This window comes from Gordionus sp. m RMFG-2023, chromosome 5 (assembly GCF_954871325.1).
Source record: "Gordionus sp. m RMFG-2023 chromosome 5, tfGorSpeb1-WG-v2, whole genome shotgun sequence".
In the NCBI taxonomy this organism is placed as follows: domain Eukaryota; kingdom Metazoa; phylum Nematomorpha; class Gordioida; order Chordodea; family Parachordodidae; genus Gordionus; species Gordionus sp. m RMFG-2023.
Genome location: NC_088779.1, coordinates 9,575,754 through 9,812,824, shown reverse-complemented (window position 1 = coordinate 9,812,824; position 237,071 = coordinate 9,575,754). Strand labels below are relative to the sequence as shown.

Here is a 237,071-nt window from a genome sequence, read left to right as displayed (position 1 = left end):
TCTTTTGAAAATAAAGTATCTTCGATACAGATACAAATATCTTATTAAAATAAAGAGACAAAAGCATTAATTGGGATCTCCAGTTTGTTATATTACGGCCTAATTTAAAATTTACATCTTCAGAGCCAAAATCCCTTCAAATGGTAGTGACAACTGGCAAAAGGTAAATATAATTGGTTAAAAAATAAAAAAAATTTTAAAAATATTTGAGCACGTCTTTGAAGAAATTAAATTACTGCTTATTATATTTCACGATAATTTTCATCTAAAATCTGTTAAGGTTATGGTATTGCAAAGCATTACCGATTTATATATCTGGCCATTTTTATGCTTTTTTATATATAATTTCTTAATAGCAGTTAGGTGGGAAACTATCCAATTATTTGTGAACTACATAATTTATTTTGACACCCTTATTGACTGATTAAAAAAAATTTATGTCGTTTAGTTTCAATAAATAAAATCAAATATTTTTATTTTACATAAAAAATTCAATATAAAATTGATAAATTTAGATATATTTTAAAAAAATTTCCAAGGTCCGACCCGACCCGGCCCGAATTTTTTTAAAAAATATTAGGCCCGGCCCGAATTTGATTATTATAAATAAAATTAGACCCGAGGGGCCGGGTACGGGCCGGGCCTAACTTTGCAGATCTCTAGTTGGAACAGATATTATCGATAGTAGGTATTTATTTTTTTAGTACTGGGGGATGGCAAGTGCCGAATTCGTTATTTTAACAGTTTTAATGCACAATGAAAAACTGTCGGATAGGCCTGTTATATGATATTGTCTTTTATAATTTACTTTTTTAACATGAGATCCCATACTGAAAAATCATATCGGATAAATGTAATGTTCAATTGATGGTTTGTTTTGACACATTCTAATGATAGGAATAATTTTTAGTGAAAGACATATCCAGAAAAACCTTAATTATAATATATAAAAAACAATTTACACGATATTTAACAATTTTAGATATATCTTGGAACCAGGTTTCAAAAGGATAAATTAATTATAATCTTGCAACCCTGATCATAAATCACAAAAGTTAGGAAATCAAACGCCATTCAAATTATAACTTCTAATTTTATATGTGATTTAAATTTGTAATAATTCATAATCATTTGCCTAAAAATCACTATTAGTAGAACATGATTGTTAAAAAATTTTATTATAAAAGCTTCGAAAATAAATTTTATTCTCATAAAATTATTTGATACATACAATTATATATCATGAAATTTTTCAAAAATCTGAATTGCTTTAAAACGAGAGTAGAAGATCTCGGAGATATCGATCATAACTCTATAAAATTGGATATACCGGACAGGTATAAATTAAACATTATGCGGTTGTAATTTTACAACAACAAATATCATATATTTAGTTTCCTATACATATTGCATTATTTTTACTTAAGTTTTGCGCTACCATCATTGAATATACATCTCTTTAATAAATTAACATTATATATTGATAAATTTAGCTAAATATTTGGAATCCGATGTCAAGAAAAAAATTATTAAATATTAACAAATAAATATAGGCTCTTTATTTATTCTGTTATTATATATGTTATAGATAGTATTGAACAAAAAAAAATAGGATGTGGAAATTGCTATTGTATTGTATATAGCTGATATTATTTAGCTTTAAAAATCTTTTTCTTGCCTAGACTGTTGTTAGCATTTTATAAGGATTTTTTTACTCGAATATTAATTGTGTCTGATCACGAGACCTTTCATGTTTCCGAAAACCTACTTGTCCTTAAAAAGAATTTCACTGACAAAAATATGAAAATATATATTATATTTTTTGCCAGACTCATAAAACCTTGAGCAAATTGTTCGGCACGAGTTCTAGAAATCATTCGCGACTATTAGAATTTAATATAGGAAAATAATATATTATATATAATGAAACTTTCTTAGATTTTAGATGGATTATCTCACCACATTTATAGCTAATGGATACTATATCCCTATTACTGTTATGGTAAATATGTTAATTTGTTCTATCGCGAGGAACAATTAAATCATTGCTTATATTTGATAACAAAATATAATATATGAAATATTAATATTATATAGTAGCGACATTTGAAAAAAAAAATTTAAGAAAAACGAAATTCTATTAGAGATGAAGGACAGAAGTCTGCTAGCCGCTACTACAACTCCTATTATGATTTTCTAAATTTTATTGACTATTGCTATACCATATTTTATACTTCATAATTATTTTTTCCCAAAAATCAATTTAATAATATAAAACCTAGGTTTTCAATTATATGGCAAATTTAAAAATTCCTTTTCATCAAATTTTATTTTCAAAACTATGAGTTTTATTATATTTTTTTTAATTATTTGAAACACGAATGATGAATAATTTAGGGGATTTTGTTAATTCAACGCAAACTTCTGCAAAAATTGTAAAATATTATGTACATCATTGCTAAGCTAAATGACTAATTTATATATTTCAAATATATAATTTAGATAAAAACTACAAATTACTTAATAAGAAAAATATTAATATTAAATAACTAAAAATTTAAATCACAAAAATTAGGAAATTAAACGCCTTTCGAATTATTCCTTCTAATTTCATATGTGATTTAAATTTGTAATAATTCATAATCATTTGCCTAGCAATCATTATAAATAGAATTTGATTGTTAAAAATTTTATTATAAAAGCTTCGAAAATATATTTTATTCTCATTATAAAATTATTTGCTACAATTATTTATGAAATTTTTCAAAAATCTGAATTGCTTTAAGACGACGGTAGAAGATACCGGATATATCGATATGCATGACTATACAAAATTGCATGAGAGGTATAAAATTAAACATTATGCTGTTGTAATATTAAAACAACAAATATCATCTATTAAGTATCTCATACATATTGTATTACTTTAACTTAAACTTTGCGCTACCATCATTGAATATACATCTCTTTAAATTAACATTATATATTGATAAATTTAGCTTTATACTTGGAATTCGATCTCAAGAAAAAAATATTAAACATTAACAAATAAATATAGGCCCTTTATTTATTCTGTTATTATATATGCCATAGATACGATTGAGCAAAAATAATATAAAAAATAGGGTGTGGAAACTGTCTTTGTATTGTATATAGCTGATATTATTAAGCTTTTAAAAAATCTTTTTCTTGCTTAGGCTGTTGTTAGCATTTTAAAAGGATTGATTACTCAAATATTAATTGTTTCTGATCATGAGACCTTTTATGTTCCCGAGAACCTATTTGTCCTTAAAAAGAATTTCACTAACAACAATATGGAAAGAAATATTATCAAAATAAATGAAATTCAAATATAAATAAAAAATTAATTTTCATTAAAGAAAGTAGAATAATTTATAATCCAAACAATTTTCTCTTATGATCTTTCTAAAGGTGTGACCTTCTAGATAAGATCTTCACACTAGGGGCCTGTAAATAATTGGTTGGGTTATCAGTTCTTAAATATTACATCAGCCATTATATTTCTTTGTCCTATACGTAAAACCTTGAACAAATTTTCATGCACGACTTTTAGAGATCACTTGCGACAATTAAAATTTAATAAAGGGTAATAATATTTTATATATGATGAAACTTTCTTCATGGTTTAAGATGGATAAATTTTCTCCAACTACATTTATAGCTAATGGATACTATATACCTATTAGTGTTAATGGTAAATATAATTAATTTGTTCTACCGTGACGAACAATTTAATTATTGCTTATATTTGGTAACAAATATTTAAAATTTTAATATTATATAATTCTGACATTTGAACTAAAATTTTATGCGGAATTCTATTAGAAATAAGCTAGGGCCGAAAGCTTGCTAGAAGGACTACGACAACTTCTATTATGATTTTCTAAATTATATTGAATCTATAGCATTACCATATTTTATATTTCATAATTATAACAAAAATTATGAAATCAAACATCTTTCGAATTATACCTTCTATTTTTATATGTGATTTAAATATGTAATAATTCACAATTGCCTAATAATTATTATTAATAGAACATGATTGTTAAAATTTTAATATAAAAGCTTCGATAATAAATTTATTCTCATGATAAAATTATTTTGTATAATTATTTATTATGAAATTTTTCAGAAATCTGAATTGCTTTAAGACGACGGTAGAAGATACCAAAGATATCGATATACATGACTCCTCTATAAAATTGCATAACAGGTATAAAATTAAACATTATGCTGTTCTAATATTAAAACAGCAAATATCCTCTATTAAGTTTCTTATACATATTGTATTATTTTAACTTAAGCTTTGCGCCACCATCGTTAAATATACATCGGAGCTTATTGTATATGCTATAGATACTTTGAGCAAAAGTAACATAAAAAATGAGGGTTAGGAAACGAAATTATTCAGCTTTAGAAAAACCTTTTTCTTGCCTAGACTGTTATTAGCATTAAAGATTGTTACTCGAATATTAATAGTGTCTGAGCACTAGACCTTTCATGCCCGAGAATTTATTTGTCCTTAATTTCACTAACAACAATATGGAAAGAAATAATATCAAAATAAATGAAATTTGAAATTAAATAAAAAATTAATTTTCTTTAGTAAGAGTAATTTAGAGTCCCAAATTTAAATAAATTTCCTCTCATGATCTTCCAAAACGACCTTCCTGAATAGATTTTCACAGTAAGGACTTTTGAATAATTAGTTGGGTTATTAGTTTTTAAATATTACACCAGCTCTAATATTTCTTTATCCGATTTGTAAAACCTTGAACAAATTTTTGCGCACGACTTCTATCTATCACTTACGACTATTAATATAATTTAACAAAAAAAAATTTTATATTATATATAATGAAACTTGCTTCATCGGTTTTAAGATGGATAAATTTTCTCCAACGACTAAAATAGCTAATGGATACATGATAACAAAATATATGAAATAATAATATTATATAGTAGTGACATTTGAACAAGAAAAAAGAAATTTCTATTAGAGATTATCTAGGGCCGAAAGTCTGCTGGCCGGACCACGACTTCTATTATTTCTAAATTATATTGACTATAGCTATACCATATTTTGCACTTCATAATTATTTTTTCCCAACAATCAATATTTATAAAATATAACAAGGTTTTTCAAAACTTTCCTTTTTTTCAAATTTTATTTTCTTAACTACGAGTTTTAATCCATGGATTTTGTTAATTCAACACAAATTTCTACAAAATTGTAACATATTATATACATCATTACCAATCTAAATGACTAATTTAAATATTTCATGAATATAATCTAGATAAAAACTACAGATTACTCAAATTGATATTAAATAACTAATTTTATTCATCATTATGAAACTTATGTAATGATAGGAAGAAAATAGGCATATTAAATCATTCTGGTCTGAATAAATTTTTTACGCAGAATATTTAATTCACTTTCTCATCGCGTAATGCTGTTCCAATTCGATAAAAAAATCATCTTGTTCTCCTTCACAACTTCTCCATAACATAAGAAACTTTAATATTTTGATATATTTTTACACTTGGGCCAATAAATGCTGCAAGAGGCAATATCATGTAATATATCCATATTATAAATTAAGTTACCTAAAATATTAAACTTGCGAAGACTCGATTTTATTGGTTTTTTCAATTATATTCTGCCATCTCCTTATTCTGATTGACCAAATAAGATTTTAAATACCCTCAAAAGAGGAATAAAAAAATACAATAACAATTTGTACGAATACTGAAGGTGTTATTACTCAAATGGAACATGAATTATATTTTGAATTTTTTCCTTTTTTGTGAAATTTTAATGTGTTGTATATTTCCTAAGATTGAAATTTGATTTATAACAATGTTTAGAGTTTATCAAATGTTCTAAAATCCATCTTCATAAAAACATTGTGTTCAAGGGAAACGCGATTTTAGAAAATATTTGAAATAACGCGTAAGATCTAGTTTTCGTTGTTAAATAATTTAGACAACTTAATATATAATAGAGAATTGCAAGATACTGCCACCTGTAGTATTTATTGGCCTAAATTTAAAATTATAAAAAAATATTGAAATTTCTTATGCCACATTATAGAAAAGATGTTAAAGAAAAGCCGGATGATTATTTTGTCGAATTAGAGCTTTTAGCATTGTGCGATAAAGAGGTAAATGTTTGATCTCTAATCTCTTAAAATCTAACTCATATTACATTGAAATAAATATGATATATTGTGGAATAAATTGATAATTCTTCAAAATATACTTTCTTTAATTACTTTGAAATTTTAGCTAATCTATATTGTATTTCATAATTGTCCCCCACCCTCCACCCTTTTCATAATATAATTATTTATTTTATATCATCTTTTTTATTTTTATAGAAGAATTTAGAGTCTTTAATTGTTAAAATAACTATATATATCTATATTCGGAATATAAATAACTAATATCCTACATATTTACAATAGGGATATTTAACAATCAAAATTTATAAAGCATAATTTTTAAAATTTTATTAAAAAATATTCAAATATAAGTTTATTTGTATCAAAAAATAACTTTCTACAATTATATATAATGATAATTTTTAAAAATAGGAAATGCTTTAGGACGACGGTAAAAGATACCGGAAAGACACCGCAAGACTCTAAAAAATTGGATATGCTGGACAGGTAATAAATTAAATCTTATTGCAGTAATTTAAGAAACAAATTTTACAAAAGTTACTACATAATATTATATTATTTTAACATATGCTTTGCAAATGCATATAAAATACATCTTTAATTTACTAACATGATATACTTTGGTAAACTTAGCTAAATATTCCAAATTCGACTACAAATTAAGATACCATTGATTAATAGTAACACGATAAATAATGATTATAAAAAAGGAGATAGATAAATCGATATTTGCACTAAGAAATATTTTTTGATTCATATTATTCTGCTTTCAATAACTTTTCTTGCTTACTGGTGTTAAGATTTTAATTATATAATATCATTAGATCTACTGACATGATTTTTCATTTTCCCTAAAACTCACCTGTCATTTTTAAATAATCTATTAAACCGCATATTAAATTTGTTTAAAACTTTGATTAAAATTTCCTTTTATGATTATCCTAAATATTGACTTCTATGAGAGTATAGACGGTGGCTAAATAATTTAATGGTAATTGTGTTGAAAAATACACCAACACTTATCTTTGATAGTATCGAATTTTGAAATTGATCGGCTCATCTCTAAGGCGACTATTAAATTTTAAGAGAAGGAAATAAATATGATATATGATAAAAATATCTTTATGGTTTTAAAATGAATAAATTTCAATGACTTTTATGGCTAATGGATTCTATTCGTATTCTTGATAATATGTATAAAAGTTACTCTACGATGACGAATCATTAAATCATTTCTTTTATTTAGAATAAAAAATATTTTAAAATTTAGTTCTAATATTTGATTAAAGACCTTTAAAAATAATGAGATTTTATTAGAGATGGGCATGGGGTAAAAGCCTGCTGATCAGATTCCTCTAATTATGATTTTTATAAATAATATTATCTCTAATACCATATTTTAAAAATCATAATCATTTTTTTTCAAGCCATTAAATAAAATAAAAATATAGATTATTAATAGTATTAAATTATTCAAGCTTCAATGATTGAAAACTATCATTTTAAAATTCAAAAAACCTTTAATAAAACAATTGATATTTAAATAAAAGATTAAGAAAATGGCAATATACCAGAGTTGTTAAAGTATCTAGATACAAGTATCTAGATACTGTATCTAGATATAAAAATGTAGTATCTGTATCTGTATCAAGATAGATTTTTTAGAAAGGTATCTGTATCTGTATCTAGATATTTTTTTAGAGGTATCTGTATCTGTTTTTAGATACTTTTTATTTTATATACCCCTTTTTTTATTATAAATAAAAATATTTGACTGTAAAATTTATTTTATTTCATATGAGCTTATGAAATAAATAAATATATTATATATTAATATTTATTAATACTATAATAAAGAATTATATATACATAAAATATTAAAACTTATATATAAAAAATATATATAAATATTCATTAATTTAAATATTATGTCCTAGTTTATCAATAAACCATACAAATTTTAATATTACAATATGGAAATGGTAAATTTTATTTTATAACTAAATTTTTAAGTTTATATATTTATTTAGATCTATATCGATGAAGAAGAGGAAGCAACAAGTTCTATTGCTTTACCATGGCCAAATTGAGCATATTTTAAAATAATATCTCAAAACAAAGAAAACAATTAATTCTCTGATGGTAAAAGGTTTCCCGTGTCTACCTAAAAATACAAAAATATCCGTCAGTATGACTTCAACGTGCAATATCGTGAAGCACATAAGGGTATAGATATTATATATTTAAAATTCTAATTAAAATTTTAAGAGAAAATATCCAACCTTGTTAACAAAAATAAAAAAGGGGAAGGAAAATAAATTACTAAAGAAAATATTGGCAAGGCTCATCCTCCAATAATATTTTTGCTAAAAGACCTTTGACTTAAACTCAAGGCACTTTAGATGATTTAATTATTGCTTTTATTATAGATGGCATGCAGCCATTATAAAAGAAAACAATTGATACAAAGATTAGCTGGTGAATTATCAAAATCATCAACTGACTGCAAGCAAATAACCTGCCAAAAAAAAAAAATAATTTAATTTCAGATTTTTTTCAGTACCCTACAGCAGATATAATTTCTAAATCAACAAATTTTAAATAACTTTTTCAAAAATAAATGTAGAGATTTTAGAATTTTTAAAGAACTGATATAAAATTGTTATTTATTAAATATAACACTACAATTCCTTCAAGCGCCCCTGTGGAAAGACTATTTAGTGTTGCTAAAAATGTCTTCACAGATAAACGAGGATGCCTAAATGATCAAAATTTTGAAAATATTTTATTACTGAAATCTAATAATTATTTAATCATATATTTTCATATATTATATTAAAATTATAATTTTAGTTATATTCTGATAAATGTTATATCGCGTCAATAAATTTTTAGCTCATTTCATGAATTTTTACAATATAATATTAATTTAGGTTTATGCAAACCTATAAGAGCATAAAAAAATGTATCTATATACAGATACATTTAAAAATTGTATCTGTATCTTGATAACTTTTTAGACGCTGTATCTGTATCTGTATCTAGATAACTTTTGAGACTATGTATCTGTATCTGTATCTAGATCCAGTTAAAAAGTATCTTTTAACAACTCTGCAATATACCAACATATTCGAAATAGTATATTAATGATATTGTTATTTTTAGATTTAAAATTAATAATATTTATTTTAATTGCTTTTTATCCATCTTCAAATCAGTAATAATATTAATAAAATCATAAAAGGCGTTAAAATCAAATCTTAAAAATATTGAAAATCTATAATTGAAGATTATTTTTTCTATTCTCTTTGTTTGTTAGTAAAAACTATTAATAAGGATTAAAGTTTTGTGTTATATTTTTCTATTTCTGAGACTTTTACAACCTAATATGGACTAAGGTTAGTTTATATGTAATAGCTAGACTTAGATTAAACTTTATTTTAAATTTTAAAACTAATTATAAAACTAAAATTACCTTATGTAGGAGCGATAATTATTTACTAGTATACTTAAATTTGGTCAAGAGTATAAGATACCTTACACGATAGTAATATTTTTAGTAATAGTTTTTCTCAAAAATCTACAAAACTATTAGATATTAATTATTTTTATTTTACTAAAATGGCATAAAATAAATTTAAAAGAATTAATAATTTAAAAAAGAATAATATTGGATTAGGTTTGAATTCTAATAGAAATGCGACATTTACTTATATTTCGTACGAAGAGTAAAAGTGATATTACTCAAATCGAATGTGGATTAATTAATACTTTTGTGAAATTTAAATATGTTATATAATTACAAACAATACAATTTGCTAACAAAATTGGAAAATAACTAAAATTTATATTCATATAAAACAAAGTGCTCAAGGAAAAAGACACGGTAAAAAAGAATTGAAAAAATTAATAAAGTCAAGTCTTCAGAGGTTTAATATTTTAGATAATGTAATATATAATAGGCAGAAATTGGAAGATATTGCTACTTGCAGCATTTACTGGCCCAAGTTTAAAAACATATCAAAATATTAAAATTTATTATGTCATTATAGAAAAGTTGTAAAAGAAAAACAGGATGATTTTTTTATTGAATTAGAACTATTGGCGTTACGAAATGACAAGATTAAAGTTGACGACTTATTTGATCTCTTAAAATCTAAGAGTAATATCTTTTCTAGGTTTAATAAATTTTATTTTTAAATTATAACTATAAATATCATTTAATTAGTGAACTCATTCAAGATATTTTTAACAACATGGAGTTATCGGATGGCATTGATATCGATGTATTGACTGAAACACTCAAGGAGGTACCAATTGCGGAAAACACCCTAAAAATAACATTTCTAAATAGGATAAGGAGGTATCAAATTTATTTAATTTAATTTTTTATATCTTTAATTTTTAAAGGATCTGGACATGGAAGAAAGAGAAAATTTCTTAGGTATATTTATATCAATTGCTAAATAAAATATTTTATTCCTTTAAAAAAAATTTGAAACTTATTTGTACTATAGTTAAAGTTGCAGGCCCCTCTGTTAGAAGCTAAACTTGAAAATAATTTTAATTATAAATAATCCTTACCCCCGCCTCCCTCTATTAAATTACTGACCTAAGTTATAATTTTGAATTCAAAATAAAATTAATCTTTGTACTTTTTAAACAGAAATTCATATTCTGAGTGCACAAAATACCTAAAATCTATTTTTTATATCCTCCTTTAAATTTAGACATCATAGAATAAAATATTTTTTATTACCAATATATTTACCCTTAATTTGAACAATTGACATTTTAAATGGAGCGTTTTTTATTTAAATTTTCTAATAAGAATTATAAGCAATTTTTAATAATTTATGTGATTATTATGAATTTTTTTTAAGAGTATAATAGAGTTAATATGTTTTTAAATTCAATTTAAGTGAAGATGTAAATGTTGTATAATATTGAGAAATAATTTTTTAATATTTTTTTTTAAAAAAAATGCTCTTTAAACTGGAAATTGTTCTATAGAAGGATATAAGAGTATTGATATTTTTTAAAATATTTTTTTCTATGATGTACAAATGATATGGGATCACATTTAGATAGATTTACATATTTTGTGCATCATAAATCTGAGTTTCTGTTAGTAAACAATTTAATGACAATTCTAATCGGGTGGCCTTAGCAACATTAATCCTTTATATATATATAACAAGATTAATCACCTAAGTGTTGAGCATTTTAAGTTATGAGTGACCATATTTCAATAGTGAAAGCTGTTTTTATGTGGTCATTGTTTATTAAGAAAATTTAATATTAATTATTATATATTATTTAATTTACCAATAATATATTTTTATAACAATACATACTTGTTTTCAATTTCTTATCTAACATCTTGATTATATCATGTATATTCAACTATTTTCATAGTATACTTCTATGCAAATCTTTCTTTTCATTTTATTTATCACCTTACCTATTGATCTTTAACATTTCCCACCAACCAATCCTGACATCACATTATCTATCACCCTTTCATCACTTTCCTTACATCAACCGTATTGCCTCAAATACACTGCTAAAGGCATCTACCTTACATTTATCACCATCCATACATTACACTTGTTTATCAGACAGTGCTAAATGTACCTACCTTACATTTATCACCATCCATACATCACCCTTGTTTCTTAGACTGTGCTAAATGTACCTACCTTACATTTCATACTTCCATTAAATAATGCTTTTATATTTTTTGATTAATTTAATGCTACAATATTAATTCTTTATAAAGGTTCCTGGAGATGTATTTATTTCTCCTGGTTCCCTTGGCTCTGGTTGTTTTATATAATTATGAAAGAATGTTTTAACTAATGATTTAAACCAGGGCTAAAAAAACTCTTAGAGATAGTTGCCTCCACGTGGCTAAGAGTGGACAACATAAAATCCTAGTTAAATCCGATTTTATGGCTAAAACTATCATTTTTTTAGATTCTGACAAAAAGCAGAGAAGCCCACATCGAAGTCTTAATGCTTATAAGTTAAAATAATCAAACGTTGCAAGATATCGTTTTTATAAATTTTTATTTTATGAGATTTTGAGCCTTTGCATATTATAATATTTATGGTTTACTTAATGTATTAATTCTGAAAACTTTTCAAAGTAAAATGTATATAATCCAACGATAAATATATCGGGCATGAATGGCTCGAAGCACTTCCAAGCCAAACCTTAGATATCTAAACCAATGACCAATTGAGAGTTACTATGGATTTAGATTGGGTGCTCGCTTATACATCCACACTCTTGCCACCAATGCAACTTATTCAACCTAACGCCCGACACGGCCTAAAATGCAACCTCAGCCAAGGTCGCCATCTCCGGCATAAAGCAATTAATAAAATCATCCATAACGCTTTTAATAAGGCTAAAATACCCAACATCCTCGAACCAACCAACCTTTCATTTCAGGATGGCCTCAGACCAGATGGTTTAACTTGTACTCCTTGGTCCAACGGGAACCTTATTTGGGACGCAATCTGCGTCTCCTCCTTTCCTTCATCAACTAATTCAAACCGTCTTAGGGGAAAATAAAAAAATTTATAAATATTCAAAATTAAAAAACTTACTATTTCAACCAATAGTCATATCAACTAACGACAATTTTTCACAGTCTACATATTTTTTAAAAAACTTTATCGCAAAAAATTTTTAACATAACAAACGAAAATCGCGAATCTATATTTCTTAAACAAAAACTTCAACTAGAAATTTTTAAACACAATTATACATGTTTTTTAAGTACATATTCATTTTTAAATTAAGCTCTTTTTAGACCCTCAACTTATAATATATATTATTTTTATTTTTATTTAGTAATTTTATATATTTTTATATACAATATTTTAGTGTTTTATCATTTTTTTAAATTAATAAAGTTTATAATTATTAAAAAAAAAAATTATGTGATGATTATGAATTTTTTTCTATGAGTATAATAGAGTAAATATTGTTTTTAAATTTAATTTATAAGTGAATATGTAAAATGTTGTATATAGAGTGTTGTGATGATTTAATAAAACAGGTTGATGATTAAATTAAAACCCATCCATATAAAATTTTTAAAAAATGCTCGTTTTAAAATGGAAATTGTTCGATAGAATAAGAGTTTTTATATATTTTTTAAATTTTTTATCTATGATGTTCGAATTGATAACATTTAAATGGGTTTACATATTTTGTGCATCATTATCTGAGTATCTTATAGATAAGAATAAAATTTCTAAGCTAAATGATAATTCCAATCGGGTGGCCTTAGCAACAATAATTAATAATCCGTACAAGATAATCATCTCAATATTTGGCATTTTAACTTATGTTTTTATAGTTTAAAAGTGACCATATTTCAATAGTGAAAACCGTTTTTATATGATCTTTGTTTATCAAAAATATTTAATATATTATACACTACTTCATATTTAATTTACCAATAATATATCTTTAAACAATTCTTTTTATATTACATAAATATAAATTAAATACCTTCTATAACTATTTTAAGCTATACTCTTATTTGTCACTTTTCCTTAATTTTAACAGGTAAACCAACCTGCTAGTATTATAATAATATATACAGTTAAAAATAATGTTTCTAAAATAAATCTCAATAATTACAAAAGTATTGTATATCACAAAAAGAAAATACAAATCTCAAAGACGCATTTACGAAGCATATGCAGCGACTATTCTGTTTTTGCATCTATATCAGGCGAAATTACATAGAGTAATTTTTGTATCCATTTACTAAACTTATCTTAATATAAGAGTTAGAAAAATATGGGCTTAAATTTTACTTGATGTTAGAATCTTTGAATTGAATCTATTTGAGATATAATAACCTGGAAATGCTACAAATAGAAATAAAAAAATTAATAAAGTAGAATCATATGGTGGGATTAAAAAAAATTTTTACCAGTTAGCAAACAAATTAGTCCGGTGACGCCAATATCTTTAGGTTTCGATATTATAGGAGATATGATTAGAAAGAGGCATACCAAAAAGCAAAGTATATGTATACCGATGTTCAACTACATTATTAATATAAAATAAAATAAATTATAATTAGAGACATTTCAAAATTAAATTTTTTTGGCCCAAGCTCGTCCGAAGCCTCATGAATAAATTTTTTATAGCTTTCTATAGATGAAAAATGTATCTCAAAATCTTATTTTATTTTTCATTTTTAAAATAATAACATTATATTTAAATATTCCGGCAATAAATGGAATGATTAAATGAGGTTTATTTATTTTATTCAATGCTATTTATAAAAATAAATGTGAAATATTTCCCACTTCTTAATTTTTTATTAAAACATTTTAAATTTATTTTAATAATGTCCCACGTGCTGGGTTCTGGCCTACCCTGCCAGACGTTGTATTTAGCCATTCGGAAAATAATCTTGATTACACGCTGTTTGTATTCTATAACCCCCTTTTTGAATTGCAAATCAAGAATGTTATATACTTTTATAGGTCACTCCAAATCTTTCCTTTTGAACCTGAGGTAAATGAGAGCCAAAATACAGAGGACAATGAAGAAGAAGAAAACGAAGCAGAAAAAATTTATCAGCGTATCGATATCTTTCCCAATCAAATACAGTATCGATAAAAAGCCCTAATATAAATATAAATTATAACTCTAGATCAATAATCATGTAAATAATGTGATGTTAGTTATACCCAAAATCAAAAATTATCTATAAATTTATGTAGTTTTGTTAGTTTAATTTCATAAAAAAAGAAGTAATTTTTATAAAATTATACAACAAATCATTTGTCAGACCAAATCATACGAATAAATCATTGTCAAAAAACAAACTAAGATTAATATTGCAGGTATTGGCGTGAAATATTTCCCGTGTATCATGGCAAAAACCTCTGGCAGTTGTTTTTCTTGTGTTCCTATTAATAAAATCCTATTTTTTAAAAAAATCATAAGGATTTTAAATAATATATGACTGATATAGTTTTAGGTTGTTGAAAGTTAACGAATGTTTTTGACATTACTCTGCCATTTAAGTTATACCAAATATTTTGCTATAAATAAATTCAGTACCTTCCTGAGGTAAATAATATTCCATTCGCGCTGCCGATGGCGGATAAAGCAACGAAAAATGGCATAATCCAGGCCAATCTTGGGTCAATTTTGAACGAGAAATCCTAATAATAATAGAATAATAATTTTTTAAATAAATATGCGGCATTGCGAATAATAATTTTTTAAATAAATATGCGGCATTGCAACCCTAGTTGTCATCCAGTCTAGAAAAGAATAAAGTGGTAGACGAGGGGGAGAGGGGGTAAATAAGATCACTTTAATAGGGTTTCTTATAAAAATATAATTGAGGGTAAGTATCAGGCCTAAGTATTTAAATCAAACATACAACTTTTAAAGCCCCCAGTTTAGGAGTCAATCTAAATTTATTCTATCGGCGGACTCAAAAAAAATGCCCATTATATTTATTTTACAAAGCTTGTATCAATCATGAAAAAATTTTTATATATAAAAATCATAAAATATTAGGAATTTAAGCAAAATTTGATAGAAAATCCTTGGCTTAAAAAAATATTTCATAGATGTTGAAAAATATTTCAATCTCTGGTTTAAAATAAATGTAAGATATATATATTGAGAGAATTGAATTACGATTTTACAAATGCAACGGCTAAAGATGTCTTTATTTCAGAAGGAGATAAAACCGCTAAAAAAGCTACGTTTGTCAACAAATAAACTAAAGTCACTATTGGCATTGCAATTATGATGGCTGATGGAAGATTTCTTTGTTTAAATATATAGTGAATATAATAAGATAAAAATTGTTTGTTTTTTAAAAAAGTCCCAATATAAAGAATAATTTTCTTAAAAAACGCTTACATATAATATTTTAAAGTTTATGGTTGCGCCCGAAAGATATTTAAAAATTCCAAAAGTTTTAATGTTTTAAGGAAGAATTTGATGATGTTTATAAAATTTTAAAGAAACCTAATAATAAAGTATACAAATATGTTTTGGCCATATTTTTTTTTTTTCAATTAAAGAAGGATTTCGTGTTCGAAGAAGTTTTCCAATTAAATTTTTTGAAGTTTTGGACACAGCCTTATTTATTTCTTTTAAAAATATTATCACAATTCAATACCCTGTTAAAAATTCCAAAATTTTAAACTTTCAAAAGATTAAGGAAGTCTAAAAATGATAAAGTTTTAAAAAATTATCACAAATAATATGTTTTGGCCTTATTTTTATTTATTTATTTTATTAATGCTGTGTCCTAAATATATTTAAATAAAACCTCAAAATTTATAAATTTTCGTAAATTAATAAAATTATAAAACATGCTCGAATCTTCCATTATATTTATTTAAAATTTTGTAAAAATTATTTCCTAGAAAATGAAAACATGGCGCAATATTTGAAAATACTTCCGGTGGAAAATTTGAAGTGATAGAACGGTAAATATTATTTTATTTTAATCATATTTATTTACAGATTCTATGAACATTATATCTCAATATTGATAGCAATTATAACTTACACTAAAGAAATTAAGCTTAAAATCAGCCATCACCCACCTTTAAAGTAATTAAATTATACTGTAGTTCTCGGGTATAGGCTTTTTCTTTGTCCCACTCCTTTTAAATTAAAGCCTATAGAGGTTTAAGCAACATTTTTCGAAATGTTGTGCCTACAAGTACGTGCGGCTTGCCCACAAACGTGTGGAGGGCTCCTCATATTTTTACTTTTATACCCAAATTAAATTGTTCCAATTAGATGGAAATGAGGAAAACCTAGCGTAGCTCTGTTGTGTATTCAACGTTAGAGGGCGATGCGCTATATATCACGTAAAATAATGAAAAACAAAACAAAACAAAACAAAAACAAAACAAAACAAAACAAAACAAAACAAAACAAAACAAAACAAAACAAAACAAAACAAAACAAAACAAAACAAAAACAAAAACAAAACAAAACAAAAAAATACGAGAATAAAATACGAAAGATAACGATGACACCAAATACTTTAATATTATTATTTACTATTGTTTTAATAAAAATTACATAAATTTATAAATTTTAAGCAAAATTCAAACGAAAAATGATTTATAACAGTATTTTATTTTTACTAAAAATAGTTTATGTTAATTTTTTCTTCAAAATTATTTATTTATTTATATTTTTGATATTTAGGACATTGAAATAAAAAAAATTATGTTGAATAAAATATAATATCCCTTACGTCTTATAAATTTACAATCCTTCTCATTCTAAACGTTTCTCAGCCGCTAAAGCGAAGTATAGTTTATATGGCAACGAGAAATTCAATATAATTCAGTATTACATTTGGGTATGAATAAATCTTTAAAATATAGATTTATAATTTCATGACAAAATTAATTCGTGAAGCCACATTATATGAATTAAATTTTAAAGATTATTCTATTTTATGAATTCCTTCATACACTGAATTCCTCTTCAATGACATTAAAATATATATATAATAAATATTATTTTTTTATTCCCAACATTATTATAAATACATAAAGTTTTAAAATAAATTAACCTGTTAGGATTTTTTAGTTCCTCTGTCACGAAATTCAAGAAATTCCTTAATATATATTTTTTTTAAAAACCTTAATATATCTCCTATATGAACTTTTAAACTTGATATAAATCTATTAGTTTTCCCATAGATTTTTTTATATAAAATATAAATGCTTAAGGGTTAACGACAAAGTTGCTTACTATTTATAAGATAAGTATTCTAAACATGCTGCAGGGTTGGGCAGTACCGCGAATACTTGTATCTAAGATACAAGATCCTTTTGTATCTTGTTCTCAGTATCTTATTGACATTTTTAATAAGATACTAGTATCTGTATCTAAGATCCTTTATTTTGAAAAGAATCTTGTATCTTTTTCATTTTCTTTAAAAAGATACAGATGCAGATTCTTTTTAATATTCATGTTTATAACATTTACATATCACACAATGTAACTTTATTTTCTTCGTGAAATCTTGTATATTTTCTTTATTTTTTCCTGCTATATTTTAAATATATTGATAACCAAAATTAGTTGGAAATTTTACAGATCACAAAGATAGATAGATTAAAAATAACAACACCGAAACAAAATAAGTAAAGGTTATATTTTATATGTAATATTTTTTAATTTGTGAATGTTTAACATTTATAGTAGTGAAGATGAAATTATGGAAATAGGTTCTCGTGAATCAAATCCGAATCTTAAAATTTTAGATGGAAAATTTTATAAAGTAATTCATGTGAAAAAGGATAAGGTACAAGCCAAATGTCAAAATTGCACAAGTAAAAAAGTTATTAATGGTTGAATAAACTTCTCTACAAACTTTGTTAAACATATTAAAGTATAGTATATATTTTTATTTTATAATTATTAACATAATAATACCTATGCTTAAGTCCCTCTTAGATAATTGTTATTAAATTTTTTTATAAAAGATGGTTGATTATCAAATTAAAATCATTTTGGATCACTTTTTAAGGTCGATCCGATCCGATATTCCCTACATTAAATTGATATCGGCCGATTACCGATCCGATATCATATCTAATTTTTTATTCTGTAAAGATAGGTTTTAATTTTTAATATACTTTTTATTAGTATAACATCTATAATTTAACTCTACCATAACTTAGATCATTTAAATATATTATAATGATCAGTTATAGTTTATATTCAATTCAATTGCAATTCTAAAAGTATATAAAATATTTTTATTGTTAAATCACTTTTATATAATAAGTAATAACATTAATCTATATACATATTAAGTAATAAACAATTATATAATGAAATTTGAAATAAATATTTAAAATAATATTTAACATTAATATAAGATTTCTTTTTAGAAATACCAATATTTCCAACTTATCAGAGGTCAGCCTGCGGCGATACTAACTGTCAATATCATCAGCATCACTAAAAACAGATTCTGAAGAGATTATCACACACTTTTATAAATAGAATGCGCAAAAACATAACATTTGAGTATTTTAAAATGGGTGAAATATCGGCCCATCCGATGAAAAATATCGGCACATCCCTAATATTTTATATTTAATTATTTTAGCAAGTTATTATTAGAGCAAATATTTAAACTAAATTTAACTTTATTAGTTACTTTTATTTATTTATGATATAAGTAAAATTACATTACAGTATTTATTTACAAAATTTAATCAATTTAAATGCATTAAAGAAAATTGTTTTGTATTATCTTCATATTTTTTATATATAATTAATGATTTTACAAGAAATATATAAAAAAAATTTGAAAAGAGATTCAAATGATATTTATATTAGATATCTGCAGGCCCGACCCGTACCCGACTCGGTCCGCCACGGCCCGAACGGGCTTCGTGCCGGGCTCGGGCCTAATTCTATTTAAAATAATTGGGTTTGGGCCGGGCCTAATATTTAAAAAAAAATTTGGGCCGGGTCGGGTCGGACCTTATAAATTTTTTTAAATATATCTAAATTTATCAATTTTATATTGAATTTTTTATGTAAAATAAAAATATTTGATTTTATTTATTGAAACTAAACGACATATAATACTTGTCTTTTATTTTGAGTAATTATAAAGCTTAATTTCTATGTTTAAATAAATTCAGGCCGAGCTGGGTCGGTAAATTTTTTTTAAAAAAAAGTCGGGTTCGAACCGGGCCGGCAAACATTTTAAAAAAAATTTTGGTTCGCGCCGGGCCGGCAAAACTTTTCTAAAAAAAATTCGGGCCGGGCCGGGCTTGAAAAATTAGGCCCGATTCAGATCATTAATTGATGGTAATCAAAATAGAGAAATTAATTGCCGAACGTTTTTTTTAACACATCTATCTGTCATTTACATTTTGGTGGAACACGATAAACATTTTAGAAAAATGTAATCTTGACATTCTCACAAGAGTAATTTGAATAAATATCGATCGCGTCCATTTTAAAATTGTACTTATGGATATGGGGAAAACATGTCTCTCTTATTTTCCAAGAATGACTATTAGTCCATCACCTGATTTAAAAGAAGATTTACTAAATAAAAGAATTCCTATTAAAGGAGTTATTCACGATAAGAATAATTCCTTAACACCCAAATCACGAACTGAAAATAAAGATATTAAAGTATTGCCTAATTTACCATCCTATCTTCATCAAAAAGTTTTTTCATATCAATATGATATGGTATCCGTTTTTTCAATTCAAGGAAAAAGAGCAACAATGGAAGATAAATTCAGGGTAGTCCAACAAAAATCACCATTCCCTATTCTTATATTTGGTGTATTTGATGGTCATGGAGGAAGTGTAAGTATTTTTACAGATATAGCAACAAAACATTAGTTTTTTTTAAAATATAGCATAATTTTATTTTTGTATTTAAAGAAGAATATAATGTTTTTGGCTTTAGCTAATTATTATATTTTGTTGTAAAGTTTGCTGTAGAATATGTTGAATCAAAATTAATTCCAAATATACTCAATGCAATGAATCATTACATAAAAAAGATGCACCCTAAACATGATATTACCACATCAAATAAAGATAATAATAATAACCAAAAATCTCAACAGATATTCCTTAATTCTACAGAACGTTCTGTTATGTACAATAGAATATTAAGTCAAGAAATTCTAACATTAGATAAAGCATTATTACAGAAAGCTGATTACATGAATAACAATTCTGGTAAAACTAAATCTTGAATCTTAATATTTAATTTTATATAGATGAACTATAATTATCATAAATGAAACAATTGTTAATATTAAAAAACATATATACATTAAAATTCAAGATTGACCACCTCTTTATTAATATTAATTTATATTATATCAACTAGAAACTAAATATCTAAATTTTTGGCCAGAACCTTCCCTCAACCAGGTGACAAAAAAATTTCCAAATCCAGGCCTAGCCCACATAGCTCAATTTTATTAAGGAAACATATGAGGAAGAAGGCTCAACATATTTATTTTATTTTCTATTTTAATTTTATACATTAAATTTAAATATTAGGCAATAACTGATAATTTAATGTTTATTCTACTCGTTATAAAACATAAGAAAATAGTAAATTTACTAAATCCTGGTTTTTAAATGACTAACCCTGTAGTACATTAATCTCAACATTATAGCTTGGTATTTTTAACTCTTCCTTCAATTTTTGAGAAAGGAGAAATAAATTAACACCACAAATGCACTTAACAAGTAAGGTTGATTCCCAAGAGTTATAAAATCTATAGATCCACCTACTTAATAGGTACATGTGTGGCCTGATTATCATAAATTGTATGCACTATAATATTATTAGATGCACTTTGGCTCCAAATTCTTTTTCACGGACACCTCTGTCTTTATTTTCCATTCTATATATAAATCATTTTATTATACATATATGAACCTAATGTATCTTTCAATTTCTTTCTAAAAACCTGATGATTAACGTAATTTTTTGGACCCAAATGTGTATTAGACATGCATATGGTGTTATCTAATAGAGTGATCCTTTCACCACATATATCTTGTTTTTTTTTTCAATTTTAAATAATTTTTTTAGCAGGTTTTTTAAAATAAATTTCAAATATCGTATTTTATCAGAAATGTATTTTGGCGTGTTTGAAATGTATACTCTTTAAATTATTAGCCTTTCCATAGATTTTAAATTATAAACTCAAAAAATCACTGTGAATTGTCTGAAATTCACAGGGTAGATATTCCACACTAGAGGTTAGTGCCTCTAGCCCAAAAGCCCTACTCACGAGCCAGACCAGAAAATTATTTTTTACTGGGTCTAATATTGCATAATTGCTGAGTAACCAGGGTGAAAAGGCTAAGCCTAATTAAACTTAGATAAAGTTTTTAACCAATTATGCATATCTGAATTGTACATATTGTTAAACATATGCTTATAGGTTTGACAGAATTTTTTTTAAAGCTGATCATTGAAAATTTATGTCGCCTTAATAAAAAAATATTGGGAGCTGTGTGGGGTAGCTTGTATAATGTATATTTTACAAGCTAGTCTTCTAAAAATAATTACGGGCAAGGCTAAGAACCCAATAGATCAGTTCTACAGGAAAGTTTGGGGGTGCTGTCCTCTATTTTGCACTTGCTGGAATACATTTCCCATAAAATGAGGTTTTTTAATTTTTAAAAGGGGGCTCAAGGAATTATTTTAAATAAAGGTTAAAAATTGACACATATTAACAGGGGAAAAAATACATTTTATGCTTTTATAACTAAATACTTTGATGATTTATTGTGATCAAAATTTTTTTGGTAAATTTTGTAGGACTAATTATGGATTGACTTGACAAAATGTATTGCTAAATAAATTATTTATTTCTATCTGATATTAATATTAAATAAAAAACGATTACATATCGATTTTATTGTGATAAAAAAAATGTAATATTCACAAAATCATTATTTTCCAATCTGTATATATTTTTTTTAAACTTAAGTGATTAAAAAAAAGAAGGAAAAGTTTTAAAAAAAATTTTGGGCTTTGTCATAGCTTTTTCGATTTTTAGTCAAAATAGTTATATGAATAGAATGTTATTTTTACATTGAAAAAAAAGAAACTACACCTTTACCCTGCATTCATAGTCGGCGATGTATACAAAAATTATTATATTCATATCATATCATTTTGTATTCGTCGCTAATTCGCGCTAACTGTGAATGCAGGGTTAGCCATATTTTAGAGATATTACATCACACCTTATAACAAAATGTTTAAAAAAACAAATGAAAAGGGTGTCCTGCTTTCGCATAGATGGCAAAATGGTTTGACCCTCTTTTGACCAAATTTTATTGACTTAAGGTAATATTGTTTTCGGTTATAATCTTGATTTAGCCATTTTGATCAAGGTTTTGGCACAACTAATTGGTTTTTGACTGACCAAAATACGGATCAACAAAAATATTATTACCATCGCGTGTCTTCGTAATTATATGAGTTCGACAACGCGAAATGCAAAAAAAATTGGGAATATTTCTTATATACATATAGATGACAGGGAAAGTAATATTGTACAAAAATCTATAGCTGCCTGCTTAAATATTTCTTTGAAATTTTGAAGAAAACATAAATAATTCAACTCGGATTTTATTCGTCACATGTAGATTAAACCGAATCCTATTTGATTTTTATACATTCCGAATTATTTTAAAATTTTGATCTACAATAAAAACAACCAAATTTTTTTTTAATTTCAAAAAGTTTATGCTGCGTGTAATCTCAGGTAAGGCCCTCGAGGGTAAATAAAATGCTTGCATTACAACGACGTCTGTTAAATTTCCAATAATAATATACCTTATCAGCCCAAAAATATTAATATTTTAAAAATCAATAAATGTCTGACTTGTAAGAAAAACATATGTTTAAAAAACAACTTCTTTTGGGCATAAAATAGATGTTGTAACTGTAATTAATTTTTTTATATATTTTAAAAAAACGCTAAGTAATAACTAATTAATATAATTTATTATTGGCAACAATATCGGAACTGAACTAAAAATATGCAGCGTTTCAAGTTTCCCGAAATTATTTGATTGGGCACTGACTTTTACGTGAATTAGAAATTACCAAAAAATGGTTGAACAGGATTAGTCTAAATCCTTGCGAATTCAATTTTTTTTTTATTCGGTCTGAAATTTTCATTAACTTTAATGGGATTACCCCAATTTTTTTTTAGTTTAAGACTAGTCCGGTTCGAAATTTTTTAGGCCCTATCCCCGCTTTGTTTTTTTTATTCTAGGCCCGGGCCCAAATTTTTAAAGAAAGAAAGAATTTGAATCAAATAAAAATTACAAGCATTTTCTTAGTAATTCCAAAGAAATTCAAATTATCATTCTATCTTATGAAAAAGAAACGATAACAAATTTTTTCAAAGCCTGAACTCCAACCTGCCAATTTTTTTTATAAAGTTTAAGACCCGCCATTTTAAAAAGATTTTTTTATAGGCCCGAGCCGACGTTTATTTATTTAACGGACGTTTGGTTGATATACGCTTCTTTTTTTAACCAAATACTTCTATTATTAGACGAAAGGTATTTCATTCAATTTTTCCAATAGAAATTCAGATAAATCTGCTGATTTTATTTTTAACGGCCAATGTCAATTATAATAACCAATAATAAAATAATAAGATTTTATAGAAACCGATATTTAAAATATAAAACAAATAACATTTTTATAAAATCAAATTATTCATTTTTTTATCCTATTTTTTTTTATATTGTTCGTTATTTTTTTTTGTTATTTATTGTTAAGGTCGCTTTAAAATAAAAAATTTTTTTATTAAAACAAACGACAAATGTCGAGTAAATTTTTTTTTTAAATTTTAAATTCATATAATGGCGGAATTTTAATTGTTCAAATTTATTGATGATGATTGCATTCGTATATCTACTTACCTATACTACCTAACCCCTTATTCATAGTTAGCGCGAACAGCTAATTATTCAAAATATGCTCTATTTTAGTACATTTATATATCCTTCCCCGCGAATTCGTGCTAACTCTGAATGCGGGGTAGGACGGCAAGTGTTAATGCACACCGAACCATTTGCTAAACAACGATCAAATTGCCAAAATATAATAAGACTAATTAATTTTCTAATCGGAATAACGTGGTCGAGTCCTATTTATTATATAACATCCCCTAAGTATAGAACCACTAAGTTGGATTCAGACAAAAAAAATGACCCTTAATGGATTCGAGCCCAGGTTTATTTGTGATCAACGCAAGCACCGACTAGGCTAATACTAATCCATCTTTTTTATTATTTATATAAAGCATAAACTTGAAGTTTCTGATGTGCCTGGTAATTTATGAAAATCATGAAAAAACAGTGCGCGCTTGGCATGCATTATCATTATCCTACCTAAGACTGATAATTCGTTCGTTAAAATGCATATTGAAATGTCGTTTAGATTTTGAGGTGTTGTTAAAATACAAATCAGCTGATGGCACACCATTTTGGTCTCCCAATAATTTTTTTATTATTATTAATTAGTTGCTGATTTGTATTGATATGTATTTAAATGAATAAATGCAGGTAATTTATTATGTCATGATTGATGCTAACTGATAAGAAATGGGCGCATAGTTTATTCTTTTCGAGGTGGAAATCTTTCTTATGATTATCTTTCACAATTTATTACTAGTGTGAAAAGTGCCATATATCTTTTTTTGGATAAATTCATTAAAAAATGCATTATTTATTGCTGAAAATTAGTATGCCTGTGTTAATGGTAGTATTGTTAATGTTAGTTATATATTATTTTTAGAATGGCTATAACTTTAACTCTAGTTTTATTATATTAAATATTGATATATATAACTAACTAATTGTGTGGCACATGTTTTAAATGTAACTCGTAAATTTTTTTTCTCAAAAATGTAGCTTTAACTTTTATTTAGGGCTGGTCCGATCCACATATTTTTCACCGATCCGATACCCATCCGATATTTATAAAAGATATAACATTTTCCACGAGAATATGTTAATTAATAGCTTAATTTAATTAAATAACACTAAGAATAACTTAAATTTTTTAGTGTCTTTTGCCTGTTTAACTGTCAGGTTTAAAAAATATTTATTATATAAAAAATTTTCTTAAAATCAATAAATTTTGATTAACTTTTTAAATTAAAAATTAATTATTTTTCTTGGCCATTTTATTTATTTTTTCCCAATATTTTATATCCATTTCAATGATTTATTGATAGAATTATTTAACATTCAATTTTGCTTAAATTACATTTAGACCTAGCTGAACACGTTTTCCCCTATTCTAGTCACACCTTTTGTCCACCTTTTCCTAACCTTAAACAATAAACAATTAGTAATATTCAATAATTTTAATTCTTCAACCGCTTTTTTTATTTGATCGAGTTGAAGAATATTTTTGAATTTTTATTAGGTCGTGACTGTACTCTTAAACTTTCATAATTTATCTCACCTACTTACTACCCCTAAGTCTATTCTAAATGCATATATTTACTACACTTGATTTTAGCACTATTTTTGATTGCCATGCGTCATGTCACTAAAATACAACATAAGTGCGATTTATTTCTCAGGAGATCGGCTTAAACCGATCTACAATTTTTTTTTAGCCTGGCCCGAAAAATATCGGCGGTTTCCCAGCCCTTTATTTTTTTTGATAGAAAAATTATAAATTGGCATTAATTCAAAGTTTAATTATTTTTTTAATAAATAAAAAATATTTTGCGCACATTGCCTGATTCGAAAAGTATTTTACGCAAGTTGACTAAAGTTGCCCGCTTTTTTCCGTCTTCGGCTGTTCAGATTTCTGGTATGAATAGGAGTTGTATATTTTTACTCTCCATCCTTTACTACAACGAAACTTTCGTAGGATGGTCATCTCATATCTTGACTGTTTTAAGTTGAGCGCTTGCCAAAATCCCTATTTAAAAAACTCAAAATCAGCCGGTTGAAACTACGAAATCATAACAAATAAAAATTACATTGATTTTTATTTACATTTTAAAAAAAAATAAAATTGAATATTAATTTATCTTAATTCAAGTTTAGACTATTGGATGAGTAATGTTCTCTTCCAGAGACAAAATTTTATTTAGTTACTTCATAGAAATACCCCCCCCCCCCCTTCCCCAGATTTTAACAAAATATTGAGGGTTAGTCTTTGAATGGTTATGTAATATTGATGCCGCTGGTAATACAAAGGTTATGGGCAGAGCTGGCTTAAGAAAGGTTCCTGTTCTGGTACTGGATTTTTAAAAAAGTGGTTCCGGTTCTAGTCAAATTTTGAAAAGTAGGTTCCTGCTCATTGATGCGCCAAGGCCTTCACTCCCGGTCCCAAACTCTTTTAACGTCATCAAAAAAGAAATGAATTACACAATATCAAAATTACTGATTGCTTAGTCCTTTGTTTCTACCCCCCCCCCTCCCAATATAATAATCCGGTCTGGTTCGATTTTTAAACCCGGTTTCGGACAGACTTCTAAGGGTTAATACTTTTGGAATAAATATTCTCTAATCCTATTCTGATGTGTCATTTTTGTTCTTCCTTTAACTTTTTATTTTGTTTACATTTTCACGTGTTGATAAATATCATCGAAATATTTTGAATTTTACAAAGTACCAGAGTTATTAAATATTTAGCAAAATGCTATATCTATAACGGTACTTCGATATATTTTAAGCTGTATGAATCAATATCCAGATTTATTTAATAGTGTCTTTTAACAACTCTGCTTAATACCCTAACATGACTCAACTATTTATTTTGTTTACAAATTCACATAAAATTTGATGAATCATAGAAATATTTTAAATTAGCACTCAATACCAAACTTGTTAAATATCTAGATAGAAAAATGCTCTATCTCGATACATTTTAATCGGTATCAATATCCAGAGGCATTTAAAAAGTGTCTTTTAGCAACTCTGCTTAATACCCTAACGTCCAAAGTTTTCTCTTACTTTTCGCTCTAATCTATTTTGTGATGGATTGTCCAACAATCAACTAAGAACAACTGCATCAAAAATGGATTTAAAGCTAACAAAAAGTAAAAGTTAAAAAAAATAATAGCATAGGACATAGCAAAAAGCACAATTGTCATCATTCCAAAATTACATATTTTATTATCCTTTTTTTAAATAAAAATAAATAGGCACCACGTGTTTATTGGGCATTTTGTTTGCGGGCGATCTCGTTCTGGCCAATACGGGGGACTGTCGAGCCATTATGTACGATTCCAAAGGCAGGACTCTTCAATTGACGGTCGATCACAAACCCCAAAACGTAAATTAAATTTAGTTCCTACCTTCCTAGTTAGCGATTAAAATTGCGCCATGCCATTTTATTTAAAATATGAAAAAAAATTCACTTGTAAATTATACGAAAAAATGGCAAAGCAAAAAGAATCGCGCTCAATTTATTTCGCAATGAACCCATTTTTGTTCGAAAAAATAAATGATTGGTGCCAAATGAAATCGCGCAATTTTAATAGTTTGCTAGGATGTACCCCTTGGCCAAAAAATAAATTTAAAAAATTGGCAAGATAACTTGTTCGATAAAACAATAATTAATAAACCATTTTTCCCCCATTTTATCGCAACAGTAATAAATGGTAGTAGAATCCTGCGTACAGGTTTGGCCATCTGGCAAAATTTACAAAAAGATTTCTTTGTCCAATTCTGTCCGTCCGCTTTATTTTTAAAATCCAGCCCGAATATCATTACCGGTTTAATCCGATTTTAGTTATCTCTTACTTAATTGGTAGAGTACCCCTATACTGAACGGACCGATTCGAAAATTCGCGCCGGTAGAATTCGGACAGGTAATCTCACAGATCGGATCTTAATTTTAAAATTTTAATTAGGACTGGATTTTCACCTCGATACAGTATCAGTTTTAAGAAGAAAAAATCTTCAAAGATTCTTGCTCAAAATTTTGCTCATTTGGAGATTTTTTTTAAACTTTGGTTTTAAATTATTTTATTTCTTTTAAAAAAAACACATAACAAGAATAACGGGCAATTTTTTTAAATTTTTCTTTCGTTCGTGAAATATCATAACTTTTTCAACAGTACATTAAAAAAAATACTCGGATTAGAAATAGGTCATTAAGAGCTCTAATTAATAGCATTCTAGATAAATACTCGTGTTAAACAAACAGCTCCATTTTTGTAAACGGCTTAATCCATATTTTAGCTAAAATTATATTACCCAAGCGTTGAAATTTTGTTAATAGATGATAGAAAGGCTTGGACATCTATTAACGAAATCTCTAGGCTTGCATTTTATATTTTTTTTGGCAAAATATTAGGTTAGCCTTTTAACAATACTGAAATTCTCTAATTTTTTCTTAATTTTTTGATCATTATCAGAAGAAAAAAAAATTAAATAATATGTATTAATTTACGCCTTTCTTTCTTATCTAATTCTCGTAACCAATTATAAATGTGTAAACACCAAAAATTTAAAGTTTAGATCTTTCTTTCTTTTTTTCATTTTCTTGAACCTCTAACAAAACAAATTTATATCTTTTACAAAATTAAATTAATTTAAGATTAAATAAATAAAAACATTTCATTTTATATAATTTAATTTTTAAAAAGTATGAAAAAGTTTTATTTTTAAAGGATAACCTGGTTTTTATGTTTCTCTTTTGAAAAGAAATTATATAATATAATTTATGCAATTAAAGATTTTTTTTTTAAAAAATAATTTTCTAAGAATTATCTTTAGTATAAGTAATTTTTTATAAAAGGGAGGGAAAAAAAGAAACTTTTTTAGCTTCCTTTTTTTAAATTTTACTTTTTGAGCCAAAAACGAAAAGGCGAGATTTTGTCGCTGTGCACATAAATTATTTATGATATAAAAAAAATAAATAATTAAAAATTTCTTAAGCGGCTACCATGATTATTTTAAATGAATGACATAATTAATACCTTGACTGACCATTCATTCATTTAAATATGCATCAATACAAATTAGTTGGTGGCACGCCATTGTAGTTTTCACATAAAATGTCACACGCTGATTTTTATTTAGCGACACTTCAAAATGCGTGATATAAATACGATTTATCCTCTTTTTAAAGCTGTGCCCAAAATTTCAAATAAATAAAATCGCAAACTTTCGAAACTTTTAATGAAAATAAATAAATATAAGCTATTTTGGATATAAAAGTAAAAACCTGTCCAAAACATAATTCTAGAAATTTTTTTTATAAATTTCAAAAAAATTTTAACTTACGATTTTCATTAAAATTTAAAATTTGCGAAAGTTATAAAACTTTTCAATTTTTTTTTAAAATGGTTTTGACTTTTGATACAATCTTTAAAAAAATAATTGAGAGAAATCATTACTCTACTTCTAAGTGTTGTTCTATTATTATTTTGAACCAGTTGACATCAGATCCTCATTCAGGGCACAAATATGCGATATATTTATTCTGACATAGTATTTTTATATTGATTACTCTCGTAAGGTCACCACTTATGATTCAGATAGTTTAGGTTGGGGTAGGTTACTTTCAAGAAAACTGATCATTATAAAATTCTTCCTGAATATGGATTTTAGTCAGTAAATTTTCTATTGAAAATTGATAAGATTTCTATAGTATTTATATCATAAAAATTTATAAATAAAAAAACGAATATATAAAATTTAGTCGCATATTGAAAATTAGATACCATTTGGCAGGATCAAATCAAGACCTCTTTCATGAAAATTTGATGTTTCAAAAATTATGTATCAAATAAATTAAAATATTAATTATATATATATATAGTATTATGGTGTTTCCCCATCCATTAAATAAAAGGGAATTATTTTTAATTTGTCAGTGAATAAAAAAAAAATTGTCATGATAATATTTAGAATAGAATGCCTAAAACAAATCATTCGTAAATAAATTAAATTTAAATGCCAAGATAAAATGATTAAATGAGCTAGCTATTCATCATCAAAAAGGATGGAAATAGCTCGAGGAATGAAATGGACTCCCTTATATTATTGATATTCTTGTTTTTTTTCAAAAGGAAAACGATATTTGTAAAATTAATACTACAGATCAATATATCATCGTTATCAGTGATGACACGGCTCGGACATTTTCGCTAATACATGTCCAAACCTTTCTGCCATCTATGAGCAAAAATCTTCAGGCTTGCGGAATATTATTTTGGACTAAAATTTTGATTAGCCATTTTAAAAAATCGGCTAAATCTATCCGTTTAAACAACACTAATCATGCATTGGGTTATCCTTAAAAAATGGGAAACATTTTTTTTTGGAATCCGTCTCCTCGATGTTAAACTTTTAAAAATTATTAACGCTATCAAGAATTTTCTAATGTCCTCGTCAAAGATTGACGTTATATATTAAAAAAATATATTACCAAACATTTTAATAGTAAAGAGAAAAAAAATTTCTCCATCATAATACGATGATAATCTAATAAAACATTGATTGCCGATAATTATATATTTAAAATTTCGCCATAATTCTCTGTATATATACACTTCATATGAATTGTATATCGATTTATTATATTATTTTAAAAAAATTCATATCGAACCAAACACATAAATGAACGGATAATGTTTAAATATGATAATATGATTATTAATTGTATTTTTTAAGGCCAATTTACCGGTTAAAACCTACTTTTAACCAAAAATTTACACATTGTCCTGGTTCGTTTTATTTTTTAAAATTTATATATATATTTAAATAAATATAATTTCTACATTTTTATCCGCAAGACGCTTTACCTTTTACGTAAATCTAAATAGCCTATTTTTGGGTTGTTTAGAGAAAGTGATGCCCACTATACAAATACCAGGGCACGGCTTTCTGAGTTCATTTTATAAAAAATATATAGCTCAAATTTGCAGAAAGTAGCAATGCCTTAGTGGGGTTTTTTGGCAGGTGCTGCAAAGCTAAATAAAAATTGAAATTATTTTTTTCTTTCAGTAGTCTTTATGATACGATTAATTATTATGACGTTTTTCTTAGAACCAGCTGACCTGCCTGGTCAAATCCACAGATATAGGGGTTGATTAAGCTTATATATAAAATATGTAAATATATATTAATAACGCTATTTTTTTTAGTGAGTCAAGTCCCGAAGTGCAGCTTAATAAACGGGTTTAGCCTTGTGGCGCCACCCATATTATCATCGATTGCTAAATATTATTTGATCAAGGTTAAATCTAATTATTTTTAAAAAAAAAGTTAACCATAAATATTTCATTTCATTCATTATTTATGTTATATATTTTATTAATAAAAATAAATGTATCCCGTTTCATCCATATCATACCTATAGTTATTAATATGTATAATTAGAATTATATAAATTACATATTTTAAATGATTATCTCTAAAGCCTATATAAAAAATATATAGAATTTCATTATTTGGTAAGAATATAATTCATTATTCGATTCGTCGAACGAATTTTATTTTCAAAAATTCTAATAATCGGTATACTACAACTTCTCAACTATCCGTTTTACTCTGGTTAAAAAATTTTTTTAAACATTCGAGTCGGACCGGACCAATCCGTTTTTATTTAGGGTCAGGTCTGGCCGGTTCAATATTTTAATTTTCTGGTCGGGTTAGACAAATTCTTTAAAACGGCTTGTGCATTTCTGACATGTTTGATTATTTTACAATATATCGATACATTTTATAGATGTCTATTCTATGCAGAGCTCGGAACCTGAATCCTCCATACAGGAATAATTTTGAAAAACCTGAACTAGAAGTCCTCTTTTAAAATTTTCTAAGAACCCAAAGCTAAAATCACTTTTAAAATTTTTAGTATTTATTAACAGTTTGGAACTGTTGGAACAGAAACTAAAACTTTTTTGGGACAATAAAATTGGGAATCTTCCATTCCTCTTATATATAATGAAAGAATTTTAAATCTTATGTCCATCCATCCCTATTATAAATAACGTACCCGACATTTTTAGTTTGGGTATATCTTTCTTTCATCCTCCCAACGATGATAAAAGTCATCAAGCCTTTATCACATGCTTATTCCATACTATCGCAATCTATAAGACAAAATCAAAATTATTGATTCCGAGAAATGAAAATGATCCGTTATAAAAAAAGCTATTTTTGATTGCCTTAAATTTCAAAAAACTTTTCAAATTACAGATGTTTATCCTCTAATGCATCACTCTAAATTATCTGTCTTTAAAAAAAAATTATACAACATTTTGAATTAAAAATTTTTTTGTAATATTTAATTTATTAAACTACTAAAATATAAAATAAATTGATTTGCAAAAAAAATATACTTTGTTTTATGGCTAGAAAACATTTTTTTGGCAATGAAGGATTTTGGAATCAAATCAAATTATCTGATGAATGTAAATGTGAAAATTTATAACACTAAATAAAACCTCGTTAAAGTAAAACCCCGGGTAGAATGAAATTTCATTATATCGAACCAAATTTCCAAATTCCATCAACCATTTTACTTATTTTTTTAAAAAAACCTTGATATTTAGGAAATATTTGTTAGGCCTTCTAAATAGACCTATTCAAAAACGAATAATGAATTATTCATATTTAATTCTTTTGAACGGATCGAATAATATTTTATTCGTAATTATACCAATTAAATAAATCGGATGGTAAACTATTCGATTCGTATTTGAATAGGCCTACATTTAAGCAAGTAACAAGTCTTTTAGCAAAGCGGTTTCCACGGCATATTTTTTAGCTATTTATTTATGTATTTCCAAACAAAGGAAGGATAATACATTTGACGCGTTAAATCTTGTTGCCCGACTACAAGTTTTTTTTTTAAAATTATTATCCTACTTTGTTTGGAAGGAGCCTTATAGTCCTCACAAGTTGAGCGTTTAAAACGCAAATAATGCATTTCAAATGGTATCATGCAAATTGGTCAAATTACCTCTGGATGTTAGAAACCATTCAAACTCGAAATGCTTTACTTTTTTAATAATTTTTGTTCACACATTTTGCACAGTGATTGAACATAGTTGTAAAACTATTAAGTTTCAATTCAGTAAAAATAAAATTTAAATGTTGCAAATCAATACCAAATAAAATTTTCGTTTTAAGCGGGTATTGGTTCTTTTCACTATCTTTTTAACGCTCATAAGCATAAAGTTAGCCTTCGTGTGCGCACAGATAATTGCAGTCTGCCCAAAAATTGATGAATGATTATTATCGTTTTTAATTAACCTCCATATATATTTTACCCAGTTTAATAGGCATGAGAAGAATCAAGCATAGTTCTATTATTTTTAACAACAGGAAAGGGCGATGCGCTTAAAGAATGACTATTTTTATTGATTTTGTTGTTTTTATTTTCTTTATTCCCGACTATAAAACTAAATAAAATGTTTTGCATTCATTTTATATATTCGAATTATCATTTGAATGTGTAAAATCTTTATGAATTTTAAAATTTTGAAGTTCTATTTACTTTGGACTAGCTGAAATGAGTGCGATTCGATTTTGTCTTTAATTAGTTTTGACATGATTTTTTGGCTGGCTAAAAAAATCAAATATATTATTTTGAACAAACCGACATTAAAAATTTTTTTAATTGTGAATCGGGCTCGAGATAGTTAAATTTTAAAATTGTCAAAATTATATTATATTATTTATATTAATTTTACCAGACTTGCGAAAGAGAGAGGATTAGAAGGGCGGGAGGATTCGTTACTCTTAGTCAAGCTGGCATTTGGAGGCTGAATGGAATATTGTCGGTGTCCAGGGGTTTCGGTGACCTGTCTCTCAAACGATATAACAATGTTATCACGGCTAAACCGGATATTCACATTTATCCCATGCTCAAATCATTTGGTTAAAAATTGATAATTAATTACCATTGAAATTTATAGTTAATGATTTCTCATCGCATAATGTTCCAAACTATCTTTTTATTTTGAAATTAAGGTGGGGCTTACATTCTCTTATCAGGGGTTGTTCTCCAACATTGAAATAACGCGTGTGAGGCCAACAGAGATTTAAATGGGTAACCCCTTCATTTTTTGAGTTATCTTAAAACAGCACACCTCAGTCTCGGTTTTTTCTTAACTTTGGAGAAAGCATAAACATACTAAACTCACCTCTATGCCTGAGGGATTTTATTTTGCTAGAACCTATAGATCTGCAGATGGAGCCGAATTATCTGATTACCTAACTATAAGAATCGATCCCAATTTCCCACCAAGCCCCGATATTTAAAATATCGTTTTACGGCCCAGTGTGAAATTGATCGAAATGGTAGTTGGAACCTTATAATAATCGAGCTAAGAAATCACATAATATATATATCTACATTTTTTATTTAAAAAAAACGATATGATAATAAACTCAGGGAAATTACTAATCTAAATAAATTACATGATAATAACTTTTATTTTCGAATACATTATAATTTAAAAACTTGTTTTTTATTACCACTTAATATTTCAGTTATTGGACCTTTTATCTATATTAATGATAATATAATTAATTTAATATATCAAATCTATCATAGATTGACACTACAAGATAAATTATCAGTTATTCAAAAGTGACATTTTAAGAGTATACAAAATGATCTAGATTCTTTTAAAATATATTCTATTATGAATATAATTAGATCCAATTTTATTTTCATAACTATTAAAACTTTAACATAAAATCTCATGTAGAAAGGATAATCTGATACCCTTAATTTATAAATCATAGAGGCTTACATACCCTTTATTAAAGATAAAATTAATAAATTATTTCAAAAGATAATTAAATATTAGTATATAATTATTACCTAAATTTATAATTTTTTCAGATAAGTTAAAGGTTTGTAACTTCTGCTTTCGTATTTAACATTGTCGCCTTCTATTGTTTTGTCTTTAAAAAATTTTAAAGTTACATTTTGTTAAAATAGTGCGCGGTAAAAAAAAAGGAGAGAAAGGAAAGTTCTTAGAAATAATAGGTGGAAAAAGTAGCAACCCAACGAAAAGATATTTAAAAAATTCAATGATGAAAAATAAATTGATATTATATTTGATTTGAATTAATTGCTGATAAAAATACTTTACTAATACTTGCAATAGAAAGTTTCATTTTATAGATAACATTTAATTTCTTAAAAAATATTGTCTAATTCTGTCATTCTTTAATGTAAAGTCTAGAATTTTAAATTAATCCAAATTTCAAGAAGTTTTATCGAAGCTTATTAATTTTACGAATATTTGGTTCCCGCAAAGGGATTTTATTCTTCAACAAGACAATCCATGTCATACATTAAAATCGACCAAATTTTTTTCATCAACGGGTTACTTTACTGAAATGGCCTGCGTCTAGCCCCGATTAATACAATAAAAAATGCCTGAGCTTTTTTTATATGAATCTTAAAATGGACCTAGAAATAAATGCGATTTTATGAATGGGTCTTCATTTGAGGAATTTTCCAAAAATGTTTTAAGAGAATGAAAGGTACTCAGCCTAAAATAATTAAATCAGTCGTTAGATTTATAAGACGTAACCAAACTATTAGAGTACTATTTTGATTTTTTCTAACATGTTGTTCATTTTGATTTTAATAATACTTTTTTAACGCATCATATCTGATTTTTGATTAATATCCATAAAACCAACATTTTTTTGAATTTTTTTATACCAAACTATATTCATATAATTATTATAATAAATAAATCGAAGTATTTTAAATGTGGTAATTGTTAAAAAAATTATCTTCCAAATTTTTTCCAATTAATATATTATAAAAACTCTTATCTTTTAAAAAAAAAAGTAAGTAAATATTTTTGATTTCTTCTTAAGATATTTTTTGTACATTAAAATTACAAAAGATTTTGGCATTTTTAGTTAAAATTTGATCAAATATCTCAAAAAAAATTTGAGTAATTTTTCTAACTAGCAGATAACTTTAAAATGTACAGCTTAACCGCTTATAACGTTCCCGTTTATTGCATATACTATTATCCTATTCTTATCACAGTCTGGGTCCCAGAAATCTTCCTTTTAACGTTATAAATTTTTGGTCAATTTGAACCCTACCTCATTGCCGAATATTTTTAATAAAATTTGATCAAATATCTCAAAAAAAATTTGAGTAATTTTTCTAACTAGCAGATAACTTTAAAATGTACAGCTTAACCGCTTATAACGTTCCCGTTTATTGCATATACTATTATCCTATTCTTATCACAGTCTGGGTCCCAGAAATCTTCCTTTTAACGTTATAAATTTTTGGTCAATTTGAACCCTACCTCATTGCCGAATATTTTTAATTGTGCAATTTATTTTGGCCAAAAATTGATCGTTAGGATGGTTTAAGCCGATTATTCTCTAAAAAAATGAATAAATTTACTCATTCGTATAGTTTATTAATATAAATTAAATTTTAAGTAGATTAAAAAAAATAAAGAGATTATGAAACCAATAATATGCTTAAACTTTCATTTTCTTTAAAAAATGGCAGTAGCTTTAATCATTATGAATATAGATGAGTATTGAAATGTGTGAATTTATTGCTTGAACGCAACGCCGTCACTAAATTATTGTAATATACAGTGAAACTCGTATTTTACCATCTATAAATTTTAACTCGTAAAACTTAATCATTTCAAACCTGATATGATACAGTTTTCATTTTAAACATATTTTTTATTTAAAATTATATTCGTTAAATTTTGAAATGGGATTTTACAGATACACATTTTTATTTTAACATTCTTCGTTCCCTTTAGGAACCTTGAATTATGTTCGAAAAAATACGAAGATCACGAATAATAAAACCATTCGATTTGATTAGTCGAATATTCGATTCGAAAATTAAATTCTTTAAAAATATTTTCACACGTGAAAAAGTAGATTATATGAAAAGCTATAAAATATGATATGGAAATGAAATAAAAAATAAATAGTTATTTGTTAAATACTTGCAAAAAATTTCGAAACGGCTATTATTTGGCGATACCAAAAAAGGATCGAAGTTATTTATTTTTTCGGGTTAGGTGTTTCTCTAATAGCACTATTTTTTTTCATTGGACGAAAACTATCTTTATTTATTCGAATCCCTAGAAACGTAATCGATTTTTAACAAATTTTTTTTTACAAACACTCTAAATATATTTTTTATTCTCTATTTATTTATTACAAAAAATGATAAGAAAATTAATAGTAATAATTTCTCACCTCCTGGTTTTTTTTATTAAAACTTTTATTACTTTTTGAATACAATTTTTATAATTGGGATATTTCAATCAAGCAAAAAGCTATAAAATAGGAAAATATATAATATTTTTTCGGGACACGGGCCGGATTTTTATTGATATTACTTGGATTGACCCCGCAGTACTATAAATCAATTAACTTTACTTTGTTGAAAATCGACGTCTTTAGAATGCCGAATGAGGTCACTTTTGTTTTCGATACCAAATAGTCCTTCTTTTTTGAGCTTTACTCTAACTTATATCTCCGTAAATTTCCTCTTAGTGATCGTCATATGCACGTGGATTTTCGGCAGGCTTAAGTGCAGGAGATGTGTTTTTTGGATTTCCCAATTCATGTTCCATAAATACATTTATTATTCGAATACGATTGAAATCCTATTCTTCCGTTTAAAGTGTTCGACGAAGATAAGATTTCTGGGTCATGATCAAATTAATATGATTCAAACTGTTATGGTTGCATTATCTCAAGCTCAATTATTTTAGGCCAGTGTATTTTAATTTTATTAAATTATGATTTTAATTGGTTTCTACGGAGATGTTTGTGTTTTAGGTTACGTCTTTTGCAGAAGACACATTTTTTAATGAGCGTAAAAAAGTGCGAAATATTGTCTAAGATAATCATGTCTATTTTATATTGTTTATAAAGATTTGAGAAAATAAGGCGAATATACGCATTTTCAATATGTTTAGAATTTCGATTATTGATATTACATAAAAGATATATTTGCCAAAATGTAAAAAAAGAATCGTTTTTTTTTCTTGGTGTATTTTTGAGAAAAATAAAATTCTATTGACGAAGCATAACACAATCTGCGTTCCTTACAATAAATAATGAAATTTCCTGTATTATAGCATAAATTATATGGAAATATTAAGGCCGGGTAATTTAATAACTCATGATGCAAAGATATTAATTGGAACATAGTGAATTCACTTTATTACAAATAATACATCATTTTCCTTGTTTAATTTAATTTATTAATAAACTATTATTTACTTTAATTAAGTGAGATTCAATCGACTATAACTTATGATTTCGTGATTAGATTAAAAACGGTGGATTGCAATTAAAAGTAAAATGAGAAAATTATATTTCATTGCATACTGTTTATTGATTTTGAGAATATAAGACATGAATGGTAATTTAATTTGATCTTATATCCTTTTCCATTCTTATTTTAATATTATTATGGTTTTTAAAAAGGGAAAATCCCTGAATTAAATCTTATTAAAATGGTAAGTTGAATTTAAGGTATATAGTAAAAATATAATTTTTGAATTTATCGTTATTTATATATGCAAATAAAAATATTTTTTTAGTCAATAATTTATTCTCCCCATTCTGCATTTATATTAAGCTTCTAGCAATAAGGACATATATACTTTTTAGAGGAAAATTCATAAATTTTTTTTAAAAAAAACTTACATATAATATTAATTAATTTACATTCTTTTAATGATGATATTTCGCTTTGTTTTTTTTTCAAACAAAAAGTGATTCTAAAAAAACACAGTGTCTTCTTGCCAACTTATTATGAGAACGGATAATAGGTCACCACTAAAAAAGCTTTAAATTAATGCCATGTACTAACCTTATTTTCTTTTCTGCATTAAAACAGGCTCTTCAGACACATTAAAATTGAAGGATCACGACTCGTCATCGTCTTACACCAAATACAACTCAGATGAAGTTAGACTTCAGCCAGATTTTTTGGTTCTAGCCTCCGACGGCTTATGGAACAGTATGGGTAACGTCGAAGTCACTCATTTCTTAATTTCTTCTTCGCCTCATTCTAGCCGTCAGAATCCTAATGAATCTTCTTCCATTCATAAATCTGTATTGAATCATAGTATAGGCGCTATTCCACCTTGCGAAGAACCAGACTTTGGGGCTAGAGCTCTGGCCCTTAAAGCGCTTAAGTTGGGTAGTACGGATAACGTAACCGTTTTGATAGTCAAATTCAAGCCCCCTTTGTCTAATGTAGTCAACCCTAATAATATCGACGCAAAAGCTAGGAGTAACAAGTTTACGATGAAACCTTATGATTACCTTAAAACTACCCTTCAGCGAGATACCGATAAACATGGCGAGGTTGATAAAAATCACGCTTATCTGAACAATTTTTCGGAAACCTCACCATCACAGCTAGAAAATGGGGCCGAGGGTGGACGGGTTAGTATAAAAATACGTGATATTGGCGATTTCGAAAGATCCCCTCCGTTTATTTATCATCACCCTAGGAGGTCTAATTCTAACCACAGCTTCTCCGAAAATACCAACAACGCCTCTAACATAAATCTGTTAGATAAAACTATCATCGATCAACCCTCTCTACCAGAATCCAACATGGTAAATAAGAGTTACTTGGATACCAAAAGGCGCCCCCTCTTGATATCTGGGCGCAGCTTTACTCCTCCCCTCATTTACAACCCGAACAGGACTATAGTCGGTGGGAGGTCAGTGGTGGATAATAGTGATATCAACCGATTGAAGTACACGAAACAAGGCTCAGTTGTCATACCGGTTCATTATACCTCCACCAGACCAGTCAATATAACGACGACAGGAGCGAATAATATCCTGGATCGCGATAGACTCGATAGGAGTTTAAATAAACCCAGTTACGGCGAGAACCCAAATAGCAAACATAATATCCCCAACGAGATGAAACGTGATTTTCGTGATGCTAGCGCTGGTGTAAAGACCTGTACTAGTCATATCAATTATCAAAATTCTTCCCTTATATAAATTAATTATTTCTTCATGCAAAAAAAAAACCGAAACCTTATATTCTAGTCTGATTAAAATTTAAACCATATTTTATAATTTTTATAAATTCAAAATTGTTTGACAGGTTGATCAATGCAATGCACTTAAAATTTTATTTATATTTAAAAAAGGATAAAGAATAGATATTATTTATAAATTTATTTTATATTTATTATTTATATATGGAATTTATAAAAAAATATATTTATATAAAGTCGACCTTATTTACATCATAATATTACAATTAATGGTTAATAGCGTATTTTACGTTCTCTCGGTGTTATCCCTCACTCCATTGATAAGAGAATATATTTTTTATATTAAAACTCTAGCACACAATTCTCTCCTACCTAGCTAAGGCAGCTAACGCCGAGAGGACGTTCGTCATTTACCTGATTAATAACTTATTTATTTCTTTATCGAATATATAACATAATTTTTTTTTATAAAGCAACGCATAATTTTTATAGCCTAAACGTTTTATTTATTTTTTGGCAAATTTTAGTTTTTTTAAAAAAATATAGATAAGTTTATCAAAATTATTTATTATTTCAGCTTCTTTTTATTAGCTATATTTTATGTATATTTTGTTAATTAGATAATTATTAGATTTATAATTCACATATTATATACAAAATTTTATTTTAAATTTATAAATTACATCCACGCTTACTTCCCAATTTCTCCTCGTATTTTTATATATTTGTTATAATAAAACTTTTATTTTATTTAAATATAAAAGATTTTCTTAAATGTTAAAATTAATTCAGCAAAATTTTTCCTTATTATGAAAGGCAGTAGCGTTACTAGGAAGGGGCTTTTGCGAGATTAAACCCCGTTAAAATTTTAGAGAGCTCTTAGTAGTTTTTTTTTGAAAGTAATACATTTTGAACCAAAGAAAAAATTATTTTTAATTATTATATTTTAGATATTTTTTGTGACAACATTGATAGCCCAGAAAATCGCTAAATAATTTATTGTTTTAAAAATAAACTCCTGAACTCTATTTTAGGCTTATTAAGCAGTAATAAACATTCAATAAATTAGGGCTGGCCAAAATCAGAACTTTATTTTTTTTTAAATCTATTATTTGATTAATTTTTTTTCATTCATATCAGAGACCTGCTGATATATCTAAAAAAAATAGATACCATTAAAAATATATCTAGATACAAGCATCATATTTTTGTAACTAGACACTTTAACAACTCTATAATTTACATTTTAACTAACTGTTATATTATTTTAATTAAATTAATATTTTTATTAGAATTAATATTTAAAACGGCATTATCTTAAACAAAATATAGAATACATATTTATTAAACGGCAGAAATAATTAGAGAATTTAAATATATTTATTAACAATAAAATAATTTAAGGATTGACGCGACATATATAAATTTAGCGATTAATTAAAACATGGAAAAAATATTAAAATAAAATTTTATTTAATAATTATTAAAATACAAACAAAAATAATTGATTTAACAGTGATCCTGTCTAACGTAATGAATGTGGGTCAAGTTCAGAGATATAACGGTTCAAAAAAATCATTGGTTTGGTTTGAACCTTTACTTTTCTTAATATAAACTTATTACGGTTCTATAAATAATAACATCGTTATTTAATCATGCCAACCTTACTTTAAATCCTTATATTATCACAATAAATTGAACTTGATTAAAATATATTTATAAGTCTTATTATTATATTTGTCTCCTTATTCAGATTGGGTTGGAAAGGAAATGAATGTTAAATCAATTACTACTGGTAAAACACTATCAGAAAAAATTGTTTATAGACAACATGGGGCCTGTCTAATCAATTATTTAGAAATGTTTTGAATAATATTCGTCAATTTTTATACCATCGGCAAAACCAACACTTTAAAAATTGTTTATAGACAACGTGGCGTGGCTAGAGTCCTATAAGAACTGTTCGAACCTCGACTCTTGGACTCAGATATTAAAGATTTACTCGAGCTCGGACTGTAAGAGACAGACCACCTAAACATTAGAAATATCCTCAGTAATCATTTTGCTTCAGTTAATTGTCAATCAGAACCACATGTCATTTTTTATCTAACACATTTCGCTTATTCATTTATGTAATTTTAACTTACCAAATTAACAATTAGCTGTGATTGTGACTAGTTAAAACTACCTACGCACATTATATTCTATAATGTCAAATAAAATATACATTATATTCAATATTTAGCCAATATAAAATCTAGAATATTAATCTGTTAGAAATATTTTCATTCGATAATTTTTGTCTAAGATCTAATCAATTAAATTGTTTCAGATTTTTATATTTATAAAATTGTTTATAGAATGGATCCAAATTTAAAAATAATTTGTAAAAAGATAGATTATAACTAGGGATCCAAACCGAACCTGAACCGTCAAATCGCTAAAAGCTGTATTTTTTATCGAACCTAAACCGCTAAAAAAATTTCTAGCCGAACCTGAACCGAACCGCTAAAATGCCTCTGAACCGGTTCCAACCTCATGATTTTATGCTTATAAAATAATATGTAAGTTATTATTAGTTTATTTTTAAAAAATCAATTATTTTAAAGATTATTATCACATTTGATTGATAAGTGTCGGTCATAATTTTATAAATTTAGTATATTGTCATTTTACAACATTTTTTAAATATTTTAAGCTTATAAATTATAATGCTTAAAGAAAAATTAAATCCAAAATATTATTATAAATGCATCAAATCTGATATCATATCATATTGGCAGTGCCGGCTACCCAAGTTATTGTGGAAAGATGTTTTTCAACAATTAAATTTACTATCTCCTTATAGATGTAATTTGAGTGAAACAAATTTTGATAATATATTAATTGTGCGGCTTAATAAAAAAAAATTTAAGTAAAAAAAATAAAATATTGTTCATAATAAAATTAATCATTGATTTTTATATTTATAAATTAAATATTATTTTATAATGGGCAATTAATAAAAATGAAGTTTTATACATGTGTTTTTTAAATTAATGATAAAATAAAAAATATTTTTCCTATACATAATTCAAATGTAGGTTTGAATACAAGTGTTCAAACCGGTTTTTAGAGATTCGAACCGAACCAATATTTTAATTTTTACGAACTGAACCTGATTATAACTAAGAATTTGAGACCAAAAAAATGGAAAATCTGAAGTATGGAAGAAATTTTTATTTAATAAACATGGTGAAAAATTCAAAATTTTGTGAGGTGGGAATAAATTTGTGCCCAGGTCCGGACACGAAAGAAAAAATCACTTTTCGGAGCTCTAAGTGCGGCCTGCCTAAACATTTAAATTTATAAATAATATTTACGAATAATTAAATTTATTATTCGTCAATTTTTTTTTATTTGAAATTATCAAATTTGAAATCGAATATAAATAATTTTTGCCATAGTCTTAGGTTAGGTTAATCGTTCACGATGTCTCTGCTATTTGAGATGAATAATTTTCATATTATGCTATTTCCTAATTATATTTTAAAAAAGTTCTAAACTTTAGTAACTTAAAAATTATGAACATGTCCAAAATCTTCCATTAAAATTTTTTTCAAGTTTTGTAAATTTATAATTCCTACCAAATTATTTTTATACTTCATTTAATTTAAATACTTCCCATTTTGATTAATATAACTACCCATTTCTTATTATACTTTGAAAAATATAAATTAATTTATTCCTAACTTATTTTTTAGTGCTGTAAATATTTCTAAAAAAAATCGAATGCGTTCAAGGTTCATTGACAAAAATTGAATACGTTCAAGTTCGTTCAAAACTTTATTAACTTTTTTTAGAATTTAATATAAATACCATATATTGTTTAACACAATATGTAAGTCATGTTTAATATTAATAGTTTAAACTGAATAAAAAATATTTTTATTTAAAAAAAATTATTATTAATAGGCGTAGCCCCCATCCCTTCTAGATAAATCCTAGTTACGCCTATGTTTCCAGAATCAGATGATGAAATAACAACATCCATGCCTACGCTAATACAAAATATTGATAATATTTAGGAAAGAAATAGTGGCTGGTAAAAAAAATTCTAAAGTGATAAAGAATAGCTGATTAAAAAATAACCCTTTTTTCTTACTAAATTCTCATTATTTTTTTTTATTTTCAAATAAATAAAAATAGGAAATTTTCTAAAATTGAACGAACGTAAAAAACGAACGCGTTCATGTTCAAAGTTCGTCAAAATAAAAGGAACGCCGTCATTTTTTTTTCACGAACGCGTTCGTTTACAACATTACTATTCTATCGTAAAAATTTTACAACTTTATAAACTTTAAGCTAAAATTTATTAAATTTTTATGATTTCTCGAAAAATTAATAAACTTTCGTAAATTCAAAAAAAAAATGATTTACATTTATTTCTACATTAAAAATAGCTTATTTCTCTTTTTTGTTAGTTAAGAAAGTTTAATAATAGGAGCCTAATTTAGATTTTTTAACAAAAAGTATTACAAAAAATGTGTACAATTCAAATTTATTTTATACGCCTAAATATGTTTATAATTATAATTTTTTGTTTAAAAATGGGTAACTACCAAAATAAGATAAATATGTATGAGTATTTATTGAAAGATATCTTAACAGTTAACGATTTAAGGCAATATATTGGTATAGGATGATAGTTTAAAAAAATCAAAATTAGAAATAATTTATACAAAAATACTAATTATCACAATAATTATTATAGCGCACTTTGCATTTAAAATAACAAGATTTTCCTAAGCTATAAAAAAATAATTGGAATGTTTTATTATTTTATAAAAAAAAAGAAGCTTATGAAGGTAGGGAGGAGTATATTATCAATTAATAAGCGAGTAATAGTGCCCGTCATACTAACAGGCGATAATCGTATAATAAAAAAATGTCTAACAGGGGGGAGTATCATATGTGCTATTGTTATATTTTTTTTAAAAAAAAATAGATTACAAACGATTTACTTTTAAATAAATAGATAACTAAGATGCGCGACATTCTTGGATTAAAAACTAATTTAGACTACTCACTTATAATATGTCTTTTACTTGAACTTTGAATTACCCCTCAATCACAATTAAAGAAAATTATAAAATGTATGCTGTATTATTGTATTATCTGCCGCGAATCCGTGCTAATGAGAACGAGGGGTTACCCTGCATTCATAATTATCACGAATTCGCGGTGAAGTATATAAAATATGCTGTGAATGGGGTTACAGAGAAGCGTCGGAATTCGTAATATGATTTAGGTTAAATAAAATTAAACGTTTTAAAAGAGGATGCTGGGCTTTCTACGGTGTTCAAAAAAATGAAGGTGTTTCATTCCCTAACTATTTAACAATTTTACGATAGATTTTTTTTAAATAAAATTTTTTAGAATAAATAACATGTAATACGGTTTAAAAAAATGTTTTAAATGTGTTTCGGAATACTATATGAGGCTGCGTAAAATTTGGTTTCGATTTTCTTAAGATGAAGAGGACATATGGGAGGCTGTTCTGTATTCGTTTTTTATTTTTTGAAAAAAGTAAAATTTTATAGTAAAACATAATAAATATAAAAGATGCCAAATAGAATTTTAAAATATTTTTTGTAAAATGCCAATTATCCTCCGATTATGATACTGCCGATTTTATGTTTTAACAAATTTTTTAATTTTGTATTAAGTGGAAATATAATTAATTTATTTATAGATTTCAAATTAGAGAAATTTATAGACTATTGTAAAATTTAAGCCACATTTGTGTAATTTTTTGTCACTTTCACTTTTAAATTTTGTAAAATTAAAATATAAATGGATCAACCAGATCCTTAAGTCGAAAACCGTAAATCGTGAAGTAGTAACAATTATAAGATAAAGTCGCATTTTATCATAGATTGAACAGAGACTAATATTACCAATCAGCTTAAATTTTTAATTATTTTGCTTTCCCTAATTTTAACTAAATTTTCTTGTTGTTTTCAACGTTTTTATATAATTAGCCTATGTTAATAGCTCCATTTGAGATGAAAAAAGGTTAACCAGAAAAATATTGCTTAACGAAATTTCGCTAATAGTGTCCAAACCTTTGTACCATCTACAAGCACTTCAGGCTTGATTAATATTTTTCGGTATACTAAGTTTTAAAAATCGGCTCAAGCGATTTCTCATCACTATCTGTTACGACTGGATAATGCATCAATCATGCTATGATTCAGAAAATCATACATCTCTAATAATAAATCTTGCGTTAAATAAGGGAAAATGGCAAATTATTTTTTCGTTAATGTCTATATAACAAGCATTACAATAAAAATATATATTAGTATTCCGCTTATAGTGGGGAAATATCTTAAAAGATTTCTGAGGCCAAATAAAAATGATAAAGGAGGGAAAACATTTTAAAACTAAAAATAAAATATCTATAGGAAAAGTTAGTAAATAGTAAAAAAAATAATGATTTAACAAGAATTTCTTCAATTCATTTAAAATTGACTTATACGCTAATTTAGTCAAACCTTCAAATAAATATTTTTTAATTTTATTAAATAGTATTTTATTTGTAAAAAAAAAATAATGTATTAAACGAAAAAATTACTTTTTGAATTTTGGATATAGAGGTGAAAATTGATTAATGAGTAAAGGGGGATTTTTCCATTCGTATATATCCATGAGGTATGCGTGAAGCGCGGCTAAAAATAATTGAAAAGAAATATATAAATAAATATTTTTTAAATAACCGTTGCCAGTACTGACAAATATCGTGAGTAACGGCCCGTCATTCTTTGACAGACAAGCATAAAAAAATTTTAAAAATCGATATCAAAAATCCCCGCTGAACAAAGTGAAACATTTCTAATATGATCAGCAATTTTTTTTAAACTCCAAGAAATAATCATATAAAATAACTCACCCTAAAAAGCGGTAAAATCCATTCAAAAAAAATATAAGTCTGAGCTCATTTTATAATTTTTTAATCTTTGTTATAATTTATCAATTATTTAATATAAATATTTTTTCATTTAAAATGAAACCTTTGATCCTTTGGGTGGATCCTAGCCTGCTTTCACAGCCGGGATCGTAATACCCGCTCCATTTATTACAGCTCATCGCATCTTTTCCTCCTACCTTGAGGCCCTCGAACCTCCTCCTCCCTTCTTTCAAGAAACCGTGAGTTAATGCTCGGTCAGCCGATATCCTATGGTCTGGGTCGAAAGACAAAGTTCGCAATAACAGGTGCAAGGCTTCGGGGGTCAACGGAACTCGGCGAGGATCCGCTTTGGCATCCTTACAGTGCGTATCATGATTTTTCGAGAATGTTTGCGAGCAACCATTCGTAGAATAACTATGAATCTGTTTGAAAGCATTGGGCGAACTATTGTTAGAGTCTGAACAGGTGGTGTGATGTAAAGAGAGGAGTGGGTCGAGACAAGGAAGCTTAAGAAGGGATGAGGGGTGAAGTATGTGGGCTCTAGCGGCAGGGCAGGCGTAACGAGTGGCGGAAGGTGGAGGAGTACCCAGGAGATCAGTGATCAATTCGAGCTTTGATTTTTTTCCCAATGTGGAATGACATTATTTTAAGTATTTATTAAGATTATAACTAGAAATAAAATAATGTATTTTTATTATTTAAATTGCGAGTACAGAAAAATATCGGCATTATCTGTCCCACACTTTAGACATTCCCAAAAATAAATATCACATCGATAAAAAATTATAATAAAAACAATATTATTTTAGAATATAAAATGTGTGGCTTATATCAACGCCAAACTACTTATATATTATTAAAACTTATTAAATCTAAACTAAAGAATTGCGCAAAATATAATTACAGAGCTTAATGTTATGGTGAGCTACACAGTGATGCCAAATTTAAAGGTTGTATGATAGATTATGCTATAGAAATACAAAAATGGGATGGTTCAAAATATGAGGCCTATTCAAAAACGAATGGAATAATGAATTATTTGTATTTGATTGTTTTGAAAGAACTTAATAATTTTTCGTAATTATATAAATCGAATAAGAAAAGTATTTTCACTAGTATTCGATTCGTTTTAAAATTAGTCCAACTAAACAAAGATTGCCTAATTAACACTAGTAGGTGTGCCAGATTTTTTACCGATTAGATATTACTAAAATAACCGATCCATTCCGATCCGATATTTATATTGAATGTTATTTTATCTTCTATCTTTGAATCATCTCATAAAAATATAAATATTTCATATAAATAAAACCAACTAACTTCCACGAATCAATAAGTGTATTTAGATTTTTCCATTCTCCAAAAGTTAATTATCTCATTTAAAATACTGCAATATTTATGGGCGAATATAGTGTTGTTAAACAGCTCCATTTAGCCGATTGTGGCCAAAATCTTAAGCTAACCGTTTTTAAAAATTAGCGAAATCGGGACGTTTAACAACACTAGCTAAATGCAACTCGTTAGACATTTTAAAATATTTTTTTTGATGCAAATAATATAGCAAAAATGGTGTAAAATTTTCAACTATTTTTTTTTAAACATTACAACAAATAAATAAAAATTTAATTTACTTGTTCGATAGGTGACCCGGATTCGAAAAGAATTTTTCTGGTAAACATCTCGGCCATTATACAACCCACGGACCATATATCCACACCCCAATTGTAGTAGGTAGCCCCCATTAAGAGTTCTGGCGCTCTGTAATATTGAGTCACAACTTCTGTCGTCATGTATAAATTTCGTTTCGAAGTTTCGTCCTGGTCCGGTAAAGACCTGGCCAGGCCAAAATCGCAAATCTACGAATAAAAAAAAAGAAGGTCGTTTAAAATTATTTTGAGATTACATTTTGAATCCAGCTAAATGGATATATAAAGGCGCAAATGAAATTTAAAAAATTATTAATATTTAGAAGTAAAACTTCGATAATATAACCACTTGGGGAGAGGGGGGGGCATGCAATGGAAGTGAAGATGTTGGTCAATATAAATACAGTTTATAAGTAAATCGAATTTAGATGGTTAGAAACCGGGTCAAAGTGGCTATGATTGTAAAAAAATGGGCACATCGTCGATGATAAAAAATAAATCATTTGAAAGAAATAATAAATAAATAAACATAATAAATAAATAAATAGTAATACTTTGAGTAAACAATTGGAATTAACTAATAAATTACCAGGCTTTATGTCTCTATGCATAATTTTGACAGAATGTAAATATTTTAAACCTATATTAGTTTTTGAAAGAAAGAAAAAAAATGAAATGTTTAAAAATATATAATTTTCAAAAATTATAACCTCTCAATATTTGATAAAGAAAAAGCTTGATGTGGTTTATAGTTAAAATTTGGGATGAACTCATAATTTTGTGTAAATCGGTTTGCATTAATTCCATGAGTATATATCTAAAAAATAAGATTTTAAAAACATTTATAATTTTGGCAAGTGTTAAACATGACTAGTATTGTCGAAATCTCAATTAGGTGGGTTTTAAAACGGTAAAATCAAGATTTTAGCCAAAAAATAGGGATGTACCGATATTTTATATCGGATCGGGCCGATATTTCGCTCATTTTAAAATATCGGTTATCGGCAAATATTATAAAATTTTCCGATCCGATATAAAATGGCGCTTTTAACAAAATTTAAAAAAAATTATATCTAAAAAACCATTTATTTTTATAAATAAAATCGAAATACATTTTTATGTTTAATTTTTTTAATAGAAATAATTAGTTAATAAACATTCTGCAATATAGTTATTTTTTTTCGCATTCTGTTTAAAAAAGTGTTCATTAATCTCTTCAGTATCTGTTTTTAGTGATGCTAGTGATATTAACAGTCCCCATCACCGCCGACATATCTCTGATATAAAAAGAAATCTTCGATATATTAATTTTAAATATTAATTTCAAATTTCATAATATATTTTTTTATTACTAATTATGTAAATAGATTAATGTTATTACTTATTATATAAATAATAGCAATTGAATTGAATATAAACTATAACTGACCATTATAATATATTTAAATGACATATGTTATGGTATAGTAAAATTATAGATGTTGTACTGATAAAAAGTATATTAAAAATTAAACCCGGTATCTTTGCAGAATACAAAATTAGATATGATATCGGATCGGTTATCGGCTGATATCAATTTAATATCTGAAATATCGGATCGGATCGGCCTCCAAAAAGTGGTATCGGTACATCCCTATCAAAAAATATTACTAAAGCGCTCAAAATTTCGCATATCGATGGCAGAAAAGTTTAGCCCTCTTTTGAACAAATTTTAAGGCTAAAAATATATTTTTTTTGGCTAAAATTTGGATTTTAGCTGTTATTTAGTGCCCAAATTAAGGTTGACTTACTATAATGTATTACGAAATATTTTTTTGATTTAATAGATTTTATAATATAAACACCCCTCAAACTCTACTAGGCCATATGGGGGTTTATATAATCAAGCTCTAGTCTTTAATAACGTTTAACATAGGTAATATAAATTTTTTTTAAACTTACATTTCCTGAAAATATTCGAGTCGTGAAGGGAGTAAAAATTCCTGCGCTGATAATATCTGTAATCGATTTAGTAAGACAAAATTAACTATATTATATCTTTTATAAGTTATAATATATTTTTTCCTGCCCAGATATAAGAATCATTATAATAATTAAACGCAAAAATGTCCTGAGGAAAAAGAATCCGGGACAGAAATACCACAATTTTCATAAAATATTATAAAATCTAGAAATAGATATTTTATTGTTAGGGCTACTCAATTTTTTATGAGATATATAAATAAATTGGGGTATTTTTGTTCGGTGCCTTTTTTGTCCTACAATTAGTCCTTCTGCATTATATATTTTAAGTATAATATAGATTATATAAATAATTTTTTTTTAATTTAAATCAAATATCAAAATGATCACATTCAATAGCGTTATTGTATTTAATATATTTTCCTAATAATCTTCCAGGAGCAAGAATGGTATTCAGTAAACAAAAATTGATTACAAATTACTTTTAAAAAAGAGTTTTTAGCTAAGGAACTTTTTGAAACACTAGCGTTAGTTTAATAAATTTATATTATTTAAGAGGTTTTATATACTCAGTTCATTTATTTGAGTTGTGTCCAAATCTGATTTACTCTAAACAAATAATAATTCATATTTTTTCTAACATCCTTTATTTTAATCCAACTGTTAAAAACAAGTAATATTTCTATTCATTGCAGCATCCTTTAATTTATTTATATATATATAATTCCATTAAATAAAAATCCGTATATTGAAAAATTAGTAATCCACGAGAGCAATTTATTTAGACAAATGAAAAACCGTGATCGTAAAAAAAAATTATTTTTTTTTCCGAAAAGAAAAATTATATATTTTCAAATGTCCATAAATGTCAATTACGAATTGACAGATGCTACAATTACTAGTATAATTTTTTTTTTACTATTAACGTATTGACTATTAAGATAATTATCCAAGGCTATTTACCGTTTTTCAATATTTATTGAGAACTTAATATACTACGATTGTGTATAAAGAGGAGACTATATAGGTTTTATAAAAATTTCAAGAATGGAATCATCGGTGATGGTATGCATCATTTATAATTATAATTATTTAGGAAACGTTAAGCCATAGCTATCAAAAAAATGGTTATAGCTGTAGTACCCTAGGTATAGTAGTCATCAAATTAATGCCCAACCTTGATCGGGTAAAATTTTTTTAATTTTTTTTACATTTTCGTGTTTAAGGGTATTGAGCATTTTAATTTCCCTGAAAGTCCTCAAAGCGGATATATAATTTTGAAAAACGTTCGACAGTTTCTTGAGAGCAATTTTTTGGCTGTTTCTAGGATCAGTAACGGACCTTGATTTTTTTATAATATATATATAAATATAATCAATATTATGATGGATTTGCCTTCATCTTGATGTGACCATATAAAAATTAAAATTTAGATAAGCATTCAATTTTCTTTGGTATGTAAATGATGTCCCAAAAATTATTGACTTATTATAAGGGAAGGTCTTTCTTTTTCGGTTATAAATTTTTTACATTAAATAATACGTTCCAGGAGTAAATATCATATATTCATAATGGTAATCGAAAAAAACCATAGACTAGAGATCTGAAAAGCCCGACTTGGTAAGAATTTTTGCGAAAATCGCCAAGCTCGGTTGGATAAAAATTGGGATATTTTTGTCGAGTTCATTTTGCCCCATTAGCCAAAAAAAGGAAATTATAATATAATTTTTTCTTAAATAATATTTTAATGCTTATAAACCACAAAACAAAAAATTTCATATCTTTTTTACAAATAAAATTTGAAAAATTTATGTACCTTTTTTAATATCTCAATCAATCATTATTATATTGCATACCATATAATAGCTTAAAATGACTTTTTTAAATACCATTTAAAAATTTTTTTATAAGTTCATATCATATACCACGTCATCAAAATTATAAAATACTTTATTTGGTTTATAGCGTTTTTTTTTAAAGTTCACATAATGTCCTTTTACAATATAAGGACAACTAAAAAAGCTATAAAATTTATGACTTGAAGGCCCGGATTAAAGTCCAACAGGTGTATCCTGAGCCGGACGGTGAAATTGGTACCTATGCGGGTTTGTGATATTTATATTTGAACAATATTAAAGTTTTGATCAACGATAAGCATTTTTAATTTGGAATTTAACATGGACCGACTTTAAAAGGGGGATCAAAATAAGGAAGTGGTTACCATGATGCGCGCACATTGAGGGATGGGTTGGAAATCAGTGTATATAATAATATTTAAAAAACAAATCTAAAACTTCTCGTCGATACAGTTATATATACCATTACTATTTTAAAAGTTAACCATTATTTATTATTTTAAATTGATAGAGGTAAAATATCAAAAAATGGAAATTAAAACTGGACCCTAGTTCGTTAGATAAATAGAATGTGGTTTTTAAAATAAAAAAATATATACAAGAAATAGTAAATCTTTAAGTGTAAGTCAAAATCTATATATTAAAAAAAGAAAAAAAAGGTGTCCTAATGCTTTTCTGAATTGAAGTCTATTGAGAATTAGCCCTATTCCTCCAAGTATAGGAGTAAAAAAGAATTCATTCTATATTATAAATTTATAGCGATAGGAAAAAACGTTTATAAGGAGGGCCTTTAGAAAAATCCTAAGGTTGCGCCCTGACTTATTTATGTTCTTAAGAAAAGCAGCCTGGATATCATTTTGTAAATTTTTTTAATAATAGATTTTGACATAAGGTAGAGGATATCTTTAAAATACGCGTAAATGGGAATGGGCACTTATTCCAATTTTTATTAATATATTTTCCTTCTTTTTATTCCCAATAAAGAGAGATGACGAGATAGGACGCAGCTTACCGCTAATGTATCGAAGAACAAACTAATGGTAGTTTTGGCACTTATTTCATATAATTAAAAAATGTCCTTCATTTGAACACTCCTTGAGTTGAGCTGTTATCGGAAATTTTAACTAAGTTATAAGAGGATACTGAGGCTATCTCCAAGGTCATAAATGTATTATTCAGTGTCAAAACTCAATTGTTGAAAATTGATCGCTACTCTAAATTTATATGCGCGGGAAGAAATTGTATTAGAAATCTGAATAAAAATAAAATTCGCGAGCGATGGTTAAAAAAAATCTTGTAGAATAGTTGGCCCGATTGTTTGATAAATGGAATTAGCTAATATATCTCAAAATATTTATTTTAATGCTATTCATTAAATTTAAATATTCGGCAATAACTTAGATAATTTAAATGATGCTTATTCTACATTTATTATGAAATCAGATATGAAAATGAAATATTTCCCACCTAATTTCTTTTAAAAGTTTATTTTATAATATGTGAAAATCAGGCAAAATAAGGGGGAGAGTCCCGGCCATTGCATTTTATTTGATAATTTTAAGTCCCGCGGTTACAGTGAATTTTAGGAATTATGTTCATATTTTTTAACTTACTAACAAAAAATATATATTAGGAGGAGGGGGTAAGTAAAATCATAAATAAGAGTTAAAGTTCTTAGTGTAACCAGGTGCGAATTAATGTTCTCAAATTATAAAATAGAAAATAATATTCAATTTCTAACTAAAATATATTTTAAAAAAAATATGAAACAAATGTGTAGGGTATTGTTATAAATAAAAGGTAATATTTTACTCATTATTTATTATATTATACATGGTAATGGAAAAAAGATGACAATGGCAATTATAAATTTTTTTAAAAAAATTTAATTTTCGTTACATTTAAAAAAATATATATTAAAGGTTAACAACAACGAAATTCGCACTATAAATAAGCAAAAAATGGAAGGGGAATTTACCTATCAATATAAAATAAATGTGTTAACTTACAATATAGTAATTAGAAAGCTTTTTAAAAATAAAATTTCTTTTTTGGGATAGAAAGTCAATAACATAATTTCATTCACCTGAGTATGTTAGAAAATATCTTATTCTTAAGGGACATATTTAAAATTTTTTGAGATAAAACAATATATAAATAAAATAATTAATATTAATAAAAAAAAATTCTATGTTATATATTATATTTTATATACTAATAACAATAAAATAAATATGACGAAATTTATATAATTCTTTTTTTTTATTATAAGCAATTAAATCTTGCAAAAATTAGTATGAAACGAATATTAGATTATTCAATATTACTCAATTCGCATTAGTTTCCGAATGAGCCTATTTGCGATAACCCCTCTTTGGCAAACTCGAGGCTTGAGTAATATTTCTGGCTAAAATATTGACTTAATCGTTTTTTTTGTTAACCATAACTACTGCACTGGCTAATAACAAATCTCCATATTGTAAAAAAAAAAATTTGTGTAAATATAAAAACAATTCCCAGAATTATAGATTAAAAAAATATATTTCCAATTATTGTTTTTAAAATAATTTATATATTTTTTTAAAAAAATTTGATTCAACGCCATCATGGGGAAAGCAATTTATTCAAAATCGAAGATAATGAGTTACTTACGACTAACAACCCACTAATCGTAAAGTGATTCGTTTTAAAATGGAACGCGTACCTTTCTTAATGTCACATTTACAGCATATTATTAATTAATTAGAATTTAGATAACAAACTGTCATCCAGGTGGCATAGAAGTTAAATTTTATATAATTTGGGTTTTAAATATATTGCTACGTCTTCTTAGGCAATAAAAAATGGCTTATAAAAACAATGTGTTTTTAATCAGTGCGCGTAAAAAATATGCGAATACTTGCTAGGACATTCATGTCTGTTTAAATTGTTTAAAGCAGGGTTCTAGCGAATTTGGGTTCAGGAATTTTAAACTCTTAGCGGGAATTGGTTACATGAACTTAATCGAAACCCGATTTTCTAAAAGAGGTCGAACCCACCCCAGTCTATATTACGACGGGTTCGATGGGTTGCCAATAAATCAGTCTCTGTTTAGTCTGTGGAGTCAAAATGCTAACCAAACAATTTTAATTTCTGAACTCGAATTCGGATATTCTGGTTTACAGACACATTTTTAATAGTTATCGAAAACAGGCTATTATTACTGACTTTCGTCAAAAAAATATAACTAAATATCTTTAAAATATATATAATATTTTAACATTGTGATGAAAATGCCATCTAACTATTTCATAAATGGCAAATTCCTAATAAATACCGTTTTTTTTAAAAAACAATATTAACTCCCATGTTATATAATTAATGTTGATTTAACCAAGAAAGATACTTTCCCATATTAACATAATATAATTATTAAATATCTATTCTATTACTCATGAATAAAAACATGCGTGCATGCAGTGCAATATTATCTCTTATTTTCAAAATCAAAGATTTTATATTTACTATAATAGGATGAGAAAAATTAAATTTAAAAAAATAAGCAATTTTTTTATATATCAGTTAAGATAATTATAATTATATAAAATTACAATATAATTTTAAAATATTTTTAAGCAAATTTTTAAAAAACTTAATTTCTTGATTACAAATGGAAGGATATGATTCAAAATAGAATTTCAAATGGTTTGTAGGGAATAACCAGGTGTGTAAATAGTCTAAAAAAAGAAATAGAAAATTTTAACTGATGGAATATGAATAAGCATAAAATTGAATTACAATATACATTTTTTAGTACCTTAACGCATAATATTACGGCATCTTTTGTAATTAAAATTAAAAATTTATACTAGTGGTCTGCAAAAGTAGGTTTTAACTGGAAAGTCAGCTAGCCCAATTTAAAAAAATTTGAACCCTCTAGCCCGCCTAAGATTATTAAAAAATTAACCGCCTGTTCATTTTTTAATATAATTAATTGGTTTAGCTCTTGATTTATTTTCTTTTAATGTAATATTTTGTAAAAAAAAATATTTTTTAATAATTGTAAGCTCCTTTCTGTTCATTTCGCCAGAAAAAATATTTTAAATTCATCTGTATAACCCATTGTTGCAAAAATAATTTTAACCAACCACCAAATATTTAATATTTTTTAACCCACCCGCCCATTGCTGATATTTAATTTATTGGGGTCTAATAAATCAGTATAACAACTAGCAATGAAATATCCTTTAAAAAAATATACAATGTTCTCATATCTTTAATATTTTTCTCAGCATTACATAATATATGATTGGAATTTGGATATATATCAGAAACTTGCAGGCCAGGTCCTATGCCCGGCCGGGGACCGTATTTTTTTTATAAATATACCCGGGGGAAGGGGGGCTTTTAATACTCAGACAAGGCCGAATATTTTAAATCGCCATTATTACCTATAAAAAATATATTTTAAAATTGTGTATCATAGAAACAATATATCATCATTCACTTATCATATTTTCCATTTTTTCGATCCTTGGAAAATAATTTTTGTAATGTATTCAGTTGTTAAAATATCTCGATACGAAAAAGGTGGTATCTATATCTGTTTCTAGATACACTTTTATAAAAGTATCGGTACCTATATACTATTTTTATGTATTTAGATACTTTTTAATAATTTAATTCATTTTTATATCATTCGCAATAGTCGTCGTTATTTTCTTGATGATTTTATCTTGTTATTCATTTCATCATGGCTTTCTCGTCATAATCAATAGATTTTACAAATCATATGCAACCGAAATTTTTCAGCCATATTAATAGAACTAGAATATTAATATTGAACATCTTATTTAACAAAAGTTAATGGAAAGCAACGTCATATCGGGTTTTTTATGCAATCAACCTATGAGTTAAGTTTGCTTAGGTATGCTCAGACTTTGGCTTCTAAATCTATCTCTCATCAATGACTGTCCACTCTTTGATTAGATTAGAGGAAACAAATGTTGAAGGGGGAGGGAGGGATCCGCCAATATCAAATAACTCAAGCTCAATTTTAAACATGTTTTTTTAACTATCAAATAAAAAAAGAAGTTCTATTCTGCAAATATTTTTTTCCTGAAATGGGTAAAACAAAAAATTAGATAATTCTAACTTGTTTTTTTGTATCGTGGAACATTATTATCCTTAATTAGACGAGTCTGATCTTATATGCCAAAAATTACAATTGATTGAATTGCTTTCTGTGTTTGTCTTGAAAAATTACAATTTCTCAAAATTAAAAATAAGTTAAAAAAAATAATATTTTTCTATATAATGTCTAAAATTATATCGACATGTTTATAAAGTAAAACTTCTGAAGGTAACCTGGAGCCCTGTAAAATTAATTTTTTTTCCCGCCCGAACCAGATCTGGCCTAAATTTTTATTCTAAACTCCGAATTAATTGAAAAACATTAATTATAAGCATATACAATGAAGTTAAATGAAGTAAAAATAATTAATTGCTTTGCACTTTTGTCCTTAACACAGATAAATTAAAAATTATAGTTTTATTTCGATAAGACAATTGAGAAAAAATAAACTCTACGTCAATTTTTAGAATTTTTTCCTTGCTCCGAACCCAGACACCATCTCCTTATATTGATCGCCTTAAATTTATGAAAAACATTCTATACTATAGCTCTGATAGACCATAAAATTAACCGCCATTTTTGAATGATAACCGTAATATGGGTTTTATATATAACCTTAGAAGATTTTATTAACATTTATATTTTAATCTTTTTATTTGTAAATTTAAAAATGTAAACAAAAAAAAGTAATTAAATTTATATGGTGAAGGTTTTAATATAAAATATAGTAAATCGCAAAAAAGATATTGTATTCATTTTCACCTGCCCGCCTTTGTTATTAATATCTTTCTTAATTTATCTACATTAACTATTGTAATAATATAAGATAATAAATATAATAGAGTTATCCCTGTGTCTTCTTTTACTCGATTTTATAAAGTTACACATTACGAAAATGGTAAAAGTTAACACCATATTTGTTTGTTTTAAAAATGTTTGACAAACTATAATAGTACATTAAGGTATAAGTTTAGTTTACCTTTAAAAATTATTATTTTTAATGTGAAACATAATATAATTTAAGCGAATATTTATTTTATTTTATAATTATATTATTTAGATATGGTAATTTAATAAGGGCATCAATATTTAAATGTGTGAGATGTTATACTGGATTTTACAATTTTAAATAACCTTGATTTATAAAAAAAAAATCTTTATACATTTTGATTTCATCGATAATTTAAAAAAGAAAAATTTAGGGTAAGTTGTGGGAGGGGTTGCTTGTTATATATATATATATATATTTTTTTAAAACTCATGATTTCCTAAAACGAATAGTGATTTTTTAAATATTAATTAGACCCGGACAGAACATGGATCATTTAGGGTTAGCGTTATGAAACACCATCCTTAAAATTAAGAAACTCTGTATATTGGTTAAATAGTATAGATGGGAAACGTTTTCGACTAAGCTGAAGGTTATTAATCGTAAATTTTACCCAAATCGAACTTTAAGATTCTAGCTCACCTAGTATGGAAGTTATGAGCCTTCAAAATCCAGACTAGGAGCGATACTCTATTTAACGAATCTCAAATTAATCAAAAAATATTGTTTGTTGAAAAAGCAATGAATCATACATATATTAATAGATTGGCGATTCATTAATTAAAGTGTAAATATATACGAGTCAGCTGCAGCGCCATCTAAAAAAAAATTTGTGGAAAACCAACCCAGAACAAATTTTTAAAATATTCTCACAAAACCGTAAATCCAAAATAAACGTTCAGGCTTCAATCGAATAATACGATGAATTATTAGAATTTTCGGTATATTAAAAATTACATTTATATTATACCGCAGCAAAATTTAGATGAATAAAAATAATTGAAAATGACTAACATATATACAATAATTAGTTCATTAATTTTTAAAATAATTTACTTTTGAGCAAGTGTTACATGTGATATGTGAGCCGTGTTAATTATTTTGAAATAAAATTTAATGACGACCTTTTTCGTTAAAATGTTTGATATTATCTAGATAATGGGCCGAATACTAAATCCGGCGCACCGGATAGCTCTATATTAAGAAAAAAAATTTTATAATTTTTATTTTCTATAAGATAGGGTAGTAGTGGGCTAAGAGGCCAGCAAAAAATTGATTGATCTGACCCTGTAACGATAGAAAATTGAACCAGTACAACTCTAGCTTTGTTTAAACTAGAAATTGGGATAACATCTGATGTATTATGTGCTAGGAATTAAAAAATGGTTTAATTTATTAAATGTTTAAAATAGCGTTTTTTAAAATATGGGTCCATTTACCTTTTCATTGCATAATAATTATGGGCAGTTAAGAATTATATAGACTTGAACAAGTCTAATTGAACAAGTCTAATAAAGTGGTATTTAGTTTATTGATGTTTTACTGAATGAAAATTTTTTTTTAGGATCTGTCCAAAATATCAAAAACTTCGATTCGCAAACTTTTGAAACTTTATCGAAAAAGAAGAAATAAGCTTTTTTAAATATAAAAACATGTCCAGAAGATAATTCTAGAATATTTTAAAAATTCTAAAAGTTTGAAAAAAGAATAAATTTTATTTTAAAATGTTTTTTTCATTATTTTGCATTTTTCGATAGTTTAATAACCTCATCTCTAGACCGCATCAAAAAAAATTGAATCAAAGAATTCATTCATTTTGCAAGTTGGTCTATGACCCGTCCTTAGAAGAACGTATGTTTATGCGAGGCCTCCCTGCCTAATCGCAGCGGTTTTTCGGTTTTGTATTAACAAGGAAGTAAAACTTTGTATCGAGAAATTAAGAACAAAGCAATAAATTAAATTTCTTAATACGAATTTGTAATTTATATTTATGAGTGGGGAGGGGGCAGATATTAGAATTTTTGATTTGCCGTCAAAAAATGACAAGATACGTGGGATATATGGAATGGGAATTTTTTTGGATCACTGGATATTTTTAAATGACAAAAAATATAATAACAAATGTCAACTGTTCGCCATAATGATTAACCTTTGTTGGCAATAAAAAGTAAACATAAGATTTTTAGGGCTAAGCCGATTAGAGGTGGGCGGGGGCCTAATTTTTTATTTAAGGCCCAAAATAAAAATCACGCCCTTTCACGCCTGCTGCTAAAAAAAATTAAACCCGACCAGCCCGCTCATGAAAGACTATATTTTGATCACACCCGGAAAATTCATGGTTTTTAATTTTTTTTAAATTTATCAAAACTTTATTAATATTTGAATTTATTCTATCATAGTTATATCTACCTTTTCATCTCTGTTAAAACTTAGGACTTTTGAAAATGAAAATAAAACATTTAAATTTAATTTATTACCAAATTTGCATAGCTGAACAAGATGTTAAATTTTAGATTATTTTTCATTCAATTAAATTTTATAAGACGAGGAAAAAGTTATAGCATGCAATTTATTTTGTTTTCAAAAATTATTCCATTTTCAAAAAGTATTAAATTAGTAAAGATATATTATAATAATAAAATTGCAAATTTATAATCATTTAAAAAATTAAAATTTCCTTAATTCACGAAAAATTTATGTTCACGTCTCACGCTTGACAAAAATGTTGAGAAGGCCCGTCAAACTTAATCATTTGAATTTTATTCGCACTCACGCTTGACCTGCTGTCCCAACGTGTCACGCGTATCCATGGCCCGCGCCCACCTCTAATGCCGATATTGAAAGATATGGTTATAAAAATGTGCCCTACTAACAATTGGCACCAGATTCACATTTTTTATACATAAACATCTGGGAATATGGATGTAAGATCAAAACTTGTCATAAAACAAAATTATCATACTTTAAAATCGGCTATCAAAAATTTTCTCAGGATCGGATCTGCAAAAAATAGTTAAAAAACGATCCAAAATATTGACTAATTTATAAAACACCTCCTTTAGATAATGTTGTTTGATAAAATATTTTAAAGTATTGTTATCATAACAAGATGGCTATGCATTAAAAATTAGCTGCCTATCTTGTGCCAATTCTATGAAACACTCATTTACAGGTCACTTTAACATAAACACAGCTCAGATAATTTTAAATTATAAATACCTTATGTGTAATCAAAATGGCTACAAGCTGATTTCCGTTTTAAATTTTATATTAAGAGTGCTTCATGTCATTGGATGCTTAACTAATTTATTTTTTTTATAACTTCAATTTGGATATTTTGTCACTTGATGTAAATTAATGACGCCACTAGCTTTTCAAATAAAAAAAAATTGGAAAAAATAAATTCATATATTTTTTAATTTTTTGGGGGGTGTCTAAAAATTTCATATCCCAACCTACCCCTTCCTTCAGACATGAGCCAAATATCTAATATAAAGATTTAAAGTCTTAGAATGGAACTAGAATTGATTCAAATTTTACAATATAACATTAATAATATAAAAATGAAAACTATAATTTATAATAATAAAATTGATAAAAATTATAGATCCAGTCCAATATAAAAATCCAAAAATATTCTAAAATGTAAATTAAAATGGGATCTGGTTTATATTTCAAAAAAAATAAATATTGATTTTGAACTTTTTTCTTACCTTCCTCCCAAAAATATTTATATTTACATAAACTTATCCAAGATTTTCCTAGGGAGGGGGGCTTTCAACTTATATTTGTGAGTTTAGTGTTGTTAAGCAGCTTTTGAGCTGATCTTTAAAAAGGCTAACCCAATATTTCATCCAGAAAAATATTACACAAGCCAATGATTTTGCTCAGAGATGAAAGTTTGGACATCTTTTAGCAAAATTTTGAGATTTAGGTAATTCTTTTCTGGCTAATATATTGAATTAGCTGTTTTAAAAATCAGCTCAAACTAAGCCTTTTAGCAATAGCACACAGGTCTTAGCCTTCTTTTAACTAGACTGGTAAAGTTATACTGAGCTTTTATTATAAATATTGTGCTTTTTTCTGAAATATTTTAATTATTTTAAAAGGTTATTAACTTATCTTATTTTTTTTAAAAAAAGTTTTTAAATTACTTAATTAATTTTAGATGATTATGAAATTGTGTAAATTTCCCTTCCAAGGATAAAACCTTATCTTTACAATAATAAAAAATAATAATTTTATAAAAAAAATCAAAACAGTAAATTTTATAGATTTATAAGTATCTATAAATACATATTCCTGTGTATACATGTCAAGATGTTTCAAAAAGCTCAGCTATCTAAGCTTCCCATCTCCTTGGTAATGCCAAGGCATGTTTATAAAACTTGTTTTTATGCTTTTTATAATTAAAATCTTTTTTATTCAATATATTTTTAAGATACCTTATCTTTATAAAAAAAATCTGATAAATGTAATGGATTAGGAGGATCTGGCTAATTTATTTAAAAATGTAAACTTTATATAAAGTATAACAACATATATATATGCCCTCATCAAACTGTTTCAAAAGATCCACTAAAATATCTAAGTTCCCCCCTCCCCCTTATGTTATGCCAATGCATGTTTATATAAAAAAAAAATTTATTTATCTTATCTTAGCATGTTTTAAGATTTATCTGCATAATAAAAAAAAATCTGGTTAATGCAATAGATTATGAGGGTGTAGTTAATTTAATAAAAAAAATCAAATTTTGATTTATTGTTCATGTTTATAATATCGTATTCAAAAATACAAAACATTTATTGTGTAATCTTACCAAACTGTCCCAAAAGCTCCACTGCCTATAAATTTATCAGGTGATAAATCGTTTTTATCCTTTCTAGGACATAAGGGAAAAGCAGGAATGAGTATACTCGAATCACTATTTGTAATATCTTGAGGGATGCTAAAACTTTCCAAAGAAAAATTTTCACTAATAATAGACATCATTTAAGAAATACATAAATCCATATGATTAGAATATAAAAATTATTTTAAATATGAAATTGTGATATTTAATTAAACATTTTATTTTACGATTAAAAAACGCATGTTTTAAAAAAAAATTTAAATCATGATGTCATGCTCATGATAGTGAAATTTAGTAAAATATTTTACTCGGTTATTAAATATTGTATAAAATGAGTTATAAAGAATTATAATAAATAGATCATATTTTCAATGTCTATAAATATAATTGGGTTATTATACTAAATTAAATTATTTATCAAGAGTAATCAGTTTAATTTTTTTACAATTGTTAAATGTTATATATAAAAAAATCAGTTTTATATTCTCTGTTGATTAATAAGAATAACAACTAAAGAAATATAAATAATTACATTAATATTAAATAATAAAACAATATAGATTATTATTAAAAGTTATATTTATTATTTAAAGGTTGATATAATTATATCTATTTATTTTATCGTTTAGCAAGATTAGGATTCGTATAAGGGCATTGACGTAGGCAGCGGGGAGGGGGGAAGGCAAATCCCACTTCCCCCCTCCCAGTTAAGAAATGCAGATTCCAGATATATTTTCAAAAATATTATTGTTTATATTAATTTATACTTGTTAATATTTATTCGTATCTCATATTAAATATATATTTAATTACATTTATTATCACATTTATCTACTAAGTTATTTTGTCAATTAATTTCGATTTCAAGTTTTCCGACGTAATATTTACTTATTATTTCCAAATTTTTAGTGGCGTAATATTTATCTACCATTTTCAAATTTCTAGTCAAATAATAATTATTTCTGAAACTTCTTGTCCAACAGGGAAAAAGAAATTGTAACCTAGTCCAACGATATAGAGTCTCTGCCATCAAGCAGTAACAGCTTTTAAGGAGTTAGAAGAGCCAATTATTTGCTATTACTGAAATATCACAATGGCCTGAAAGAAATATTTCCTCAGAAGCAAGAAAATTATTGGATTCAATGTTTATTCCAAATTTTATTTCTCATTAGAATGTATTATTAAATTATATAACTATTTTAAGTATTACTTTTCAAAAACATGACATTGACATGATTAAGAAGATTAGAATAGCGGAGAGCATTTTATCAGAACTCAAGGAAATTAGGGCTAATGTTGATGAAGAATTTCATATTTTATATTTTATTGTTGAGTCAAAAGCAAATCTATATGTGTTTAATATTTGTCTCCCACGACTTATAGCAATGCAAGCTCATCGTTAAAACATTAATATAAGATGAGTAGAAGAGTATATCTTAAATACAGATACATTTGTAACCCAAATAAATGAATTTTTAATTTATCATCTGCAAATATTACTTCCATAAAAGCCTTCCCAACTTTTTTCAGATGGTGATAGAAAAAATAATATTTGTTAGATTTTTATTATAAAGATGTTAAAGTATCTTATGATGCCTTACTAGCTGAATAACTATGTTTATAAGGGTAACTATGGTTGATATAGCCCCAAAAAATGCTATGGATGCTCTGCATTATTTAAAACACATTTTAGATTAAATTCCCAATGTATTAAAAGGGTTTATAAACTTTTCCCATTAGTAAACTAATGAGAGAACATTTTCTTTTTTAAGAAGAATAACATAGGCCTACAGAAGAACCATTTGCAGGGCACGACCCGGATTTTAAGATATTTTACAGCCCGGCCTGGGTTTTTTTAAAAAATTGGCCCGGCCCGGCTTTTTTTTAAAAAAATTTTAGGCCCGACTCGGCTCTTTTTAAAAAAATTTCAGGCTCGGCCTACCTTTTTTTTAAATAAAATTTTCAGGCCCGGCCCGGATTTTTTTAAAATAAATTATATTTATTTTTGATTTTTATAGCTAAAATAACAATTTCAAATATAGGCTGTTTTAAAAAATACAGCCCGGCTTGGGTTTTTTTTAAATTTCGGGCCCGGCCCGGGTATATTTAAAAAAATTAAAATACTGTCCGGCCCGGCGGCCGGGCCTGCAGGTCTCTGAAAAACATACCAAGAATTACAACATCTGAAAATAGATTGAAAGGTTTGGATCTTTTGAATATTCATAGGCATTTGACAACAAACAAGGATGAGATAATTGAAAAATTAGCTCAATCGCAACGAAGATTGGATTTTACATTGTAAATATATAACATACAAAATGCAATTATTCCTAAGAAACCTTTTGTGTAAAGGCTCAAAAAATTCAAATTTCTATTTTAGGTCATTTAAGTGTTTCTTTACATATAATTTTTTTATAATTCACATTAATTTAAAATTGTGTATTAGAAATAGTTATTAGTCCTAATAAATTTATGCTTGATATTTTTAAAAAACAAAAATATTTCTTGAAAAATTTTATTATCCCCCCCCCCCTCCCCAGACTAAATTCCTGCGTACGCACCTGTATAAGGGTATGTATTTTTATTTATTTGTAAAACTATGGAAACATAAGAATTAGCACCTACACTACAACCCTTTAACAGGGGATTAGGTATTTGATAATAAATAAAATAGAATATAATATTTTGTGAATAGAATATACCTAAAAACTATATAAATTAAATTTTTAGTTTAGTTCATATTTGCCTTTTCGCCTCTTATCATATATTTTCATGGCTTGGAGTGAGATCTAGATATTTTTTTAATTAGTTCAGTAATTATTTTAGATATTTCCCTTGTGTAACTTTTTTCACTTTTCTCAATGTGTCATTAACAATGATCATTGGTTAGGTGATAAGATAGATCGTGGTTATTATAAATTTCTAACAATTTTAAGTAGAGTCACTAGGGGGAAGGTGCAGTAACTCAAGCCCCCTGAAAATTTGAAGAACCCCCTGAAAATTTTGTTCTTTTATACCAAATGTATTTTTGAAAATGTTAGCTAAAAATAAGGTAAATTTGGATAATGTTAGCTGAAAAAAGGTAATTTTGAAGATAATTTAAATTATTTTCTTGAGCACTAGGAGATTGTAGCCAGTGACGCCCCCCCCAAGACTTAAAGGAGTTTTAAAAAATTTCAACGCGGTAAGATTTTAAAGCGATTAAATATAAATATAATCTAAGTTATCAAACAAAAGTTGGGGCCCTTACTATTAAAAAATTTGAATATTTTAAGGTCAGAGTTGGGCACTACCGCGAATAATTGTATCTAAGATAAAAACTTTTTGTATCTCATAAGTATCTTTTTGGCATTTTTAATAAGATACTAGTATCTATATCTAAGAATTTTTATTCTGAGAAAGCATATTTTTCTTTTTCCTGACAAAAGATTCAGATTCAGGTAGATATTTTTTTATATTTGTTTAAAAAATTTTCATATCACGGAATACAACCTTATTTTCTTTGTGGAATCTTGTCTGCCTGCCATATTTTAAATTCAACTTGAAAATTTACAACTCACATTAAGATAGTAAACAAAAATAAATGAAAACTGTTAAACAGTGACACTCATGTATTTTATCTTAACTTTAAAAAATTGTTTTTTTACATCCTTAAGCTATTTATGGCGTAACTTAAAATATTTCAAATGTAATAAGAATTGTTTCTTTCTTTTTGTTAAAAACAACTTTTACATTTTAAAAAATCAATTTGCTTATAAACTAATATTAAATTTTATATTTTATAAATCAATTTACTTAAAAAAACAAATGTTCAATTTTATATTTTAACTTTAAAAAGATCAATTTATTATAAACTACATTAAATTAAATTGTCAATATATATAGGAAACTATTATGAGTTATGTGATCATTATATTTTTTATATTTAAATATCAATAAATTGACTTAAATTATATTCTTGAAGTCTGCACCATTAGAAATCTTTAGAAATTTCATGGTGGCAGCGTATCCTAAATTAAAATTTTCTAAAATATTAAATATAAATTAACTTCTTAAAATTTTTATAAAATCCAATACTATAAAATAGAAAAATTCAAGGATATTGTAAATTATAAATTATGAAACAGACCTCAAATAATAACGTTAATATTAATATTGAATTTCCAACATACACAGGTAATGGCGATGTTTTTCTAAGTCGTTTCGAAGACATATTCAACGATGCTCAGATTTCTGATATCGAAAAGCAGGATCCTTCACAAGAAGACTACCAGATGAAGAATACATCAAGCTCAAATCGATATGTTCACCTACCGATTTCATCAATCCATCGATATTGATTGAAAAATTTAGGTTATTACATCCGAGGAAATCTACAAGTTCGAAATTGTTATTATTCAATGCAGCTGTATAAGGTAAAAATGAAAGTTACATCAATTGGGTAAGTAGATTATGTATTTTACAAAATGAATGTTCGTTAAGCGATATTAGAGTCATTGAAAAAGTAAAAATTTCATCAAATAGCAGAAGTATCAGGCAGAAAATTACGTTGAAAGAGAATATTACATTAGCAGAAGTCTTTAGTTTAAGAGATGATTTTGAGAAGACAGAATTAAAAGAAAATATAATAGCTAAAGTTGAAAACATTTCTTTAAGTGAAAAGACTGAAGAAGAAACAAGCGTAAAACATTTGGAAAGACAAAGAGGCATGAAAGTTGAAGAAAACAAACAGGTGGTCAGATACGACGATAGACAAAATTTACAATCTAATTACGATAACAGACAACGATGGACAGCAAGAGGCCATGACTTTCAAAGAAATATTTATCAAGGAAATAGTTATAACCCCAGATACCAAGGAAATAATTACAACCCTAGATATCAGAATTATGACGCGAATTATTACAACGTCAGAGCAAACTATCCAGGATCGTACAATAATTCTTCGAGATTTGATAATAGAGCTAGTTATAATAAAAATGACTATAATAATAATAGATTTAATAATGATTATAATTACAGATATAACAGACATTATAACGATTCAAGATGTATTCAAAGATATAACGATAATCATAATATTGGAAATCGAGGAACAAATCAAATGTGCAATTGTAAATATCATAACAACGACAATAATCAATTACGATATACAAATAAAGTAAACACTGTAAATATAGAAGAGATAAAAGAAGATGATAATGACAAACTAGAAAGAAAAGAATATAATTTATACAATTTAGACATTAACAATATGGATACCGATAATAATTACACAGCTAACGATGCTTATAAGGTCACGGTATATTTGAACGACATGCCTATTTTGATGCAGATTGATACCGGATCAAGGTATAGTATTCTACCGATTCATATCGCGAAAAAGATTGGAGTAAAAATCTTAGATAAATCAGATATTAAATTAACTGGATATGATGGAAACACAATAAATGTATTAGGAACTACCAAAGTCAAGGCAAAATTCGAGGACAAAAGTCAAATCTTAACTGCTTATGTAGTCCAGAGTGATAAGATTGCACTGTTAGGAAGGACTTGGATAACAGTTTTTGGGAATATACTAGATAAATTTGTGAATATTGTCGAGGATGATTATGATTAATACCATACAAGAATTAATAGAGCAATGTAATTTTGTAAATATAATGGAGGAAAATAGAAAAGTAGATAGTAAAAATTATGAAGGTACATATTACAATAAAAAGTATGAAAATTATAATTATAAATATCATAATAAAAAAAACTTGAATAAAATTGAATTATGTAACTTAATACAAATGTTAAAAAAGAAATTAATTCTTATAAATTAGAAGAAATAAATCATTTGATAACAATTGGAGAAATAATAGTTATTAAAAACAATAATGAAATAAAAATTGAAGAAAATAATAAAATAAAAATTTTTATAATTAATAAAAAATTTAAAAAAACTATGGAAAAGAAAATTAAAACAAGGGTGATTAAATGTCGCGATGTTGAAAGAGAGATTAGGAGTACGATATGGAGATCATATGTTGAAAATTGAAGGAGAAAGAGAAATTTTATTATAAAGAACAAGTTAAAGAGAAATTATGATATAAAAAAAATGTTTAAATTGAAAAATAAAGGAGTAAAATTTAAAAAAATAAAAATAATTAAATAATAAATAAAAAAAATTATTATTATATAAAATGAAACAATTCCAAATATTCTATTATGATTCTTATTCTTATGAAACATTCTGATAAATTATTTATTCCATTATCATTTCAATTATTCCAAAATTATTTTATTTGAGATATATTGATCATAATATATATTTACAAACATTGATAAAAATGATAAAAATGATAATAAATAACGAGATATAGTGTGAAGATGATGTTCAAGCGAATGATTAGATGATAAGGGTAACAAGCAAAAATTAATGAAAAGATATGACTGAGGCTAAACAACAAGCAATATTCAACTAACGACGTTTCAACCAACGATGTTTCATGATGTTCGATAATCGATTCAACAAACGATAACATGACTGAAGAGACGAAAAGATTCACGTGCAAGAAAACCGAGGGATGAAAGAGATCATATACTAAATCGCAAGATATCAATAGATAGGGATATAGAAATAGGAGACAGCATATGGTATAAAACTTTTAAGGATAATAATTGGGAAAAGGGTACAATAATGCGCAAAAACGGAAATTCGTTGTATGAGATAGATGCTGGGAACAAAATTATAAAAAGACACTTGGATCAAATAAAAAAAAGATCAACTAATGTTGAACCTTCTTCTAATGGTGCAACAGTTTTTAAAGCGAATGTTAATAATAATGCATCACCTTATACATTGAATTTTAGAAGGAGAGGTGATAAACCAAGAAACCAAAATGTACAAGTGAATGATCAGAATCGCAACGTTCAAAGACCAGTTAGAAATAGTGTGTTGCCTAGAAAATTTGAAAATTTTATAATGAATTAGATTTGATAATAAATTTTTTTTTTTCTCTTCCTTATATTAAAACAAAATTAGTTTTTTTTGTGTGTGGAACTAAATTGATAAAACGTACAACAAAAAAAAGATCAACGAAGGGGTTAACGAGCAAGAATGACAAACGACAAAAATTATAGACAGAGGGCAAATAAGAAATAAAAAAAAAAAGTGTGAAATGTTAAACCGTGACACTCATGTATTTTATCTTAACTTTTTTAAAAAATTGTTTTTTTTACATCCTTAAGCTATTTATGGCGTAACTTAAAATATTTCAAATGTAATAAGAATTGTTTCTTTCTTTTTGTTAAAAACAACTTTTATATTTTAAAAAATCAATTTGCTTATAAACTAATATTAAATTTTATATTTTATATTTTATAAATCAATTTACTTAAAAAACGAATGTTCAATTTTATATTTTAACTTTAAAAAGATCAATTTATTATAAACTACATTAAATTAAATTGTCAATATATATAGGAAACTATTTTGAGTTATGTGATCATTATATTTTTTAAATTTAAATATCAATTTAACCCCTTTTTTAAAAAAGCTTTTACTACTAACTCGTTTTTCTTTTTAAATCTTTACTATTTCTTGTTTTACCGATTTTCATAAATAATTATTTTTCCACAAAATATACTTCTTAACCTCTTTTCTCCTTTTACTATTTTTACTATATCTCTAACGAATTCTACCACAATTTACCATTAACTCATGTGTTACTTTATTTTATTTTTTTGCTTATTTACATTTCTCATATATATTTCCAATTTTTCCCATTACCTTTTTATACCCCTCCTCTATGCCTTACAGTTTCACTGGTTTCATCAAACCTAACTTTAAGTGTACCTTATTTCCTATATTTCCCCGCACTCACACTAATTGATTTATTACATATTCCAACTCATATTTACTTTCATTTTCCATACACGTTGCAACTGGTTTTAACATATCCAAAATCATATTGATTTTTCTTCCCAGCATTTTTTTTGTTAGAAACTCCATCCTTGCCCACTGTACTGTTGTAATACAACTGCACTACCCACAGTTCTGCTTTACGTTCCTTATTTTTCTTCAACCAATTTTTTATAATCGCTACCATCCGTTCAGCCTGGTCATTAGAGCTAAGATAATAAAGTGGGGCCGTTACATGTCTCATATTTATTGAAACAAAAATTCTTGAATAAGGCACTTACAAAGACCGGTTCTTCATCAGACACCATAATCTTCCCGTGGTTAAATCATGCACCTCTTCAAACTCAGTCCATTTAATAAATGCATCCCTCCCATTCAAAAAAATCTAAGTATGCTCTTTCCACGGCCCTATAGTTTTCGGCCATATACCCCTTTTTTATTTCGGGGCATGCTGGACCAGGCATTGCAAACCTCACAACTTTTTCCAAATTATTTATTTCCTGGCCACCTTACATATTCCCTTCCCCATTGCTTTATTCTGGCTATTCCATGATGACCCTCATACATTAAAACCCTATCTCTTATTTATTCCCTCTCATTAGACAATCATCAATTATTAATAATTTTGCCTTTATATTTTGTATGTATTCCCTTTATCATCCCAAGGTTTTTTTACCTGTTAACCATAATTTTACCAAAGTCAATTCCCTGTCTTTCAAAGTATATTCTTGTATTTCCTTCCACGTAGTAGGAGTACCCTTAAAGCCCCACGCTAATGTACGAATCAACGCCTCTTCAATAGCTTTATCATCTACCATGATATAATTATACCTTATCACCAACTCATAACTTTTCACCCTCCCCCCCTATACTTTAATTCCAAATCAAAACTATCCACTAGCAATAACCAACGCTGAAATCGTAGTGACATAATTAATTCTATATTAGCTATTTTAAACAAATGTATGAGAGGTTTGTGATCCTTTTAAACCTTAAATTTCCTACCAACCTTAATAAATCATATAAAAACGCAGCTGTTCGGGCAAAATCCTCTATAAATCGGTGATGGTAATTTATCATTCCCATGAAAGATTGAACCTTAGATTTGTTTTAAGGTTTACGCATATTCGCTATACTCATCAAATTTTTATCCAACAGTTTTACTTCCATCCCATGCCCTAAATATGTAATTTCAGTTACTCCCATGACACTTTTCTCACAACTAGCTCACAATCCTTTACTTTGAATTTTTTTTAAAAACTTCTTCCAGCCTTTTGTTATGCTGTTCCCCGTTATACCCTTAACTAAGGCATCATCCATTTAATAAATATCCCTTCGCCGCCATCCTACGCTGAAAAATAGGTGCCGAAACACTTAATCCATATGGTCTACAAAAAGTGAATAGTCCCTTAAACGTCGTTATCGTCAACAATTTTCTCGTTCCTTCATTGGTAACTGTAAATACGCACACGAAAAATCTATCTTAGAAAAATATTTTGCTCGTTTTAAATTCGATAAAAATTTCTTTAATTCTTGGTAACGGATATCTTATCTCTACTACCCACGAATTAAGAGTTACTCTAAAATCCACACAAATTCTTAACTGGCCATTAGATTTCCTTATTGGAATCAATGGTCTCACGTACCTATTTATCTAATTCTCTCTCCATTTCAGCTTTCCATTTAAAAGGCGCTCTACGAACTGCACAATATGCGGAACAGACCCATCTTTTAAACGTATATCACCTAATTTTATATCAAAAATTTCCCCATATTTATTTTTCAAATCCACCACTGCTTTTTGCAAATCTGTCAAATTTTGATTTACTTCAATTTCATCCACTACTACATTGTCCTCAAATTTTTTCCTTACTAATTTCGCTGGTATAATTTCTAACATCGGCTATTTATCCTTTTCAAATTTTATTTCTTCCGACTGAGAACTACCGAAATATTTTCTTATATTATTTTCTCCTCCAAATATCTTCTCAATCTCCAAACAATTGCCCACTTCCTTATTAGCTATTTCTTTAATATACTTTTTTTCCACTTCCATATTTCCACCAAATAAATTGCCTTCCCTGCTACTGTCATTTTTCCAATCAACTATCTCCTTACTTTCTTTTCCCCTATTTTTATCTATATTTATCACATTTAAAATTTTTGTCAAATCCTTACCTAAACTCACATTTATATCACGTCTATATATCTTCCTGATTCCACTTTTCATTTGCACACTTCATTCTTCCCAATGTCTTCGTATTAATTTCTTCTTGATTATGCATTTCTTTACTTTCTTTTGACATTATAAACTTTTAAGCCTAATTTCCCCAAAAATATTCCAAAAATTATTAGGCGGTTTTAATTTTCACACTATCCAATTCCATCCCATATAAATAAATTTTGAATCATGTCCAAGAGTAATGGTGACCTTCGGAAATAAAGATATAGGGATGTTATTAGATACGGTCGCCACGATCTCGGTTATGAGTTGGTAAGTAAATTTTGGCCAAATAAGGGTATAATAAAAGATAAAATGACGGTGAAACGGTTTGATGGATCTGATATGGTAATTTAAGGGAAAATCAATTTACCACTGGTGGTGAGGGATCGATTCAATTTTTGAATTTACGGGTTTTAGAGAAGGTAGTGATCCATCAATTTTGGATTCGTATCACTTACAATCTCGATTTCCTTTAAAGTATTTTTTACCTCACTTCCTTTAAAATATCATTTTTTAGCAACCCTGATCCCATTCCAGATTTATTTTACTATTTTCCACAATTACATCTGGCCTCATACCACTCTTATTTCTTTTACATCGTTTTCACTAACTTTGTGTATTAAACTTTCCCTTCCGCATTACTCTTATTTATAATCTTATTTATTTGCCCCTGATAATCTCCCAAAGCAATATTCCCCAATATATGCCCTTTCCATCATACAGTCATCTCACACAAACTTACGACATTTGAAACATGGACACTCCTAATATTATTTCTTTAATTTTTCCGCTCATTTTTTACATATTCCACAGCTGGAGGTTTGGAATGTCCTTGTTCCTTTTTATAAAATTTATCTTGAGTATGTCCAAAATTTTCACACGAAACTGCATTTTTGTTTTTCACCTAACAACTTATATGCCGGAACATAAACATTCTTCTTCATTATGTCCTTTATTTCCACATCTTTTACAAACACTAAGTAACATTCTTTGGTTTTTTTTATTTTATTACATTCCCTGCTTATATGACCAAATTTTTTACACGTGAAACACGTTCCATTCGATGACGCTCCTTGATTTATTTTTTCCTTACTGTCTCTGTTTATGTGGCCATATTTCCCATATGTAAAGCATGTTTCATTTGATCTCGTTCCAATTGACCAACCTTCTATTCCCCCCCCTCCTTCTACTTGATTTTTATAGTTATTTACGTTATATTTTTGATTTGCTTCATGCAATTTACTAATTTCCAATCCCATTTCTTCAACTTTTTTAAACATTTCATATTTTTCTTTTCCTTTGTTTTCTTTTTCTAAAATTTCTCTTTCAATTTTCTTTTTCTTAATATTTTAATTTCCATTTCTTTTATTACCATACCCTTTATCATATTTATTATTTCAACTTCATCATTTTCACCTTTCATATTTTTATTTCATTTCATTTCTTTCTTTTTCAGAATCTCTAATCTAAATTTTCTCTTTTCTGATATCGATAAAGATATCTGTTTTTAATATTCCATTTTTCTTCATTGTTTTTTATATCACACATTTCATAATATAATTTTTCCATTTCTTTTTCAAATATACAAATTTTTTCATTTTTTTCCAGTTCCAATTGCTTTAATATTCTTACTTATTTATATATCTTTTTTTCTATACTAAATAAAACCTATAACCCAATATATTTTATATATCGTTATTCCAAAGTAAATATCTAATTGATAAGCATTCCTAATTTCAAAATAGTTATACGTTTTTATACCTTTTCTATTAAGCATTTTAAAATTTTATTTTTACCTTAAAATTCTAAATTAAATTATATAGTTTATAATAAACTTATTAATAATTCTATTAAATTTTTTTTTACAATTTTGATAAAAAGTAAGCTAATGCAATTATTATTAAAATCGCTATCAAGCAATACATTAAATTTTAACAAAACAAAATTTTACCTTTAATTTCGAATTTCCCTTTTATAATTTTTTTTTATTGTCTATGATCGTAAATTTTTAGTTAGTTTTTATTTGTCGTTATGTCGTAAAAAAATTTCTTTTACTAGAAGAGAACGGCACCATTTTTTAACAACTTTGTTGATATAGACTAATACATTTATACTTACTTAATTAGAATCAGACATTGGTACACAATACGGGTTTTTTATTCTTTTTTAATTTTATATTTCAATTTTTCAAACAAATTAATAATTATTATCTTTTAAAAACAAAGCGGGCATAATTTTATACTAGAACACAAAAAAAATGCACAATTTTCTTTAAAGGTGTTTTTATATGAAAAAAATATTGATGATTTTCATTTTCTTCTTTTTCACATATAAAATAAAAAATATCCTTGAAAACATTGCACATAAAAATCAATTAACCTAGATTAAATATATATAAATATCAACAAAATTAAGTAAGTTTTATAATGTTACAAGACTTTCGTCTTTTTTTAAAAAATTTTACTCAAATCCAGTCGTTTAACAAGTTTGGACTATCGTGGCTTTTAGTATTTGGTTTCACGAAAGATAAGGATTCATATTCAAAACAAACGAGGCTTGTGAGTTATTCGAAGTCAACAATATCAAATTATTATCAGTTAAGCGATGCCACGGTTTTTTCATATATAATGGGGGTCCCCGCCGACCATACAAAGTTATTAACTGATTGATTCTATAATAGAGTTAAGCTAAATTACTCTTAACAGTTTTCAACGATAAGCCGGGCTGATATGTAATTTCTCGGTGCAAACTCCAATTGAATGCAGCTGTCTCAAAATCATTTCAGCTCATGGAGGCCCTTTTCCGTTATATAAGCCGATAAAAGTTGAATTAGACAGACTCGTTGCTGCTGAGATTTCGCTAATTTATCTTATAAAATCTAGAGTTCAATGGGACACTTTAATTTGTAATTTTCGGAAAAAAACATTATATATTAAAAAATTGATCAAATTTTTTTTCAATTCCTGCAATAAATGTATCTAAAGACCTTAGATAAAATTTATGGGGATAACACAATTAATTGTATTTCCCAACCCCCCTTAGCAAAATATTGGCTGCGCATAAAGAATACTTTCCCATTTGCTGACTAACAATTATCGTTTTCCGGATGAGGTTTAAAAAAATTCCCAACGACTCGTTTGTATTTAGATAGTATAAATGTCTCGTTCAGAAATGATGCGAAATATCTAGTCAACCTAATAAAGATTTGTACCTCGTAAAGATCATAAGCCTCTGGAGCGATTGTTTGGGAAAAGAGGGATTTCTCAATAAATCAAACAATGCTTAACACGTTGGACCTGTAAAATAAACCCTTAAGCATAGAATACAGACCAAGTTGAAGGAATCTTAAAGCTAATGCTTTATATAGATTACCATAACATAAATCGAACCGAATTGCGACATAAATCATGCTTTGGAAATTTTAGCACTAGTTTAGTGGATATACAGGTATAGAAGAAAAATCATTTCATGAATTCAACCTATTTGATATTGACATGAGTTTCGCAACATATTCAACAAGATTGGAGAATAATCGAAATAATGAATATGATTTGAGTAGTTTCCATACTGATAAAGCGGAGAGGAGCTGATAGCAGAAAGAGGAATCGTCGAATAGAATGGTATTCGCCAAACTGAAAAATACTTATGCTGGAACTATATAGTGGACATCCCTGGATGAATGGTTGAAATTATATATTGTTGATGAGCTAATGCGATGATGTTATCCAGCAACATGTACGGAATTGCATTCGATATCAGAAAATAATTGACTAGATATTTTAGAGTACCATTATATTTAATTCATGGAATATTACCAAAGAGTCACTAAAATGTACACATATAGATTTCGTAGGATAGTTACTAAATTAGTTGATAGGATTTCCGATAAGGAAATAATATCGGTTAAAAATTTGGATTGCTAACTTTTCGGGACCTAAATGCATTGTGTCAGATAATAGACCTCAATTTATTTTAACATGGCTTCAGCGATATTGTGAGGCCAGCAATATTTATCATATTAGTTCAACGCACTAATACCCTAAGATGAAAGAGCAGGCAGTGCGAATAAATTGATCACAAAGTAGAAATACGGGAATCAATCAATGCTCACAAGGAATTGTGATGAAGGTATTAACAGTTTATAGCTTGGAAAACATTGCTAGACAGGTAGGTCCCCAGCCACGATTGTGTTTGATCAAATGAAATGCGATTGAAATTTAACGACAAATTAAGCGGGAACATGATCATTCCAGAGATTAACATTTGTTAACCTGTATGTTTATGAGATGAAACCACAATAGGCTGAAAAGAAGTAATACTCCTTGATCGAATGAGGTATATATACTGTAGCCCCAAAAGGGATTATGTAAAAACATGGCTGTTATAGCAGATAAATTGGGCTAGCAATGAAAGACGGTGAGGGTCAAACCTGCCAATATAACCAGGATAGGTGGACAAATCTGACGAGACACATAAACATTCGGCGGTACATTCAACCCATGCTTATAATCGAATATATGTAGATGTTCTCATTTAAGAAAGGGTAAATGTAATAAAGTATAATATATATAATTTCATTATTATAAATATATAATTTTAATGTCAATATACATTAAAATCTATATTAATTATTATTAAGGTTAAATATGTGTTAATCCGAATTTATAATATATATTATTGTTATATACTTCTTATCCATAAAATAAAATGTATCCTGATGTCATAAATTAAATTATAATCAGATTTATTTTTGAATAAATGAAAAAATTCCCTTGTTTAAATGAAAAATATATTGAAAAAGGGAGTACTCGGGGCATGTATCCGGGCCTCTCCTCTAAGATATTCTGAGTCGATTTGGAAATTTTAAGGCTCTGCTACACCAATGATAAATAGCATTTAAACCCAGAGTGGGGCATTTGACTGGTAAAATATATTTTATCCATTGACCGATATTTGAAATCTTGAATATGTTCAATTTAAATTTTCATTTTTATGAATACATTAACTCTATTTGGTATAATAAATTTAGTTAAAAATTACTTAGTGGCTTCTCATTTTTTCCTATTTCATGTTAAAACTCAATGAAATTTATATCTTAATTTAGATTGACTATTCATTTATTAAAATGCCTTAAAAAGTGCACATATGTATACATAGGGGAGACTGGGGTTAGTCGAACCAATTTTTACAAAATTGGCTATAGCTCTTGTTGTTGTATAGATAATATAAAAAATAATATATGATTGGATACCTAAAACTATACTCTATAAAGGTGCCTTATAAAAATAAGAATATAGTCATTTTTTTTTAATTTTATTTTTTGTAAAAGTGAAAATTTTGTTCAACATTCCCCAATAGCGGGGTGAGGCAAACCACTTCAAGGGGCTTCCTGAACCATTGGTTTTTTAGGCCATAATAAATTGAAATGCATTTTTATTTATTAATAATGATATGTTTAGAATAATTTTATTGTTTTATTATTCAAAATATTATAATACTTATAAACTGAAGCTAATTATATATAAAAATTGAAACTTAATTTTGACTAATTTAATAAACATTTTTGACATAATATGAATTTTAAGGAGAGATTAAGATTTTTTAGCATAAATCCTAAATACCAATCATAAACAATCATGAAATTGCCTTTTCAAGATTTTGAAATTTTTTTCATTACTAACTGCCATAAAAGACGTGTATGGTGTAGCAAACCCCGCAAGCTCTAAATTGACAAATCATGATTGAAATAATATCTAGATTTGATAAATACTCATAAAACTTACCCAAATTTTAGTAGAATGTTTTAACTTTGCAATAAAATTTAATTAACATATAAATGATTATATATTTTAATAAAAATTAAAATTCTGTCATGTAAAAATCTTTTGAAAATTTCATCAAAATTTTATTTCTTAAATAAAATTTTTAGTAATTAATTATTTCAAAATTTTGTCCATAGATGTATACTAATGAAAACTATATTAGGATAAAATTTTAACCTTCTGGTGTATTTAATTTTAGAATGAGATTAAGTGATTTGCCAAGCCCCGGGGTTTACCTAACCCCAGTCTCCCCCACCTACAAGTCCGCAATCAAAGGCGTCTTAGACAGCCCATGGCATTGATTACAGTTGATTTCAAAATGTGTACACTTTTAATAAATTGTCAGTCTAGGATAATATTTAATGTCATTATTATATCTTATTTAAGAATTCAAAAAGTGAACCTTAAAAATCAGAACAGAAGGAAAATATATATTAATTACTATGTTAATAGACTCTACATAGGACATAAGAGAGATAAATTGAGCGAATAATTGAAAAAGAGATCTTATAAGAAACAAAAGTACTTACGGTAGCTCGTGATCCAAAGAAGTCATAGAACACCAGGATGTCTTAATGTATGAAAAAAATACAGATGAAAAGATAATGTTAAGTTTATCGATTAATACAAATAATTAGTTGTAAATCAATTAGTTTAATATTTAATTCATAATTAAATGACAATATATATATTAATTGTGAGGATTTCGCTATTTAAATGATAAAATTATCCTATAACTAGATTCGATATGAACATAAAAAAAAATTATGCATAAAACGTCATAAGATTTATTATTAGATTCAATTCTTTAAAATGTAATAATTATAAGACAAATTGTTGATATCATAAAATATTTTTATAATTCCTTACTCATTGTTTAATAATCATCCAATTTAGCAAATTAGTTTTATCATTATAGTTACATTTTAATGATTTACTACAAACTTCGCTCTCATTTTATAAAGAAAAAATATTAAGCGTGGGGAAAAAACTTTAATATCATGCCACCACTACCTGCTTGGCAACCAAATTTTGGCTACGCATCCCCAATGCAAAGTATGCCTATGCCGATGGGTCCATCATACCCGGGAATGGGACCACCTATATATTCTCAACCTTTTGAATTCAACCCAGCCCAACAGATGATGGGATCACAAGGATATTCTCAACCGCAATTTGATTTTAACCAACCTCAACAGATGATGGGGCCACCTATGTATTCTCAGCAAAATTTTGGTAACTATCAATCAAATATAGAGCCAATATTCTTACCACGTTTTGATGTACCTCCCGGTGGTGTACCATCAATGATGGGATCACCTCATATACAACCAATGATGGGAGCGCCTAGTATGCCTCCAATGATGGGAGCGCCTTATATGCCTCCAATGATGGGGGCACCTAATATGCCTCCAATGATGGGGGCACCTAATATGCCTCCAATGATGGGAGCACCTTATATGCCTCCAATGATGGGAGCGCCTTATATGCCTCCAATGATGGGAGTGCCGCAGATGATGGGTGGGCAATTCTGATGAATATATCATAGGAAATCAGAATTATTATTTGATCACAAAAAATATAAAGTTTATTTAATGATTTTTTATATTAAAAAGATTTGTTACAATCAATTTGTTATTCGTAAAAATATGTCATTATTTGTATATAATATTATGATTTTACTATACTTTTAAAAATTAAGTGTATTTTTTCAAAAAATAAGGATTGGTATATAGTAAATTTTAAAAGATAGCTTTTCGTTATTTCCGTGAGGCGTTACCAATCTAAAACTCATAAATTATTATTGTAAATTAAGAGGGGGCGAGATGTCTTTTCTCGCTTTTTATTAAAATTAAAGGGGTGTGTCTTAACCAAGAATATAAAATTTTAATTATCAAAACTGGAAAATCAAATCTATTCTTGCTATAAAAAATTTTAAAAAATTCATAATAAAGTTTTATAATTATTTATAATATTTAAAAGTAGATTATTATATTTAAAAGTAGATTATTATTTTTAAAACAAAATAATCATTAACAAAACAAAGAATAATTAAAAATTAAACAAAAAAATTATTTGAACAGTTTTGCTTGACATGAAATGGACATTAATCTTATTTACTTTAGGCAATCTAAAAATTATTTGGCAGTATTTTAAATTTTTGACATCTGATTAATTCATTTCCAAGTTTTTTTTTATAGACTTGGGAATTATTAAAAATAAATAGACAGTATAACAAAAATTTTGATTGAGCTTTGAATTTTTGTCAAGTTATTAAATATTTTATGTACTACAAAATAATTCACTTTCAAAATAGTCAACGTATTTCTAAAACATAGCATATTAATAAATTTACATAATAAAATATTATTACACTGGAAAATAATTTATGATATCAATCTCTAAATAAAATTGAAGTCCAGGAAGAAAATTGAAAGAAAAACGCGAAGATAAAATAAATAATTCCACAAAAAAAGTTAATATAATTTTAAAAAATTTATATTGTTTTTTAAAAAAATATTTTTATTTTTTAAATTTTTATGACACCTAGAACTCTTGGACCCTCCACTTTTAAAAAGGGTCCGGGTTCAGGTTCAGCCAAAATAGAAGGGTTTAGGGTTCGGGTTCACATCCTTGATAGAAATTAATAATTATAATTTATTTAATTTAATAAAATTACATTCAAAATAATTAGAACAAGTAAATAGAAATCGATAATATTTATTTTTATATTTTAAAAAATTATTAATCATATTTTAGACAAGGTTATGGTTAGGTTAGGGTTAAGGTGGGTAACCGAATATCAATATTATTACCTTCATTAATGTTTTTTGGTGAGTAATTCCCAAGGTCTAGTGTTTTAAAATTATTTTACATTATTAATTATAAGAAAAACAATATATATCCATTGTGGTATATAAAATTAAGTTTTCTGTACTAAATATTTTGAATATAATTTATGCATTAAAAGATTTAAAGATTTATTCAGTAGCCCCTGCACTTTCTGAATGGAAGCAGAATACCTCACTGAAAACACCCTCCTACCAAAAAAACAGTGAATTATTTTTTGACACCCTTTCGGCAGTACTCGAGGTAGTAGGAATAGTTAATAAATATTTATATAAATTAATAAATTAAGGAAAACATAAAAATTAGAGTATTTTTTTCTATCAGGTAACATGTACAATGATCGCTGAAAGATGAGTAGCGTTATGGCTAAGATATAAAGGCATAAATATCAGAAGTATCCATTTGTTTCTATAAATGTTAGTAATTCTTGAGATAATTGATTCATGTTCATTTCCCTAGGAACGCATCTTGATCTGAATTTGGAATTTTTGTAATAAGATGGCCAAAAGTGGGCAAAGTTCTAATAAATATTTTTTATTATATATGTGTTAGCACCAATATGATTTTTCCGGCAACGTATTCCATCATGTTTGAAATTGTACAATTTCGCCATGAAATTTTGAAACTTAAATATAATTTAAAGATTATTTTTTTTTATACATAAATAATAAATGAATGAAAGGTTAACGACAAAATTATCTACAATTCATAAAAATAGGAATTCTAAACATGCTGGATAAACACTTCCGGCAAAATCTGAATCTTATATATATATATATATATATATATAAAATCGAATTTCAAAAATTAATTTAAAGTAGAAAAATTCAACACGTTGACGCTAACCGGGACTAACAAAAAAAAAGCCATATATTAAAAAAAAATTATATAAACACAAATCAAAATAAATCTCAAAAAAAAATGATTATTATTTATAAAAAATAATAATAATAAAACCAATTTAAAATAATATTACTCACATCACAAATATTTAACATCCCCTTTTCCCTTCCAATTTCTTTTTTGCCACAGAAAAAAAGAAAATTCTAAGAACCAGGGACCTGAAATTCCCGGAAAAAATCCTTAAACAAATTTAAGAATGTACCCGAAATCATAAACCCACTTTTTTTTAAATGTTAGGAAACGGAAACTAGAACTGGTACCAAAAATATACAGAACGTTTAGGTTTTACAAAAATCTTATTTTGATCCAAATTTACCCCGTTATTACAAATCCCCCCCCTTTCTTCTAATCTACCTCTTTTTGCCGAAAATTTTGATAAACTTTTCAAAAAAAAGATTTTATTTTAAGGAAAGAGTTTTTCTTAGAATCCTCAAAGAAGTTTTTTTTTTATTTCGATCAAATTTTACCTAATTTCGAAATTTATATTTTTTTTTCTAGAAAAAAATCTTTTATAAATAAATTATTTGTAATTTTTATTCAAAAAAAATCATGTTTTATATATATAAAACATAATATTTGATATTCAAAAATTTGACAGAAAAGGAAAAGATACTAATACATAAATTAATATTTTTGGCTTTCACCCTTTCAGGTTCGGAACATGCGCCGACCTCAAAAAATAAAGAAATCTCGCTATCATATTAATTTCAAGTAATTGGTTGATAGGATGCTAACTTTTCTATTAAATATAATTTCTTATATTTTTTACAAATGACCAATAAAATAAATTGTAAATAATTTTATTTAAATTAAATAATTAATCATTTATAACGATATAAAATTAAATTATTTTCCTTTTTTTTTTTAAATAAATTAAAATTATGTTTATTTTGTTCAATTCTTTCTTTCATTTCATTTCTTTTATTTTCTCTCTTCTTTTTGAATCTTTTGGAACTTTTACGAATCCCGATACCTGTTCGATCAAGTTATAATAAAATTTTATACAGTTATGATAATCGGCCACCGAAATTCTCTCATTGACACCGTGCACTCTTGATATATCATCTACGGTCACTGTTAGAGGCGAGAATCTGTATATGTTATCCACGATTCCGGAAAAATGCTTGGAGTCTGTGCTCCCCATAAAAATCGCTAATTATAAAATAATAATATATAACTATACTAAGGAAATATATAATATATATAAGATTTTATTTCTATTCGAAGAGGTAGTGTGAATTATCGATGGACAAATATAAAAAATAACGACAATTAAAAGAGGTAGTAGCCAATGCCTGGCATCGCATTCAATAAAAAGCATTATGCGCTCATCAACATTGAAAAAGCAATAAGACGTAATAACACTTTCAATGGTTTACAACAATTAATTCCATTGAATACATCTTATCTCGATGTGTGTAAAGAAAAACCTGCGTGTGTAGATTGGTTTACTATTTATTCAAACCCTAATAAATTCAATAACATTAAACAAATCTGAAATAATTAAAACATATTCTGATCATTCCTCAAAGAATAAGTTATTTGAAATAGATTGATGTAATTATTGATCCAGTAAAAGGTGATAGTTGTTCCCCCGGAAGAGATTAGGGTCCTAATATAAAAACTCTCCTGTATCAAACGTGCCACAGTTTTCTCTACACTTTTAATAAAATGAATCGCACGTCTACGTTAGTATATTGATGGCGGCATATTGAGTTGAATTACAAAAAATAATATTATTTTATGATAACCTGGTACTACTATAGTTTCATTGAATATTCCCAAGATAGTCGCTTCGATCATTTTGAAAGCATTGGTATCGTAATCGGAAATAGGGCTATGTATAGGAACTTCATCTGGAATTATTTTCACCCTTGAATCATCTATTATTTGACCATCGAATTCTAAACTCTTTTTTTTTATATAAGAGTTAAAATTAAATTTAAAACAAATATAAGAAAAATATATTTAATCATAAATAATTAATTTAGACTAAATACATAATTATTAGATATTCCTAGCCCCATACTTTCTAGGAAAATTTGTTCTTTTTACTAATAACATCTAAAATAATGGCGTTAATTAAAAATTTTATTAATAATACTATAAGCAAGTTTAATTTTGTATTAAAAAGAGTATTCTTATGATCCAGTTAAATATTATCTAAATGAGGGATTAATTACGTCTATTGGATCTTGCATGGGATGAACTCTATGATTAATAGTGGCTTCTGCGTAACTGAGTATCACGTTACTTTTGATTCCACCAATGAAACTCGTGACAACTGCTGAAGTTTTAGTAAATGATTTCACTAAATCATTGTCCAATGTTATACTTTATTATTTTTTTCAGTAAAAATGATAATAGTGACAATTTTTGGTTAATTTTGTTACCACAAACATTAAATGGTTTTACTATTCATTTATACAACAAAACAATTTTGATAATTTCAGAGAGTTTTACATATACTCAAACAACTACTTATGATCTATTTCATGATGTCAGACACATGTCTAAGATGAGCACACTGTCTAATTTTGCAACTATAATTGTAAAAAAAATAAAAAATAAAATTTACGTGACAAATTATTCCTAAATAAAGCCACATTTTCAAGGTATATTTTATAGGGTTGAGGGTATAAATGAGCTATGCGTTTCAAAGTTTCAAAGTCTGGTGTTCCAGGGTGACCAAGAAAAGACGGAAATTCTTTCGATCGAACTTTCGTCACAGCACTCGATAATATCGATATGGCGTTTTCTTTCCCGGAAAGACTGGAGTGGCCTCCTATTGCTTCCACGCTTATATTGACATTCATTACATACTTTTCTGATACGCACACGCTAATGACAATTACGAAATATATATATATGTATGCTAAAATTTTATAATAAGTTGTACTTACGGAGCTACGTCCTCTGTCTCTATCAAATAAGCAACAAATAGTATCTTACCTATAGGCTTTCCCCCTTTATGTGGGTATGAATATGTGTTCCCTAATAGTAAGGCTATTTTTCTAGCTCCATTCATTCCCCCAACTTCCTCGTCGTGTCCAAAGCTCAAGATCAGCCTTTGGCGTAAGGTCTCAGCCCTTGACCTATAATATGTTCGATAGCCTCCATAATTAACATTATGATGTATTTCGAATCAGCGGTTCCCCTCCCGTATACATAATAATCCTTATTATCTGGATCATCTGCAGAAAATTTCTTGGAACAATTTTTAGTCTTTGGGTCATAAAGTATCTGTATTACAATATCAAATTTATTCCATAATTATATTTCTATCTACTATGTTTTATAATATATAAAATATTTAGTCATATCTCAATTAGAGATTCTTTTAAAATACAAATTATGTATATTTTTTTAAATTGGTAGCAAAAGATATACTATGACATTCCAGAAATTCACAAGTGTTTTAAAAAGTGACATCATGTCACTATTTAAAAATAAAAAACTATATTAAGTTATAACTCGTAACAATTTTTTTTTACATACCTCGTATAGATTTTTGGGCTTGTATACAATTTGCCCACTAAACGGAGTGACATTCCACCTATGAGACTCGGTGGGGGGAACGATATCCTGGTGGGCTTGTAATATCCATGGTTTATTAGTAAATTCGTCATCATCCTCTATTAATGGCATTATGGTGTATACTAGGCTCAGGTTGCTCACCATCTGTCTCTCTATCCAAGGTGTTGAGTGAATCAATGGATAAGCTATATTGGAAAAACACAAATTTTTTACATTTAAAGTTTACAAAAAAAAAAATTTGCAATGTGTGACCAACGCAAGGGTGGCCATTAGCTTATAACTTCTTAACACAACGTCTACATGAGCGGGAGGGGTAGGAACAGTTTGCATCTTATTTTTTTGAGGGGGTAGGAGGTAAGCTGCTTTATTGGGGGTAGGATAAATTTTTTGGAGGATTATCTATTAAATTTTGAGATGAAATAGGACAAAATTTATTGCTGTAAAAATTATACTTTTATTATAGTATTACTATAATACAATTCATCGACCAAATCTATATATTGTAAACAATCATACACATTTCCCAAATAAGCTATCCTACATTTAAAAGGTTTAGATATTTTAGCAAGCTCATAATGCCATAATAACTAATTCATTGTAAATAATGAAGGTTTTGATTGAATTTATTATCTAAAAAATAAATTATTTATAATCACAAGATATAGATAGTTGGTATTAGATATAGATTAATTTAAGTTATCCTTAATAAATTCTTTGAAAAGAGTATCAATAAATAAATAGGTAAAAATAATGATATTTTTTAGGGGGGTAGGCAAAGATTTTTGAAGGGGGTTCGCATCCAGTGAAAATCCTGTCATGTAGACGATGTGTTAGCATTACAGAATTTTAAACGATCTCCATGACTATATGAGGTGGACTTATTCAAAGGTTTTTAAAAATTATAGTATATTAATTTAATTAAGAATATTTATTTTTGATACCTGATTCCAAAAATTTTCTAAATTTGAGCAATTCAGCCACATTTGCTTCTCCCCATTTTATCGATACCCTTTCGAAAGTGATAGCTTTGGAAAACTTTTTTATAGCGGCATCCAATTCAATTTCTTTAAATGATTCATTTAAATTACAAAAAAAATAAAATTTATTATTTATTTCATTTTTTTTCCATTTAAATTAATAACCTAATGGTTTTGCTGAATTTTCTTCATCCTTTTTGCCAAAGAAATTCTGCCCATTCGAAATACTGCACAGCAGGAATGAGGCAATTAACAATAACAAATTTTTCATCAAGCAAGTTATCTATTCTATTTATTTTGTATAAGAAAAATAATCTCTTATACGTTTAAAATAATAATAAAAATCGAAAATCACTGAATAAAAATATTATGCTAATATATTATATATTAAAGGTATGGAAAAAAATTAATCTAGAAATAAATGACAAAAAAAAATATAAAATGATATAAATTTAAAGGTTTGTAGATAGTAAAAAACCTGGATTTTAAACGCCTTTTAAAATACCGGATATATTAATATTTTAGCTAAAAAAAATGTTACCCAAACCTGGAGACTCTACATATAGATCAACAAAAAGTTTAAGCCTCTATTGACCATATTTGGCGGCCTAAATAACATCTTTTTGGCTAAAATCTTAATTTAACCCTTGTGAAAATGCTTCTACAATTGATGTCCACGGCAACGCTTAATAATTTTTTTTTTTAGAAATGATTTATTCTGAAATAACTGCCATATTTAACAGAAATATATGGAATTTAAATCATATCTCTAGAAAGATTTTTAAGTGTAAAAAAAAATATGATTTTATCAGAAAATATTTTCTAAGAAACATATGTGTATAAGTAGTATTTTCAAGTTCATCTTTGAGATACCTAATGAGATGGGTCCTCAAAACTTTGTTCCAAATAATCAAATTATGTCTTTAATACAAAATATATAATTTTAAATACCTTTTGGATACCTCAGTAATATAATTTATGTGATAGTGATTATGAATAATAGTAAACAATAATATATATTTTTTAAAATGTTTAGGATCTTTTATATAATTTTTAATTGGTAATCAAGATAAATTGATGGGTATTATTATTTAAATTTTTTTTAAAATATAGCTTTGAACCTAAATATAAATATATTATTTGTTAAAATTTTTAAAATGAACTTATTTATGTTTAAACTTCATTATTTTATAGCCAGTTCATTTCAAAAGTACACATTGAAATATTAATAACAACTTGAAGTTGGTTCAACTCATAAACCTGCAAGGTATTACAGATTGATATTAATAATATTTTTGCGGGTTTAATTAATTATTCGTTTTAACAGTAAGGAAGACCAGAGCTTTTATTAATCGTTATGGCTCCGTAAATAATGATCATATCAGATTGCAAAATACCAAATAATCCCTATATATTTTAGACTTAATTGTTTTAAAATGTTTTTTTTGAACCTATAAACGCCGACCCCATAAGTTAGCCGGATCTTCGATAAGGCTATTCTAATCAAGCTTAGAGACCTTCATGGTCCGGGCCGGGCTTGGGCCTAATTATAAATTTTCTAGCGGGCCTGGGCCGGGCTTGGGTTCGTTGAAAATTTTTGCAATAGGCTTGGGCCTAAATTTTTAAATTCAAATTTAGCTTATTTTAAACAAATATAACAAATCATTCTGATTTTATTAGTGTTATTTATCAAATTTCCTATACACCTTGGGAGAGTATATATTTTTTAAATCGGAAATTGGTATAATTTTACTTATTTTAACACAACGGCCTGAGCACGAAATAGTGAAAAAAGAAACAGCGAAAATCAGGGAATATTCCCAAAAATGTTCCCAAAGATGGCCAACATTTTCAATATGACATATATTTTCCCAAGTTAGCGTCTGGATGAAGTGCTTGTGCATGTTCCTATTCCTACTTCGAGGATTACTAGAGCTACCAGTAATTTATTATTTATAAATCTTTTTAGCTATATAATATTTTTAGCTTCGTCCTCATTATTGGATATGTCTTCGTGGGAGGATGACACAATACTTCATAATGAGACGGATGCTGCTGATGAGATTAATTTATATATGGATATTCAGCTAAATGAAGAGGATATCAACTATGATGACTGCATCCTAGATTGGTGGAAGAAGCATGCATCTAATGTTTCCAGTGAACGGAATTTCAGTACTATTGGAAGGGTTATTGAAGAAAGAAGAACAAATTTAAATAACGAGTAAAATATTATTTTTAAATGATAATTTGAAAATATAAATTAAAATTTTGTTTATATCATTTATTAATATTATATATATATATTATTACTAAATAAAATATTATATTTCTATTAGTATTACTTTAGCATAAGTTAAGTATACATAAAATAATTTTATGGGCTTGGGCCGGGCTTGGGAAATTTTTTAAATATTATAGCGGGCTTGGGCCGGGCTTGGGAATTTTTTTAAATATTAAAAACGGGCCTGGCCGGGCCGGGCCTGGGCTTAAAATTTTTTTTACGATGGGCCTGGGCCGGGTTTGGTCCTAAAAAGGCCCATGAAGTTCTCTAATCAAGCTACCGTTTTTAATTATATAACTTATAATGCCTCAATATAATATTATATTTAGAGTTATAAACAAACAAAATAGGAATCTTTTTTTGAACCATTAAACTCATATTGCCCAATCTTTCCACACCCTGCATTGAAAATCAATCTTCAAAATAAGGAATATTTTAATAATTTGTTTACATATAATACACAACATCTTTTATTACTCACTTATTTTATCAATTTTTTATTCTTATTGTTCTAGAGACTTCATGGGCCTAGATTTTAGGACCATGCCCGGCCCAGGCCCATGGTAAAAAAAAATTTTAAGCCCAGGCCCGGCCCGTTTTTAATCTTTAAAAAATTCCCAAGCCCGGCCCAGGCCCGCTATAATATTTAAAAAATTTCCCAAGCCCGGCCCAAGCCCATAAAATTATTTTATGTATACTTAACTTATGTTGAAGTAATACTAATAGAAATATAATATTTTATTTAGTAATAATATATATATATATATATAATAACTATAAATGATATAAACAAAATTTTAATTTATATTTTCAAATTATCATTAAAAAATAATATATTATCTACAATTTCGTTATTTAAATTCGTTCTTCTTTCTTCAATAACCCTTCCAATGGTACTGAAATCCCGTTCACTCGAAACATTAGATGCTGGAATCGCATGAATTTTTTTGGCTAATCTTGCCAATTTTGGCAAGATTTTTTCATGTTTCTTCCACCAATCTAGGATACAGTCATCATAGTTGATATCCTCTTCATTTAGCTGAATATCCATATATAAATTAATCTCATCAGCATCCGTCTTATATGAAGTATTGTGTCATCCTCCCACGAAGACATATCCAATAATGAGGATGAAGCTAAAAATATTATATAGCTAAAAAGATTTATAAATAATAAATTACTGGTAGCCCTAGTAATCCTCGAAGTAGGAATAGGAACATGCACATGCACTTCATCGAGATCTGAAGTATCTAAAAATATTATATAGATAAAAATATTTATAAAATATATGTTACTTGAAGCTCTAGGGATATTTGCTTCATCAAGATCATATATAGGAATTGGATGATGATCTGAATAATCAATCATTAAGGCCCTTGTACTATTTTTTACTTCAAGTGCTTCTTCCAAAGTAAGCATTTTTAACTGGCGGAATTTAGGATTTAAAAATGTAGCGATTTTGTGTAAAATATCTATTTGGAATTTTGATATTAAAAATTCCTTAGCTCTTAATTTTAACTTTCTAATTTCACTATTGAATTGATACGCTTCGTATAAAATATCAGACACTGGTAACTTTGCCAATGTTTTATAAATTAATAAAACTTTAAATAATGTAGGACTTCTATCTCCCTCCAGCTCCTTGGTTGCCTGATTATATGGGGTCAACATGTCTATTAATGATTTCAACCCATTTTTATCAATAGAATTAAGCTTATCCTCCATATTTCTTTTCTGTAAACAATCTAAACTCTTATTTAATCCACTTTGCTTAAAAAATCTTGTTAGTGATTTACATTGAAGAATAAGGTTATATAATAAGGGTGTAGATATTTGCATATATTTTGGAGAAAAAGTATTTCTTAGAATAGTGTTAATGAGATGAGCAGAATAGTTTAACCGTTTATATGGTTCTAAAGCCTTTATCATGTTGCTACCTTGATCAGTGATTAGTGATTTTATAAAATGCATCAGAAGCATATCCAAGTTTAGCAAAATTAGAAACAAGTTCTTTGTGTATATTTTCACTTGTTTTTTTATCTTTTAAAAAAAGAGAAGTAAACAAAACACGTTTTATTAATTTCCATTTAATTATGTAGTGAAGAGTTAATGTAATATATATGTACTTTTTGAAGTCATCTATGTATAAATCAGTTGTTGCACTACAAAAAGAATTTATTAAAGCATTTTGTACTTCTGGGAATATTTTTTTTGTGCAAATTTTGAGAAATATCATTCATATGCATTGATATAGTTATAGGACTTGGCAGAATATTTTCAACATCAATCAAACCCTTCTTTGAACCAACTTCAATAAAATATTGTGCTAAATATTTAAAGCCTTTACCAGCTATACATTGAAATGGGCGAATATCTACAGCACAAAACTTTACACATCTATTGATAACTTCCTTTTTTTCATTTGTATATGATGTTTTATCATTTTTAATTGGATAAAAAGAAGATAATTTAATTATAGGATTTGGTTTACATTTATGTCTTGATAAATGGGATGATCCTACTTTATTTGAATATGAAAGTATGTCTTGGCATCTTTTACATTGGACATATCCCATTTTATTATTATTATTGTCTATTATTATACTAAAAGAATCCCAGACCTTGCTCTTCAATGAGTTGTTTGCTAATAATTTGTATTCTTGAGAATGTAATTTTTTAACTATTTCTTGATTTTTATTCATTTATCTAAAAAAAAATTCAAAATACTACAATTTATTACAAAGGAGAAATACCCATCCCATATATAAAAAAAACATAAAAAAATAAATTAGTTCAGAAAAAAGAGTATGTTATGTTACATATTAACAGCTTTTTTAGCCTTCAATCTCATTAGTGTAATACACAAAGGAATATATAGAAAACCATCTAAAAAGTAATTTGTACTATTATATTAAAGGTCAAATCTGTTTGTCATTTAAAATGAATTTATTCATTCATTATATAATACCCATACCATATATATTAAAAACATTTTTAAAAAAATTAGTTCAGAAAAAAGAATATGTTATGTTACATATTAACAGCTTTCTTAGCCTTCAATCTCATTTACACAAAGGAATATATAGAAAACCATCTAAAAAGTAAGTTGTACTATTATATTAAAGGTCAAATCTGTTTGTCATTCAAAATAAATCTATTCATTCATTATATAATACCCATACCATATATATAAAAAACATAAAAAAATAAAATAGTTCAGAAAAAAGAGTATGTTATGTTAAATATTAACAGCTTTCTTAGCCTTCAATCTCATTAGTGTAATACACAAAGGAATATATAGAAAACCATCTAAAAAGTAAGTTGAACTAATCAAATCTGTTTGTCAATCATAATGAATCTATTCATTCTATAAAAATTAAAATTATTAAATTTCAATAATTTATCTACCAAAGGTTATATATTTATGCATTTTATTTCATAACCATGATGTATCACAACATAATTAATATTGTTAATAAAATAGGATCTATTCAACTATAATTTTCCTTAAAATATAAATAATATTTATTACCTATAGTAGCTATACACTCTAAACCAGTTGTGTTAAGTTAAGATACCAATTTCCGATTTAAAAAATATATGCTCTCCCAAGGTGTATAGGAATAGGAAATCTGATAAATAACACTAATAAAATCAGTTGTTATATTTGTCCTATTAAATATCCTTAAAATAAGCTAAATTTAAATTTAGGCCCAGGCCCGGCCCAAGCCTTATTGCAAAAATTTCCAACGAACCCAAGCCAGGCCCAGGCCCATTAGAAAATTTATAATTAGGCCCAAACCCGGCCCATGAAAGTCTCTATATTGTTCTAATAGAATCTGCTTCTTGTATGGTGGATGAGGTAAAAATATCTTCTTTTTTTCCCTGTTCCCTTTGCGAATCCCTAGATGAGTTAGGACCTGGATAAATGAACCTGGGAGATACATGTTTAAAGGAGTAAGAACATCATTAATTGAGGTGTTAATTAAAAGAACCAAATGAGGGGCTAGTGACAGAAAGAAAAGTGCTGGGAGGAGAATTAAATTGATGAACTAGGAATAGACATAATTGCAGGAGGATATTCAGGACTTTCTAGTAATAGTTATAAAATCTTCTTCTCGAAATATATTTATTTTCATAAGGGTATATCCCGCACGATTTGAATGCTTTTTGAATATTTTAAGAGTGCCAAAGGGTAAAATATCCTTTCAAATCTAATATCATAAAGGGAAAAAAGATCCCTCTGTAATTGGCGCGAATCTATTCTGTTGTTATGAAAACAATTTAAAAAATCATATTAAAGTCCTGTAAAGGTTGTAACTTATCAGTATAATGTGGATGAAGAGACGAAAGTATAATACTTATCTAAACTCTATATTAGAGTAAAATTTTAATTTCTAACCGTTACTGGTCTTAAAAATAAAATCCATAAACTGACAAACCTCTTGCGCCGACTAGCCTGGGTCTCTACTACAAATTATTAGAAATACTAACAACCTATTAAGTAATATTCAACTTATAACCAGTAAAGTATCAAAAGTGATATACTGGTTTTTTGAAATGAGGCTTATCCGGGATAACATAGATATTTTATATATTACTATATATTCACCATTTATATACTAATGAAACTAATACGTTATATGGATTGCCGAATAAGTGAGAAAAATCTGACAAGAGAAATAAATATCTTAGCGAATTCATTAAAAATATGCATTGTAAAATCATTATACAAATTACAAATTAATGTTTTAATATAATAGTGATCTCATTGTAGTGAAGATTCAACTGCTTCTTTGTAATAAAAGTCTCCCCTTAAAGGTAAATTAAAAAAATTGGAAAACGAATAATGAAAAATTTTATTTATAAAACCAAATCAACTCTTTTCTATATCTACTTAGTAATAAATATCTACTCTTTTTATCCAGCAACTAAAATCTTTAAAATAATAGCATTTATTCATGCATATTTTCTTGATCTTTAGCAACACAATTAATCGTTATGTTAGAAAAAAATTGGTTAAAAATTTTATATATAGAATTTTATATTATACAAACTTTACCAATTAATTAATTTTATTCAAACCTTTATTTTTGTATAAATTAGTACATATTTTAAAATAATTTTACCATATTTTTATATGCAGTTTACGAACCTTTTATATATGATAAACTAAGCAGTTTTAAATTATAAGAGTTTACGATATACTAGGGTATGTTTAAGCAAAGTTTATATCTGAACTTTTAATAAATATTAGTTAAATTTCTAGGTTCATATCTTCACTCATTAGAATTACGATCAATTTTAGCATCATAATAAAAAATATTGATAATATAACAGGTATCTTGTGATTATATTTTCAAAATATTAGACTAAATACAATATGAAAAATGTAAATTATCCAATTTCTTTAGGGAATTAATGTGTCATTCAGTATTTAAACATTTGTAATGTGATATATAGCATTTGTAATGTGATATATAGCATTTGTTAAAGTATATGCGCCATTTATATATGAAAAAGCGAGCAATGATGTCATACTCATTAAGTCCGAGAAAGTAAAGACTAATCTACGTAGTATGGTAGCAATTAGTTTTGTTAGAAAGCCCGATTTGGATCAATTATTTAAAAGGATCTGATTAAGATATTAGCTAAAACAATAGTATGTAATCTTTGATAATTAGCAAATAGATTTCTAAAACCTTTTTACCATCTATGAGTATAATTTCCAGGCTTATATAATATCTGGCTAAATTTTTTTTGAAAACTATGATAGCAAGATATAGCAATAGTATATAATCTAGGGTTCGCCATCGGGAATATCTTCCAAAGTCTTCTTTTATATGTTTTGTTTTGCTATAATGAAGTGAGCAATTCTATTTGAATAGAGGTCAAGATTCGCCGCTACAAATAGGTGACTCCTAAGTATATAAAAATAGTGGACAGTGAGGTTATCATGTCTTCCAAAGTCTTCTTTTCTGCGCCAATATTTCATGACAATGGCTGCAATTTTTCAGGGTTTGTAAGGAGTATATTATAGGGATGATGTGTTGATAACGGGGCACGGCGGAGCAGCACAATCGAAGGCTGGAAGAGGTATTTCAGAGAATCCGAGAGAAGGGATTGCGAGCGAGTAGAGAGAAAAGTATACTGGGAGTAATGGAAGTTGTGTATTTAGGGGCATCGAATAAATGGAGTGGAGGTGTGGCCGTTGGACAAAAATATGGTAAAGCCGCGATGTAAGGCGTACCGTCCTTTGTAGGGATGGTAAGTTATTATCATCGGTTTGTTGAGAAGGGCGAGATGTCTTTTCCCGCTTTTTTTTAAAATTAAAGGGGTGTGTCTTAACCAAGAATATAAAATTTTAATTTCCAAAACTGGAAAATCAAATCTATTCTTGCTATAAAAAATTTTAAAAAAATCATAATAAAGTTTTATAATTATTTAAAATATTTAAAAGTAGATTATTATTTTTAAAACAAAATAATCATTAACAAAAAAAGAGATATAAATTAATTTAAACAAAGAATAATTAAAAATTAAACAAAATAATTATTTGAACAGTTTTGCTTGACATGAAATGGACATTAATCTTATTTACTTTAGGCAGTCTAAAAATTGTTTGGCAGTATTTTAAATTTTTGACATCTGATTAATTCATTTTCAAGTTTTTTTTTATAGACTTGGGAATTATTAAAAATAAATAGACAGTATAACAAAAATTTTGATTGAGCTTTAAATTTTTGTCAAGTTATTAAATATTTTATGTACTACAAAATAATTCACTTTCAAAATAATCAACGTATTTCTAAAACATAGCATATTAATAAATTTACATAATAAAATATTATTACACTGGAAAATAATTTATGATATCAATCTCTAAATAAAATTGAAGTCCAGGAAGAAAATTGAAAGAAAAACGCGAAGATAAAATAAATAATTCCACAAAAAAAGTTATTATAATTTTAAAAAATTTATATTGTTTTTTAAAAAAATATTTTTATTTTTTTAAATTTTTATGACACCTAGAACTCTTGGACCCTCCACTTTTAAAAAGGGTCCGGGTTCAGGTTCAGCCAAAATAGGAGGGTTTAGGGTTCGGTTCACATCCTTGATAGAAATTAATAATTATAATTTATTTAATTTAATAAAATTACATTCAAAATAATTAGAATAAGTAAATAGAAATCGATAATATTTATTTTTATATTTTAAAAAATTATTAATCATATTTTAGACAAGGTTATGGTTAGGTTAGGGTTAAGGTGGGTAACCGAATATCAATATTATTACCTTCATTAATGTTTTTTGGTGAGTAATTCCCAAGGTCTAGTGTTTTAAAATTATTTTACATTATTAATTATAAGAAAAACAATATATATTCATTGTGGTATATAAAATTAAGTTTTCTGTACTAAATATTTTGAATATAATTTATGCATTAAAAGATTTAAAGATTTATTCAGTGGCCCCTGCACTTTCTGAATGGAAGCAGAATACCTCACTGAAAACACCCTCACACCAAAAAAACAGTGAATTATTCTTTGACACACTTTCGGCAGTACTCGAGGTAGTAGGAATAGTTAATAAATATTTCTATAAATTAAAAAATTAAGGAAAACAGAAAAATTAGAGTATTTTTTGCTGAAAGATGAGTAGCGTTGTGGCTACGATAAATACGCATAAATATCGGAAGTATCCATTTGTTTTTATAAAAGTTAGTGATTCTTAAGATAATTGATTCATGTTCATTTCCCTAGGAACGCATCTTGATCTGAATTTGGAATTTTTGTAATAAGATGGCCAAAAGTGGGAAAAGTTCTAATATTAAGAGTAACTATGAAATGGCCCCATAAACGCAAATTGCCTGAACTTTTCCATATGATTATTATAGAATTTCCCAAATTATTGGCTTGGTACATATAACGTGTACAACATATATAACTCTCAAAAAATTAACTCATGAAAGGGGAAAAAAACCTACAAAAAAGGCGCAAGAAAAGAACACCCCTACTTAAAATATATTCATTTTATTTTTTATTGTTAATTCTTAATATATTAGGAAATATATTAGAAATGAGAGATACATTAGTTTTTTGCTCCAAGTTCGCCCGTGGCCCAATAGAAATTTTTTACCTAGGTCAAACCGGTGGTCAGATGCGGCTAGCGACTGAATTTTTAAAAGTTTATAGGAAGGAAATCTTTAACTCAAATATTTATTTTATTCTATATTTTAATGTCATGCATTTAAATTTAAATATTCAGCAATAAACTGTGGTAATTTAATGATGCTTAAATATTATAAAACATATGATATAAAAATTAAGGTAGATATTCCATACCTTCTGATATTTTTTAAAAAAAATTTCGCATAATTTTTAAATTCACATTATAATTGTGATATTCAAGCAGGCAAAAAAGAAAGAATAGGAAGTAAATATAGCGTTAACTTTGGGCTATAACCTGGCCTATATTTTATTGATGATAATCAGGCCAGTTCTGCAGGACTTCTTAGAAACATCGCTTCTGATTCATTTTGCTTAAAAAAAAGATATTTAGGTTATTAAGTTTACATTTATTTTGAATTAATTATCAAAAAACAAGTCTAATAGTTGACCTAGATGGGGAAGAGGGGTAAAATGATAACTATTTCTAATTTTTGTCATAAAAATTAAAAACCAAAGCAAAACAGAACAGAAACACATATATATAGTAATGTCTCGCCATATTTTTCTATACAATAATAAAATAAAGTTCTATCCAATATTTTAGAAAATATTTTTTAATTATGTGGAATGTGGCTTTCAAATTATTGTTTTATAGAACAATATGCTATAATTCTAATATATTTTTCAATTATAAACTAATTAACACAATAAGAATTTAGAAAAATTATTAAAATTAACATATTTGGTATCTATCCGTTTTTAGAATATCGTAATTATTCTTCAATTTTGCTTTTATTTTATGTTATCACACATAACCTCAACTTTTTATTAATATTCCTTGCTCAATAATTCCATTTCATATGATAAAACGTAAATCTTAGTAATTAAACTATAAAAATAAAAATCTAATAATATCGATTTTATAGATAAAAATTTAAGGGACATATGAAATTTCAAATTGTTAAGATAAATATTGTTGAAAGCAATAAATTCTATAAAATTTATGATCTTTAAAAAAAAGTATAAGGAAGACTGATACAAGAAATGTAATTCAAATTATGTTTGTATCACCATCAGAAAGTAATTCTGAAATTTTATAAATCATCCATTAATATATTCTTGGATAAATTATATATCTCATAATGTAAATTTATTGAATAACATCTAACATTAATTTTATTATATAATAATAATTATATTATAAATGAAACGAGTTCCAATACAAAATATGACCATATATAATTTCGGAGAGTGGGTAAATACATGTTACAAAAAATATTTTTCAGTTTTATAAAATTGAAATCAATTTTCATTTCTATTTTTTCAGTGAATTTGGGTTCAATAACATTGACTCCTAAATTGCGATCTCCAATGTGTTCTGAAGGAACTTTCCATAATTTCTGACAAATGCCATGACATAGCTTTTTTACAGCAAATAGTTCCTCAAAAGCTAGGTCATAGTTCATATTCATCCTAAATATTATTCCTTAATAAATAAACAAAAATATTTATTCCATGCATTTGATTACAAATATTTTTGAAAATATTAATTTTATTATAAATATTAAATAATATATTTACTTACCTTTTATCTTGCCTTTTCCGTCAACTGTGCCATATGATAAATGGATATCAAATAATGCGAGTGAAGTGAATTTTGAAAAATTTTGTTGTTGTTTTGGGATTTTAAACATCGGAAGTTTCAAATACATTTCTACAGTCGAATTTGTGTTTAGACATTTGTCAGCGACTTTATAAATTAAGAATCTATATTTTTTTGGCTTGATAGAGAATTGCGTAGTATCTTTGATACATGCTAAATTTCTATTGTCATCAATTGTACCAGTCGCGTTGAAAGAATCTGATTTAAATCCAAAGTTGGAGAAGGAAAACGATATTTCGTCCCAAATTCCACTGTCGTCGTTTTCCCCTATTTTTTCATTAAATTTGTCACTAAATACCTGAGCATTTATAGTTAAATATTTGAATTCCATAGACATTTCTGAGTCAATAAATAAAGAATTTTAATTATTTAAGATGATTTTAAAAAAATATACATTTAAAAATTCTTTATGCAAAATGTTTTTTATATAGACTGTTAAATTCAAATTATTAGTGTCTATCTACAACTAGTTTTTGCAAGATATAATAATTATAAATTTCCATCTTATCCCCATTATCTATCACCTTTAAAATATAATTTGTGAAAAATTTTAATCGATTCCATTAAAAATAGACAATAGAAACTTTTTTTTAAATGTATTTTACAAACTATTACTGGATATTTTTTTTAACCGTGTTTAACAATGTTCATAGTTACATAATGTTAGAAAAGAGAAAAAATTAAAATAGAAATATAGTATAAATAAGTAATAAAAATTAAACTTTTCCTTTTATACATACAATATGATGACACTAAACTAGTATAATAATACGATAAAATTGTATATATTCAACATTAGGTGTACTATGGTGGTTTTTTAAATTTTGATAAGTATTTTCTTAAAGGATTTTGATAGGAGGGGAACGGGCAATAGGAGGAGACATCATGGAAATATAGTATATAATTCTAAACAAAAACTCTTCTAATTCCGCTCAATCTATTTCTTCAATGAGATAATTTTCAATAATAAAAAAAACTAGAGGTTGATGGAGTTTATAAAAGACTATGTTTAGCCGGCTGGCTAAAATACACTAATTATAACTATAATGGGAAATGTAGTAAATATATAACATAATACATGTTGAGGCCAAATTTTTATGCTGGCACGGATATTTTTTGTATTTATAATTTTGAACGAATTTCATAAATTGTTGATTCAAAAAAGAAATTGTAAATTTGAATAGAAAATGAATTTTAAATGCATTATATCATTTTTTGAACTAGTAATTGATATAATTATAATCTTTTTAAATAATCCTACCCTTGTTTATTTTTAAGTTTCACCACAGTTTTTCTAAACCATATCATTCTATGACCTTTTCCTGCTCTCTAGAATTCTACTCGCAGTAACATCCCTGGATTATTCGTTATTAGATATTTTTAAAAAACAAAATAAAAATAACCATGGGATAATTAAAAATACCTAATTACACTTTTTCATGGGCCATTAAATTTTTATTTTAAAACTATTAATTTTATTATACATACATATACACCCTTGGTACATTATGCATGGCCCCACTTTTTCGAGGTGGAGAAAATGTATTTATTGATTAAAAATATCTAAATATTCAGAATACATTTTGAGATATTAGTCGATCATTTATATCCATTTTTTATTTTTATAAAATGCGTATAAATGTATACATTAGTATTGTTAATGTAGCGCCGATCATTTTAAGTAGCGGTAGCTTTAACGCCCTGTTTAAAAATAAATAGCGATAGCTTGTTTCTAAAATTTAAATACACATAAATTGTTAAAATATATTTATAATTAATTCTAAAATCATAATCTTTTTATTAAATTTAATTTTGAAATTTATATTTATATTTAAAAATCTGTATTATAAATCTAGTTTCCAAATAAATTAAATTTTGGTGCATATCATATCGACAAAGTAATATCCCTGAAAAATAAGGTTAATATGGAATTTCCTTTCCTGAATTGGCAAAATATTTTACTCGATAAAAGAATTACAGATTATAAATTTGATTGTAAGATATGTCGGAAGGTTTTATTAAAAACAAGACTAGTAGCAACGAGGAAATATTTTAAAATAATATATCAAACAATACTGTCAATGTGTAGTACAATCCTTAATCTTTAAAATAAAATTTGAATCAAAGCTGTATCTATAATAGTTTATGAGCTAGATGAGTTTATGTGAAAATAGATTTTCTGGCAAAATCCAAACAGTGTTTCAATTGGCTATAAGATATTATTCAAGAATTATATTATAAATTAAAAATTACAATAAATAATATAACTTAACATTTCGTTTTATCAGACTCATCTATTTATTGATAATATTTTATAAATTATTATCTGGATATTTAACATGCTTAAAATTAACCAACCTATTTATATATTTAAAAATTTTATCAAAACATGTTGAAAAATACATATTTCAATCCTTTCATGGTTTAATGATAAAAAAATTAAAGGGCACCCTGGCAAGTTGGCAAACATGGCCATCCACTTATAACCTACATAATTTTTATTCTAATTATTATTATTACAACTTTAGACTGACCCTAGCCAGATAATAAACGTTATCTAAAATGGAAGATTTTTTTGAAATAAATGACAATATGATTTAAAAATCCTATAGATGCAATTTTTATAAATCTAAAAATACTCAAATAAATATTTTTGCTGATTTTTCTTATATAAAATATATAGATTAAATTTAGTACTGCATTGCGTGCTAGTATTGAACTATTTATGTTTGTTGCAGGCCTGAACCTAAATTTTTTTAAAATAAATTACCGGCCCGGCCCGAATTTATTTAAATATAGAAATTAATTTTTATAATTAATCAAAATAAAATATATATGTTATATAGTGTCTAGTTTCTATAAATAAAATCAAATATGTTTATTTTACATAAAAAATTTAACATAAAATTGATAAATTTAGATATATTTTAAAAAAATTCGGCCTCACCAGGCCCGATTTTTTAAAAAAATAGGGCCGGGTACAGGCTGGGTCGTTTTTTGCCTAATTACTACATCTTATTACATATATATTCCATATATAATTTTACATTTATTTATCACATTCATAAGAAATAATTAAGATAACATCGATTTCAAATTTTATTTGGTTTATCTACCATTTGAAACTTTTTAACTGTAAAACTAAAGTAAAATATTTCAAAAAGATGACATCGATATGATTTAGACTATGAGAATAGATGAAAGCATTATATTGGAACTTAAGGAAATTAAATATAAATAATGAATAAATATTATGTGATAGTTGAGACAAAATCAGAGCTCTTTTGATAACTCCCTAAACTCGCAAGCCCATCGTTCCAATATTAATATAGGGTCAGTCGAAGAATGCCATAGATTAAATCTCCTTATCCGCCTCTTGGATGCTTTTATATCTTAATTAATCAGGCAGCACTTGCAAATCTGCAAATATATAACATAATATTTTTCTGAATAATAAATTGGGTTAGCCGCTTTTAAAAATCGGTTCAAACTGAGCCGTTTAACAACATTACTAAAAATTACCTGATAATAGATTAGATGTGTGTTAGCCTACATTGTTTATCATTTTTAGATCAACATATTTTTTTATTTATATATATGCAATAATTTTTAAGAATATTTTTGTACATATATCTATATTGCCAATATCATAAGATTTATTCTTTTTTACAAAGTTCTTTTCCAAGATAATTTATTTTATAATTATTTAAACGACAATAAATTTAATATTTTAAAATTAATTTATATTCGAATTTGTGTATTAAAAATTTTCTAAAAACGGCTAACGCAAGATTCTCGCTAGATAAATATTGCCTTAAGCCTTAAAATTTCGCTAATAGATGTCCAAACCTTTGTGTCATTTATAAGAAGAATCTTCAGTCTTGTGTTATATTTACTGGATAAAATATTGAGTTCTACTCTTTTAAAAACCGGCTCAAATTGAGCCGTTTGACAGCACTAGTTACTAGTCTTAATAAATTTATGAATCTTAAAATTTACTTAAATGACTTCTAGAATAATTTTTATGAATAAATTCAATTATCCTCCCCTCCGTGAATTCCGGTGTACGCGCCTGCCCTATTTAATTAAACAATATCCCTTAAAACGTAATAAGACCACAGAAAACGTTTCAATTACTAAATATTAATTAATATTTGTAAAAGTAAACAAAATTGTTCTTATGGGAAGCCTTCTGCTTTTAATTCTAAATTTTATTGTCCACTATCTTAAGCTCCAGTTAAAAGATAAATTTAAACTTAGTCTTATTATCTAAGATTTATGAGAACATTTAAAATATGGAATCACCTAAAATCAGAGTTAGATTAGAACTTGGAGCCTGCTTATTAAATTTATAGGAACCAGAACAAGTACAAATTTAAAAAATTTCAGAAACTGGTTCAAACAAAAGTGCAAATGATTTTTAATGTCTAAAATGTATGATCATTCATTTTAAAGGGGCCTGTTTAAAAATAATGTTTTAAAAGAGTTTGGAACAAGTATACCTGAAACCTAATTTTCAAAATTTTAGGAACCAGAACTACTTCTATAATATTTTGAGCTGTAACATTTGCCGTTCAACACCTACATGGTGTTGATTGATCATATACCAGGCGTTGCGACATACTAATTTGCTCATCAGATACTAAAAACCTTCATTTATTAGCCTTTTATAGGATTAATCAATCGAATAATTCAGCATATAACCATACATATTTCGAGAAAATTTCTGACAAAATAATCGAAAATATAAGTAGTTAAAAGGGGTTGACCAATAAACATTTATTACCCATAGCCAGGTCTCTATTGAGTTATTATGATTTAAATTTATAACAAAACACTAATCAACTGATTTTTAAAAGAGCAGAACTTTCCTTAAAAATTTGTTTTGTGCAGATAACCCGGTATATATAAATAAGTAATTTTTCTATATTTATTATCATATAGATATATTTTTATTAAAATCTGCATCGTTATCTAGTCACATTAAAAAGTAATCTTTTAATATAGCGGACTCATAATATGGTTCTTTATTTATTTTACATATTATAAATTCCTTAAAATTGTTAAATCATCAAATATATAATAGTAAAAATGAATAACAAAAAAGATAAAATTAGTTTACAATAGAATAAATGCCACCAAAAAAATTTATAATACGTTTTAAAAAAATTATGATAGAAATGCTATTGAACTATTCATAGCGAACACTTTATTTGTTAGTAAGTCAACATTATATTTAGAGTACATGCGATACAAATGGCATTCCAGTTTGAGTCTCAAACTTAGTATCAGATTTTTGACGCGCCTCATATGTAAATTACTGATCAAATTACCGGTCGGAGTTTTAAAGGCGTAATTTTTGTCGAAACTATCATCGATTATAGTTATGTCGATAAGAGTATTAGGTTCTGTCACGTAATTAATCAAATGTCGAAATATCGATTCTGCTAAAACCGGGGAATCTGCATAAAGGGGTCCTATAGAACAACCTTCAATCCGAGGCCTCAGCATTCCGTAACCTACTACTTTAGGGAGTTGTTCGATCATGTCGTTTTGATCTTCATCATTTGCAATAATTGTTTCTTCTGTACATATTATGGTTACTGTATTTTCAAAATGGTTTACAGCCTCTTCGAGAAACTGCGCACGAGATATCTTATTTATTTGCGCGTCGTATTCGACGAGAGAATGAAGAAGCACTTTTTGATTCCACTTAGATGCTTGTGAGCTTTCTTGAATGTTGGATAATTTTGTGAAGATAAAATTATTAGAAATAGGAGCTTGGAAAATGAATTTTAGTTTCAAAGAATTCATGACTCTCAAAGTAAGCTTTCCGGAATATCTGGACACTTAATTATTTTTAAAGTAAAAAGAATGTATAAGTATTTGAAGAAAAAAGAGTTTATATAGTATATACTTCTAAATGCCAGTTTCATTCCCAGTTTTTCATTAGGAGCTATCTCGGATTCAACAGCATTTACCCCCAAATTACGATTTCCAAAGTGATTTAAACCAACTTTCCATAAGTGTGCACCTATGCCATGACATCTGTAGCATTTTTTTACAGCGAATAATATCCCAAAGGCTTGATCGTCGTTCATATTCACTCCAGATATTGTTCCTTTAAAAAAAACAAATTAATCTTAAATTTGTTTTATTCAAACAAATATACCTATTATCTTGCCCTTTTCGTTGACGGCAACGGTCCAGCCTGATGGATAACAATTGTAAAGAGACTTTACATAGTCACAATGGGCTCTGTAGCCGAATTCTTCTACACTCCAGTTGTACAATTCTACTATTTCGTTGATGTAAAGATTTCTGATCTCATACCTTATTGGTGCGTTCAATTTTTTTATAGTGATAGAGGCAGAATTTGTAACGTTATCGCCGATCGGATAAATAACAAATCTAGAAATACATATTGGTATGGTGAGGGATTGTTGGTTCATATTCTTGTTACAAATTAAATCTTTGTTTTTATTATCGTTTGTAACAACCGCGATGAGCGAATCCGATTTAACGCTTAAGTTAGAGGAAGAGTAATGTGATGTATGGTGAGAAATTCCGCTGTCTTCCCATCTTTTTTCAGTAGATTTGGCATCCAATTTTTTAGAATTTGTTGATTCGGATTTAAATTCCATAGCAACTATTAGAATAGGAAATATTATTTTTTAAAATAAATAATTAAATTATTAAATGTTGGTATTGAAAAAAAGATTATATATTGGTTATTTGGATGACTGTGCCCTTAATAATTTATTAATTTCATGCAAAGAATAATTTATCTAGTTTTTTATAATTATTTTTTAAATAATCGCTTGAATTTCTTGTTAAAAATTAATAAAAAAGATCTTTAATTGTTTTCCTAAAATATAAAACACTTGAAATGAAACATATTGAAATTTTAATTATTTTTCTTTGATGAATTCTTTATAAAAAAAATTTAATAATTAGGGAGCACTTCATCAAACCAGTATTTCTATTTTTAATAATCTTACCAATTTTCTATTTTTAATAATCTTACCAATTTTCTATTTTTAATAATCTTACCAATTTTCTAATCTTTAGCAAATAAGAATATCCTAATTTGAAAATTTAAAGCTTCGAGCATTTTAGAAATTGAATTTAAAAAAACGTAAACTTAAAATTATAATTTATAAAAATCCACAAAAAATTCTTCGATATTTAATAATTTATTCTTACTAGATTTTCTTTTTTTTAAATAATAAGTTTTCATGAATTTTTTAGAAATATATTAGAAAATATTTTAAATACTAAATTGAAAGATCTAAACTGGGGTTTATCATAATTACATTCGAAAATGGGTATATTTATATTCATTAAATCCAGGGGTTCGATCGAACCCGGAGAAGAAAACCCGGGTTTTTTGGGAAAAATCTGAACCCTAACCGAACCTGAATCCCGTTTATAAAATTTTCCAAACCCCGAACCGAACCCGGGAATTTTAGTTGAACTTCAGTGTATTGTTTAAATTTAACAATTTACTTGACATTTTATAATATTTTCAAATTTCCAATTAAGTGAATTGTTAATAAATTTTAAACAACTTAATTCATTTACCCCATTTTTAAATTTTTTTAAATTTATTCTCAAAAATTCCTATTGGGTTGTTAATAAATTTTAGACAATTAAATTCATTTACGCCATTATTTTTAATTAACTTATTCTCAAAGATTATATATTAGAAGGACAATGAAAGTGAACAAGTCAAAGTAAAAATTATTATATTGGATATTGTTAATTTAAAGAAATACGTCTAAATAAAATTTTTTAAATCTATACATGACTATGCTTTCTATATTTAACTATATTTTGGATATAAATAAAAAAAAAATTAATTTTTTATACCAAATTTATGTCTAGTTTTTTAATTATGATTTTAATATAGAATATTTTTTTTATCAATTCAAAAATTCTTAAACCCGGATTCAAATTTATTTCCCTGAACCGAACCGAACTCGTGCAAAAATTTTGCAGAATTCGCATCCCTGATTAAATCTTATATCCCTTTCTTCATTTTTGGTAATTTCATGATATTTTCTTTTGTCAAAGATTGGATCTCTTTAGCTTTGGCTGATAATATTTTACCCATTTTACAAAATGCTGATTGTACCAGTGGTTATGATTAGTTAGATGTAGAGATCTGTAATAGATATTTTTTTAATATCTAAATGTAAAATAAAAATATTTGATTCTATTATAACATATATCGTTTAGTAATTATAAAAATTATTTTCTATATTAAAATAAATTCGAGCCGGATCGGTTGATTTCAAAGAAAGATGAATAATTTTTATTGCATAATTATTATTTTTTTAATCTTACGGGAAATTCTTATAGGTTAACCTGAGTCCAAAATATTTTTAGGTCTAAGCACAAAAATTCTAATTATAAAGTTTAAATTCAACGCATTTTTATGTCTGCTGAATATCATCAGCAATATAAGATTTACAATCTAATTCTTAAACTGTTTTTTTTAATTATTATTTTTCAAGCCTGATTTTAAAAAAAATTAGGCACAAGATATTATTAGATATTTTGGCCACAGCCCGACTTGCGGGCCAAATTGTTAGGCTTTAGGGAGAGTTTTGGGGTGTATCCGTTTATTTGCTACAGCCTGGCTAATTCAACGTAAAGGAACTAAAAAAACACCTCCATCTTAAAGGTCTAGATCACATAGAATCAGTGGCGTCACTCGGATAGAGCGCACAGGGCCTCGAGCCCCCTGAAAAATTTGAATAGCCCACTGAAGCAAAAAAAATTTTTTTTATTGGAATCTTATCCCCTTGAACTAAAAATAAATATTTTTGATTGCCCCCTTTTAACGATTTCTATTATAATTCTATTAAGTAATATATATATTTAATATTATTATTTAAAAATTAGGTAACTTAGTGAATCACGGGGAAATTTTTAATATTATTTTATTTTAATTTTTATTTATTTTTTTAAATATAAGATCGTCTGGATTTTGGTAGAAATTTTTTAATGGAAGTGGTAGATTTTATATTGATAAATCTTAAAATTAAATATTTTTTCAAGTTAAAACAATCTGAATGAAAATGGATATGATCATTACTCTGTCAATCATAGCAAAAACTTCATAGACCCTAATGATATATTAACCCACACTCAACGTATGGAACGTTTATGTCTTAAGGCAAGCATCCCCAGAAATGGAAGAAAATCTTCCTCTCATTTATATCTATGTGAATATTCCTATTTTCGTAATATTATAATATATCTAATATAAATAAATTAATTAAATTTTTAAATGATAAATATATAGAACTATATTTGTTTTTCCTTAAAAATATATATCTATATTATCATTGTATATATATTTATGTTTATTCAAATAAATTGATTAAATATCTAGTATTTGATTTAATAGTAAAATGTAAGAATTATGAAAATTTTCACAAATAAAATACTCCGTTTTTTTAAATTCTTAAATATACTCCGTTTTTATTGTAAAAATACACAAAAATTCATACTCCGTTTTTTTTTAACTTTTAAATTTACTCCGTTTTTTAAATTTTAAAATATACTCCGTTTTTATTTGTAAAATTACACCAAAAAAATATCCAAACGATCTTATATTTATTATTTTTTATAAAAAAAATTTGTTTTTTTATATTTAAAAAAATATTATAAAAAAATAAATAAAAAAAAAATATTTAAAAAAAAATGATATTAAAAATTTCCCCGTGATTCAGTGAGTTACCAAAAATTAATAAGACTGTTGCTAAACTTAAGAGTCGTGAACTCGAGTCATGAGCTCAAGTCGTGAACTCGAGGACGAGTAGTTCATAATTACCTTAAATGATAAAAATAATCATTAATTTTATTTTCATTTTTTTTACAAAAAATAAAATTAAGAAAATGGGAAGATTCGTCTTGTTAACCTTCGGTTTTTTCTGAATAAATCTCGTTTTTTCGGCAAAACCCTTTATTTTTATTCTGAAGTCGTTTTATTCAGAATTAAAATCAAATAAAGATATCTAAATAATTTAGATTTAGGATCCTATATTAATAAACCTATTGTTAAATAGTAGAGTTCATTTGACTCCGAAACTGAGTCGGTAGCAAAAAAGATTCAACAAAATCTGGAAAATTTTTGCTTCATAAATTTATTTGCCATTTTTTCATTTGCCGTTATAGCCCCAGGTGATACCTCCTGCAGTAATTTTGTAAAAACCTTCATTATTTCTATATTTTTCGTTATATTTTAAATTTTGGAGCTAATTATAAATTTTCTTATTTTTATTATCTTGTAGAAAAAATTATTATTATTTTATTTTAATATTTATATTATATCATCCCTCAATCAGCTGCTTTTAATGAAGGTAAAATCAACAGAATCTTGTATATTAAGTTATTACTTAAAAAATAAGAAAGGTTAAATTATGGAATACGCCTTAGCTTTATTCAACTCAAAGAGTTTTTATAGAAAGTTTAAATCCATCGCAAGATCATATTGATTGCTGGCTGCATGACTATAAGTATAATAAACCAGTGTCTGAAGACTTGTTCTTTATTAAAATAAATCTGCGAAATATTATGATAGATTAAAGAAATTAAAACTGATGCCCAAAAACTATTGAAGGTCTGATTCTTCAAATATAGCATAACGTTACTAAATTCCAAGAGATTACATTACTTAAATTTTTATCTAATAATTTGTCAACTCCTTCCAAATTTTTCCTGACTTATTTGAAACTTATAAATAAGCCTAGTAAATAAATATTTATAAATTATGTGTAGATGATAAGTCTTGATAAATTAATAGCTGCTAATTATTCAATATAATATGTTCATCAGTGGCGTAGCCAGGATTTTATCATGAGGGGAGGGGGGGGGGGGGGGGGTTAAAAAATTTTTAGGGGGGCGTTTTTGAACTCTTAATTGCTTATATTTTTGGATTTGTTAAAAAAATTTATATTTTCATATAACAAAATTTTAGGGTATTTTATTATATATTTTACATTCCTTTATTTAATCATGTATATATTTTTATTAATTAAAATATTTTCAAAATGTTGATATTTTATATAATACAGATTTTAATATTAAAAATTATAATGTATAAAGACACTATTTAAAAAAAAGTAATTTTTTACAATTATATAAAATATGTGTAATTCTTATGCAAATAATGGTATTTAAAAAAATATGATGATATTATCTTATAAATAATACTTTTTTTACAAAAAAAAATTGATTATATATTAAAACTAATTAAATTTTATTGCTATTTTTTGATTTGAATTTAAAAAGAGGAGATCTACTTTTCTCTGAGATTTTGCTAATTCATCTAGAATCAAATTTTTATCTAAAATAATCTCCTTATAAATATTTAATAGGGCTAATCCATTTAAACGTTTTTCACCAGTTGTGTATCTTAAATAGGTTTTTAACCTTTTTAAAGTTGAAAAAGACTTTTCATTAGCAGGTACTAATTGGCAAGGTTGCTAAAATAATTAATAATGTTTTGATATTAGGCAGGGAATCTAAAATGCAATTACACATGGAAAGGGCCTGCAGAGCATTTTTTGGTCTCAGAGAATACCCTATTCTGTCAAGATTTTTATACCAAAATTCGACATCACAAAGTAACTTATCATATGAACCTACTAAATCATCAGCATAAAACTCTGAGATTTTTTTAATATCCTCTCGTGTTTCAAGTGTAATCAACAGTTTAGACTCAACCGGCAAAAGAAAATAAAAGCTTTTTAAAATATAATTATGACTAATAAATCTTTCTTTTAATTAAAATAAAAATGTATCAATAAGGGGAATAAAAATGTTTATTTTATAAAAATCCTCAATCGTAGATGCATCTATATTTGATCAATTGGATTGTATAGAGGCTACTCTAGGTTTAAAAATTTCAATTCCAAACATATTAGCAATCTCCTTTACTTTTCATATATTTCATGAAATTTTTCTTCCACATTCTCTCTGATATTTGTTAATATTTCAACAATATCCTTTGCTCTATTCATAATCTCCCTTAAATCCAAATCAATTTTTTGTAGCATTTTGCTAAAATCATTTGTATAATTAAATAAAAAATAAACACATTGAATTGAAATTAAAAACTGTGGCTTAATAATAGCCTGCAAAAGATTTTCGGCATCTGCTGAATCTTTTTCCTTGATTGATATATAAAATTCTAGTGCTGCAAAGACAACATCATATAGTTCAATAAAGAGTTTCACCGACTCTTGTCTTTCGATGAATCTGGTCGTACAAAATCTTTTTAATTTTTTTTTTGATTTTTTGAGTCAATATCATGATACGTTTGAATAAATAACTCATTTTTTTGGGGTAGTGTGAAATTCATATTGAAAATGAGAAATATATATTTTTATAAAATGGAATATGACAAACTGGACAACTTTTATGAAATGCAAAATAATATAAAATTTATTTAATAGATATAAAAATAATCAAATGTGTATATCTATTATTATTTATAATAAATTTAAAACATAAAAATCAAGCGTTTATTAAGAATTTATTAAATTAAAAAAATTTTTTTTATCATTTTTCATGGGGGGGGGAGGGGTTCAACCCCCAAACCCTCCCCCCCCCATGCCCGCTACTGTATTCATCATATTTAAAATGCCTGCATTCAAAAAGATGCCGAACGAGGGAATAGCCAGGGAGGGAGGCAGCCCCCTCACTCCCCCTCCCCCCAAAAAATTGTAGGCCACCTTTTCTCACAAAATTTTTAAAAAATTTTTAGTTATTAATTTTAATTCACCACTAACAATTAAATATAAATGTCAAAAGCCCGGATTTTTTTAAAAATAGTTTAGGCCTGGCCCGGGTATTTAAGAAGAATTAAAATACCCACCTCCTGTGTACCAGGGTAGGACTTATGGCGACCTGCAGGTCTTTCATATAAATAAGGAAATTGAGATAACAACAATTTTGGTAAGCCAACAAATTAACCATAATTGATGTCATGAATCAATATTTGATTTAATGATATTTCTTAGCGTACAGGAGATACCTTTTCGTGAGACTAGTACAATAAATTATGGATACTGAAAAAGATGAAAACATAATTTATTCTTCTGGACTGTTTATAGCAATGTTTTTTACTCCATCCAAAAATATCCTGATTTAAATAAAATTATGAAATTAATACCCCAAAATAAAAAATGTACCTTACCCCAAATTTAAAACTAATACCTATTATGGCTAATATGGTGATGGAATACATCTGAGTAAAATATAACAAAAGTTTTGTCTTAAGGCTGATGAGACAAAAGATGCATCAGGTTGGGAAAACCTGAGCATAATTATTAGTTATATTTAAAATATAATAGGAATCATTAATTTACAATGTCTTTCTGCTGAAAGCATTACTAATTGTATTTTAAAGCAAGTTAATGAAATAAATATTATGTCATCGAATATAATAAGCCAGGCACATGATGGTGCAAATTAAAGTCAGACCAAAATGGAGGAGTACAAAGCTTGCTTAAAAAAATTAATAAAAAATGTCTTATATACATTACTTCAACAACTAATTGCATTGTATTGGTATAATAATATTCTCATTTTTAATTTCATAATTTATCTAATGCATTGTATAATTTTTTTGGGCGTTTTTGGTAAACATACAGACCATATTCTCAAGAGAATTTTAGACCGGAGGTAGACTGGCCATTTAAAAACATATCGTAGGATGAGAATTTTGAGGCTAGTATTATTTTGATTTTCTATTTGAACTTTTAACTCAGAAGTTTCCACACATGACTCAGACGATGCTACTAATTTCTTGTTAAATATAATTATAATATATTGACAGTTATAATTTATTAACAATTGATCCAACCCTTTCGCGCCTAGTGAGATCATTTGTCATCAAAATTTATAATCAATCAATTTTTATATTTAAAAAATTAATGGTATTTAGATTTACAAAACAATATTTATTATTTTATATTTTATCATTAACCTGTCAAAATCATTATTTTATTATATCAAAATACAAGTTCAAGTTAGGTATTTTACGCGCCTAAATTTTTACACTTTTACATCGATGACCATTCTATATAAATATATATAAATCAAAGGCATATAATGTTTTTATAATAGATTATTACTAGTATTTCATATTTAGTAAAAAAAAAAATTAACACTAACTATTATTTATGATTTTTTGAAGGAAATTCAAATTGGTAACATTGGGGTTTTATATTGTAATTTTTTTCATAAATTTTTTAAAATTAGATATTGAAAATATGATATAGTAAGAATTAAATATAGGTTATTTTCCATTTATAAAGCCACTATAATATTTGCAAAAAGTTAAGAAAGTGGGAATTTTTTTTATAACACTTTTTTTTAAAATTTTTATAAATAATTTTTAGATGACCTCAATATATATTATACCAGAGGGAGATAAATTTTAACAATATATTAGCTCAAAACCGTATAAATGGGGAATTAAAATTTTTGACTTATGTGGATCATCTGGAATGCTATATGATTTCGAAATATATTTAGGAAAATCCACAAATATAAAAAAACTTTGATGGGAATTAGCGGAGATAGTTATACGACTATTAGATACTGTTCCCCTACATAAAAATCATAAAATTTACATGGATAAACTATTTTTCTTCATATAATTTAGCAGCTGCGCTCAAAGATAATGGGTTTATCATGTCAAAGACCCTTAGATCTAATCGATTATCGAAATGCCATCTGGTTGATGATAAAATCTTAAAGGAAAAAGGAAGAGGGTCCCATGATTATAAAGTGGATTCTAATAATATTATAATTTGCAAATGTGATAACAAATCGGTTATCACCATATCATCATTTATGGGTATACAACCCATATCACGAACGAGAAGATGGTCAGTGTCTGATAAATCTTTTATCAATGTCAAATCCGGCCATAATTCAAGACTATAACGGTGGTATGGGCGGGATCTCCATATGTTAATTGAACTCTACAGAACTGACATAAAATGGAAGCGTTTTTACATGCGAGTATTCTTTCGATTATTAGATTCCTGTGTAGTAATTCATGGTTGTTCTAGACGCCACAAGAAACAGAAAAATAGTAAACATGTATCCCTTTTAGTATTTAAACTCAGATAGTTAAAGAATTGATGATGGTTGGAAAGGAAAATGATGGTAAAGAAGGTAGACCTACGTTGAAGATTGAAAAAAAAGAGTATGTTGAATAGTTTTCATCCAATCCCAGATATCAGATTAGATCAAACAGGGCATTGGCCATCAGCGGATAGAAGACACAGATGCAAGTACTGCAAAAATGGTTATTCAAGATTTGAATGTATAAAATGTAAAATATCTTTATGTTTAATAAAAATCGCAATTGTTTTATTTCATATCATTCAAAATAAATTATATATTTTTTTACATATGAATATCCTAATGATGACAATTGGTAACATTTCATAATTCTATATATATACACTTTTTTAAATAAAAAACGTTGAAAATGTGTTATTTGTGTCTTGTTTAACTCAGTTTTAGAAAAAAAAATTTTTGTTTGCGGGAAATATTTTGGGCGTGAAAGGGTTAAATAAGCATCTACCATCAGTAGATCAATATAGTGGACGTTAAAAATTATGTTGAGTCCACAATTAATATCTTGACCCAAATTATTTTATTGCAAATAAAATAGCTCTAACACATTCTTATTAAACCTTAATAGTGAAACAGTACATCATAAAATGAAAATAACAAAGAGATTAGAAGCGGCTGAAGTAGCAGAAAGGCGATTTAGAAAATATTATATTAATATTATGTATTAAAAAGTATCATATTGCATTTAAAGAATTTTATAAATGTTATTCAGCACTTATTATCATTAAGGTGTCAACAGCGTCTTGTGAGGACACATTCTCTACACTCAAGACGATTTTTATTGAGCATCGGAAAATAGATGAAATGTAAACAAAAACAAAATTTAGATCTAATGCTTATGCAAAAAATAATCTAAAATATAGCTTATAATTCATGTTAAAATTTAAAAATTGTCATTATATATTATTTTTTATATTCAATATGAATAATTATCAATAAAAATGGCATTTTTTATGAGTTGACTATTTGTTATATTTCAAAATATTCGCCTCCCCCCCCTAAAAACACAGTTGACTCCCAACTGAAAATTCCTGCTATACTTTGATCATTTAGAAACTTTTTAATTCCATTAAATATACTGCCCTTTTTAGGATGTTATAAGTAAATATTTTGGATTTAAACGTGCTCATAATAAAATTTCAAAAAAAGTGAGCTATATCTCTTTTAACCAATCAAAAAATGTAGTGTTTTTAAAACAGCTATTTATTATGTAAAAAAATTACATTATATAAATACCGGAAATATATATCCGTAAAAAAAATACGTACAGACACTACTTATTTAACAATTTATATTATAAAAAAGTAATTATATTAATTATAATACATATTCTATTATTTACAAATAATAATGTGAATGAGTCCAAATTTAGTTATCACAAGTTAAAAAAAATGTAGTCATATATAAGAAAGTATAATCATTTTAAATACTTAAAAGTTTTAAATGTTAAGGGATTCTTCATTTTTCTTCATCCATTTATCTATGACAAATAACAAAATTATGATTAAAAAAACATATTATATATAAATAAAGATATATATTAAATTTTCATTTCTTAAAAAATTAGATGCAATTAAAGTTTTCAGTTTAAAAATCAATACTTCTGCGAAATCAGATTTATTTGCATCCTCTTCCGCCATCGAATTTTCTTCCTTAACAACATTTTCAACTTTGACATTTATAGATAATACATCGGTCTTTTGTTGTGAGTCTTCTCCTTTGTTTTCCACTACCTTTCTAATTTCCTCGTGGTGTATTTCAACATTGGCTTTTATGATTGTAGCATAATAAGTTATGATGAATTTTGAAAAATATTAATGTATTTAAAAATTCATTAATAATCCCCCTTCCCTCTTTTTTACAAAACAAATAACACTAAATAGAAAAAGGCCAAATTTGCAAGATCAATTTGACAATTATCTATATATAATATATACTGAAGTATTACTATGAATTGGCTAGGTGGTTATTTAGAAAAATAAAAGAACAAATAAAATATTCCTATTAACTTGAATCCTCTTTGTGGCTAAAAATTTCGGATGTTTTTTCGGCTTTGGCTTTTTTGGACGTTTCTGAAGTCGGTGAAACTGATTTATTTTCTATAATAAAAACCCAAATTTGACATTGGAATATGGTTCCATTAGAACATTTTTCAAAATAACGATATAGTTTTGTAAAAAGTTTAAAAAGAGAGAAATCTTTATCACCTGGAGTTATCATTTAAATTTTGAAAAATAGATTTTGATTTTAAACTTTATATATTATTTCGTATGAGAAGGACTATTTTGATAACTAACCAAAATATATAAAAATAATACTTTTGGGCAAATTATCCAGACTTGTATTTCCTGTGTCAAAATCACTCTCGTTGATTTCAACTTTTAATTTGCTAGCAGTTGTTGAGGCATTACCATTTGTATTGTTGTTAGCAGATATAATGTTTTCGTGTTTATAAGATTGAGACAATTTCCTTTTGTTAGAGGAAATCTTGTTTTCCTTGTGTACTTCATTGGTTTCATCCTCGCTATCGTAGAATTCTTCGTCTTTGGCCACCCGCTTGTCGCTAGAGAATACTTTTTTTTTAAAATAAGGGTTACAGGAAAAAAAAATTTTGTTAAATTATTCCAAAAATAACAATTCCCAAAGGATAAACATTCTATAATACTATAATCGTGTAAAGATGTTTTTATATAATAACTAGATATTCTAGGTTCATCAGGATTATTCTTTTCTTCTTCTTCAACTCCGTCGGTAATATCAACACCATCCTCGGGTATAGCTTTAAAAAACAATTTTTTTAAAAAATAAATAAAAGATATAAAAAGATGAATTTGTTGTTTTTTATAAAAAAAATAATGTTTTTTTGGCACAGTTATATTCTATGATACTAACTCCTCCACTAGAGCCCGGCTAAATATTTTTTTCTCAATATTTAGTAGAAATTGTAAAAAAAAGAAAGAATTTTCTTTCTGTTGAATTTTATCAATCATTTTAAGAGAAAGGATATTTTTTATAAAAACATCATGCCAACTTACATTATTTTAATGAGTTAGGTTAAGAGGATAAAAAAAATAAAAGTAAAAACTTTGGATTTGGACTCCGGGTGCGTGGGGTAACATTCGCAAATTTTCGAATAGCTTAACCTTGATCCTATCCAAATATTCCATCGTGTTTTGATTGGTCATGTTGGAAGGACTGATGTGTAGCTTAAAATCGGGCCCGAAATATTCGAAGTAATCGTTGTATGGCAAATCTAATAAATGGGAGGAGACATCAAAAATAGTATATACATCCCGTTAATCATAAAAATAAATGTGGTCTTATTTTTGTTATGGATGATTTGATTTTTAAATATGAATTCACATTTAAAAAGAAAATAATAAAAATTCTATTAAATGGTAACATATCACCTTAATAATGGCGTAAGAGAAAAAAAATTTAAACATAACGCGGTACCTTAATGGAAAATCAATAATAAAATATAAATTTAAAAACTAAATTAGAAGATATTTCAATGATAATTATTAGGGATGTACCGATATTTTATATCGGATCGGATCGGGCCGATATTTCGCTCATTTTAAAATATCGGTTATCGGCAAATATTATAAAATTTTCCGATCCGATATAAAATGGCGCTTTTAACAAAATTTAAAAAAAATTATATCTAAAAAACCATTTATTTTTATAAATAAAATCGAAATACATTTTTATGTTTAATTTTTTTAATAGAAATAATTAGTTAATAAACATTCTGCAATATAGTTATTTTTTTCGCATTCTGTTTAAAAAAGTGTTCATTAATCTCTTCAGTATCTGTTTTTAATGATGCTAGTGATATTAACAGTCCCCATCACCGCCGACATATCTCTGATATAAAAAGAAATCTTCGATATTTCAAATTTCTTAATATATTTTTTTATTACTAATTATGTAAATAGATTAATGTTATTACTTATTATATAAATAATAGTAATTGAATTGAATATAAACTATAACTGACCATTATAATATATTTAAATGACATATGTTATGGTATAGTAAAATTATAGATGTTGTACTAATATAAAGTATATTAAAAATTAAAACCGGTATCTTTGCAGAATACAAAATTAGATATGATATCGGATCGGTTATCGGTCGATATCAATTTAATATCTGAAATATCGGATCGGCCTCCAAAAAGTGGTATCGGTACACCCCTAATAATTATTAATTATAAATGAAACGAAAGCTCATTGTACATATTTATTCAAATAATTCATAAAACATTTCGAGCACTTAAAAAGATTGACCCATCTTCAACTATATTTTTTAAAATTGAAAAAAAAAATTTACGTTTATTTATAATTTAAATATGCTTCAATTTATTTTTTTAAACCATTAGATATGTCAGTATCACAAGCGATAGATGTTTCGTAGGTCCAGCATCTAGCCACGTTTCTGATAGTGTATCCACCTCCTCCAAGCATCAGCAATGGCAAATTGAATCGCTTCATAAATTCCACACATTTTCCGTGACCTTTTATTAATGTTTGGCATGATGAAGTTCAAAAAATAAAATAGTTAATTCTTTTAATTTATCATGCGTATTATGTAGCACCGAGGTGTGAATCAATTTATTTGTGCTTATTCAAAGTTGAGAAATATTTAGGCCAAAAAAACCCGAGAATGATGTAATCTAAAACAAGCTAGGTTTTACCGTTTTTTAATCGGCTAAAACTGTTTAAAAAAGTTACCAAACTATATTGAGAACCAGCAAAACTAAAATAAGATAGAATACTTATTTAATAAATCTAAATAGTCAAACAAGACGCCAAACTAGTAAATTTTCTGTACCAAAACCTGGCCCCATAATATATAATAAAAACCAGGGGCCAGGGCGAAAAATCAAATAAAAACGAGTGCCTAAATACTGGTCTCTGGTAGCATTTCTATTTACTAAAAATATTATAATCAGAATATTATTTTAACTCCTTCCATTTTATAATAGCGTCGAATCCGGGGTAAAGACAACTGCATATTTTGATTGGGAGACAATATAAAATCATTGTCGAAATAATAAGGAGGCCTTTTAAAATAACTCGGCATGATTATTTATAAATTTTTTTCCGGTAAAATAAAAGATAGACTTTTTAGGTAAATACAATTAGCATTATTAATTTAATTAGAATATATACGGTAAGTTTATTCATAAGAATAAAGCAATTAAATATTTAATTACCAAATTCCTAAAAAGTTATTTCTAAAAATGGAGGCTCATGTAGACAAAAAAATTAATGAGTGTTTTATATTTTAGAAAAAAAAATTTTTTGAACAAGCATTTAAAAAAATTGAAAAAACGCCAGTGCGTTGAATCGTAATTCAATTTTATAATATTCAAATAAACCATGAAGAGTAAGGTTAAAACAACCCAAACGATCTCCGGTTAGTGAATCCGCGCCACACTGTAACACTATGGCTCCTGGCTGATACATTTCTACAACTTTAGTTATCACCTATAAATATAAATACAGATGAATGTTAACCATTTTCAAAATCTATCAAATATCTGAGGTTCATTTCCTACACCCAAATCAGTTTTAAAATATATTACAATGTTCAATATCCATACAAAGTGTTGCTAAACTGATCGATTTGAGCCAAAAGATTTTGCTCATAGGTGGCGAAATTTCGAGGCTTGAGATTTTTTTATTAACGATTAAATGAATGGCGTATATAAACGGGATTCAAGAACCTTCTTTTTAAATAAATATATTATATTTAAAAAAATTAATTTGGAAATTTATTATATAAAAAATTTACTAAAAACAAGCCTCAAAAACCACTTTGAAAAATGATATGTTTGGAAATGGGTTTAGGCAATATTTTTCTGGTTATAATGAGTTAGCCATTTTTAAAAATAAAAATCATCTTAAATCGAGCCGTTCAACAATACTACAAGTTTAATAACTTGATAAAATTTTACTTTAACTCAAAAAAAGAAAAGGCTTACTATAAATTAATACAAAAATAAATAAATTGCAGAAGTTAGGGAAAAATAATCCTAAATTAATGATTGACGATTAAGTGGCCACCATTATAGCTCAAATATTACAAATAGGACTACTATCTCATGTCAATATTGCATTTTAAAAGAGCCAAAAAAAAGAATATAACCAAGAAAAATTAAAAGTAAAAAAGTGAGAAAACAAAATGGTAACTGACCGGCTGAAAGACGGTGTGATAATAACGGTCGTCAATGCCATCCCTAAGGGGAAAATTAAGGGCGTAGTGTTTGCCACGGCCAGCACCTACATCGCGAAGGTCTCCCGTGCCAGGAAAGTATTCGCCATACTTGTGGAACGAAGCCGTCATGACGCGATCTGTAGTGTAGAAGGCCTCCTCAACTCCATCCCCATGATGAATATCGATGTCTACGTACAGTACCCGTTGGTGGTATCTGTTCGCCATTTAAATGTATATATATCTCGAGGTGAACATAAATATTACATAATTATGTTTGTGTAAAAATGTATTCTACCCCTTATTTTCTATATCATAAATAAATGTCGTGATACATATTATATAATGTTTTTGATGTATATATTGCATAGATGTCACATCTGTAGGGTTCATTTTTAATTCCCAAAGCTATAATATATTGTAGTTTTTTTTAAAAAATATACTTGAAATTAGAGTTTGAAAAATAGTAAAAAATCTTCTAAGATCAAACATCTTTGATGTTTATATTTAGAAAAGGATTTTCAAACTCTACTTGAAAATTAATTCATAATTTTTTTGCTCTTTAATTAAGAAAGATAAAGTTGGTGGGGTAATTTGCAGCAAAAAGACCGAAAATTGCTCCAAAATTAAATACTTAATTGATGTTCTTAAAAGTGGATATCAAGAATCCTATAACAGACTGATAATTTTGCTTATATATCAAGTTTAAAGCATGAGCAGATTGGAATAGGCCACAAAATTAATACCTTAAGTAGGGATGAGAAAAATGTTTTTTGGGATAAAAGCAAATGCTATTCATTTATGATTTTTAATATTTCAAATACTATTATGATCCTAAAGAAAAATAAAATTTATCTATATTACTGTAAATTTTTGATACTACACATATCAGATATAATTCACCAGTATTTTGTTCAAAATTTTTTCCATTTTACAATCATTTTCTTAAATTAAGTTTATTCAAAAATGGAGTTCTATTTTTTAAATTTAATTTTGAATGTTTAAAAATTTTGTTAAAATAAATTTTAAGCATGTTTTTTTTATTTATAATCCCAAACTTATCAATTTTGACAGGTTATTAATAAAAATGACTAAATTTAATAAAAATTTATTTTTAATATGTCTTTACCTTTATCTTCTGAAACTTTTATTAACCCTAATTCTATCATATCTCTCTAACCTTTAATCAATCATACTCTTTACTTAAGAAACTTGTTTAATTTTAAATATATTACATCCAATTAAAAAAATCTCTTTCAGTTAAACATTCCTTGAGTTGAGCTATTAACAGGGTTGGATCTAAAAATTGTATTAAAATATATATACAATTCAAAAAAAGGGTATATACTAATTACTTATAAAATATTTTTAAAAAAATGTTTGAATGTCAATTTTTGTAAAACACTAAAAAAAATTTTACTAGTATATTTTTATTATTAACCATTTTCTAAAATTATCGAATATCTTCAGTAATATTTAAACATTATAAATATATTTATTATTGCAGCAGTAGCTTATTACATATATTATGTAATAATTGCAAATAATTAATATCATCAGTTTACAGAGTATATTATAAATTATTGGAGGATGAAATTGCTTAATTTATTTTGGTTTTTAGTGGAGCAGATATTACATATATAACTTTCATATATTATTGACTTTTGATGATATTTAAAATATTTCCATCCAAAATTGTCAAAATTATATTTAGAGGATGTAGATGTTGTCAGAGAATCCCCGCAAAGATATCTTATAACTTAATACAAAAACTCCTTATAATTACTATATTTTTCTCATCTTCCAAAAATTTGTTTTTGCTTTAGGTTAGGTTACCAATTTTAAAAAAATTAAATATGATTTAAAATGGAAGATGTTAATTTTTTGGCTAACTAGGGTAACAAATTTAATATTTGGATTTAACATTCTATATTTAAATAAAAGTTTTAGCATTTATATTCATTTTAAAATATTAATAAATATAAAATACTTTTTATTTATAATTTTGTATTTATTACCTAAAATACAAATATTTTCTAAAAGTATTTAGTATTTTAAATGTATGAATTTGTGTTAGTGACCAACCCTGACTATTATCTATTTTTTGATCAGAAATGAAATGGAAAATAAAAATGCAATTATTCAAGGTCTCTATTAAAAATTAAATTATCTTCCGAAATCATTGTATAAATGACTAGAGGTTAATAAAATAATGAGTGTATGCATTATACTAGAATGATAAAATAAATAATATCTAAAGATACTTTATTGAACATTTTATAAATCTATGTGATTTGCAATTAAAATGAGGTGCCATTATACTCAATCTTCCCATCAAATTATTATAAGATATAAATATTTAAGTTTCATAAATAATATGATTTAAATTATATCACATAGAAATTATCTATTATAAAATATATCAAATTAAAAATACTTGAGCAATTCAAGAATGCCTAAAACTATATCATTTGTGTAGCAAAAACCAGAGGCTTCAGACTTTTTGGCATGATGTAAACCACCTGACCAATTTATAGCAATGTCGGATAACTTTTTATTTAGTTTAACAGCAGCAGCTAGATATTTAAAATTATGAATATAATATTAAATAGTTATATAGAAGATGGCTGTCTAGTAAAAAAAAAATTAATATTTGATTATATAAAACTATATCCTTTTTTTTAATGAACCTATGGTTCCACCAGTAGAAATTTGACAGAATTCATATAAGCCATCAAAAACAGGACAATCTTCACCTACATTAACTATTTTTATCAAATATATAATTTCATAACATTTATATTTTATACATCTTTGCATTTGCTTGGAAAACTCATTAATGTTGTCTGGTCTTATTCCTCTTAAAAATTTGACATAATCATCACTATGATATCTAGTAATTTCTTCCATAGAAGCTTTGTGTGGCCTCTATATATCAATAATTAAATTTAAAAAATATATGATCGGATTATTATTTTTTATACATAAATTTCCATTTTTCTATATAATCCATAATTCAAAATTAAATTATGTGCCATACGTATCCTATGAGGTTTCATAGGGTGGCCCTGTCCATAATAATAGTTACCAACATCATCTAAAAGAAAAAAAATTGCCAATTAATTTATATAAGATAGTTACTATCGTAATAATAGCTTAATCGTTTCTTGCTATGGGGTTGTGTCGCTGATGATAGAGTCATGATGTTTTGGTGAAGGCAATATAACTATCCTCGTGGTATTATAAATATTATTATGGAACAATGTTGGTAAATAAATAGTGCTATACTGATATGATATTTATAATAAAATATATCTGCATAAATTCCAATGACTGATATAGGATAGTGAGATTTGTATGTACATGATATAGGAGAAGGCTTGATTTTTGTTTTAAATTTGCTTTAAAAATATAAGGCTAAATTTCATAATCTAATCTGTTTTAAGATATATATTATTTATCTCTTTTGTTTGATTTCTAAAAAATATATTTATGGAGTAAGATTAGCTTTAAAAAAAAAAATTAATATATATTTGGGGGGATTAAAATATCTTTTTAGCATGTGACTATTTACTGACATCTTGCGTTCCTTAACCTTATCCTGTATTATATATATATTCGAATTTGACTCACCAGTTTATCGTAAATATCTAAATTATAAGAGTTATCCTAGTTGAACATATAAATTTTATATTAAATAATAGATATTGGCTATGAAAAGAAAATACATCATTATTGATTTTTTAATCTAATAGTTTTTTTTATGTGGGAAATAAAATTATTAAGTTGAAAATTGGCTATTAAATGTATGAATTAAATTATTTGGATAAAATTTGGAATTCTTTTATAAGTTGGATGAAATTTGAAGATCTTCATCTTCAATAATTGTTACCAGGCCGTGATTGTTACTAACTTCCATGATATTTAGTGAAAAGGCTAAATATCACACCTGCGATATTTAATGAAAATACTAAATATCACACCCTGGTTTATTAAAGCTCAAAACTGATATACATTTATATTTAAAAGATGTGTTTAATTCTTCCATTTTTTACAATTAATATTTTTATTTACTTGTGAAAATCTACTAAGGTAATATTTTATATTAATAATCTAAAAGTATTTTTATTGATCTTAAGAGTAACAATGAGGAGGAATATAAGATGAACTTAGCCATATTTTCAAATATCAATATCATTCAAAATAATTTTAGCTGTATTCTGCAAATGAAATTATGATTTTAGCTGAATTCTGCAAATGAAAAATGATACCCCAGCCCAATTTTTAAAATCAAGCATGGTCCAGATTTGGAATATAAAATTAAGATGACATAAATTTAGGAAGCTTGGAAGGATTAGGAAATAACTAATATAAAGTAATGATACACCTTTTTTAAAGGTTACAATGACATTCAAGATATCCTACTTATTAACCTAAGCTTATAAAATTTAAAGAGTTACATATGCACAGAACAATCCCCTATAGCAAACAATTCAAATTGAAAAACTAAAAAATATGAATATGGTTTATAAATGCAATATATACTTTTTAATTATGCCCATTAACTTTAACCATATTTAATATGAAAAATACAAATAAAAAATTTTCCTAAAAATACATTCACTAGTTTTATATGGTACAAATTTTTGATGAATTTTGACATAAAATTTATTTTTAGTTTTACCATCTGCAAATTAAAAAATAATTTGAACCCAAGTTTTTTTTAAAACATCCTAATATTTAATCAAAAAATATTAATTTATAAAATTTTAATTGCCTTGAAATAATCTCAAAGACTCTTTTTTTTTTTTAATAAATAAGAATTAAAAACATTTTTTTATATTTATCTGGTTTCTTAGAGTTTAAGCCTCCTGCAACTTCTTAGGCATTAATTTGCTTTTTTTGTTCAAATTTTATTTATTTTACATTGATAAATAATATTTACATTTAATAACTATGACCAATTGTTAAAATTGATAAATAACCTTCTAAAATTTAAATATTAATCTAACTGACAAGAAAATTCTTCTTTACTTTTCATAAAATAATTTAAAATGATAAATACAGGAAAAAATCTTTTATAACATGTAGGGGGGCGGGGCTATACATATATAAAAAATGTTATTATTTATTTTTTTGCATGGATCTTTTAGTTTAATATTTGTAGGTAAAGTATATATCTGCAAAATAATTTTTAATTTTGTTTTATTATTCAGCAGTTATAACGGTTTTTTTGAAGTTAAACAATAAACTTTTTTAATAAACAGTTATTGAAATTAATTTATAATATATTATTTACATGATAAAAATAGGCTACAAAAATATTTTTATGCACAAATACAATTAAATGACTAGATACTATTTATTAAAATATAGCCCTTGGCTTATATGTTTATAAATAAATTTATAATATATTATTTACAGGATAAAATTATACTATAATGATAATTTAAATTTCTTATATATATATACAACCAATAAATTTATTTATTTCAGGAATAATAAATAATGGATGATATAAATGCCATTTGTCATTTTAAAAACAAAGATATTTGTTTGAAGCAATGTAGCCACACCAATGATATATATATATCATTGAGCCACACAGGAAATATCAATATTTGTAACCCTGTGCCATTGCAACCCATTTTGTTTTCCACAATATAATCCATTGTGTTATCCACTTTGAATCCGCTAAAGTAGTTGATGTTTTTCTTGAAGCATAAAAGATATCAGAACAGTCCTGATCATTTCATGATGTTGCTCATCATTGCTGATTTCCTTGCTAAGACATCTATAATAATATTTAGAATAGATTCTATAAGTTGTTAATAATAATATACCTGAAAAAACAGTTTCCATCACTTATAATTGTATCAACCTTATCTACCTCATCAAGGTGTCAACATCATTGGTGTCAACAGACTTTATACAATAATGATTTTAAAAGATTAAAAAATATAGTTCATTGCATTATTTAATATAGAATTAAAGTTTCTCATTATGAAGAAAGATATTTGTGTAATATATTATAAAATCTATTAACTAAGCCAGTATTAGCTTATAAAATTTATAACATTTGGACTGAATTCAACTGAAAAAATATTTAGAATAGCATAAAATATCTTCATGTCATCTTTAATTATTAGATTTAAAAAAAATTGTTTACCTTTGTACTTTCTGATTGTGCCTTTTAACCAAAAAAATTAAAAATGCAAAGTTTCATCTACCAAAAATTTTGTAGGAAAAACTATTTTAAAATATCTTAAATAAAAAATTAAATTTGTAGACAAAATTCTCTTACTCCCTTCCCTCCCCCATATATAAACGGTGCTGAAATAAGAATTCCTATTTATTTACCTTTTATACAAATTATGTAGAAAATACTGTTTAAAATATCTAAAATAAAAATTTATAGAAAACCTTTTTAAAATATTTTAAATAAAAATTTGTAGGGAAAAACTTTTTTAAAATATCTTAAATATAAATATATTATTTTTAAAAAAAATTAACAAAAAAAATCATAAAAATAAAAAAATAATTTACCCCCCGAAAGTGGCAATAACCTTAATTGTTTCTATTTATGAAAAATTCGCATATTTTTTGACTGCTTATCCATTAATGTCAAAACAATATGTCTCTTTAAACTATATAATATTCCAAAATCTTAATCGAAGCGATAATGTATGTTAATGAAAATGAGAATAAAGATCAAGTTTATTTAAAAAGGAATACCGTTTTTATTGTATAACCTAGAATCAAATATGTTTATGGCTGTTGAATTCTTTAATTAATCAGAGATCTGCAGACGGTAGAAGTTTAATTGATAGTTTTTTAAATGAGTATATAAATTTTATTAAATTTAATTTAATGTTTTTTAACAGCAGTCTTAGTAATTTCAATATGTCAATAATTGATATTCAGAATAAAATTCATAATAATCATTATTTAGACATTGAGTCTTTTGTTAATGATATACAGAATTGTTTTAAAATAGTAAACGAAAGCATTGATGTAATTTTTTATTACATTATTTTTATCTATATTATTATTACTTAAGCCAAATTCTCAAGATTACTTAGACTGCTTTGAATTAAATCAAACTTTTACAAAGAATTTGCAAACCCTTCAATTAACTCATATGGAACAGAAGGATAAAAGAGAAGATATATTTTTAACTTCTGATAGTAAAAAGACTTTATATTGCGAAGAGAAATCTAACAATGAAAAAATATCTAAACAAGAAGTAATTATATTTAATTATATAAATATTTTATGCTCATTATAGGAAGAATATGAACACATTAATGAACTGATTAATTATATTATTAATTATCATGATCCTACAACCAATCAATTACTATGTGAAGCTTTTAAGATGTTACCATCACGAAATGTAAGTATAAATTTAATAGTTAGTTCTACTTTTTTCCAATTTATAATTTATATAGAAAAATTAATATTAAGAAAAATCTTATATTTATAAAATTTAAATATTTTAGGAATATCCAGATTATTATGACATTATAAAAGAGCCAATTGATTTAACCATGATTATGGAGCATATAAATAATGTTGAATATGATTCTTTAACATCTTTGTACAAAGATTTGACATTAATGGTGAAAAATGCTAAAACATATAATGAGCCAGGATCATGGATATACAAAGTTTTGCATAATATATGACTTACTGATAATTGTAGTTAATATTTATCAGACTTACAGAGATCAAAAAAATATTTTTAAGCCTAGCCCCACCTGAGATTTAAATTTTTTTAATTTTAAAACCCAGTCTTAATTTTTTTTAATAATTTTGCTATATTTTGCAGATATTTTGATGAGAAATTGAAAATATGAGTATTAAACATAATTTTCAACTAATTGATATTATTTTTTTAAAATTTATTTTAATTGACCTGCAGATTTTAACCACTTCACACCCAGGGAGATTATTTGTCATCATAATTTATAATCAGCTTATTTTTATATTAAAAATAAATGGATATTTAGACAAAATAATTTCTAAAATATTCATATTTTATCATAACCTATGAAAATCAATATTTTATTATATTGAAATATAAGTTCAAAATTAGGTATTTTACATGCCAATTTTTACACTTAAATTGATGGTCATTATATATAAGTATGTATATAAATCAAACATATATAATGTTTTTATATTATATTATTTCTAGTATTTTATGTTTAGTAAAAATTATCAATAATTAATATTTATAAGATATTTTTGAAGAAAATGCTAATTGGCAACATTGGTATTTTCTAATGCAAATTTCCATAATTTTTTATTGAAAATATGATATAGAACGCATTGAATATAGATTTTTTTTTTCATTTTTATGCATATTTTTTTATAATTATTTTAGATAATCTCCACATCCATTGGATTTCTGAGGCATACAACAGATGATTTAATAACTTGATATTTCCAGATACTGGGTATTGGAAGTTTATGTTCATTATAGCATCCCAAATTATAGGAAAGCCCTTTGTTTAAATAATGTTTTATATAAATATAAAACAGAGTTTAAATCAGATTTTTCCCTCCAAAAGAAATTTTGCTTTTGAAATATTTTATTGACGATGATATTATTAACAATTTAGCTGAGAAAACTAATATTTATTCCTTTCAATCATCTGGAAAATCAACAAATAATAATTCGAAATTAATAATTTATTGATCATCTTTACACGGGCTTTGTTAAATTGCCATCCACAAGGCAATATTGGGCATTTGAGTCAGTGATTTCTCAAGTTTCTTAAATGCATGGCAAGAAATAAATTCTTGAAATTGCGAAGATACTTTTGCATTAATGTTAAGGATAATATAATTCTTAAGGCTCGGCCTAATTATGATAAGCTTTTAAAATTAAAACCATTTATTAATGCAATAAAAGTGAACTTGAAAAAGATTTAATTGAAGTGATATTATATATTGACCAAATGATAGCCCCCTTTGAAAGTTCGGTGTGAATTTAAGTAATATATTCGCTCAAAACCACATAAATTAGGAATTAAAATTTTCTCTTTATGTGAATTATTTGAAATGCTATATGATTTCGCGCTTATTTATGAAAATCCACAAATAAAAAACTTTGATGATGGGGATTTGCACAGATATCGTTTATAGGACTATTAAAATCTGTTCTCCCACATAAAAATCATAAAATTTATATGAATATTATTTTTTTCTTCGTTTTATTTAGCAGTTGCAAAGATAATGGCTTTATAATGGGGGACCCTAAAGTCTAAACATGAGATAATCCTAAAAAAAGAAGAAATTTCCTTGATTATAAGGAAATAATATTATGTAACCCTCGAGATTTGGCAAATAGGTGTTAAACAAAAAGGGAAGTTTCTGAAATTTTAGGTTGGACATTCTAAATTTAAAACATTGATTCTAATAATTTTATAATTTGCAAATGGCTTGTTAACAAATCTCTTAACACCATATCATCATTTATGGGTATAATTCAATCACGAACGAGAAAATGGTCTGTATCCGATAAATCGTTTTTCATTGTCAAAATTCTGGTCTTAGTTTTAGACTATAACGGTGGCATGGCCGGAGAAGATCTTCAGGCTGTTAATTAGACCCTGCAGAACTGACATAAAATGGAAAAGTTTTATATGTAAGTTTTCTTTCATATATTAGTCTGTAGTGAATACATGGTTGCTCTATAGACGCCATATGAGACAGAAAAATGGTAAACATATCTCTTCTAGTAATTAAAGGTTAGATAGCTAAAGGATTGATGATGGTTGGAATGGAAAATGATAGAAAAAAAGGTGGACATACTTTGAAGGTTGATAAAAAAAATGAAGCAAATTGAATAGTTTTGATCCAATCACAGATATTAGATTTGATTTAATAGGGCATTAACCATTTGCGGCCAGTAGGCATAGATGCTAGAACTGCAATATGTACACTTTTTTGAAAAAAACGTTGAAAATGTGTTATTTTGTCTTGTTTAACTAAGTTTTAGGGAAAAAAAATTTTTTTTGTTCACGAGAAAAATGCCTGGCTCGAATGTGTTAATATAAAATTGAAAAAATAAAAATCTAAGAATTATCAAAAATACTCAAGGTACCTATTACCCTTTCGCGTAGCGTGTTATAGTATTTATTTATTTTTTTAAAATGTTTTTTTTATATAAAAATGTTAATTCTAAGTAATGAATAAAATTAAATTGTCAAATATGTTAAATTTACCAGGTTCATCTATATTATATATTACCCGTAAGAACTGTTCATTTAAAACTGTCATATAATTTACAAAAAATAAGTCAATCATATTCATATTGTCATTAATGACCCTAGACAAACTGGCAAATATTCTTATAAATTTAGTTTGATATTTTTATTCAATCCCTACTTAAAAATGGCTAACCTACCCTGTCAAACCTGCCCCAGGTCTTCACAATTAATTAAAATTTTATTTAAAGATATTAAATTACCATAAATATTTTCAATATTTTTATACATAATAAAATTGACTTTATTTTATAATTTATTATCGATATATACTCTGAACAACATTATTTATAATGTGCATTTAAAATTTCTCATGAGCAATTTTACATTTTTAGACCTACTTAAGCACCTTATTATAATACATATTTGGCTTAAATTTCAAATCTCAAAGTTTATTAGTTTTTAAATTTTTTGTGAAACAAATTACCTACCCCGGGATAACACTATCCCCGGTCTCCCAAATATATGCTGCTATATCAAAATAATTATATTCAATATATAAAAAATATAATATTTTGATTTTTTTTTAAAATAAAAAATGAGATAGATTTTGGCAATCAAATTTTAGCATGTAGACTGCTATATCCTTTGGAAATTCTCTTTATATATCTCAGATACCATCTTAAAAAAAAATATGATATAAAATGAAAGATCACCGTTCCATTTTTATATAAATTTATATTAAAATTTTTAGAAATATTAAAATAATGTAAAATAAATAGTCTATAAGTATACAATCCAAATATAACAAATGGCAATAAAATAATCATTAATGTAAAAATAGCGATTCTCAAGATCGTAAAAAGTGGAAGAGAAAGATCAGATGGGAAATTGATTTACCTGGATAAGCTTCGGAAACCGTCATTAAACGATGAAGAAGTTGTTTTACTCCTTTTTTATTTTAGAAATATCTGATTCCCCTTCCGAAATAAAATCCCAGATACGCCGCTGTATACATGAAATATATAATTTAAAATTGGATCTAAAATTTTGATACCCTTTCATTTTATTGCATTTACTAATTATTTTAAAAGTTTATTTATGTCCTTACTTTTATTATTTTTTTTATCTATATTAGTGATCTGCATCGGGCCTAATTTTTCAAGGCCGGCCCGCCCGAAATTTTTTATAAATAAGTTTTGCAGGTCCGGCCCGAACCCGAAATTTTTTTTAAAAATATTTACCGGCCCGGCCCGAATTTATTTAAAATATAAATTAATTTTTATAATTACTCAAAATAAAAGACATGTTATATGTCGTTTAGTTTCAATAAATAAAATCAAATATTTTTATTTTACATAAAAAATTCAATATAAAATTGATAAATTTAGTTATATTTAAAAAAAATTCCAAGGTCCGAACCGACCCGGCCCGAATTTGTTTAAAAAATATCGGGCCGGGCCTAACTTTGCAAATCTCTAATCTATATAATAATCAATAATAACATGCTAATCAATTCAAAAAATTGTTTACTACATTATGTATTTTCTTTTATTATTTTTTTATCTATATAATAATCAATGATAGCATGCAAATCAATTCAAAAAATTGTTTACTACAAAAAAAATGGAATTAGAACATAGCAAAAACATAACTCAGGCAGATTCGAACATGAATTCTAACAAAACTAGTGACAGATTAAAGTTAGATTATGAATCTTTACATTTAGATCTAATTTTAAAGCGTTGAATTTTTTTTATCCTTAATTAATTATCTTAATAGGGGGAAAAATATTTACCGCACTTTTATTTATTAGGCCATGTCCTGGTTCGATTTATTACTAAACCGGGGTTTGGTTAGCTGGCTATTTATCTTCGACTTAACAGCTTAAATAAAATAAAGAAAAAATACGAAAAAAAACAATGCCACCAAACACTAAACAAACCTAAATAGAGTGTCTTAGCTTAAAATCGCCTAAAGATCAAAAATAAGTCGAGCCAGAAAACAGCCTTAAAGCTTATATAATGTATACTAAAAATAACATAGAAGAACCGTCAGAATGAAACGGGCTAGCGACATGACCTCCGTAACGACAAGTGACGATGAATATAGCAATGCAACAGATGCCACATTTAATAACCAAGTCATTAAAATTTTTTAAATATTTGAAATGGGTTCCTAAAAAATAAAACTTAATTTCCAACTATCTATCTTTACAAATAATATATATTTATAAGGCTGAAATCTAAGAATAATTTTTTATAAGATCGTAAATCACTTAACTCAAAGTAATTCTTTTTTTAAAAGCTTATTAATTAATCTTGCACCACTTTATCTTATAATTAATCTTATATCATCACACATAATTTAAAAAAAAAGAGTAATTCCTTAATTGGCCAAAACGTCAACTTTATTTCAACTCGGCTTAGCACCAATAACCAAGGTAGTGACGACGAAAAAATGGAAGATAATTCTCTCTACTGGAAACTTTACGAAGAAATTAGATATTTAGAAGATCCTTCATTACCAAATAATTTTAATAATTCAAGTGCCAATTCAGGTACAGGAGGCACTGTTAAATTATCTGACCCCTTTAACAGACTACCATCTTCTTATCATTACCCGGATTACTACGAAGAGATTACCAAGCCAATGGCATTGACCCAGATCAAGGCTAAGATCAAAGTTTATATATTTATTTATTACAGTGAAATATTAGTTTAGAGTGAAACTATATACTCAATTAGTTGATTTCGATGGCTTATTTGTTGGGTATAACCAAAAATAAGACCCTTTTTTATCCAGAGGATGTATGCAAATGGTACACAGATTCAATGGAAAAAAATAAATTTTACCACCTTAGTTATCTCATTGCATATAATTTTGAAATTATAAGAAAATATAGCCTGGACTTATTTTATTTATAAAGAGTCTTTAGTTATAATAAAAATCTTGATTTTATTTAAGAAACTTATTTTCCTCCAGCTATTTCAAAATTATAAGTATAACATAATTGAAAGATGGGCCGTGTTCATTAAAAAAATCATCTATTGCATAAATTTATTTTTAAAGTTCACATGGTTTAAAATATTTACATCACCATTTGTCTGAATATTACCACAGCAAATTTACATAAATTGCTTCTACAAGCTTCTGTTATAATTTTATGCCTTATTGTTTCAATATCTTTCTGAATGTGCCTTTATACCTAGATGCTACTTCATTCTCCATAATTTTCTTATATTCTCCATTAGATTAGGAATTCCAAATATTCAACTGGGAACAGTAATTACCCTTCTATCAATTCCCATATCCTTTGGAATATCACGGCTTTTTTTATGCGATCAGAATGGCCACTTATTTTTATTTCTCGAAGGGTAATTATTATAGTTATTATATCTTAAATTGGCATTCATCGATAAGTATTATTTAATTCACTCCCCCTCAGACTTAATAGAGGCTCATTTTTTGAACTGTTAATAATATTGACCTTTTGGGTACTATGAAAAAGTATTATACCGACCGACAATATAATTAACTCATCAAATCCCTTATTTATTAATGGTAGATTTCAGACAACGGTCTGGAGTACCGCATTAAAACTCGAGCATATATAATGGATTTTTATTTCCTCGCAACAAGCAGAGCGAAACCATACTATTTATCTTGAAATAATACCTTTATCTATAAATTTTTTATATGCCCTTTAAGATTTTTCCCTTTTTATAATGCAGTAATAACTAATTTATAGATATATGCATCCCAAAAATTTCCGTGAGTATTGATTCTTTATCTGTTACACAATTCTTTACCCACCTTTTCCCTCACCCAACCTTATGAAGTACTCCCACACTATTATTCTCGTTAGCTGTGAATGCAGGGTAATGTTTTATGAGCTCCATTTTTTTACATATGGTTTTTATAAAAAAAATGGAGATCATTTTGAATGCAATATTTATGCTGCTTTGGATTTGAATATAAATTTTTTTTAAAAAATATGTGATACGTTTTGATTCATCGATAATATACAATTTAAATAAAATTAATTTCTTTCGCACAGAAAAACATGTACACCTCAATGGCGGAGTTACTCGATGATTTTTTTTTGATGTTCAATAACGCCATGGCATACAATATTTCCGACAGTAAAATATACAAGGTAACAATTACTTTTTTGGATAAAAATGGACCTGATAAGATTTTAATCTTTATTTTAGATATGAATTATAATTTTTCATTCCTTTAAAAATAATTTTTGGAGATATAAAAGTAAAATTTATAATCAAATTTGTACATTTTTCTTTTATATTCATGAAATTAATTTTATATTATCTTCCTTATATTATTTCGATTTAGGAATGTATCTTGTATGTATTCGAAATTTATATCGATACTAATGGCAAAAAAATATCAATAAACATGTGTGAATTTTTTTTTAAATTCAAGTTGTTCTCTTGGACCTATTTTCTAGTACAAGATATCAAAAATACTAGGTTTTTAGCTACTCCAATTTTTTTTTATAAAGTCCTATGCTACGTTCAGATTTTTCAGGGTTCTGGTCTTTTAATTTAGTCGTTCGTCTTTTTCTTTCCAAGAAACTTTACTTTTATAAATATTTTTACAATTGAAATTTTATATTTTACAAGGATGCTCTCTTTTTTAAACGGTATCTGAGAAGGAAGCTGAGCGAAGAACAGCACACCTATGCAAACATTTTGCCTTCGGATTACTTGACTAATCTAGACAACTCTGACCCCAGCTTAATGGGCCCAGACGACCCCAACTTAATAGGTGACGACTCCAACCCAATGAGCTCGGACGACGCCAATTTGTGCTTAGACGACCATCTTCCAGTTTTTAAAAAATCTAGAGGTAGGCCACCCAAAACTGCCCCAACTAACAATGTTAGTGTTGGTATCAAAAATATACCAAAAGCTACTAAAGAACCTAAAGAGAACGACACGACAAAATTGATGGGTAGATTAGTGGAAGCGTATAACGAGATAACTCGGCTCGAAGTTAGTGGCGATTATAACATTTATAAAAGAGTGGTATTGATCAGAGATCTGTAAAGCTCGGCCATTAAAAATTCTTAAACAAGTTACCCGACCTTTAAAATTCCACAAATAGTCAGACTCTGTCCTTTAAAATTTTACGGAAAATCTGGCCTAGCCATTCGAATTATTTTGTAAGAATTTTCATGTGATCACATTTTTGTCTATATCTAAATCTATATTTTATATTTATAATTGGTTTATAAATAATGGGTTTAAATTTTTATGTATTTACTTCTTTTTATATATGGATTTCGTATTTTATTTAGAGAGCTCTTGAAATACAATGAAATAAGCATATTGTAATTTATTTTCAATATTAATCAATCAAAATGTTATGAAATTTAAAAAAAATATGTATATATCAAAATAATAATTTTCTATAAAATAAGTACATTTAATTAATTATTATATAAGAACAACAAATCATCAATATATCGTGTCCTTTGCTTATTGCAGACCTCTGCTATGCCCCATCCCTGTTTGAGGTTGATGGCCTATTTTCTTAAATATTATTAAGATTTAATTTTATTGGATTCGCTCTGTTATTGTTAGATAGAATAAAATATAATATTCCGATTGATGCACTAATGAATATTTTATTAATAGCAAGGCATTAAATATTTATGAAATTTTTTTTTAAAAAAAAACAATAAATAATAGAGTATTAAATATTTGAATTATTTTGAAGCTAAAATAATATAATACAAATCACGGGTTTCACAAAGACAATGTAAGGAAAGAGACGAGAGGAAAGAATATAAATATTGAAATTGAAAATATACAAAATAAAATTAAGTTACTGGAATATCATAGATTTATATAAAACTATATCACAATTTTAAAATAATACTTTGAACGTTGAAAGTAAAACAAATATAATGTAATTTAAAAATATATATTAAAAATATCATGTAAACTATTTGTAAATTAAAATCTATATAAAAAACTGTATAATAAAAAAAATAATTAGTATTGTAAATTGTATGTTGGGTGGGAGGAGATCAAGAAAGAGAGCCGTGGATGGCAATGCAGTTAGATCTGCATATATCAATAGATATGCTTATAAAAAATTTTACCCGGCCCTTGGACCGGGCTTTCGGGCCGAGCTTTGCATATCTCTAGTATTGATATCAATCCATCAAATACGATGTGAAAATTTTTACATTATTTTTTACCTCTTATATTTTATAAATTTGATGTATCTTTTTTCTTAATAAAATAAAATATATCTAAATAATACTACCTTGTTCTTTGATCATTAGGTTTTAATCTAAACCTCTAGCGGTTATTTAGTTTTTGCATCTTATTTTATTAACCCACCGATAATGGAATGTTTGTATTTATTTGTATTCGTACAAATAATAAAATTAGTATTTTCGATAATTGAATTTTTTTTTTTAAAAAAAAGAAGTATTATACAAAAGCGGTAAATATTATAAAATTTTATAAGAAAAAATGATGTGAAAATATTTAAAAAAGTTCCATTGTACGAATATATTTGAATAAACAAATAACGACCGAAGAATGAAGAGGGTATTATTTAGCTAATTATGATAAAAATTTTCAAAGGATGAAAATGGTTACAAATTAGCGTTGCACTTCATCAAAAAGCTTAATGACCCTCGCGCGAATTTTGCTGATTTTACCGATATCGAAAGGGCATTGAGGGAGGGACAAGTATAAATTTCACTTCACATTTTTATTAATAAGTCATTAAAAGTAAAACATTCAAATATAATAAGCTACGCTGATTGGCTCGCAAGCTCGAACCTAAATAAGTAATCTAATTTTAGACTTAGGAGGGTATTTTTGACTCCTTTCTTATACTTATAATTAGGAACATTAAAAAAATTCTAAAAATTTTTTAGTAGTTTTGAATGATTTATATTTCTCCATTTTTTTCCTCCTCTAAATAATAACCAGTACACTTCAGTTACGAAATTGCTCGGTGACGCCTTTAAATTGGTTCAAGCCTTCAAAACCCACATTTACAATGTACCCAACGAACCTTCGTCTATAGCAGGCTATAGGGCTGCCGAAGCAATGCAAAGTTTTTTGCTTAATAACGCCAAATTCAAGGAGATCATAGCATCGGAAAATAATATGAATACCACCGCGGTTTATGATGGGAACAAAAGGAGTGCCAATTTAAATAGCGCAGAAATTGTGAAAGAGGATCCTTCCGGGGCTGGACTTACAAAGTAAGCCGAATGATGTATACACACGATAATAATTTGATTTAAAATATGTACACCAATTTTTGAATCGAATTTTGACCATTTATGAATGTGATAGAGTAAATATGTGAATGAAAACGAGCTATACGATACCTATTCATCAACTTTCAAATATTTATACATGTTTATCCTTTTAATATGGAGTGTGTTGTGTTTATAATTTATGCTGGCCATAAGTGGTAGGGTTGTATTAATCTGCAAATTTATAATGGAAATGCATAATATGTTCTTTCCTTTGAAAAACGATATGTTCATTATTAATACTTATGTTGAAGGGTAGGTTTTGTTTACTATCTAAATAATTTTCTAATGAAGAATAAAGGTTTTTTTTATATTTAAATCAAATTTTATTTTTATAATACATCCCTGAAGGAAAATATAAAATCTTGAGTAAAACTAGTCGAACATATACTTATTTCAATACATTAAGATAAACTATGTTGGAAACTAATGTTAAATAATTGAAAAATTATTTATATATTAATAATATGGATTATTTTAATATAATTTTACACAAATTACTATTTTTAAATAATTTTGCATGAATTATTTTTTTATTGTCAAAATATTTATTTAAATAAGATATAGTAAATTATTCAAAAAATTATTTAAAATAAGCAAGACAGAAAAAAATTAAATCGTGATTTTTGTTTAAAAAAATTACTGATTTAATCAGTCTAATCCTACTCTTTGATTAAATTCACTAATTATTTTTTGCTTATGCAAAGAAAAAATATTTTTTATGTTGTTAAGTTGTGTGATTATACCATTTATTAATTATTTGATCTAATTTTTAGCGACCCATTTGATATTTCCTTTCTCAGAAATTTATATTTAGTACCAATAATAAGCTATGTATTATTATTTAATAAACTATCATCAAATTTTCAATGTCTTTTTTGAAGTGATTTTTGCTATTTTAGTGATGTAAAAAGGAATTCTTGTTCTGATTTATAATATCCAACAACTTCCCTTTGCTCTTTATTAGGCTTCCATAGAATTTTTAAAATAGCTCTGCAGCACTTACCTTTTAACTAGGGTTGTTAAACGGCTCGTTTTGAGCCGATTTTAAAAGAGGCTAGCTCAATATTTTAGCCAGAAAAATATTGTCTAAGCCTCGAGATTACGATAATATATGTCTAGAACTTTGTTCTTTCTATGAGCAGAATCTTCAGACTTACGTAATATTTTTTTTTGATAAAATAATGAGTTAGCCCTTTTTAAAAATCGGCTCAAAACGACCCGTTTAACAACACTACTTTTAACCATGGTGCTAATATTAAATTATATTTGAAACAATAAAAAGGTAAGAAAAAATTCACCCCGAAATAAGTTATATTGCACATTTAATTGCTATTTATTAAAATAAGAATAAAAATTAATATTTATTATCCACTATACTTCCTTCCGAGCTTTCGTTTTAATCATAAATCGTCATATTATGATTGGAAATTATTTGGATAAACCTATTAACTAGAGAGAGTATACATTGTTCTTATTTAGTTAATAGCACCACACTCATACAAATGTTAATGATTGATTGTTTAGAATTAATATGTCCGACTTATGTGTTAGATACAGGCAAACCGAAAGAGAATTAAGGAGGCGTCTTTAATATTTTTTAACCTCTTGTTCTTGTTTGCATTCCTTTTTTTTTACTTCATTTCATCTAAGGTTTCATTTACATTTTAGGGATCCTCGTATAATACCTCGAAATATTAATTTTGTATATTTTTTTAAGATGTAGTAATAACGGGCTTATAATATCGACCGGAAGTCATGATCCCTTCTTATAAAATGGCACATATAAAATTGATAAAATGGGGGGGGGGGGGTAGAATACCATAATAATCATGCAGCCATTAATAACCAATTTGTAATATTTCACAAAGTAGCAAATTATACACTGGTCACCCAGCTCATTCATTACCCTGATATATAAAAATTGAGCTTTTGCGTTTTACTATCGTGCTTTTTTAATTTAAATAAAACGTAAAGCATCCCTTGTTTAAATTGAGGCATGATAAAATATGCGAGACGTAAATTATAAAAAAAAATGTATTGAAAAAGCAAACCATTTCGCGTTTTTTAGGTTTTTGTGCTTATCGATAATTTGATCAATTAGCGATACCACTTGAAATGCTATTTGCGTTTGCAACGCGTGAAACGCTCAATTTGTACGCACTATATACTAATCTATTTTTTATGATATTTAGGGCTCTACGTTCTCGTTTGCAAGATATTTATAATGAGCTCATGAATTTTCAAGATCGGTCTTCTAAAAAATCCTTAGCCGCGCCATTTCTTAAGCTTCCTTTAAAATCGGTATATAATAATTTTGATATCTTTATTTTTTTAAAAAATATCCTGGGCCACAAATGATCATCCGCTATTAAAAGCTCTAAAAGTTTTTTATATTTCAAATTTGTATTACAGTTTGTGAATTATGAAACAAAAATGGTTGACGTCTCCTTATTAATGTTGAATCAGTAGTATTTTTCCAAAAAAAAATATTAATTTAAGTTATTAATAATGTGGGAATCGACGATTTTTGATAATCACGAAAGTTAATTAAAATTTCAGAATAATTAAATTATGAAAGAATAAAATATTTTATTTTGTTTTGGTTAACCGTATATGAGATCAAAAACTAAGGTATGAAAGGCAGTGTCAATGTGAGATTACTAAGGAAAAGTATAAAACTTGGAATCAAATACAATGTTAAAAAAATATTGGAACCCGTGATGTTCCTTAAATAACTTTTGCCTCGCGTTTGAAATATATATTTTTTTAATATTTTATATTTGAAGTAAAAAAAAAATTTAAATAAAGTTTCACCAATTCATTCATTTTTTTTAATTTAGAAATTAAGTTGGTAAAGAAACGTTGAATAGTATAATATCAATAAAATAATAACTTAATTGATAAATATATATTTTACTAGTTGATAACCCGTCAAGAATGACGGGAATAATAAAATCTTGAACTATTATATGAAATTTTTTTTAAATACATTTTTTTATATAAAATAAATGACAAATTTTAGTGATTATTTATTCATTTTATTAAATTTAGCGTAAAATATATGAAATTGTAATAAAAATGTAGGGTAGATATTGATAAATTGATATTGTATGTCATTTCCAGAGTTCAAATATTGTTGTTGAGATAAAAATTTTATACTGGCATATTTTGGGGTGGTAATATGAGATAAATATTTATTTTTCAATTGGCTAAATATAATTTAAATTTATTTGTTAAATCTAAATTGTAATAAGTACTTAGGATTAGTGAGGGAGTTAATTTTCTGGCATGGGAAGATATTGATAAATAGGTATTTTATACTATTTTCAGAGCTCCCATATTGTGGTTGAGATAAAAAAAAATTTACTGCCATATTTTGGGGTGGTAAATAATTTAAATTTATTTTTTAAATCTAAATTTTAATATAAAAATAATTTTATAAAAATTAATAAATTTTACTTGATTGAATATAAATACTTACGCTAAAATTAATATGAGATAAATGTTTATTTTTCGATTGGCTAAATATAATTTAATTTGCTATTTTAAATTTAATAATATTCATTTTTGCCATAATTTGAGGTGAGGTTAGTATTCTTTTTAATATAATTGAGGTGTGGTTAGTATTCTTTTTAATATAACACAATAAGATCTAAATTATATAAATTAATTGAAAAATATGTTAATAGCAAAATAATAACATATATAAGAAAGATTATATTACAAAATTTAATATAGAAGGTGGCTGAGTGCAAAAACGTTTGCCTTTAAAACGTTAAGTCATAGGTTCGAATCCCGTAATGTACAAAAAATTTTCTTAAAATTTAACATTAGAGATATATAGTCTCCATCGATTTATTTAACATTAAGAGGATAGGAAAGTTGATAGAAAAAACAAAAATTAACATTAAGATTATACGAAAACGTTCATTTCTTGATTAAGTAGATTATATATATAGATTATAGGCTAAAAATTTGGCAATCCATTCATATTGTATTAGAAAAATGGAGATTTTTCTATATTTTGATCAATGTTATCCTTAATTCCTTTAAATAGTCTAATCAATGTAATGTAGAATTTTGTTATTCATTTCTTAACATTTAATTCATAGATTCCATTTTAATTAATAAATCCGTGAAATTTTACCCACCTTTTATAAGAATCTTGAACACGATAGGTCTCACTCAATCCTTAGCAAGATTTAATGATATTATATAAAAAAAACATTTACATAAAAAAACTATATTTCAGGAGTACCCCGATTACTACCAAATCATTACCCAACCCATTGATTTAACCACCATAAATCGCAAACTGTATTACAACAATAATATTTCCTACCAAACGGCGCAAGAATTTTTCTCTGATTTAGATCTCATGCTCGAAAACGCTTTCACCTTCAATGATCCAGAATCCACGATTTATAAAGTATTTTGCTTCTTTTTATCGTTGTTGCATTTTAAAGCAAGACATGATTAATTTTATAAATAGTTAGAGGGGTTGTATTTTTTTTATCAAAAGCAAAAACCCCATTTTGCTCGCAATTTAAAAACTATTGTGAATTTTTTTTTTGGTTTTTATTTGTTCACAAAATAAAAGTCAGCTATGTTTTAAAAATCATATCAATTATTGAAGTGAAAAGAGTTGTGGTAAATATCGAAACTAAAAATAAATTTTACTTTCTAATTTAATTTGGTATTGTTTTTTTTGTTAATGATTTTTTTTTAAATAAAATATATATTGGAATGTTCAAAATGTTGCATTTTTTGAAAAATTCAAATATTTTATTTCCCAGCCATATACGTTAGGGATCAGCGAAGCTCTACCGGAATTTAGGACAAGTTTTTCGGGCTGAGTCAGATAACTTTTATAAAATTATTTCATGGTTTGGACCAAAAAATCTTTTCATATTCACTGATTTTTTTTTACCTTAGGAAGCCTTGCAATTATACAGATTTGTGTGCGAAAAGAAAACGGAATTGTATGAAGAGATCAAGGGTAAACCAGATGTCCAACTCAGGGTTAGAACTATATTCGTCACTATTTACGTTGGGTTGATCACTCATCAGGTTCTAGCTTACTTTTTAATATTATATTATAAGTTATATGATCAAATCTAATATATAAATATATAGATAATGTGGCCTAATTTTATCTTTTGGTGATGGTTTTACCTTCACTTGAAAAGTTAGGAAATACATATGATATCAGATTCCATTAGGATTGTGCCGAAATTAAATATAAATTCTGATCTGGCCGATATTTTTAAGTTTTTAAGCCATTTTTTTATTGTTTTTGTTTATATACCATGATTGTGTAATATGATTAAAGTTTTTTTAAATATTTTATACAAAATTTATTAAATGAATAAAACGAAAAGAAAGCAAAGCAAATAGTGATATTATTTTTTGTTATATATTACCTATAACAAGAGTAGGAATTTAAAAATATCTAACGAGTCACATTTAGGCGCAAACATTGCCCATTTTTAAAATGAATAATTAAGAGCGAAGAAGAAAAACAAAATAAACCTTGGCCATGAGAAACAAAATTTTTTAAAATCTTTTATTTTTGCAAGTCATAGTTTACAGTTAGTTATTTTTTTAGCCTAAATTGATTTTTTATGACATCTATTCAAAGATACATAACAAGTAAAAGATTAATAATAATTGATTTTTTATGACATCTATTCAAAGATACATAACAAGTAAAAGATTAATATATATATCGGTTATCCGATCGGTTTTGATAAATATTGGAAGATTTTGTGATTCGGCACCGCCCTAGATTCCATATTATTTTTTTAAAGATAAGTTAATGAATGAATCTAGCAAAATAATTCCCCTAGAAATTAATTCCCTGGAAGATTATTCCCCAGGAAAAAAATTTCCTGTAAAATAATTCCCCGGAAAAAAATTCTCCCTTTTTAGATCTTATAAAATATTTTATTTTTAGAAATTAACGAAATAGGAAAAAAAATCCCCAAATAAAATATTATAAATTTTTGAGAAATTCGTCAAAATAAAAAAAAATTTCCCAAATAAAATTCTTAAACAAAATTATGAATAATAACTAGTGATTAATATTGAATTTTCACATTTTTTTTTCAATTTTAAATTGTATAACTTTTTCATAATTTTCATCTATTTCTATAAAAATCTATCATGTTTTCTTTCCAAGATGTCACAAATCTATATTTTTTATGCTATCTACTAAACCGATTTATCAATTCTCATATTTTAAGATTACCCTATTTAATCGCTTAGAATTAAAACAGAAATGCTCAAAATATCCGTAAACGTCGAGAATAAATACTCAACGTTCAGAAAATTTTACTGAATATAATTTTTTTTAAGAAATATTTTCGTTATTTTAACGGCGGGATTATTTTTGATAATTTTAAAAAAAAATATTCTAGGAATTTTTTTCCGGAGATCTCTTCTTCTTCTTCTCCGTTTTATGGCGATTTCCAGGTTTACCCGGGTAGGCCAGTTTTCCCTCTGATTTTTCTTTTCCATTTTTGACGGTCCTGAGCATCAATACTTGTAAGATTCAAGCTTCTCATATCCGCCGCTATCACATTTGTCCACGTCATCTTGGGTCTTCCTCTAGGTCTTGATCCTCCTACTTCCATCATTGTGCATGCTATATTTAATTTAAAATCTAAAAAAATGGGGAATTATTTTCAGGGACTTTTTTCCTGGGGAATTATTATCCACTTACCATAATGAGTACAACACTCAATTCGTGTTTAATAACACAGGGCTCGTACAGTATCCAAAAAAAACATGCCTAAATTTATTTACAAGCTATTTGTATATAATTATACACCGTACAATTTATATAAAATTATCATATAATTTTTATTGTCCCTTTTTTAAAAATCTAATTAAACGATTAGCTACGATTGCATTAAATATTTCTTATTCCGTTGTTTTTCTAAAATTAAACTTTTATGTATATTTTAATAAAAAAAAATAATGTTCTTTTATTCAATAACCCCCTCCCTTATAGGACAATCGTGGCGTTTATTACAGTGATACATTACAAGATATTATGCAAGGATATTCCGAAAAACTACGTGATTTGCCGGGCTACTTTTTCCCCAGTTACTTTAAAGGGTAAATAATATATTTGCACAAACATTGTAGGAAAAAATTCAGGGATAAAAAGGTAGACATGTAATCATTTGGAATGATTTTATTCCTTTCCTCTACATAATTTTAAAACGTTTATATAAGAACATATGAAATTAAAATTTGACATGAGGATTGTTTTATTTTTGGTCTAATATTATATAAATTAAATTCAGTGAAAGTAAATTCCTGCATTGGACCTATATTTTCCAGGCCAGTCCCGGACAGTAAAATCAGATCAGAGAGAAATTTCATTTATTTTTTTGTCCTACCTACTATTTTCAAGGATTCTAGTCTCCTTTCAAATTGCGACTCTTATTATTTAGTAAATTTTCTAAAATTATTTATTTATATCAAAGTTTTAAATATAAAATCTTTAAAAATTTGTGATTTCATCTTGAAATAATTTTTTTATGCATGAAAAATTATAAAAAAATATATAACTTAAAATATTATATAAAATTACGAATATATAAAATTATAACAATTGGTTAAATTTTATTACCACCATCCTGTTTATATATAATTGCCTATTTTGCCCATAAATATAATTGTCTTATTCCTTTACTGAGAAAATAAATTTTATTTTTAAAGCAGAGTGGAAAAAATTATAAGCGCTAAATGGAAAAAATATCTTTAATTAGTGTAATTCATTAGGAAAACATGAAAATTTAAATTTTTTGACGAAGTTCAATGAAAATGCTTGAGTTCCAGTCTGACAAAGTTTGAGAGATCGTATTTAAACATTGCAAGATTATTTGAAATAGTCCAAAATCCGGAAATGATTTTATGTAATTATTATTTTCACATTTATTTTAAATTATGACCCTTTAAAACTTGTTTTTTTTTCTCTCATTGAGTTGCATTTAATTTAATAATTTTTTTTAATGATCCATAAACACAGTCTTCATACCAATAGTTACCAATACCTATTACATTTTGGGAAATAAAGCTCCAAATTTTATCAAAACCATAAGCAAAAATATGAGGCATATTAGGCGACCCCAACGAAGGATTCAACTTTCGTCAGCAGATTTCTTTTTTAGCATTCACTCCTCTTTAGGGTGACATGTACTATTCTTTTTTAATGTTTCATATAAAATTTATATATTTTATTTTTCACATAATTTTTATATATTACTTTTTTAAAAAAAATAATTTTTTTTAATATACGAAAAGATATAAAACAAACAAAATTTTCTTTTTCCAAATATAAAAAAAAACGAAAGAAAAAAAAGCTTAAAAATGATTTTAACGAAATGTTGGAAAACTCAAAAATTAAAATTAATTTCCTTATAACAAAAATTTCTTTTTAAAATAAACTAAATTTAACAAAAATGAGCAAATTATAAAATGATTGGATCAAAATGGAACAGGATAAACAACTTTTTGTGTTAGTTTTTTCTGCGAAAAACTTATTTTTCATCCCTAGCGTCATACATGCAAGTTGCATTTTAAGAACTGATTTTTGCACGTTCAAAAAGTAATCCCATGAATTTCGAGACCATCAAGCGCTATCTGGACACCGATAAATACACGAGATTAGACGTATTCCAAGACCACGTGCTACATTGCCTCAAAAAGGCTCTCTTTTACGCTCTCTCCAAAAAATTTGACCACCAAACCAAGTCCAAAGCCGAAATTAGTGGAAATATCAGCGAGAGTAAAAATGATTTTGAACAGACAAAATGTGTGAACGCAGGGGTCGAATTGATGAACCGATATTTTGTGCTCAGAGATAGGGTCTGTTTGAGAACCGTTAAAGTTAGTCAGCCCCCGTCCTCAGAATTGGAACTTAGTGATGGACATGAAAGGAACGACAGGTTTATTTTAAAAAATTTTAATGTAATATATTTAAGAAAAGAAAAATAAGTATTTCTTGAACGATTTTAAAATGGGATAGAGCAGTTTAAGTAATTAAAAAAATATAATATTATAATCTAAAAATAAACCCTATAATATTCAAATAATATCGTATTACAAACACGATGAATTTCAACCCATGTTCAAGGTCTTGGGTCGATTTTTAAAGAGGTAAGATTTTGGCAAAAATAATATCACGTAAGCCTCGTTATTTAGCAAATAAAGATCCAAACCTTTCTGCCATTATGATCAAAATCTCCAGGCTTACATAATATTTTGGCTAAAATCTTAGGCGGGCCTTTTAACAACACTACTTCCGACATGAATATTTACTAATAAATTATTTTAAAAAGTATCCTTCCTTACTCTAGCTTATATCCATAAAAAACGTTTGCTTAAGCAAATGATAATCTAAAAATTTTAATATTACTTATTACTAAATCTACCTTTAACCTTAAATATCATTACCTAAAATCAATTTTATTACAAAAACAAAACGATCTTTTTTATTTCGACGCTATTTAAAACTCCTTAAGGTACCTCCGATATTTCGTACTTAGATCATTGGCCGCTTTTAATGAGAATAAAAATAATTCGGAGTTTCCAAAGCTAGTGAAAAATTTTTTGGTTCAAGGGAAGAAAGCCGATGAAAAGAAGCACGAAAAATTCTCCATCAAAACAGAAAATTGTAATAATTCCATCACAAATATGAGCGTCAATGAGGATGATTGCGCCACCGAAGAGACCAATTCTAACAGTAACGATGTCAATAGCAGTTTTGGTGATTGGGTAATTTATCTTAACCCCCCATTCATGGTTAGCGCGAAGCGAATTATTCAAAATATGCTGTATTTTGGTATACTTCGCCGCGAATTCTCGCTAACTGTGAATGAGGAATTATTGTTATCATTATTTTTTTTTAAATATAAACCATTTTCTTAGAAAAAAAAGAAAGATCTGAAAATTCAATTTTTGGGCCCGAGCATGCGTGACTTTTTTTTAGGCTCATACCAAGATTTGAACTAAGTAGGGTTTTATTTGGGATTTAAATTTCTGGATACCAATATTATATAAGATGGGTATTCGTTTTACGTTGCCAAAGCGCTAATAATTAAATGAGCATCAAAAAAATTTTATTCAATTTTACAAGGAGTTTTGCATTATCAGGGGCTCAAATTTTTCCTAAATTAATGAAATTATCATTTTAACCAAAAATATTGTTCACAAGAAACTAAAATAAAGCAAAGCCTAATTTAATTAAAATTAATTAAATTAATGAATAAACATAGAAAAAAGGTTTAGATGATTCTAGCATGGGGATGGAAGGTTTCGAAGTCAATGGTGAGACTTATTATGCTGGGGATTTTGTTTATCTGGAACCCAGGTTAGTCCTAATCTTATTCATTTTATGCTATATTATTTATAATGGTCTAAAAAATATGCTTTTTAATCTTGGGAAGAATATAATTTTTAGGAACCTATATATTGGAAAATTAGTGTCTAGTTTTAACTGATTTATGATCTTAGTAATAAATTAGTTTGAAAATTAATTATTTTTCACGTTTCATTTTTTGTTAACTATTGATCTTTTTCTTAACGGTGTTTTAGTGATTAATATAATAGCATTATGTCTTCTCTTCGCAATCGTTGAACCCAAAACTACTTATTGTTATTAAATAAATTTAAAAACTTTTATAACCTTTAAAAATCCGGAAAGTGTTACTAGTTTTATAAAATAAATTTATGAAAATAGATTTTGAAACCAATTTAACTAACGACTTGATATAATATCTTTATAGTGAAAAGAGTATTCCTGATCCTCATATATTGTGCGTTCAACAATTTTCGAAGGATCCCGAAACTGGCTTGCTTAATGTTCAAGGTTGTTGGTTTTACAGGCCTTACGAAACTTTTCACCCTGCCGGCAAAAGATTTTATAATCAGGTTATAAGAACCTAAATATTAGGATAGGTTTATTTTTAAAAAATATATAGTGAGATAATTAGTCTGAGAGGCGAAAAAAAGAGAGAAAGAATGACACTACATCACGGATTTTGGAATTACTATTTTTTAATTCAAATTTTATTAATAAATTTCTTTTATGGGGGGGGGGGGGGTAAATAATTTATTAATAATATGAAAAATTATAATTATTTCTTTATAAATGATTTTAAAGAATTAAATTTGCATGACATTTATTTGTAAACCTTTTTTTCACCTTTTTTCCCCCTTCCCATATATTGTAAAGGAAGTTTTCAAAAGCGATTATTATGACAAATTGGATGCCCATAAAATATTGGGTAAATGTCTTGTGATGTTCTTCAAGGATTACGTCAAATATAAACCTATGGTAACAGTTTTTATAAATTGGTTTAAAATTAGGTGGGGTTTTCCGAAAAACAAATCATTTTGTTTTGCTTTTGAATAATCAAGAAGAGCCCTGTCAGGAAAATTATTCTTATAAACTATGCTATTCGTTTTTTAAATCAAAATAAATGCGCATGTATTATTAAGTTTTAATCCCTTGTTTATAATTTTATTATGATTTCGATTCATTTCTTTTTTGCTTCATTTATTGATTTTTGTTTTTTTTAAACTTCAATTATTCATATTTTTTTCGATATTCTAGGAATTTGAATCCAAGAACGTCTATGTCTGCGAATCCAGATATTTTACTAAAATTAAAGCTTTCAAGAAAATTAAAGTAAACAAATCTTATAATATTTCATAATAATATTATTTTTAAATACAAGATCGGTTAGGTGGGGGGGGGGGGGATCCTGAATACCGAACCTAATCAAATGCAAATTTTTAGCGTATTGAGTAAGCCCTGCACCATCTTAATCATTCATTTTATATGCGAACCTTAAAAAAACGATTTTTTTTTTAAATTAGATATGAATAATATTTTGCAATTCATTAGAGATTATTTATTTTTTTTTAAAAAAAAAGAAAGGTTTAGCATTTCTGGCTACATTGTTTTTCCTATAATCTGTTACTGTTATTTTTCAAAAATTCTTACGTATAAAAGATGGAAGAAAGAAAGAAAGAATTCATTATTATAAAAATAAGATTTACATTGCTGCTTTTTAAGATAATCAGAACCGAACCCGCTTAACCACTAACCCTTATTCTCGGATTGAACCCTTTTAAAATTAAAACTCAAACTCGTTATATATATTTTTTAAAACGCCTCAATCTTTACTAAAAAAAACCCTTTGAATTACAGTTAAAAGCAATCGCATATGTTTTTTTAAAACAAATCATATATATACTATTATCCTACATCGATTTAGAACCACGGGCTATTAACAAATAATTTTTGAAAGCAAAATTTATTACATCTTAAATACTTTTAATTTATTTAACATTTATAATACATGTATATGGTATAATAGAAAAACAAAACTCTTCAAAAATATTGGCTTTATTAATATTGATCAAAAATCATGAGATATCTATCATATATTAAAAAAGCGGTGCTCAAATCAAAATGGACGCCATGAATGTTTGAGAAATCAAAATATTCTCAATTTAAGGCCCCAATTTAAATCCAATATGTTAAATAAATTAAATTATTTTAAATGTGGCAAATTTTCCTTTATTTGCTTATTTTGTTTAAAGTCTGACGTTCTAATTTGATTATATATAAATACACCATTTTATAAAATTTAATAAAAATAATTAGCATAATATTGGTATGTTGCACCATTTTATTTTTTCACACATTTTAAAGCAGATTTTCTCCATTTAAAACCTTCTTTAAAAAAAAAACAATTAAGATCATATTGTATAAGTAACAGCATAAAGTTTTCGGATCATAACGCATTTAAATATATTTTATTAGCATTGGAACCATATATCAGCCTTCCCTTCCAACGAATCAAATAACAATCACAATAAAATAACTTTTGTCCAACGAGATGCAACTTTAATATTGCCTAAGACTACACCATCGGTTTTTGTAGATAAAACGTATTCCCAATTTTTGGAAGAAAATTCTTATGTTCCCAACTTTCCCGACCCCAATCAGGAAGTTTGTTATTTTTTATTTGATTTGGGTCTTTTTTATTCCTAAAAATTCTTATAAAGAAACATCTTAATAATATAAATAGCTTGAGATTCTTAATTTATGAACAAAGTTATTCGTTTATTAATATTTATTACGCTTTAAAACAATTTTATCACTCTTGAATTTATATTTTAACGCAGAAAGGTTACGCCAACTAAATAAACTAGTATAAATGACCTTACTATAAGTTGGGTAATAGGCCGATTCTGTAAATCCTCAGCGTGTGTTGAAAAATTCCACTAAGTATTAATCAAAAGTTTTCCCGTTTTCTAGAAAGACCGGAAGCTTAAGTGATAATAATAATTTTTAAACATAATAAAATTTTACCCTTCTAATTCTTATACATTACATTATAAACTATTTTCAGGAAATACCCCTTACTGAACCACCTACAATTTCGCCCAACAAATCACGTGCCTCACTTGGTATACCTATGCAAAAAGTTTTTTGGCCCATTTATACCAAATGCTCTAGCACCACGCCCTCTCCAATTTCTTATGTTCCTTTGAAATTAGGAGATTATGTGTTAATATCTTATTCATCCGCCAACCGTCAAAACAAGAAAACTAGTACAAATAATTCTTATAACAGCCAAAACGATGCTAAAAGCCCCCAAAATAGTTACATAATAAGGATAGACTCTTTGCGAAAGCCCGAAAATGATCATTACATCTTGAGCGGACAGCTCAAATTTCTTTTTGATCCTTACGTACCCGGAAATTTCACTAAGAACGCCAAAGACGTGTTTTTAACACCTATAGATTTTCAACCGACAATGTTCCTTAACTTGATAGATTCCATGTCACCGACCAAAATGGATAATGATTTTGTGGTAGTGAAAAGGGTTTTCGTTCTGGGGGCTGAAACATTTTCTAAGAGTACGTTAGTTTATTTTTTTTAACCGGAGTAATTTTGACGGATAAAATAACTTGATTACATTTGGTTTGCTCTATCAAAATCAGAATTTGACAAAAATTCTTTGAATTTTTTTTTCAAAAATCAAATTTTTTTTATATTCAGTTTTTTTATTGGTGCCGTGACCAGTTAAAAGATTTTTTATTTAAAAAGTGTCAAAACTTTGATCCAAAACCGACCAACTTTTTCGAAAAAGTGGAGCGGTATATATCGGTTCTGGTTGAGTTTCACTAATTTTATAATCTTTATTAAAAAAATTGAAGGTATTTTTTTATAACGATTAAATTGTATAAAAGAATTTGCAAATGGGTATTTCATAGATTTATTTAAATAAGGTAATTTTAATTCTTTATAAATAAAATTGCCCTATTTTGAAAAAGTGTTTTTCGATTTTTTCCTAAATCAATTATCAATCACCCCCCCCCCTCCATTAATAAATGTTGAACTGAAATCACAGTATTAATTCTTTAATAAATTATTTTATTGAAAAGAATGGCCAACGGAAATCGAAGAGAAAGATATATACGTGTGTAGGTATCGTTTTAGCATGGACGAAGGCAGCGGCGATAATGCTGATAAGCACGTTATCACTCCTTTGATTTATGAAAATTTTTGCCACAAAGTAATATCAAGTTGAGCCCTAATATATTGGATATCGTATGTTAATTATTAAATTAAATATTCATTCGAGAACGATCCACGTGATTAGTTCTCGTTCTAATTAGATAATATTGTAGTAAATAGAAAATCGTTTGGATGGTTGCTTAAATAATTTATTCAAAAACATATCACTATCTGGTTAATTAGTTATTCGATAGGTTTACTTACCACTGGTATTGTTTAAGGTCTCAATTTAAACGATTCAAACAAAATGTTTAAATCACAATTTTAACCTTTCGGCAACATCTCGAGTCGAGGTTTGGGTAATATTTGTTTGACTAAAAGTTGTTTTTTTTATATAGCCAAATCGAATTTTATAACACACCACCTACTATGGTATACTACTTAATAAAAATATAATAACACCCTTATCACATAATGCCCAATTGATACACTTCTCTTTAAATTTTTTTTTTTATTTAAAAATATTTCGAAAAAAGCTCACATTTCAACCTTCTCTTCCACTTCAACTTTTGGACGAGTGGTACCACTTTGACGCCGACGAAATATACAATGAACCAGTTCAATCTCCCGATTCTAATTTACCACAAAATCTTATGCCGAATAACGCGCAGAATACCAATATAGGTTCCAACTCTCATTTGCTTCAGAATTCAACCCTTAGTAGTTTATTGGCCAGAAAAACGATGCCTACGGATATCAGTGAACCAAGCGTTTCCGAGGTATTTTTTGGGAGCGGGGAAAGCGGCGGAAATTTAGGTAAGTTATTCACATTAATATGTTTTATGTAAATGTCTATTTTTGTAAAACTCTATGATCACATTTTTATCCCTCGAGAGGGGAGCGGGTGGTGTTGGACTTACGAGCGGTTATCTTGATTTATATGCGTTTATATTTAATGGAGTAACTAAAAATTTTGAGTTAAAATAGGGTTTTATTTTTTATAAATCGAAAAAAATAATATTTACACCGTTCGAAATTAATCTTGGGAAAAGAAGGGAATTATTTTATTTTGTCTAAATTATAATGATCATCGCATATCTAATAATCTCATTTATTTTGGGGAATAACCTAATCCCTTACACTTTTATTTTACGTTCTTATATTTTTTTGATTACCCGAATTTTGACATGCCTTAATTTTAATTCAGGTGTCAATTTAGGGCCCGCTCCTGATAATTTTGATAACAATGTTTATTCTAACACCAAGCTCGATCTTAAAGAAGAAAAACAAGTCAACGATGGCTCAAATACTATAGGAAATAATTTGAAGAAATTTTGCCTAGATCATTTAGGCCTACTGCTTGATGAAGAAGATTATAAATATGTAAGAGGAAGAGTTAACTATTTTGTATACCAAATAATATTCTGATATTATTATACATTTATTCGTAAATCGGGAGAATTTGTAAGGTTTGAAATGATATCAAAGTTTATTCCACGGAAATTTTTATGCAAAATTTATCTAAGCCTATCCTAGAGATTAAAATATGCCTATAATTTTTTTTTAATATCTCAGATTCAAAAGAAAGCCAAACCAAGTGGATACATTGTTTATTCTGGTGAGAGAAGGCAACTCCTTATGGAGAAATATCCCGAATTGAAATTTGGTGATATTAGGTTTGTGCCAATTATTATATTTAAATTGTGTAAAAAAGTTTAGTTTTATATTTATAGCAAATATACAATTTCGCCCTTCATAATAATATTTATGTAAACAGCATGAGACAATTTTTTAAAAATAAAATATTTATTTAAGTTACATTTAATTTGAATTATTATAAATGGATTTGCATTTATTGACATTATTTTTTCCGCCAAATTCTTCTTTTGATAAAGAAAAGACGCTAATAAATATAAGTGCTTGACAAAATGGCTATCGAACCATTTAACATTGAAGGCCAAAACTTCCCCATCCGTTCATTCATTTGCATTCCCCCCCCCCACCCTCATTTTGGCATAATAAAAAATATTTGAATTCTATTCTGGAAGTTTTTCTATATGTTATTTCATTTTGTAAACCTTAGAGTTATTTGCCCTCACATAGATTTTCTCCAATTGGAATTTTTTTAATAATCTAAACTATGCCTGTCAGAAAGGCCGTATTTTGACCTTTTATATGATTAAACAAAATTTATTAAGTTCCCATCTCTTCTTAATTGACATTATAGAAATGATTAGAAGTATTTTAAGATATTTTGTATAAGGGGGGAGGGGGAGAGTATGTTCATTCAAATGTCATACTTTAAAACTTATAAATTATTAAACAATTAGCTAGATTTGACGAAAAATCATTAAATTTAAGGGTATCTATGTTGTATTTATATCAATTTTTCACATTATGATAATACCCCCCTTTATTTATATAGATCCGTAAAATTTTATTTAGCCACATTATTTCTCTAATAATTTATTTTATAAGCTGTAAAATTTTAAAAAAAAATTGTATTAATTTATTTATAATTGTTAAAATAGCAAACTCATAGGCAATGAATGGAAACTATTAAATGCCGATCAAAAGGCATCGTTTGAAGAAAAAGCCATTGTTTTTGGTGACGAGCTTAGAGCTCTTTTGGAAGACGGGAACAACTTTAATTACGATAACGCATTCAATAATACGAGTGGGCAATATTAATTTATAATTTTCTATATATTAGTTTTAAACCTTGATTTTATTATCATTCCAGCCGTTGTATTGGACTTATAATCATATCCTATAAATTTCTGGCAATTTTGTCTATTCAAAATTTTATGACAAAATTATCTGAAACTCGTAAGGGCATGTACTATACATATGCTTGGAGGTGAAATACAATTCTGGGGTAATCAAGTCTTTCCAAAATTGAATAAAAAACATATACGCCAATAAATGATTTAAATATTAACGATTCCAGTACACCCTACATCAGATATAATTTAATTAAGGTTGCATTTCTATTATATGTATACAAAATGTATCAGCTGGTGGTAATACTCCAAATGACAGGTTAGCTAAACGTATCAAAAAACTAATTCGTCGCAGCCAACAACTTAAAAAGCCTTCCATTTCGTCCTTACCGTTGCTTCATGCTCCATCTTCCTCCAATTCCATGCTTCATACTCCTTCTTCGTCCAATTCGGCCTATCCCGACGGGCCCGATGTAAGTTAACATGATAAAAACTAATTATGTATGCCATATTTCCATAAAACTAGTTTCAATATTTTGGCGATACCTATTCCTTAAAATAAATATTTTATGAAATAGTATTTTACAATATTTTAATATGGATATTTAGCTATAATCAATAGCTTCAAAAAAAAGTATTATGTAAAAGTTAAACATTTAAATTCGGCATAATGTTATCGAACAACATTACGTATATAAGTCCAAAATTTGTGAAAAATATTTTGGGAGACTCCGATCGTGCACCCTTGAACCAAAATTATTTTATTGATTTTTTAAAAAATTTTGATAAAATCGGTTTGAATTTTAAATTATTATCGTATATTCCTGCTCAAAATCAATCATTATAGATTTAGGACACATATTATTTTAACCTTTTTATTTCCTCTAAAACCCTGATATATCGTCGGCTTATTATTATGGTTTTCTATATCCATTTTTAAAAAAAAGAAAAGTTTCTTGTATTTTAAATAGAAGATCACAATGTAATATTTCAAACAAAGGACTATTCCAATTTTAACATTTTTTGTGGATGTATATAAGAATATAGCATTGAGGAATTCATTGAGCAAATAAAATGGATATGGAACTCTAGAATACTCAAGTCGACTATATATTTCTGGCTTATTAGGTCAAAGAGCATAAATGGTTAGTATAGTATATATAGACATGTGCGCCTCCAGTCAAATGCGCCGCCGCCGATGATTTTGACCACGCCGACGCCGCGCGCCAAAGTGTCGGCGCTCAACACGCCGCCGCCGATAAATTCGGCGGCGTGGCGGCGTGATACATATTTTTTATTATTTATTTTATATATTATTTATGAATATAAGAAAAATATTAAATATTTTTTGAATTATTAAAAAATGCGATTTTATTTTTTAAAATTAATAAATATTATTTGCTATAAATTTGATTTGTAACAATCCTTATTCGCTCACTTTGGGCAGGTTTGTGACCAACGTGCTAGATAAAATAAGATTAGGACATTAAATTTGAAAAGGTAAATCTATATTTTATTCTTTTATTTTGATTCAAATAATTTACAACTCGTTATATAAAATTTATTTTTTATCATAATAGAAATTTTATTTAATGATTTTTATTTTGTTGCCATTATAACATATATAAAAATACCAGGACTAAAACAATTATAATGGATGCAGCATTGCAATACCCTGTAACAAAATATAGTATATCCTTGCAAGCAAAACCTTCTTTTGCATGGAAACATTTTGGATCCTTAATATTAAAAACTGACACAAATAATAAGAGAACCAGTGTTGCTACAGATAAAGTCTTTTGTAATATATTCTTGCAAATAGCACTTGATAAAGATGGTGAGGATAAATAATTCTTCATTTTCAGAGTAAATTTTTTGATTATTTTATAAATATTAGTAAATTTTTTAATTAGTTATCCAATCAAATCTTTTTCAAAAAATATCAGCACATCAAATATAATAAAACATTTACTTGACAAACATGATTTATCATGTAAAGAAGAAATATCTAAACAAAATTTAAAGTTATTTTTCAAACCCATTGTAAAAGATACAACTGACCCTTAAAAAGATAAAAAAATGGATTCTGGTAAGGAATTATGTTCTCATGTGTTGCAAGGATTTAATGCCATTCTCCTCTATAAATAATACTGGAATGCAAGATTTTCTAAAGGTTATTTGTAAAATCATTATAATTTTTTATAGGGCAATCTTAATTTTTATTTGTTAAGATATTTAATTATTTTATAACATCCCACATTTAGAATTTTTTATGGCATAATATTTTATTATGTAGAAATATGGCATTATTTCAGATGCCAAAGAATTACCTGACAGAACTACACTTAGCCGGAGTGGATTAGATGATGTTTATTTATCAATGAAAGCATAAATATGCCAACAAATTAATGTAGGTGTAACATTTTGAGGTTTTTTTTAAGGATTGAGAGATTAAAATCGCTGTCAAATAAGAAAGGTTAAAATAACATGATACTAAATCAGACTAATATCCTCGTTAGAACTAAAATGATACTAAATCAGACTAATATCCTCGATTATATATATTTTTCTATAATATTCGTCAAATCAGAAAAGTTAGAACTAAAATGATACTAACTCTTTATTAAATAATAAGTTAAAAATATAATCAAACTAAATTAATTAAAAAAAAATTAAAATAATAAAAAATTAAAATTAAAAATTATAATTAAGTTCGTAAAATCATGATCTCCCTTATACAAATATCCTCGAATATATATATACTTTTCTATAATTGATTTACATAATGTTTTACAAACAAACTGAAAAAAATCTTGAACTTTCTTTAATTTGAATAATCATTCTTTTTTATTCCTCTTTCTTTAAATCATTTGCATTCGAAATTTAATTCTTTTTTCTTGAGTAGATTTGAATATCCTTCGGCTTTGTAATTTGGTTTAACAATTACAACAGTAGGTCCTAAATTTTGTGCTATAACTTTTGATATGTGGACAGACAAATATAGACGGCGAAATTATATCACCTTTACTTTTCACGAAATAGATAATAATTTTAATATTGTATTTTATACATTGGCGACACATCATGTCACCCAAAAACATACCTCTGAAACTATTCTTTCCGAAATAGAAAAAGTTGAAAATGAATTTGATTTAGGGTCCAAGAAAATTCAAATGGTTACGGATGCAGGACCCAATGTAAAAAAAAGTGTTCGTCTAGGAGAATATGACCATCATTTATGTTTGGGGCATGGATTACATAATCTAGTGACAGTCGATGGAATAAAAAAAGTTAATAAAATTAAGAATCTCATTAAAAAAGTTAGAGAAGTTATAGTTGCCTTAAGATTCAAAACAGCGGATTTTGAAAATATAAACGATATAGAAAATAGAAAATGTTTTGAATCGATATCATATACATCGCAAATTTTAGATTTGGATGATAATGATCCTTTTTATGAAGATCGTTTGGGGTATGATGATGATAGTGAAAATCAAAAATCATATGAGAAAAAACATAAAACCTTAAAATTAAATGTGCTTACACGTTGGCATAGTATTTTAATAATGCTGGAAAGTGTGACTGGCAATAACAAAAATCCTATAAATATTCTATTAAATAGAATGGAGAAACCGGATCTCAAATTATTTAACTCCGATTGGGACTTGGTGTATGAACTTTTAAATTTTCTTAAAACCTTCAAACAAACTGTTGAATTTTTATCTGTCCAAAAAGGAGTTACTATAAATTTAGCCTTATTATTTCGTAGTGAAATTAAAAATCATTTAATTGTAAAAGAAAATGATAGTCCACCCATAGCATTCCTTAAACAAAATATGCTTACTAAATTTGATCATAGATTTCCAATAACCGATCTTCAGGTAGTATTTTAAAATACATAAATTATTTTTTATACATTATTCTTTCTTTTATTTTTTTTACTTAGGTGTTAGGAGCACTTTTGGATCCGCGTTTTCAATCAATAAACATAGTAAATGAATATTTAAAGGAAAAAAATATTACTCCGGTTGAATTTTTATGTCAACACGCTACCTCTCTACGGTCTTACACGGACGAATTAAACGAATGTAAAACGACGGAAGTTGCTTCAAAACTCGATTAACTTAAGTCATTGGCTACGAAGCATTCATCTATTCAAAACAATAACCTGGAACAACAACACTATTTAACTAGTTTAGAAAAAGAGTGTTATTCATTATTTCCGCCTTATAATTTGGAGATAAAAGATGTCTTAGATTTTTTGAAGATAAGAGCATTGGATCTTCCTAAACTTTCAATATTAGCTAGAAAGGTCCTGTGCGTTCCAGCTACAAGCACACCCAGCGAGCGTGTATTTTCTATAGCTGGGCTCACTAGGAACTCTAAAAGATCATTATTATGTCCTTTAAATCTTAATAAAATAATATTTATTCATGATAATTATAACTTAATAAAATCATTAAATTATAGTTATAAACATAATAAAGTATAAATTTTATTTTAAAAGTGTTTCCAATGAATTTATAAATTTACTTAAAAAAATTTAAGTTAGAAAAATATTTGACGCCGCCTGATTTTTGTGGCGGCGTCTAAATCGATTCGCCGCCGCCAGCCGATCATTTTAAAAAAAGAAACGCCGCCGCCGAAAATGCTGTCGGCGTACATGTCTAAGTATATAACTATTATAGTTGAAAACATGATTTGTCCAAAGTTAACACAAGAAGTGTATTAAGTGTCAGTGTACCAGTAATTCTTTTCTGTCATCAAGGTCAGATTCTGAGCGCTAGAAAATTTATGTAGTTGTAAATCCCTACTATCCGATTGAAGAATATTCATCCAGAATTAGTTGTTATTATAGCTACCTTGAAACATCAGAATTGTTGGCATGAATAGATAAGGGTAAGAGATAGAACGATCTAGCTCGTTGAATGGTAGGCTTTATTAGTGAGATAGATGGAAGTGTTTCATAAATGGATAAAGGCTTCTCTGCTATTGCCATGTTCACTATTTTTTAAGGATTCTCTATCTGTATAGCATTATTGAAGTTTTAAAATTTATTTGAGGAACATAGGTCTGCTATTTCTGTGTTCACTTATTCTTTATCTTTATAGCATGATTATATGTTTTAAAATTATTTCTAAGCCATAATTATTTATTTTTGATTTTTATAGCTAATAATGGCGATTTCAAATATTTGGTTTTAAAATATACGACCCGGTCCGGATATTTTTTAAAAAAATTTCAGGCCCGGCCCGGGCTTATTTAAAAAAATTTAAAATACTACCCGGGCCTGCTGGTCTCTGGTTTTTGAGGTGTCATCACCAAAATTATTCAGATATTTTTCTATCTCTATGAAATTTTTGGCATAAACATACTTAAAAAATAAAAATACTATTAGAATTTAAAGATAAAAATTAGCTTTAGGTGTTTCTTAAGGTTATAACTGCTAGGTTTATTTGAGGATTTAATATTCCTACATTTTAAACAGATAAATTTAGTCGACTTATGTAGTTGAAAATATTTTTCAGAAGGGAAAGGAAAATTGCTATTATTGTTAACAAAACTTTCATATTCTTCAAGTGTAACTTCCACTTCTTTAATATTATCAATGTCTGACTCATATACGATATCCATTTGCGTAGACATATTAAATGGGAACCCAACTATTTATGTTGCTGATGTCTCTCCTTATTATGATATGGCTAAATGTGTTTCAGACCTGGTCGGATCTATTTTTTAAATATAAGATCGGTTCGATAGGGCATTTTTTAGAAATTTCGAGCCGATCGGGTCGGGCAATTTTCAAATATGATATCATGACATTTTATTAAATAAATAGATATTTATTAAAATTCTTGTAAACAAGACGCTAATATATTTTTTTTACAATAAAAAAAACATTAAATTTTTCTTTATTTAAACAAAATCGGGCCGGGCATAGCGGACAAATAGTTTTTATTTTGGGTCGGATTTTCGGGGCAAATTTTAAAAAAATTGGTTCAGGTTGGTCCGGGCTTGAAAAATTAGGCCCAAAGCAAATCACTAATTTATACACCAGATGGTTTGGGTTTATATTATAAATTTCAAAATTAATTAATAGTTTTCGTGTTCATTTATTATAATTTATATTTTTTTAAAGTAGTGAAGTACCCCACTACTTGTCTACTTTCAACAAATACATAACGCACTAACACAATGATTTTGGCAAAATGGCGTTAACTTATGGCTAATTGTTTTACTAAATTTCTGCCACCATTTTCTTTCTTCTTAATAACGATCTCAAAAATTTGGATATTTCCGATTTTATAAAAAATAAATTAACTCTTATACATAGAATGTTTTTGAATAAATAGTAACCTTAAAGGGCCATTAATTGATTGAATTTATAAAATTTTGTCAAAAAATAATTAGTAGACGATAGTTAATTTAACAAAAAATTTATAATAAATAAATTAACATGAGCTAACATTTTTTGTGATCTTACCATATTGGACGTTATTACGTGTGCCGTGACAATTTTTAAAATATTTATATTCTTGTAATTTATAAAAAAAAAAGAAGTTATAATTAAATTTTTTTCATAAATTAATATTATATTTTAAGAGATTATTAATAATTTTTGAATTTAAATCTAGGCTAAAAAAATCAAAGGTGGTCGAAAATCAATGAGTTGGAAATCTTATATTGTGGATAGTGAAGGGGGCTCTTTGTAAAAATATCTTTGGAGTAGGATGTGATTCCATCTCCGCCGCGTCAATTCTAATAATTCAATTTTTTTACAAAAATTTTAAAATATAAGTAAAAATGCCAAGATTTGTAATTATTGGCAGAGATCGTGATTTTTGAAAGATTGAAATTCAATATTTTCATTTATTTCTCTAAAATTCACAACAAACGACAGTACTCAAGTAATGGTAGCGGGTTTTACGCTTGTATGTGGGCTGATTGCGACATAAGATTTGAACATTTACAGGATTTGGTTGACCATGTTACTCTACAAACCGATCACGTTAAATCTATTGGTAAATTTTATAAAATATTAATTATAACGCATCATCAACAAAATAATTAAATTGCGAAGAAAATTCCTTTCCATTTTAGATTTTTTTTAATGAAAATATAGTATTTCCATTCTCAATATGATTAAAGGAATATTAAATTGCGAAGAAAATTCCTTTCCATTTTAGATTTTTATTACCTTTTTTTGATGAGATCAGATGGGGAATACACTTGTAATTGGTCTGATTGCTGGAAAAATGGTAAAGATAAGGAACCTAAACCATTCTCAACACAGGGAAGGTTGATCAAGCATTTGAAGGACAGCCATTTTAAAAATTATCTTATCAATTACGGAACTCTTGACAAGAATAACAAGTATGCAATTATTTTTTATTTACTAAAAAATTATTTAGAATAATATAAAACTAGAACTTAATTAGAGCCATTGAGCGTTTCCATGTCAATTAAAACAATTTCTAAATTTATTAATATTGAGACGCTTCAATTAAACCCTAGTGATAAGAAAATTGACTAGAGAGAAAATTTATTTTTGATATTTTTGAACTAGTTTTAAACATTCTTCATTTTTTTTTTAAATACTCATCATTTTGGAGATTTTAAAAGTAGTTACTCATCACTATAGTTGGGTAATTATTATATTTTTAGCTGACAATAAATCGGCTAAATCTAGTTTTTAGCCGAAAACTATCAATTTGACCTCTAGGTTTTTGTTAGTAAGATTACAGCTCAAATTTGAAAGAAACTTATATAAATTTAAACGCCTTAATGTTAATGAGTTTTCTCCGAGGCGCTTGAAAATTGAGCCGAATAGCCATTACCCAACTATACTCATCACTACCTACTTTTTAGGAGAAATGTATCAAGCGTTCGTCTCTTCCCGTCTTTAATTTATTGGACGGGGCACCCAAACACCCTAACTTTCATAAAATATAACTTTTCTTTTAAATTATTCAAATCGCTTATTTTTCGAAAAATGTAACAAGTAACGTGAGAAACCTGTTACATTTTTTAGTGATGTAACTGAAAGTAACACTTTAATAACACCATAAAATTACGAACTAGAAACCTTTCCATTGGCAATACGACGGTCGGTAATTTATTCAGAACGAAGTCGGGAGGCATTTTAGACGATTACGATTCATCCAACACCTCTTTCTCGCTGTCAGGACTACCCAATTACAATAGCAATAATACGAATAACGCTGGAACGGATGATAATTCCATAGGTTTGAGCTATGATATATCCCTGATTATGAAAGGTTTTTTGTTGATTCTCGGGATTAAAAAAAATATCGAATTTAACCTATATTATTGCCAGATTTATTCTCTTAAATGCATATGGGTTCCATATCTATAAAGTTTATTAATTATTATTAGAATATTAAATATGAAAAACGTTGGAACCTTAAATATTGTTTAGGATCAACCGCTTTCATTAAGCGAGTTACAGGTAGTTTTGGCCTCTATTTACAATTCACTATTTGTTTTTCTTTGTCTGATGATATTTTAAAATTATTATGGATGTAGACAGCGTCTACATGGGGGGGGGGGGGGGGTTAGGTAAAGTTTGCTAATTTTTTCCAAAATGGCTAGAGGTTGTATAAATTTATTGGGGGGTTACTTATTAAATTTATAGATAAAATAGGGCAAAATATATTACTTTTATCATAGACCTATTATAATAATATAATGATATTGATATAACATCGACCAAATTTATATATTGCTTGCAATCATAGTCATTATTTTTCAAATTAAACTTCTGTTTGGATATTTTTCTGATATTTTTTTAAATGTAATTTAAAAGGGTTGGACATTCTATTAGCAAACTCATATTCATGCCAAACAATATACTATAATAATGCATTGCATTCATTGCAGATGAGGGTTTTTTTTAATTATTCTTGTTTTAAATTGCAACTCTCTTACATTCACTCTTTGTGTAGTTGGAAATAGAGTATTTATAATTTTTAAATATATGAAGGGAGTATCATTATATTTAACAACGTGTAATTCATGACTGCGACGAAAATATTTTTTTGTTTTGGGGAAGTGGGGTGGGGTAGGTATTAGTTTTACTTAAAATGGCCTGATTAAGATTTTAGTCAAAATAATATTATATCAGCCTGAAGAATTTGCTCATAAAGGGCAAAATGGTTTGGATCTCTATTTGCCAAATCTTGAGGCTTTTATATTATTTGGCTAAAATCTTAATCTGCACGTTTAATAACACTAGGTAGATATAGGAATTTGAGGGGGGGGGGGGGTTGTTTTCTAAATATCCTGTCATAGACATTGCGTATAAAAGAGGTAAAAAAAATATAACACTTGCTATATTTGAGAAACATTTATTGGTATGTTTTCTTACGCTACATCAATTTATAAGTCGCTTAAACGAAGAAAACTATAGTCATTTATTTAATTATACAATGTATTTAATTAAAGAAGAAGCATCCAATAACAATCAGTCATATTTCATAACATCCCGTGACAGACCCACCATATTCCCTACGGCTTTCAATACCGACAACTCGGTCATGTTCTCCAAGTTTGGACTTAACAACAACCAAACAATTAATCCCTCGCTGATTACCAATCAAATTCACTTTTCGAGTTCGTATTTTTTTTTTTTTCATGCATTATTTTTTAAAAATATATGTGTATATTTATAAAGGATTGAATTCAATTGATACATCGTCTATAAACTTCTTTTTGATATTTAAATCTTTTTAACAGTTAATTATTTCATAGATGTCTCATTTATCCATAAAACACGCCTTAAAAATTTTAAAGCTCAAACAAGGCCAGAATTTAATAATCAATTTAGAAATGATAATCAAGTCAAGTTCCAAAATATAATGGCAGCTCAGAGATTATCTTCCGGAAATTTACCTGCTTATATGATGAACAACAATCAATTTAAGAACAATGAATCTGGTCATAGAATTAATCAAAACATTAATAATAATGCTATTAGATTGACTAAGCCTCTTTTTGTGGTTCCACCACCTTCCTACAAAAATACATTGAAGCATTCTGACGTATACATCCAGTATGAAAATATGTTTATGTTTTTTTTTAAATATCGAGAAAGATAGAGAGTCTAATCAAAATAAGACACTATTAGATTCTTACTTTTGATACATTTTTCTAAATTTATTACTTGGTATTTATAGTAGCTCGCTATTTATTTTAAAGAATATTTAACTTGTGTATATTGTTCTTGTCTAACTAGCATCTGTTTTGTGAATTTTGAATCTTTATAATATAGGAATATAATGCATATTCATTATGATTATACTTCCCTTTCATAGGTATATTGAACGAATGACTCAAAAAACGACCCCCAATATTAATAGAAAATCGCCGGATCTCTCGGCTTACGATGATTGGGTTAAATTCGAGAAGCCTTCTCTCATTAATCCCAATCCTGAACAAAAAGAGGAAAATGAAAGGATGGTTAAAAAAGCTAGGCTGAAAGCTCTAACCCTACTTAAAGATCACATGTTATTTGACGCCATAAGGATAGATAATTGGTTTAATAATGTTAAATACTCTTTATATTAGAATTTATTTTCTTTCTTCTAAAGAGTAGGTGAGAAAGATAATAATTTCTTAAAAAAGTGATATTAATCTAATCCTTTATAGGATATTAATTTTAATCTAAATAAATGAATTAAGTTTATTAAGAGGAAAATATTACTTTAAGCAATTTATTATTTCTTAGGGTGTAAAAGCATTCAAAAATATTATAAAACATTGAAGTGTAAATATATTATTTATATAATTAAAAAGAAATGATAAAAAAACATATAATTTTTTTCCTGTTTAATTAGGATGTCGGAATCAAATTAGAAATGAACAATTCTAGCTTTTATTCCATGTTTTAATTAGTAAAAATTTTTAGATTATATTCCAATATTAAATGGGTTTTTTGTAAAATATTTCATGTACAATATGTTATTCTAATTTTTGTTGTATATATATTATTAGATGGAATATCAATATATTATTTTTAGTTTGTTCATAAATTAAAAAATATATGTCAATATGTTATTCCTATTTTCTTGTGTATATTTATTATTAGATGTAATATATTTTATATTTTTAGTTTTTGTTTATAAATTAAATAAAAACTATATTAGTCAAAATTACACTTACTGTTTAAAATTCATTATTGGTGATATGAATATTCCCTCAAAAGATAATCAAATTTTTTTAAATTATAGACTACCTTAAAAAGGGAGATTTTTTTAATAAATAGCAAAGGAAAATAAAATTAATAAATGGCAATATACATGGAAATTAGTTTTAAATAATTTGTTCTGAGCAAAAATTTAGTAAACTTTATATTTAGAATCCCCATTAAATCTTACAATTTAATGGTGTGAACATAACTTCAGTATACACAATTTTTTAGTAATAAATTTATATAATGATACTTATTTTAATTGCAACTTTAAAAAAAAAATTATTCTATTAAACGAATAGAAAATGAGAAGTTCTCATCTCATTTTCTATTCGTTTAATAGAAGAATTAAGCCAGGTTAAGGGTTATAAGAAAATTAGGATTTACAAAATTTAGGGTAAAATATTAACATCTGTTTTTTTTAATTTATTTTGTTCTATTTAGTATTCTCCAAAATATAATTTATTATCAGTTAAATTAGAATAATTGAAAATTATATTGATTTTAATAATTAAATTTAAGCGACACAGTCAACATGGACCATGCAAAAATAATAAAAGGATTGAACATACAATTAGGATTTGGAAGTGTTAGTCTTCCATATAAAATACGGAAATTTGGTTTGACTCCCTAAATTTTTAAACCTTTTTGTTTAAAATTTGATATTTATACAAGGAGAGGGGAGGAATGGGAAACGAAATTGTTTTTATGAATCCCGGAAAACCCATGGAGTTTTTTTTCTTCATATTTATAGAAGACATAATAAAATAGGTATATTTTTATTTGGATTATAATGGATATACTCATATTTATAAGGTATATAGGCAAATTAGTGTTTTAGAAAAAAATATAATTTATTAATAAGCTAAATTTTTGTAGGCCCTAATTCATTATTTAGAGATTACTCATATACCCTACTTAAAAAATACAAAATCCATCCTTTACGATATTAAATTTGACAAAATTTTGTATTAAGATATATTTATTTTAACTAGATCTGGGTATTGTAACTTTACGATTTTGTTTCGTGTTCAACTAACTACACGCCATCGTTCAAGAGTGGTTTCATCGGTAGCCACCTGGCATTTTATTTTTTAAATCAATACCCACATTGATGGGTGCTTATTCCCAACAGATGTACGCTCTACGTCGGATAGAGTGCTCTGATTCACGTTCAAGTTTCTGGAAAGTCGAGGCTCAATTTGACGTATCTGGGATTGAGAATTGCTTCATGTGACCTCCTTTGATACTCCATTGATATAATTTTTATCGAAATAATCAAAAATATCCTTACCATTGCTCGAAATAACCCATCTCAGGAATGTCATTGCATAGCTCATTCATATCACATAAAGGAAGAAATGATAAACCATCTTTCATGACCAAAAGAAGCTTGAAGTTTTATTGGTCCTGTATTGGCTTTCTAGACCTAGCTTCTGAATTTTTCTATGGGTACTTTGATACAAATGATAAAAGCATACTCTTATTTTTTTTCCCATGGGTTTTTTTCCGGGGGATTTTTTCCTATTCCTGTTTTTATTTATGTATATTAGCGGCAAGTCTATAATATTGTCAATCACAACAATTTTTTTCACTTTCGTAATCCAATATAAAACCAATAACTAAATTTTAAACTCTGCCTAATGATCTAAGTTAAAGCTAAGTTATGGTTTTAACCCATTTAGGCTCATTATACCCCGTTTGGGGTTTTTTATTCGTTTAAATTTTAAAAATCGCTTGTAAATATGTTCATATTTTTATTGCTATCTCCCAGTGGCGTAGCTACGGGGATGGTTTTCGGGTTTGGACCCCTCCCAGAGCTAAATCTTTTTTCTAGATTATACGTTCAAAAGACTTAAAAGTGACTTTATATCAAATAAATGCCATTAATATTTTTATTTTTCTGGTTGATGTTTGTGGAAGGATATTATATTACTATTGAAATTATTCTGGATGGTATTATTATAAAGTCATTGAGAATAATCTATTAAATTATAATGATATATTATTGATGCATTTAAAAAATATATTTATTATATACTATAGAAGATATATGGTTATGATTTGTAAGATTAACCCGGCCGAAGGCCGGAGGAAAGGGCCGAAGGCCCGTTAAAGGGGGTCTGGGGGCGAAGCCCATCAGGGTTTTATATGTATGGACCCCCTCTAAGAAAAATTCCTAGCTACGCCACTGCTATCTCCTGTTTCATTTAGGTGATGAGAGGGAAAATCCTTTTGCAGAAGCTTTTAATGTAAATATTCACCCAGAATACTATTTAACATCTTAAATTCTGATATATGCTATACGGGGTGTTTTGCATCAAAAGTTAAGCGTATAGTTTTGATAGAAATTAATAACAAAGAAATCCCCAAGGGTTTTATTAATAAATTTTGTAAGTGGCAAACGGAAAGCTCATATATTAAGTGATATCCTCTAAAGGAGGTATAAAACATTGAATTAAAATGGAAACGAATCTTGCTGCCTCGAAATATAATATCTACAGGGAAGAACGGAATGAGTGTGAAATTTCAAGAATGAAAAAAAATTTCCCACCTAATGAAGCTATTCTCAAAATAATTTTTTTTATTTTCATCCATTTTGTTTTATTAAATTTTATCATTAAAACAAATATAGAAGTAAGATAAAATAAAAATTTTATGCTTGTATATGTCATGATTATAATAACGTGAAAAGTGTATCGTGTATAATTATAATTGATATTATGCTATGTATGAATATATCATTATATTATTTGTTTATTATAAATTAGTATATTCGTTAAATAGGTATATTTTATGATTATATATATTTTATGATTGTATATATATTTACGATTAATATATGGATGAAGGTTAACTATAAAACAACCATAGCATCTATTATAATGTGATATCCGGATCTATATATATTGTTATGGATTTATGAAATGTTGTATGAATTATCCCAAATATTATATAGGCTATTAGCGCAGTCATGGTAATAAATGTAAGTATGAATCTAATCTAATTTATTAAATTGGCGACGACGAGATAAAGAACCTGTAATATGAATCTATTAGATATTTATGAAATAAATCATGGGGAATGATTGAAAAATCATAGTAAGCATGAACTATTTCACAAATGTGATATTTGTTTGAGCAATATGAATGTATTGGATATTTCATGAAATCAATAAAGATAAAGATATGATTGTGAATCAGAAATAAGTCAATCGGAAAATTTACAAAATTTGATAAAATGAATAAACCTTGGAAAATATCTTATTAGTTCTGATATTGGATTAATTAGTATAATTGCTGACAAAGAAAAATTGGTTGATGGATGAATTTGCAAAAAAAAGAAAATAATAAAATCATTTATTTTTTGGTACAAATGAAGATGTTAGCGCTGATTAATATTGAATGAAATTGCAGAAGAATGAAGTACATTCACAATACAATTTTTAAAAATGAGTATGATAAAATTATGATTATTAAATGTTTTATAATCATTTGGAAAATAATTCCATGTTATGAATATTTGTAATGATGTGAAATTAATTTTGGAAAATTGATGATCCACTAAAAATTATTATGGGAAATAATATTGTGAAAACATAGATACTAATAATATAGTGACATTTACATGACATTGGGAAAAAGGTAACTAATAAAAAGAACCTGGCTAATTTGGACCTTGGGAAAATGGTTACTGATAAAGAACCTGTCTAATTTGGACATTAAGAAAAAAGTTACTGATAAAAGAACCTGTCTAATTTGGAAATTAGGAAATGGATACTGATAAAGAAACCTGGTTAATTTAAACATAAAGATATAAGGACGTTGAGATTTTAAATCATCACGTGACCTATGCAAAAATATGGGACTTCGGTAGCCAGATTTAACCGCATTTGAGCTAAAGGACTAATGATTGGCACTGTCATGGATATATGTAAGTCTGAATTTAACCTAATTTATTAATTCATTAATCATTATGTTGTGTATTTTTACTTTTAAATAAATTTAATTATTAGCGTTTTTCCGTTTTTAATTTTTAAAAAATATATTTTTAATCGCCATTTTCTGAAATATTTTTTTATAATTAAGAACCCTATAAAAGGGGAGAGAAATATATTTGTATTTATTATATATTTTTTTTATGTTTCTTATATCTTAGTGAAAGTGAATCTAATTATCAATAGTGTTTAATTTTTTTTATGATTTAATTGCATCACAATATTTAATAGTTTTATTGGGTTAAAATTTGGAAAAAATAAATTTGTCTTCAAATAAACGGTTTAAATAATATATTTTTTTTGTTGCAAACAACTTTTGTTCACTCTTTTAAGAATTTGGTTTTAACCAGTTTATAAATGCTACTTCTAATGAGGATAAAATAATATATGTTGTAAAACCATTTATAAATTTTACTGAGAAAAAGTGTAATAAGCAACATATCTTTCACTCATAAGAAAAAACATTAAAACAATACGTTGAATGGTGATAAAACCTGAAGCATAACAATTTCGCTTATTAAATCGGAGATATTTTTATAATTTCATCATTAGAACCTCCCTATTTTATTTAAATGTGTTTTTTCTAAAAACAAAAATTAAATTTATTTATTCTATTTAATGCCATAAACAGCTTAAACATAATTGCCAATTTTTAAACGTAGCCTGGATGGAATTTGCTAGGGTGGCGAAAAACTCGATTAGGTTAGTTTTTCTTATAAATTTTATCGAAGATCTATAAGATCACCGACTCCTTTAAAACCGCAAGATTTTGGGCCGATTTTTAAAAATGGATGGTTTAAGATTTTAGCCAAAATTATATCACGTAAGCCTAGTGATTTTTCTTGCAGGTGGCAGAAAGGTTTGGACCTTTATTTGCTAAATTTTGTGGATTACATTTTTTTTATTTTGGCTAAAATCTTAATCTAGCCGTTTTTAAAAATCAGGCTGTGTAACAACAATATAGCTATATAACATTGATTTTTACTCTTTACCTATTTTTCTTATATAATAACACCTTTTCTAAAAATTTTGAACTATAGTAATTATCTTAAAATATTGGCCTTTCTTATTTTTCTTTTAGATAAGATACAACTGTTTAAATTTTGATAGAGAGGGAGATTAATCTTAAAACATATTTAGGTGAACATGCAGATTTCCTTAAAGGAGTGGATTTCTTTTTGTTTCCCTCCACTAGTTACATCCATGTGTCAGTATATGATTTTGAAAAATAACTTTTAAATTTGTTTACGCGATACGTGATATAGAACGTTTACGCCCTCTATTTGTGGATACAACAGAGCTACGTTAGGTTTTCCTCAATATCCATCTAACTGGACAAATTAAAAGGGGATAAAAATGAGGAGCCCTTCACACGTTTGTGGGCAAGCCGCACGTACTTGCACGCGTAATAGTCCAAGGACTATTACTTAAACGTCTATGGGCTGATGTGGAAAGGACAAAATAAGCACAGCCCACACCCATAAGATTCTTATATACATAATAAATCTTTACTTATATTTTTATTCGATAAAAAGCAATATACTTGCAATATGTTCAAAAAGTACTTTTAAATTTAAAACTTTTATACATGCATATAGATTTGATGAAAAAGAAATGGTATCAGGAGTATCACAAATTAAAAGCTCTGTTCAACGAAATATAAGAGCAAAACTATTAGAAAATTACCCGATCGAAGAATATATTGATGATATTATTCCTAAAAAAGAGGGAATAAAAATTGTAAAATGGTATAAATATATGTATTTTATCCTCTAACATTATTTAAGCCATGAACATATTGAGATTATAGCAAATACAGCTGGAGACTTATTATTTTTCCATGATAAATCAGATATTTACATACCAACTTTAAAGCTTTTGCATAAATGTAATTTTGCCATATATTACTTTAAAAATAATTTAATATTATTAACAAGATCCATTTATGTTACCTCATCAGACTGTTGATAAAGGTGCTATCAGATTTATACTAAGTGGAGCTCATATAATGTGCCCAGGTTTAAATTCAAGTGGTGCCATTTTAAACAAAGCTCATGAGGGAATGATTGTCATATCCTTTTTTCTAAACTGAATATTATTAAATTATAAATATAGATGTTAATTAATGATTGAGGTACCCATGATTCCTCTCCAAGTGAGAATATATAGGATCTTTATTGTATTTATTTATTAATGAGTATGTAATTAAACTTATAGATTTAGTATTCATATAAATTTGATTATAGGATAGGCCAGTTTTCATGTGTCTATGATGAACTGGCAGGCTGACAATATTTTAAACATTAAACAGGAATTAAAAATATTTATAAAACAATGGGTGGGCAAATAAATCTAAAGAAATTTTTTTATTAAAATTATTCTATAATATTGCTTATTATATATTAAAATAGATAAATAGCCAAACCAACCGATTTAAACATTGAACAGATGTATTGATTGGTTAAACCTCCATCCATTTCCAACCTATACATTTTTGAAAAAATGAATACTTAAATCTTTTACTTTAATTTGGACAAATATTGTCTTTACTAATGCCTCACAAATTCAATTTTTTTGATCCAATCCTAACCCAGATTTTTTATTAATTTTTGCTTCAAGCCTAACCCCCAATTTTTATTTGGCAAATATAGGTTAAATGCATTTTTATGAAGATAATTAAAGTAAAAATAACTAATTTTTATGTCCTTATCTCAGATAATTCTAATTATCATTTTGATATAACAGGAGAAATATTCATGTTCTGTTATTTTTTTAGGTTCAATTCTAAATATTTTAAAATTTTGAAGTCTGAGCTTGGCTTTGAGTTGAGTTATAGTACTACCTGGACCATTAAGATTTTTTTAAAAATAACCCAGGCTAGGACTAAAAATATTTTTTATACAAAGCCCAAAGCCATTTAAAGAAAATCATAAATTATATCAAATTAATCAGCTTATAGAATAAAAATTTGGATTGAGCCAAAAAAAAATTCCAGACTAAGTTTAAAAATGAAAAAAAATTTAAATCTGGGCCAGGACTGAAATATTTATCTCTATGGGTCTCTGATTAAAAATATGGAACAACAATATAATATGATTTAAAAGGAGGTCAGGTTATGCTTAGGCAAAATAAATTTTTTGGGTCAGGCCAAAACTTGTGCAAAAATTTTTACAGGATATGCCAAAATTTTGTTTTTTTAAGATTTGATTTAGGTAAATTAATGTCGTTTTCCTTAGGAAAAAAAAATTATTACAGGCTGGGCTAAACAACTTGTACAAAATATTTATATGGGCTATTCCAAAATTATTTTACTCTTTTATAATATAAAAATTAGGCAAATTTATGTCGTTTTCCTTTGCAAAAAATTTTACAGACTTGGACAACTTGTTCATAATATTCATATGGACTATGCCAAAATTTTTCATTTTTAGCATTAGAATTATGCAAATTTTTGTCTTTTTTATTTGCAATAAATTTATTACAGAATAGGCTGGACAATTTGAACAAAATATTTATATGACACTATACCAAAATTTCGCTTTTTTAAGATTAAGAACTAATCAAATTTATATCGATTTTATTTGCAAAAAATATTACAGATTGGGGTTGGATCTTATACAAAATTATTTTACAGATAGACTAAAAAAAACCTTTACCTGTAATTTTTAAAATACAAATAATTAAAATTTTAATTACATATTTTTATAATTTTATACACTATATTATGTATGTGTATACATATAGTAAATTCATTTTAAAATATAGACTATGTCGATATTAAATATTGAATTGGATCCTATATTTATCGTTTAAAAAAAATGATTTTCAAAAAAATCCGATCTAATAATTGTTTTTGGTTATATATAAATATTTTTTTTATATGTAAATTCTTTTATTTATCTTAAAATAGCAATTAAAATAACATTTGAAAAAATAATTAAAACAGCATTCAAAATAAAAAAAACATGGGGGGGGGCAAAAAAGTGGCTTCATTGAAATCCGAGGAAACTAAATTAGTTTCCTCAAAATATAGCGATTTGATTCGATTATCATTTTAAAAGAGGATCCTTGATCACCATTAATTTGAGAAATTTTTTAACCTAAAATCTTAAAAATAGTTTAGGGGGCCTAGGGACCCAGTGGTGGAAATAACTATTGGGATAAAGTGAAAATCAGTTCTCATTTTTGACCTTTCAGCTGTAATAATCGTATCAATATATGGGTTAGAGGAAAATTAAGAAACAAAACTAAGTTCCCAAATAATGTTTTCCTCTTAACCAAGGAATGGTAGAGAGCCCATCTGGTATTTTCCCATCAGACCGTGGACGGGTTCCAGAAGGTTACATCATAATTAAAGAGTTATTAGCTCTATGGCGACTGAACCGTCTTTTGGAATATAAACAGTTTAGTTCATGTCGGCCCTTAGAATCAGAGTCTTTCTCGCGCCCTTTTCATTTATGGGGTAATAAATGAATAAAAGGAACCAAAATTTAAATTATTAGTAATTTGTATATTGTGAGATCTAAAAAAAATTTGTTATATATTCAATATTATTTTTATCATCATAATCGCATATACCTTCAAAAAATTTGAAAACACAAGATGTTCTTATTTTCTAAAGGGTTTTTTAATGTTGAGTTTAAAGATGATGAAATATATATAAGCTAGTCTATGGATTAGTTTATCCTTAATTATTGTGTTCATCTCTAGTATCAACCACGTCCAATTTTCTTTAAAAAACAAACATAAAACATTCCTTATATATGTCAAAATCAAATTTAAATATTTCCGGGGCTTGTTACCAATATCTATCTCAAGCTCCCCTCCTCCTCCTCCCATCTTTGTTTTCGCCTTCTCTAAATTAAACTATATGTGATTACCAATAAGATGACATCTTTTAAAATTTTAAATAAATGAATGAAAGAAGTTAAAGAGTATAAAAATTTTGATTATATCCATTTTGTTTATTCAAATTATAAATATGATAATAATATTAGTTATATTCATTATTTTAAATTATAAATTAATTATTTTATCCAATGTAGCTATTTTGTAACTATAACAACTCGAAAAAAAGGCAATATTAATTAGCTAATTTTTTTTATAAGCGTCACTAACTACTTTAACAGCATTGCTTCCTAGCCTCCCTCCTTTCACACATATCCCGTCCACTTTTTTTTATATTTTGAAGTTATCATGAGATATTGAATTGACTATAGACTCATCAGCAGTGGCGTAGCTACGGGGGGGGGGGGGGGGAGGTTTCGGGTTTGCACCTCCCCCCACCCAGAGTAAACTTTTTTTAGATGATACGAAAAGACTCAAAGACTTTATATCAAATAAATACCATAAATATTTATATTTTTTTTGGTTTGATGTTTGTGGAAGGATATTATATTACTATTGAAATTATTCTGGATAGTATTATTATAAAGTCATTGAGAATATTTTTTTTGGCTAAAATATTGAGTTAGCTGTTTATAAAATCGGGTAAAATCGAGCCTTTTAACAACACTAATTAAAATGATCAATAATTCTAGGACTTTTATATTATAAGAAAAACAAATATGATCTTCCGGCCAAAAGGGCCGAAGACCCGTTAGAAGAGGTCTTGGGGGCGAAGCCCCCAGGTTTTTATATGTATGGACCCCCTCTAAGGAAAATTCCTTGCTATGCCACTGCTCATCAGCTAATCCCTAGAATGAGCATTACAAATATTGAGGAATATATCCTGAGAATTTCATAAAATTTAAAGAATTTCTTTTTGCCCCATAATAAAAAAATTGGTAAAAAGGTAACTAAGAAAATTATTGATATTTTGAATTGACCAAATTTGAAACTATTCGCCCTTATTATAAACCTGAAAAAGTCATAGACTAACATTTTTGCTTACCTGTCATATAACCCCTGTCTCCCCTATTATTTTTTATACATGGTATACTAAACCTTTATGAATTTTAAAATTTAATTCCGCTCAACCGAACCTAGACTTTTATATGGAAGTTTTTCCCGAACTTGTATATCAAAAGGTGCGAGACTCAGTTATTTTTTGCATAAAAATTTTTGTTATGAAATTGCTTAAAAGATAAAGGGTAAATAACAGAGTTGTTAAAGTAGCGCGCTTACTTTTTTGGTAGCTATAGCAAATAGCGGCTACTTTTTTTGTAACTAATTAATTTTTTAGCGCTTGAAAGTAGCTAAGTAGCCGCTACTTAGCTACTTTAAAAAAATATAATGAATGTAAGTATAAGCACGAAAATTTAAATATAATACCATAATTAATTATAATTTTTATGATTTAATTTTGAAATTGAAATATATTTTCAATTTGTAATTTATATTTTCATTTGTATTATAAACCTAAATCACGTGTTAATAATTTAAAATGTCATCGCCTATGGATATCCAAACCGTTGAAAGCGATTCAGACAATGATATTAATGAAATGGAAGTTACCAAGAGAAGAAAATGTTCTTAATAGCTATAATACAAATTTCCCATTCCCTAGATTTGAATAAATTTTTAAAATAAATATATAACCAAAACTGATTTCAAATTTATTTGTTTAAAATGTAAAAAAAATATTTCCTCAAATCAATCCAGTAGCTATTACCTCAAGAAACACCTAAAGGTAAATTGTCATTTTTACATTCTTATAATATTTATTTTATAAGACTGTTCATGAATTGTAAGGAAATGGAGAAACATCTAAATAATTTTGGTATAGGCGACTCTACATCCAAAAAGACTAATTTAATCCAGAGCAAATTAATCAATAATGCAAACGACAATCTCAGAAATTGGCTGATAAAGTTATTGTTTATTTTATAATTTATACAGTTCAGCCAATGTCCTTAGTTGATAATCCATCATTTACTATGATGATTAAAACTATCCCCCCTGGTACAACAATTTTATGCCGCCAGACACTAATGAATAAAATAGCAGATAACTTTAAAATGATGAAAGATGCTCAAATACAGTTGCGTAGCTACGGGGGTGGTTTTAGGGTTTGGACCCCTCCCAGAGCTAAATCTTTTTTCTAGATTATACGTTCAAAAGACTTAAAAGTGACTTTATATCAAATAAATGCCATTAATATTTATATTTTTCTGGTTTTGATGTTTGTGGAAGGATATTATATTACTATTGAAATTATTCTGGATAGTATTATTATAAAGTCATTGAGAATAATCTATTAAATTATAATAATATATTATTGATGCATTTAAAAAATATATTTATTATATATTATAGAAGATATAGATATGGTTATGATTTGTAAGATTAACCCGGCCGAAGGCCGGAGGAAAGGGCCGAAGGCCCGTTAAAGGGGGTCTGGGGGGCGAAGCCCATCAGGTTTTTATATGTATGGACCCCCTCTAAGAAAAATTCCTAGCTACGCCACTGCTCTAATAGTAGAGTTATCAGAGATATCATATATATATACCACGGGAGATAGTTGAACACATAACAGAAAGTAAAAACTTATTTATATTCATAAATTGATCTGACTAAATATTTTTGAGCTTATTTGGGAATCACAGGCCATTGATTAGACCCTAGAACTTTAAAAAGAAGATCTGTGGCATAAGCCCTCAAAATGATAATAGGATGCCAGACATACGATGTGCTTGCAAATAAAATTATTGATAATCTATCTTTTTTTTTCTTTTCTTTTTTAAATATATTAAAACTTTTAGCGATAGCGGTAGCGCGCTACTTTTAAAAGTAGCGTTTAACAACTCTGGTAAATAAAAATCAATTTGAATATCAGTTATCGGATCGGCTTTTTATGAATATTGGATCGGAACAGCCCTAAAAAATATATATTTTTTTAAATTTGAATGAATATGAAGCCTATCTCTTTTTTTATAATAAATGGTGAACGTAACCCTATTTGATTTTTGCCAATGTTCATGCGAACGAATTCTTTTTTCAAATTCTTACTAAAAAAATTGATCTTAAATATCTTTTGAGTTTTTAATGTTTTTTGATAACAACTATAATTATTATCTTTTTTTGTATAATTCAACTCAAACTTCTATTTTTTGTCCCAATTTAACATTATATGATACGCATTATCTCATTTTAGATTTGATTATGAGAAATGCACCGATACTAAGGACAAATTCATGAGGATCCAGGTAATGAATTTGATAATTAATTGGTCTAGTAATCATTTTTATGAGTGTCCATTTAATATTCATCAATTATTATCATGTTTTTATTTTACCATTTTAAAAATTTGAATATTATAAAAGAAAAAGGAAATGAAGACTAGAAAAAATCCTTCTTTTCTTATCAATTTGATAATTTAAAAAAAGTTAATTCATGAGGTGAAGATTAATTATTATTTATGAGTATTGGACACGGGTATCTGTTAAAATCGTAAATATCGGACGTAGCTTATCGATAGCAATTGGTTCTATGATTTATATTCAATCATTTTGCGTTAAAATATTTATAGCTTGTTTCCTTATTATATGTTTTTTATGTAAATTTGATATTCATCATCCTTATAATTTGACAACCTTAACTCAAATAAAATATCGTCGGAATTACACGCTATCATGGGAGAGGGCAAAGAGCACGCCGTAGCTATAGGATGGATGAAACTCTCATCGGATAAAATGTAAGAAAAAAATGAATTTTTAAATTATTTATAACCATAAAAATGGTGAATACAATAACGGTATTATTCGAATTTTTGAATGTCTAACTATAGTATTCGTAAGCTGCTAATAACGAATGAATGATTTGTTGCTTACTGAATTTAAATTTATAAATTGTACCATTTATTCGGTCAATTCCGTGACGTAACTACGGAGGGGGGGGGGTTCAGATCTATATGGAAAATTAAAATATTTTAAGATTGACTTCATTCTTGTGAAAATTCATATTTTATGCTCATTTTTATGATTAAATTGCAAATTATAAGATCATAAATAATTTTTGTGAGCCATGTTTTAATCGAATCAACCAACAACATTAATTTATTTTATAGGAATCGCCATAAAAAAAACAAAAATAATGATAATACATTAAATTATTTCAACTAAATAACTATTAGTGTCCAGGCAACCTAAATTAGGGTTCTGAAATTTAAAATTGTTTGGGCATTTTGCAACCGCGGTAACTCACTGAATCACGGGGAAATTTTTAACATTATTATTTTTTTTAATTTAAAAATTTTTTTTTATTGTTTGGTCTGGTAGAATGAAGTCATATTTTAATTTTAACAATTTAGCTATAAATTGTCTAATTTGGCATTTTAATAATTTGAGCGATACAATTTTATAAAATTATAATAACTGAAAACAATTATAAGAATATCAATTAAATTATATTTAATTTTATGGGTCATTTAATTTCAACGAATTTAAACCCAACGATTCCCAAATTAAACAAGTGCTTACTTTTATTTTATAAATTAACTTAATAGCTTCATAGAACAGGTTTTGTTTTTATTGTGAAATTAAAGAATTATGAAAATTTTCACAAGTTTTTTTAAATGTACTCCGTTTTATTGTAAAATTAATGAATTATGATAAATATTTCCACCAAAATGCAGATGATCATTTATCTATTATTTTATATAAAAAAATTATATTAAAATAAAAAAAATAATATCAAAAATTTCCCCGTGATTCAGTGAGTAACCGCGACCGCAGACCAAATTAAAACCGGTTTAAGGGCAACCAATCGAACCTGGGGCAATAAGCATTGGGACTGGTCAGGACCTCTTAGAAAATTGGTTTCGATTAAGTTATCTTCCCGCTAAGCATAATTTAAAATTCCTAAACCCACATACGGGTTTTATTGCATTTCGCTTATATTCGTTTGTAAATATAAAATTTTTTTTGTTAAAAGGATTATATTTTATACGTTGATATATTATAAATAAAAATTTAATTCTGATACATCTTTCTTGTTACGCAAAATGTTGGTTTTTATTTAAACTATTTTTCCAAGTTTATCCCATTCTGCCCCTTTCCCCCTCCTTTTAGATCTATTTACGCCACTGATTAGATAGATAATTATTTAATATTAAGTGACTTTTCATATTTTCGAATTCTCTTTTGAACTATTTACATTTTTACAAAAATAGAAATGATAATACATCTGCGTGTGGTTTTATATCTAAACACTATTTCTAAATTTTTTTTAGAAAAGAATTGAATAAAGGCATAGGAATCGAGAACGTTCATTACCTCAACGATGGTTTGTGGAAGATGAAACCCGTTAGATAATCATTAATTACAATTATTTTTATTTAAAGATTGCACTATTTATAATTTTATATGAGTTGTTTTTCCGACAATTATGTTCATATTATCCATATAATTTTTTTTGATGATAAATTATATATATATTTACAATCTAATGTCGAAATGAACACTTGCCTTAAAATCATAGGATTTGTGTCTCGTCTAAAGCTAATAAAATTGTCGCTGATAAAATTAAATAAATTATTGATCTTTTAAACTAAAATTTACAATTTATTTTAAAAATTTATTATGAATCAGTGATACGGAGGGGGCCAGTAATACGAATGATGCTGAGATGTGGGAAGTATGGGTGGTAACCCTGGGTTTGGGTTTATGACCGTATTGATATTTATACTATAGAAGTTATTATTATGGCCATAATTATTGTATATATAATTATAAGGAGGACCATTTTTTATAGCATTAACATCTTCGAAATTGTAGTGGTTGCCTTGCTTGAAATCGTGTTGCAGATGATTGGGTTGTTCGAAGCCTTGCTGACTAGAAGAATATTTTAGAGTTGGATTCGGCAGAAAATCGGCGGTTTTCGCTGAAATCTCATAGTCACATTCGGGTAGATACGGAATGCCGGAGTAAGTTGGTGGAATGTGGGTGTTGTACATGTGAATTGGATTGTGTTTAAGGTCGTAGTTGCACTCAATTACGTTGTTCGTTTTTGTTAATAGGTTGTGATGGTACGGGGTTGCATTAAGGTTGTTGTTAAATTTATCTTTGAAGTTCGCGTTGTTTGTGGGAAGAAATTCATTAAAATATGATATTTTCGAGGGCGGCGCATAATATTCTACCTGGTTTTGCGGGGTTACTATTATATCTTTAAGGCTCCCTATATTTTCTTTCAAATATTTGAAGTATATATTTTCTTGTTGGCAATATAGCATATCCGATTGTTGCACATTTTCGATAAGATTATCCATTGATAGTTTTGACTTGTTTAGATTATTATATTTTTGGTATTCATTGTAATTTATCCGTTTTTCAACTTCGCCAGACAAAGATTTTTTGAAAGCGTCTTTCATTTTTTCATCCACATTTTTAACTTCTTTTGAATTGGATTGATATTGTAAATGACTCCTGTCATTATTGTAATTAGATTCCACGGCTGGAGTTTGTTTATTAAATAATTTCCGCTTGCATTTGTAAAATTTATCTATCATAAGGGATCGATCGGAATTAATACTTTTACCTTTGGATACAAATGCCGCTTTTCTATATTCCTCGCTGTTATTTGTTTCCTCATTTATGTAATTGTTTTTGTTATTTCTTATAATATCGGTTGCCAATGAACCCATCGTCGATTTAACTTTTAGTTCATTTCTTTGATATTTGTTATAAATGCCCTTCATTTTCTTAATCTCTTTCTTATCACTATGCTCCAAATTTTTGTCGTTCTGATCCTCCATCTCATCCGGCCTGCTATATTCTTTCTTAATATTATCTTTACTGTATGCTAACTTCTTGCTACTTTCATTTGTATAGGTCTTGTCTTCGTAATTGAACTGGTGGACGTCACCGTTCCACTTGGGCGCATCACAATAGCAAGATGTATCTTTTTCGCCCAAATCATTATCTGTATTCTCCAACCCACCGTCAAACTTGTAATTACACTTGGCATACTTATAATGATTCGAATAATTACTTGCCACGTCTATATCATTGCTGACGTTATCATAGTAAAAACAAGATGTCTGGTGGGCTTGATTAGCCGCCAAGGCGAAAAAGTCGAATTTGTAAGTGTACCTTTTACCATGAACCTTGGTCATAATTCTTTTATCGTAGTAATATCTTAGGGCTCGAGACATCTTGTCATAATTCATATTTGGCTTAGACTTTCTTTTTCCCCATTTACTGGCCACTTTATCGGGATCTGATAGTTTGAATTCTCCTGGGGAACCGTCTGCTTCCCAGCATATGCAATCAATGTTTCTCGAATCTGCTAGAAGTTCTAATAGAAATTGCCATAATTGTATCTGGCCGGATTGGGTGATTGTATGTTGATGGGGATACCGCGTATTATGAGTGTAAGACAAGTAGTAGGACTTATTGAATTTGGCTTTTAATTTAAATAATATATATTTACTTAAGAGAAAAGATATTTTAAAATATAAATGCATGATTATAATATATATTTCTAAATAACTAAGTTCATCTCTAATGCATTTTATTACTATCCTTATTACATGAATTTATTTCTTAATTATTATTATGAAGATGACTGGAACACATATTAAAAAGAAATAAAATTGTGTTTTGATGGTTAGACTTCTCGAAATGGAGCCAATATCAAGTAAGGTTTAGTTAAGTAAATTATGATTTCATTTGAAAATGAAGTTTGGTTCGTAAAATATAATAATTTCGGTTTGGTTGAAAACTTCTTTATGTATAACAATCTTATTGGAATAATAGGTATATTTTATTTTAAATTTATACAAAAACCCATAAAAAAAACTATTGTTTATTTTATTATTATTTCCCAAAATAGTTTTATCGAAAAACCTGATTTAGCCATTTTTAAAATGACTGAATCAAGAGTTTAGGCAAAAAAAAATTATTTTATTCTCTTTTTAGTGAAATTTTCAGGCTTGTGATATATTTTTTTGGCTGAAATATTGATCTCGATAACATTAGTTATAAAATTTCATAAATTGAAGTATTTATTTTCGATAATATAACTCCCCCATGCAAATTTTATTAAGCCTTATACTAATAAAATAGAAATTATTTTATATTAAATTATATTTATAAGGTGAAAGAATAAATTTCATGTTTGAGAAGACTTCTTCAATACGTTAACTTGGTTGGCTGGTACAGTCAAATAATAAAAATGGCTATTGAAACTTACTAAATTGATTATTATTTAAAACGGTCATGATATCAAAAAGATTCCACCTGGTTTACAAATCTTTTAATGGTTTTATTCAAGTCCAAACAATTTTTGACGAAGGTTGTGTTTATAAAATGTGGCTTAATATCTGTTTAACAGTTCAGGATTGGTTTGAATTCCTGGTTGAAACAGTAACAGAAGTGGCGACTTATCAAAATTTTTATGGGGGCTGTAAATTTTTAAAAGAAAATTTGTTTAAAATATTATTAGGTTAACATTATCTATTTTTTATAATATTTCAAAGGAGGCGAGAGATCCGCTGCTTTCACATAATCAGCGTTTATGAGGAATAGTTCAGGTGCGTTTTTATATATTTTATAGAGGATGCAATATCTCACAAAAAAAATGTGGATTCTTAACTTTTTATTTATATGTAATCGATAATAAATTAAATTTCTTTTCCAAAAAAAAATCGCTTATATAAAAATTAGGTATGGTATATACAATAAAAATATACATATTTCAATTTAACTATCAAAAAAAAAATATCAATTTGCTTTTAACTCATTTCCGATTTATTAATTGTAAAAAATCTATAGAAATATACTAAAAATATATTATTATATTTGATATTTTAAGTTCCTTTCTTGTATTTATTTCTTTTTTTTCCAATTATAAAGATTTAAAAAATCAAAAAATAATTATAAGAAGATGGAAAATAAAATTAATTGAAAAAAATTTTGAATGATCTTCGACATTTCCAATGTTATACCACTTATTTTAAGGCATTAAAAACAAGGAAACGTAAAGAATAAGAAAAATGCTAATTTGTTCATTTGAAGGTTCACTCCCCCCCAGTTAAGGACAAACTACCTTTTTTATCATCTAATCGAAATAACGTGAACATCTCCCGGTTTGCGGCCGCTATCTCAGGAATGCATCTACATTTAAATTGGCACAAATACAACCTTTTGATATTTTCCCCATGATTAGTTGAAGTGAAGGGGTGAATTAAAATAACAATGAGAATATAAATTTATATTCTGACGATGTTATTAATGAGAATGCTGTTATTTTATTCCTACAAGAAGTCATATAATAGTATTTATAAATTATATGCCAAATCTGAACACATATACAATTCCTTTTAGCGATGTTCACAGTTTTTGATCATTTTTAATAGGAAACTTTATTAATTCAAATTTTAATAAAATTCTTATAATACATTTATTTTTCAAGTATTATATATTGGAATTACCTCAAGAAGTCTTTTAACCATATTCTAGATAAGTTTCAGAAGGAAAAAAAATAGGGTAAGTTTGGCGAACGAGGAAGCCTTAGCATATTGGAAGGAATTCTTTCCTTTTAAACATAGCTTGGAAAAAAAACATTTTGTTTTATGTATATTAATAATTCATGTAGTTTCCTTTCATAAAGGTTGACGTAAAAATAGCGCACGCCCTCTGTAAAATTATATTTGACAATCAAATATGACGATCAAATATCATTATTAAGAATAAATTGTACCTTTTCAGGATTAATAAACTTTCTGATTATCAAAAACTGCGAATATCATTTAAATATCTGCATGACTGATGGGGCATCAATTGTTTCATCTAAGTGAGTTTGATAATTGAATTTAATTTATATTACCTTAAAAAATATAAATTATAAAGTAAAATAAAATGTTTAATTAATAAGCCTTATCCCATATAAATAACTTATTTTAAATAAATGGCCCAAAGGTTAACATCTTTTTTCAACATTAATTGATAAAAAATATGTCGATATTTGATAAACTAAATAGGTATACTTAGAGGTAGAAAAGACCTGTTCTTTTTGCTTTTTTCTGTTTTTTTGCTATCACTGAGACTACAATCATTGCGAGAAATTTAATCTACCAATTTTATTTACAAAATTATCAATATTACAATCATATTTTAATTATAACTTGCTCATTTTGTTAAATTAATTAACTTTTTAAATTTGAATATTTTAAAATTTCTTTAAAAATAATTTTCAAGCTAATTCTTTTGTTATATTTTTTCACTGTTTTTACCCCATTTTTTGAAATTTTGAAAAAAATGACTCTTTTAAAAATGTTTTATGTGCATTTTTACATTACTTAAATATTCACTTAACTTTTTATATTTTACCTATTGATATTTTTCTTCAAATTTTCTCTCAGCTCGATCCCGTTAAATAGTTCACAAATAACTTTCTTTTTTTTGGATAGAAATGTTATTGAACCTCCTGTCCTGTCCTTAAATTTTTTTTTAATACAAATTAATTAATAAGTATAATTTATATATTATATTTTTTTAAAAAACTAACAAACATTTATTTCATAAATTATTTTAATATATGTAATATAAAAAAAGGTATATTTATTATTTAAATTTGCAATAAATATTTTTTTTAATCAGTATAGTTTAGGTCTATAAATTAATTTACTATATAAGTAGGCATACAAATGCATACCTTTTATATGTATTTAATTTATTAATTATAAATAAGTCTAAAAGTCATTTTGAAAAAAAAAAATTATGCACATGTCCATGTTCCCTAATATTGATAAAATGTTTTTTTTTTAAACAATTATTTAGTAAGGTCAAAAGTTTTGTATAATAAACAATTGCCATTAATGGGGTTCATAGTTGGTTGTATAACGTAATGATTTAAAAATATATATAGTTAATAGAAATGGGGTTTTAATATAAAAGTGAAATGGATAGATATATCAGTATCGGTATAAAAATAAAAGAAAAAATGAACAGGTTTAACCTTCTCTAAAAAACGTATAAATATTTCTCTAATAAAAACACGTATATAATTTATTTATTTTAATTGAGAATTTTCTATAATTGATTTAGTTTTAAAAAAAAGAAACAGTAGATATAACGTATATACAATTAGGTTTTTTTTTTTATAAAAGAAAGAATTTTATAAAATCGATCCTATTTTTATCAATGATTTAATATTTCGTAAAAAAAAAAATATTAAATTAACGAACAAATTTAGTTCATTTACTAAGCCTAGAGTAAATTAAAATATGTGACCCCATAGGCACCGGCTTCATGGGAAAGGCGGAACTCCCGAGTCCATTGAAATATTCCATAAAACAGATAATATTGATCCAATAATATTTAAAACATCAAATTTTTATATAAAACTTTACAGCCCCCAGAATTTTTATATGCGCGACACTGATGTTTCAGGGGCTGATTTTATTTTGAGCACGCCCATAAAATAAATCTATCTGAACTAGTAAACCTAAAAAATCTTAAAAAATTGACTCCATAGCATGACAATGATAAGAGAACTGATATCATATGATTAGTCAATTCCATTATTTTCAGTATATAAATTTTTAATGACTCAACAGTTCATAGCCAAATTATATAAAAATTAACGGACATGTAAGGGAGATCGGGTAGGTCCCCAGAACATGTGATATGTTTAAAAAAAACTAATAAAGATTAAGGTCGGAAATTTAATCGTAAGATAACAAATTATGATGCACACCTCTCAATATTTAATAACTTTTTCAGGTCAACTTATTATTAATTTATACTAATAAGAGCTTTTATACCCTAAAAGTTGCAAAATATGCAAATTTTTTGTCTAATTATTTAATACTAATCTTAGGCACCACAAATAATGTGCCAAATGAAGGCCTAAATCTTATTCTATCATGTGTGAGTTTTATATCACACGATTAACTATTGGTATTATTTACACTTTTATCGGCAATGTAGGCTTGGTGACGTAGAACCGAGATTCGTAGAGTCATTTATGTCAAACCGCAGAATTTTTTATGGCAGGATATGACTGACAGAACAACTTGAAATTTATAGTGTATTTTTAAAAACTCCTTTACTAAAATGTATCTAATTTCGTAAAAGTTGTACACTTTTGGCCAGGATTAGGACTTATATAACTTTTTTTTGGACAAGGTCATCTAAATAAAATCTTTGTTTCTTTGTTTGATGGAAAATATTTACTGCGCTTAGTTATAATAATATTCATATTTCAAATAAGTTAAACTTTTATTATGTAATATTCATACAAAATTTAAAATCCAAATATAAAAATGGTCATTTTATAAAAATGGTCATTTTATAAAAATGGTCATTTTATAAAAATGAATGGAGGACTCCCAGTTCCCAAAAAACAAGCCTATTTTTATTTTAAAATAATGATTTGAATTTTTTTGTTTAAGAAAATAAAATTCTTTGGGTCTTTCTTTCTGTCTCTGATTTAATCGCCTATATTTTTTGAAAAAATTTAAAGTTCCACTTATCATATTTTAAATAGTAGATAAAGATTGGTAAAAGCCTTATTTGTTGATTTAAAATGTCTATTTTATTTTTTCCTCGACTATATCAACCGGATTCAAATTTACATTCTTTAGAAAGGAATATACTCATTTGAAGTCCCAAATTAAGTATTTACCTAAAGTTAAAGATTCAGGTTCTGAAGTTAAATAAATAGCCTCCTTAATCTGATGATAAATTAACAGGTTCCAATATGTTCGGTATACAGGCCCTCATGAGAATATACGGCTAATAATTGAATTGATCGCTGTATGCTTCTAATTATAACTTCACCATATTAACTAGATGAAGTTCAAATAATTGGAATAAGCGATGAAATTAAAGGGTGTATTTATAATGATTGGCATTGACTGGGAAATATGGAAGCTTATGGCGAAAGTTGATAAGGTAATTTATTAATCCCTTATTATTTCTATTTGACAACCTTGATATAATCATAAGTCTATAACATTTATTTTTGTAAATTCAATAAAAAAAAAATGCCATGGTTTTTATTGAACTGCAGGTCGTTGGGAAAATGTTAAAATTTAAAAGATTGTCAATATCCCCTTATACTTAAATTAATTATATCGTGATTATGTTAAATATGTTTTTTATTTAAAAAAATTTTTTAGATTTTTATGAGAATTCAAAAATTATATTGGTATGAATAAATAAATAAATATATAATTATGATTTTACTAATTTAAATAAAGGAATTATATGATATGGTACAAATTCGTATTAAATTTGATAAATGAAAATTGATTTTAAAAATAATAATAACTTGTATATACTTAATAAGTAATAATATAACAGCAATTTAAATATAAGAAAATTTCACTTAATAAAATTTATTATTAGTGGGGAAAAACGGTGATATATGCTAGGTATCTTATACTTTTGCGACTTTTTTTAAAAATTATATATATTATTTATTAAATTTTTAAAACACGGTTTCAATTTAAAAATAAGAAAGAGAATCAATATGGATTATTATCAAAATAAAATACATTTAAAAAAAGGAAACTATCACCTGGAGAGAAGTGGATGCTTAAGAAATTGGACAGGCGATTTAGAGTGAAATCTGTTGACAAAGGTCGAATCCTTCGTTGAGGTTATCTGTATTAAATCTTAATCTTTACCAATAGCATTGATAAAATTTAGAACCTCCTTTCCGAACACAATTTAGTAAGAGACTGTTCGTCCAGGAGAAAGGACATACCATCCGGGTGTATAGTGTTATCATTTGAAGGACCCAATGGTTCGAGAGTGGTTGGAATATTAACTTTTTTGAGGGCATAGGAGAATGTTATTAATGGATTTATGGCTGAGTTGACGTCTGCGGGAGAACCTACAATGCTGGGAATAATGGGCTGGCCAAAACCGGCGTAAATGAAGGGTACAACTGCATTACAACCAAGGCTAAGGGCAAGGGGCGTCATTAGCCTTTACAATTTCAAGGGTTCAAAAAAAATTTTTTAATTATTTACAAAATTACCTTTTTTTAGCTAACTTTATCAAAATTACATATTTTTTTAGTTAACATTATCAAAATTGCATTTGATATATATAAAAATAAATCCAAAATTTTGAGGGGGGTTCTTTAAATTATTCACTTGTGCCTCCCCCCAATGACGTTACTGCTAAGGGCTATGAATGGGCATAGTTGCTTGTCAGTCACGAGGAAGCCGAGATTAGAACTGGGGATGTAACCAATTAATGTGATCGTTTGCATTTACTTTTAAACTAATTGTATGGATGGAGCCTCAACATTTTACTACAGATTTAAATAAAAACGTGGGCTTTCTACCTATTATACTGTGGGCGCTATTTAGGATTAACTAAAAGTCGTATTCTCTACTATTTGCCAAAGACCCTGGGTAAGATAACAATCAATTTAATCCATGAAACACAATTGGTAATAATTAAAATAAATCATGAATATTTTTAAAAAAATAGTCTTAAATTTTACACATAAAATAGATAATTTCTGGCAGAAATAGGATAATGCAGGACAATTTATCAATACTTCGAACGTTTTCCTGAATGGCAGTATTATATCCCTTAACATTTTACACACCGCCCTCTACTAAATGCCATTTTCTTACCTACCTCCTAAATATTTTTAGCAAAAACAGGAAATCTTAGCTATCAAAATTGCTATGAAAAACATAGCTCCGGCAGCTAAAGTATTATATTAATAATCTACAATCAAAATGAAACTTAAAATGAGAGACTGGAGTAGATGTTTCCCTAGCCTAAGTTCAAAAAACACGCCTGATGTCCGAAAGCCCAGCCAACTACAAGTTGCGTGATTTTACTACCCGACCACTTAGAATTACGCAAATTTATGCCTTTTTTTCATAAAAAAAATATTATACGCCGAGCGGGACAAATTGTACAGAAATATATTGAGGGTCAGGCCCAAAGATATTTACAAGCCCTAATAGGCCGGTTTGGGCTGTCCATGCTAATCTCTCTGGACCTAACTCGACATCTTGCGCTGCCCTCATACTCGCCCCTTCTCGATAAGGAGCTTAAAATGATTTTTTTTAAATTACATGCCGGGCTGGGTCTAACACTTTTTTCTTTTCAGATCCCCCACCCCAGACCACCGTGCTAGACCATTTTAGATTTTTAAAAAAATATGTATTATATCAATTAAGAAAATCATAAAATGGATCATTTAATCCTCATTTTCCGCTCATATACATCCATTGATGCAATGTTCAAAAAATATATAAGCCAAAATTATTCGAAATAATATAATTTTAAACAAATTTGGGCTGAGACTTAAATAAAGGAAACCTCAGGATAAATCAAAATTTCTTTGAAAGAAATTTGCGCCGAGCTTGAGTGTTCAAGTTGACCTGAAGCCCTGCCGGAAGTTGGACTAAGCTCCACTCTAAAAAGTGATAAAAAAATTGTAGGCTATATTCGGGCTTAAAAATTAACAATTAGTACTTTGCTCAGTCTTAAAAAATTTAATTCAAAGGACTCGAGTTAAAATGGAGTGGAGGCTGATATATGCTAAAATTATTTTTAAAAAAAACCTTTAAACTTAAAGTTCCCTGGATCCAAGAAATCTTGTAAATTACGATTTTGATTTTCCTCGTAATTCAAACGTTATTAACAAGATTTTTTTTAAAAAAATTTAAAATAATAATTATACTGCTTTATTAAAATACATATTATATATACAGGATATAAAAAATATATTTCCAGGATATATATATATATATCTATAAAGTGAGTTTGTAATATTATAACAAAACTATTTTTAAAGTTATAAAATGTGTGTATTACTAACTAAACTACATCCAGAACTTGATAATCGGAAATTACAAAATATGCAATTGTAAGAAATTCAATCCTAATTCATTTTAGGGAAATTTTTTAAGCTATATATCAGAGTTATTTTTCTTTTCCTTACTGCAATAAAAAAAAATTGAGGATTAATTTACCTTTTTTCTAAGATAAAAAATAAATTTCCAAATAATACTTATTGTATATTTAAATTTTTTAAGAATATGGGGGAAAAGTTATTTATTTCAATGAAAACGATTTAATATTGCCATTAACCTGGTTTTGTAAATCATTTCAAACTTATAAAGAATTATTTCAAACTTAAAGCGTAGCAGGTGAGGCCGGGGCTTAAATAATGTGACGTGTGAAACCATTTGGTCTCATTTTTAAATTTAAATCCCTAGAAAATCTAAATTTTATCCTAATAAGGATTTATAAAGAATATTTTTAAATAATTTGCCCTTAAAAATGTTATATTATGATTTAAAACTTTGATGTCAAATTTGGAAAATTTTGCATGATAAGATTATAATTTATATTAAATTTGAAGAATATTAATAAATACATGCACCTTTATATAGTTTGAAACCTGGGAAAGTTTTGCAACATTTATGCTTGTATGCACATTATTTTAATTAGTATAGAATAGATGTTGTGTTAATGAAGTTTGCAAAACCAGTGCACTTTGAACCACTATTGTATCATGAAATATTCTATCAAATTTATATTTTATCTTTTGTTATTTTATGGATTATACTTAAAATTTCCCAGAAAAATTAACTTAAAATTGCAAAGAACGTTTATAAAATTATCAATTAGGTTATATAAATACATTTTAGCTTAATTTTATTGAATATAATTAAACATAAATGACATTTTTGTTAATTATTGGATAAATATTCTTGAAAGCCTCATACATTGGTTTTACTAACCTTCAAAAGGAAAATTTTAAAAGGATGATATTATATTTAATTTATATTAGTATACTAATAGTATATTATATAGTGGTGGATATCTATTGATATATAGTATATACTACTTCCATATAAAAAGATACGAAAATTTTATACGATTTTAAATAGGTGTTTTGCCAAACCCCGATCTCATCATTTCAAACCTTTAAAGTAACATTTTAAACTTATTTTACATATAAATAAATTATACATGTTTCTTAAAGTTTGAAATGATACATACTTTACGAGATAAAATGCCATATATTTATTATGTAATATATACAATATATATCTATATATACACATATATATTAGTGTATGAATCTGAAGACGAATTTTATAATATAATGAATAGCTTTAATTTGAATTTTATATTTAATTTTTAAGCTTTTTCCTGAAAAATACGTATATAAAATGGCTATTAGGCATAGGCTAGCCCCCCCTCCCATTTAACTTATAATAGGACCAATTTTTCACATTAATTAAAGTGTATATTTTTAACATGTACCTTACCTAAGTTCATTTATTCAATTAAATACATTTTAAAAAAATTATTTAATTATATATCCCCATCTAAAAAAATACCTTATGCATTTTTTGTTTTATGAACAAACTATCAGAGTTGTTAAAGTAGCGCACCACAAATAGGGCGGTACCTAGTGTGCTATGTTTGGTAGCTAGAGCTAAGCCCGTTACTTTTTAAAAATATAACCTTAAACACGAAAATCAAAATATAATTTCATTTATGAATTATAATTTTAAATTGATTAAATCATTTTGAAATTTGCATTTTCGAAATTTATAAACCCAAATCTTCTCAAATATTAAAATTGTCTGTCTTAGCAAAAGGATAAATTATTTTTTATTACATTCTTTATAATATATAAAAATGTTAATTTTTATTTTATATACACACCAAATTAATTACATTTTAACCAAAAAATAAAACAGATTTATTAGATTTTTTTAAAAAGTAGTGGTAGCTAATAGCGCGCTACTTGGTTTTGACAGGTTTGGCAAATAATAGTAACGTTAGCGTGTTTCTTTTAAAAGTAGCGTTAACAACACTGCAAATTATCTTTTATATCCTTGGGCTAATATTATTCCCCCAGACTTACATGTTAAGTTTAGTGTGTGAACATACATTTAATAATACAGTGGTAAAAATTATCTATCCAAGTTTTGAGTGGTCATAAAATTTTTTATCATATTTAAATTTGTCATATAATAAAGTTTATATAATTAGAAAAAAAAATTTAATAGATGAGTCCATAGGCGTGGCCAAGATAATGCTAGGGGGAGGGGGGTACTAATAGATGGGGTTTCCCCCATAAATTTTATTGGCGATCTTTAAGTTTACTTATTGATTGGCTATATTAGATTTTTAAAAAAATAATTTTGGACTTTTTCTTTTTTTTCTAAAAATTTTGTATTTTTAGTCCTTAATTTAAAAAATATTTTACTTTTATTATACTTATTTAAAGAAAATCGGATGGGGGGGGGGGGGGGGGTAGTATAGAGGGAAAATTTTTATTAGTTTAAAATGAAAATTACAAAAACATAAAAATTTTGATGTCCCCTTTCCTTCGGAAACACCTACATATGCTTCTGATAATAAACTGAGATGTTAATATTAATTATATTAGTGTATATAATGAGACTAATATTGAATTCAAGAAATATTAACGCTTGCTCCTTAAACATTCTATATTGTAATCTTTTATATTTATAATAAATATTAAATAAGAAACTAATTAATAAGGGGTATGTGGCCAGCCAAAGCATCAAGTATTGATTGGCTTAAACAAAAAACTTTCACGCAAACTTATCTAGCTCAAAAACCATTATAGTTATTTGATTCAAATTTAATTATTAAGAATTGGAATCCACATCGATTATTGAATTGTTTAATACCCAATTCTTGACCCTTTTTTTTGACAAAAACAAAATAATGGCCAATTATGCCATTTTTTTATATATTTATTAACCTCTTATCTAAAAAAACACCCCACATCGATGTTTTCTTTAATTTTGTAATGGAAATCAATCAATTTTGTTTATAAATAGGTATATAAAAAATACCAGCATTTATAAAATTTAAATGTTTATATTCAGATTTCTCGAGTAGATATCCACAAATTAGAAAGAAAAAAAAACTTAAAAGCTAACATAGCAAATCGCCTTTATATAAAAAAACAAGTTATATTTTTATGTATACCTGAACTTGGGAGAAAAGTTTTATTTCCATCTTGACAATTGTAAACACAGGTATCGCAATATTCTTGGCTACCTATTAAGCGATCCTCCAAAATAAAATTCTTGCCATTGTTTTGACTATTCATATCAAAAATATCCGGCAAAAGAGTCGTATTATTGGAGTCAATGATTTTGGAATCTATAAATTTTATAAAAGTTAAATATAATCTTCCAATTATTCAACAATTATATGGGCGAGTATGTAAGGTTATAAAACAAATATATTAATGATTTATTAACTCCCTTTAAAAAATAAGAGACTTTTGATGGCTCTATTTAGAATTAGTGAATTTTAAAAAGCCTTCAAAAAAGTAAAAGTGAATAATGCTAATGCTCAAATAGAAAATATATTTGGCATTTTTTAAAGTTATTAAAGGGTTTGAAATGTAAATATTAAGTGTAAGTATTTATATTTTTTGTAATGTAACGATAAAAGTAACTAGTTACTTTTGGAATTAATCTCAAAAATAAAATTAAATATCTCCTTCATTATCTTTTTTTTTATGATTTCTCAAATTTAATTGTATAAAGCTTATTAATTATAATATCTCACATAAATCAAGTGCCCCGCAGAACGTCTTTAGTCTTATAGGGAAAAATAAGCATGCATTTTTTATACAAATTTTGGAAGGAGTTTATGTTTACAAATCAAATAAATATTTATTAGGCCGCTAATTTTTTTTTTTTAAAAAAAATAAATATTATATTGCATTTTTTTAGAACAGAGTATACTACACAAGGGTAAAAAAGTTTCTTAAGTGTTCAATTTAAAAAAATAAATATGTGCACAAAAAAAAGAATAATATAAACGGAAAATTATGAGGGAAAAGTTTGAACGGAGCAGATAAAACTACCCTTGAGAATTTCAATTTAAAACATTAAAGTTTCTTTTGCATCATAAAAATCCAGGGAATCGCCCATTATACTGCGTACTTGCGTGTTCCCGATCACATAAAGCATCAGGAATGATATAAACTAGTGTGATAGCTATAACTGGGGTAAGAATATAATCGGGAAAAACTAAGTATTTGTTCATTTTCATGACATCCTGTTATAAGATATGATCTGAGTTAAGGTTAGAGAAGAAATGTTAACACACACGGAATCCCATGATAAAAGTGTTCCACACTCCTGCCGGCAAGCGTAACGTCGTCTCGGGTCTTGTTTGAGAAGGGAAAAATATAGGCGGGGGGGAGGGGGGTTGAATTTTAAATATTCTAAAATATTAAACTTTCATTCACCCTTATAATAGGATAATGGTAGGAAATATATTGGGATTTTACCTCCATTAATATATTTTCTTTCTCTCTCATACAACACTTATGATCTACCAGGAATAGCTGAAAAGAAAAGAATATCGAATATACGCACATTTATTCATAATCTTTTTAATTTGGAAGGAAGCTAATATACTTTATAAATTAATTAGCCAAAAGTGTCCAAAAATTCCCAATTTCAAGAGCTTTTTATTGAAGATTAGTTTCGAAACTCATTAATATTATTACTATCTCCATTTGTATTTACAATTTACTATTTAATAAATTGATTATAATCTATAAAAAAAATAACTAAAGAAACCCTGAATAGTTGTGTCATTAAAAGTAAATTACAACCGTAAATGTAAACACATATAGGTGTATAATCAACAAATGTATATTTATGTATGTTGTTATATTATATATCAGAGATCTCCAGACCCGGATCCTAAGCCCAGCTCGGCCCAGGTAGACGGGTTGTGCCATATCTTTTTTAAAAAATACTCTAGTCGGGCTAAATCTTTTCAAAAAGAATTCCGGACCGAGGAAATTTGATATCTCTGTAGTTCTCTGATATACATGTGTATATATTCCGATAATTTAGATTAGTGAAGCACCATGAGATGCCGCCCGCTTCCACGGAAACTACCCTAAAGGTCAGGTTAGTTCCTGTACGGGTCTTGTGGGCGGCAATAATTGCTTTTGCGATTTTTAGGAAGGCTCTAATAATTACACAAGATTGTGGACATTATTAAATTTATAGAATAGTATAAATTCTTAGAATCATCTATTCAAGACCATTAAAATTTGTTAATTACACTATATAACCTAATTTAGTCGATTTTGAGACGATTTAAAAAAAAAGTTAAATGCAGGTTTAACTGTAAACTATCACTTTGGTCACAGGGGGTTTTATTTTGTTGTGGAAATATAGCCTCAATTTCTAAGAAGGCAGAAATAAATTACCTCGTGTCTCAATGCTTAACTCATTTTATTCTGTACACACCTATATATTAAATTGAATTAGCAGAATTAATTACCTAACTATAATACATATGTTACTTCTCATCCGAGTTAGATCCAAAAATAATTTCCGTTATTTATATAAAAGTTTGGAAGAGAGATATTTGGTCAAATTATATCTAGAAAAATGTTATAAAATCTTTTGTAAAAAGTTTTTTATAAGATATTCGTGCATAAAATATCTTTCGGTAGAGAAATCACAAATTTTATATAAAAAAAATATCCTTTTGCAAAAAAAAATTTTTAAATGGCTACTTATACTATATTTATATCATATAGGAAGGATATGTAATTCATGGGAATTCGAAAATCACTCGATTTTAAATTTTACTAAGGGCAAATTTTAAATTTGAAAAATATGAATTAACCGGAAACGAATTCCAACTTGTATAACACATCCAGCGTCTACATGACAGGATTTTCACTGGATGCAAACCCCCTTCTATTATTATTTTACCTTTTTAATTTATTGATACTCTTTTTAGAGAATTTATCTAGGATAACTTAAATTAATCCATCTCTACTACCAACTATCAATATTTTGTGAATATACAGAATTTATTTTATAGATAATAAATTCAATTAAAACCTCCATTATTTACAATGAATTAATTATTATGGCATTATGAGCTTGCTGAAATATCAACCTTTTAAATGATAGCAAAGTTTTATTTGGAAAACAATGTGTATGGTTGTTTGCAATATATAGATTTGGTCGATGAATTGTATTATAATAATTCTATAATAAAAGTATTAATTTTTACAGCAATAAAATTTGTCCTATTATATCTCAAAATTTAATAGATAACCCCCAAAAAAATTTATCCTACCCCCATTAAAGCAGCCTATCCCCTACCCCCCTCAAAAAAATAGGATGCAAACTGTTCCTACCCCTCCCGCTCATGTAGACGCTGAACACATCCACACTGTAAATTTTCGACAATTTTGCCTAGAACATTTTAAATATTTTTATTTTATATAAACTTTTATATAAATTTTAAAAAAATACACGAAATTTTTAGGGTAGGTATTAAACACTTACTGGAACGCATTTTCGGTCATTAAAAATTAAAAATCTCTACCAGAATGATTTAAGAATGAGATTCCGAATTTGATCGGTGTATTCCAATATATATATATTGAACATTCACACTATAAATTTCAAAAAATTTGTCTTAGAATTTATGAAGTATTCTTAATTTATATCAATTTTTTATATAGATTTTTTTTATTGAGTTAAAAAAAACGCAAAAGTTTATGGCGAATAATGTCTGAAATTTATAGGGTAGGTATTCTACACATTCTGGAAAATATATATCCGGTCATATCAGATTTTTCAAATTTAACAATTTTTCTCGGTAAATGATAGAAAAGTGAGAGATTCCTTATCCCCATGAATTCCATAATCCCAATACGGCATACATATCAAAAAAAAATTATATATTTTAAAATGTTGCATAATTATTGTTTACCCATCATAACTAATTTCTATAACCGAATCCTCGAAGTGGGATATGTCGATATTCGTATCTTCTATATTGATGATATACTTCCGAAAACATCAATACTGGTCAAAGGATTATTTTTCAAAATCTAAACATACCAATTTTCGAATCTTTCTTTTTTCGTTTTTTTATTTATATTTAAATAATGGAATTGTTCACAAATTAACAGTTCCTTTTTGAAAAACTATAAAGGAAAAAATAATATCTTGTTAAATCCTCTATCATTTTTTTTTTAAAATTATTTTTCCCCTTCCCTTATTTCAAAATTTTTTTTTTAACTAATATTTAATTCAAACTTTCATTTAAAATTTTAACCATTTTTATAATTACATTTATAAAAAAAAAATATATAATGAATTTTGTTTTTTAATTATTTTAACTATACCATTTTATCGGAAAAATAATTAAGTTTGTCAATCATTTTAACTTTCGCAGATTATAATGGAATTATTTTTCGTATTTATTTAGTTGATTGACATTATGAAACGAAAAAATATATAATAAGAACTACTATTGGTTGGTAACATTAAACGAAGAGGCATAGGCATAATTAGTCAGTGGGGTTTAGGTGTAAATTTATATTTTTACCCTTTTTATAATTAAAATATCTTCTTAAAATTTTTAATTGGAGTTGGGTCCCATCTAGATAACCCTGTTTGGACTTATCTTTAAATATTCATTCATTTCATCCATTAAATGGATTAATGTAGAATATATAAGTAAAATATTTATTACACAAAATTTATTGAACCATATTTTCATTTCAAAATATTTACCGCAAGTCTTTTAAGGCCTTAAAAACCTAAAATTAGGCTTTTTATGGCGTGAAAGGTGAAAGAAAACTTTTATCAGATTTGTACTTAATTTTTTTAAAAAATGAAAGTTATTTTCTCGTGAGAATTTGGGGGGGGGGGGGAGCTTAAGATGCTATTTACGAAAACTTGCAATTCTATACTAAAAATCTTTACGGGATGGGGGGGGGGGGCAATGCTAATTCCAATCAAAAATATCGTTGTTTTATCTATTTAACATCTCAAATTTGTATTTTACTCATGCATGAGCTCAAATATCAAATAGATATTTTTTTAAGGGTACTAATTAGTAATAGAATAAAATCCAGATCTGCAGAGAGGGAAGCGCAGAAGGAGGGGCAGGGTGGGGGGGGGGCGGTGTTAAACCTTTTAAAAATTTTGATAATCTAATAGCAAAATTTAAAAAGAATGATTATGAAATATATTTTATGTTTTTCTAAATCTATCTTAAAAGTTTAAAAATTTGCACTGCTCGACCCCATTTTTTTTTTAAAAAAAAATATTCGGCCTCGGATTTTTTAAAAATATATTACATTTATTTTTAACGTTTATAGCTAATAATGGTGGTTTATAATATTCGGTTTTAAAATATAAGGCTCGGCCCAAGATTTTAAAATATTCTATTGAGATATGGACATAAAGATTCAAAATTTATAAATTTTACATCACTTATTAAAGGTAAATTTTGCATTGTACGTTCAATGAACTATATTTAAAATCGCTGATAGATTATTTAGAATCTAGAGGTCCCGAATACCTATGGATTCCATATTCCAATATGACATATAATATACCTACGCATATTTAAATAAATATTCAGTTAATTTTGAAAAAGAATTATTGTTTTTAAAATAAATTTTTTTAAAAAAAGAATAGTTTAAAAGTATTGTATAAATATAATCCTAATAAATTTTATTTGTATAAATTCGAAATTTTCACACATTTTATGGATAGCAATATTTTTCTATTTTAATATATTGTATTTTCATCATAGCCTTTTTATATAATATCTGGAAAAAGTAAATAGTAATAATACCTGCAATAGTATTTTATTTTGAAAGTAACGAACGACTTCACTTTGCTTTCTCCATTTTTGAAAATTAACGAAAAAAAAAATGATGCATTTTAAAAATCATTTGGAAAAGTAACAACGTTAAATTTTAAAGTAACTTTTTAAAATCACTTTATAGGCATTTATTGGAATAAATGTTATCGGTTAATATTTAAAATTAGAAGATATTATTTTTTATTACCTTATTATGCAATTAAAGATTAACGGTTGGTCTATGTGACTGTTAATGATTTATTATATTATTATATTAAATTTGTATTTTTTTTTTGTTAAATATTTTTTAAACATAAATTAGCACTTAGTAATTATATGTATTGGATTTTCAAAGTCGCAACCATTGAAATATATAATTTTGGAGATTATTTTCTTAAAATATCTAAATTGCCTTATTTTTTTTTACCTGTTTTATAAACACGCTATCCTTAGAAAATAAGAAATATTGCGCATGTATTATTTTTAAATTATACATTATTTTAATAAAACAGTGAAATAATATTTATACTTAGCATTTTAGCAACGAATATCGATTTTATGAAATAATTAAAATCATTTCTATAAAATACCATAAAATAGCGCCTTAACTATTTTATAATTCTAGAATATGAGCAGCCACATAAGTTTTTTTTAAAAATTTAGGCTGATTAAAGGTCATAAAACCTTTATCAACACTTATTGCAACAAAACAAAAATGGTAAATTAACCCCCCCCCTCCCATAAAGCCAGTGATGCCTCTAATTCAATTCAAATATAAATTGTATGAAACCTTGAAATTCGAAAATATGTTAATTACATTATAAGGATGAGCTACAGGGCCGTAACTATAAATATTTTCTTAGGAGAACACTTGGTAGATGGCCAAATATTTTTAAAAACCTATTTTGATCTGAAATTGCATATTTTTATAGAATTCTATGGGAAGAAATTACAGATTTAGATCACTTTTTAGTAATATCAAGATTAGAATGTGAATTAGGTAGTATAATATAATATGCAATATAACACGACTATACTGTAAATTACACATAATTTAGTAATATTATATTTTATATAGTTTTATTAAAATTCACTTCTAAATTTAAAAAAAAATGAAAAGTCTGCAATATTGGGGCCTAAATGTTTTGTGAAAGGAGAGTTCCAAATGCACACCCCTCCCCCTTCCTCCGGTAGCAAAAATAAAGTTTCATGCTTCAGATTCAGCTCAAAAAAATAATAATATCGGTAGATCACTATTCCTAAAAGAGATTTGAGCCCTATGCAATTAAAATATTCTCAAGATTCTCTTTTGTTAAATTGCAATAGAGAAAATATAAAATTTATGGTTGAGAACACTTGTATACGCCTACTTAGGTAGCTGACACCTATCGCGCTAAAATTTTAATCTTTTTATTAACCAACCTACATGTTTCTGATAAATTCAATTTTTCTAATTTCAATTAAATATTTTTTTAAAAAATAAAAATAGATATATATATATATAAAGTGGTAAAATATTTTATTTTCAACAACAGGAAACAAATCCATTATTATATTTAACATCATTAACACTATTAAACTACAAATTTCACCAAAATAATTAATTTTTTCATAAATATTTTCAATATCCTATTTTCTTAAATATATTATATATGGCTTTATTAAATATTTTTTTATTTATTAGATTACAATATATGAGTATATATATTTTACTAATTAGATGAGATAAATAAAAAAATGAGAAATATATAGGGGATAAGTCGCCTTAGTATTATTATACAAAATAATTTGATTAATTATTTTATAATTAGTTTAAAATGATACTTATTATAATATCCTAAATAATGAAGTCAATTTTTGTCTATTATATTTATTTAATATATATAATATTGAATTTGAACTTAAAAAGGCCTAAATTTCAAGAGAATCCGCAGTTTCAAGAGAATCTCTGATTTTAAAATAAATTAAACTTAAATCATGGTTCTTGAATGCTACAAAATTATCAAAGGGTTCGGTAAAGGTCGTAGAGGCTTACAATTTTTTTTTCAATAGAATTTGGTACGGGTCCCGATTAAATTTAAAATAAAATTGGATTATGTCTATGGATAGGCGTATAACAGAATTTTTTAAGGGGGGAGGGTAGCAATATTAGGTGTGTTTTTGCCGATATATTTTATTAGAGATCTTACTTATTATAGGCCTTTAATTCAGGGGCATCACTAGCATTTACAATAGGGGCTCAAAAAATTTTTTAATTTAATTTCAAATTTATCTTCTTTTTTTTAGCTAACATTATCCACCTTAGCTAACATTTACAAAATTACAGTTGGTATTTAAAATTTTTAAATTTTGAGGGAGCTCTTCAAATTTTTCATGGGGGCTCGATCCCCTGCCACCGCCCACAGTGACGCTACTGCTTTGCTAAGAATAATTTTTGCTTTTCACTTATATTTTTATAAAAATAATTTTTGATTTTCACATATATTTTTTTATAAAAATAATTTTGGGTTTTCACTTATATTTTCATAAAAATAATTTTAGGTTTTCACTTATTTTTTTATAAAGGTGCTTTTTTAAAATATATATTTTTAAATTATAGTATTATTTTTAACAATTGTTAACTTTTACTTATTTTTCTTTCAAACTCTTCTTTATAGTGATATATTGTATATTGAGAGGAGGGTAAAGTGTGTATAGGGGGGAACTATTTATCACCTTAAAATGATATTTATGAGAACAGGCATGCTTTAGGTAGAGGAACGTTCCCCTTCCTTGATTACGCACCTGAATCAAGGGGTGCAGGTCAAATCTTGGTCTGCGTTTCCAAATCCAACATAAATTACTCTTAAATCAAATATAATGAGGTATGCGAGTTTATTTTATAATACCTTTCTAGCTTGACTAAATTAGTTACGAATTTAGTAATTTATTTGTTATGTCCAAACATTTAAAATAAAATTAATATATGGTTTAATTTAATATATTTGTAAGAATAACATGATTCCTAGATTTAGTTGATGAAAATTAGTTACTAATTTTAGTTATGCAACTTTGACACATACGCTTAATAGCATTAAGTACGAAATTCGTAAATACGATAATCAAGTTAGGGCAGCTGTATCTTACTGCATTAGGAGTAATACATAAACCATAACTTTTGTTTTGAAGAAAAGAAATTAATCATAAAAATGATCAATATGGTGTGGACAGGTTTATACCATTAAGAATAGATGTCAAGAATTGAATGCAACGTCAACTCTCAACGTATTCAATTCTAAACAGCTTGTATTCAATTCTAAACAGCTTTACCTATTGATTATAGAAGGTGTTAAGAAATAACTGCTAAATATGATGGGCCATTTTTTCAAGCGATAAAATTCAATACTGGTAAAATCTATTGAAAGTTATTTTGTAAGAAAGTGCCGGCTTAATATTTGATAAATATTTCATTAGATGGCGTGATATGATACTAAATTATTTTATGTTCATCTATTTTACTCAATTTTTAGAACTTTTAATCTATTTTTGAGTCCTTTTTGTTTAAAATTTATTTTTACTCAATTTGATCAATTTTTTCTTTTCTGTCTTACTTTTTGTCCTTTTTCTATTTTCTTTTATTTCAAGTTAATTTTTCAACCTTTTCAATTTTCTTTCATCTCCATTTCTCAGTATAACATTTTTATATTTTTTTAAAATTGGACTATTTTTCAGTCATTTTTTTCAATATTTTATTTTTCCATTTTCTTTATTTTACTTAATTTTTGAACTTTTGTTTATTTTTCATCCAAATCACCTTATTTTTTTTTAACCTTTTTTTATTTTATTTCATTTTATCACAATTTTTGAATACTTTTTTTTATTATTATTTATAAATATCAATCATATAAATCAATTTTTTAAGATATTCATTTTACTCAATTTGTGAAAACTTTTTTTTCAATATTATATGATTTTATTTGTCCGAGTTCTCTCCTCCTATCCTAAAAAATTAATTCTAACCCGACTTAGTCCGAAAAATGCCTATCCGAATTCGATTAATCTGATTCAATTAGATCTTTAATCGGATTCTAGTACCTAGTAGAACTCTATTTTTAATAAAATTCAAATATCTATATTAATTATCGATATAATTGATTTCATCCCTTATATAGGTAATGTTAACCTCTATAAAAAAATCTAAATACCACTTTATTCATTTCTTTTCATCCAAAATTTTGGATAAAATTCTGTGTGTAAATATTATAATTAAAAAAAATTTAGCTGATCTAAATCTAATTAGAGTATAGTATATATTAACAAACAATAACCTCATTGAGATATAAAAATTGTAATTTTAAATTTGTGATGTAATGTGATTTGTTGTTTGTAACACATTTCCATAATGTGAACATTCTGGTTAAATAACCTTACGTATAAGTATAACTATTGTAAAAAAATTTTGATATAAATTTTTTAAAAAAATTATTAATAAAAGTTTTACAACTTTAATGAAGACTAACGTCAAAGTTATGAAAATTTTTCAAAATGTGAAAAAATTTTTAAATATAGTTTTTTTTTTAAATGTTTTGAACACAAATTTAAGTGGGAAAATGAGAATTTAAAAAAATTCTGTAAAAAGAATTTTCTAAGATTTTTACAATAACGTATTTTTAAAAATACAATATAATTTTTTTATTAAATTTAAAGAATTATTCCAATATTTTAATTTTTTTACTTTTAGTTACTAAAGATTGGAACTCAGGATTTGAAATTAAAATAATTTCTTATAAACATGAATGAAAATTAGAATTTAAGGTTAGTTCATTCATATTTGTTTAGATTTTTTTATGATCAATTCGAGACACCAAAATAGAAAAAAACATTTATTAATTATTTAACTATGTACAAATAATTATAAATTCAATCATAAAGGAATGCATCTAATTTTATCTTCAATAAATTTTATGGTGTGAGAATGAGAATAATAATTTGAAAAATTATATGAAAATAACTTCTCAAAATACGCGTAACAGGATTTAGGATAATTTGATCGTTATTGATTTTTAAGAAATACAAAAAGATTTTCAATCATAATTGTGGCGAATGGTGGTAAAAATATGATATTTGGATAATTTTTACTAATTATCCTCACTTGATGAATATAGTAGCATTACATTATTAGAAATGTATTCGATGGTAAAAATTCATAAAATTTATCGAGGTTTTTAAAAGTTATGGCAATGAAAGCTCCATCTATAATTGCAAATTTTTTCATCCCACTTATTCCTATTGTACATAGGACTGATATTTTTTTTCCCTGGAGGGAGGTAATTTAACGAATGGCATTTTTCCCAAGGGTGGCCACCCATAGTACGAAATAATATGTGTAAACCCTATCTAGTTCAGGAAGAATAAATTTTCAAAAAAAATATATTTCATCTTGTCACAATATTCCTTTCAAATTTGAATTACATCTGGAGAATTTCTCCTATCGGGTTCTTTTCCAATCCTTTTCCGGCTCCAACCCATTAATTTAATACAATTGGATATAGCCGACACTCGTTCACTCTTAGATGTGGCGGTAAGTGTCCTATTATGTTTTTTATGGTATAGCCGTTATTATTACCAAACAATTCAGCTATATTCGATTGAAGTTCTATGTTGTCTTTTTTATTCTGAACCTTGTTGTTTTATTATATAATAAGATAAAGGGTCGTCATAATATTCAGGGAAAGTTTCCCGTTTGAAACGATAAACTGAACCAATGGATAAATTTAGATCATGAGCACTTTTCTTTGCATTAGGCTGATCATCAATTGGTTTTCTCAATAGCCAATTCAATTTTTTCATCGGTCTAATTACCTTTTTCCGCAAACGAATAGGATCAAAATTTGTGCTCGTGAATATTCGAATATTGAAATCGGTTTATAGACGAATTTGATTAGGTAAATAGCTTTGATATCTATTTGTTATTTTCGATATCCCCCCTAGAGAATATGAAGTTTCATTAGGTGTATCAAAAATTTTAAATTTGTATATAAAGTTAGTAAATAATCGAATATTAAATTAACAAATATGAAACTGGAGATAGATTCAAAATACTAGTGATAGTAAAATTTGACATTTAAAAAAAAATAGAAATATAGTATTTAGGAAGAAAAAATTATACATTTTTTAAAAAAATTCTAGTAAGTTTAATAATTAAAATTGCCGCAAATTTTATAAAGAATTATTAGAAGGTTTAGTTTAAGTTTTGAAAAAAAATTACCGGAAGTTTTTTAAAATAATAATGTTTTCCTCAACATTTTCCTTCAAGTTTTTAAAAGTTTTTTAAAAAAAGGATGTGTTTTTCACAAGTTTTTACAATAATTATGCAAAGTAGAGATCTGCAAAAATAGGCCCGGCCCGAGCGGGCTTCGGGCCGGGTCGGGCCTTGGTATTTTTTTTAAACTATAGCTATATTTATCAATTTTATGTTAAATTTTTTATATAAAATAAAAATATTTGATTTTATTTATAAAAACTAGACGCCATATAACATATCTTTTATTTTGAGTAATTATAAAAATGAATTTCTATATTTAAATAAATTCGAGCCGAGCCGGGCCGGTAAATATGTTTTAAAAATAAATTAGTATCGGGCTGGGCCGGCAAAACTTTTTTAAAAAAATTTTGGGCCGGGCGGGGCTTGAAAAATTAGGCCCGATGGAGATCACTAATGGAAAGTAAAATAATTATATTGTAATGTTTTTTAACATTTTCAACAATAATATTATTAATTTAATTTTACCCATAACCAAAAATTTTTTTTAATAACAATAAATTTTTTTATAGCTTTATTATAATAAAATGTGACACACCTCACTCAAGCTTATTTCGACTAATAGTTTAGTTTGGGCTTTGGATTTCCGTTTCTCATTTAGTGTACAACATATAAATTACCCAAATATATTATTATCCTTATAAGTTAAGAAAAATGAATGAAATTTCCTATAGTAGTTTATATAAATAAAATTCTTTCATTACATCTAATAATGATTTAATCTCCAAAGAAGAAGGAGAGACGGTCGCCTCTACCTGTCCAGATGTTAATCGTGAAATAGATGTATTGGATGTTGGAAGTTATTATGTTTATCTCAATTTCAAACCATGCTTTAAAAAAAATCTATTCACGAGAAGCGAATTTGGCATGAAAATTTTATTAATGCAGAATTAGAGACCAAAAAAAATAAGAGATGCAAATAGATTAGTGAGCAGATGTTTATGCAAAAAAACAAATGTCAAAGTAAGATGTAAATGTCTAGCAAGAAAGTACTCAAAAGTGGGAAATATAAAATATAGATAAATTTTTTTATAAAATATTATCAAAAATTCTAAAATAGGGGGGGGGGGGGGGGGGTGAATGCAAAAATATGCTCTAAATTAATTATGAAAATGAATATATAATAAATTTTTCACCTCTTTCTTTATAATTGTTATATTGTATTGATGATGTAAGGCAGGTCTCCTGCCTGCTGGTCAAGCAGAGGACTCTAATATTCTTTATTAAATAGTTTATTGTGAAAGATGAGAGCTATTTCGATTTATTTATTTTATAGTTCTAGCTTGAGAAGGTATTTTGTTATCATATTATTTTATGAAAATATTATAAATTATAGGCAATTTAAAATGTAAGTAAACTATCATGACAACAATTTAACCGTGAATCATTATACTGCGGCATCGATTGATCGTCTATTAATTATTTTGTCGATAATTATTGTGGCATGATTTTTAGATTTTTATTTTTCAAGTATAATTAATTATATTTTTGATTGATAAACTTTTTGTACTTTTTAAATTGTTTATTTATTTTTATAAATTCTATAAATTATGCTATATTTTGCTTGGCATATGGAAAATTATTTCTAAGGAATTCGTTATAGATTTATATTTGGACGAGATGCGATCTTAGATTATAGGTTAGATTCAAATTATTTTAGTTTTTATGTAAAAGTTACATCAAAAAAAGGAACACTTTACTTCTTACAATTTTGAAAAAAGGAACGCGTTACTGGCTATTTAGAAAGTAACGCGTTACTAGTTACTTGAAAAATTTAATATTATATACAAAATTTTCCAATATATAATATAGAAAAATAATATATTTTAAGATAAGATGTTTTTATAAAACAATTGATTTTCAAAGATAAACAAAAGGCAGCCCATCCTAAACTCACTTTCAACTGGTGCATAGAATGGGGGGGGGGGGGGTTGTAATATATTGGGTTGTGAAATATGGTCTAATTCAAATAAATGTTTTTTAATAGAATATTAACTTTATTTTATATATAATAGTAAAATGAATATAAATATTAACTTTATAATATTTTTTAAATTCACTGTCATTCAATGTTTCGCTTTCCAAGGCATAATAGGCTTGTTCTGATGCATATTCAATATTATAATTTTATTTTTTTAATCAATTTTTCTGTTGTCGAGATCTTTAACAGATTTATGTTTTAGAAAGAATATTAAATCAAATCGACCAATTTCTTTCTGAAAAAAAGTAGATATATGAATTGTTAATAAAATGCCACTTCTATTAATAGGCATGGCGAGCAAAGCCCATTCTACTGAGGCCGGAATCTGATTGTTTCTTATGGAAGTTATTGCTTTCCACATAAATTGCTATTAACATGCCACTTTTACTTCTGAAATTTAAGATATCACTTGAAATATTTGATTACCACCTTGTAAAATGCCTAGTTATTATAGATATCACATGCATAATTAGCTTACTACTAGTAAGATTCCCCCCTTGGTATTGGGGACCCAATAAATAAGCAATATCATTTTTTATTTTTTCAAACATATTTCCAATTTTTTTTCCTTCCGATTTTTTAGAATATTTGACCGTATTTGACCAGGTTAAATACTCTTCTGGTCAATGGAGAGTTCAATTAACTGAAGACCAGTTAATTGACCGACGTGCCAATCCTGTTTATATTTAATTAGTAAAAATTTTAATGGGAAATTTATTAAAAATTATATAATTATCCTTATCTTGAAAAAAGCATAGATCATCTTCAAAAGGATCTTCATTCCGATCCTCATCAAAAGAGTTTTAAAAGAAAATAATCTAGTATGGGGGTTGTTTTTTTAAGGAATCAAAGTCTGCCTTTTTTTTGTCAAGATATTTTTCCAAACTGAAAATGAGTTCAATCTTTCTACCTTCCTATAATTTTATCAAGGGCCAATTCAAGCTAAATAGCGGGTTTGCATGATTGCATTAATAAGTGGCATAAACTCGAAATTATTTAAAGCATTTTTTTCAAGTTTCAATATTATAATAGTTACCGTGGGATTATCCCAAATGTATAAAATAGCTGTTCCAACAGGTTATATAACATATAAAATCATATATATAATATATAATATATTTTTTAATTAACACTGACCATGCAATATATCTAAGAACAACTTGTCATTATCTGAAAATCTCTGTAATTCGGATTTATCATAAGATTTGTCAAATTGGCTATTCTCCTTTATAAGACTGTTAATACAACTGAGTCATAAAAAGAGTTACATCTTGTTATAACCGTTTAATTAGATATCTTCCCATACTTTCCTTAAAAATGGCTGCACAGTTTCGAGACTATCCATGTTTATCCCACAATTTAGGATTTATTTGAGTTGGGACACATTTTTAGGAAGTGTAGACTTTGTACCCTTAAAAAAGTTTCATATTGGGGCCAGGGGAGGTTAAATAATATTCATCTAAAGAAATATGTACCAATTAAACTATTAATCTTGATTGAAAATTTAACAACAAAAATTTTAAATAAAAATGAAGAAATTGGTGGTTGATAAAACTTAAAAACTCGCCTTAAATTATTTATAAAATTTTAAAAATAAATAAAAATAATTTTATAATACAATAAAATAAAATATGTTTTTCATATTTTTTATGAAAAAATTTAAATTAACAAGTAACGTTTTGCGTTACCGTTACTCAAAAAAAACGCGTTACTTGCTATCTCTAAAAGAAGGTAGCAGATGTCGTTCCTTTCTTCAAAAAAGATAACGCCGTTAATAACGGAATTACTATTTACGTTACTTTACTGCAATAATTTTTATGGGGTGTAAAATATAATTATTCTGATTTGAAGGAATGAATTAGAAAATTTAGAGAAAAGAGTTTATAGTTATACCATTTTTTGCTTAAAAATATATAATATCTGTAAAAGTGAGTCAAGGAATGACAATAATATACCCTTAAATAAAAAAAAATCTCTCTTCAAACATTAAATGTTTTTCGTTAGAGGATGATCCTGATTAAATTATACATTTAAAAAAAAGAATCCTGTGAAAGAAACGATTGTATTATTTGGATTATAAATAATAGCTACTGCATCTTAGCTTGTCTATTTTCTTTTTAGAAATCCAAATAGCTGAATGAATAGAATTTGATTTTATTTTAGACAAATGATATGTAAAAAATTATTTAAGCGCCTTTTAAACTTATCGAAAACAAATAAAAGACTGTCCTAGCAACTTTTCCGACTAAATTGTATATTCAGATATAAAAAACAAATATTATGACGATGTAGTGCACATCCTAAATAGTTAATTTTTGAAATATAAAATATGTAGTAAGATTTGATGACAGAATTTAATGATCATTGATTATAATAGTGCGCACATTTGAGCGTTTCAAACGCTGTGTTTCAAACGCTGCGTTTCAAGCGCAAATAATGCATTTCAAATGACCTCGTGCAAATTGGTAAAATTAGAGTTTGGCGTTAGCAACCATTTAAAAAAACGCAAATAGGTTTGCTTTTAGATTACTTTTTATTATTATTCGCTGTGTAATATTATATAAAATGTAATATAAATATCTTACTTATATCCTTAATGGAAATTTAATATTATTGGAAATCTCTACAATTTATACCAGTAGAAGAATCAGGTTCGGAGGGAGCAAGCTTATTAATATTTCTAGATAACTAAAATTTCTATAACAAAATGTTTTAGATATATATATTTATTTAATCTTTAAGATTATATTTTAAAGTGAATAAAACTGAATTGACACAAATTATCGTAGAAATGATATTTTTCTTGAAGTTTTTTTTTTTAAAAATATATCCAGTAAATAAATTATGTGCCTTATACATAGTATCTATTTTTAAATTATTAAATTATCATACTTCAACCGATCAAACCAACCTTAGAAAATATAACGTGATGATTTTTATTAAAACTTTATGATCTTTTTTTTTACTTAATTTTTTATAAGATGAATTATTATATCATAAAATATGTGTATTTAATAGAAATTCAAGTGTCTACATAAGCGGAAATTAATTCTTTTATTTTAAAAGGGTAGGAGTAGGCTAAGCGTGCCGCTTCCAAAAAATATTTAAAGAGTAATAAATATTAATTACATTTCATTCAAAGAATTTATGAGAATTATTATTTTCGAGATTTCACTTTATATAAATATTATTAACCTTTTAAAGTTAAAAATTTTGAGATAGCTTTGATGTGTTATTGTTCCTTTACTCAATTGTCATATTTATTTATGTATATTATAAAAAATCATAAAAAAGATTATATATTTATTCATAATGTTCTGTTATTAGGTGCGATGGCTCTGTTGCCACAATATAATTCCCTCAATTTTTAAGTTCTATTATTATACAGTTGCAAAATATTTTCAAGGTCATCTTATTTTCTTCCATAACTACTAGTATATATTTTTGTTTATCGCCCAGAGCAGAGTACCTTCTTGAGCCGGACCGGCCCGCAGATCATATTTTCTAGCGGGTCAAGGTTGGGGCCTTGTTTTTGAATTGTTTTTAATGGGCTTTGAGCCTAAAAATATTAAACTTAAATTCATTTTAAACAATTGCTAACTTTAATAATGTAAACAAAATGATTGCATAAATATACTTAAATATTATTTATTTTTATATATAATAAATAAAATTTTTGGATATGGGTTTGAGTCGGACTTGGGAATTTATTTGTTTATTATGGGTTTGAGCCGAGCTTGAGTTTTTTAAATGTTAGACATGAGCCTTGTCGGACCTGGGCCTAAAGCTTTTTTACTGCCGGCCTTGGGCCGGATTTGGCCAAAAATTTAAGGCCCATGAAGGTTTCCGTCCCAGGGATTAATTTTGTTAAAAAGTCCGATTTGAGTCGATTATTTAAAACAGCCTGATTAAGATTAAGATTTAGCTAAAATAATATTATCTAAGCATCTAGATTTGGCAAATAGATGTCCAAGCATTTGCCAGTTATGTGCAAAATCTTTAGGCTTATAATGTAAATAGATTATAATCTTAATCGAGCCGTTGGCTTTTTAACAACACTACCAGTGATGCTTCATAAACAAAAAAGCTCTTGCAACAACAAGATAAGTTGTATAAAAGCAAAGACTATTTTCTTGGTACGTTACTAATATTTTTACATAACGTGGTTAATAAATATATAAAATCTATGTTATTTTAATGAAAATAAGTTTTGTGCAGCATCATTTATCATTTTTTTACATATAATATTAATCAAATTATACATCTTAAAATCAAAATAAGCTAATAACATATATAAAAATTATAAAACAATTTGTTTTCTGGTTCTTTGTCCTAAATTAAATAAACATTTTACCTTGGTAAGTATGTTGCCCTCAAAGGCTTCTTTATTTTTTTTCATTATTTCTAAATTTTCACAATCAAGGTTTTATCAATCTAATTTTCTATTTAGACAAGTACCTTTAAATAAATTTTATTCTTATATATATTGAAACCAAAAGTTATTTGAAAATACATCGTCCACCTACACATATATTCTTGGAGATTTAGAATCCAAGGAATGCATAATTATAGACCCAGTTCTTGAAACAGTTGATCGTGATGTCAATTTAATCAAAGAATTGGGATTAAAACTGAAATATGGAGGTTTGAATTTATGAAACTTAGAAATTATAGTCTTGTATATATCTTCATAACACCTTTATGTTTAATTTCAAGATAATAATATACACATACTAATCATATTTTATTTCTTTTTGATTATTTGGAATATTTTTTATTATTTTTATAGTGATATTTAATTTTTATTTAACTAAGTTAACACACATATGCATGCTGACCATATTACTGGAACTAAAAAAATTAAAAGTTTAATAAAGACTTGTAAATCAGTTATATCTTTGGCTAGTGGAGCTCAAGCTGACATTCATGTGAAAGATCATGATAAAATATTATTTGGAAATGAAATATTACTTGCTAGATCAACTCCTGGACACACGAATGGTTTTAAATCATTTTATTTTTGTTAAAACTTTTTACATGTTTTACAAAAACTTTTATGATATTAATTAGTACAGATAATGCACATCTTTTTAGGCTGTTATTAATTTCTCCAATATTTAACAAATATTTTATCATTATAATATAATTCTCAATTTTTTTTAGATATCAATTTATTAGTGTTTAATTTTTTTAACACATATTTTCTCCCCAATAATATTATTATTAAAATAAATACTTTAGTTAAATATATATTTACCAGTATAAGGCACATCCTTATTTCCTATATCATTAGAAGTCTATATGCCTGGCCAGGTTTTTAACAAAAAATAGCTTAGCTTGGCCCAGCCTATAAAAATTTTTGAAATATCAGGCCTGGCTCGTTAAGGTTTTTTAATATCTAATTTTTCCCCAATGTCAATTAAGACTTATATTTCTCCTTTATATAACCTTTTATAAATCAATTGTTATATCTTAATCATGCATTTGTAATCATAGCATATGAATATATTGTTAATTTTTGTGAATCTAATAGATTTAGTATTTTATTTAGACAGCTCTTAACTTTTTATTATGCAATAAATTAATAAATGAAAAAATGTATTATTTTTGTTTAGAAGTAAAACAACCATACACAAATTTGGTAAAATCACTTTAGTAACCAATTTACATCTGGGATTCTTACCTTTTTACTATTTTTGGAATGAATTATTAAATCATGTCTTATTTCATTCTACTGAATAAGACATGCTGCAAAATTATTCTCTATATTTGGTTTAATTGACACTCATTTTTTGTGCAAGGGTTCAAATTTTTATTGCACTTGCAGATTACCTCTATTATTGGAATTTTAAAAGTAAATGTTGCATTTGTTCTTTTATTGAATTTTGGAACATAATCTTGCCTATACAATGATGAAATTTTAAGCATCATATTAAGTATATGAAATACTATTTGGTGATATATTTGTATTTTATGTGAATCCTTTAAATCTACATCTCCCATATTTTTATTATAAACTCTTATCACTGCTGGACATGGAATTTTAATTTTTTGTTGTTCCTTTCTATAACCACTCACAATCTTCTACAGGATATCACCTATATATATGTGCTTAAGGTAATTACAGGCCTATTATTATGCCATTTAGTGATACATAATTTTACACCATTTACTGAATAAAATATCTATATCTCATTTTTTTGAATTATTTTTCTGCCAGAAACTGGTAATTATATATTTGATTAGCCCTTGCTCTTACAATACAATATATTCCCTATTGGACAAATAAGACTTGAAGTTCTATCCTACAGAATCAATTATCAAGCATAATTTATAGAATGAAGTGGTACATTAAAAAGACTGCCTTTCTTCCAGCACTAATATCAGGAAATTCATAAAATTTTTCTGTTTTACCAATTTATATTTTTATACAAAGGAATGCTTTTTCCGCATTTATTTCATTTTTGCTGGTTGTATTGTTTGATTTTACTGGTTCCTTTATAGGGGATTACTTGTTCATTGACATATAGTGATTCTTTTATGGGAATTTCTTTCAAATGGGTACATAATCTTTTCTGTGTTTTGTTGAGTTTTTTTCCAATAAGAATTGTCATAAACCTATTGTTTGAAGTCAATTTTCATGTGATTTTTCGATAATTTCCTAAGTCATATTTGGTTGCTGATGATTATCTGAATCATTTAGATATATATTAAAAAATATCTTTTATAATTTACCTATGGAATCAGCATCTATTGATCTTACGATTCTTCATGAATACAATACATTTTGAGTATGGAAATATCTAATTTTAGATAGATAGCAAAAAATACATTTAATATAAAAAATATAAATGAATAAACCAAGTTCATATTCCATTTATTGTGTATTATATGTATCTGGGTTCATGTGTACCTTAAAACTAAAATTTTTAACACTATAAAGGGTAACAATACATTTACATATAAATAATTTCTTTTACCTTTGATCAATAAAACTATTTACTTTCTGTCCTCAAAATTTGTAGAGGAAAAGTTATGTTATTAATAAAATTGAAAAAAAAAACAAATATTCGAAAGTTGTTAACTATGTATTTTAGAATTTCAATATTGATAGTCTTTCATTTTTTAAAAATTAACTATAAAATTAGATAACCATGATCACACATATTAAATTGTAAAAAAATTTATATAAATAGTTATACAATATTATCATAAATGGATAATATTTTATTTCAAAATCAATTTACATAAATAGTGTGTATACCATTGATTACAGAACCTATTATATGAAAGGGTTTGACACTGCCAACCCTCTTTCCTAAGTTACCTGATCGAGGATGTTAATTTTAATCAGAGACCTGCAGGCCCGGGCCTAAAAAAAATTTTTTTTAACATATCCGGGCTGGGCCGGTCCTAAAAAATTTTTTTTAAAATATATCCGGGCCGGGCCTAAGATTGTTAAACCCGGGCCGGGCCTTTATATTTTTTATAAAAATTTTTACATTATGAGTTAATGGTTATAAGATTATATTATATTATAGTTATGATTAATATAATATTGGGTGATGGTTAACACTACCTAACACCCACAGATCGATCTAATTATTAATTTCCTTCAAATTTATTCAAAGTATTAATATATTTTTTTATAATTCATATCTAAATTTTTACAACATATTTTACCAAAACAATCAAATAAAGGAATATCTTAAATAAGCCCCAATATTCAAGTATTATTAATATATTTTTTTATAATTCATATCTAAATTTTTAAAATATATTTTACCAAAACAATCAAATAAAGGAATATCACTTCTTGAAGTTTGTAATACCTTTCAAAGCGAAAAAGGAGAAATAAAATTGATTTTACTTAATATAAAGCATTTTTTAATTGAAAAATTTGTTTTACACAAGTATCATTTTATTTCTCTTTTTCTCTGTCCCAAATTCAAGCAATTACGTATGTTGTCAGGGACAGATCGCAAGATGACGGAAAACTATATAAAAGATTATATTAAATTACAAGAGGCTCAGGAAGTAAATGAAATACCATCAACCAGTCAAATTACGACTGTTGTTAAACAAACTGAATCGTTTTATGACAAATGGGGTGATGGTAATTCTGGTAATATGTCAATACCCGATGATGAATATTATAATTACCTAAATAAAAAAATAGATGAAACATTTAAGGTGGATAATTTGTTAGAGTGGTGGGCGGCTCATCAAAGCGAATTTCCAATTTTAGCAAAATTGGCAAAACGGGTATTGGCAATTCCTGCTTCAAGTGCAAGCTGTGAGCGGAATTTTTCAACTACTGGGAGAATTCTTGAAGAAAGAAGAAGTAATCTTCAACCTGAAAAGGTAGATATGCTTCTCTTTCTTCATGATAATTTGTGAATTTTTAATATCTTTCTTGAGTATAGGGTTTCGTCAATCATGCTGGTTTTTTACTTTGCAAACTGTCAAATATTTATTGCATTTATTATATTTACCTTGAGTCATGAAAGTTTTTAATCCAACATTTTTCATTATTTTTTTTACAATATTATATAATACAATTATCTTCTTTTGTTAAAAATTTATATTATAAAATAAATTATATTAATATTGTGCAATTAAAATATTTTCCATTTTTATAAATTAAATATTAGTTTTATTTTTTTTAAATGCAATATAAAATATAGTATATGCTCAAAATATTATTACCATTTTTATGAATATTAGTTTTATTTTTATAAATGCAATATAAAATATAATATATGCTCAAAATATCCATTTTTATAAATTACAGTTTTATAATTTTTATAAATTCAATATAATATTCTCAAAATATTAGCTTTTTACATGTATTTTTTAAATAATAAGCGATAATACTCGCTGAAAAATATGGTAAAATACCTCATAGGCGAATTTTTGTATATACCAGGTCGAATATAATTTTAAAAAATTCCGAGCCTACCTGAAATTTTTTTTAAAAAAAATATCCGGGCCGTTCCTTAAATTTTTAAATCCTGGCCGGGCCGTAAAATTTTTTTTAAAAATTTAAACCCGGGCGGTGCAAATGGTACCTCTGCAGGTCTCTGATTTTAATATAAAAAAATTGTTTAGGGAAAAAACATAATATTTTTTTCTGATCAAAAATACTATAATATAGGTTTTGATCATTTTTAGCATATTGAAATATTTTTCATATCTCCAATTTTTAACAATTTAATTCGAAATATAAATTGTAGGTGTTTATATTTACTAAGACAAATTTTTTTACCTGCTGAGTATTGTAATTTTATTTTCAGATATGAAATCTAATTACTTAATATAATAATTTGATAAAGTAGCTATAAATTATCTTGTTTTATGATTAAATACTTTTTAAGATTTTGGGTTAGTTATTGTATATTTTATATTATTATCATGATATTTTTATATTGATACAAACATTTTTAGGATGCATGACATATATCTCGCACAAGCATAGAATGGCTTTTACTGGTGACACCTTATTAATAAGAGGTTGTGGAAGGACCGATTTTCAGGAAGGTTTCGATTTAATTTTTTTTATTATTAATATTAAAATAATTCATCATTTATGGCTAGTTTATAATACCGATACAATTTGGTATTCATTTTAAACTTGTTATATTGGTTTAAAAAATATTTTCACTATATTATATTATATTGCTTTTCGTTTATATTGGAATATTAGTTTTATATAATATCCATACAACTTAGGAGAGAATTCAAATCATTATTTTATTATTATAATTAAAACTCTTGGTTATTTTTAAAATAAACATCACCATGTTCATTAGAAACGTATTTAGATTTTATTTAAGTTTTGATTTTCTATATATTTGATTTATACGTTACCATAAATAAATAATTGATATGAATGTATTTCCATAAATGCTAAAGTATTGATATCACAGATGCTAAGCGTATATAATAAATGTAAACAGTGATCCCTATTTTAATCAATCTTTCTAAAATAATAATTGTTACACCAGTATTTTTTGGGGAAAAAATTGATTTCAACAAAAATATAACACTTGGTAAATTAAAAGGAGATATTTTTTAGAATTATCTAGAATAAAGCCAAAAATTTGATAAATAAATCTAAAAATAGAAGATAACTATTAATTAATTTTTGAATAATGCTATTGATATTGCCACTGAGCGGTATATTAGTTTTAAAAACCAATACAATCTCTGATTTGATATAGCATTGCTCACCATTGTTCAATTATATATATACACATATACAGGAAGTCCTGAAATGTTGTACGATTCTATTTATGATGTTATATTTACCCTTCCGCCTGATTATCTACTCTTTCCTGCTCACGACTATAAAGGTTTGCCTAATTTCTTTTGATTCTAATCATTATTTACTTAATCTGATAACTAGATATATTCATTTTATAACAAAACCAAAAAAAGGTATAATGGCTACATCTGTTGGAGAGGAGAAAAAATATAACCCAAGATTGACTAAATTTAAATCTCAATTCATAAAAATAATGCAAGATCTAAACTTACCTTACCCAAAACAAATAGGTAATAGCGAATTTACTTAAATCATAAATGGGTAATTCCTTGACAAATCGACCAGGGATTCTGACGACCATTTTAAAACTTGATAAAGGTTAAATAGATTGTATATTTTATATAAATCCAAATTAATGCAGTATATCCCGAGTTATGGGCCTTCAAAGTTCGATGAGTGCCTTTTCCTCTTTTAACTAATCTCATAATAATCAAAGAAATTTTGGTCTGAGTAACAAATTATATGTTTATAGTAGCCCTTAAATTCCCTTAAAAAAATGCAAAAATTATTTAAAAACAATCTTCAATGTCATATTTCCCATAAAACAAAAAATTATTTTGAAAGATGCCCCATTTAAAATGATAAAACTCATGAAATATGTTTATTGTCAGTATATTTACATATTTAAATAAAATATTAATGGAAAATTAAGAATTTAAATTTTATTTAGTTTTTTATAATTTTAGAAATAAAAAAATATATTATAAAGGGCGTTTGAAACGATGAAACTCATTAAATATGTTTATTACCTATAAATATTTAAGTAAAAATAATAACGGAGAAAATAAGAATTTAAATTAATTTAGTTTTTATTATTTAGGGAATAAAAAATCAATTATAGTTAAAAATAATTACACTTTTTCCTTTTTATTGGTGTAAAATAAAACGTATTTTTAACAAATTCTAGTGTATATAATAATTTTTTAGAAATATTAATGATTATTTCTTTAAAATAACACCCTCTATAATTTATTTATTTATTCCTATGCTTATTAAAAACTAATAAAAATATGATGAGTTTCCTCGTTTCAAACATTTATTATTGATTTTTTCATCCTTAAAATTATAAAAAATTAAATAAAATTTAAATTCTTATTTTCTCATTATTTTTACTTAAATATTTGAGTATATTAGTGATAAACATATTTAGTGAGTTTCATCGTTTATATTGCCCTTCTCAAAATAATTTTTTGTATTTTCTGATGGAGAATTTTGAGGGCTACAAAATGATTTATAATTCGTTACCAAAAATATTTTGGGTAATTTGTTATTCGTTAAAAGAGGAAAAAACTCTCATCGAACTTTGAAGGTCCATAACTCAAGTTATATCTAAGCTAGAGCATTAAAATGTTGGTATCAAATATACAATATATTTAACCTTCATGCCACGTTTCATCTATTTTAAAAATTGTCGTCCAAAATCACGATATTTTAATCGATATGTCAACCCAAATACTAGTTTAACTATTTTACAAATCCGATCTTTAATATCAATATAATATCCTTTTTTTTTAAAAAAACTATTAGACATTGCAGTTCCCGCAAATAAAATTTGTGGAGTTTACGAAGTGTTGAAACAGCCTAATATTACGAAGACATAACATAAAATTAATTACCTATACGTATTTATTTATTTATCCTAGTTTAATTTTTATGCAAATTAAATCGTTTTTATCAAAATTAAATAGTAGGTTTGTCTATTATTGTATAAAAATAGGCTATGGCTTAAAAAGACATGTTTATATGTATCCAGATCCACTTGAGATTTAATTTATATTTAAATTAAGAATTTTCAAATTTTTAATATCTACGGTATATAGTAATATATAATATATTATCTCTTTAAAATTAATTTATTTATCATGTTTGATTTACATTTTAAATTGAATTATTTATTATAGAATTTATATAGTACTTCTAATATTTTTTAATGGCTATTTTTGTAAAACTGCATTAAATAAATGCCCTAAATATCTATGAAGTTATTATATAGAGAAATTGGTTATTTCATGCTGGTTCATCATTGTTGCTTTCTTTGTATACAATTTGTGAAAGCGTAAATCGTATTATGAATATTATTCATAATTTTGACATCAAAATTTTAATCTTTAGTTGTTAATTTTATATATGTATATAATATAATTTATATTATAAAAAATTGATTCATCTGCTCTTTTTTTATTTGCAAATTATGTTTTCATCCGAGTTGTCCATGCAATCATCGAATCCATTGCACCATAAAGTTTTGGCCTTGCATATCCCGTTTTTGCATTTTAATTCATCTTCGAGGCAATCTAAAAAAAAGTTGTATTAAATTTATAGTTTATCCTTATGAATTAATAAGTTAGTACTACTTTAAAAATTAGGAGTTGTTATCAAATTTATTTTAAAAAAAGACTAAAATATTTGAGGGAATAATAATTGGTTTCAGGTTGATTCATTTTCCATAATTGAAGTCATACTAAATGAAAGTCAAAAGATTATAAATTTAAGTTTAATATATACTCTTTATTCTCGAAATTTATAAATATATAAACCTTATAATAACTCAGAAGACAGAAAGGATATTAAAACCGTTAAATATAACGGTTCAGTTTTATTTCGGTCCTTAGTTTAAAATTTAAAACCGATTAACTTCGATTGCGGTTATTTTTAAAAATTAGCTAAAATAAGAGGCTGCTAAAAAAAGCAGGTTAAAATATCTACCCATTAATATTTAGTAACAATTTTAAAATTTGTTGGAAGAAGTATATCCTTACCGCTCAATATGTTACTTTTTTAATATCGGTGCGGCCATTATTTTTAAATTGCCGCATCTCATCCGACTTTACCAAGATGACAAGTAAAATATTTACTCTAATAAAACAATGCTAATTAATATTGATTGTTAGTTACTTACTATTATAAATTTATATAAAGCAGATCCCCTAATATTATATGAAGGATATACATAATTTCATAAATCATACCGCAAGTAGTTTCATCGGACTCATCTTGGCAGTCAAAAACTTTATCGCATAAACGACTTTGAATGATGCATTTTAATCCATTATCACATATGAAATCGTTTTTATAACAAAAGGCTTATAAATAAATAATAGATAGAAATTCATTGTTTTTTTTCTAAAAATTAAATTTCGTTTTACCTTCGATATATATACTGGATGGATCAATTTTTGATGCGAAAAATATTGGAGAAACTTTTTTCATCGATTCCTCTATGAGAATTCTTCCAAAATCTTTCGCTCTGATTTCATCAATATATATTATGTCCGGATGAGTGAAAAGAGTGAAAGAAACGATAACGCTTCCTTTCCTATTAAAAAAAAAGATATTTGGTTTAATAACTCATTATTAGTGGTTGCTAATGGCTCGATTTTTAAAAACGTCCAACCCAATGTTTTAGCCAAAAAATATTAGAAATCCTGTCGATTTTATTCATAGATGGCAGAACGGTTTGATCTATTAACGAAAATCTCGAGGCTTGCTTAATATTCTTTTGACTAAAATCATAATTTAAAATCCGCTAAATCGAGCCGTTAAACAACACTACTTATTATTTAGGAGTGCTAAAATTAAATTTAGACATCAGCATGGCTTCACCTCTCCATAGAGGGCGGCCAAATGACTAAAATAAACTCAAAAATTATGTGTCAACGAGTTATCGATCGGCAATGTCCGTTAGCATGTCACGTGGCTATTGTTTTATTCAATCTATGTTTCATCTTAAAAATTTATTTGCAATCTATAGCGTAAGTATTCTAAACATGCTGGAATACATTTCCGAAATATGATTTATTTTTCAAATTTAAAAAAAATTCTTAAATTTGAAAATGCAATAATTTGCTGAACTCATTTTTTTAAAAAATTTTAAACATTTGATTTTGCCCAAAATGTATTCCAGTGATGTGTAAAATGCCCATTCAGTTGATTTGAGTCATAAAATCTTATTTATTTGGAATATGTTATGCGTGTAATCAGCAATATGTTTTATTACTTATAAGATTGTCTGCTTAGGATGTATATTTTACCCATGCTCGAATCCATTTCCGGCAAAATCAGATTTTTAAAATATGAGCTAAATTTTACATAAATGATTTATGATTTTTATAGGTTATAGCATAGTTATAATATTGTAAATCAATATTTTAATTTTGACCTATATTTTAATCCACAAACAATTGTATTTTAATAATTTAACCAAGGTTTCAACCCGAACTGAACCGCCAAAACGGAATGAACCGTTATAAAGAAAATATAAAAAGAGCGAACCATGTTATAAATATTTTATGCCGGTTCAAAACGGTTTTAAAAAATAATGGATTTTGAATTAACCTATATTTGAAATTTTAATTCTCCTTGGAAGTAATTTTTAAATTCATGACTTCTTTTCAAAATTAAAATATTTTCATATTATCTACATGTCAATCAATATCAACTTTATTGTTTTTACTTTAAATACTCAAGTTAATAGAGATTAGGCAAATTACCAGTTAATTAGGTAAAATATCATCTTAAAGTCACCAAAACTATTCTTGGTTAAATTAACAAGTTTATTCTTATATATATTAGTTATTAATTAGCTTCTATAATAATACTTGCTAATAATTTAGGGGAATAATCATATAATTCTACCTTTAATAACTACAGGCGCGTACGCAGGAATTTGGTCGGGGGGGGGGGGGGATAATAAATTTTTTAAGAAATAATATTGTTAATTAAAAATACTAAGCATAAATTTATTAGGATTAATAACTTTTCTAATACACAATTTTAAACTAATGTGAATTAAAAAAATCATATATATAAACCGGCATTGAAAAACTATAAAATAAATGTGAATTATGAAATATAAAGTGAATATCCACGATATGAATCACTTAAATGACCCAAAATTAAAATTTGAATTTTTTGAACCTTTAAAATATAAAGTATAAAAAATTTAAATGTTGGAAATATAAATTAATACACAAAAAGTTTCTTAGGAATAATTGTATTTTGTATGTTTTGACCTAATTTTTCAATTATCAATCCTTGCTTGGCATTAAATGCCCAAAAAGATCCAAATCATTAAATCTACTTTCAGATGTTGTATTTCATAGGTATGTTTTTCACAGACTTGCAGGCCCAGCCCCCGAGCCGGATCGTATTTTAATTTTTTTAAATATACCCAGGCCGGCCCCGTAATTTTTTTTTAAAAAAACACCCGGGCTGGGCCTGGAAATTTTTTAGAAAAAATATCCAGGCCGAGCTGTATATTTTAAAACCAAATATTTGAAATCGCCATTATTAGCTATAAAAATCAAAAATAAATATAATTTATTTTAAAAAAAATCGAGCCGGGCCGGGCCTGAAAATTAAATAAAAAAAAATTCGGGCCGGAAAATTTTTTAAAAAAAAATATGGGCCGTGTCCTGCAAATGGTACCTCTGCAAAGCTCTGTTATTCTTCTTAAAAAAATGAATGTTCTCTCTTTAGTTTACTAAAGAGCTGCTATATAACCATTTTAATAGGGAGTATAATCTAAAATGTGTTTGAAATAGAAAGCATCCATAGCATTTTTTGGGACTTATCAACCATAGTTAATCTTTTAATCATAGTTATTCAGCTAATAAGGCATCATAAGATATTTTAACATCTTCATGATAAAAATCTAACAAATATTTATATTTTTTCTATCACCATATGAAAAAGGTTGGGAGAGGAGACATTTGTTTTATAATACTCTTCTACTGATTCTATATTATTGTTTTGACGATGAGCTTGCTTGCTGCAAGTCGAGGGGGACAAATAGTAATCACGTATAGCTCTGCTTTTGACTCAACAATAACATATAAAATATGAAATTCTTCAACAACATTAGCTCTATTTCCTTGAGTTCTAATAAAATGCTCTCCGCTATTCTCATCTTCTTAATCAAGTCAAATGTTTTGTTTTTGAAAAGTTTTACATAAAATAGTTGAATAATTAAATAATACATTCCAATGAGAAAAAAATTTTGGAATAAGTATTGAATCTAATAATTTTCTTGCTTCTGAGGAAATATTTCTTTCAAGTCATTGTGATATTTCAGTAATGACATTAATAATCGGCTCTTCTAACTCCATAATAGCTGTTACTGTGGCGGAGACGCGATCTCGTTGGACAAGCTTGCAATTTCTTTCTCCCTGTTGGACAAGGAGTTTCAGAGATAATTATTATTTGACTAGAAATTTAGATAAATATTACGCCACTAAAATTTGAAAATAATAGGTTAATTCGCCAAGGAAAACTTGAAATCGAAATTGATTGAAAAAATAACTTAGTAGATGAATGTGATAAATAAATGTAATTAAATATATATATATATGAGATAGGAATAAATATTAACAAATATAAATTAATATTGACAATAATATTTTTGAAAAATATAATCCGGCATCTGCATTTTTTGGCTTGTGGGGGGGGGGGGGGGCAGGGGTACACCCCGCTGCGTACGCCAATGAATAACTAACATTTAATAAAAATCAAGTACTGATTTTTAACATTTGAAAAAAAAGAGATCGCCAAAAGAATCTTTAAAACTTGGAACTTGATATTCAGAATATTGAAATTCTAGATACTATGCCTACGTGTTCATTATCGAAAGATAATTTAGATAATGATTTTGAAGATTTACTAAATTCGCTTGAAAGCCTTAATAAGAATAATTCTCAGGTAGAAATTTATAGTAAATATATAGTAATAGAATATATAATTCGGTCATTTGATTCAGAGAGATTAGAAAAAGATACTAATCTTTTAAATTAATCGGAAAATGTAAAGAATAGTAACTTTAGAAGTTAGCTATAATTGTGCTAGCAATTCCAGCTATTCAGTTTCCATAGAAAGATCATTTTTTAGCCTTAAGTTTATACTCTCTTGGCACGGTAACTAATTTAAATCCTGAAATATTACAAAACATCTTATTTAATTCTCTTTTTAAACATAAATAGTATAAATTTCATTATATTTATGCGTTATTTTATTCCTCTTTGTATTTGCGCATGTTTGTTTTTAGCCTTAAGTTTATATTCTCTTGGCAGATAACTAATTTAAATCCTGAAATATTTGAAAACATCTTAGTTAATTCTCTTTTTAAACATAAATAGTATAAATTTCATTATATTTATGCGTTATTTTCCTCTTTGTATTTGCGCATGTTTGTTTTTATCTTATTAATGAAATAAAAAAAATTAATTTGTTTAATTTATATTGTTAAATTAAATAAGAATAATATAAATTAAAAAGATTTTTCTCTAAGATTAATATATTATGGTTTATGATTAATTTTTTTTTTAAATCAAATTTATAAAAACCAAACCAATATAAATTTTTGCAAAATAAACCGGAATGAAACAAAACCTTTATAAAATTTTAAACTAAAAACGAACCGCTATACTTAACGGTTCAAAACCCTGAATTTAACTTAAGTTCCTTAAAAATGTTAGATAAATATTATATGCATTTTAAAATTTGTTTATAAGCTTTTGAGTATTTTTAATTTATATAGTAAAATAAAATCAGGCTTGTTAATCGATCCCTTTCTAGTGCTGTAAACATTTTTAAAAAAATCAAACGCGTTCAACGTTCATTGACAAAAATCGAACGCGAAATTTTTTTTTAAATTTAATTTGATATAAATAAATGCCTTATATTTTTCAACACAATATATTAGCCATGATAAAAAATAATAGTTTTATTTTGATAATATAATTATAAATACAATATAATAGAGCGATAAAAAAATAAATTTATAAAAAATTTTCTTATTAATTTTTAATAATAATTGCTTTTCAAAATTTTCATCTGATAGGCATGAACGCTTGTCAGTTAATACAGCGTTAGCTATACTAAAAACTCGCTCAATAGGGGCAGATGAAGGGATTGCGGTGTTATACTTGATAAATAATTCTTTTAAAAGGGGGAATTTATTAAAAACAATTAATGTTTTATCCATTGTTTCAAAAAATTGAGCTATGTTATCATCCTCCAATCTGCCCTCTTCTTCCTCGTCAAAAAAAAAGGATATCTCGGAATTGATTTTAAAACAGTGAAATATTTTTGATATTTGGGCCATGGTAATTCTAATTCATCTAATATTGAATTTTGATTTTCAGAATCTGATGATGAAATATTTATATCCATGCAAATGCTAATCTATTAAATTAAAATATTCAAATTAATAAACTTTAATCTTATCTTCTCTAGCAGTAGCACTATGGTACGTTAATTGCAATATGAAAGAGGAAAAAGTAAAAACAGCTGATTAAAAAATATAAGACTTTTTTGTTAAAAAATTGGTATTAAATATTAATTTTTCAAATAAATAAAAATATAAGACTTTTTTGTTAAAAAATGCGGATTAATATTAATTTTTCAAATAAATAAAAATAAAATTGAACGCGTTCATCAAAGAAAAGGAACGCGTTCACGTTCAAAGTTCGTCAAAAAAAAAGGAACGCCGTTCATCACCTTTTTTCAAAAAAACGAACTTCGTTCACGAACGCGTTCATTTTGATCGCGTTCGTTTACAACACTATCCTTTTCTTATTTAAATTTCTGATCGATGCAAAATTAACTAATATAAAAAATAAATAAATATGGTATGAATTTATTGTAATTGAATAATATAATATAAGTACAATTAGAATATATTTATTTATAATTAAATTAGCCTTTAATAATAAAAATTTTTCTAAATTATCATCATTTAAACAGCCACGTTTTCCATTAAGTACATGTTTAGCTTTACTAAACACGTGCTCCTGGAGCGCTTGATGGTAAAGGTTCAATAAATGTTTTTTTTAATTAACATAATTATTAAAAATATTCACTGAATCATCATTAGAATAAAAATAATTATTAATGGAAAGAGCATTTTGTGATGAGTTTTTCCCCACAAAAAAGGTATCGATCCATGCATTCATTTGAAGGATCTGCATATGGTTGACCCTGTATATTTTCTAAATGGGACAATTAACCTTTCTTTTAGCAACTTTTGTGGAAGATTAATAAAAGGTTAATTGAGCTTAAATTTTGGGTGAATTATTGATGCCAATATATTGTGCTGTCATCATATAGTGAAGAAAATCTATAATTTTTATTATATGCATATTGTTATGATCTTCACAAATAATAAAAATTGTATTTTTAAAAGAATTTATAACTTCTAAATGCCTCTTTAGGTTTGAACTGCTAATCTTTGAAGAAGATATTTTGTTTTTGCATAAAGAGCATTTTGCATAGATCATTGTATGGTTACTTCCATCCGTTTCACATAAAGTAAAATACTTACGTAAATTATGAAATGGTAAAAGATTCTCATTCTCACTTATATCTGCTGTCACATCAATAGAAGTAGATGTATCATCTTCTAAATCTATAATGGAGGACATTATTAAAACCTAGAATTTGAATTATAATATAATTAATTAATAAATATAACCTGTTTCTTACAAAAAATTTGGGAAATTGTAGAAATATAAAATCAGGTGGAATGGTGGTTGATAAAATATGATGTAGATAGATATTTTTTTTTAATGATATTTAAATTTAATTTTCAAAATTTTTATTTTATTTATTGCTTTTTAAGTAAAAAAATAATTTTTAAAAGGATCGGGATCGAATAATTAAAAAAATGATCACGATCCACAATTTAAGGTCAGGATGTTAAATCCGAGAAAATTGACAAATTTAGGATCGAATCCAGGATCGGCGATCTTTTGATTCGATCCTTTAACAACTCTGAGTAAAATTATACGAATTAAATGAAATTTTTCCAGTAGGGAGTGTGCGTTGAGCCCCTGAAAATGGAAAAATTATTTATAATACTCTCCAAAAAATTTCCTTTGTAACTTTTTGATTTATTGGTATTTTAACATATTTTTTAATTATTATTATGAAATAAAAATTCTATTTTTTTATAAATGAGAAATATGAATGAATTTATACATTTGTTTGCATATAATCTTATGGAAACCATACATTCGTCAAATCAATCAATTTCAACTTCATCGATTATATAACTTATATTTGGCTAAATAAATCATTCTTTTTGTAAAACACATATTGTACATCCATATAATATACTTCCTCTTCTGGATTTTATATTATACAATTCTTTAAAATTGAGTAATCCAGCGTAAACTATTCATCACTAAAAATAATCCCAGGATTAATTATCATTTATTATATTCTTTTTGCTGGAATGTCAACTGCTTTGCCTTTGACTGAATACGATAACGATTTTTCTAAGACATTAAATGTAACTTAAAATTTAAAACCCATAAAAAGCGACTTTCCATCGGAAATAATACCACTGCTGCATTTATATAAAGGTTATAGTTTTTTAGAGAAAAAAAATATAGGGGTTAAAATTTAGGTGCAAAATATTATAAAAGCTACTGTTCATTACGAATCATTTGACGTTCTTTTTAAGAATCTGGTAAAATCTTTCTATTACACTTCAATAAATAAAAAGGTTACATTTTTTTTATAAATTAATTTTTACAAAAAAAAGTGTGCCCTTTTCATCATTTTAAGATAATGCTAATTCGCACTGCCCTTTCCGCCACTTTTACAGTATTGCCAACGCACATTGCCAATAACATGTACAATATATTTAGGTATATTAGTGAGTACGTTAAATAATTTTATTATATACATCATTCCCGTGATTTTGGCGAATCGATACGCATTTTTGACCCTCACATCCGCGTTAAATAACTCATCCAACTTTTGATTATATTTTTGGATCATATACTTAGAATCTTTTGTTGAAGCATTTTCGTATTCAGATCGCCAGAATGAATCGGCACCTTTCAGAATCGAGAAGACCCCTCGAAAGGCGCTTATTTTTTTGAGACGATCCTTCTCGTTTAAAAATTATATCAATTTTATATTTGAAAAACAGTTTATTTTTAACTCATACTTTTCGTTATTTCTATTATGTAACTGGCTAAACACATCTTAGGATTACATTAAAAATTAATTAGGGCTAAATAATAGATGTAGGCTTATGATGAATGGTTAATTTTAATTATAGAATATTATAGAATTACTTCTGTCTTGGTAAGTTTTTGTATACTGGAAACAGTACTCAGCGGTTTATAAGCTTGTGTAGTTGTACCTGGGATAGGAACTTTTCATATATAAGAATAAGATGGTGAAATATAATATATATTAACACTTTTTTGCTTTTCTTAATAAATCTCAAATTTAATTCATAATTATTTAATTTCCTTTATTATCTCGAAATTAGTTCACACGTAAGTATAATATAATATATACAAAAGAAATAAATATTTCCAAATGATACACAGTTTAGCGAATAAGATTTTTGAAGTCACAATAAATGCAAATAACGAGAAAAAAAGTATTGTATATTAAATTATATTCTTTATGGAATCTTCAGTAACATTCGCTGCATGTTGAGATAAGACATAAATTTCCGTTATATTTTTTGTATTGCGCAAAGATCTAGCCACATTAACGGTCTTCTTCATTTTTGCTTTATTAGGCCATACAGGAGACATCATAAATGTAGCATTCGTTAATTTTGTTGGGTATTGAATCAATTTAAGAGCCAGCGGGGGTCCAGAATAAAAATTTGACCCATATAAATCAGCGGAAGGGTATCGAGCACTTTTGTATGATGATCTATAAATATCGGATTTATTATTTGCTTTGAGTCTAGTTCCAGTTTTCCAAAACAAATCGATTGTTTTATTTAGTGACTTGGGCGTTAAGATATATTTTTTACGCCATTCGTTTATTCTATTTTTATGAGTCATAGGCCTGCGAAACATAATTTTCGGATCGAAACCTAAATTTATTTCGGGTATAATGGTGGATATTTTTTTAATTTTTGGAGCTCTAGATTTTTTACTCGGAAGCCTTTCTAGTGTTTTATCTGCGTATTCGAGTTTAGGCTTATTAAAAGGACCATGTAAATTTTTACCAGGTGGCGGTGGAGGTAATGGCTTAGCTCTGATAATTTTTTGAAGATTAAATGGATGCCGAGGGTCAAAATACCCAAATTTGTCGTGAAAATTTAATTGGTATTGATCGTTCTTAGATAACCTTTTTCCATTGGCATCATTTTCGTATTTTCTGTTGATCATATAAGGATAGGGCTGTGCCTTTAATTTTGATTCTTTAAACGGCAAGAAATCCAACAGGTTATCTCCGCGATTCAAAACTTGGTCAGAGGCGCGAAACGGCACTTCTACTTTGCTCTTGGGGATTTCTGATCTAATAGAATCGGTCAAATCGTGTCGATTATAAAATCGTTTTCCTCCTAACTTCACATTCCAAGGTCTCAATTCAACTGACAAATCAGTGGTGTAAATCGGTACTTTTCTTATGATTTTTGATTCCCTTGAAGAATCTTCATTATTTTTCCAGCCATTGTCAATTCTCATAAATTTTTTATGCTTTTCTTTGTAAGAAGCCTTCATGAAGAGTCTTCTAGCATTCATACGTTCTAAATTTCTCCTGATCTCATACTGAGATGCCTTCTTTTTCGAATCTAAGTTAGAATTTTTGTCACTTTTGACCGTTATAGCTTTATTAAGATGATCCTTCCGATCTTTGTTGGCATCCATTAAATGTTTTAATCGATATAACAATGACGCCCTATCGTCAGAAAAACGATGATCAGCTTTGGCACGTTCCAACGTATACTTTCTATCTCGATCCGATGATTCCTCAAAATCTCTAGGCATCAATTTGGGATCTATTATTCGAACCAGCGTGGGTTTTAATGAGTAACCACCTTTCTGCGTCCCTTTTTTTATCTTTTTCTTTTTTCTATCTTTTCCGTTATACAATTTTGATAATTGATAATTATAGGAATCAGCCGAGTCATCCATATTTATCTCGGGAATTATTTCATTATAGGGTATTTGTGGGGAGTCTGGATAATTTTCACCGTTCAACGTTTCATCTTTGAATAATTTTCGGAAATTTTTAATCCTTCTGGCATCTTTTTAAGTGTTTATTTTTAAATATATTTAAAAATATATATATATATATTAAAAATAAGTAGATGATATTTTAAATCTTTTTTAAAAAAAAATTCAAAAACTTTGAACGGTGAAAATTATCATGACACCAGGTGCGGCAGAAATATAGTTTTTAAAATTATTTATTATAATTAATTATTGGCATATTTAGTAAAATAGAATAAATGCATATAACTTTGATATAAAAATTTATAGATTATCAAAACAAAAATTATGCTAACTTTTTTAAAATTACTAAGATCACGGTGATATATTAATTTTAGTAAATCCCTCGAGCATGCTTTCAATGTGCTTAAATGGTATATATCAAATAATTATTATACTTTGATGTTCAAATTCACTCTTCGGAGGCACGCTTATAGTAGCCGTTTCCTCGTACCCATCAAACTCTAGATTATCCGGTTTTAAGTGAGTTTTTATAATAATCTTGTCCTCATCAATTATATGATTATTTTTACGAACTGGGAATATTGATAATGGGGGCCTCTCTATATCTTGAGAACCCATAGGTGTATTAAATAAAGTAGGATTTCGGACCCCGGATGTCAAAATGTTTTTGAACAGTGGTTCGGTTGAGTCAAAAGCGTTGGTATTAACTTCATTTTCTGGATAATGATATTTTTTCCCGCCAACTTCTATCGTATTTAGGTTGACATTTACCTCATCATATTTGTCTTGAGATGATGACTCGGCTAAGGTTTTTTCGTTCTCTCCCAGTTTTTTATCTAAATCATATTATTAATATATAATGTATTGATATAAATATAACGAGGAAGAAATCATTGCTAAAGTTGTTTAACTCAAGCCATCAATGATGTAAACATCTTAACTTTAGCAACCAAATATTTGGTTCCAGAACGATTTCTTGTTATTTTGGAGTAATTCTTAGTTTTTTTAGTTAATTATTGCTTTTAAAAAAAATTAGATATAAAATAAATGGTATATAAATTTAATAACCTTTCAAAATAATTCTCATAGGCACAGTTATTCCAGCGATGATGATGGCCAAGATGACAAGAGTACTAAAAACCATAATCCATTTCTTGTTGGTGAACTTATGACAGCAAGGCAGGGACGATTGGTTTGAACAGCAGAAACATGGCGTCTCTTCGCAACACCCGTATACGTTATCGTCGGAATCTATACTTGTGGTCGTGTTAGGGCGGGCAAAGTTATTCCCTGTCCTGTGATTATTATTGTTATTGAACTTTGTGACATTACGATTTTGCTCGCTCGGCTTTTTATCAACTCCATGTTGTTTTAATGCCTTCCGGTTAACATTAATATTATTGTTAGCAATGTTATTATCGTGTTTAGGGTTAGCCCCTGCATAATACTTTTTTTGGCTTTTGGCGGGTTCTCTACCATCTATCATTATGTTTTTGACCGTATATTTGACAGGAATTTTCTCTTCGGGGCTTGCGACTATTGAATTGCTTTTATTGAGATGTCTTTTAGGAATTGGAGATGTTATTAGTTGGTGATGAGGGTGAATGTAACCGGACATAACATAATTTACACTATGAACTCTCTTACTTTAAAAAGGTTGGGAGCGGCAAACTTTGGAAGCCTTCTTGTTTTGGGTGCTTAAATTTTTACCACATTTTTATGTATAAAATATTTATTGAAATATATTTCAGCGATACCCGTAATAATTTATTGTTACGAATTTTAGAGGGAAAAAATACCAGATTAATCCATTGTTAATTAATATCATTAAATTATTTTTATTCTGTTACGATTTAACCTATAATATAGGTATGACTTTTTCTTTTTTTAAAATTAGATTAATCCTCTGATAAGAAGAAAGTATTTTTTTAAAAAAAATTTTAATAGCGTGTTCAAATAAAATGAAATTATTGTATTAGGTTAATATTAAATAATAAGTTTATAGATATAGATATGTATAATAAAATTTATTCATAGACTTTTGATTTTTTTAGATATCTTTAAATTTAATTTGTGTAGTATAATGGAGAAACTCCTACCAGTTCTCACCCCTCTACTCAACACATGGACATACTCGAACTCGATTTAGACGGAGCTGGGCATATTTTTATCTCTTACAGACATTATTTAATTTATTGTATGTTAGATTACCATTTTTCATTGATAATCAAAACCTTTTTTTGTACTTTTATATTTTATTTTCCTCGTGCTTTAATATATTTTATCCTTAATTGTGCATATTTCTTATTGGTTAATAAGTTTTATTATAAAGTGAGATCAGTTTTCAGTAACCATTTTTATTATATACTATATCTTTAAAATAATATCATGCTAACGAATCATCTTCTTGTCAGTAATACGCCCTATGATATTTTTGAAAAGTCCGTCACACCCAATCACTGTATAAAATGTATATTTACATTCACAATGTGACATCATCACAAATATATTTAAATTGCCTAAATCGAGAAAGATTCGTTGCCGTAATAACAACAAATTTTTTATTCTTTTTATTTATTTTATAAAATAGAAAATCGAATTGAATAAATGTCTTATTATTTGAATTTATAGGTTATGATAAAGAAAATTTGTACATGCAATAAAAATGATAAGAATTCATATTTATAAATCGTTCAATCTCATCTGAATGACTCCAATACGGTTTAGACAAAGGTTTACATTTGAAGATTGAGCTGGAAAAAAATAAATAAGCTAGCGCCTCAGGGCTCAGCTGATTTTTTATTTTTTTACTTATATTCAATGACGAACCATATTTGCCGTATTATAAACATTAATAACAAGGAAATGGATATTAAATTAGATTTTTTTATTAACTTTAAAAATTTACCATTTTGGCTATGGATTAAATTTCATGATATCAGAAGATGATTTGCCCAGAATCTTATTGTTTTTAAAGTGAATGATTTTTTTTTATAAAAAATTTAAATTTAAAAATAAAATAAAATAAAATATTTATTTTTAAAATTTTACATTAATTTATTATATATTTTTTTTAATTACTCCTTTGGAATTGACAATAATATCATTTTTTGTAAAAACAATAAAACAAATCAATTATTAAACTCATACCGCTAAATTAAATTTATCATGCATTATAGTTTAGCGTTTTTATTATTTAAATTTAAATATATTTAATAATTTGAAAAAAAAATAAGTTAATGTCCTTATAAAGAGTTTAAAATTTTCTCTATATTCCGCTATAAAAATATACAAAACAATTTATTTTATTTTTTTAACTTGCTTGACTTTTTAAAAAAAATTGGTAGACTATTTTATTTTTAATTGTTATTTTTTTTTATACTTTTATCATATATTTTTTGTATAAAATTTTGTTTAAATTAAATGACAAAAAAAATGAATAGATTTATTCATTGTAATTTGTAAACTAAGAAGAATTGTAAATTATCTCCGTATAATAAAAGTAAAAATAAAGAATTTTTAAATGGAAATTTTTATTTTGTTGTAAGTTTATATATAAACTAATAATTTGTAATGTCACAATGATCTCAAAATGTTACCTGTTTTTATAAGGATGGGTTATTGTTTTTACTCCGAATGTGAGTATAATTATATATTTAACAAATTCATTATTTATAAATCATTTTTTATTAATAAGTTATAAAAAAAAATTAATGAATTGAGAATGACAATTAATAATAATAGGTTGTACTAGCTAAAAAAAAAATCGTTTAAAAAAATGATTTAAATTTTAAATTAATATTAAATATAAAGCTGAATGGGTTATTAATTATGCTAATAAAAATCATTTTTTAAAAAAAAAATTCATTTCGTTCTAAGATTTTTTTTGAGAGTTCTTAAACACAAATTATACTTATCAATGGTCTACAAATGGGAAAATTTCCGGGCCCGACCTAGAGGAAATTTAGTTTTTGTCCGGCCCGGCTAAACAAAATTTCCGTCAGACCCAGTTTCCAGGCCGGTTTCATATTTTTACTGAAGTTGCCCGTCCCGGTTTTTAATATTCGCGCAGTTTAAGTAAATTTTGAAGATTTTTATCAGAGACCTGCAAGCCCGGCGCTAAGCCCGGCTCGGGAACATGGGCCGAACCGTATTTTAATTTTTTAAATATACTCGGACCT

At 26.5% G+C, this 237,071-nt stretch overlaps 11 protein-coding genes and 3 long non-coding RNA genes across 17 annotated transcripts; 8 read left to right on the top strand and 6 right to left on the bottom strand.

Moving 5' to 3' along the window:
* Positions 1-15,042: 15,042 nt before the first annotated feature.
* Positions 15,043-18,850, bottom strand: LOC135930141 (large neutral amino acids transporter small subunit 1-like). The gene is made up of 5 exons (XM_065466927.1): positions 18,837-18,850; positions 17,825-17,869; positions 15,921-16,044; positions 15,322-15,425; positions 15,043-15,181 (listed from the first exon to the last, which is right to left on the bottom strand). The coding sequence occupies exons 1-5, from the start codon at positions 18,848-18,850 to the stop codon at positions 15,043-15,045; spliced, it is 426 nt and encodes a 141-aa protein (XP_065322999.1).
* A 1,299-nt stretch (positions 18,851-20,149) lies between these two features.
* LOC135929334 (uncharacterized) lies at positions 20,150-41,503 on the top strand. Its single transcript, XM_065465869.1, has 5 exons — positions 20,150-20,601; positions 20,730-20,982; positions 27,969-28,099; positions 34,482-34,665; positions 39,668-41,503. The coding sequence occupies exons 1-5, from the start codon at positions 20,254-20,256 to the stop codon at positions 40,795-40,797; spliced, it is 2,046 nt and encodes a 681-aa protein (XP_065321941.1). The 5' UTR covers positions 20,150-20,253; the 3' UTR covers positions 40,798-41,503.
* A 3,974-nt stretch (positions 41,504-45,477) lies between these two features.
* LOC135929916 (serine/threonine-protein kinase NLK2-like) lies at positions 45,478-80,592 on the bottom strand. 2 transcript variants are annotated; one of them, XM_065466661.1, is made up of 9 exons: positions 80,493-80,592; positions 52,568-52,697; positions 51,336-51,391; positions 50,105-50,211; positions 49,949-50,034; positions 49,380-49,604; positions 47,852-48,359; positions 47,416-47,509; positions 45,478-46,335 (listed from the first exon to the last, which is right to left on the bottom strand). In XM_065466661.1, exons 1-9 carry the CDS (start codon positions 80,516-80,518, stop codon positions 46,305-46,307), a joined length of 1,263 nt encoding a protein of 420 aa, XP_065322733.1. In that variant the 5' UTR covers positions 80,519-80,592; the 3' UTR covers positions 45,478-46,304. The 2 variants fall into 2 exon arrangements, with proteins under 2 accessions (XP_065322733.1, XP_065322734.1); XM_065466662.1 differs by lacking the exon at positions 80,493-80,592 and adding an exon at positions 63,975-64,107.
* Positions 80,593-80,963: 371 nt separating this feature from the next.
* LOC135930140 (proline-rich proteoglycan 2-like) lies at positions 80,964-81,497 on the top strand. The gene has a single exon (XM_065466926.1). The coding sequence runs from the start codon at positions 80,964-80,966 to the stop codon at positions 81,495-81,497; it is 534 nt and encodes a 177-aa protein (XP_065322998.1).
* Positions 81,498-82,218: 721 nt separating this feature from the next.
* On the top strand, positions 82,219-83,279 carry LOC135929771 (uncharacterized). Its single transcript, XR_010572637.1, has 3 exons — positions 82,219-82,438; positions 82,934-83,055; positions 83,137-83,279. It is a non-coding gene; the product is annotated as an uncharacterized LOC135929771 (long non-coding RNA).
* A 1,343-nt stretch (positions 83,280-84,622) lies between these two features.
* Positions 84,623-86,743, bottom strand: LOC135930139 (N-fatty-acyl-amino acid synthase/hydrolase PM20D1.2-like). Its single transcript, XM_065466925.1, has 5 exons — positions 86,619-86,743; positions 86,294-86,556; positions 85,899-86,026; positions 85,467-85,626; positions 84,623-84,867 (listed from the first exon to the last, which is right to left on the bottom strand). The coding sequence occupies exons 1-5, from the start codon at positions 86,741-86,743 to the stop codon at positions 84,623-84,625; spliced, it is 921 nt and encodes a 306-aa protein (XP_065322997.1).
* Positions 84,631-88,500, bottom strand: LOC135930138 (probable carboxypeptidase S-like 2). The gene is made up of 8 exons (XM_065466924.1): positions 88,395-88,500; positions 88,194-88,316; positions 87,214-87,437; positions 86,668-86,958; positions 86,294-86,556; positions 85,899-86,049; positions 85,467-85,626; positions 84,631-84,867 (listed from the first exon to the last, which is right to left on the bottom strand). Exons 1-4 carry the CDS (start codon positions 88,498-88,500, stop codon positions 86,779-86,781), a joined length of 633 nt encoding a protein of 210 aa, XP_065322996.1. The 3' UTR covers positions 84,631-84,867; positions 85,467-85,626; positions 85,899-86,049; positions 86,294-86,556; positions 86,668-86,778.
* An 8,757-nt stretch (positions 88,501-97,257) lies between these two features.
* On the top strand, positions 97,258-120,097 carry LOC135929917 (uncharacterized). The gene is made up of 2 exons (XR_010572666.1): positions 97,258-97,469; positions 119,906-120,097. It is a non-coding gene; the product is annotated as an uncharacterized LOC135929917 (long non-coding RNA).
* On the top strand, positions 97,966-98,501 carry LOC135930398 (uncharacterized). Its single transcript, XR_010572758.1, has 3 exons — positions 97,966-98,086; positions 98,133-98,233; positions 98,277-98,501. It is a non-coding gene; the product is annotated as an uncharacterized LOC135930398 (long non-coding RNA).
* LOC135929915 (probable histone deacetylase 1-B) lies at positions 116,789-125,037 on the bottom strand. Its single transcript, XM_065466660.1, has 14 exons — positions 124,885-125,037; positions 124,728-124,840; positions 124,554-124,671; positions 124,434-124,508; positions 124,181-124,319; positions 121,726-121,960; positions 120,908-121,016; positions 119,900-120,040; positions 118,604-118,771; positions 118,217-118,297; positions 117,837-118,091; positions 117,528-117,617; positions 117,120-117,286; positions 116,789-116,998 (listed from the first exon to the last, which is right to left on the bottom strand). Exons 1-14 carry the CDS (start codon positions 124,943-124,945, stop codon positions 116,987-116,989), a joined length of 1,764 nt encoding a protein of 587 aa, XP_065322732.1. The 5' UTR covers positions 124,946-125,037; the 3' UTR covers positions 116,789-116,986.
* A 3,807-nt stretch (positions 125,038-128,844) lies between these two features.
* Positions 128,845-167,544, top strand: LOC135929388 (uncharacterized). Of its 2 annotated transcripts, none has more exons than XM_065465939.1 (35): positions 128,845-128,989; positions 129,032-129,139; positions 129,246-129,413; positions 133,548-133,663; positions 134,007-134,103; positions 134,340-134,645; positions 136,021-136,119; positions 136,607-136,978; positions 138,587-138,694; positions 138,941-139,218; positions 141,471-141,579; positions 143,531-143,707; positions 144,214-144,348; positions 146,294-146,400; positions 147,900-148,238; positions 148,815-149,067; positions 149,568-149,662; positions 150,078-150,222; positions 150,527-150,628; positions 150,908-150,982; positions 152,126-152,314; positions 152,718-153,228; positions 153,757-153,887; positions 154,366-154,645; positions 155,037-155,212; positions 155,405-155,505; positions 156,361-156,506; positions 156,847-157,025; positions 163,454-163,574; positions 163,770-163,926; positions 164,635-164,798; positions 166,021-166,185; positions 166,366-166,624; positions 166,887-167,108; positions 167,409-167,544. In XM_065465939.1, exons 1-35 carry the CDS (start codon positions 128,885-128,887, stop codon positions 167,425-167,427), a joined length of 6,114 nt encoding a protein of 2,037 aa, XP_065322011.1. In that variant the 5' UTR covers positions 128,845-128,884; the 3' UTR covers positions 167,428-167,544. The 2 variants fall into 2 exon arrangements, with proteins under 2 accessions (XP_065322011.1, XP_065322010.1); XM_065465938.1 differs by having other exon boundaries at positions 128,846-128,989; positions 166,018-166,185.
* A 5,749-nt stretch (positions 167,545-173,293) lies between these two features.
* On the top strand, positions 173,294-182,230 carry LOC135930513 (malignant T-cell-amplified sequence 1-like). Its single transcript, XM_065467315.1, has 6 exons — positions 173,294-173,319; positions 173,357-173,506; positions 173,546-173,646; positions 173,696-173,829; positions 180,326-180,393; positions 181,930-182,230. Exons 1-6 carry the CDS (start codon positions 173,309-173,311, stop codon positions 182,009-182,011), a joined length of 546 nt encoding a protein of 181 aa, XP_065323387.1. The 5' UTR covers positions 173,294-173,308; the 3' UTR covers positions 182,012-182,230.
* LOC135930512 (probable serine/threonine-protein kinase ndrD) lies at positions 182,105-199,608 on the bottom strand. Its single transcript, XM_065467314.1, has 3 exons — positions 199,457-199,608; positions 195,668-195,844; positions 182,105-184,100 (listed from the first exon to the last, which is right to left on the bottom strand). The coding sequence occupies exons 1-3, from the start codon at positions 199,461-199,463 to the stop codon at positions 182,284-182,286; spliced, it is 2,001 nt and encodes a 666-aa protein (XP_065323386.1). The 5' UTR covers positions 199,464-199,608; the 3' UTR covers positions 182,105-182,283.
* A 14,357-nt stretch (positions 199,609-213,965) lies between these two features.
* On the top strand, positions 213,966-221,765 carry LOC135929694 (persulfide dioxygenase ETHE1, mitochondrial-like). 2 transcript variants are annotated; one of them, XR_010572631.1, is made up of 7 exons: positions 213,966-214,082; positions 214,128-214,272; positions 214,444-214,629; positions 219,076-219,168; positions 219,894-219,983; positions 220,069-220,273; positions 221,483-221,765. XR_010572631.1 is itself a non-coding variant. In XM_065466398.1 (7 exons), the coding sequence occupies exons 1-7, from the start codon at positions 213,993-213,995 to the stop codon at positions 221,554-221,556; spliced, it is 795 nt and encodes a 264-aa protein (XP_065322470.1). In that variant the 5' UTR covers positions 213,966-213,992; the 3' UTR covers positions 221,557-221,765. The 2 variants fall into 2 exon arrangements, 1 of the variants encoding a protein (XP_065322470.1); XM_065466398.1 differs by having other exon boundaries at positions 220,069-220,185.
* Positions 221,766-237,071: the final 15,306 nt, after the last annotated feature.

Excerpts from the sequence above, each read along its gene's own strand:
- LOC135930141 (XM_065466927.1), bottom strand. Across the intron at positions 15,426-15,920 it reads CATCTTTAGCCGTTGCATTT|GATTTCTCGTTCAAAATTGA; the intron begins GTAAAATCGTAA and ends TATTATTATTAG. Across the intron at positions 15,182-15,321 it reads ATATTATTTACCTCAGGAAG|GATTTTATTAATAGGAACAC; the intron begins GTACTGAATTTA and ends TTTAAAAAATAG.
- LOC135929694 (XM_065466398.1), top strand. The coding sequence starts at position 213,993 with ATGTTGCCCTCAAAGGCTTCTTTATTTTTTTTCATTATTTCTAAATTT. Across the intron at positions 214,630-219,075 it reads AACTCCTGGACACACGAATG|GATGCATGACATATATCTCG; the intron begins GTTTTAAATCAT and ends AAACATTTTTAG. Across the intron at positions 219,984-220,068 it reads TCCTGCTCACGACTATAAAG|GTATAATGGCTACATCTGTT; the intron begins GTTTGCCTAATT and ends AACCAAAAAAAG.
- LOC135930139 (XM_065466925.1), bottom strand. The coding sequence starts at position 86,743 with ATGAATGGAGCTAGAAAAATAGCCTTACTATTAGGGAACACATATTCA. Across the intron at positions 86,557-86,618 it reads GAGACAGAGGACGTAGCTCC|CGTGTGCGTATCAGAAAAGT; the intron begins GTAAGTACAACT and ends AATTGTCATTAG. Across the intron at positions 85,627-85,898 it reads CCATGCAAGATCCAATAGAC|AGTTTAGAATTCGATGGTCA; the intron begins GTAATTAATCCC and ends ATAAAAAAAAAG.
- LOC135930140 (XM_065466926.1), top strand. The coding sequence starts at position 80,964 with ATGCCACCACTACCTGCTTGGCAACCAAATTTTGGCTACGCATCCCCA.
- LOC135929334 (XM_065465869.1), top strand. The coding sequence starts at position 20,254 with ATGGATATGGGGAAAACATGTCTCTCTTATTTTCCAAGAATGACTATT. Across the intron at positions 20,983-27,968 it reads TTACATGAATAACAATTCTG|GCACCACGTGTTTATTGGGC; the intron begins GTAAAACTAAAT and ends AAAAATAAATAG. Across the intron at positions 34,666-39,667 it reads TCCCATGCTCAAATCATTTG|GCTCTTCAGACACATTAAAA; the intron begins GTTAAAAATTGA and ends GCATTAAAACAG.
- LOC135930513 (XM_065467315.1), top strand. Across the intron at positions 173,507-173,545 it reads GGAATAAAAATTGTAAAATG|CCATGAACATATTGAGATTA; the intron begins GTATAAATATAT and ends ACATTATTTAAG. Across the intron at positions 173,647-173,695 it reads TTTAAAGCTTTTGCATAAAT|ATCCATTTATGTTACCTCAT; the intron begins GTAATTTTGCCA and ends ATTATTAACAAG.
- LOC135930512 (XM_065467314.1), bottom strand. Across the intron at positions 184,101-195,667 it reads AACTTTTCTCCCAAGTTCAG|CCAAATTCAATAAGTCCTAC; the intron begins GTATACATAAAA and ends TTAAATTAAAAG.
- LOC135929916 (XM_065466661.1), bottom strand. The coding sequence starts at position 80,518 with ATGACTTCTTTGGATCACGAGCTACC. Across the intron at positions 50,212-51,335 it reads CTCGAATATTTTCAGGAAAT|ATATATACTCATGGAATTAA; the intron begins GTAAGTTTAAAA and ends CTTATTTTTTAG. Across the intron at positions 48,360-49,379 it reads CCGGGTCACCTATCGAACAA|CTCGAATTGATCACTGATCT; the intron begins GTAAATTAAATT and ends AAAAAATCAAAG.
- LOC135929915 (XM_065466660.1), bottom strand. The coding sequence starts at position 124,945 with ATGACTCTATCATCAGCGACACAACCCCATAGCAAGAAACGATTAAGC. Across the intron at positions 124,841-124,884 it reads ATTAAGCTATTATTACGATA|ATGATGTTGGTAACTATTAT; the intron begins GTAACTATCTTA and ends TTTTTCTTTTAG. Across the intron at positions 121,961-124,180 it reads GGCATTCTTGAATTGCTCAA|ATACCACCAACGGGTACTGT; the intron begins GTATTTTTAATT and ends AATGGCGAACAG.
- LOC135930138 (XM_065466924.1), bottom strand. The coding sequence starts at position 88,500 with ATGAAAAATTTGTTATTGTTAATTGCCTCATTCCTGCTGTGCAGTATT. Across the intron at positions 88,317-88,394 it reads AAATTCAGCAAAACCATTAG|AAATTGAATTGGATGCCGCT; the intron begins GTTATTAATTTA and ends AATCATTTAAAG. Across the intron at positions 87,438-88,193 it reads TAGAAAATTTTTGGAATCAG|CTTATCCATTGATTCACTCA; the intron begins GTATCAAAAATA and ends TTTCCAATATAG.
- LOC135929388 (XM_065465938.1), top strand. The coding sequence starts at position 128,885 with ATGGAACAGAAGGATAAAAGAGAAGATATATTTTTAACTTCTGATAGT. Across the intron at positions 139,219-141,470 it reads TCCGGGGCTGGACTTACAAA|GGCTCTACGTTCTCGTTTGC; the intron begins GTAAGCCGAATG and ends TATGATATTTAG. Across the intron at positions 150,223-150,526 it reads GCAAAAGATTTTATAATCAG|GAAGTTTTCAAAAGCGATTA; the intron begins GTTATAAGAACC and ends TATATTGTAAAG.